Source organism: Uloborus diversus, chromosome 4, assembly GCF_026930045.1.
Source record: "Uloborus diversus isolate 005 chromosome 4, Udiv.v.3.1, whole genome shotgun sequence".
Taxonomy (NCBI): Eukaryota; Metazoa; Arthropoda; class Arachnida; order Araneae; family Uloboridae; genus Uloborus; species Uloborus diversus.
Genome location: NC_072734.1, coordinates 174,172,316 through 174,431,544, shown reverse-complemented (window position 1 = coordinate 174,431,544; position 259,229 = coordinate 174,172,316). Strand labels below are relative to the sequence as shown.

At 32.1% G+C, this 259,229-nt stretch overlaps 1 protein-coding gene across 1 annotated transcript; it reads left to right on the top strand.

Annotated features, from left to right (window-relative positions):
* The first annotated feature begins 18,281 nt into the window (after window positions 1-18,281).
* On the top strand, window positions 18,282-229,246 carry LOC129221003 (cartilage oligomeric matrix protein-like). Its single transcript, XM_054855438.1, has 24 exons — window positions 18,282-18,435; window positions 129,880-130,109; window positions 165,171-165,312; window positions 174,496-174,572; window positions 176,094-176,148; window positions 182,257-182,412; window positions 186,573-186,793; window positions 189,104-189,244; window positions 195,790-195,867; window positions 196,894-197,046; window positions 204,636-204,740; window positions 206,690-206,797; window positions 208,850-209,018; window positions 211,641-211,759; window positions 213,617-213,669; window positions 215,384-215,469; window positions 218,091-218,186; window positions 221,598-221,776; window positions 223,266-223,314; window positions 223,605-223,692; window positions 224,826-225,009; window positions 226,320-226,417; window positions 227,092-227,231; window positions 228,895-229,246. Exons 1-24 carry the CDS (start codon window positions 18,282-18,284, stop codon window positions 229,065-229,067), a joined length of 3,054 nt encoding a protein of 1,017 aa, XP_054711413.1. The 3' UTR covers window positions 229,068-229,246.
* The last annotated feature ends 29,983 nt before the right edge of the window (window positions 229,247-259,229 follow it).

The window sequence follows — 259,229 nt, the reverse complement described above, 5'->3', positions numbered from 1 at the left end:
AATGACAAATAAGTATACAGATTAGGTAAATCATGCAATTAAAGTATGTCAACATATTTATTCCCGATTCGCAAAATTTATCCTTTTTAGTGCAGATTGTTTCAAAACATAGTTCTTATATCCATTAAAAGCTGCATTAAACTATCCAACCATTTCAGTTAAAACTTTTCATGCAATATCTCATTCAAAATCTCTTGAAGGCTTAAAATGCTAATAATAAAAAATTGGGATTGGAAACTTTTTTTAAATTAATACAAATAAAATAAAACTATCTTCAAGTAACTTTAAATAAAACTGGCAGAAAGTTGAGATGCTTTAATTTTCTTTCTCCAAAACGTTGTGATATTGGATTGGAAACAAAGTAACTTTTCGGGGATGGAGCTTATCGATTGGTTGAACAACTACGATATATTAAAAATGAATTCTTAGTTCAGGAAACAGATTGCTACGAGGTTTAAATTCTTTGGTATTTATTTTTTTCAATGAAATAAATTCCGTGCTCAACCGTTTTTCGTTCCCGATGACTTCAGTTCTTTTTCATGAATTTTTCATAAGATGGGACCCATTTCTGAAAAGTTTGTTTGTTAAATATGATTTATTATAAGAGAAGTTTGACTATAGCTGTTAGTTTAAGCATTTTTTCTCCTTAAGCCATAAGAGTTTGGATGTTAAAAAAAAAAAAAGACTTTACAGAGGGTGACCAAATTTTTATACGCAAACTTTTCTTTCTTTTTTTTTCTTTTTTTAAAAATTTATTTTATTATTTTTTTTATTGATGTTGAAAATTGTTGTTACATAGTTTTATTATTTGAACATTTTTAAAGTTTCTTTAAATTCTTAAAGTTTACTCTGGCAACATTTTACTTTTTTTTTTATTTTAAATGTGACGTCAGTTTTAGGGTCCGTCGAAATTTAACGTTACTATCTTCATCTTGTGAGTGTGAATTTTGGAAAAAATAGCCATTTTATCTGTAGATACACTTTTATCTGTTACACTAGATAACTCAAGTTGCCATATCATGCACTAAAAGCATGCCACGCCGCATTTAAGCCGTAATAGCAGCAACACGCGGAGTTAATAAATATTAAATAATTATTTTTTTTACCTTTTTATAGTATCGAGCAAAATGTGATGATGATGTAGTGTATATGATAATGTGTATTTATATGGCTCCGAAGCTGTCGTAGACAGCCTTTGCAACTTCGACAGTCTTATCTGTATAGAGTAGGTTCACTGGGTCTTCTAAGCCGATATTAAAAAGTTTGGCCTGGATTGCTGGACAGCTGAAGATGTGTTGACGAGACAGTAGGATGTCATTTGGGTAGTAAGGACAAATTTGGTGTAACTACGCTGTCCGTCCGCAGAAATCCTCATCCCTTTTAAGTGATTTGTCCTAAGTCTGGTTACAGAAGTCGATATAGCTCTGTCTAAGTTCAAATCCGGAATGGAGTTTCTTTTCGCTTGTTGACCGATTAGGTACTTTACGTTTAACATGTTTAATTCATATTTCAAATAAACTTTACAATGTGTTCAAATAATAAAGCTATAATGTAACAACAATAAAAGAACAATAAAAATACAGAAACGTTTGTTTGTGTACAATAATTTGGCCGCCCTCTGTATGTTACCATGGTTAGAAAATTTTTATGGGACAAAAACTATTCTTAATGGTTTGCATACATTGTAATAGTTAGATTGTAATAGTTCATTAAGGGGTCTAAGGACCCTTAAACTTCAAAATGTTCAACTTTCTGGAAAAAATATATGTTGTGCCTAATTTTATTCTGAACAATTTGATACCTTTTTTATTACCAAATGCAAAAAACTTTTCAAGTTACTCTCCCCACAGAGATTTATGCTAACAGCAGATGGTTAAGCCTCTTTTTCTCAGGTTGCGTTTTCTCTTGTTTCTCCTTTTGCGTGCGTGATATCTCAGAAAGTTTCTTATACACTGCTCGACATTGAAAATGCAACACCAAGAAGGAGTGGTCAGAAAGTGATGAAATTTGACAAAAAGACAGAGACAGCAAAGAATAATAAATGATCTTAATTTCAAAATGATAGGCAGAATACAGAGTGAGAACGGCGTCGACTCAGTAGGATGTAGGACCACCGCGGACAGCGATACACGAAGAAACACGTCTAGGCATAGAGTCAATAAGGGTGCGGATGGTGTCCAGAGGGATGGCTATCCATTCCCTTTCAACTATTTGCCACAGTTCGTCTTCTGAACGAGGCAGGGACAGAGTCTGCAAACGACGTCCAATCACATCCCACACATGTTCGATTGATGACAGGTCAGGAGAGTATGGTGGCGAGGGAAGAATCTGTGTGCCTTGGAGAGCATGTTGGCAGATGCGAGCACTGTGTGGTCGGGCGTTATCCTGCTGAAAAATTCCATTAGATAGCCCTTGAAGGTAAGGAATTGCCACCGGACGCAGCACATTATCCAAGTATCGTTTGGCCGTCATAGTGCCCTGAATACGAACTAGAGATGATATGGAATTGTACGTAATTGCGCCCCAAACCATTATGCCACGTTTTCGTGCGGTGGGACGTTCCACAATTACTGCCGGATTAGATCTGTCTCCACGTCGACGCCTTGACACGTATGTGGCGACTATCACTGGATAAACAAAAGCGGAATTCATCTGAGAATACGACATTTCACCATTCTGTCATCCACGTCGCTCTAGTCCGGCACCATACTAAACGTTGCTGTCTATGTTGTGGGGTCAATGGCAGTCTTCTTAGCGGACGCCGTGGTTGCAGACCACGTGCGACCAAACGACGGAAAATGGTTCTGGTTGACACGGGAACATTCAGGGTAACTTTCACCCGCTGCAGAATCGAGGAACAAGCGACTTGTGGGTCTGCTACAGCTTGTCGGTGGATGCGTCGATCCACGCGTTCTTTCCTCACTCTGGCTGCCCCTGCACCCCTCAATCTTGCCAGATTTCGTTGTTTCAACCACTTTGGCACAGCCGATGTACCGTGCTCGCATCCATGTGGGTATCGGCTGCGATTTGACGCACGGACCAACCTCCCCTTCTCAGTCCGATCACCATACCACTCGTAAAATCGTCTATCTGTTGGAAGTGCCTTCGTTGACGTCGGCCTGGCATTATTTCGTGTTACACGTATCCTCCAAGACAAAAACAAAATTTCTTCGATAATTCTCCAGTCAGAAATAACGACACGAATATTTTCCATTCTGCAAGTTCCTTCCCTTATATCTTACTCCACGTGCGTTGGAGAGCTGCGCATTTAACATGATTTACATAACTCAGTGATGTAGGTCAACTCTAAAATTTACATAAATTTCTGAAGACTCCTTCTTGGTGTTGCATTTTTAATGTCGAGCAGTGTATATTTCTGTAAAACTGTTAATGCAGGTTTGTCTGGTTTATTTTTATGATCTGAACCTAAATTTATTTATTTTTTTAAAATTTTTTATTTTGTTGAAATTTTATAAGTTAATATTAAATTCTTCCAAAATTTTGGGTGAAAATATTATTTTTAATATTAACTTTCGTTTTTAATTAAAATTTAGGTTCAAATCATAAGAATAAATCAGACAAACAAGCATGAAAAGTTTTACCGAAATACATAAATAACTTTCTGAGATATCACGTGCGCAAATTGAAAAACCGGCACCTGAGAAAAAGAGGCTTAAACCAGCTAGTGTAATATAAATCTCTATGGGAAACTTTACGCATTTTTAGGATAACTTGAAAAGTTTTTTGAGTATGGTAATAAAAAAGGTATCAAATTGTTCAGAATTAAATTATGCATAACATATATTTTTTTCCAGAAATTTGAAAGTTTTGAAGGCTAAGGGTCCTTAGAATCCTTAAGCAAATATAAGTCAGCATCAAAGACTGCAGGTACAAGAAAACAAGTAAATTACAACTCACTTGTCATTAATCTGTACACTTTTTCTTTTCTCTGGTCAACTGGAGCTAATATTTTCTTCGTTTTCGCAATTTTCCGTACTTGATCCATATTTACGTTAAAAGTGGTTACAGTGTTTCTCGTGAAATACTTTACATGATTCGTCCTTCTTTCTGTATCCATTCCTGTTTTTTTTTCTCTTCTCGATTATTTAAAATTGCTTTAACAAGTATTTTACTAACATATTAAAACAGCATTCTTAATTGTAGGCTGAACCTTCATTTATATCCTCGTTTTACATGGAACCCCTGGTTTTTCTTGATTAGTATAATTTGTATACAAATTTCAGATTATGGTTTTCTTGGAACGAAAACGAAAATTGTTTATAAAAATATTTGTTCTCTTTCAGAAAAGCATAAAAATCAACACAAAATTTCTTTAAAAAAAACTTTATGCATACTAACATAATTTGATAGCTTAAATTTTAGTTAAAAGTGGTAAAGATTTTAGTTTTGCAGATATGTTGTTACCTACCTCTTTCGTGTAGGAGAGCCTACACCAGGTTCAAAATGTCACGACGCCCTAGATTCTCGAAAGTGAGATACTGCTCATTGCTCAGCTGCCTCCATGTGGCGCCAATGCAAACAAGAAGATGAGCAGGACTTGCAGGAAGGGAACAGGAACAAGGAGAGACAATCTTATCCCCGTTGATAAACTTAAAGCACTTTAAATGTCCACTGCGGAGTCGAGCCATGACCTATTGAAGAGGACGAGGATCACTGCAAGAAATCGACAAACAAGGACTTTCATGATTTTTTTGGCTTGGGATGTCAAAAATTTTGGGCCAGTTTTTAAAATACTGTATGGCACTCTTGCTGTCAGTAAAGATCCAAATACTATTTCTTTTCAGTGGCCAGGGTGTGATTAAGGACATCTTCAATAACTATGATCTCCGATTTAAAAACTGAGCAATAGATTTGCAGATATTCTGAATGTTAGTCTCTGTGTATTAAAAGTTGAGCCCTTATGTTAGGCGGTATATTTTTTAACCGTTACACTAGAAAATAGTAACATAGAAGGAAATAAAATGTTTGGTGACAGTCGGGAGGATCTGAATATCAAACAACTGGAAGCATTTATTGACTTGTTGTTACTGCGAAACCAAAAATAATAATAATAATAATAAAATGAATAAAAATGGACTTTTGTACATTGCATTGTTTGAAATTTTGCAGTAGGACTGAATGTTTTGACCAACAGCGTTTTTATTTCATAAATATAGAAGGGCGCATTATATTCATAGTTCATTATGGTTATAAAAATTTGTCTATAAAGCAATTTTTAATTATATAAAAGCATAAAAAAGTATGGAAAAAGGAATATAAATATATTATTACATCACAAAAAACAGATAAAATGCGATTATAAGTTGATAATACTGGAAATCACAACATGAGTCAACCATAAGTGTATGCGAAAATGTCACAATGTAAGAATCTTAAACGTTGAGCTCTTATGTCAAGCGCTATTTTTATTTCCTTTTACACACTAGTATGTTGTGGCCATCACAAAACTTTTTTCTATATTTTTCTTTTCTTTTTCTGATCCCTCCCCATGCTTGATGAGGAAGCAATATTCCCAACAAAAACAAAATTACACATGCAAAAACTTGAACAATGTCTGAATTATTGCAAAAGCAAAGCAAAGAGCGAAAATTGAAAGTTATTTTAAAAGCCTATCTTGAATTAATTACAAACATTTATTTGTTAACAAACACAGGATGGCAACAATTAAAAATTTTAAATCATTGAGATAATTTTTCCGATCATTTCCATACAATTAAAGTCACGAGAAATACGCAGACGACAGTCTATTACGATTTATCTTTCTTATTGTTGCAATTATAAAGCTATTTTTATTCACAAAAAAAAAAAGAAAAAATCAACACCTCTTGGAGCGATTGGCGTCAAAATTGAACCAAAGCCGGTTTACATATGGATTCACATATATTCCAAATTTCAACCAGAACGTAGCATTACTTTTTGAGATAGGGCACTCACAATGGAAAAAAAGAACGGGTGATTGCGCTACCCCCTTTTTAGCTGTTGACACCAAAATAAAATCAGCTCCTATACTCACTAAGGGCTACTTGCCGATAAATTTTTCTTTCATTCCGTTCATTATTTCTTGAGATACAGCAGTCACAATTGACGACAAAAAACGTTCTATAGCTCAACTCCCGTTTGAGTTATTGACACCAAAATTGAATCAGCACCTGTTAATGGCAACATATGGACCAAATTTTGTTTGATTCCGCCAGTTACTTCCTGAGGAATAGCAAGCACGCGTAACTCAAAAAACGTCCCATTGCTCCACCCCCCTTGGAGGAATTCGCGCCAAAAACCAATGGGCACAAGTTCACATAGCGACACATATGTGTACCAAATTTCGTTCGATTTTATGGGGTAGTTTTTGCTGTAGAGCGGCCACAAAAAACTGGTCACACACAGACGTGACACACATACACACACACATACACACACACAGACAGACAGACAGACATTTTCCAAAAATAGTCGAAATGGACTCAGCACACCTCAAAACGTTCGAATCCGTCAAAATTCGAAATTCGAAAATTTACACGAATCCAATACTTTCTTCTATATATTAGATATAGAAGAAAGTAAAAAGGAAGTATTATATTCGCAAAAATATTTTCATTAAAAAATTGGCCTTAATTTCCATTTTGCTCACCTCCGAATGAATGTTGAGTTTTATTTTCATCCCGACCACACGTGGATAAGTGCCTAAGAACGTATAGGCACGCGAAATATCCATTTCAACCATCCCCGAGTTAATTACAACGAGTTTTCTCGTGACGTCTGTATGTTAATATGTGCGGATATGAGTATGTATGTCGCATAACTCAAGAATGGTATGTCCTAGAAAGTTGGAATTTGGTTCGTAGACTCCTTCAGGGGTCTAGTTGTGCACCTCCTCTTTTGGATGCATTTGGGTGTTTCTAAAGGCGTCTTTTGCCCCTTTTGGGGGGAAAATCATTGTTAATTTCGATGTAAACTCAAGTGGTGTTATAATTTGTCTGACACTTGGCGATATATCGCCAGTCTTTTGGTCGCCGAGTTTTGTCGCCAACTTCTCGACAAATTTGGCGTTTTTTTTTTTAAAATTAGGTTTCAAATTGGCCACTGTTGGTGATATTTAGAGAGTAAACTATTGAATCACATTAAAATTGCGAATAATGGGGAAATGACGTTAAATTGGAGTAAAAGGAAGTCGTGTGTTGCACACATCATGTGTACGATTTTTAACCGTAAGAGGTACACATAGATTTTTAAAACGCATATGCAAATGTCAATCTTTCAAATTGCAGCAGAATTTCAAAAACGGCATTAAATACATTTTTGCAGCAAGGGTGAATCCACTTCAATAAAGCAGGGGTTAATAAAGCTTTACGTGCTGACACAGTGGAAAGCCATGCATTGGCATTAAATGGCTTAGTAAATTAAATTTGATATTTTATCTGCTGTGCAAGAGGAAAATATAATCGAGAGCGCCACTCAAATCTTATTTTTCCGTGTGTTAATATTGTAGTTGGAATTAAAAGATAAATTGCAAATTTTAGGGAACCCACTAGTAAGCTTTATGGGACCCTGAGGTTCCACTAAGTGACGAATTTCTCGCCAATTGGCTGTGTTCATTCGCTCTCTCATTTCACGTCATGATAATTTCGTAATTTACTCATCCATCTTATGATAATTTTGCTCTGGAAAATGTTCTTAAAATTGAAATAGAAAAAGAACCACATCGAATTTTCAAAAAATTGCTTCGAGGTGCACACCCCCATGCTACAAACTAACTTTGTGCCAAATTTCATGAAAATCAGCCGAACAGTCTAGACGCTATGCGCGTCGCAGAGAGCCTGACAGACAGGCAGAGATCCGGACAGAAAGAGATCCTAACACAGAGAGAGAGAGAGAGAGAGACTTTCAGCTTTATTATTAGAAAAGATTTATTCACATTTTTCTGACATCAGTAAGGTTTTTATTAAAACAATTTTGAGTTTGTTGAAATATTAATTAATTGGGGTACTTTTAACAAAATTAGAGTCTTTTAAATGTTTTTTTTTATTTAACTTAGAAAATTATTTTTTGACTTTGCGAGAATTAAACGCCAATCAAATTTTAACATTTTAGACACTTTAAGTTCAAATTGGAAACATAATGTATTACAAAAACTTCGAATGCTGTTATTTCAGGACAATAAGCATGCTTTGTGTTGTATTAAAGTTTTAGGAAAGTAGAGGTACAAGGAAAAAATATAGTTACAAAGTATCCGACTGTTAGAAGCTAACCAGAAAACTTTTTATTGGGCTGTAAATAAATATATGTTCAGTTCACTGATTAGTCTTTAGGATGCACTGCAAATTCACTTTTCAAACATTTTAATTCCGTGCGCCCGTGACTTAATTTGCATTGACAGCACACTTCCAGATATTTGAATTGTTTCAGAAATTTGTTCAAAAACAATTAACGACATTATTGATTTCAACAACAAAACGCTTAGAATTTTTCCTTGTAAAGATGATATTCACCATTTTCAACGTTTTTTGAACTTTAAATTGTGCTACTAGAGAAATATACAGTGTTTGATTTTTAACTTTCAGGTTAGACCCAGAATGGCACTGTTTTTGTTTTTAGAGACATGTGATTAACTTTTGAGGAAAAGTTTGAAAATTTTGCCACATGGATAAGGAAATTGATTGTATGATTTAAAAAATGTATATAAAGCTTCATATTAATTACATTTCATCATGAAAAATTTTATGAAATACTATAGAACAGGCGGAGTATTATTAACAATAGCGTAAACGGTGCAAAATTTCAATCAACAGGGTAAATATCTGTGTTTTATGGTAAAAAACAAATGATTTTTTTAAGAAGATGTATTTTGTAACAATAGTTCAACGGTGTACAATAGATTTAAACCACGTTAGAGTTAAATAAATTTCAGTTAAGGATGTTTCCTTTGCTATTCCATCTCGTTTCAAAATTCATGGAAAGCACTGAACCAGTGATACAAATTTAAACTCAAAATCACCCATTATAATTTGTAAATAATTGCGAAAGATCTTCTCTTAACACAGTTTCCTTCCACAGAAATTAAACTGCGAATATTATTCATTATCACTTTGTTCCCAAAGTTTCTCCGGCGTCTTAATTTATGATAAGTCAGAGCAGCTTTCTCCGATTGACCGTTTTAATTACTTGGGGCACGAGTTTGATGACTTTCCTCCAAACAGAATCGACTTTCGGAATAATTTAAAGCCGATTTAAAATCGTTTATTGCCTTCTATTTGCCCATTAATGAGTTTTTGTTTCTCGTCTTGCAATTTATGTTTTCGTCGTATCAAATATATTGAAATATTATCGGTTATTATATCTGATTTTAAAACAGCTTGCAAAAGGATATGGCCCGGATTTTTACTTTTAACGAGAAATGACTTAGTTTCTCTTCTTAGAAGAGATACTTTATAAAGCGAGAAACTTCATATTGATATTTAAATGACAATTAGTGGAAGTGTTTTTGTTTCTCGTCTTGCAATTTATGTTTTCGTCGTGTCAAATATATTGAAATATTATCGGTTATTATATCTGATTTTAAAACAGCTTGCAAAAGGATATGGCCCGGGTTTTTACTTTTAACGAGAAATGACTTAGTTTCTCTTCTTAGAAGAGATACTTTATAAAGCGAGAAACTTCATATTGATATTTAAATGACAATTAGTGGAAGTGTTTTTGGTGGTGTTTTTGGTTATATGTATTGCATGTTTCTCTCCTAAAGTAATCCTTCAAATTTTTTACGTTTATTCAAAAGTGAGTCTTTAAATTTCTATGAGGTTTCAAAGTCTAAAACTATTTTATAGAATAGTTTATTACCCTGTAAAATATAAGTTAAGTAAATACCTTTGTGCATAAAAAAGTAAAATAAGAAAAATCAACGTCAAATAGTACGAATCGCAGATGACTGCAGACGAGTGTTTCGGGGGGGGGGGGGGGGGGTTACGGTAAAAGCCGGATGTCTTTGCATCCAAAAGCTGACTATTTTGCATTGAAAAAAGGGTTCCCTGCAACCCTAAAATGCGTGTCTGCAGCAATCTGCAGTTTGTGCTATTTGACTTTGTTATTTCTTATTTTATTGAAAAATATGTCACTTAAAAAAAAAAAAACGCGATTCTTGTATAAGTGTATGTGTCATACTAGTACTGTTTCTCACAAAAATGTAAGTTTTACTCAACAGAAATGTATTTCCTCCAAGAATATCAAATTCATGACGTGAATTTTGTAAAAATATACAAACTCTAAAGAAAAAAATTGTGAGTTTTCACTAACACTTTTCGTCAAGTGGTTCTCACATGAGTCATGTTATTTAAGTCTTAAAATCTTTATTAAATAAAAAGGAATTCAATAAAGTTAATAGTTAAAAATTTATATGCAAAGTTAATATTTTTAAAAAGGTTAAAAAAATCTAAGGATATGATTTATTTTAATCTGATTTAAAAAATTAAAAAAAATGCTGCGATTATTTACGGTTCAATTACCGTTATAAATTTTGCAAGAACAAAAATCCATATTTTTGTTCGGGGCAATTTTGTGGAAAAAATCCATATTTAAGGCGTGGATACAGTTTTTTTTCACAAAGCTACTTTTAAATATTTTAACAACGCAATACTACTAAGAGCGAAATGTAAAGTTTTTTTTTTAATCAAGCAATATTAGCAAAAATAATAATTCTTAGCTACAAATGTGAACATACTTCCAAAATAATTCTCACTTAGATGCATTGAATTGTTCGAATATATAATTATTTGTATTTAAAGCGTGTCTTACAACTCACATAAAGCATTCTTTGTGTTACAATGCTATAGTTGGGGCAAGCCTAAACCTTCAGCATTAGGATGGCAATGCAGATCCTCATCACTGCATTACAGCTTTGCCATGTTAGGTTTGCTCTAACTATTGTAAAGTTTCAAAGAAAGAAGAAAAACAGGAAAACAATAATAAAGTTTCCAAGCAGTCAGAGTTTTAGAAGCTAACCAGAAAATTTCTTATTGAGTTGTAAAAAATATATGTTCAGTTTTAAAAATATATTTTCAGTTCTTTGCTTAGTCTTTTAACGGCACTGCGGCACACTTTCTAACCATTTTTTCATTATTTTTTTTCATGACTAAATTTGCATTCAGTAAGTTACCGCCCTATAGACAGGGCTAAGGCAGACATACATGAAATAAACCGCCAGCTCAGTCAATTCCAGCCGAGGACTGCAGTTTCGTGCTTATCAACAGCAACACTCATCAGTCAGGCATAGGAAAATGACTGAGCTGGAGGTAGTTACCATGCCTTGCCTGCAGTCTTTGAGTTGAACCGAACCATGCTTCGGTCACTCGTCTGGCCAGTGCTAATTCTACTCGTATATTAGCTACCAGTTTGTTTGGCACTCTTGGCTTCCTTAAGAGGTTTTCCACCTCCAGCTCAGTCACTTCCTATGCCGGGCTGATGAGTACTAATAAGCACGAAACTGCAGTCCTCGGCTGGAATCACTGAGGTGGAGGTGTATTTCATGCATGTTTGTATTGATTTTACTACGAAATGTTTGAATTTTTTTCGAAAAAAAAACTTTTTAAATAAACTCAAAAAAAAAAAAAAAAGAATAAAATAAACTGAAAGATTTTAAGTTTAACTATTTTCCCAACTCTTTGTTAATCCGAAACCCTGGTTTAATTAAAGAAAAAGTTTTATGAAGTAATCTTCATTCTTTGTAAGAAGCTCAAAAAGTTCGGAAAAGTCAAACGTTATGAGATTTTTGTGGAGAATTCTGTTATTGGCAGTATCTTTTGTCAAAGAAAAGTCTCTTTTCCGAAAAATGTATAAATTCCCTTTGAACAAAAGCCTCGTTCTTTTTTGCTATCGCGACTTGTATTAGAAAAAAAAAAAAAAAAAAGAGGGCTAACGTCTCTTAAGACATTCAATGCGAACAATCTTTTCCCTTTATTGTCTTAGCAAGGAACTTTTCTATGAAGCCAAAATCACGAAGTAAAGACATAAAACTTTATAAATTTCTTATTGTTGATAAAAATTTCGAAGTTCTTTGAATAAGATTTATGGGAAATAAAGATTTGTAGGGTTTCCAGAGGAAATTTCTCTTTGAAGAGGATAATTAAACCTGAAAGGAGAACTTGACTACAGCTCTTGTTCTAAATTATCATCTATGAAAAAGGTTTTTTTCATTATTTAAGGCAATGGGACTTCAAATAATAAAATTTTAATCTAAATTTCAAAATTTTAAAAATAGAAAATAAATAAGCTATTTTTTTATGTTTTTTTAAAAAAAAATCTTTAACCCTGTGATATAAGATCTAACAACGTTTTATTGCACAAAACTTGCAGATTGATGCAGACACTTGTCTCGGGGTTTAAAGGAACCCCTTTTATTTCAATGCAATGACGTGTGAGTTTTAGGATGAAAAGTCATTTGAGAAAAGTATCATCCTAAAACTCACACATGATTATATTGAAAAAAAGTGGTACCTTGAAATAAAGCTCCAGGCTATTGTAGCCACTGGCTACAATAGTAAAAAAAATAAATAAATAAATAAATAAAACGAACAGAATGGTAGCGACTTTCGACTTTTGGTAGCCATTTTTTTTTAAAAATATTTATTTAGCACAAAAAATAAATATTCCTAAAGGAGATTGCTCCAAATTACGTTTCCAAAGTGGAGATGTCTAAACCAATTTAAATTCAAAAATGAAAATCATAAAACGGTCGTAAATTTTTCAGAGACTAACCGTCCTAGAAAACACAATACAAGTTAGCTATAGTAATTATTGGTGGTGTTTAAATTTTCTTGCTTTTCTTGGACTCATTTAATTGAAAAACCGTTTTTAGTGATTAAATAAATATTTCTCATTGTTTATTCAAATCCAGGAATACAAATCTAATTTTTTTACTTGAAAAAAAAAAAGATTCATTATTTAGTAAAAAAAAAAAAAAGAAAATTGCATTATCTTTTCTACAGTTGCATAAGGAATTACGGAAACTAAATTGAAAATGCATGCTTTCTTTTTAAACAGAATAACAAATTACTGGATATAATTATAATTAAAAAAAAAACAAAGACACTAAAGATTATAAATTGTCCATTTTCTTCGAAATTTATTTTATGGTTTCCTGGAAGAATAATCCATTTTGATTTAATCTCTGGAACAAATGATCTTCAGCTTTCTAGCGCAGGAAGAAATTGCTTAATAATTAGTTTAGCATTTACGTGATTTGCTTCAAATGAAATGTTGCTTTATTTGAAATTGTGCTTCGGAAAATTGATCTTTAATTTATTTCTTCAGCAAGATTGATAAAAAATACTTGTTTATGTATTTTCCCCAAATATCTTTAGGAATGAGTAAATATTTTGACATTTTATAACTTTGCAAGTTACCAGCATCAATGATTATCTTCGTTTGATACGATAATTTAACACTAATTATCCAAGACAATAAAAATAAGCTAGTCATTGTTATGTACTGCCATTTCTTCTATATATTTATGCCGCTATATGCCTTATAACGCTATATTGCATTAAATGCTACACTCATTGCCAATGAATTAGAAGTCTTCGAAAGAAACGTATTGCCTTTCTCGCACTGTGAAAGGGTTTGGAGAGAGTATCATGATATGGAGCATGTTCTGCTTAGAGCCCCTATAACTGGAGAGGCCGACGCATCCGCCATATTGGAGCAAGCGTACAACAGGGAAAGCTACTTTTATTGGCAATCCTTCGCCAAACAGGGAAAGAGAGAGTCGGGAAGCGAAGGTGAACATTGGCGAAATTTTGGAAATAGTTGGCGTCGTTTCCAAGCTGCTAGTCACTTCGCGGGCTATTAACTATCCATTTCTTTTTTCTTTCTGCATCTGCTGGAAATCTGAAGAGCTAAAATCCTTTTTTGGAGCTGTTTGCATAACTTACAGCCGAACAACCACCCATTTGACTCAATTTAACACATGCTAAAGAAATGTAAACATCAGCAGAAATGCTATCGCTACGAAGCACTGGATCAAGTTTGCTCCAAAATGGCGGATGCGTCGGCTCTTCCACTATAGGGGCCTTAGTTCTGCTGGCATGGAAGTCGTGCCCTGGTGTTCCTCGAGCGAAAACAAACAGTCATGTGAAACTTAGATAAACTGGCAAATCAAGTGTATTTTTATCCTGATAGCGATGGATATTTTATGGGCGATAATGCTACTATACATCGTGCCAGAAGTGTTGGATATTGGTCCGCTGAGCATCGGTCTGACTTCCAATACCTACCCTGGCTACTGCATAGCCCGGACTTTAACCTCATAGAAAATGTGTGAGATATGGTGGAAAGACGCATGCGACAGCACTTTCCTCTTCCATCTAATTTACAGTATCTTAAAAGCTGCATAGCCAATTTATGGTGTTTTCTGGGTGTAAATGCACTCCAGAAGCTTGCGGACGTGATGCTCAAACGAATCAGGGCAGTTATCCGTGCAAAAGATGGTTCAATAAAATATTGATCTTGGATATCTAATTCATAGGTCAGCGAGTTTATACAGATTGCTTACACAGTAATAGCATCTGTAGGAAAATTGGTCAATATAGACACACCTGACTCTCTGGTAATTCTGGTGAAACTGGTTAGCAGTATGAAGGTTTGTGCTGCTTTACTTTCTTGAATACAGTTTTTTATGCTGATCATGAAACAAATGCCTGTACGAATATCAACTTGGCTGTTAATAGTAAATTGCCCAGCAGAGCTCAGAAGAGAACTGGGCCACCTTCTTGCCTCCCTCCCACACAAAAAACCTGTTGCGCGTGGATATCCAAATACCTGGCATTAAAACTGAGCAAATTTTCTGTCTGTAATAGGCCAAGTTTTCAAAACGCTACTGTAACAGCATTTTTCTTTCAAGTCTATTAAAATTATAAGTTTAATAGCATTTATTTGCTTGTCTGTAAATCATTTATAGAATTATGGCCAAGTAATATATAAACCAGAGTCAATGAATCTAAAGTTTACACTCATTAACTCAATATTTCGGAAAGTATACTTCAAATTGAATTCTTACAATATTAGTTTCTTCGTAATCTAAAGTCTCTTCATAACATACGTTATTTGTATGCAAAGCTTAATCCCCTGGATGCATACTAAACACCTCCGAAGTTTTCCATCAGCTTTGTGGTTAGATGCATTTACGGTTTCATCTTTGTCTCTGAATCTTCTACTTTTACCATATTTATAGAACAGAAAGAAATCGCCTGATACTAATAAATATAGTGAGTATGGCGTGTGAGTTATAGTTGTGTGATTAAATCAAATGCTGGAATTGCGCAAGGAATCTCTGTAGAATGGGTAAGTGCCTTGACATAATGCCGCTACTGCCCATTGGTCACGAATAAATTTCCGAATTCATATTGAGGCAGTCAGCGGAATAGTGTTGAAAAACGTACGAATAACCGACATTTAAAATGTTATCGGTACAAGTTGTAGACGGTGGTAGAATACCATCGGCATTTTGATTTCTCGGCCAACTCAGGAACATGAAGATAACAAATCGTTTACTTTTAGTTCTTACGTACTAATAGATGCGACGCGATGTTTTTGAAGAGCAAAATAAAAGAGCAAAATACTTCAATGCGAGGACACGAGAAAGTTACGAAGAATGGCTTTCCAGAACGTTCTTTTTATAACAAAAAGATAAATGATGAAATTTCTCTCAAAATCAACTGTCAAGCAATTTGTTTTAGAAGTACAGTGTTATATCGGTCATAATTCAATGAAAAGGTGATTCCTTTCCTTTTTTTTTCTACTGGCCCTGTTTTTTTTTTTTTTTTTTTTTGAAGTGAAATATCTTATGCGAGGGCTTTGAAATTCTGATCCGCAAGCTTTATATGTGATAAAAAAGACGCAGTTGTTTTTTAATTGTTACCAAAAACAATGGAAAATAATATTAATTATAAAGTTAGTTTTTGCTAGTAAGTTTAACAAATTAATTTCAAAGCTAAAATTAAGCAAGCCTATTCGCAACTCCAGAGCTCGAATACGCTACCTTGCGGTGGTTATAATACTAAAGAAAAAGGTAAATCATTCCATTTCACGTGTTTTCTTTAGGGTAAATTACAGGCTTCAGACAGTTTGTGGTGTAATGTAATTTCAGAAGAATAGAAAAGAAAGCTTCCCACAAACACGATGCAAAATTACTGTCATTCACGAAGCGTCAAAGCCTGTTATAAGTTACGGCATTTGTTTGTTTTATCTTTTTTATCCGCCATTAGACAGTGGCTGCAGCGTCGCCTATAGTTTATTGGAGTTGCGAATAATTAGACTCAAGTCATCTGTTTTAAGCGTAATCCACATTGCTTGGGTTCAGCCTTGAAATAAATTTTATAACTTTTATTAATAAAATTAAATTTATAATTACTAATATTTATCATTGTTTTTGGCAACAGTTAAAAAGCGGATTTCGAGTATTGTTTAGCATTCTAGTTGTTTATAATTCGCAACTCCAACGAACTATAGGGGGCACTGCAGTCACTGTCTAATGGCCGACTTAAGAACTAAAGCAAACGCATGTGGTAACGAAGAAAATGCTAAAAGTGTTGTGTTTTTTGTTCGTATGTATGATATTTTTCGCTTTATTCTTTTTAAATTAATTTTCAAAGTCTTGTGGATATTCTGGCCCACGTAGAAAGAAATGAGAATTCAAGAAGGATTACTAAACGTCAAAGATTAATGCAAACTACGTAGTTCGTAGCTCTAAGCAGCTATTTTCACGATGTTGAATTCGATATTTATCAATTCTTGATAAAACTAAATAATAATTGTGGCCTGACAAGAACAACAATTAATGCTAGAAAATTCAATATGACATTACAAATTATTATCGAAAGAAGATGATACTTCTTTGCCTTGCTTGGCTAGCGATTATTGTTTTGCATTTGTTGCTGAGTTATTTCTCTCGAATTCCCGAATCGGTTAATTTAAAATTTTTCTGTTTCGATTTTTCTAATTTCTGAGTTACGATTTAATTATGTCAAGTTATGCAAATCATCTACAGAATTCTTACGGCTATATGGTGGTAGTTTTCTTTTCAGTTGATTGACCATTATTTCTTTTTACTTATCGAATTCTGTAATCTTACTACCATTTTATTCCACTCATGATAAAAATTAAAAATGGTTTAACTAAAAACGCGAAATCTCGCCAAGGCTACTTTGCTCGCACAATACTAAAACTATAACCCTAAACAAATTTGGCGAAACCTTTCAGCTGAGAATAAAAGGAATAAAGTAAATTCTTTCTCGGTGAAACATTTTTCATTTTGTTCTACGATAATATATTCAAGAAAATATTTTGCATACCGTCCATTCCAACTAAATGCTGCTGTAAAAGATGGTTAGTTAAATTAATTTAAGATAAAAAAAAAAACTCATATTCTTACAAATTCATACAAAACAATAATTTTTTTTACCTTGTATAACGTTATCCAAGTTTGTTAATCCAGTTTTCGCTTTCACCATTTTTAATCAACTCATATTTTAGAAGGAAATAAGGAAAACTAACATTATTTTGAGAAGCTCGAGAATACTACTAAGGGACGAATTAATTTCTGTAGCTGAAAGCAAACTAAGACTCATCGATTGCGTTAATAAATACTCAGAACAAACTGCCTGTGTTTACGTCAACAGACACACGTGGAACGCAACGTGGCAATGTTTTAGTTTCATCGGCAGTTTTGTAAATCACCGCAAGGTAGCGTATTCGAGCGCTGGAGTTCCGAATACACTTTCTTCATTAGAATAGACAATTTTGTTGTGAATACGCCTAATTCGGGCGGATAAATAACAAGAGCGTGGCGTGAGAGATAACGTGCGGATAAAGTGACAGTTCAGAAAGTAAAAAAAAACAATAAATAAAAGCTGAAAGTTTTACTTTCGTGTGTCTTTATTACCCACTTTTTTTTTTGCAGTAAAAATTCGAAGGGAAAGACATCAAATCAACTTCTTTTTAACAGGAAAAAATGACTTTGCAGCGACAATTAAGATTTTACCACATTAGAGCATTAAACTAAGTTAATTACGCAAAATAATCCAAAATTTGCTTTATTATCTTATTCATATTCAAAATATGAACAGCATAAACATTCAATTCCACCAAAAAATATCAAAACCAATTTTCTTCCTGAGATGAAAATACTCGATACTTTTTTAGCGATCTGTTTCCCTTTCAGAAAGTACATGTTTTAATACTTTTATTTTCTTGCAGGACTTACAGTTAATCTGCAATCAATGTTTTCCCGTGATCCACCAGTTGACGTGGGAATTGTTCTAAAAGAACTTACACCCCGAAGAAGATTGCGAGAAGAACATGTGCTACTGACAGTGGACTACCCGGGAACTCAACATGAATTTACCCTAGTCGTTGAACGAGTCAGAGGAAGAGGTAAATAACTATCTTTTGATTTGTTTATTACTAATTACATAATACTAACAAATTTACATGAAAAAATAGCATGGAGCTCAAATGAAAGAAGAAAAAAAATAAAAATCCTTCTTTTTGGAAAAAAAACTTCGAGATGCATACTTCCATGTTACTAACTAGTCATTTACAAAATTCATGAACATCGAAAAACTCTCTTTGTTCAATGCTGCCGTGCTAAGCAGACAAGTCGTATCTGCAATTTTCATCAAAATTGAGTTACGGTCACCACTTGGTTCTTTGTCATACATTTCACCTAAATACAACGTTTTATGGTCATTTGTCAATGGGAAATATTTTTCCAAAATTCCTAAAAAAGTTGCACCTGCATCAAATACAGGTAGGTATAAAATTTTCAATGGCAATTTTCATTTTTCACTCAGCTGCAGATACGTCTTTTGCGCTTAGCATGGCAGTATACACGTCACATCCATCCATCCATCCATACATGCATACCGGCTTCCAATTTTCCGCTTTCTTATTCAGTAGACAATATCACTTTTAGAAATTCTGCGCTTATAATACTGCAGTACCAACGCAATCTCTGAAATGCCGTTGATACGCAGCAAAATCCAACCGCCTATCCCATTATCAAAAAATCATCAAATTGTTCAAATAAATGATTTATGAAGCTGCACTGCACCGTACGTTTTCTTCTTGATCAACTAACGGTTTATGGGGTTTAAGGACCTTTAACCTTCAAAATTTTCGACTTTCTGGAAAAAATATATGTTATGATTAAGTTAATTTTGAACAATTTGATACCTTATTTATTACCATACGCAAAAAAACTTTTCAAGTTATCGTAAAAGAGTACCGTAGAGATTTATGTTGACAGCAACTATTTTAGCCTCTTCTTCTCAGGTGCCGGTTTCTCGTCTTGCGTGCGTTTATCGTCAGCAAGAAAATACATTTTGAAATTCTCTGCCAGCATGGCTAAATGATTTTCACTGGTTACAAAAACAACTTTTACATGTTCTTTTAAATTTTAGTACTGTTAGAGGTTGATTATCAATCTCATCTAGGATCTAATAAGACTATGCTCAAAGCAAAGTTATGCTTAATAATATTAAATTTGTTTACGAAATTATTAATATTTTATTTAACAACCTGCTTTAGCTATCCCAACTAGCTTCAGTTTCAAATTTTGACTGTGCCCTCGTATTGGCGGGGAAGGGGGGGGGGTAAACTTCCATCAGAATTCAAAGGAAGGCGCAGAGCTTAAAAGGTTGAGAACCCCTGCACTACTGTGAGTCCCATGTCCGAAAAACTTATTGTGCAATATTCCGAAAGAGTTCATAGAAATGATTGATAGCATTCAGACATTGCTTTCATTAGAACAGAGCAAGAAATTGTACGCAAACTCTGGCTTTATTATGAACTAGTGGTACCCGCACGGCTTTGCCCGTAGTAGAAAATTAAAAGGTCTTTTGTTTCGTCTGCATATTTACAAATAATGTATGGTGAATTTCTCACTAATTGGCTTTCCCATGTTACGGTTCCACGTTATGATAACTTAGTAATTTACTCATCCATCTTATGATAATTTTGTTCGGGAAAATGTTCTTGAAATTGGAACAGAAAAAGAACAAAATCGATTTTTTTCGAAAAATCGCTTCAAGGTGTACATCTCACGCTACAAACTAATTTTGTGCCAAATTTCATGAAAATCGGCCGAACGGTCTAGGCGCTATGCGTGTCACAGAGATCCAGACATCCTCCAGACAGAGAGACTTTCAGCTTTATTATTAGTAAAGAAGATGCATCACATAACTGTCTGGGACAACGTTTTAGCATATCAATAGAAGAAATAATATTGGAACCTCTCTGAAAATGATAAATAAAATATCCTGTTACTATTTGAATGACAGGTTTTTAAAAATTGGATTTTCATTTCTTTTGATTTCTTACAACGATAATTGAATCTATGTATTAAGCTGATTTCATTTAATTAATATTTTGTTCTTTTTAAGGCATTAATGTTTTTAAAAAATCTCATCGTATTCAGTAATTCAGCAAAGTTTTAAATTTTCTAACATCGAACAAAAGATCCTTAATTATTTTTTGATTACTTCATTTTAGTCATTAAAAGTTAATTAGCCATTGTTCAAGTTTGAAATAGTGTTATCTTTATAAGCTTTTTCCGTTGAATAGAAAGCTGTTTATATAGTGAACATGTTCTAATTTCTCTTCAGAAAAAATAATCAATAGACAATTTCTCACAGAGATTTATCTCTAAAATTAATATCACTGAAAAATTACGGATTTTATTTGAAAATATTCATCTGCGTTCATTTTTAAATCAAGACTATATAACTAAGTTTGCTGCGTTTTTTAGAATAAATACATTTTATAGACTTAGATTATTTTTTATAATCTTCATATTTCCTTTCTATAAAATAACTCTTGGACTGGTTCATCCGTATAACATCTTCGGAATCGCAACTACTCCTACGAATTTGTCTGATTGAAGGATATACAAGTAGTTTTTAAAATAATGGAAACACCTGTGAATAAAAGTGACATTTATGAATGCACTTTGTAAGTAATAAAGAATAAAACTGGATGTCTATTTTTTTTATAAATAGCAATGTGTATGATCTGATAGTATTTGGTACACTGTTAAAAATTCAGGAAGATTTTCTGGTAATTGTTACTGTAAAATTGCATCGCCGACGCATCGCTGATTTTTACGGTAATTTATACCGGAGAAATAAGCGATCCCAGCGCCAACTGGTTGCTGTGGCCTACCGAGGAAACCGTAAAATTTTACAGTAACATTTGATTTTTACGGTAATAGTTACTGGCAACATGGATGCCAGTAACAATTACCGTAAATTTTCCGGAAAATTTTTAACAGTGTAGTTTAACGGAAGTTTTGAAAGTCTTGGATTTTTTTTCAAGCGCGTGAAATGTCGGACCTCTCAATTTTTTAAAGAGGCCAAATTGTTGGAGCGCGTCTAGTTGGAGCAAACGTAACTGAAACATCTCAAATTTTTGGCGTTTCTAGAAGTACAGTAGCTAAAGTAATGCTAGCATACACACATCGCGGTAAGACACGCTGGCAAGGCAAAACAGTGGAAGGAAAGAGAAGCTCAGTAAAAGAAACCGACGGGTATTGAAGTGGATTGTAGTGTCTAAAAAGTGAACAACAGCAGCAAAAGTGACCACAGAACTCAATCACCATCTGAATTTATCAGTGTAAGTGATTGCAGTTGGAAGGTACCTTTATTAACGGCACGTTTACGGCAGAGTAGTGGTTTCCAACACACTTGTCACAGAGTGTTTCCGTTATTTTGATAACCACCTGTATAGTGTGTGAAATGTAGTGTCTAAAAAGTGAACAACAGCAGCAAAAGTGACCACAGAACTCAATCACGATCTGGGTTCACCAGTGTGAGTGATTAGAGTCAGAAGGGCTTCTTTATAAACATAACATTTACGGCAAAGTAGCGATTCCGAATTTTTTTTCCAAGTGTTTCCATTATTTTGATAACTACCTGTATGTACGCACAATAAATAACTTAAGCCAACTTGTCTTAAAATCAACTTCCGTCTGTTTAGGTTATACTTTGATGTTTAGGACAAGTGCTAATAAGACCATGCGTGTGCACGAAAACGAATTTTGATTATTAAGTGAGAAAGCTGAAAAGAAAACTCAACCGAGACCATTGAAAGCGAGTGACATGATTATTCTTTACCACAGTGATTTCTGTTTGAGGATTCTTTAACACTGAATATTTATATGTTTTACACATTCTTCAATGTTACGGGGTAGGTTGACGAAGGAATGAGTACATGCCAGTAAATAAACGGCTAGTTTTTTTTTTTTTTCGCGTGAGATTTTAAAATTTCAATCCCCCTCCCTCCTTTTTTACTTCCTTTTACAAAAAAGGAAGTATTGTATTCGCGAAAAAATTTTCACTCAAAAATCGCCCTTAATTTCCATTTTGCTCACCCCCAAATGAATGTTGAGTTTTTTTTTTCGATTCGACCACATGCGGAAAAGTGCCTAAGAATGTATAGACACGCGAAATATCCATTTTGACCATCACCGAGGTAATTACAACGACTTTTCTCGTGACGTCTGTATGTATGTGCGTATGTGCGTATGTATCTCGCATAACTCAAAAATGGTATGTCCTAGAAAGTTGAAATTTGGTACATAGACTCGTAGTGGGGTCTAGTTGTGCACCTCCCCTTTTGGTTGCTTTCGGATGTTCCTAAGGGGGTCTTTTGCACCTTTTTGGGGGGAAATCATTGTTAATTTCGATGTAAACTCAAGTGGCGTTATAATTTGTCGGACACTTGGCGATATATCGCCAGTCTTTTGGTCGCCAAGTTTTGTCGCCAACTTGGCGACAAATTTGGCGGAGTTTTTTTTTTTGGTTTCAATTTGGCCATTGTTGGTGATATTTAGAGAATAAATATTGAATCACATTAAAATAGCGAATAATGGGGAAATGACATTAAATTGGAGTAAAAGGAAGTCATGTGATGCACACATCAGCTCGTTGTTAGATGAATTGGCATTAGAAACTTTCATCTGTCTAAAATCAGATCAGAAGAGCATAGAATCTTTGTGTTTTTGTGGAACAACAAACAACAAAAGATGTCTTTGTAGGCACTTATTGACATTTACTTATTTGCGGAGGATTTAAACAGCTTCACATGTATTGTACAAAAGGACTTTGTACTAAATCGTCTTTCCTCCAGACACACAGAGGAAAGATTTACAGCGCAAGAGAAGGAAGGCACCGGTGGAAATCAAAACTCCTACCGCCATCTTAGAAGACGAAATTCCGACCACAGAGCCATGGAGGCCCCCACTCATTGACATACATACACTCAGAAATAGACTTTCAATTTAAACGAAATTTTCTTCGTTTTTGACGAAACCGCTTCCAGGGATATGCTCCGAGCGAACATCTCGTCAAATTGAAGAAACTGCTTTCGTCATTTGTTTGAGAATGCAAATTTCGTTAAATGTTAAGAAATATTTCTTCACCCTAGTTTCGTCAAATTAATAATCATTTCTGTAATTTTGAGAGAATTGGTTTCGTCAAATTAATTTCGTCGTATTTGAGCATGTTATTTCGTAATTTTCTGAGTATATTTACTTCTTTTTTTTTTTGGGGGGGGGGGGTTGAATACAGTCGAACCTCAGTAGTTAGAACACGCTTACAATGAGTTATTTATAAAAGGAACTTTTTTTTGCAATCCCCGTCCTACGGTTTATTACTTTTCAGACAAGACGAATTACGTGTAAGAATAATCGAGTATATTGGTCCTTGTTAATCGATTGTACTTAATAAGATTTGATTAAAACCTAACTTCAGATTCTTACCACCGTAATTTCCCACTTTAATGCGTATAATCACCCTCACAGGCCCATCATTTACGGGGTGAGGTGGGTCAATTTTTCAGTGGGTCAATTTTTAATTCTTTTTTTTTTCTTCAGAATATGTTATCCGCGGAATAGGGTGGCACAGTAACCGCGGATAAGCGAAACCGCGGATAATCCGAATAATAGGTAAAAAACGATACTTAGTGTATGCAATAGATAAACATATTAATGACACTCACACATTCATTCAAGTTATAACTAAAAACATTGCTACATTGCATCTACCAACATTTAATATAAAAAAAATGCATGTAAAATCTAAAAGCGAGAGCGACAACACAATCACAAATTTAAAAAAAATATATGAAAGGACCCGCGGATAATCCGAGCCGCGGATAACCTGACCGCCGATAATCGGGAGTTTACTGTATTAATATAATATTAAATTATTTTAATATAATATATATTATATGATAAAAACGTTTTGTTATTTTCGAACCAATCGTGAAACATAATCTTACTTTTTTACGTTTTCGTACCCTTTTATACCAAAAGGTTTGCTAGCAAAATAATAATAACATAAATCATTTATTCACAGTCCAATCATTTAATCCATATACAGAGAATTTAGGATGTACTAAAAGATGCAGTTTAAAATTGCTTCATAAAGCTGTGCAATACATTCTGGCATAAGCCCTAAATATATTTAAAAATAGATCAGAAAATAAATATAACTAAATAGCTGAAAAAAGAATCATTCGATTTCTTGAAATAACACCATCAAATAATTCAACATCATAATTTAAAACGAACATTCAATTTTAATTTTAAAGCAGTGCACAAGAAAAATGCTTGTTACGCTCTTCTAAATTTTTTGAGTACTGTATTTTTTCTCCAGGAAGAAAATTCAATGTTTATACTTCAGCTTCAAAGATCGCAAACGCAAGAAAGGATATAAAAATAGAAAATGACAGGTTCTTCGCTCGCAAACTCACGTGTCAGACAATAAATAACGAAGGAAAATCCAGAGAATGTTGAAAAAGAAAATAAATTGCATACTTGCTTAGGTCTGAAAAATAAAATCGTAGAAAATCAGACTGAAAGTCGGACATAGGTTATGAGGACGAAATATTTTGCATACTTTAGCATGTTTTTCATAAAGAAATTAATACTTTATTATTAATATAATGTAGGGAAATGTGGGGCAAAGTGAAAAAGTAAAAAATGACTGAACGTTTTCAAAATGAACAAATTGGAAATTTGTTTTGAAAATTACAGTACATTAAGAAGGAAAACTGCATTTTATAATAAAACTTGTACTGAAACAATAATTAAAAAAAAAAGGTAGTAAGTTTGCGATTAAAAAAAAAAAAGAAATATTTTCACTTTTTTTTTTTTTTTCATGGAGCAAAGTGAATAATAAAATAAACTCCAACGAAATATTTTCTATTCTATATTAAAAAAAAAAAGTATTTTTGATCCAATGAATCAGTTAAGAAATGGTTTAATGAATAAATGAAAAAAAAAATACTGGAACAACAAATAAAAAATTAAATTAATTAAATTATACATGGAATCAAAATTACTGAGTGAGTAAAAGAGTAAATGAGTATGAAAATAAGTGAATGAATGAGTTACTAAATTTAGGAATGTAAATGAATTAATTAATAAATGAATACGTAAGTAATTTTGTAAATAATTGAGTAGTATCGATCAGAAGGCACTTGACGTTTTTATGTTTAATTTTTATTAAAAATTAAAAAAAAAACTTTAAAATGTGTTCAAATAATAAAACTATGAAACAATAATAAAATACAATAAAAACCACCCTCTGTACGAACACAAGTTAATGGTAGGATGATTTCTTCAAATTCTATGGCGCATTTTGATATCATAAGTTTGTTCCATTCAACTTTTCGTACGCTCTTAACCACATTTTTGCTCAATATTTTGAAATGTGACCAAGTTTGCATGATGTGTCAACTATACAACAATCTAAAAACTTTGGTTCATATTCATTAGACTTGTAGAAATAGTAAAAGATTCACCAAGTGGTATTAGAAGTTTTTTTTGATTGTAGGTTAGAGTTGCTAAAAAATCAAACAATCACTAATTCTTTTCAGTCACGAAAAACAGCGAAAATAAGAGCGAACTAATTGAAATTCGCATTAAAACTTATAGATAAAAGTTAATGCATATACGGATATTACAGTTTCTTTTTTTTCTTAACTCTTGTTAATAAGTCAATTAAAATTGCTTAGTTTGATTAAAATAGGTTAGTTGATCGAAAACATTTGTTCAAGTCACGCTTTAACAATGAAAATGAAAATATTTATTTTAGATTGTACTTTTTATTTGTGAAAATGTAGCAATTATATATATATATATATATTTTTTATTTTTTTTTCTTTATTTTTATTCTTTTTTTCTTTCACTAATTTTAAATCGTAAGAGAATCGTAAAAAAATGGAAATTACTAAATTTAAGTAATGTTTCTCAAAAATACCTGTGCAGGTGGATTCCTTGTCAGTTTGATCACCGCCTACCCCCGTAAAACTTATAAAACATGCACTAATCTAAATCCACTCCAAACACCGCATCCTCAATTTCGAACTAAGCGGACATGGTTTATATGGCTTATCGTCGGGCCAAAGCGCTATGTAATAGACGTGACAATATAAATACATTTTCCAATTCAACTGCTGAAAAAACGAGCTGATGTGTGCATCACATGACTTCCTTTTACTGCAATTTAATGTCATATCTCCATTACAGGCAATTTTAATGTGATTCAATAGTTTACTCTCTAAATATCACCAACAATGGCCAAATTGAAACAAATTTTTAAAAAAAATCGCCAAATTTGTCACTAAGTTGGCGACAAAACTTGGCGACCAAAAGACTGGCGATATATCGCCAAGTATCCGCCAAATTGTAACGCCATTTGAGTTTACATTGAAATTAATAATGATTTCCTCCCAAAAAGAGGCAAAAGACAACTTTAGAAACACCCGAATGCAGCCAAAAGGTAAGTTGCACAACTACACTCCTATAGAAGTCTACGTACCAAATTTCAACTTTCTAGGACATACCGTTCTTGAGTTATGCGACATATATACGCACATACATGCGCACGTACATACAAACGTCACGACAAAACTCGTTGTAATTAACTCGGGAATCATCATTATGGATATTTCGCGTGTCTATACGTTATTAGGCACTTATCCACGTGTGGTCGAGTCGAAAAAAAAAACTCAATAATTATTCGGGGGTGAGTAAAATGGAAATTAAGGTCGATTTTTGAGTAAAATTTTTTTCGCGAATACAATACTTCCTTTTTTGTAAAAGGAAGTACAAAAGGACACTTACCTATTAAGTGTAGAAGCTCCAAACGTCAATACAAATAATAAAACTCGAAATAAAATTTTATACTAAAGATATTATAATGCATGACCAATCTTCAATAAAATCTGAGTTACCTTTCTAAGACATTCGCCGTTTGAGTATTTCTCTCAAAGGTTTCATCTTCAACGATACGATAACCAAAATACGATTACGATAGATGTATCATCAGGTTTAGATGAGAGCTCAGCTCAAATGGAGGCGATTTCTCTGATGTTCTTTCATCAAAGGTATCTCCCGTTGATATTCATTTGAAGGAATAGCCTGCTTTTGATGTATTTCTTTTTTCTTTTCGTATTATGTTAGCTATATTCTTCGGAGGGAAAAAAACACCAATAGTTTTAACATTTGGCTGCTTTCTCACAGATTTTGTCTTGTGTAAATAGCATTTGTGTGAGCCTAGTATATTACGAAAAGAACAAGTGCCAATTACTTATAAGAAAATTAAAAAATAAAAGAAAAGAATTTTTTTTTCTATATATCCTATATTTAGTTTTCAATAAAATTAGTAAATTTATAAATACAAAAAATTAGTGGATGTGTAGCAGATTTTTTATATACATGTATTTTATACGATTAAATTTTGTAAATGTCGACATTCGCCAGTGAATGTCGGTATTCACGTAGCAATCACTTCAGCGAAATACCGAATATTTTTTGGTGAATCACCGGTGAATGCTGACATTCTCTAACTTTGGCTTTTCACAGTTATCTGCTTGTTTCTTCCTGCAGCAAAAAAGTCCAAAATGAGCTAGCTCCGAGGTTAAGTTTAACGCAAGTGAAAGTAAATCTTTTAAATCGAAAAAATAGTTAAACATAGAAAATATAACTTTTTATTCGGTCCCCAGGTCCCAACAGTGATAGTTAGAGAACTCTCATTAAAAAAAAAAAAAAAAAAAAAAAAAACGCAGTAGCTCAAGAACTTCGAGTTATCTATGACCAAAACTCACGAACACATTTCAGTTTGAATTTCTTATGCATAGAGCAGGGACCGTGTAGGAATCCCATATCTTTCTCTACTGATGTGTTGTTGAAGTAAAAAAAAAGAAAAATAATTTGAATTTTGACCTCTTAAATTCAAATTATGTTTTTCGCAATCACGAGTGTGTGTGTGTGTGTGTGTGTGTGTATGTAGGCGTGTGTGTTTATGTGTGTGTGTGGGGGGGGTATGTGTGTTTGTGTGTGGGGGGTATGTGTATGCATGTGTAGGCATGTGGTTTGTGTCTGTGTGCAGGTATGAGTGTGTGGGTAGTTGTGTGTGTATGTGTAGGTATCTGTATGTATGTGTACGTGTCTGTATGTATGCGTGTGTGTATGTGTTTGTGTGTGTAGGTGTATGTATGTGTATATGTTTGTGTGTGTGTACGTGCGTGTATACGTGTATGCATGCGTGTAAGTGTAGGATATTGACGCAACCTGGTGACGGTTTTCGCTAGAGGAGCAGCATCGTGAGGCGGCCGACAACGGTGGTGCTGCAAAGGGTGCTGGTGGGAAAATAAAATCATAGGAACGCCAAAAACAGTCAAATAAGAGCAATAAGCAATCGTGATTGCTCAAAAAAATACCCTGATCGTTGCTTTAAAAAAGAAAAATGTAAAACTTCGTGTTCGACTCAATTTAATACTTATTTTCAAGCTTTCGGAACTTAGTAAAATAAAACAAAAAACACAGATAAAGTAGAATTCAATATTTTTAATGCGTTTTATCACCAATAAAATTGGACGAAAACGAAGAAAACACTTGAATAGAGCAAAACCTTTCAACGAAATGCCACATACAACTAATTCAAGTATACAAAGGTGCCTCTACAGTGAAAATGGGCCCAAGAGCGCACACAAAAGGAAAGACCAAAGTATTGTATGGGTCTGATAAGTTGAGCTATGACCTTGACAATAGTCACTTCCTTTTTGGGGTAATTAGGTATGGTAATTGTCTCTGATTTGTGTTGCGTGTTTTTCATCGTACTTTTCCAAAAGTATTCCGACTCATACCTGCAATAATAACACAAATCTTAACATGTGACTTAACAGCTATTTGTATTTTGAAAAGTAATAATAAAGTCAAAAAAATTAAATTGAAGTTTGACATCTTAAATTCAAATTATGTTTTTCGCAATCACGAGTGTGTATGTAGGCGTGTGTGGGGAGGGAATGTGTGTTTGTGTGTAGGCATATGTGTTTGCGTCTGTGTGCAGGCATGAATGTGTGTGTAGGTGTGTGTGTGTTTGTGTACGTATCTCTATGTATGTATGCGTGTAGGTGTGTGTAAGTATGTATATATATATGTGTGTGTGTGTTGTATATGGACGCAATCTGGAGACGGTTTTCGCTATAGGAGCAACATCGTGAGGATCCGGTCGACGGTGATGCTGCAGAGGGTGGCGAGGGCGGTGGGAAAATAAAATGATAGCACATCAAAACAGTCAAGTGAAAGCAATAAGCAATCGTGATTGCTCAGAAATTAAATTAAAAATTCTGAAATGCGGGCGTATGGTGAAAATGACCCACTTAATAACATTTCAAACTACTGGGCTTATATTATTTTCTTTTTAGTTTTTATTTAATTTCAATTTTTCATGTAAAAGATGAGGGTGTCAACTCTCAAAATCGCAGTAGCTACACTTAAATATCTTATCAAGTTCATTGTCTATGGCTGAAGTTGATTGCCTTGGCTGATCTTGATTGCCTGCTTCACACCTCCTCAACTCCTCTTCCACATCTGTTGAAGGAAGTTCTTCAATTTGTTCCTATAAATATACACAAACAAAAAGTAAGAATAAATGTGCAACATAGATCTTTTCAGCAAAGTCAGACTAAAAAAGCGACTATTCCGAGTATTTTGAAGAGTTGCAGACTGTGACGACTATTTTAGCCTACATTAGGACCAAAACGACGATTTTGTAAAAAAAACTGCTACTATTTTAGCCTAAAAGCTACTAAAATGTAAAAAATACGAGTGATGTTTAAGGGGTTACAACAGTACCTCAAAAATGATGAAACGATCAAAAAAATTTTATTGCTTATTTCAAAACAAAAATCTATTCTGAACACAGTGGAGAAGTTTCATTGCTTTAGTTCAAATATTTAAAAAGTTATGAGTGGTTTTAGACCATGCTCCCTATGTGTTCTTATGCAAAAGAAAAACTTCAAATTGCTTTTTTCTAGATGATGGTTTTTTTTTTTTTTTTTGTGTTTTCAAGTCAATAGAATCCCTAAGGATTTTTTTTTCTGTAAAAGATACAGCTTTAAAGAAATACTTTTTGCAATTGGGATAACATATTTGACAAAACTGTGCATTGGATAAGCACTTTATCAATTACTCTAATGTTTAGAGCATGTTGAACCTTTAAAAACCAAATTAAAAAAAAAAAAAACTTTGATTTTTTACATAATTAATCACAGAAAATTTTTTAATGAACTCATAAGCAAATGAATGCACAGATTTTTAGAGATGAGTATAGTGATCGTTTTGCAAAAAACGTTTTTTAAATTAGTGCAAAAATAAAAAAACCTTAAAGATTTTAAAAATTTGAAATTTTTCATAATTTTTTGAATTTTCAAAAAAAGGAGGCAATATTTTTTTAATTTTTAAATTAACTATTGATTACGAAATAAGTACGCATGTTACGGTTTAAAAGAAATATAAAATTTATATAAATTAAAAAAAAGTTTGAAAGGTACTGTGACTCTTTAAAAAAAAGAGGGAAATGTGAAAAAAAAAACCCTTTCTGCTTCAAGTATCATTTCAAGTACATTTTGCTTTGTTTAATGTTTATACAGAGTAGTAAGAATAAAAAGTTAATTCCTTTAAGACAAAAAATGTGGCTAATAAGTAGGGGAATATGGGGTAAAGTGAAGTAGTTAAGACGACTGATGAGCTTTTTTGAAATGAACAAATTGGGAATTTGTTTTGAAAATTACAGTATATAAAGAAATAACATTGTAATTTGTAATAAAATTTGCACTGAAACATTATTTTTTATTTTTGGCAGTAAAATTGTGTCTTCAAAAAGAAGTGGAAAATTTTCCACCTTTTTTTTTTCACGTGGCAATGTGAAAAATGAAATATTTTCTATTCGATTTGGGGAAACATTTTTGAACAAAATGAGTAAATAAAAGGATAATTTAATAAATGAAAAGATAATGAAACAATTATCTAATAAATAAATTAGTTTAATTAATGCACGAGGAAGGATTAATGATTATATAAAATGGTGAATGGATACAAAAATAAGTGAAAGAATGAAATAAGTGAATTATTAAATGAAGGAGTTTAAATTAAATTAGTTAATAAATGAAGACGTAAGTGATTTAGTAAATAATTGAATGAAGTAAAGAAATGAACTATTTCACTTTGTCCTGAATGCACTTGACTGATTGTGAAAAATATTTCAAACATAAATAAGCTATATATTAAATAAATAAATGCTCCACTGCACATTAGAAGGTTCCATTAATATTTAAAATGGTACTAACAATAACCTTATCATTTGATAATATCAACAAAAAAAAATCAAGTACATAATTTGATTTTGTAGGATTTTTCTATTGGGTTTTGTTCTCCTTATTTCTTGAACTTTTGTTTTATAGTTGAAGGTAGTTACTTTTCTAATTAAATAATTTGATTTGTCGTATTATTTAATTGTGATAGTTATTTATAACGGTTTTATCATTGTATTATTCATTTGGCGAAACATTTTGAATTGCATAAAAAACAGCTTCACTCGCTAAATGGCAGGGTTACGATAGCGTGGTTGCTTGCCACGCTAAGCGATGAACTAAACAGTTGAACGATTATTTTGAGTTTTACTGTTAATCTTTTTATGTGTTTTGTTTTGGAATTGTTTTAAGTTTCAAAAAGACTTTTTGAAACTTAAAACAATTGATAGGTTTTTTGAAAAGGTTGGTACTTATGTTTTTGATGAAAAATTAAGAGTTTCACATTAGAAGGAGGGGGGGGGGGTGAATTTTATTCAACGGACTTCCTTTAAATTCTTAGCACGTGCATCCCCGTGCGTGTACTGCTAGTAAGACACAAATCCTGAGAACAACAGCTTTTTACATATTCAATGTCTTCTGAAGTGCTGAAAAACTTCTATTTTAAGCACACGGACGCAAATGACGATGTTTTTCAGGCTATACGTGCCCTGAACACAACAGAAAAGAGAAAATAAGACAGTTCAAAGCAATTAACCAACTTCTTTGGTATTGTACAAAAATATGAAAATAACTATGATCTTTTTCACGAAACCGTTTTTTAAGAGCACTCGTTCATAACGATCAAATATCGCGGTCCTTTCGCTCACGTTATAACCAACTATATTGCATTTTCTTGACAGCTTGTGCTTTATTACATTACAAGTGATACCCGCACGACTTTGCCGTAGTAGAAAATTAAAAGGTCTTTTGGTTCGCCTGTATATTTACAAAAAAAAAAAAAAAAAATGTATAGCGAATTTCTCGCTAATTGACTTGCCCATATTACGGTTCCACGTTATGATAACTTGGTAATTTACTCGTCCATCTTATGATAATTTTTGCTCGATAAAATGTTTTTTAAAATTGGAATAAAAAAAGAACAAAATCGAATTTTTGAAAAATCGCTTCGAGGTGCACACCCACATACTACAGACTAACTTTGTGCCGAATTTCATGAAAATCGGCCTCACGGTCTAGGCGCTATGTGCGTCCAGAGATCCAGTAATCCAGACATCCTCCAGACAGAGAGACTTCAGCTTTATTGTTAGTAATTACTGGTACCCGCACGGCTGTGCCCGTAGTAGAAAATTAAAATGTCATTTGGTTCGCCTGTATATTTACAAATAATGGATGATGAATTTCTTGCCAATTTGCTATGTTAAATGGCTCGCTCAACGCTCACGTTACGGTTCCACGTTATGATACTTACGAAATTTACTCTTTCACGTTGTGATAATTTGTTCGGTAAAATGTTCTTAAAATTCGAATATAAAAAGAACAAAATCGAATTATTGAAAAATCGCTTCGAGATGCACACCCCCATGCTACAAACTAACTTTGTACTAAATTTCATGAAAATCGGTCGAAAGGTTTAGGCGCTGTGCGCGGCACAGAAATCCAGACATCCAGACAGAGTTTATTTGAGCTTTATTATTAGTAAAGAAGATTAACTTGCTTCAAACACATTTTAGTTAGAAGTACTTCTGACCATTTTTCATTTGTCAATTTATATACTTTTTCGTTGATTGTTCATCAGAATAATTCTTATTGAAGTCCGATGAAAACAAAGCTTTCGGTGCTCCAATTTAAAAACAGTGCCACACATTATGTATTACTATCCTTAAACACACATTTTGACAATACATTGTTCAAAACTACGTTGAATTCCGTTGAAAAAATAAGTCTGGAAAATCTGAAAAACAGACAATCGTGGCGATTTTATACATTCTCAACTAAAAACATTAAGTCTTAATCAGTTCTTTAGGGTTTTTTTTATCAATCATTACTTACAATATTTGCAGAGCTTTCTTACGAAGTTTTCATCTTTGCTCAAACATTTGTTGTTGATTGAGTTTTACAGAGTATAGGTCTGTTTGCTCATTTTCAATTGGTTATAAAAGTTTATTGACTTAGAGTCAAAAGTAATAGATCATTATCAAAGCCACTGCAGACATTTAGGTGAGTTAACTTTGACGATTTCTTTTTTTAGTATATTAGATTTCAAACGAGACTTTTTTAGAAGACTCAATTCTGCACTTTTTGTAGATTTTTTGTTTAAGACGAGGGAATAAGATTTGGTGTTTCTTTAAGAGGCATGCGGATTATTTTTGCGGGGTAAAATATGAGAAAATACTGAGCTAGTGACTAGACTAGTGATCTGGTCTAAATGATGTGAAAGACTAGTGTAACAGTGATGAATCTATCAAAGCATCTAACATTCTAATGATGAACTAAAATGTGCCAGAGAAAAGTGATGTACAGGGTGATTATAATTAAAGTTCCATTTTCAAAACGCTGTAAAAATAAAACCACTGGTCATAATGACGTCAGATTTCAACAGCATATTATCTAGGAAGGGGGAAAACGTATGGCAAATGAAAAAGAATAGTTAAAAATTTCAGCGATGGCGCTGTAAGCTTCATAATTTAATGCGCATGACAGCTGTCTTGATTTACATATTCTGACACTTAAGCAGCATCTATTCTAAAAATACTAACTAGTATTTATTATTGTCAAATATGGGCGACAGAAAATCCCCACGCAAATAATCCAGTACCGCTTCATCCTGCAAAGGTCATAGCGTGGTGCAGGTTTACGGCATCATTTATCATTGCCATATTTTTTCGAAGAGACTGGTGCCTCCGGTCCTTGTACCGTAACTCGTAAGCGCTATGAATGCTTTTTGCGCAACCACGTCATTCCAACTCTACAGCAGCGCGGATGCGTGGATGAAGTCATTTTTATGCAAGATGGCGCACCTCCGCACATCGCGAATCCAGTGAAGCAACTGCTGAAGCGCCATTTGGGAAATGCTAGAATTATCAGCCGCCATTTCCATACAGCCTGGCCGTCCAGATCACCAGATTTTAACCCGTGTGACTTCTGGCTATGGGGCTATCTGAAAGTTGTTGTATTCAGTGCTCCGATTGCAAACTTAGCTGAGCTGAAGGCACGCATTGCGCAACACATTTTAAACGTTAGCCCGGAAATACTTCGATCGGTTGTGGAACACGCTGTTTCTCGATTTTAACTTGCTTCAGAAAACGGGGGACAGCATATTGAACATCTTTTGTGCCAGTCTCACGACAGCTAAAGACCAATTTGATGAAAGAATAGACGACCGCTATTAAATTATGATGCTTACAGCGCCATCTATTGCTAAAAATTTCAACTATTTAATTTTCATTTTCCATACGTTTTCCCCCTTCCTCGACAATATGCTGTTGAAATATGACGTCATTCTGACCAGTGGTTTAATTTAACAGCGTTTTAAAAATGGAACTTTAATTATAATTACCCTGTACATAATTTTGAATTTTACCATTTAGAATAGTGAATTTAAAAAAAAGAAAAAAACAAACAAACAAACGTTGTCTACGATGATAGAATTGTATTTAAAATACGAAGCTTAAATATATTCTCAGACTAACATCTTCAGATGTGTTTCCGTTTTTTAATGCGTGAAATACACTTCTCGAGGGTCGCCCGCCTTGTAGGGTTCAGAGTAGTCTGGCTGCGATGGAGAGAGATCCCAGTCCTTATCATTTCTTTGTGTGAGTGTATTGTTCTGTGAATGGTTGCTTACCCTAAAAACGGGTCCTTATGACATGTGTGTACTGTGGAAGTCGGGCTTCACACAAATTTGCGGTGCAGTTGGAAAAGTCGAGCAGCGCACCCCAAATTGCCAGCCTAGCTGACACACGACAACAACAACTTCTTCCAGGGGCTTTAAAAATATATCTAGTTACATCAGAGACGTATACAAGGGGGGGGGTCTTAGGGTTCAACCCCCCTCCTCCCGGAAAAGTTCGGTTTGGCATTAAAATGTTCGTTTTAAAAATTTCCAATAAATATTGTTCCAAAACTCAAATGTATTTCATATGTATATTAATTGCATAAAACGCTTTCATAATAGATAACCCGACGACTTGAGCATTAGCACAAATAGCGAAAAACTCCGCATGAAAGTTGAAAACCCTCTCTGAAATGATTTTCTGGTTGCAACCCTAAATTACATATTTCAATAGAAACATGAAGTGTGATCGATTCTATTTTAAATGCTAAGATTTACTTTCTATTGCACTTAGTTGAGCAGGAGAATTAATTTCTTCTACAGAGAAATATTTCCAGCAAAAAATAATTCATGCTTAGGAAGACTCGGATGCAGATTAACATTACAACATGTCAGATCAACAACAGTTTACATCACAATCACGCTAATCATTTAAGTTCGTATAAATTATGTTGCATAACATTTTTAGTTGAATTACGTTACAACAGATTCCGTTTTTGAACGCAAAATGATTGAGTGTAAATACAAATCATATGAGGCGGTGAGAAGCAAAGGGATATTAATAGACATTATAAAGTTTTGAGAAAAACGCGTTTAAGTACGAGGTCCTAGGTAGGCTTCCATTGAAAAAGTTTTTCTAACTCATGCTGCATAACATCACATACCAGGGCTACTAGTACAGTCTCTTCCCACAAGACAGATGAGAGGTTCACCTACCATTTGTACTGGTTATCTCCAAATTTTTAATTTTGTCACATACAGCTCTTTGCTTCTCACTGTCTCACATACGTTTTTCATTCTATTTTAAGATGTAACGATCAAAAACAGTTCATAACTTTTAAATTTTGTTTATATACGGAAAAATGATTTTTTTTTTAAAATTTTTGATTAAAGTTTTCAGTTTGCATTGGATTTGGAACAATTATATATCTTATTTTACTCGTTTGAATAATATTACTGATGCTTCAGATTTTGTCAGTCCAGTTTATTAGAAGATAAAGATTATAGACCTACTAATGTCACCACTAAATATATATCTAAAAGCTTTTTACTTTTAACGATCTCTTTAGTTTTCTCAGCTTCCATTAAGTAACACAGTTGTACCCGTGTAGTTTTGTGTCAATATGTTTTATGGCAGTAAACAACAGGGATAGCATATTTTTACTGTGTAGGAACACTAAATGCTTTGATCCTGCTTAACTAAATATGAGTGCATAAGACCATTTTTTGGATAACTATCTAAATCCATACATATAAAAATGGAGTTTGGTAAATTTGTTCCCTAAGATCTTAGAAACTACCCGGCAGATTTGGCTGAAACTTTCACCGTTTGTTCTTTTTGGTACTGGGGAGGTTTGTAGACCAGTTCGAAAAAAATCCGATTGATAGTTCGTTTTTTATTCTAATTTGTGTAAATTTTCGCATAAATGCCCCAATATGACGGTGAAAAAATACTTGCACATATTAAAATTGTGTCCATCGAAAGCGCTTATTTTTCTGCAGAAGATGACATCTGTTAAAAAGTTATAAGTTGTATGAAAAACGAGTTATGAGCTTTTTTTTCCATGTTCGAAAGCTTTCTTCAACCCAATTCATTATTTAGTGTATCATCTCAACTCTCAGTTCATAGTTAGAATTGTTGAATGTTTTTGTTTTTCGTCTGACTGTTTAAGGCTTTTTCTCAAGTCAAGTCTTAAAGTAACGTTTTTTCCCCCAAGATTGGCTAATAACTAGATTTGGTTGATTATTTTCCATTTAAACGGAACTTGAGTGTAATTAATGGGTTTTTTTTTAAATTATTTGTGCCGATTGGATTTTTTAATCATTATCCAATCTAACAGCAGAAACCTTGCCAAAATTTATGCAGAAAGATTTCATAGCGGATGCATTTGGCAGTTTTTTCAACTGTCACGGTTTTGAAGTCAAAGACTACGTAATAAGGTTTGTCAGCTTTCACCATGTAAACAAAATATCGTCAATCAAAGAATTTTTAAAAACTTTTTTTACTGTAAAATAATCCAGCAACTAAATTAGGCAAATCCATAAACAGCACAAAAACTTCCATTAATGTGACTTTGTGCACAAATTCAAACCATCGCCAAATTTTACTACTTATTTTGGGAAACATTTCGGATGAAATTGTTTAGCGTCATTTTATGGTGACCAAAAGTATCTCAGCATATGGCGACAATATCTCTTTAACAAAAATTAGTAACATACCATTTTACAAAGTAAGGAGGGGAAGCATTATCCAAGGTATCCCAAAACGATTCCCGAAAATTCGGTAACATTTTAAATCGCACCAAGAACCCACAATAATTGAAATTTTTCAAATATAACTTAAGCAAGTTTAAGGGGATCACGGGCGCGGCTACATTTTTTTAAATAGTTCGTTTTTCAATAGACATACAGAGAAGGTAAGACTCCATGTAAAAAAAAAATAAGTATTAACTGATAAATCTTTTTAAACATGTGAAGTTTAATTTCATGTTTCTGAAATTCTTCAAAGTTGTATGCGCTTAAATTTCGTGTTTTCGTTTCTAAATGAGTACTATTTTGCTCTTTTTACTTACTGCTACTTTAGTTTTATGAGTAAGGAAGAAGCTAGATTTAAAATCACGTCATAAAGGTGTGTTTTAAATTCTTTCACTTAAAACAGAAAACAAATGCAAGTGGCGATTGTTTCTCATAATTATTGCTAACCCCAGGCAAACGCTGGGTATTTTTGCTAGTATTCTTATAAAGTTAATGAGGATGTTGCTTTGACTAGTTTACATAAAAGGAAAGATGCATTTAAAGCATATCTAGAAAAGTTTACCCAGGAGCTATCTTTAAGAACCCTTTAGTATGAATACCTTCTACTATATTTGCTTAAAACTGAAACTATAAAACTTACTAATAATCTTTTAAAAAAAAGGCAATAATTTGATAAACTAAAAATAAAATGGTAAATAAAGAAATGAAAAAAAAAAAAAAAAGATAAATCAACAAAGCAAATAAATGATCCTAATAATTTGCCTTTAAAATCAGTTATGAGGTTTTTTGGACCTTAATAATTTAACTGGTTACAGTACCTCAAAAATGATGAAACGATCAAAAAAAATTTTTATTGCTTATTTCAAAACTAAAAATTATTCTGAACACAGGGGAAAAGTTTCATTGCTTTAGTTCAAATATTTAAAAAGTTATGAGTGGTTTTAGGCCATGCTCGCTATGTGTTTTTATGCAAAAGAAAAACTTTAAATTGCTTTTTCTCGATGATGTTTTTTTTTTGTGTTTTCATGTCATTAGAATCCCTAAGGATTTTTTTTCTATTAAAGATACAGCTTTAAAGTAATACTTTTTGCAATTGGGATAACATATTTGACAAAACTGTGCATTGGATAAACATTTTATAAATTACTCAAATATTAAGAGCATGTTAAACCTTAAAAAAACAATTTTTTTTAATAAAAAAAATTTGATTTTTTACATAATTTATCACAGAAAATTTTCTAAAAAAACTCATAAGCAAATGAATGCACAGATTTTTAGAAATGATAATAGAGATCGTTTAACAAAAAAAATTTTTAAATTAGTGCACAAATAAAAAAGCATTAGAGATTTCAAAAAATTGAAAATTTCCTCATTTTTTTGAATTTTTAAAAAAAGGAGGCAATATTTTTAATTTCGAAAATAAATTACTTATTACGAAACAAGTATGCATGTCATGTAAAGTCAGAACAAACAACGTAAGTAGAAGCACAAATTTGTAAATTACCGCAGACACGTGTTTCGGCGTTACAGGGAACGCCTTTTTCAATGCAAAAAATAATGAGCTTATGGATGAAAAGACATCCGACAAAAGCCAAGAGCAGATAAGCATGCAGCTTAAAAGATAAAAACAGCGGATTAGCCAAACACCAATGACAAAGTTATAAACCGAAAAGGAACCAATAGGAATGCAAGCAAAGGCCAGGAGCTTTCCCTTAGGTACGAACCCAGAAAGAAAGAATTCAATTGGACAAGGATTAAGCCGAAGCTTAAACAAAAAGAAAAGAAATTGTCAGTAAAAGTGAACCGCAAGAAAGGAAAAGCAGAATGGAAAACCATGAAATAAAATAAACAGAAACAAAAAATATTCGAAAAAAGGAAAAATAAAGATAAATAGAAGAAAATTGGGGGGGGGGGGGGGTCAATCACGACAAAAAGGTAAAAATAAACAAAGGAAGATAGATAAAAATGAGTGGGAAAAAAGGGGGGTATTAAAGATATGGGAGCCAAATGTTAGAAAAATATGGAACTGAACTAAGATCGTTAACTAAGTTAGAACTGTTCCTCAAAATATGAAAGGATTCCCAAAAGTCAAGATCTGATGAATTGGGGCATTTTTGGATAATCTGATAAGAGTTAAAATCAAAAGAGTGATTCGAATCCCAACAATGTTGAGCAATACTAGACTTGTTTAATTGTTGTTTTTTCACATAATTTTGGTGCTCTTTCAAGCGAATTTTTAAAGCACGCCGAGTCTGTCCAATATAGGCAAGTTTACAACTACAATTAATTCTATAAATTCCAAAACAATTAAGAGGGTGAATAGGATCTTTAAGAGAAGAGAAGGAAAGTTTATTAATAGGAGAGAACACCACCTGGAATTGGAAACGTTTTAGAATCTTAGCAACCTGATAGCTTACAGATGGAAAGAATGGCAAAACAACCAAATTCTTTCTGATGAAGGTTCGGTTAAGAACATTAGTTTGGGATTTATTTGAAAGTTTTTTATAAATGGAATCAATCAAAAATGGCGGATAGTCTCTATCAATTGCCACAGCTTTAAGATAATTAAGTTCCACTTTAAGAAGTTCCGACGAAGAACAAATATTAATTGCGCGATAAACAAAAGAATTGAAAGCAGAATATTTTTGATTTGGAGGATGAGACGATAGTCTATGAGGAGGTAAAGAGACAGCAAAAGGTTTGCGATAAACAGTAGTTTCAAAACCAATTTCAGTACGAGAAACAAGTACATCAAGAAATGAAATGCAATTATTCCGTTCTTTCTCACAAGAAAACTGAATATGAGGATCAATGGAGTTTACAATAGATAAAACCTCATCACTCTCAAACTGATTCTGGTTCATTAGAACAAAACAATCATCAACATACCGAACATAAAATTGGAACTGCAGTTTTTGGAACAGCTTAACCTCAAAATAATGCATGTAAATATCACTAAGAATGGGGCTAAGTGGGTTACCCATAGCCAGACCATCTAACATAATATAAAAATTCCCATTAAAAACAAAAGAACATTGCTTAAGACAAGTACGGGTAAGGAAAATTAAATCCTCAATTTCCGTATTGGTGAAATGAAATTCAGAAAGTCTTCTACGAAGGCATAACAATGAACCCTCGACGGGAACGTTCGTAAATAAAGAGTTAACATCAAAAGAAGCCATAAAAGAATTATTTGGAACGAAACTATGAATTTTTTTAACAAACTCAACAGAATTTTTAATAGTAAATAAATTGTGACTCCTAAGGGGAGAAAACACAGAGACTAAATATTTTGCAAGTTTGTACGAAGCCGTACCAATATTGGAAACAATCGGCCTGAAAGGAATACCAGCTTTATGCACCTTAGGTAAAGCATAAAATCTGGCACAATTAGCAATAGATGGAACAACAGAGCGTTTAACATTTGAAGGAATAGACTTAACAGACTTGACAGCAGATGCAATAGTTTTTAACTCTTTATCACTAGGATCTTTAGAAATTTCAGCATATGGCCCAGAAGAAATCAAATCATTAGTTTTATCAACATAAGATGATTTGTCAAGAACAACAATTTGGCCACCCTTGTCAGCTTTGGTAACAACCAGATCAGAATTCGAAACTAAGTCTTTAACAGAACGTCTAACAGTATTAGCAAATACAGGTTTAGAAATTTATGCTTATCTGCTCTTGGCTTTTGTCGGATGTCTTTTCATCCATAAGCTCATTATTTTTTGCATTGAAAAAGGCGTTCCCTGTAACGCCGAAACACGTGTCTGCGGTAATTTACAAATTTGTGCTTCTACTTACGTTGTTTGTTCTGACTTTACTATTCAGCACAAATGTATTTATTTATCTTATGCATGTCATTTTTTCAAAGAAACATAAAATTTACTTAAATCAAAAAAAAAAAAAGTTTGAAAGGTACTGTGACCCCTTAACCTCTTTTAAACAAACAATATATATATATATAATATATATATATATATATATATATATATATATATATATATATATATATATATGTATATATATATATATATATATATATATATATATACACACATATATATATATATATATATATATATATATATATACATATATATATATATATATATATATATATATATATATATATATATATATATATATATATATATATATATATATCTTAGATTTTGATAGATCCAGATAACTTTAAATAATCAAATATATCTCTTTTTCTGAGAACTTAGGTTACATTTCTTGTGTCTGAATGCTATCTTCATTGTGAAGTTTTTCCCTGAATCACCATCGTATATCAAGTCAAGAAGTGTAATGGTCATGCTATCACATGGAAAGAAAGTAGATTTCTTTTTGTGCTGCTACAAGAACTGTCACAATGGAGATATCATTTCTTCCTTTCTTTACGCCTGAGATTCCCTTAAGGGTTGATAAGATAAAAAAGCCGGTACGAAAGGATGTATATTAAAAAATAAAATTGCAATTCAAGTTCTTGGGTAAAGATATTTTCTGCTGTCCCCATGAGCACGAGCAGTATGTTTGAAATTTAGTTTTATTTACAATTCTTCTTTTGAAACCAGTCCCCTTCTCTGTATTTTAAATTTATTATTTTATTTTGCGATGATAAACTTTTTGTCACCAGTATTAATGCTGAAGATAAATAAAAGTTTATGTTTTTGCCAATATTTGGAAGACGCCTAATCAGTAACTTCAAAAAATGAGTATAAAATTCAGTTTTTAATCTACTTTTTCTTTAAAGGTTTAAAAAAAAAAAAAAAAGAAAAACAACAACAAAATATTACAAAATAAAAAACACTGCTGCCGGCTTATTCCCCCCGCCCCAAAAAAAAAAACTAATTGAAAAAACAAAGTTAATTAGTAAATATTGAAGGAAGAATATTACTGGTGATTCGAAAAAAATCAAATTGTTTTATTTCGGAATCGCTGTACCTCTTAAAAGTTGTAGTTTTGTATCCTCAATTAGGGGAAAAAAATCTAAATTGATATCTTCTGTTCGCGAATGAAGTTGAAAGTTTGAAAAAATATCCTAAAAATTAAATGTTTCAAAAAATAATAAACCTTGTTTTTTTTATTTTTTTGTATGGCAACAGCTATAAGTTGCCAGTATATAGCGTAATTTAAACCTAAAAAAGATGTTTTATAGCTTTTACACTAGATCTTTCGTTTGCGCATTAGCTGTAAATCGGGCTGAAATCTCCTGAAATTTAAAACCCAATCTAAGGTGAATAAGCGAAATCCAGATCTTATACAAAAGCTTTAAAATATTTTTTAGGTTCAAACCACGCTATATACTAACCATTTATAGCTAGCTGTTGCATTCTGAAAAATACAAGAAAACTAATTTTGTTATTTTCTGAAAATTTAAATTTTTAACATATTTTTTCAAACTTTCAGCCTCCCGCGCAAACTGAAAATGTCAAATTAGATTTTACCCCCCTCAATTGAGGATACCAAAGTATATCTTTTGAGAGGTAACGCGATACCGAAATTAAGAAATCGATTTTTTCGACTCACCCAAATGTAAATCTCTCCAACACCCTCCCACCAACCACTATATTTTTCTAAGAGGTGGGTTTCCTTTGAATAAATTTTATTGGAAGTAACTATTACCTTAGAACGTGTGACAAAAAGATTTTTTGATTGATAAATTAATTTTTTTACGCAAAAAATTCTGAATAATAACGCATATGACAGAAGGTTAAAGCCTTTCTATCTAAAAAAACCAATAACCCTTAAAATTGTAGCCCAAAACTATCAAAAATAATAAATAAATAAATGACAGCAGTAACAACAGCAGTACCAATAAAAATGGTAAATATAATAACAAAGTTATCTTGAAAATAGTAATAAATAACCATATTAATAATATTAATAAAAATAGAAGTGATGATGCCGTTGATGATGATGATGAGATTCTACTTGCTTTTTTACTATACATATTTTCTTTTAAAACGAGATTTTTTATTAGACGTACAATTATTATAAACAGAAAGTCAAAAAAATCACATTAACGAAAAGTAAATTTTAAAAGTTTTTCTATGGTAAAAGGTGCTTTTCGTAACCTTGAAACTCATGTCAACGATTCTCATTTCTATTGGTATTCTTTAACGCATTTTATAATGCTTTGAAACCACTTACTTCTTCAACGCTTCTGAAAGACCGAATCCTCATATATATAAGCCAATGATCGAGTAAAACTCTTGACGTCATGATTATTGAAACTCGCGCCACGGCATGATAATTTGACAATACATTTTGTTAATGTTTAACATGCAGGCAAAGGCTTTATCGTGACAAGGCTAAACTCGATCCGGCAGCGGAACTGTTTTACTGGTGAGACTGTGTCATTTCAGGGGAATGAAGAAACGAAAAAGTAGTAAACAGTGAACGCTATCTACTCGAGTTTAGGATTCATCCACTGGAGTTAGGGTTGAAATTTCAACTATCGAAATATCATCAAACAGGCAATGGCTTCGTTCAAATGTAGAAGCAATTTTCACCCGTCATATCTTAGCGGGAAACTTTCTAGTTTCAAATATACGCTAAGAATCATTTTCTTTTATTGTTACCCTTTAACAATCTAAATTGCATTCTTAAATTGCACGCTGAATAATCTTAAAATCCGTGAACTTAATTCACAACACATTGAATTGTCTGTATATATATATATATATGGGAAGGTAAAAAAAAATATATTCTACACTCAACCAGCGCATAATTGCGGCTAAAGCATTAAATGTATTTTAAATATTTGGTGTTATGCATGTGTTCCACCTCCAGGCGTGCACGAAGTAAGTGTAAAATAACAAATAACGAAATAACAACAAATTGAAAAAAAATGAACAAGATATGCAAGAATTTGAAGAAGTAGTACAAATGAAAAACTGACAAATTTAAACACAACTACATTTAAACAGTAAAAATTTACTGAGTGGACACTGCTTCGTCGACGGAGAGCGGGAGCAGTGGTTGTACTTAAAATTTGCAGGTTTCTGAAGAGGTCGGCAGCGCACGAGTTAACATTAAAGGTTTAATTGTATTAGAAAGTCTAAAAAAATATATGTATATATGTATGTATATATATATATGTATGTATATATATATATATATATATATATTTATATATATATATTTATATATATGTAGCGAAATTCATTCGCAAGAACTTTCCTTTCGTAAAGTGAAACAATATCAGGAATCAATAACACACATCGAGCAAGGGCGTAACATCTATACTCCTTTATCTGGACTAAGTTTCCCTTCTACTCTTTCACAAACTGTCACCCAAGAAGGAGCACTTCCTCTCCTTCCTTATCTGTATCTATCCCTGAAGATTTGATAAGGCAAGCGGGAACTGCTGAAATATATTGAAAGAATACAGGATACTTTGTCTTTTAAATACCTGAGTAAATAGATTTTTTCTTTTCCCAGCGTAAAAAATCAGATTTAGTCTAGGGCTTCGAAAATGCCAGAGAATGTTTTTTATCAAAGCAAAATTTTTTGAGTTATATATCTACTAAAAGGTTTTTTACTGTTTGTTCTGTGCTAACATATAACGAGTATTATTCTGGATAATTTTCAGTTACTAGTTTTTTGCATCTGGAAAGCGGTACATTATCTTTCTCCGTATTTTTTGTAGTCAATAGTTCATTTATTTCGATTTCTCACTATTTGGTTAGAAATTTCTGAGTGTATTTGTCGGTATACACGCTAAACTCTAGCGTTCTAATTTCTTTATGATGAAGCTATTTTTTTCCTCAGTGTAGTTTTTAAGAAAGATCCGTTAGTTATTTTAAAATTACTATGTATTAAAAAAAAAGAAAAAATCCGCCATTTTTTGATTAAAAAAACACATTTATATTTACATTAGCTTTCCTTTTTTATCTTTATTTCCAAAAATACTTGGAACATTTTTACAGGTTTAATAAAATTACCATATTGTCTTATGTACCCCAAATGCTGATTATAAAACTGGGCACATTTAATTTTCTTTATATTAAGAATGTTTTACCGAAAAATTGTTCTTTTAATAGACCTGAAAGCAATAAAATTACAGTACTTTAATACTTTTTTTAAATGAATTTTTAGCAGTTTTGCAAGAAACAATGTTTAACTATAATCATCTTTTGAGTATAATAAAAAATAATTTAAATATTTTTGTTTTCAAATATTGTGTAAGAAAAACATAAAGAAGCTTCTTAGAAACCATTTTGTTCTTAAGATAGGAGTTAAAACTTAACTTCTATTAACTTTGATTTTGATAGTTATTAAAATTTTATTCCTTACCACTGCGAGTTTGTATTTTAGTTTTTTATCTTAGTTTTTAAGATCCTTTGCTATATTGATAAACATGAAATCAAAAGTCTTATTAAATTTATTCTCTAAAATAAATTTTAACCCTCTTAAATTAATATTTTTATTGCCATAATGTTTAAGACACGTTTAAAATTCTTTAATTTTTAAAACTGTTTTTCCGTATGCTAAGGAAATTATGCACTTTTCCTTCACATCAAAACAATTTATTTAAATGTGTAGTTTATTGCCAGTTAGCTTAATGTGCGAAGTTTCAAAAAATGCAATGAAAGCAATTGATTGAAAACTAAACTTTTTTTAACCAATGAGGAAAAACAGATACATGAGACAATGAAAAGTAAATACGGTATTTTTTTTTTTTTTTTTGTAATGATAATGATTTCCAATAATAATAATGATAATAGTAATTATTATTATTCTTTATATTATTATTATTTGCTAATGTGATAAACAATTTTTTGATACTACTATTACTGCACGATAAAAATACAAGAAAAATAGATACTTTTCTAAATATTAATCCAATTTTATGTTTCATGTGGAACATTTGTGAATCACTTAATAATATACTTAAAATACACCGCCATCTCAGTCATTCCATCTGAGGACTGTAGTTTCGTGCTTTTTTGCACTCATCAGCCCGGAATAGGAAGTAACTAAGCAGGAGGCGGAAAACAGCTTAAGGGAGCCAAACAAACTGGTAGCTAATGTAGAATTAGTACACCTCTGTAGTATTGACTGTAGAACTGCAGTCCTCGGATTGAATGACTGAGCTGGCGGTGTATTTTATGTATTTCTGCCTTAGCCCTAGCTTAGGGCGGTAACTTACTTCAAAACACTTAATAATATACTTGATAAATTACTAAGTCACCTTTAATCTGTTACTATTACCTTCAACATTTTCAAACACACATATTAATCTAAAAATTACACCTTAGACCCGTCAAATACAGCATGTTTAAATAGATAACAGAAAAAAAATAATATAAAAGTAAACACGATTAAAGCTTAGAATTCCAACTGCCATTAATGCATTTCCTATCAAATCAAATATCATCCATGGAATGCAGTATTAATCTCAATACGCACTTGAAGCGTGCCATAAAAAAAACCGACAAAACTTGGTCACACATATATTCTTAATAGCATTTGTATTCTGCTCTGTTTCGGTTCCTTTCATCTACTTCAATAATAGGTAATCCCTTTCTCGAGAACCACGACTTTGTCCCAAAATGTTGACATATATCAAGACCTATAAGGCGTAATAGCCATGCTATCTTATTAGGATTAAAGCCATTTCTTTCTACAGCTACAAGAAGTGTCACCCTGGAAAGACCGCTTCTTTTCACCCATGTGTAGGTAATACTCGTAAGGATTGATAAAGCGGAAAACATTGAAAGGGAACGTATATAAATTACATGACTTGTTATTTTGAGGGCAGCAATAACACAGTTTTATGGCGTCTGGAAAGAAGCAGAATGCAAACTGATATACGTTCCATTAACAGTAAACCTGTATGAATAAAAAATTCTTGGATATATATATATATATATATATATATATACATAATCAGTGGCGTCACTACGGGGGGGGGGCGGAAGGGGGATGCGGTCCGCCCCGGTTGTCCCCCGTCTGGAGGATTACACCTAAAGTGGAATTGCAAGTTTTTGAAAAGTGTGAAGCTAAAATACATATTTAAGACTACAGATTTGAAAATTTTCCAGGGGGAAAACTACCGGATCCCCACACTTTTATTTATTTTTGTCCATAGCTCATTTTTAATTTCGTAACAACAAAAATAAGTTGTGATGTACGAATGTAAATTGCATGAATTTCATGTTTTTTTTCTTTTGCTTTGGATGTAGGTGGGGGGAGGGTGACACTTCACATTACCACCCCGGGAGTCCCCTACGCTAGGTACGCCACTGTATATATATATATATATATATATATATATATATATATATATATATATATATATATATATATATATATATATATATATATATATATATATTTATATTATATATATATATATATACATACTAGAAGACCCGACAGACGTTGTTCTGTTCAAACTTTGTAAATTGAAAAGTTAAAACATTTCAAAAAGCTATCAAGTGTTTGAACCGTTTTGTTGAAAAAAAATAAGTAAAAAGAAAATGTTTTAAGCTGCTTGGTGTCAGAATGCGTATACTTATTACAACTTGATTTATCTAATGCCTACTGAGCAGTTGTTTTATTAACTATTTTTTCTTCCGTACTTGATGGTTTGTTCCTTCAGCCATACTCAAAGGATAAAAAGCGTTCTCAGATATTAAGTGTAGAAAACTAACTACTCATCTGGAACAAACGGGAAATCCCGCTGCAACATATCCCCCATATGAAAAAGAATAAAACAATCGAAAGGATATCGTTTAGAAAATAATAAAGGTAAAAACAGTTCTCTGAATAAGCGAAAATCACTCATCCCTCCCCCCCCCCCCTTCCTCCTGATGTAAAATAAACATTCTTCAACTAAAATCACTAAAAACTCTTTAAAAACGAAAAGCAATTCTTTGAAATTTGAAATATTTCTCCAAATGAACAAAAAATACAATAAATTACATTAACAGTAGATTTAAAATGTAAACAAATGATCACGCAACTCTATTGTTCATTGCCAATGTCGCCAAGCCACCACGTTACTGTAATCCAGCCGATCAGTGAGTGAAGCTAACTCCGACCGATTAGCGGTCCGATCTTTTGAACGAAAACTTTTAAAACTTCATATATTGCCTACTTTATTCTTTCCACCAAAGGTCCACCACTGCACTGATCTTTTGTGTAAAGAAATACTGTGTTGTAATTTATATGGATGAAAATAAAATTTGTTTCGTCTTTCAATTCCATCATCTTTTCCTTTAATAATGTATTGATTAGTTTGATAATCCTTAAAGTATTCTTGACATTGGTGCCAAAATTCAGATGGATTTCCACCGAGAAACAAATGTTGCTAGGTACGGTAGTTTCTGAGTACTTTACTTTAAAATATATCACGGGACCTAAAATCGTTGTTTTCAAAAAATGAAGGCTTCTCTCTCTCTCTCTCTCTCTCTCTCTCTACGTTTTATTTATTTTCAATTGACATATCGCAGTAGGAAATTTCATTACAAAAAGCAGAGTTGGCTTTCTTATTGTCCTTTGGCAACGGGTTAACTATTTATTTCAGTTCTCGCTCAACAATAGGTTAAAATAAATATTAATCACTAGCAAAAATACCCGGCGTTGCCTGGGTCAGTAATAATTATTAGAAAAAATCGTTACTTGCTTTTGTTTTCTGTTTTAAGTGAAAGAATTTAAAACACATCTTTTTGACGTGATTAAAAATCGAGTTTCTTCCTTACCCATAAAACTAAAATAGCAATAAGTATAAAGAACAAAGTAGTATTGATTTAGAAACGAAAGCACTATATTTAAGCATATAAAAATTTAAAAAACATGAAATTAATCTTCTCATGTTTAAAAAGATTAATCTGTTGATACTTTTTTTTAAACATGGAGTCTAAAACCTTCTCTCTATGGCTAATGAAGTACGAAGTGATTAAAAAAAGTAGCTGCGCTCGTAATCCCCTTATACTTGCTTTAGTTATTTCGGGAAATTTTAATCATTGTGGCTCTTGGTGCGATTTTACCGAATTTGCGAAAGTCGTTTCGGGGTACCTTCGATGATGCTCCCCCATTCTTTCCTTACTTTGTAAAACGATATGATATTAATTTTCGTTACAGAGATATCGTCGCCAGATGCTGAGATATTTTTGGTCACCATAAAATGGCGCTAAACAGTTTCATCCGAAATGTTACCAAAATAAGTAATAAAATTAGGTGATTGTTTGAAATTGTGCAAAAAGGAAAATTAATGGAAGTTTTTTTGCTGTTTATGGATTTGCCTAATTTAGTTGCTGGATTATTTAACACAGTAAAAAAAGTCTTTTGAAAATTCTTTGATTGGCGATATTTTGTTTACATTGTGAAAGCTGAGAAACATTATGAGGTAGTCTTCGGCTTCAAAAACAGCAACGTTGAAAAAACAGCCAAATGCATCAGCTACGGAAATCTTTCTGCAAAAATTTTGGCGATCTGCTGGTTGTTTAGATAATGAGTAAGTGTTCAATCAGCATAAATAATAATAAAAACCATTAATTACATTAAAGTTCCGTTTAAATGGAAAATCATCAGCCAAATCATGTATTATTTGCCAATCTTGTGCAAAAATCTTACTTCAAGATTTGACTTGAGAAAAGCCTTGAACAATCACGAAAAGCAAAGAAAGTCAACAATACAACAATTGTGGCTATCGACAGGGAGTTGAGATGATACACTAAATACTGTATTGAGTTGAGGAAAGCCTTCGAACATGGATCTAAAAAGCTCATAACTCGTTTTTTATTCTACTTAGAAATTTCGAACAGGTGCCATCTTCAGCAGAAAAATCAGAGCTTTCGATGGACATATAATGTAAATATGTGCAAGTATTTTTTCATCCCAATATTAGAGAATTTATACAAAAATTGTGTTTTATTGCCCCCTAAGGGGGTTTTGCTCCCCATAACGGGACGAAAACTACCCTATGTGTTATTCTGATGCATAAGCTATATTATTGTAAAGTTTCATCAAAATCCGTTCAGTAGTTTTTGCGTGAAAGAGTAACAAACATCCATACATCCATCCATACATCCATACAGACAAACTTTCGCATATATAATATTAGTAAGATTTGGGAGATAAGCCATCCAATGCTTAAATTAATTAATTATTTTACAAAAACGTTTCCGATTTGGTCCATCGCGCTTCAAAACCATGCTTGCCACAACTTAATTACACACAAACAATTTGATCAAAATCGGTCCAGCCGTTTAAAAGTCTTATGGTGACAAACGTCCGCACAGACGGTTTTTATATATTAAGATATATATAGAAATATGCACCCAAAAATAACTTTTTTTCCTTATTTTGTTAAAAATCGTAAAGGAAAAACAAAGTTGCACTGTTTGACCACCGATTAGATAGAACAGCAAACATCCGGTTTAGAGGCGAATATGGACGCTTCTATTAGTTTTCAGGGATGTCAGCTTTTGCAGATCTATGTTAGCCTCTGAATGAAGCAGAGTCTCATTTAAAAGAGCGGAACACGCGCATCAAATTTCAAACTTGTCCCCTCATTCAGATAGACTCGTCTAAACTGAACGTTTACCAATTCGGTACAATCCGTGGTCAAACTGAACTGATATTTATCATTTATCCCTATTTTGGGAGAATTATCTCCAGAATTTCAATGTTTTTTGAGTGTGGCTTGTTGCTGAAAAAACGAAATGAAACGGAAAAGCCATAATTAGTCAGATAAAAGCATTAAGTAAATTAAAATATGACTTTTCGAACGCTCTCAGATTAAGAGCAATTTTTTTTTCATTCAATATTAATAAAAGTGGAGTTCTCATCTCATTCAGGACTTCTTAATAAAAAAAAGTTCTTTAATTTATTTGAGTTCCTTCCGCTTAATTTTTGCAAGGAATGTTTTTTCGGTAATGTTTAAGACATATAGCTGAATAAGAAGATAGCAGGTGTTTTATTCTGAAATGAATAGGAACCAAAAAGTGAAAAAAGAAAATCTATTGAAAAGTAAGGGAAAATGTGGAGCTCAATCTAAAGATAAAAAAACCCAGGAAAATTTCTTTCCTTTCCAAAACTTCCAGAAATGGGAATTCTTTCATTTCCTTTCCTTTTTTTGAGATTGAAGCATTTTGTTTTTTTAGGACAGAAAAACGGCAATGAAAAATATATTTCTTTGTAAATATGAGAGCAGGAATTAAATGTTGGAGTGATATAAATCTGAACCGTGAAAATTGTTTTTATTCATATCGCGTTTTTTTCCCCTTCCTTAAAGATAGCATTTAATGAAACATAATTAAATATTAAGAGAAGTTTTGCTAGCTAGATTTTATTGATTCCTTTTATAGTTTTTGGGTAACTTAAATTTTTTTTTTTGAGCAGTTTATCCAACACGTCGTATGAAAATAAGCTTATACATACTGTCTTATATTCTTAATATTTACTTGATTGTTACTTTTAAGTTCAGATATTTTACTTAAATTATTTAACATTCATTCAAAATTTTAACTAAATTGCTGAATAAATTACTTCTATATGGTCTGTAATATTATTTATCATCTTACTGCGATCAATAAGTGTATGTGCGATATATATATATATATATATATATATATATATATATCTTTATATATTAATAGGCAAGCCGTTTTCTTTCGATACCGGTTCCTCTTCTGTTTGTGAACCGATTCCCTTCATTATTTTTTTGTTCAGTAGCTATTGCCGAGTTTTAGTGTCATCAATAAAAATTTTTGAAATCGAACGCTAATTAACGGAGATATTAATAAAAAAACGCATTTTTGTCTTAAATGGCTCTTTCTGCGCGAATGCATGTCCAATGTTTTCGAATTTGATATGATTGGAAAGGTCTGTAAAAAATACTCCTAACCAAAAATTTATCAGGGCGCCCAAGGTCCAATAACATAAATCCACTAGAAAAAAAGTTATAAGCGTTTTTTAGTCAGCGAAACTCGAAAATTTTAATTTTATATCTTTTCCATTGTTGAAATTCGTTGTTGTAAGCGTGAAACATTAAGTTTTAATTCGTTTTTTAAACCGCTTTTTCTACACGAAAAATGCATTTTAGTGCTTTGAGCTTGGTATGGTTGGAACGCTCGTGAAAACTACTTCTAAGAAGTTTACCTCCCGTTCACGGCAAAAAAAAAACGAAAACCTGCTAAGATGACTAGAAAAGGATCTAGAAGCAATTGTAAGTTAGCCAAAATTCATTTTTATTTGATTTTTCACGCGACTTAGCGTGAAGAAATTGCTAGATAATATTATGTGTTGCTATTTCTTGCTTGACCGTAAAGAAATGCAATTCTTGCAATTGTTTTTATTATTGAGGCTTTTTGGGTAACTACAGGCATTGAAAATATTTTCATTTTGAGTATGATGTCGCGATTTCAATATTTTAATGAATAAATTTACGGAGTGAAGGACGGAAGACTATCAGTTGCGATAAAATTACCTTTTTCTCACAATAATACGTGAATTTCTATCGCCGGCAACAAATCTCGAGGTGAAACTTTTGATAAAATTGGCGTATTATTAAGAAGTCCATGCTTTCGCATGGACAATTATATGTTGCCGCGAGTACAGTTCGCTCATTTGACTTTTGGAAATTTTATATTTAATGGCAAAGGTCATGCCTACTTTTACAAAGAATATTGTTTAATACAGAAGTTTTACGTATTAAAGGAGTTTTACGGCATTATTTCATTCAAGAAAGGCTTCCATAATTGTGAAATTGGCGAACTTAATATATTGGTCTCAAATTTTTGGCATCAATGCCAGCGGAAGAAGTATTTTTCTTTTTCATTCGTAAAAAAGAAGAGTAGAGAAATGTCTATTTGCAAGGAGCTGACTACGAATAAAGTCCCTCTTGAAGGTGGGGTTCATCAAATTAACCATTCGTGACGAGGGGGAGAAAATAAATGACAAGAGGGACATACAATGGAGAAAATGTGACATCAAGGCTTTTTTTTTTTTTTTTTTGATGAGAACGTTTATTAAAAAAGTATGACATGTGACAAAGGGAACAGGGAGTATGGTGAAGTGTGAAACGTTGTGACAAAGGGGAGAGGGATCAAAAATTTTGAAAAGTGCATTAGTCAGTTATTCCCTAAACCGTAAACATATCACAAAAACGATTTTTGTTATAAAATTGCACCATTATTGCGATGTCCAGTGTTTTTGAATGGACAATTTTTAATGTAGCAAGTACCATTCGTTCATTTGTCTGTTTGAAATTTTATATTTCTAATGGAAGAGGTCAAGGCAACTTACTCAATAATATTAAACTTTCTGACTTTTGCAGCAACATTTCATTCGGGAAGATTTTGATAATTGGGAATTTGGCGCAGTTGCAGAGGTTATTTCTTTGCGTACGTAAACAAAGAGTAGGGAAATATATACAGTAAAACCTGTAAAGTTGACCACCCTTGTAAGTTGACCACCTGTCTATGTTGACCGCTTTTGTCAGGAACGGAATTAGCCCTATCTCATATAATGAAGGAAAACCTCTGTAACTTGACCACCTCTCTATCTTGACCACCTGTCTATCTTGACCACTAATGTTCGCCAAATTTGGTCTGAAGTATTGTAAAAAACCCTTTGTAAGTTGACCACTTGATTTATTTTTAAAAACTTTCTTCAGCATATTATTTTATTATTTATTTATTTATTTATTTATAATAATAATAATAATAATAATATTTTTTGATAGCTTTCAAACAATGTTTTTAATGCTTTGATGACATACTAGCATTTTACTAGAACTAAACAGTAGCATAAAGCTTATGCTGCTCTTTATTCTCCAAACTTGTTTTTCATTTGTTGTTCTATTTCAGATAGCTTTTTGCACTCTGTTCAATGAAAATAAGTGTCAGTAGAAAAGTTCTAAGTCTTTTCTTTTAGTTGCAATACGTTGTGGTAACATAGGAATTCTGCTAAAAAGAGCAGGCCCGGATCTATACATTTTGGGCCCCCTGCAACAAAATATGTAGGGCCTCTCCCTAGTGGCCAGCAGTGTCTATTTGAAAAGCGAATAAGATTTAGTGCTAGTTTTTTTTTTCTATTTTTTCATCAATTTCTAGGGCCGTTAGCCCCTTTAAGGACGCGGGTCCCTCGCACTGTGGGTACGCAGATCTGTGCCTGCTAATGAGCAATGAGTAAAGTTACATGTTTCTGGTGCAAGGGATTAAGAGATAGGATATTTTAATTTTGCCTTTATGAACTGGGAGAGTCGAGCTTTTTGCTCTTTGTACTATAAGTTTACATGAAAAGGCTTCAAAAAGAAAGTTAGTGGAACTTGAGATTAATAAAAAGTATGAAATATTAAAAGTAATTGAAAATGAAGAAAGCCAGAGAAAATTAGCTGGCATATATGGAATTTCTAAAATTACAGTGTCTAATATATAGTTAAAAACAAGGGAAAAATAACAAAAGTATTTGAATAGTATTTTTAATTATTGTTTCACTTTCAATAATGTTAAACAATGAAAGTGGAGCTGAACAGAAAGAGTAAGGGTGAATTCCTCAAAAAATGAATACATGGTGCAAGAAATGAACAAAAAAAAAAAAAAAAAAATTACCGCCCTTTCTAAGTTGACCACCTGCCTAAGTTGACCACCAAAGTACTGCACCGCGAGTGGTCAACTTACACAGGTTTCACTTGCGTACGGTGACCATAAAACGGGAGCTGTCCACGAATGAATTCCCGCTTTAAGGTGGGGTTCAAGAAATAGTAACAGTTTGTGACTAGGGAGAGGCCTCTTCACCTATTGGCATCAAATTTTTGACACCAATTGCAGTGCGAGAAATCTTTTTTCTTTGCATACGTAAACAAAGAGTAGGGAAATATATATTTCCATACGGTTACAACAAAACGGGGGCTGTCCACGAATGAAGTCCAGCTTTAAAGTGGGGTTCACGAAATAGTATAAGTTTGTGACTAGAGGAGAGGAAAGAACTGACAAGAGGTACATACAATGGGGAGAATATGAAAACAAGCCTTTTTTTAATAGGACCGTTTATGAGAAAGAGCGTGACGTGTGACAAAGGGAAGAGGGGGTATGGTGAACTGCGAAACTTTGTGACAAAGAGGGGAGAGGGTCGAAAATGTTGAAAAGTGTGACATCAGTTATGCACCGTCCTCAACCATAAACAAATCTCAAAGGCGACCTTTTCTCTTAATTGTACTATTATTGCGACGTACAGTGTTTTCGAATGGACAGTTATATGTTGCCACGAGTACTTGGAAATTTATATTTCCAATGACGAAAAAGCTACTTACTCAGTATTAGTATACGTTTTATAAGTAATATTGTTCACACAGAAGTTTTTCGTATGAACTGAGTTTTGATGCTTCATTTCATACGAAAAATTTCGAAAATTGTATTATTGACGATTTTTATCCATTGGCGTCAATTTTTTTGTTTCCAATGCCAGCACAAAAAATGTTTTTTCTTTGCACACGTAAACAAAGAGTAGGGAAATATCTATTTGCATAGGGTTAGCACAAAGCAGCATGGTATCCAAAATAAAATTAATCAAACCAAGAATTTGATGACTACACCAATTTCTCAATAGGACTGTTTTTTTCAGTCAAACGTACTACTTTTAGTCACTGAAATTGGTAGAATAAGCAAACGAAATAACGTGGAGCCAGAAAAAACTTTTGTTTCCAGACAGTTATTTTTATTAATATTTCAAACGTTCGTTTTTGGAAATAAAGCGCGATCTTTATGACGTTACAAGTGATGTACTTTGGCGCGCTACTCCATTGCCGTGCTAAATGTTTACGCTTTGCTCTCAAACACGTTTCCAAGTTATGATAATTTGCGCTGTGCGCTAATGGCATCAGTGAATGGCATTTCATTGCTTTTGATGCCATGTGCAGAAGCGTAAAAACTGAATTTCAATCTGCGCACCAATTAAAATAATTGTTGAAAAATATTAAATTTTTTAAAATTATTTAAAAAATGGTTAAAACGAATGTTTCTAAGCTTGCTCTTTCAGAAAAAACACTTTTAAAATTTCGGAAACGACCCCATTACCGAAATATCCCCTTCCGTCGATTTATTTTGAGATTAACAGACGAGAAGCAAAATTGGAATAAATTCCAATTAAATTAATATTTAATTGTAATTTATTCCAATTATAATTGGATTTAAATTACAATTGGAATAAATGATATACCTTTTGTTATTGTGTGTACGTATAAAAATTGTATGTTTTCAGATATGTAGTAAACATGAGTAAGAGTGGAAATAAAAATGCTGGAAATAGTTAAATTTATACAAGTTTTCTCAAACATTCATTTATGAATATGGTCGAATTTCGACTACTGGGCGAACACTAGTTTATTTAAATTGTTCAATGGGGTAGCAGATTTGTGAAAATTTTTGTGAACCGTTAAGGCAAGCACTATGCAATGCAGCTCTTAAAGAAATTTCTTTATATCTTTTTCCCTTTTAATATATTAATGGTGTAAAACTGGGAAGCAATGGATATTTAAAATGGAGGTTAAGAAGTTTTACTTAGCTCAGGAGGTATGGCGGATGATGAATAGGTCTAGAAAAAAAAAACAAAGAGAGAGAGAGAGAGAGAGAACCAAAAAAACGACTGAAAGATTACGCATATTACCTTCAGGATAAGTTTTTCCTAATTTTTCCTTTCAATTATTTTCTTTTTACATCCGAGGGAAATTATTTTTTTTAATATTTTTAATTTTAGCTTAATTTGTTTTTCGAAGTATTAAATTCTTTTCAAAGTTCAATTCTATTTTGGCAGTACTTTTTTTAAATACTGCAATTATTCCAAAAGATTATAATTTCATTTAAATGTTCGATACATTTCGATTTTAATTTTCTCAAAAAAACCTTCTTTTCTTTTTAATTTTAGCTGTTTTGTATGATATCCGAAAATATTAGGCGCACGTACTGTAAGAACCATTAACGTATATAGTACCAGTAATTTTTAATTTTTCCTTTTTAATGAATTGATTTATTTGTTCTTAATATATGGGGGGAGGGAATTTTTTTTTCACGCCATTGGTTCAGAAAAAAAAAATATATTTTTGAAAGCGTCATTTTTCAAATGTATATATAATGGCTTCTAATAAGTGTAGTTAATGATACAAACTCATATTTTTAAAATGACTTATGGGAACTACCCCCATACTTTTCGCAGCTCCACAACTAGTGGTGGGTTTATTTGTTTGGGGGCCTGTGTGGTAGTTTTGGGGGCCCCTAAGAGATGAACAAAACTTTTAATTTTAGATACCGATTAGGATCTTCTTTGGGGCCCTTATATCATGGGGACCAGCGATACTTGCGACACGATAATTCGCCGTTGTCTAGAGCTTGAGTACGCCTCTTCGCGGTGATTTAACAAATAAGCGGAAGAAGTTTAAACGTTTCAGCTTTGCGCGGACCGAGACCTTCGAGATAGGAAGGCCATCCAACTAGCAAATGACGTCATCGTTCGTCGATCCACAATGATATTGGGAAGTGAGCACTTCGATTAGTATTTTGGTTTAATTAAACTATTTGGTTTATTTATTATTGTCTTCTACTATTTTAGTAGCATTAAAACTTCTACTTTTTCATTTGAAAACATAAAAAGGAACCAATAATCATAGATTAAAAAATACACTGAGCTTAATTCATAGTATTTCACATAAAAACATTTAGAAGTCTTACAAAGTATTCAAATAATTAAACACGATTTTATTTCACAATCTTGTAAAATCGAAGTGATAAATAAACATAGTTTTATTTTTCATTTGAAATTTTTTTTAACATTAATCGCATTTTAACTACTTGTATATTGTATTGAAACATTAAGTCTTAAGAAGTATTGAAATAAATAAATGAACTTTCATTTTACAATTACATCAAAACAAAAAATAATTTTACCATTGTATTTGAATAAGAATAAAATGAAATTTAAAATATAAATAAACATTTTTACTAAAGCAAACGAGAAACATAACTGCAATATGTTTCTAAGACATAGCATCAAATTATAATACATAATACCAGATTATTAATGTTAGCTTAGCAAATTTATACTTTTAAAAAGACATGAATGTTTGGGTGCCATCCCCCAACCAAAGTAAACGGTGCCTTCCTCCTTCAATTATGAAAACTTCAAGAAAAATACCCCATAATCATCTCCCCCATCTCCCTTAAAATTTCAAGGGCATAGTTATTTATAACTATAGGCTTTGAAAAGCTATCATTATTATGAGACTATGATTCCTACCCCTCCCCCCTTCGGTGGGCACTCTCGAAAAGTTACACAGGAATTCAACTTGAAAAACGTTAATTAAAGAATGAATTATACAACATCATGAATACTGTATGTTGTACATCAAAAAATGTATTTAATAAAAAAGCAGCCTTTTTTTTTTTTTTGGAATTTGGCTACTTTTCCATTTTTAACTTTTTCTGCTGCTAATGATTCTTGTGTGTGTGGGGGGGGGGCTTTAATAGTTCATCATTTTAGGCTTTTGAAAAATTATTTTAAAGAGCATTAATTGATGACAAAGTAACCTTTTTCAAAAAACTTCTCATAGAATGACCATTTTATCAACTTTCTTCAATACTTAAAACTTCATATATGTTAAATTTAGATCAACATTTTGCTGAGTAGGCTCTTTTAGGAATTCAGTGTGACATCACGCGTTGTTTATAACAATATGCTCATGTTGAACAGCGTTACATGTAACAAGGAGAGGGGGGGGGGATTTGTTCAACATTTTGCAACATCCTTTATGGACAGCCCCTTAATTCAATTTATGTTACAGTTTCAGAGTTCCCGAAAGCTTTTTAACAGAAAACCCAAGGAGTTCAAAAAGTATATAGTTCAAGATATTTTGCCTTTTTTAAGCATAACAAACAAGCATAGAGCATTTGGCAAAAACACGTTGTATCCACTGCTCAAAAGTAATCTTTCGCAAGCCCAGAAATCATGAATATCATAATGTTAACTCAACCACAATTTGTACATAAATATCATAAAACTTAAAGACAACAGTGCAAAAAAAAACATGTTTTTTTTTTTTTTAATTTGCGCACAGAACCAGATTGTTTGAATAACATTGCAGGGGCGTAGTTGGGGAAAATGTTTGAGTATCGAACCCATCACCTCCGACGTTCAAAGCTAATCTTCTTACCTCAGAACTACGGAAGCCCATCAAGGAATGTTTTTTGATCAAAATAACACATGCTAGCGTATGAAACAATTTAATCGAAACCGAAAATATAAGATTTGTTCAGTTAAAAGCCTGTTTCAATAAACTTGTTTACATATTAACTGAATATCAACACCAAATTAGTTGCTTCTGATAGCAACAAGTATATTTGCAGAAAATTTTGACACATGTATATTGTCAGCTTGGAAAATCCATTTCGAATAAACGCGTGTACAAGGTTGAAAAAATAAAGAAATAAAAAGTTGCAAGTTAACCGTTTCAAATATTAAAGCAGTATGCTGAAATTACAAATTACAGACAAAGATATCAGGAAGGAAACTGACAATTGTTTGTGTAATGGAGGAAAAGTTAAGTAACCTTAACTGCATGAAGCATAAAATGTTAATTTATTTATCTGAGAAAAGTACTTACCTCCAAACTTTAAAATTTATTCCATGAGGCACCCGATTTTTTTCTTCTCATGCAGGTTGTTCGGTAGCGCAAATCGCTGACTCACATTCTCTTAGCAGACACTCAGACACTTACAAGACTTATTATATATATATATATATATATATATATATATATATATATATATATATATATATATATTAATTGCCTCTATATTCCGGTACGTTTAAAGGATGAGATAAATCCAACAGTATTGTGTTCAAGAATGTGCATCCGAAGTTACATATTTCCTATTTCATCTATTTCAACCAGAACAAGCAGCATTACTGTGTGCTTGCAAACTGCACTGCTTTCAAAGTTTCGCGCCAAGTTCAAAGATCGACGACTGGTGGCGTAACGAAGCGGGGGGGAGAGGAGTTGTCTGGCCTGTTATCACGTGGGTCTCGCGCGGACAAAGAAGTTTTTTCATTGGACGGGTCCCGGAACGATAAGGCCCTATGTTAGTGGGTCGGTCTTGGTTTTAACTCTTTTAGTCGCCATTAGCAAGAGAGTGCACTTTCTCCTACAGTTTAACTGAACTGGGAATAGTTTAAATTCGAGTTTAAATGATTTTTTTTTCAAAAATTAAATAAGCGTTCTTAGATATGTATACTTACAAAAGGTGTTGTCTTTTGTCTTCTGATTGGCTTCCTACTGGGGTTTTTTTTTTTTTTTTTTGTTTCTATTTTCGGACATTAGAATGTATGTAAATTTTTTAACACTTTCTCCTTAGTTTCGTTTTTACTTTTGGTAATTTTCTATGCAATTGAATTTCGATTCCAAAATACGAGCACATACAATAGCAATAATTTTGCACCTCTGGTGGTCATGGGTTGAGTGCTCATAAAAATAAAACAATAATTCCTTTATAAAATTTTACAATGCAATAAAATTTAGATTATTTCACTGATTTGACATTTAATTTTAGATTTTAATTTGAAATAATACACAGCCCAACAATCGTCTCTTTTGGGCAATATTTTTGTGCAAATAAAATTTTATTATATTTTCATTTTTGAATAAATTGAAATTCCTGACCTGAATTACGCAATTTTTTTAAAAACAATTATAAAGACTTGTGTCATTTGCCTTAGCACTTTAATACCCAAACGTCATTCGTAACACGTAGTTCAAAAGATGCATTTTTTAAAAAAGTTTTATATATATATATATATATATATATATATATATATATATATATATATATATATATATATATATATATATATATATACACCTCTTTCTACCGGCTTTATGTAGATCAACATCAAGCTCTAGTCTATCATCAACTCTTTTTATTCCGAAGTTAAAAAAATAATATTATTAAAGTAATAATAATAATAAAAAACGAGAGTGACATCAAATAGCTTTAGGCTGTAATTTTTCTCCAAATATGAAAGAAAGTTTTCCCCGTGATCTCATTTCCGATTCGTGCTGGTGGGTTGCGGATGTTTAAGAACTCGTTAGGAAATTGTCACCAAACTGTCATCTGCGCCGCATTTATTCATTACGCTCATCCCCCCCCCCCAGTCGATGTTATCTCTGAAACTCATTTCATCATCTAGCAAATCTCTGCTTTTTAATGTTCTCAGTTTTTTTTGTATCGTTTTTTACTGCAGAGAAAGTTATCTTTCGTTGTCACATAAATAGCCCTAACGGTCATTTATTTTGCATTTTTTTCTACATTTCATATTCAAAAGCGGTTAAAATCGCTGAGGGTTCATATCTGTGAAACTAGTAAAGATTTGTGTACGTGTATTTTTATTTCCATTAGCAGAAATAAGATATGACGCAGAAATGAAATGTAGAAACTACTTTTATATTGTACAGTCCAGTGGATGTAGCAGCTTCAAACTCTAGCCTTATTGTGATAATCTACATTAGTGGTGCCCAAAATTTGTTTTTAACTTCAAAGAGCCGATATGTTCAAATAAATATTGTAACGGATCCGGTGCGACTTCCAACTTTCTTGAAAGGACGACACAGTTCTTGATAAAAACACAGGAGCTTTATTTACACTATGTACAGGAGAAATCGTTAACAACTGCTAAATTAATCATCAGCAATTAAACAAATATCACTCGACACCTTAAACTCAACGGTTAACACGTATTTACTTCCAAATACGAAAACAACACAGCGAAATGCCTCGCAATAAACAGAGCTAATACACTCTCAGTACAAATTCTCAATCGAAACTAAACTTTTTATCCAGCGTAACGGCTTATATACACACCGAAAAGAGAGCTCTCAAATATTCCACAAGATTCGAAATGCTTCTTGAAAATAGTAGACTGTTATTTTATTTCTTCTTTTTATTCATTCACGAATCTTATCAATGAAAAATAGGGGAACCATATACTTCAACCGAATGTATAGGGGCTGTATATTCAATACGGGAAACTATTTACAGGTTACGTAACTACAATAATTACTATTTACAGAATTTGTAACAATATTATGGTCAGAATGCTCGTAAAATTTAAATTTAAATATTTTCTAGATGACAAGGAAAAACGTGGAAAAGCAGCGAAAGTTACTAACCAAGAGTTTTTATAATCATTACTAGATGCTTGCTTCATTAATACGAAATCCCCATTCATTTTTTAAAAACCAATTTCTTACTTGAAATACACCGCCAGCTCAGTCATTTCCAGCCGAGGGCTGCAGTTTCGTGCTTATTAGCACGGGATTCTTAGAGTTGAACCGAACCATTGCTTCGGTCACACGTCTGGTCTGTGCTAATTCTATATTAGCTACCAGTTTGTTTGGCACTCTTGGCTTCCTTAAGAGGTTTTCCATCTCCAGTTCAATCACTTTCCTATGCCCGGCTGTTGAGTGCTAATAAGCACGAAACTGCAGTCCTCGGCTGGAAATGACTGAGCTGGTGGTGTATTTCATGTATTTCTGCTTTAGCCCTGGCTAATGGGCGGTAATTTACTGATTTCATTTTCTTACTGTTTTGTTCTAAATTTGCAACAATCATTCGAAACACCGAATGATCATTGTTTAAGAAGATTTCAGAGCATTGTTTTGTATTTGTAGCACTAACCATAACAACTGACAAATGGATCAGCTTACGGCATATGTGCAATATAGGGCTCGCTAGGTCGTAGGTTGGTCATAACTATTTCAATTTAACTGGGTAATCTTGAAGTCATTTTCCACATTTTACTTTTGCTTAACCGCAGCTGTCCCATTCCTCCCGCACTCCCAATCACCAACTTCTCGCTAATCCATATTTTAAACAAAGGTTTTCTTCTTTTATTTTGATTTGTCTCATCAATGTGTTCAGCTAAACTCAGTCAGAAAAAAAAATCCTTTTTTTCTTTTTTTTTTTTTTTCTACAAGCACTACAACTGAGATATAATAATGACACTAACAAGAACCAAAAAAAAAAAAAAAAAAAAACAATAAAAATAGTAATTATAATAAAAATAATAATTATTATAAATACTAGTAACAATAATAATATAAATCATTATATTATTAATGATCATTGTTACTAATATGTGATTGTAGAAATAATAATAGAAAAATATAAGGAGACGATCGTAATAATCAGATTATAATTAATTATCATAGTAATAACTGTCAAGGTAATCATAAAAATCGAATAATAGTAGTGGAATGTGGAACAAAGTGAAATAGCGGGGAAAAGTTAAAGGGTGAAATATTTACTCCGCCTTTAGTGCTACTTACCTAGTAATATTTTTACTATATAGTAAAATATGTAATCTTTTCCAGTCAAGGAAAAATTAACGCTGAAAAACAAAGCATGTGATATTACAAACAATTTTCAAAAATTGATTGTTGTAAGTCAAAAATTATTTTGATATTATCAAGTAATAAAGTTCTTGTTATTAACATTTTAAACATTAATTAGGACATTCTGATATTGAGTACAATATTCACTTAGTTAATATTTAACTTTTTTGCATTTTAAATATTTTCCACAATTAGTCAATTGCATGCTGGACAAAGTGGATGGAGGCAAAGTGAAATTAGTTCATTTCGGTTACTCATTCTATAATTTACTAAATGACTAATGTATTTATTTATTAAATAATTTATTTATGTTAATTCATTTAATAATTCTATTTTTACTTCATTCACATATTTCCATATTCATTTACTAGTTTACTCAATCATTTATTTTTCATTATGTAAAAAATAGTTAATTTATTTATTAGTTTAATGCTTTGGTATCTTTCATTTATTCAATTATCCTTTCATTTGCTCATTTATTTGTTCAAAAATCGTTTTCTCAATCGAAAAGAAAATATTTCATTCGAAAAATATTTCATTTTTCACTTTGCCTCTTGAAAAAAAAGTGAAAAAATTCCACTTTTTTTTTTTTTTTGAAGGGACAATTTTACTGCCAAAAATAAAAAATAATGTTTCAATGTAAGTTTTATTTTAAATAAAATGTTCTTTCTTTAGGTACTGTAATTTTCAAAACAAATTTCTTATTGTTCATTTTTTAAAAGATTAGTCATCTTAAACAATTCACTATACCCCACATTCCCCCACTATCTCTAAAATAATAGTACATCTTTTAAATGCGTAAATTTCCAGGAAGAAAAGTGCTGTTTACATTTACAAAGTTACTATTCCCACAGATGGTTTTTAAATAACCTTAAGATAGTTTTAAGATAGTTTTAACGTAAGATGATTTTTTTTAACGGAAGATGAATTGTAGATAAAATCGTTTAAGTATTCAACGCATTACATCTTCGCAGTTGTTCTTGAAATGATTTAATGGTTTAATTTTTATGGTTCGTTGATGTCGTCAGTCATTCTTTCGTTTCTTCGCTATTTTTGTCAAGTGAAGACATATGAATGACGCGGGAGATTTGTGGGTGGCACACGGCAAGACAGATTAAGAAACCAGATACAGCATTCGTTAAACTTACAAGTGATATTCGTGGAAACGTAGGTGGCATGCCCTATGGACTTACGTCACGAGTATAGCAAGCGTTGCCACTTAAAATGTCGTTATCATTTAAAATATGACAACATTTTTGAATTAGTTTCTGGTAGAAAAGTGATCTCGAATAAATAATGACTTTAAAGATCCATTAAGTAATACGAAGCTGTCGTCTGCTTTGGGTTGCTTAATGTTTCTAGATTATTTGTCTATGTTTCAATTGTATTCGATTGTAAAACACCATCAGATGTGAAAAGGTGTTTCACACAGTTTAGCAGATGTGTCATGCGTGGTACATTTACAAAGGAAATGCAAAGAACCTACATAAATTTGTGGGTAGCACACGGCAAAGACGGATTAAGAAACCAGATACAGATTTTTGAATTAGTTTCTGGCAGAAAAGTGATCTCGAATGAATAATCACTTTAAAGATTTTTTAAGTGATTCGAAAACCTCATTTGCTTTAAATTGCTAAATGTTTTTTGATTACTTGTTTATTTATTTACTAGTGGTACCCGCACAACGTTGCCCACTGTAGAAAATTAAAAGGTGTTTTGATTCGCCTGTATATTTACAAAAAATGTATGGTGAATATCTCGCCAATTGGCTTGCCCATTTTATGGTTCCATGCTATGGTAACTTGGTAATTTACTCGTCCATCTTATGATAATTTTGCTCGGGAAAATGTTCTTTAAATTGGAATAGAAAAAGAACAAAATCGAATTTTCGAAAAATCGCTACCAGGTGTACACCCCCATGCTACAAACTAACTGTGTGCCAAATTTCATGAAAATCGGCCGAACGGTCTAGGCGCTATGCGCATCACAGAGATCCTGACAGACAGAGATCCGGACAGGCAGAGGGATAATCAGCTTTATTATTAGTAAAGATAAAGATGTTTCATTTTGAAACGCCCGACTCCGAATTTTTTTTTAATTTTTTTAATTGTATTTTTTCAACTCCCTCTCTCCATTCAAGGGAAGGGGGAAAACCTCTTAACACAGATTGAAATATTAATTCCTTTTTATGAAAATTTCGCATTTTGTGTTTTATTGTAAACCCAAGACGCCATACAACGTTAGAAATTCAATTTAAAAATCAAACTTTCCAATAGTTACGAGTTAAAAAGTGAGATGACTTAAAAATCCCTTTTAAAAATTTTAAAAAGGATTATCAGTAATTTTCCCCCCTTTAATGTTTAACAAATAGATATTGATCAAATCGTGTGCTTTCAAATTTTGAAAGCTGTAACTTGAGAGAAAAAAAACCTTTTTTTCTAAATCCAAGTTCTTGAGAGGGGGTGGTTTGCCCCGGGTGACACCCATCTGGTAGATGACACCCAAAGTTAATTTCAGAGTTTATAAAAAAATATAAATACTTTAATTCTGAAAATTTTCACGAATATATTTTAAATTATATTTCATCAAAAAAATTTCAACGAAAATAGGGCACATATACGTCAGGAACTAATTTTACATAAAACGCGGCGGTACACAAATTTGTACGAATAACTTTTACTATACCTATATTTCTTCTTCGCTAAATTTTTAATTTAAATTTTATTGGCTGCTTTAGAATTAACCTAAACATGAAGATTTTAAGATTAACTGCAATTCTTGAGTGTTGTAATCAAAAAATCATTTACTTATTTTGTTCCATACTTTTTAGTGAGAACCAAGCTTACAGAAATAGTCTTAATAAAGAAAAAAACATTAGATTATTTCATCGAATCTTTTGGATTCGTGCTTTCGCGCCAGAACTTCTTTGAATTTGCCGATCACACTTAAACGTTTCAACCTTAGCTACGGGTGTCGACTTACTAATTTGTTACGTTTCTTTTACTATTTTATAAGTGAGATCGAACAAAACACTATATTTCATTTTTATTTGAAAGTGATTACTTGAAAATGTTAGGCAACAAAACCGTTTGCTGACAGTTGCTATTAGTTAAGGTAAAAAGCAAGCAAACTAGGGGACAGCTACAGAAAGTTCGGTAAGCATTCAAGCTAGCTAATTGCCATAATGGCAGTTATTTTCTCATTAGTATCTTTTTATACATGTAATCGAACCAATTGGTAATCAGTTTTTTAAAAATGCAAGGAGAGTCAGTGAAAAGGAAAGAAAAAAAGAAGCCCAGAGTCGGAGTCGGCATGTTTTCTAACGACTCCGTCGTTATCCCAAAATCAGTCCGACTCCGACTCTTCGACTCCGACTCCGACTTCACAGCCCTGGTGAAAATAGGACACGAAAAAAGAGAAATTCTTAGGTGGAAGAAGTTAAAAGATTTTCGTTGACTAATATGCAGACATAACAATTTCGTATTAAAGTTTCATTCTGGATGGAAAAGGCGGGAATGTTTTTAAATCAATGTTTTTTAGATTATATTTTGTGTTAGATCTATTTTTCTTCGTTCTGTAGTCCATTTGCTGCAAAATGGAGGACATCGCATATTACCCGCAGCTCATTGCGTCTTTTGTTTCATTATTCTCTTTGCCGGCTCAAAAATTAAAGAAAAAAAAACCGCTGCCTGTTTTTGAAAAGAATGTTTTCTCTTCTCTTATCGAAAGGCATGTCTGCCCGGAAGTGTATGAGTAGTTATTATTATTAATGCTATTATTCTTATTATTCTTTTATTATTATTATTATTTTTTATTGTTATTATTATAATTATTATTATTATTGTTGTTATGTGTTCTGTTATTATTTTTATGATATGTCAATAGTAGAAATAGGAAGAAGTGTTGTCGTCATGAGATTACTTTAAATTTCTTTTCAGAGTTTTTGAATGCAAATTACACTTTGGAGCAGGTTTCTTATAACTTTTCATATAGTGTGAAATATTTAAAAAAATAACTTTTCACTATAAAAAAAAATCCAACTCAAAAATATACAATGATTTTCATTTTACGTGAGACACTTTGTCTGTCCAATTTATTTTAGACTCCATCAACGACCAAATGAAACAAACAAACAAAAATAATAATAAAAATAGAAAATGAATAAAAAAAAACACTCCATATGATCAGTAAAAATATCCACTTTTTTCATTGAAACTGTACTTATAGTGATGCTAAAATGAAGACTTTTCTTAAGATTACTAAGACAAAAGCTTTTGTAAAAAGATGTACATGTACATCAAAACTGCAGAAACTATGACCGTAACCCATCATTTGTCTTAAGCAAGTAGCTAATTGTCTGGTTATTCTAATGAAGCCGAAACGTTTTCTTCCATGTCTAGTGTCATTTCGTTTCACAGTTACGTTCCAGAAGCTTTGGGAAGGAAAGTGGAGCTGGTAAAAAATGGTATAATAGCGAAAAAAAAAGAGAGAAAAAAAAACTTTGTACAGATTCTTTTTCGTCTGCCACTCGTCTGCACAACTTTTTTTTTTTTTTTTAACGGAAGAATGTTACTTAAGTTCTTGGTCTTATGATAGCATAGTTCTTTAATGACGTTTGTCACAGTATACTCATGACGGTTTAATTTTCAAAAATGATAAAAAGCCTCATTTATTTAAACTTGTGTTAATTTTAAGAGCAAATAATAGTCAATTTTTCTTTTATTTATCTTTGCATTACTTCACTCTATGTATCACTTATCTTTGATTATCTTTCTCTTGGTTCGCCTGTATATTTACAAATAATGTATGATGAATTTCTTGCCAATTGGCTTGCCCATGTTACGGTTCCACGTTATGATAACTTGGTAATTTACTCGTCCATCTTATGATAATTTTGCCCGGGAAAATGTTCTTAAAATTGGAATAGAAAAAGAACGAAATCGAATTTTCGAAAACTCGCTTCGAGGTACACACTCCCATGCTGCAAATTAATTCTGTGCCAAATTTTATGGAAATCGGTCAAACGGTCTAGGCGCTATGCGCGTCAGAGATCCTGACGGACAGATATCCAGACACAGAACCTTTCAGCTTTATTATTAGTAAAAACGAGTGGAAGAAGCCTGATTTCTTCTAATTCATCTCTTTTAAGTATATCACGTGACTCTGTATCTTTGTTTCTAGAATGGAAGGCTTCACTCTCTCCACATTTTATTCCTTCTCAATGATAAAGAACGTGTTTTTTATCTGGCTACTTTACTTTGGTAAATTTTTTTGCTTCAAAATTACCTTGATACTACTAAGTCCGTGTGGAAGTACGGTAAGGAGAATCGCAGTAGAACATATATTTTTTTAATTATCATGTCACAATTTCCTGATCGTAGTAGTTTACTGTAAATTAGCTTTACCAGGCTATACTTACTGTACAATAAAAGCTGAGCCTTTTAGCTTTCAGAAGGAATTTTAAAATACTTAATCAATTTTTTTTTTTTTTTTTTGGTAGTGTTCTATGGTAAAGAGTTTCTTTTAAGTCGGGAGGAGAAAAATTAAAAAGAGATATAACACGTTTAATAATCTGGACATATATTTCTGAAATAAATATTTCAAATAAAAAAACGATAAAACATCAAACAAATTTCATTGTAAAATATTCTCTAAACAATAATGAAACATAGTCTAAGCATTTAAAATGATTAATAATTAGATTTTTTTTTAAAAAATCCTCGCTTTTGTGACGAGAATACGTTGTTAGGAAAATGAGCCAGTCCATATCCCCCAATCCCTATTTCTCAATCTTTTCAATCCCAAAATGAAAAATTCTTGCCCGGATAATAGTAAGAAAAATTAAAAGAGTTAAATTAAAAAAATCGAGTAATTTAATCAATTAATAAAGGACTGTCAGTTGTTTATAGTTCATGTCCGGTATACCGGACGCCACGTCTAAAATGATTAACTTCATCAGTTTAACTCATATACTTTGATGAGACACTAAAACTGTCTAATTAAATATGTATAGTTAAAACTACGTTTTAAAATTGAGCACACATTTAGTTTATAAAAGATAGTTTTACCATAAAGCGAAAAGATAAGAGTTTTATTCAATCTTACAATTAGTACTTGTTTAAAAAAGTGATAATATATAATCTATTGCCACATAAAAATACTTACAAAGCAAAATTAATCTCTGAGTAATGCAAAATAAAACGTAAAGTTAATCATTTCAAGAAAGCAGTAATAGAATAAAATTTAATGATCTTTCGTTTTGACATATATTTATTAATCAGAATCAGTTGGAGCAAAAAGTAGCTCCGTGTTTTTTATACTCAGATAAGCGTATTTAAGTACATTATTTTCGTTAAAGATTTAACTTGCAATATTTATCAAGGAAACAAAATTAAGAAATATGTGAGAAAAAATAAAATGTGAAGTTACTTAATGCATTTTAAATGAATTAATTTAGTTATTTAAGCATACATTAGGGTTCAATTTATACATTGTATATCAAAGTTAACTAAGCCCTTTTTTTGTAAATATATGCAGATTTAATTAACTTTAACTCGTTGATTTATGGTTGATGTTAACAACTTATCTAAACGAGCGATTGAAGTAAAAATCATGGTTTTCTTGCAAAAATTTACCAGCGTATAATTTATCCCTAAAATAATACGTATAGCAAGCATGTAGCTAAAATAAAAAATGAAATGAAAAGGCCGAATTCATTAGGCTTCCGAAGATATTTTTTTCTTGCAGCAATATTTTGGAAACATTGGTATCGGTCAAATGTACCTTTTATAGAACTGAAAGGAGTAGAATCATCTAGCTTAATTTTGAGCAATGTGGGTTAGTTTTGTGCCCTTTAAAAGATTTTAACATACTTTTATTTAAAAAATCCGGAAGGTCTGCTGCTGGCAGGTTAAAAAAGATGTTTTCAACGCTGAACTTTAGAAAAAGTTGGTAATTGGAAGCTATATTTTTAAAATTGTTGAAAGGGCTCTTCCTACTCTGCAATGTTCTACGTAATATTATAAATAATAGAAGCCTTGTGATGTTGCTAAATACAAATTGGATGCTTCCAAAAAGTTATAAAAATTATTTTCTTGCATTAAAAATGCATTGTTTTCTTTCAAATAATATTTACGTCTCTTTTTTTTTTTACGCAACGCCAACAGTACACTAATGCCAGGATAACTTGAGCCTGGTTAATAATTATTTTTAAATATATTTTAGAAACATTATTGTTCAACTTTGGATAAATACACAGAGTGATCTAAAAATAACAGAACTTTTTAAGGTCAAAATGAAATAAGTTTGGTTATGTTTTAAAGCTAATATTTAGTCAAAGTGGGTTCCATTTATTTCAATACGACGTTTGAAATGGACAACCAAATTAGTCATAGTTTTTTTTTTTTTAAGTTTGGTTTTGAGAATGTTCTTTAGCACCTGTGTCACGACTGCTTGAATATCTGGAATATCATCGTAAAAAGCTCTTTTCGTTGAGTTTATGTCAACTGTACGTTTTATGTCAATAAGTACAGTTTGACCCCGATAATATGGAAAGGCAAACATCCGGTTCATAGGCAGATATGGACGTATCTATTAGTTTACAGGGGTGGTAGTTTGTTCGTTACAGGTGAACGCATTTGCCTCTTCATTATTTAGGTATTTAGATGCAGTTTTGTACAAATGGAAATTTGTTCACTGCAATATATATATATATATATATATATATATATATATATATATATATATATATATATATATATATATATATATATGATGTAAACTTTATTCAATCTATATTCTGGTTAGAAAAAACAATTAGTATATTTTTTACAACATAATTTTGAGCTTACAATTTTGCTTTTTATTTCCAGACAAAATCCTAACATTTTAGTTTCTTTTTGTTATTTCAATAGAAACTAATCTTGTTTACCCTTATTTTCAACTTTGAGCATACAATAAATTAAAAAGGCGCTGGAGACATCATAAAACGCGTGAATCAAGGTCCCATCGCTATTTTCCCTTCTCCCCTGCCAGATTCATTCATATGGAATCTTCTTAACTTGGCAGATTCCCAATTCCATACATTTCGTGGTCAGACTATACAACACAACTTATGAAACTTGTGAGGGATAGTTTGAAACAGGAATTATGGATCCAAATTAATGAGAGAGCAAGTTCTGAAGTTAATTTGGGTATTGCGACATGTCTCTGCATGCTATCATATCTGTTTCACTTGTTATTTATTATTTCTATTGTCAAAATGGCAATCAATTGAGATGTGATTTGTCACTTTATGATTGGTCCCCTAGGTCACCAGATCTAACACCATGTGATATTTTCTTGTAAGGATAAGTAAAGAAACCTTTATACCTCCTTAACTACAAAATTGACGAAAAGGAAAATCGAGTCACTGCGGCAATCGCTTCTGCGGTTATAGACATGCTGCAACATGTATGGTAAGAGTTTGTACTGTGAGACTTGTACTTTGACAAGCGTAAAACTTGAATCGTACTAAAATAGTATGAGTCATTTCAAATGTACCGATGATATAAAGCATTAAAGCATAGCATCTGGATGCAGATTTTAAAGAGAAACACTTCGGGGTCATTAAACGGAAAACGGTAATTTTGTCCCGTACGTGACGCCTCATATATGTCATTGAAAATAATAATTTAAAATATTAATGAGCAAATTTTTTCTGCTTAACTAATTAAAAGCTAATGTTGACATCTTAAGCAAAATATATTTCGTTGTTAACCTTTAAAATTACTACTTTTTAATGAAATATATGAACCGTCACGTGCGGGACAAGCGGTTGACTTTATCTCGGAATGGCTCTTTGGCATAAGGAAACGTCGCGCCAAGCAGCAGGCACAAAAAATTTTAGTTCATTCCTCAGCCTGACTCAAATTTTAATATTCATCCACAAAAAAAAAAAAAAAAAAAAAAAAAGAAAACTTATACATCAAATCGAAAAATATTGTGTCCCTTATTCACTAAAAGCGGATGAATATGAGACATGGTGTTTAGTATCTTGAAAAGGGGATCTTCTTTTGCGCAATAAAGTGCAGATCCAAGGTTTCGAAAGTAAAGTGCACGTGCGTGCGAATCGGCGGGAAAGTATCAAAAGTATGTTAGGAAAGAAGTATTTCTTTGAAGGATCAGATTTTCTCTAGACATTGATCGAAGACATTGTACATGCAAAGGAATGAATCATGAAATATAACCGAAACATCATACGTCAGATTCACTTTTTAAATATCTTCCTGGTTTGTAAACATGCCAACATTCTCTAAAAAAATAGTTGAATAAGTAAAAGAAGGGAAATTCTAATTGCTTTTCCTGGCGACTATCAATTCCAAACTATTTGTTTTAAGATTCCGTAAAGGCTTTGATTTAATTTATTAAGTAATGCAACATTTTAAAACCATCGGAAACTATTTGATTAATTTTTGATTCCGCAAGGGAAAAAAATAATGGCAGAAACAAGAACGGGGAAAGTATAGGGAGGACAGATGCAATTTTGAACACAGACATTTTCATTGGAAATACTAATAATTGTAATTAGGAAAAACTTTTAACGAAAACTTAGAACTGGCAAGAACTGATAAGACTTTCAAAAAACTCATGTATTAGAAACACTTATTATATACAATTTTTTAACATTTCATAAATTTGAAATCTGTTTTATGATAAATACATAGCTAAAAAATTAATTCATAAAATTATATCGGCGACAAAAACTTTACGATTTATTGTTTTACATTTACATTTAGCCGAAAATAAGTTCAATGCTTAATAGAAACAAAAATGTTCAACCAAATGAATACCAGAGGTAGTTAAAAAAAAAAAAAAACTGAAACACCAGCAAAATAAATGTGATCTTAAATTTTCGAGCAAGGTTGAGCTGTTTTATTACGCAGACAGAAAAAAAAAAATCATGGATTCTTTTTACTTCCTTTTACAAAAAAATAAATATTGTATTCGCAAAAAATTTTCACTCAAAAATCGACCTTAATTTCCATTTTACTCACCCCCGAATGAATATTGAGATTTTTTTTCGACTCGACTACACGTGGATAAGTGCCTAAGAACGTATAGACACCCGAAATATCCATAATGACGATTCCCGAGTTAATTACAACGAATTTTCTCGTGACGTCTGTATGTACGTATGTATGAATGTGCGTATGTATGTCGCATAACTCAAGAACGGTATGTCCTAAAAAGTTGAAATTTGGTACGTAGACTCCTAGTGGGGTCCAGCTGTGCACCCCCCCTTTTGGTTGCATTCGGGTGTTTCTAAAGGTGTCTTTTGCTCCTTTTGTCGGGAAATCATTGTTAATTTCGATGTGAACTCAAGTGGTATTATTATTTGACGGGGATTTGGCGATATATCGTCAGTCTTTTGGTCGCCAAGTTTTGTCGCGAACTTGGCGACAAATTTTGCTATTTTTTTAAAATATGTTTCATTTTTCCACTGTTGGTGATATTTAGAGAGTAAACTATTGAATCAAATTAAAATTGCCAGTAATGGGTAAATTACATTAAATTGGAGTAAAAGGAAGTCATGTGATGCACACATCAGCTCGTTTAAATCTATATTCATTCAAATATAAAACAATAAGTATGGTTCTTTCATTTACATCTCAAATCTTTTTGTGACAAATAATAACAAAAACATTAGATCCGAATGTAACTATGTTGATTTATTTGACTTTGAGCAGGATGTATGAAAGTGGTTACGAGATAATCAGCTGCTAAGATTCCTTTAAAAGACGTTCCATTAGGCGTCGTATTCCCTAAAAGCTGCACCCACATACTTTGCAAAACAGGCTCTGCTTTTAGCCAACCGTCTTGAGCTCTAACTTTTGGTCAATTAGAAATGCTTTAGCCATTACTCTTGCAAACAGTGGTAACAATTGTCGTGGGAGGAAATGAGGGTTCAAGTACATACAGGAGTCAAGTAACAATAAGATAGGACACCTTCTCAAATGATGTTCGTATTTGTTTTTTTTTTTTTTGTTTTTTTTTTTTTTTTGATCCAGACATCTTTTGCTCTGTGATAATCTACCACTAGATTGAGCAAATGAAGCTCTTTCTTTTCTAAATACTGTCGAGTCCGCTTATTAGAATATCGGTTAAAATAATATCCCGCTGAATATAATAAACTTTCAATGTACTGAACCAATGTAATGTTTTATTTTTATGTTTATATTTATTACTAGTGGCACCCGCACGGCTTCGTCCGTAATAGAAAAATTAAAGGTCTTTTGGTTCGCTTGTATATTTACAAATAATGTATGGTGAATTTTCTCGCCAATTGGCTTGTACCGACGTTACAGTTCCACGTTATGATAATTTCGTATCTCGCCAATTGGCTTGTGCCCATGTTATGGTTCCACGTTATTATAATTTCGTAATTTATGATAGTTTTTTTTTCTTAAAATCGGAATAAAAAAAGAACCACATCGAATTTTCGAAAAATCGCTTCGAGGTGCACACCCTCATGCTACATACTAACTTCGTGCCAAATTTCATGAAAATCGGCCGAACGGTTTAGGCGCTATGCGCGTCACAGACATCCTACAGACATCCTACAGATATCCTACAGACATCCAGACATCCTCCGGACAGAGAGACATTCAGCTTTATTATTAGTAAAGAATGCAATATCCTGCTTATTTGAATGTTTTTTCTTGGCAAAATGGCTATTCCATTAAGCGGGTTCGACTGTACATAGAAAATACTCAATGCATATTACAATATCATTCATAATAGAGACGTACCGAGTACTCGGTAACTACTCGGTACTCGGCCTACTCGGCCAATTTGCCGAGTACTCGGTACTCGGCCAAATTCTGATCAGATACTCGGCCAATACCGAGTAGTTGCAAAAAATTGAATATTGTCCAAGGCACATACTAAAATTTATAGAGAAAAGAGCAAGCATTATATTCTGCAATCATTTGAAGTTAAAATTTTTAAAACAAATTTTAAATTTTGAGAATAATGAAGTTTGTAATGCTTCAGTGGAATAAATCTTTATTTTAATGTCCCCAAAGTTAATAAAACTTATTTATTAAAAATTATGCGAAAAAAGGTAAGTATAGAAAATATGGAATTTGTATATTAAAAATAGATTTTTGGTACAAACAAAAATTAGTTATAAAAAATATAAAAATACCTTTGCTTAAAAAATAGAAGGAAAAAAAACAACGTTAAAAGCACAGTGCAGGAACACTGCAGATACGTGTTTTGACGTTACAAGGAATTCCTTTTTCAATGCACAAAATGGGAGCTCGTGAGTTTAAAGGCATCCAACAAAAAAGGATTTTTTTGTCGAATGTCTTTACATTCTTTAGCTCACATGTTATGCACTAAAAAAGACGTTCCTTGTAACGGGGGGGGGGGGGGGGGGGGTCGCAGAAACACGTGTCTGCAGTCTTCCTGTTTATTTGTTTTATCTGCTTTTTAAAAAAATATTTATGTTTGGTGGACTAGAACTATAATTGATTGATATATAGTAAAACCCTTCCTAACGGACACCCCTCTTATGCGGACAGTTAGAGGGATTTTACTGTAATTTGTTTTAATTCCAACTTGATTAATCATACCTTTTATTTATTTAATTTTAATTAAAAAAAAAATTGTAAAATTTTTGACACAAGCAAAATTGTTCATGTAATGCATAATTAAATTTCAGCAGGAATTTAGTTTTAAAAACTATTATATGGACAAGGAAGTCTATACTACTATTCCAATAAGTTCAAAATTCATCACTTGTGTGTCGGTGGTTCTTCTTAAATTATAATTGGTACTTGGTAACTCGGCCGAGTAGTGAAAGACTGAGTACTCGATAACAGGGTATTCGGCCGAGTAGTGAAAAGCCGAGTACTCGGTACTCGGCCAAAAAGCTACTCGGTACGTCTCTAATTCATAATATAAAATACGGTAAGACTTTCTTCTTTGGATTAATTCAAAGAGGGTATTGCGAGGAATTAGAAAAATCAACAGATATATAGTGAATAAAATATGACAACGTATATAAAGTACAAATTGAGAATGGAAAAAGGTTAAAAAACCAGCAAACAGCAGTTTCGGCACTCTAAAATACAAGTGCCATCATCAGTGCATTAAAAACGAAGACAGGTTCACCCGACTAAAACACAGTCGAGGCGAACAATGGAATGAGAGACGAGTTGTAAAAAATATGAGAGCAGTACCGGAAACGATGACGTCAAGGTTACGTCAGAACAGTTGCACTCAGGAGAAAACGTCACGGACAAAAAATAAATCAAATAACAGACTTCCAAACATTAGGAAAAGGGGGAGTGCTAGACAAATCATTGACGATTAAATTAGCATTTTTCCATATGTAATATGACTCCCAAAAATCTAAATCATGAATGGACGAACACTCGTGAATAACTTTGGCGGAAGAAAAAATAAAATTATGACCGCAGGACCAACAATGTTGAACAATAGAGGAGCGTTTGAGATCCTGTTTTTTGACGTAATTTTCGTGTTCTTTTACCCGGAATTTGAGGGATCGTCGAGTCTGCCCAATGTAGGCCAATTTGCACTGGCAGGAAACACTGTAAATACCCCATTTGTCAAGGTTGTGAACGGGGTGTTTAAGCTGTAAAAATTTTAATTTATTAACAGGAGAAAAAGTGACGGAAAAAGGAAACTTTTTTAAGATTTTGGCAATTTGTAGACTGATTTTAGGAAAAAAGGGTAAGACAACGGAGCTCGAATAGTTCACAGGAGCAAGTGTTTGATTTTTGTTAGTTGAGCTAAATACCTTCTTATAAATGGTATCAATAATATCTGATGTGAATCCCCGATCCACCACAATACTTCGTAGGTAATTCAGTTCTGATGAAAGTAAATTGGAATTTGAACAAATGGCTAAAGCACGGTAAATAAAAGATCTAAAAGCAGCCAATTTTTGTTTAGGAGGATGAACGGATAACTTGTGGGCGGAAGAGAAACAGCAAAGGGTTTACGGAAAACAGTAGTTGTAAACGTATTGTCATGACGAGTGATGGACACATCAAGAAAAGAAAGATGATTATTAGATTCCAACTCAACCGTAAATTGAATATTTGGGTCAATAGTATTTAGGATGGATAAAAGGTTATCAAGGTCACTGACAGACGAATCCAAAATCACAAAAATGTCGTCAAGGTACCTGACGTAAAAATCAAATTGTATAGTTTTAAATAATTTAAGTTCGAAATAGTGCATATACAAATCACTTAGAATTGGACTCAAAGGGTTGCCCATAGCAAAACCTTCAGTCAACCGGAAAAAATTACCGTCGAAAACAAACGTGTTTAGTTTTAAGCAAGAACGTGTTAAATTGCATAATTCATTGATCTCCAAGTAGGAAAAGTGATGTTCCGTTAATCTCATTTTAAGGCAGTCTAACGCACCTTCAACAGGCACGTTAGTGAAGAGTGATTTCACATCAAAAGAGGCCATTCTATGGTTATTTAACTGAAAAATTCGAAGTTTGCGAACGAAGTCAAGAGAGTTACTGACGTAACCTTGACGTCATCGTTTCCGGTACTGCTCTCATATCTTTTACAACTCGTCTCTCATTCCATTGTTCGCCTCGACTGTGTTTTAGTCGGGTGAACCTGTCTTCGTTTTTAATGCACTGATGATGGCACTTGTATTTTAGAGTGCCGAAACAGCTGTTTGCTGGTTTTTTAACCTTTTTCCATTCTCAATTTGTACTTTATATACGTTGTCATATTTTATTCACTATGCAGTACAAAGTTTTCGACTACTTTTTATGTATTTATGTAATAGATATATAATTTGAATAAATCAGAAATGCGTTGTATGGTTCTTGTAATATAAAAAACAGCTGATTATTAGCTGAATAACAAAAGTTCTCTGAAAAGTCCAGGACACATTAAAAAAATTTATAGTAATGAATACTCTCATGAATATGCGGTTTGCATCACTTCATAGTTCAAGATGTTTTTTATGACACCGTAAAAAGAAAAAAAAAGAAAGAAAAATTGTAAATATAGGTAACTTACTGTAACGGCGGTATCGTCACAGTAAAAATAAAACAAATAAATAAAAACAATCGTCTTATGAGGCATTTAATCATTTCATTAAACAGAAAGTGATTCCTGTAATGACTGGAGTTCAATGTGTGCATCGTTTGTGGACATAGGTACCAATTTGAGTACCGTTTAGATGTAGTTCGAGTTACATACGGTGTACATTGCGCTCTGTTATTGAAAGTTACTTCTTTCTGATCGCTAAAATGATTAAACTCCTTAAATAAGGTAGTGAGAAGCAAAGGGATGTAAGTAGACATTTTCAGGTTTTGAGTAAAATGCGTTTAAAGATAACATCCTAGGCAGGCTATCATTGATTTTTTTTCTAAATCATGCTGTACAGCAGCAACTACCAGGGCTACTAGTAGAATCTCTAGCCCCAAGACAGAGGAGAGGTTCACGTACCTTAATTTTACCACTTACATCCCTTTCCTTCTCACTGCCTCAAATGACGTTTGCTTTTCTTACTGAGGCGATACAGCGACTACTTATAATTACACTCTTTTGCTTTCATTTCTTGTTTCCTTTTTTTTTTTCTTTTTACAATGATATAAAAAGTTCTTGAATTTGCGAAGTATTATGGTTCAAACCGCATATTCATACGACAATTCGTTGCTTTTTAATATTTTTTAAAAATGTGTCAAGGACTTTTCTGACATCCATTATAATACTGCAGTGAGCATGTAAAGGGCAGTGACTGGATTTTTTTTATTTTGTTTTGCTTTTTTGTACGTTAGCTTTATTGAACAAGCACGCTTATTTGGTTACCGCTGAAAAAAAGCACGAAATAAATGTCTAATTCTAACATTTTTCTACTGCCAGTATTAAATCCAAAACGTGTTTCTTCAAATGTCTCAAAAACTTATTATCTGGAGATACTGCCATTTACCTGCCAACAGCAGAATTTAGACCAATTATTTTGTTCAATAAAATCCTGAAGCACTATTATATCCTGAGATACTAACGCATCCTGAAGCAACAGCGCCGAAGGAAATTAGAAATACTTCAGAAAATTAGCCTTCTCGTGCTCGAAAGGATATAATGAAAGAGAACTGATCTAGTAATACCTTAGTATTACAATTGCAAAAATTAAAATAATATTTCATAGTTTTAAATGATATTCCTTATTAGTATAAACAGGAGCAACGAAATAAGTTAGTTCGGATTTACTGTAAACTATTATCTGCTGCGAATTATTACAGGATCGTATTCAAGGAAGTGGCCTATAAGGTTCAAACCCCCTCCAAAATTTTTATCCGAAGAAATGCTTTCCATTATTTATTTATTTTACTTATTTATTCATATTTTGGTGACAAAAATATTATTGTTGTTATTATTAATTTATTAATTCAATTTTATTTGTGAAATGAAATTAGTATGACTGAAAAATTGTACAAACTCACTGTGTGTTTATAGTTGTTATTGAGAAAATCATTTGTTACGTAACAGTATGGCAGTAGTGGGAAAATGGGGGTTCTGGGCCAGGAGGCGGTGGCGGTGGTAACACCGCCTCCAACTCCCCCTCTGACCTTGGGTTGATCCCCCTCTGACCTTGGGTTGATCTTCCTCCTGATAGCCGCCTCCCAGGGCCGCCGCGAGAACCCGTAGAAGGTAACGAGGTTATTTTGGCGCGTTTTTGAATATTTCCCCGCGTTTTTTTTTATTTATTTACAAACATACTGGACTTTGTCGTTTTTTCTTCTAACCTTATACGAAGGTTTTCGCATGACCACGTTTTCGCACGACCGCGTTTTCGCGCACCCGTGTTTTTGTACTTTGTCGTTTTTTACTGTTAGGGAATGGCAACACCAAAGTTTTTAGTTTTCGGGTGGCAACACTTGTTGCTATGGTAACCAATGTTTTTACTTTTAAGAACGTTCGTGGCGCCATCTATTGAGAGGTTGATTTTTATTTCCGGACTTAGAATATTTCTGCGAATTTAGTTATTTTTATTTTTACAGAATGTCGCGACCGGGAATCGAACACGCGTCCACCAAAAAGCATTGACGCTTTAATTGACTCGCGCATGCCAATTAAGCCACCAATGCTTTCGATCTAGAGGAAGTTAAAATGAAACTCAATATAATTTTTTTTTCTCATGCTGAAATGGAAGATTACTCAAAAACAATTTATCTGAAAAAATCCTAACAGTGCTTTCATCTAAAATAAAAATAATAATCATATCAAAAAATTTTTTTTCTAATTTTCTGCTATCAAAGAAAACATTTGTATGTTTCTGTTTTTTTTTTTTAGTATATGTTAGAGTTTGATAATTTTCTCGCTTGTTTTACCTTTATCCTTTTTTTCCCTGATATTTTTAAACTTAGAAATTTTTCACAAGTAGTGACAGGAATCGAACCTTCAAATTTTTCGAAACGTTATCATGTCTTCAATTTTTGCAATCATGTCAAACTTGCAATCAATTTACTCGTAGTAGTAATTAACACTTATCATTAACAAATTTTCACGGATTTTAAAAAATCAACTTAATTAATTTTTTCCAGTAAGCAAATTTCGCACTCAAGTTACATTCCAACACTGCATATACGTTTCAAGAGTTTCATTGAATTTATCACATTCAATTTAATTAACTCTAATAATTACTTTTTCATTAATACTTAACTTAATCATTTTATCATACATTTATTCCAGTTACAAAATTATGCTTAAAAGTTATTTATTTTTCTTAGCACAAGAGATTTTAACATGTTCCTACTAAAATGCTTTTCACTCTAGTTTGAGTTTACTAAAATAGCAACTCATTTACGATTTAGATTCATTTAATCGTCTTTGATTCTTTTTCATTGTTATTATTTTACATTATCACATACGTTATTATTTTTATACATTTATCCATTTAATTTTCCAAAATTTACAATCAATTTACTTTTCGTATTATTTAACACTTATCACTATCAAATATTTTCATGAATTTTAAAAATTATCTTCTTAAATAATTTTTTACTGTAACCAAATTTCCCACTCAAGTTATATTTTATCACTACATATGCTTTTCATGAGTTTCATTTAATTTATCGCATTTCATTTAATGAACTCTAATAATTATTTTTTATCATCGATATTTAAGTTAATCATATTTTCCTTTCTTTATTTTTTTTTTCATGCAAACAATCTTGATGGAATAAAACAAAATTTTCAACTTTCATGAATTAAATCCCCTCTGACTATTTTATTTTACTTTACCATACTTTACTATTTTACTTACTGCGTTTTACTATTTATCATTCATTACAGCTTTTCCAAAATATTACTTTACAACCAACTAATTTCATTAACAGAATTTTCATTACAATTTATAAATTTCACTTTTATTTAATTATTTTTACCTACGGTAAAACAAAACACATCACATAAAAATGTTAAACATCAATGAAGAACCCAAGAAATGTTAAAATTATAAGTCGAGTATCAAAACTTCATGTCAGCAAATTTTAAAAATAGACTTACCGAAAAATAACTTCTACTGAAATTCATTTCAAAACTTGGAATCAATTTACTCTTAGCATTAATAAACACTTATCATTGAGAAATTTTCATGGATTTTCAAAATCAACTTATTTTAATTTTTTTCCAGTAAGCAAATTTCGCACCCAAGTTACATTTTATCACTACATATGCTTTTCAAGAGTTTTATTGAATTTATCACATTTTATTTAATTATTTTTTGATTTAATTATTTAATTATTTTTTAGTATTAAACTTAGTCATTTTATCGCTTAGTATTTAACTTAATCATTTTCTTGCTTGTTTTTACTTTATCGTTTTTTTTTCCCGTTATTTTTAAACTTAGAAATTTTTCACAATTAGTAACAGGAATCGAACACACAAATTTTTCGAAACATTATCAGGTCTACAATTTTCATCCAACTAATTTAATTTAAAAACTTGCTATCAATTTACTCTTAGTAGGAATTAACACTTATCATTAACAAATTTTCACGATTTTAAAAAAATCATCTTATTTAATTTTTTTCCAGTAAGCAAATTTCGCACTCAAGTTACATTTCATCACTTTATATGCTTTTCAAGAGTTTCATTTAATTTATCACATTTTATTTAATCAACTCTATTAATTATTTTTTGATTAGTATTTAACTTAGTCATTTTATCGCATAGTGTTTTACTTTATTATTATTTTTTTTCATACAAGCACTCTTGTTAGAATAAAACAAAATTTTCAACCTTCATGAATTAGAATCACTTTGACTATTTCATTTTCCCAATAATATTTTACTTTAACAACTAATTTCTTTAACAAAATCGATATCATTTATTTTAGTATTTATCCTTTTCGAACGATACATTCAAATGGACAGCTATACGTTAAATTAAGAAACTTAATCTAAAATTTGACAAATTAAGTTATAGCTAAATACTGACTAAAATTAAGTACAAAAGACTAACCTTTTTGGGGTGAAATCCCTCAAGTACCAGCTATCGCGAAGTTATTTAAAAACAATGAATGAAATTGTAATAAGTGGATTGTTAATTATAACTCAATCTCACAAATTACAACTACACGCATGTTTTATTTGAAATCGCTGCATACGGCTGTTTGCCCATCGTCGATTTGCAGAAGGCATACCGTGAAATCGCAAATCAACGCGGCTGTTGAAAAAAACTACCGTAATCCTACAGCACTTCGCATCGTCCACACACACCGATTTGAATTGAGGAAATGACTTTATCAATATTTCTATCTACCCTTTACCGATAACAGATAACAAACCCCACGTGCGAGTATGATTCACCCCTTAGCAAGCACGTCTTGTAAGTGATGTCACTGTTTCTGACCAATTAAAATTAGTTCACGTTTCTGAAATATCAAGCTCATAGATCGACAATAGCCTGATGTCAGGTTTTCCAAACAAAATTTTAGATTTTAATTCGTAGTTTCGAATTAATTTCTTTTTCATTTCAAACTTATAAAAAAAATTTCCAGCTTGTAAGAATATTTCTTTCAAAAACAGATATTTGATTCAGAACAGTATTTTTTCAAACTTGTAATATTTTTCTACTTAGAAAATGAAATCAAAAATTTTTGTTTTCTTTAATCATATAAAATGTTTTTAAGAAATAATTTCTCAAACTTGTAATATTTTTCCACTAATTAAAAAAAATCAATTTTTTTTTCAATCATAATAAAAATAAATTTTTAATCTTACAACAATAAATTTTTCCGCAAAAATATTTTTTTCAAATCAAAATAATAATAATAATAATATTTTTGTAACATATTATATTTTTTTTCTTTTCAATCTTTTTTTTTTTTTTGCAAAACTATTTTTTTTTTTTCAAAAATTTTCAAACTTACAAAATAAAATTTTTTCAACTGAATTTTCAAACGAAATGATTTAATTAAATTTAAAACTCAATATCACTTTACTCTTAGTATTAATAACCAATAGTACTTAACCATTTACTCTTTGCACTCTAAGGGTTAATTAACACACACGCATTACAAATAATAATAATAATGTTTAAGATACTTACAAATCATTCACTCAAGCTTTCAAATATCCATTTAGCATGTTATTGTTCATTCGTGTGAGGGAACTTGTAATAAAACTTTACTCATCAACCGAAATTATAAGCGAAAATATCACATTTTTAGCACTTAATATAATCCTACAATTAACAAATGGGTTTTAACTTTGAATTTAAGAAAAATAAAAACTATTACACACTTAGTAACATATCTATCGATGTATATTATTTCATGACAAATCACAAATAGGTGAGGATCTTTTATCGATCATGTGACCAACTAAGTTAAGAAAGAGCGTTCTTATCTCATATGAGAATTTATAAGTCTTTAATATTTCTCTTTAATGTAAGGGTATTGATACGTACGAGTTTGTGTATGTGAATATAACTGTGTATTGTTTTCAAACCATTGACATGTTTAAGCTTTACGGTTCTAATTTTGACTTTCCACTTAGCATTAGTCGAAGTCCTTCGCATGCATTAAACTATAGAAATATCAAAAAAATTATATTTTCATTCAGTCTTAATTACAAAACCATACAATAAGATGAAGACAACACCGATAGTATAAAGATTACTTACAAGAAAGTGCATATAAAAAATATATGTAAGAGTGATTTCAAAGTATAATCCATCAACCATATTCAACAACTCAATAAAAACACAAGTCTCTTTTAAAATGATAAACACAATTTTTTCACACACAGTAAAAGACAATTAAATAAACTTACATCTTTAAGTAAAACTCTTCAAAACTTTCAAGCATATTTTTAACATCGATTGCATCAAATAAATCAGACACATGACATTTTAAACATGGACTATCAACATTCAAAGTAACGAAGTCACGAGTGAAGTTTTCCCAATTAACATTAAAAAGAGCCTGTTCGAAAAAAGTGTCGAACTTTCGACCCCTTGTTAATGATTCACATTCATGCACTCTCATGTAAAAAATGAATCCATTTTTACAATCCACACATTCTTTTTTAGAAAGGTAGTTTATGTTGCATATGAGCTCATCAAATAGTCACTTACGTAGAGAATCAGCCAGTTTACCAACTTCTTGTGATGTATATGTGCTGATTTTATCACATCGACAATCACAGGGATATTTTTTCTATATTTCCGAAAGGATGTACTCTTTTAGAGTATAAGTCATAAGTTTGTCTTTGACACTACGTGAGATACAAGGGGACGCGTAGCACAATTTGTCAATCTAGCTTTCCAAAAGTAGAACTCTATCAGGCATCAACTGGAACACTTCTCGTTTCAGTTTGAACAATCTTTGCACACTAACACAGATGTTACCATTCGCACTCGACTCTCCTTTTTTATAACAAAAGCGAAATCACGGTCTTCGATTAATTTTTGATTTATATTTTTACGTAGGCTTGAAATAAGTGATCTCCACACATCTGGTTCTAAGGAAATACCATCCTTAGTTGGTCGAAGAATACCATCTTTCCCACACGTATATCTTCTAATATGCACGCGTGTACGTTTCCGAAAAGTATTCACCTAAAGTGAAAATACAATCACCCAAAGTGTATCATATCATCAGGCTGTGGAGAAGCCTCAGTGTTCATTTTCATGTTCGTTGCATCCCATCTATTCATCTTCAGGCTTCAAAGTTTCAGAATGATTTTCACCAGCGTTAGTCATTCTTAACTCTCATAGGATTTTTCTTCACCCGCTAGTGTTAAAACCTAGATTGATTTATTTTTTAAGTTCACAGGAAGTTGTTTTAGTATTGTGACTCTTAATCCTATGAGAGTTAAGAATGACTAACGCTGGTGAAAATCATTCTGAAACTTTGAAGCCTGAAGATGAATAGATGGGATGCAACGAACATGAAAATGAACACTGAGGCTTCTCCACAGCCTGATGATATGATACACTTTGGGTGATTGTATTTTCACTTTAGGTGAATACTTTTCGGAAACGTACACGCGTGCATATTAGAAGATATACGTGTGGGAAAGATGGTATTCTTCGACCAACTAAGGATGGTATTTCCTTAGAACCAGATGTGTGGAGATCACTTATTTCAAGCCTACGTAAAAATATAAATCAAAAATTAATCGAAGACCGTGATTTCGCTTTTGCTATAAAAAAGGAGAGTCGAGTGCGAATGGTAACATCTGTGTTAGTGTGCAAAGATTGTTCAAACTGAAACGAGAAGTGTTCCAGTTGATGCCTGATAGAGTTCTACTTTTGGAAAGCTAGATTGACAAATTGTGCTACGCGTCCCCTTGTATCTCACGTAGTGTCAAAGACAAACTTATGACTTATACTCTAAAAGAGTACATCCTTTCGGAAATATAGAAAAAATATCCCTGTGATTGTCGATGTGATAAAATCAGCACATATACATCACAAGAAGTTGGTAAACTGGCTGATTCTCTACGTAAGTGACTATTTGATGAGCTCATATGCAACATAAACTACCTTTCTAAAAAAGAATGTGTGGATTGTAAAAATGGATTCATTTTTTACATGAGAGTGCATGAATGTGAATCATTAACAAGGGGTCGAAAGTTCGACACTTTTTTCGAACAGGCTCTTTTTAATGTTAATATGGAAAACTTCACTCGTGACTTCGTTACTTTGAATGTTGATAGTCCATGTTTAAAATGTCATGTGTCTGATTTATTTGATGCAATCGATGTTAAAAATATGCTTGAAAGTTTTGAAGAGTTTTACTTAAAGATGTAAGTTTATTTAATTGTCTTTTACTGTGTGTGAAAAAATTGTGTTTATCATTTTAAAAGAGACTTGTGTTTTTATTGAGTTGTTGAATATGGTTGATGGATTATACTTTGAAATCACTCTTACATATATTTTTTATATGCACTTTCTTGTAAGTAATCTTTATACTATCGGTGTTGTCTTCATCTTATTGTATGGTTTTGTAATTAAGACTGAATGAAAATATAATTTTTTTGATATTTCTATAGTTTAATGCATGCGAAGGACTTCGACTAATGCTAAGTGGAAAGTCAAAATTAGAACCGTAAAGCTTAAACATGTCAATGGTTTGAAAACAATACACAGTTATATTCACATACACAAACTCGTACGTATCAATACCCTTACATTGAAGAGAAATATTAAAGACTTATAAATTCTCATATGAGATAAGAACGCTCTTTCTTAACTTAGTTGGTCACATGATCGATAAAAGATCCTCACCTATTTGTGATTTGTCATGAAATAATATACATCGATAGATATGTTACTAAGTGTGTAATAGTTTTTATTTTTCTTAAATTCAAAGTTAAAACCCATTTGTTAATTGTAGGATTATATTAAGTGCTAAAAATGTGATATTTTCGCTTATAATTTCGGTTGATGAGTAAAGTTTTATTACAAGTTCCCTCACACGAATGAACAATAACATGCTAAATGGATATTTGAAAGCTTGAGTGAATGATTTGTAAGTATCTTAAACATTATTATTATTATTTGAAATGCGTGTGTGTTAATTAACCCTTAGAGTGCAAAGAGTAAATGGTTAAGTACTATTGGTTATTAATACTAAGAGTAAAGTGATATTGAGTTTTAAATTTAATTAAATCATTTCGTTTAAAAATTCAGTTGAAAAAATTTTATTTTGTAAGTTTGAAAATTTTTGAAAAAAAAAATAGTTTTGCAAAAAAAAAAAAAATAGTTTTGCAAAAAAAAAAAAAAAAAGATTGAAAAGAAAAAAAAATATAATATGTTACAAAAATATTATTATTATTATTATTTTGATTTGAAAAAAATATTTTTGCGGAAAAATTTATTGTTGTAAGATTAAAAATTTATTTTTATATGATTGAAAAAAAAATTGATTTTTTTTTAATTAGTGGAAAAATATTACAAGTTTGAGAAATTATTTCTTAAAAACATTTTATATGATTAAAGAAAACAAAAATTTTTGATTTCATTTTCTAAGTAGAAAAATATTACAAGTTTGAAAAAATACTGTTCTGAATCAAATATCTGTTTTTGAAAGAAATATTCTTACAAGCTGGAAATTTTTTTTATAAGTTTGAAATGAAAAAGAAATTATTCGAAACTACGAATTAAAATCTAAAATTTTGTTTGGAAAACCTGACATCAGGCTATTGTCGATCTATGTGCTTGATATTTGAGAAACGTGAACTAATTTTAATTGGTCAGAAACAGTGACATCACTTACAAGACGTGCTTGCTAAGGGGTGAATCATACTCGCACGTGGGGTTTGTTATCTGTTATCGGTAAAGTGTAGATAGAAATATTGATAAAGTCATTTCCTCAATTCAAATCGGTGTGTGTGGACGATGCGAAGTGCTGTAGGATTACGGTAGTTTTTTTCAACAGCCGCGTTGATTTGCGATTTCACGGTATGCCTTCTGCAAATCGACGATGGGCAAACAGCCGTATGCAGCGATTTCAAATAAAACATGCGTGTAGTTGTAATTTGTGAGATTGAGTTATAATTAACAATCCACTTATTACAATTTCATTCATTGTTTTTAAATAACTTCCCGATAGCTGGTACTTGAGGGATTTCACCCCAAAAAGGTTAGTCTTTTGTACTTAATTTTAGTCAGTATTTAGCTATAACTTAATTTGTCAAATTTTAGATTAAGTTTCTTAATTTAACGTATAGCTGTCCATTTGAATGTATCGTTCGAAAAGGATAAAGACTAAAATAAATGATATCGATTTTGTTAAAGAAATTAGTTGTTAAAGTAAAATATTATTGGGAAAATGAAATAGTCAAAGTGATTCTAATTCATGAAGGTTGAAAATTTTGTTTTATTCTAACAAGAGTGCTTGTATGAAAAAAAATAATAATAAAGTAAAACACTATGCGATAAAATGACTAAGTTAAATACTAATCAAAAAATAATTAATAGAGTTGATTAAATAAAATGTGATAAATTAAATGAAACTCTTGAAAAGCATATAAAGTGATGAAATGTAACTTGAGTGCGAAATTTGCTTACTGGAAAAAAATTAAATAAGATGATTTTTTTAAAATCGTGAAAATTTGTTAATGATAAGTGTTAATTACTACTAAGAGTAAATTGATTGCAAGTTTTCAAATTAAATTAGTTGGATGAAAATTGTAGACCTGATAATGTTTCGAAAAAATTGTGTGTTCGATTCCTGTTACTAATTGTGAAAAATTTCTAAGTTTAAAAATAACGGAAAAAAAAAACGATAAAGTAAAAACAAGCAAGAAAATGATTAAGTTAAATACTAAGCGATAAAATGACTAAGTTTAATACTAAAAAATAATTAAATAATTAAATCAAAAAATAATTAAATAAAATGTGATAAATTCAATAAAACTCTTGAAAAGCATATGTAGTGATAAAATGTAACTTGGGTGCGAAATTTGCTTACTGGAAAAAAATTAAAATAAGTTGATTTTGAAAATCCATGAAAATTTCTCAATGATAAGTGTTTATTAATGCTAAGAGTAAATTGATTCCAAGTTTTGAAATGAATTTCAGTAGAAGTTATTTTTCGGTAAGTCTATTTTTAAAATTTGCTGACATGAAGTTTTGATACTCGACTTATAATTTTAACATTTCTTGGGTTCTTCATTGATGTTTAACATTTTTATGTGATGTGTTTTATTTTACCGTAGGTAAAAATAATTAAATAAAAGTGAAATTTATAAATTGTAATGAAAATTCTGTTAATGAAATTAGTTGGTTGTAAAGTAATATTTTGGAAAAGCTGTAATGAATGATAAATAGTAAAACGCAGTAAGTAAAATAGTAAAGTATGGTAAAGTAAAATAAAATAGTCAGAGGGGATTTAATTCATGAAAGTTGAAAATTTTGTTTTATTCCATCAAGATTGTTTGCATGAAAAAAAAAATAAAGAAAGGAAAATATGATTAACTTAAATATCGATGATAAAAAATAATTATTAGAGTTCATTAAATGAAATGCGATAAATTAAATGAAACTCATGAAAAGCATATGTAGTGATAAAATATAACTTGAGTGGGAAATTTGGTTACAGTAAAAAATTATTTAAGAAGATAATTTTTAAAATTCATGAAAATATTTGATAGTGATAAGTGTTAAATAATACGAAAAGTAAATTGATTGTAAATTTTGGAAAATTAAATGAATAAATGTATAAAAATAATAACGTATGTGATAATGTAAAATAATAACAATGAAAAAGAATCAAAGACGATTAAATGAATCTAAATCGTAAATGAGTTGCTATTTTAGTAAACTCAAACTAGAGTGAAAAGCATTTTAGTAGGAACATGTTAAAATCTCTTGTGCTAAGAAAAATAAATAACTTTTAAGCATAATTTTGTAACTGGAATAAATGTATGATAAAATGATTAAGTTAAGTATTAATGAAAAAGTAATTATTAGAGTTAATTAAATTGAATGTGATAAATTCAATGAAACTCTTGAAACGTATATGCAGTGTTGGAATGTAACTTGAGTGCGAAATTTGCTTACTGGAAAAAATTAATTAAGTTGATTTTTTAAAATCCGTGAAAATTTGTTAATGATAAGTGTTAATTACTACTACGAGTAAATTGATTGCAAGTTTGACATGATTGCAAAAATTGAAGACATGATAACGTTTCGAAAAATTTGAAAGTTCGATTCCTGTCACTACTTGTGAAAAATTTCTAAGTTTAAAAATATCAGGGAAAAAAAAGGATAAAGGTAAAACAAGCGAGAAAATTATCAAACTCTAACATATACTAAAAAAAAAAACAGAAACATACAAATGTTTTCTTTGATAGCAGAAAATTAGAAAAAAAATTTTTTGATATGATTATTATTTTTATTTTAGATGAAAGCACTGTTAGGATTTTTTCAGATAAATTGTTTTTGAGTAATCTTCCATTTCAGCATGAGAAAAAAAAATTATATTGAGTTTCATTTTAACTTCCTCTAGATCGAAAGCATTGGTGGCTTAATTGGCATGCGCGAGTCAATTAAAGCGTCAATGCTTTTTGGTGGACGCGTGTTCGATTCCCGGTCGCGACATTCTGTAAAAATAAAAATAACTAAATTCGCAGAAATATTCTAAGTCCGGAAATAAAAATCAACCTCTCAATAGATGGCGCCACGAACGTTCTTAAAAGTAAAAACATTGGTTACCATAGCAACAAGTGTTGCCACCCGAAAACTAAAAACTTTGGTGTTGCCATTCCCTAACAGTAAAAAACGACAAAGTACAAAAACACGGGCGCGCGAAAACGCGGTCGTGCGAAAACGTGGTCATGCGAAAACCTTCGTATAAGGTTAGAAGAAAAAACGACAAAGTCCAGTATGTTTGTAAATAAATAAAAAAAAACGCGGGGAAATATTCAAAAACGCGCCAAAAAACCTCGTTACCTTCTACGGGTTCTCGCGGCGGCCCTGGGAGGCGGCTATCAGGAGGAAGATCAACCCAAGGTCAGAGGGGGATCAACCCAAGGTCAGAGGGGGAGTGGGAGGCGGTGTTACCACCGCCACCGCCTCCAGGCCCAGAACCCCCATTTTCCCACTACTTATGGCGTTTCGTAAAAACATCCCTCCTATATCATAATCTATTGTAACAAAAATCAAGAGAATACACATGAAACCAAATTATAGCCCATATTAGTGTTTTAAAAATGTGTTTGGTAAACCCCCCTCCGAAACAAAAGTCTGGTTACGGCCCTGAATTATTATATTCTTGATGCGAATTATAAAGCGTTGGAGCTTTTATTGCATGCCTAAATTCGCACCACAAAAGAAATTTCGCAACAACTACCAAAAGACCTTTTCATCTCACCTTACGGATTCCACAAAGAAAAAAAAAAGAGGACAATAAGGATATTTCCTGCCAGGAAAATTTTAAAAGGGACATTTTATGTTTACCGTAAACTCCAGATTATCCGCGGAATTGGGTGGCACAAGTGCCGCTAATAATCAATATCGTGAATAAACCGTGTAATACTTTCTTCTATCAGTGAAACAATATACAGTACAATAGAAATGTTTTGTATTTTTACACAACAGAACTGAGCATCAATAAAAAACAAGTGTATGTAAGATGAAGAACGCATATTTAAAAAATAAAATTAAAAAAAAACTGAGTTTATTTACAATTTTTCGACCAAAAAAAAAGAGTAAAAAGAAGCTATTGGTATTTGCGTTTCTGCGAAAATGCATGTTGCTAGTGGTTAAATGACTCGTGGATAATCTTCTCGCGGATAATAAGGCGTTTACTGTATTACAAATAGTTTCTCTTTTTTTTTTTTTTAAAAAGGTACCTTTTTTTAAAATAAAATAATGTGCCTAGACTACATTTACAAATACGTTTAAAAAAATTCCCACTTCTTTTACTCAAAAAAAAAAAAAAAAAAAGAAACTTTTATTTAAAAATATTCAGTTTTTCTTTCCTGCTCCCATACTCCTTTAACTTCAACAAAATAGTTCCAATACATTGCGGTGAAGATTTTCATGCTAAAACATTTTTCAATATTGACATTATTTCAATTTCCACACGTTTTTGTTCAGTTATCAGTTTTTTTTTTATCTTTCATTTTTTTGCTTATTTTTTTACTGCAGGTACATTTCTATTAAACTACATGTACATTTTTTTTTAAATAAGACAGTTTTAAAGAAATACATTTTAAGAAAAATGTCAAATAAACAGCTTACGGGGAAAATGTAATTTTGGAAAATATTTATTCAGATAGAAACTTCAACTGCATGATTTTACAGTGCAATCACCATTCAACTCTTCTCTTATCAACCAAGTCGACAACTCTGAAATCTCAAGTCTTTGATTTCCTTCGAAAAGATATACCTTCAAGGCATCAAATGGTTAAGATTTTATATCATGTTATAATTTTCGCGTGGCTTGCGATTTAGAAGAAATTGCGGATGAATAGTTACGTTTATCTAGTGCGGAAATTAGGAGTAGTTCGAATTTTCTCAAAGCATGCAGTCATTTTAAAAGTTTGTTCTAGCGTTAAATACGGCTTTTCAGTTTCGAAACGTGCACTGAAAATCACGTGGAAGGTGTATAAAAAAAATCTATCAACGCATCTAACTTTTTTTTTCAATATTATTTTTCAAAAAAACAAATCTCGCGTATAAATTATGTATTTGCTTAAATAATGTGCCATTATTTTTTAGAATATTAAACGTTTGGAAGTAAAATATTGTTAATTTATCACACAGAGTTACGTGCGTTGTAATTTGTTGGAATGTGACTATGTACAATAAAAAACGAAAAACCATTCTGATATCAGTTTTCAGTACGTTAAGACAATAGTTCTGTCTTTGAACAAATCTAGAGTAATTAAGTACATCAAAAAAAAAAAAAAACAAAAGCTTGATTGTTCTCTTGCATGTTTAACAAAGCGATATGTATTGATATGTACCTTCTGTAATACCAAATAAAATTTGTCATACACATTGGAAGAATTACATCATTGATAGCCAAATTTAATAAAAGTTGATTATTCATACATTTAATTTGAACAATGTGCTCAACACGTAACGGATACCTGCGGTTCAGTTAAAAATCGATGTCATATATTCTGCATGAAACAGCTGCTTCGTTTTTTGCTAAAAATATATGCATGAGTAAGGAATTTTTTCGCATAAATTTGCAATTCATATAATTTGAACAAGAAAAACTATTATAAATCATTCTATGTAGTATAAACTTCCTAAAATCTTTTCTTCTATTTTAAATGTAAATATTTGTACGTGTTGCAGGTTTGGCCGTACGGTTACAAACAACAGTACCGTCGTAAAAAAATATACATTTTAATAAGTTAAAATCAACGGTCAATCCAATGACGCAATCAATGGCCAGAACATTAAAAAATAAAAGACTGAATTTCAGTGAACTGTAGTGGAAGTTGAGTTCTCTAATGTTAAAGCATCAAAAGATTTTTGCATAATTTAAATATCTTATATTCATACTGTTCGACCATTGTCAAGAGAGAGAGGAGGGAACGGATGCATTTATTAGCTGGCATGGATGCCAATTTGCCGTTACAGATGTGCGTCAGACCTCTAGTTAAGCAGAGTTACATTGAACTGAACGTAACAAGTGCATTAAAATTAATCTCTATTTTTCTTGTTTACTTCCTTTTACAAAAAAGGAAGTATTGTATGCGTGAAAAAAATTTTACTCAAAAATCGACCTTAATTTTCATTTTACTCACCCCCGAATGAATACTGAGTTTTTTTTTTCAACTCGACCACACGTGGATAAGTGCCTAAGAAAGTATAGACACGCGAAATATCCATAATGATGATTCCCGAGTTAATTACAACGAATTTTCTCGTGACGTATGTATGTACGTATGTATGTATGTGCGTATGTTTGTATGCATGTCGCGTAACTCCATAACTCAAGAACGGTAAGTCCTAGAAAGTTGAAATTTGGTGCGTAAACTCGTAGTGAGGTTTAGTTGTGCACCTCCCTTTTTGGTTGCATTCGGGTGTTTTTTAAGGGGTCTTTTGCCCCTTTTTGAAGGGAAATCATTGTTAATTTTGATGTAAACTCAAGTGGTGTTATAACTTGGCGGACACTTGGCAATATACCGCGTCTTTTGGTCGCCAAGTTTTGTCGCCAACTTGGCGAAAAATTTGGCGATTTTTTAAAAATTTGTTTCAATTTGGCTACTGTTGCTGATATTTAGACAGTAAACTATTGAATCACATTAAAATTGCCAGTAATGGGGAAATGACATTAAATTGGAAGTAAAAGGAAGTCATGTGATGCACACATCAGCTCGTTCCCTATTGGACTCATTCAGATAAAATCACCTTAACTGGCCGTCAACCAATTTTTCTCTCAAAAACGTGGTCGTACTGTCTATGTTTTGATTTTCGTGGTAGTCAATGTTTCAATGATTATTTAGAATTTAATTTTCTACGAATTCGCAAAAAATGTAATATTCAAACATAAAACATTATATTCTGCTCTTGAAGCTTTCAGATATTTTTTTTCAGTGCAATTCTATTGAGACCTTAAACATAGTCATTATTAAAGAGTTTTTTTTTCCAGGGCCTTACTATTCAATCGACACCTGAAACTCATGTTCACTTTTTGCAGAAACCCAATATTCGGAGAATAAGTGGATTACAGGGTAATGGGCAAATAATCATAACATCAAGTTACAACACTAATATTTCATACTCATCATTAAGCAAAGACCTAAATTGCAAGTTTAGACTCGTACTGCCCTGGGAAAGTAAAGGGTAGCATCTGCATTTTTTTTTTCATTTTTCTTTTTTGGTTCTTTTGCATCTATGGTACTTACGCGTTATTTTACCAAGCTTGTTGGTTTTTTACCACGGAAAATAAAGCATGAAAAAAGCCTCAAAGTCCTACATTTCTCTATTGTTAGTATGGAATTCGAAACGCGTTACTTCAACTATCTCAAAATCTCATTTCAGCAGATTTTGCTCTATACCTTCCCACACGGCAGTATCAGACAAAATATTAAAGAATAAAAACTTGAGAAATAATTAAGTATAGTAACTGTGTTTAAAAATTTTCCGTCAATAAAATAAAAAATGGATGTTTTAAAGCTTAAGCGATTTGCAAATATTCTTCAATATTAACTAATTTTGGAAGATTTGTGTGCATAAAATATTTAATGTAGGAACAATTTTTATCTCAAAGGATGATCACTCTTGAATTCTGAGAACCATTGAACAAACTTGATTTTCCGAAATAGCGAAGAAAATTGAGCCTAAATACTAGTCCTCAAAAAAATGTGTGGAAGCCATTTAAATTTTTCGAATATATATGTAATCATCTTCTGAAAACTAGTTAGTTTACAAGATTAACCTATCTCTAAGAAATTGTTTGCTTTGACTACTTAATTAAATTTTCACTATTGCCGAAATCCAAACATCTGAGAAAAAGTTTTCCATCCGGAAAATCTGTAAAAATTGTGTATGTGTGTTTTTAAAGAATAAATTTAAAGAAATATTTCCTATTTAAAAGGTATTAAAAGCATTTTCTGAAACAATGAACTATTTCTAAGCAATTTATATCCTTTCAATTTCTTTTCTTGAGCATTTAATGAAGCATACTTTCTTAACATTTTAAATTAAAAACTTATTTGACTGTTTTTACAGTTTTCTCAGCTTTTAAAAACCATTTCCGCATCCCTGTAAATATTCCCACTTGTTTATTTTTCCATGCTCACTTTCTCTGCTTGTTCAGTTTTTCCGATTTGCTAAGTCATCTTGGTAACGAATTCCGTACAGATGTTTTATATCCGAAATCTCATTCTTTACGATCAATAATTTGCGGAAAGAAACCTTAAGTTCATGTTCTCTGATGGAGATGTTGGAGGAAACTATCGATCATTTTGGAACACGTATTTAAGAAAAAGTACTTGTTAAAGAAAATTAACTAACACCGTGGACATTGGAAATAGAACGTAACGATCGCTTGATTTTCAGGAATTTTCGTTCTATCTTGGAACGTATCGATCTGGGTTAATGAAAGGAAAAGTAAATTGAAAAAAACTTTTTATATATCAGTTTCAAATGAGTTTCAAGTCAAATGTCTGTGATGTCACCAGTCTGTTCGTGTTCTTCTTAATGTATAATATCGACAAAAGTTTTCTCGCGTGGAGACTAAAAGACTTTTCATATCAATTTTCTTTTGTAAATGATTCAGTTATGTGCCACAGGAGTACAAAATAATAATTTTACCTCAGCAGGCAATACGGAACTACCTGTACTTTGATATGCATTCTTAGATATTGCATATTTTAGAAGACAACTAATTAAAGAATAAACTTTTAATATTTTGTTGCCCTTAGAACCAATTTTCCGAGAAAAAACTAGCTGATGTGTGCATCACATGGCTTCCTTTTACACCAATTTAATGTTATTTCAACATTATTAGCAATTTTAATGTGATTCAATTGCTAACTCTCTAAATATCACCAACAGTGGCCAAATAGAAACCAGTTAAAAAAAATCTTTAAATTTGTCACCAAGTTGGCGATAAAACTTGGCGACCAAAGGACTGGTGATATATTACTAAGTGTCCGCCAAATTATAACACCACTTGAGTTTGCATCGAAATAAACAATGATTTCCCCCCAAAAAATGTGGAAAAGACCCTTTTAGAAACACACGAATGCAACCAAAAGGGGAGGTGCACAACTAGACCCGACTAGGACTCTGCGTACCAAATTTCAACTTTCTAGAACATACCGTTCTTCAGGTATGCGACATACATACACACATACGTACATACACACATACACACGTACGTACAGACGTCACGCGAAAACTCGTTGTAATTAACTCTGGAATCGTTAAAATAGATAATTCAGGCCTCTATACGTTCTTAAGTATGTATGCACTGAACGTGTGGTCGGGTCGAAAAAAAAAAAAAACTCTATATTCATTCGGGGTTGAGCAAAATGGAAATGAAGGTCAATTTTTGAACGACATTTTTTTCCGCGAATACAATACTTACTTTTTTTGTAAAAGGCAGTAAAAATTCAAAATGCATACGAACATGTATTGTTACAAATTTAGTAAACAGTCATTTTTTTTTTATTTGCTTCATTTCTTTTCATGTCCTTTGCTAAATTTCATTAATTTTCACTCGAATGTACCCAAGTGTATGAAAATTTACCTGTATGTTGACTTTGCTTGCTAAACACTATTTAAAATAGCGTCAAAGGCTTTAGAGATAATTTTATGAGATATCGCTAAGTTGTGGCATCATTTTTGTCCATTCTAGCCATCATCATTTTTGGCGCCAAAGGTCGCCAAAAGTGGCGAGATTTCGAACATAACATCTAAAGTGTATTTCAAACTCGACAATAAATGAATAACCTCTGTAACCTATAGGCTTTAGTAGAATGTTTTTGGATAGAAAATGCTAGATTGTACTGGAAACGTGCTGATAAATCTTATGCAGGTATACAAATTGCAGCTGCTGAAATTGGAGGTAGTCTAGCTTTTAACTCGGCCGTAAATGTGCTTAGCTCTGTTACCTGTTGGCGGTTTGATATGTATCTTAATCTTATCGTATTACGATATAAAAATTTTACCTTAGTGATTACTGTGACCTATGATATTTGCTGAACTGCTGTAAGTATTTTATTAATGGGGTGGTTTCTTTCAGTCAAAAGTACTTCTTTTAGTCATTGAAATGGATAGAATGAGCAAAATAAGTAACATGGACCCAGAAAATACTTTCATTTTACCAACATTTTTTTTAAATTAATTTTTTAAAATGTCCGATTTTTCAAACTAGGCGTGGTCTTGATGGCGTTACAAATGATGCACTTTGCCGCATCTTTCTACTACGTTTTCCACGTTATGATATTGAAGCAGCAAATTAAAATTGCGCTCTGCGCTTGCTATCAACCATATCGTTGCCAATACACGTGAGTAAAAATGCGAATTAAATATTTTGCTCAGTGAATGGTAACACAGAATGGCATTTCATCATTTGTGATGTCATCGGCAAGAAATGTAAACAATGAAAGCGCTCCGATTTAAATATTTTTTTTAATCCTATGTTTTTAAGCATGCTTTTTCAGAAAAAAAAAAATACTTTTAAAATTTTGGAAACGACCCCATCGTACACAACTCTCTTGTACAAATTTGTAAATAAGTTTGCTGTGTTTTCACCACAACTGTTTCATCATTTAACGATTTCCTGAAGTGTGCATGGCCCGTAAAAATGTAGTTGCCTTAGCAAATTTTCGCATTGAAGGCGGGAGGGGAGGAGGGAGGGGAGCGTGAAACATTGGGTGATAGTCACTCCAATTTATTGTTGCGCTGAGTAAGATTCGAAAAAAAATCAAATTTCACGAGTCCTTTGTTTTATTTATAAAAAAAAATCTTAAATTAGAAGCGAAGTAAAATTTAAAAATTATGAAAAAAAAAATCATTCCTCTCTAAGCAGGTTTTTGTAACAAATTTGATACAATTTGAAATAAAAAAGAGGCAACAAATAAAATTTAAGAAATAAAATGTTAAACAAAATACGAGCAAGTTGCGTAGCATTTTTTGAAAAAAAAAAGTTAAAAGTAAAGTAAAACAATAATAATTATAATACTTTTCATATTTAACAATAATAATTATAATATTTCTTATAGTAAACAATAATAATTATAATAATTTTCCTCATTCGTAAGTTCGGGAGGCTTTAAAATATACCCTTCAATGCATTTACGTTCATAAAAAGGAATCAAAGCAGTCAGAAATTCGAAAAATATACCATTTTTAAAATTATAAAATGAAAAAAAGAAATGTAAACATAAGATATACCTGGTTATTACTCAAAAGTGTGAAACAATAAAAGGTGAAAATGATTGAAGTTGTAAATGGCCAACTCAAAGAGCCATTACCAAAAAATTTCAAACCCTAAAGGGTCTTTTTTATTCTCCAGAGAACCTGAAATAGCCTCAATAATTTAATAATAAGAAATTTAATGTGCATTTATTTATAAAATATATATTTTTTATTTTCAACAATTTTATTGAATTTCTCTTTCATTGATTGACTCAGAGGAATTTGAGACACAATGCCTGTATGTTACATTAAAATTTATCACATTAGAAGAAACCATTCACAGCACGAATTATGAATATGACCATAAAATGCTTTGAAAAATTCTCTTTTAATAAAAGAGGATAAACAATAGTATATAAGACATGAAATTATGACGAAGCTGGACATGGTATATACAGATTCTAGTTAGTCCAAAATGCCATTTGCATGTCTTTCTTCGCTATCAACAGAACTTTACAGCCTCAGTAAATAATCTGAGCATAATTACCAAATATAATTCCCTTAAAAGATATGTACGTCAGCCAAAATTATACGTCTTTTGAAATTGTCTAAATTTCTGAATAAAATAACTCTTATAGGACGTGGATTACATTTTTTTAGAAACAAAATAAAATTGTTAGACACGAGTTACCTTTAAACTAAACTATTATGTTCAATACATGAAAAATTATCAAAAATTAGGCTAAGTATGAGAAAACTGAAAAACTAACATAAATAAAGCATGAAATGTAAAAGTAAAACATTAATTCTTTATATTGACAGTTTGTGTTTGTTTTTTTTTTTACATTGTTTAGACTAGTTCTATTCTTGCCACACTAAAAAACAACAATAGTTGCCAAAGTTCTTGAACATGAATTGCGGGGAACTACATTCTTCTTTAAAACTATTTTACTGAATGAAGAAAAAATATATATATTAGGTACCATAATAATTAAATTTAGACTCTTAATCTAATTGTTTAAGAAATACTTTTGGCAACGCTTAACTATTATTGTTAGTAAAATATTTTACTTTACTTTTTTTCTGCAATGGGAAGGAGTCAGATGTGCTGTCGAAGTATAAAAAGAAGTACTATCCTATTTGTTTATCGAATTCCAATTTTCCTTTCTTTTTTATCTTTCTTTCTATCAATTTCCGATGGCCAAGTTTCTAACTTATGAAAGAAAATCGAATTCTCTGTAATAGTCTTGTTGCCAGGTGGAAAAATTGAATTCGTCTCGTGTTACTTTCAATCCAAACGATCGAAGGACGATGTGGCGTTCATTACTTTAAAGTTATTTTTAAGTTTAAATTTTATCACAAATCGTGAAATAAGCATTAAAAAATTTCAATAGTCTGCATTGTCTTATTTATTTAATGTTATTACGTATTATAAATTATTACGTATGTTTTTAACACAATAGGTTAAATAGAAATAGTATATTTTTTTTCTGGGACTTTGTAGCAAATTTTTAACACAGTTTAGACCAACTATGTAGTTTAAAGGGCCATTGCTTGTAATATGCACACTGTTAAATTTTGTGTAAGATAATCCCTTATTTTAAAGTTGTAATGTTATTTTAACTTGCAAAACAGGCAAGAAAAAAAAAGTGTTAACTTATAATCATGTATTAAACGGAAACAAATCATAACGAAACAAACAAAGGAACTAAAAGGCAAACAAGACGTTACAATGGCAGCAAACATAAATAAGTTAATGAATTAAAAAAAGAAAACGTTTTGAAGATTAATTTTATTCAACTAATGATTTCCGCGTGCTTAAAACATAGGATCTGACCATTTTTTAAGTTATTTATTTAAGTGTAATATTTTTAAAAAATTACTTAAATCGGTGCGCTTTTATTGTTTACACTTCTGTCGTGTGACATCACAAAAGATGAAATACCATTCAATGTTGCCATTCAGAGAACAAATTATTTAATTCGCATCTTTACTCACGTGTATTGGCAACGATATGGTTGATAGCAAGCGTAGAGCGCAATTTTAATCTCCTGCTTGATTATCATAACGTGGAACGTAGTAGAAAGATTCGCCAAATTGCATCATTTGTGACGTCATAAAGACCACGCCTTGTTTGAAAAATTGGACAGTTTATAAAATTAATTTTTAGAATATTTTAGAATATCAATCTTTTTTGATAAATATTAAGGAAACCGAAATTTGTCTCAGGCTCAAAAATAAAACTTATACTGTGAACAAAGTCATTATATAACAGTTTAACACTTTTCATATGTAATAAATTTAACGAAACTGTACTTATTACCATTTTTTAATTACAACGATCCATACTATAGTTACATTAAATAAGAAACGAATGAACAAACTAAAGAAAACTTTATTGACAAAGGCACATCTTTTAAGGCATTCATATTCAGTACAAAAGACGATTTATTGATCTGCGAACTATAAATGTTTTAAACGAAAACTTTTACAATTAAAAATAATTGCTTCATTGAGTATTTTCTGAAAAGAAAGATTTTAACTCAATTTTAAACTTGATAGCCTCTCGGCTGGTAACTAAGTCTTTAATTCTACATGTCAGTACCCAAGATAAATTAGATTTTGATAGGAAACCTAGATATACGCAATTTTTTTTTTCGGGAGCTATATATAACTAACTAGGAGTTGAAAAGGTTGATCCCATTTCCTGTAGAAATTTGAAGATAAAAAGTTTTAAAAAAAAAGTATTCCTTACTCTCCTGTGTGTTGATTAATGCGAAAAGGGGAGATTTAGTGGCAAATTCTTTGGGCTTTCGTCCAACAACGTTGTAAGCTGTTTCTCATTTTTTTTCCTTTTCAAAGCCTTTAGGGCCTTGTTACCGGCGATTCTAGAGATATGTTTAAAATATCAGAATTCGCTTATTACTTAAATCTATTTTTCTATTTGGTGCGTGCCAGACTAGCTTCATTATAGATAGAGATTTTCGTCTTAGGGATTCATGAAGAGTTTGTGTATTAGCAACGTGAATTGCATTATCTTTGCCATTTAAGGATAACGTTTCATGAAAACTAAATGCAGAATATTTAGGTCTTTAAAAATAAAATTAATGTCATTTATCAGTGTACTGATCCGGGTAATAGAAACAGTACGACGCTGTAATTTTCGTCACAGGTTCTTGAGAAATTCTGTAGATTATTTCTTATTTGAAGGAGAGGTAAAAAATAATAATTTGAATTTTGACATCTAAAATTCAAATTATGTTTTTCGCAATCACGAGTGTGTGTATGTTGGCATGTGTGTTTGTGTCCAGGCATTAGTGTATGGGTAGTTGTGTGTTTGTGTGTGTGGGGGGTATCTGTGGGTGTGTCTGTATGCATGTGTGTGTATGTGTTTGTGTGTGTGTATGTGTAGGTGTCTATATGTATGCGTGTGTGTTTATGTGTTTGTGTGTGTGTATGTGTAGGTGTCTATATGTATGCGTGTGTGTTTATGTGTTTGTGTGTGTGTATGTGTAGGTGTCTATATGTATGCGTGTGTGTTTATGTGTTTGTGTGTGTGTATGTGTAGGTGTCTATATGTATGCGTGTGTGTTTATGTGTTTGTGTGTGTGTATGTGTAGGTGTCTATATGTATGCGTGTGTGTTTATGTGTTTGTGTGTGTGTAAGTGTATGTATATATGTGTGTGTATGTATGCGTGTGTGTGTAGGATATGGACGCAACCTCGAGACGACTTTCGCTATAGGAGCAGCATCGTGGGGAGCCGGTCGACGGTGATGCGGCAGAGGATGCTGGAGAGAAAATGAAATCATAGGAACGCCAAAAACAGTTAAGTAAAAGCAATAAGCAATCGTGATTGCTCAAAAAAAAAACCTCAACTTTTTTAAGAAAGAAAATCTTTAAATTTGGTGAACGGAGGCTCTTACCATATTTTCTTGGATGTAACCCACAGGTGTAATCCAATTGCACTTTTTCAGATTTGCCTTTTATTTTTAAGTATTAAGATAAAAATATGTATATAGATTTTACGATTAATCTCATCTCGAATTTTCAAGCAGACTAATTTTGCATTTTTATCTGCGTCGCAGATTGGTGAAGAGAATTCTGCTGCAGGGTTTTCATAATGCTCGAATATAAATAATGAAGTATGTGTGTAATTATTTTAAGTCTTGTCCAAAGTAAAGCATTCTTTCTTGTTCAAAGTAAAGAATATATTTTCTATAAAAAATATCAATGTTAATGCAATCTGACTAGTTTTTTTTTTTTTTTTCGTCTTTGAAATATCGGTATGTGCACACTATACATTGGATTCCGATATATTTATTTTGATCAACTCTGAGTAAACCATATCTTACTAAGTTCCATAATAACATTTTTCGCGAAATCTGTATTTGCGTATGTGTAAATGCACGTGCATACATGTACATAAGTATCTCAATATCGAATAGCAGAAAAACAGTAAATCTATCAAAAAGCTATTTGCCAATTTTACTTCATTTTACAAAAAAATGAAGTATTGTCGCAAAAAAAAAATTTCACTCAAAATTCGGCCGTAATTTCCATTTTGCTCACCCCCGAATTAATGTTGAGTTTTTTTTTTCAACCCGACCACATGCGGATAGGTACCTAAGAACGTATAAACACCCGAAATATCCGTTTTGACATCTCCCGAGTTAATTACAACGACTTTTCTCGTGACGTCCGTATGTAGTTATGTGCGTATGTATGTCGCATTACTCAAGAACGGTATGTCCTAGAAAGTTGAAATTTGGTACGTACACTCCTAGTGGGGTCTAGTTGTGCACCTCCCCTTTTGGTTGCATTCGGGTGTTTCTAAAGGTTTACTTTACCCCTTTTTTGGGGGAAATCTTTGTTAATTTCGATGCAAACTCAAGTGGTTGTATAATTTGGCTTGACACTTGGGGCGATATATCGCCAGTCTTTTGATCGCCACGTTTTGTCGCCAACTTGGTGACAAATTTGGCGATTTTTTTTTTTTTTAAATCTGGTTTCAATTTGGCCACTGGTGGAGATATTTAGAGAGTAAACTATTGAATCGCATTAAAATTTCCAATAATGGGAAAATGACATTAAAATTGGAATAAAAGGAAGTCATGTGAGCTCGTTTTTTGTGGCATTTCGACGGAAAATGTCGATGGAAATTGGAATAACTGAAATTCATGGCCAATCAAACTCGATGTAACCGGAGATATGTGTCCAAAGTGATTTTTGTAATACGAGCAGATCGAAAGGAGTGAACAAGGTGTCTTACTCTCGCAAACTGTAAGTACGTTATGTGTCCTAATGCCTGAAGTTATTGTAATCTGTACCTGATATTACATACTGTAATAAAGTCTAAAGAATATTCCACAAGGTACTGGAGTTGAAATGGCTATAAATGATCTTTCAATGCATTTTTTGCTCCATGTTGTAATCGTCCAGTTTTTTTTTACAGTATGTGACAAAAAAAAAAAAAAAAAAAACGGACAAGCAATTTTTCATGTCATTTTATTAAAAATAAAGAAATTAACAAACCACAAATAATAATAATATTAGTAGACCTTTAGCAATTAATAAATTTCATGGGTTTCAAACTGGCCGCCTTTTGCAGTGTTGCAGAAGTTCAACTGCTTATTGACATTTTCAGCCAAATGCCGCAAGTCTCTTACGTTTGATCAATTCTATTCCCTCTAAAGCAACTGGTTTAGAGAGTCCAAACTTTTGTGTAGTTTAGAGTAGACCTTTTACTCTAAAATAGACCATACAGTGTAATAAATGGGATTGAGGTCTATCGAGTAGAGCGTCCACTCTGCAGATGATAACACGTAAAAACAATGCGCCTTACACCCCTCCTGTCTTTTTGGACATATGAATTGGTATGGAGCTTAATGAAAGTGTCCAGTCCACTTTGCTGAAGTGCTCTTAGACCCACATAAGTACAATAGCTTCTAAAATGTCCTTCTGGTACACTTTTTGGTTCATATTACGGCCCTCATCCGTGAAAAACACAGATTTTTTGTCGTCTGTGCTGATTTCATCACAAACAAAGCCAGACTTCATGTTTTGGCGATGTTTAACATTTTCTAAGGTGTTTGGAGTGTTTACAGACCAAATCTTATCTTTCTGAGGGTTATGAGTTGGTCGAACGGTAAATCAGCGAAAGGCCCATCTTAAATGTTTCTGAAATCTTTGGAGTCATACGAATTTGTTTTCTCCAGCAAAAGGCTGAAGTTTTTGGAACTCTTAAAGCTTCTGTTTGAGCTCCATTTTTGCCCTTAGACGCACTTTTTGGTCACAAATTTCCCGTCTCTTAAACAACTTCTCTCGTGGAAACCTAAGGATTTCATTGTGCTCACTTATGGATAGCCTGACGATTAAAGGAAATTTTCACTGCTCGTTTCTGTACACTTTCCGGGCATCGACTATAATTTCAAAGCTACTTGAAACAGAATATTGCATCAAGCACTGTTCGCCGGGGCACAACAAGCAAACGAACTGTTGTTCTCCTTGGTAAAACATCTTTAAAATAGCAGGTCTTTTGCGTAAAATTGTAAGAAAACCGAAAAACAATTACAACCTGGGAAATATATTTTAAATCATATTCTAATAAAGAGAGAGACAAGAATAAATAAAGGAACTCATTAAAAAGAAATCAATTTACTTCCATTTGATGATTCAAACTTAGTTCATTTTTTTTTTTTTTTTTTTTTTTTTTGCCGCACCCTGTACTTTTTTTCCTGGATTTGTAAATTTTCACTCATCGTTATCACAAAAATATGAGCTTTCAAGTGTTATTCTTTTTGGTATTTTAGCTAAAATAAAATAAATGTTCTCTGAAATCGTCTCTGAGATCGTCATCTACTGCGAAAGCAATTGATTTCAACTTGAGTGTTCGAAATTTTTGCGGATCGAAACTCCACTGTACAAAACAAAAATGAATTAACAACCGACAGAAATACACAACAGATATAAGAGAAAATTTAAAAGCTGAATAATTGAAGCAAAAAAAGAATATACAGAAAAAGATACTAAAATGAATGCTAAAATTGAAGAAACACGGGTTAGAGAAGAAAACGAAACTAGACCTACTACTTTGAAAGTATGTAGTAAAATTGCTGGAACTCCAACTACTCTTTGGATTTCAATAGTAAAATGATTTTAAAATATTCTTACTTAAATATCGACTTCTGTCATGCTTACCATGTTCTGAAGAACAGACTTCATTTGGTTAATGATTCTTCTTCAGTTCCGAATTTTTTAAACATGAAATATGTTTTTCTGCAAAATCGTCGGTTTATTCAGTGTTTCTTAGTTTTTTAACTGCTCCATTTTTTTTCCGGCTTATTTTTTACGTTTTGTGCTTTAAAGACAACTTGTTTTGACGCTTTTAATTCCTTTCAATTTTTTTTTTCAGCAATCACTATTGCTTATTGTTCTCACTTGACTGTTTTGATGTGCTATCATTTAATTTTCCCGCCAGCACCCTCTGCAGCATCACCGTCGACCGGCTCCTCACGATACTGCTCCTATAGCGAAAACCGTCTCCAGGTTGCGTTCATATACTACACACGCGCATACATACACAACTACACACACGCGTACACACATACATACACCCACATACACAAACACATACACACTCAAACACATACATACACACGCATACATACAGCCACCTACATATACACACACCTACACACACACTCATCACACTCATGCCTGCACACAAACACATATGCCTACACACACATACACATTCCCCACCACACACAAACACTCATACACACAACTACCCACACACTCATACCTGCACACAGACACATACACATACCCCCTACACACAAACATCCCCCCCCACAAACACATAAACATACATACCTACATACACACACACACTCATCACACTCATGCCTGCACATAAAACACATATGCCTACACACACATACACATTCCCCACCGCACACAAACACTCATACACACAACTACATACACACTCATACCTGCACACAGACACATACACATACCCCCCTACACACAAACACCCCCCCCCACAAACACATAAACACACATGTCTACATACACACACACACACACTCGTGATTGCGAAAAACATAATTTGAATTCCAAAAGGTCAAAATTATTATTTTTTTATTTTTTATTTTGGGTATGTTTGATATTTTGTTCTTTGCTCAGTTTGTTTCTCTAGTTATTTTTTAAATTAAATCTTTAAGCTCTCATTATCACATTTAATCAACAAATTGGTCTGAAATCTGATTTCTCGGGGAGAATGGTAAAAGTCACTGATTTTGTGTTTTACTGATTTTGACTAAGATAAAAATAGAAAACTTCTTCGGGAAAAAGAAAAGATTCAACCATTTAACAAAATACTAAACTCTCGCATTATTCATTCACAAATACACTTACTTTATTAATCGCGCGATAAACGAGATATTTACTCTCGCATGTGATTAATGATCGTGAAAAAACCAATTACGTCATTGCAAAAGTTTTCCATTCATATCGAAAAACATTATCTCCCACTGCCCCAAGTTTTTAATATTCCCTGAAATGGAAATTTTCTCCGCTACTTAAACTAAAGAATTAAAAACGCCAAAATTGTGTCCTGACAGTGAAACAGCTGCAAGGAAGTGCGGGTGATTAATCATTTTGTGTTACTTGGTAGGGAGTTAACTGAGCACTTCCTCTTAATTCTTTCAGATTGGATCTTTCATTTTTTTTTTGTCGAGTCACGACTTCTTCGATTTTTATTAAAGATTGTTTCGAAAGCAGTCGTAATTGGCATTCTTTCCCAATTCTTTGAAAGCTTTGTATTTATATAGACGCAGAGATTTTCAAAGCTTCAACGCCTCACAAAGCGTATTAAAGAGTTGAAAATAGTAAGTACGCCTAAAAAAACTTAGTCAAGCATATTTTCGAGTATAAAATAGAAAATTAAAAAAAAAAGGTAGTTGATTTTTTTAAAATGTTGCATAAAATGTTTTGTTATTATCCAATATGAAATGACGTACGTTCAAAATCAAAATAGCGCAAAACTTTTTTCACTGCCACCTTTCACACTTTTAGAAATTTGTTTTGAGGAATGCATCCCTAATATAGTCAGTTTTCGTTTATTTCAAAAAAGAAAGAGTTTTGCATGCAAAATAAATTTCGGATAAAAATTTTAATAAATATTTTGTATTTATTTAGACGCAGGGATATTTCTAACGTCTCTACAAGACTATTTTACTGGTTGAAAATGAGAAATACGCCCCAAAAGTTAGTCAAACGTATTTTCGTGTTTTATATTTTGAATATAAGTTTATCATCGTGAATTGTTTTTAAAAAAGGCTATTGTATTTTTTAATGTTACATTGCAATGCTTTTATATTTTTAATGTGAAAAACCAAACACTTCAAAGGTTGAAAATCAAATTAGTAAACGTCTCTTCTATCACTGTCGCCATCCAGTTCACCTTTTGAGAGTTTTTTTTTTTTTTTTTTTAGAATTGATCGCTAGTATGGTACTCACTTTTTGTATGTTTTTTGTATTCAGAAGGTTTTGTTACGAATTCAAAAAAAATAATAATAAATAAATAAAATGTTAATAATACTGTGTATTAAACTAGGCTTGGAGACATTTTAAACACTTCAACGCCTCTACAAGAAGGTTTCACGGATTGTAAAATAGAAATACGCCTCAAAAACTTGAATCAAGCGTAGTTTCGCGATTTAAAAAGAAGGAATGGTATGTAAAAACAATTGGATTTTTCAAGTGTTGCAAATGCTTTGTTATTTTTTACTGCTACTTAGCATTTCGATTTTAGAAAGTTGTTTTTTTAGAACTGATCACTTGTATGACGGTCCTCATTTTCCGCATATTTTGTATACGAAAAGTTTTGTTCAAAAAAAACTATTTTGAACTCTTATGGAATTAAATACGTTGTATTTATTTGGAGGCATAGATATTTTTAAGCAGCTAAAAGCGTATTTTAAGCATTGAAAATCGGAACAAGGCCTCAAAAATATGGTCGATCGTACTCTCAAGTTTTGTATTTTGAATAAAATTTAGCATCGTGGAAAATGAAAAAGAAAAAGGCAGTTGGGTTTTTTAAAAGATGTTTTTTTCGCTTTATTTTTCAATATAAAACATCAAACACCTTGATCAAAACAGTAATATCTCTTCTTGCGCTGTCACAGCCACATTCCATTTAGTTTCTTTCTTTCTTTCTTTCTTTCTTTTTTAAGAATTAATCATTAGTATAGTTTTTATTTTTTTCGGTATTAATCTCCACCAAAATAAGTTTTACTCATTAAAAATAGGTTTAAGGATTAGTTTGACGCCTAAAAAAATAAAAAAAATAAAAAAACCTTGCTTGTGTACCAATGTTATCATGAAGGTGGTTTCGATAAACCTTTTTTTTCCGACTCAGTTTCAGTTATCTACTTTAGCGTTTCTCTGCAGGGTTTCCTAGATCCTTAGATTTACGATAATAATCTTCATTGCACTAGTTCTTTCTACAAAAGAGGAAAAAAATTGTAATTTTCATAATGTGATGCCACTATTTCCATGAAAGGGAAAGTAATACTAGTGTGAGACACCTGGAAAAGTTCTGTTATTTAAAACTCAAAACTTCAATGTGGAATTTTAAAGAACTGTTGTGCACAACTGTTCACTTTATAGTTCTGTACATTCTTACAAAAGAAGATTTTCATAGTGGAAAAGTTTCTGATTTCATTGTTTTAAAGCTGTTTAATTAATTATCTTATCTATCTATATCTTTATTATATTGCTAATAATAAAGCTGAAAGCCTGGATCTCTGTCTGGATGTCTGTGATACGCATAGCGCCTAGACCGCTCGGCGAATTTTCATGAAATTCGGCACAGAATTATTTCGTAGCATGAGAGTGTACATCCTCGATAGTGATTTTTCAAAAACTCGATTTGTTCTTTTTCTATTCCAAATTTAAGAACATTTTACCGAGAAAATCATTATAACGTGGAGGAGCAAATTACCATATTGTGGGCGAGCAAATGAACATAGCAAACTGACGAGAAATTTCTCATCCATTATTTGTAAATATACAGCGAACCAAATGACCTTTTAATTTTCTGCTACGGGCAAAGAAGTGCGGGTACCACTAGTTTCAAATAAAAGGGAACAAAATAATATGAACATGTATATTTTGGTACAGTGAAACCTGTGTAAGTTGACCACTTGCGGTGCACTACTTTAGTGGTCAACTTAAACAGGTGGTCAACTTACAGAGGTTGATTTATGTGATAAGGGCTAATTTCGTGCCTGAAAAAAAAGGTCAACTTAGACTTGGTCAACTTGCAAGGGTGGTCAACTTTACAGGTTTTACTGTATTTAACTTTTGTTGTGCTATTTAAAAAAAAATAGTTTCCTACAGCAAGTTTATCATCGGCTTTTTTAGGCTCGAAATGACGAAAACGTCCTAATTAGAAATTTTACCGTTGTCAAACCGTGGTTGAAAAAGTGCCGTTTTCGTCATTTCAAGCCTAAAAAAGGACGATGGACTAACTGTAGGAAACTATTTTTTTTCCTGTTGCAGTTGATTGTGCATACTAAAATTACAGAAAAAAAAATTAGTCGATACTGGCAGTCCTTTATTATGGAAAAACTCCTTAAGAAAAATTGAAGAAATTGTTTTTTTCACTCCCCAAAAGCGACCTGTCGGGTAGGTGATAAAAATTTAAAACTGCTATGGTAAGAAGCTGTTACATTGCCCTTTAAAAGAAAACAAAAACTGTCTTGTTTTTCTAGGGCGTAGAAGAGATGTAAATCTTTAATGTAACACAAAAATAACTATTGCACAATACTTAAAAGAGGCCAAGTAGACTGGATAAATATCTTAAAAAATACCATTTAAACCATGTTTCATTTGCAAAATGTGATTTTAAGCATTAAATAGCTTTCAAGTTTTATCAACGGAATTTACAAAACATATTTATTTTACAAAAAACAAATGTTTTATTTAATTTTTTATATCTCTTTTACACCTAAAAAAAATAAGACAGTTTTTGTTTTGTTTTAAAGGACTTCTTACTGTGTAACGGCTTCTTACTCTAGTATTTTCAAATTTTTATCAACTAACAACAGGGCTGGCTTTCTGCCGGCAGAAACTAGTTTTTGCCATGCCAGTGGCAGAAACTGGTTATAACCGGTAAAAACCGGCAAAAACTGGCAAAAACTTAAAAGCGTCTTTAATAACTCAAGTAACTAGTTACTAAATGAAAACTAAGTTACTAAATGATATTCGTTTAAGTAAACTAAAAAATTAAATTTTATTTCATCATTGTAAAAAATAAAATCTTATGCTAGTAACTTTGATTTAGTTCAGAAAGGGAACTTTTCAATTGCAGACGCTCGTAATATTTGGATTAATCTAACAAAAGAGGAAAAACCATATATTGGAAAGAGAAGTGACACACATAATTAAACAGGCATTATTGATTGTAATTCCTGTGCTTTAAGAAGAAAGTGCAAGAATTTTACTTGCCAATATTAACCTAGTTTTGTACCTAATGTCACAACTTTGTAAAACAAATTGGCCCCATTTCTTGAAACTTACATTTCTCAATCAAATTTTTACCACTACACCAGTTACTACATGGTGGACCAGTTTAAAAAAATATGCAACAAATGAAAGTTTCACAAACATTGCTTGTTCCTTGATGCATTGCCTGCTAGCTTTTCTGTTGCAGGAATATTATAAAGTTTTTCATTTGTGCATAATAAATTGAGAAACTTTAGATTTTTAAAACCACCTTTTCTAAGAGGCAACAGCGGGGTTCAAACAATGTAACTTTTGATTTTGAATTACACATAATATTGTAATTAAATTGTGCTTTGGTTAACAATTATTTTTTCCATGTATTTTCTATTGTATGTCAAAAATTAATTTTTTGGCATATTGTGAGTTTTTGCCAGTTTCTGCCGCAAATGTGGCAAAAAGTGGTTTTTGCCTTGCCGGTTTTAACCGGTTTCTACCAGAGGTTTTAACCGCCTCGGCAGAAACTTGCCAACTCTGACTAACAAACATCCCGTTTTTTTTTTTTTTTAAGTGGAAAAAGCCCATTTTTCATTTTTTCTTAAGTTTAAGAAATTTTTTCGTCATGAAGGACTACTAGTACCAATCTATACTTTTCCGTGCTTCTTGTATGCATAACTAACTACAACAAGAAACAAAAATTAGCTTCCTACTGTAAGTCCCTCATCGACTTTTTTAGACTCAAAATGACGAAAACGACACTTTTTCAACTATGATTTGACTAACAAAAATTTCTAATTAGGCTTAATATCTTTTCTTTTTACCGCACTAATAAAAGTTCATTCTTTCACCTTTAAAACAAGACGTGTTTGATCTTCTTACTAATTTAAATCAGTTTACTAGAGCTTTCTGAAAAAGGATCAAAAATGCCAAATTTTACTCATACGCGGAGCAAAAAAAATAGCTATATCTCAGGAATAAGTTTTTTCCACAAAAAAAATTATAACAGTTCTGGGATACAGAATATTGGTACGTAATACGTACCAATTTTCATCAAAATAAACAAAGGTGCAACCCGGCCCATTTGTTGATCATTTAAGGGAAAAAAATCGACTTTTTTTGCAATTTAAATTAAGACTTCTTATTTTAATATGTTTTAATTAATAATTTATTTCATTAAAGAAATTAAAGTATAATTATTTTTGTATTTAACATAAATGATTGCAATCAGCAATTTCTTTAAAACAAAAACTATTTATTTCAAATCAACTGATTTAAACTACTGCAACCATGCTTATAAAGATTAACATTGATTAAGGAAAGAGCTGAAAAATATAAAAGAATACCTATATTTTAATACTATTTCTATTATTAACCTTTTAGCTGCCGCGACGTAAAATTCCTTCACTAAGCGGTCATCTAAGAGCGGAATGTTATGTCAGGGCCGCTTAAAGAATTTTGAAGTTTGAAAAAAAGTCTTAATATATTTGAATGTTTTGAAATTATATTACGGAACGGCAGGCTTTTCATTAACTTTATCATGATGTGACGTTAAATTTTCGGGAAAAAAGAATAAAATTGAAGAATAAATAGAAAACAAAAAATAAAACAAGAAAAATGTTCAAAGTTAAAATAAAACCTTGAAAATTTTTTGCATCGACATATTCCGTAAAAACCGATTGATATAACTTTTAAGAAAAGACAGAGGTGGTCAAATGGTGGCTGTCACGCATATGATACTTCAGTGTGAAAACGTGTGTAATATCAAGAACAGGGATCTCACGATTTTCCAATCCATTAATTTGCCCTCCCAACTGGTTTTTCGCTTTCTTGCTTTATTTTATTACTGGGACATCATTGGCAGTAATCAATGTTTGCAGTAGCTGCTACCGATAGTTCCTTGTTTTTTTTTCTCTAGGTTGCGTAATTGCAGTTTATTAATGACATCATTATTTCCGTATTTGATTAAAAGTTTCACCTGTCTTGCACCCGATTAATTTGACATGTTACTTCTGTTTTTAAACCTGTTGATATATTTCATGCAGGTGTGTTCTATAAAATTATTTTCAAGTTGTATAATTATTTTAGTGAAAAAAAATCTTACTTCAAAATTGATACTACAGCAAGAAAAAAAATATAATGAAATAAATTAACAAGTAATAAAAGCAATAGTTTAATTGAATAGAAGGTAAACACAAGAAGACGACGTGTGTAAAATGCATTAAGTACATAAAATTAAAAAATAATTTCAAAAAATTCGGCTTAAAAAATGCATTTTCGTGTGAAAATATTTTCTTGTTCAAACAATTTTCCCCTTTAATCGTAAACTTAACTTAATTATAAACACGAAAAACTGGCTCATGTTTTTAAAAGCCATTTTGTGAATGGAATTCATCATACATTATACGGTAAAAGAACTTTTTTTTTTCTTTTTAGCCTACTTTCCCAGTAAAAGTCAGAAAACGGAGAAAAAGCATGAAAGAAGGCTTATTGCATCTTAAAAATGCCGCGGAAAACAAAAAAAAAAGTCCAAAATAAATAAAATAAGTAAATAAATATCGAAAAATTAAACATTTGAAAGTAAGGTACTGATATGGGGGAGTCTGATTGTCTGCCCCCCCCCCAATAACTTTTGACTGAATAGTTCGATTCGAACAAACTTTTTTTTGTTTGAAAGAAGAAAGTTGGAAAAAGCTCTTGACGACAAACTTCAGACTCCAAGAATTTTAGAGCACCTAACTCCGACTCCAACTCCTGTGCCTAAAAATTACTCTGACTCTGACTATTGGAAATTTGACTCCGATTCCTTTAGTCCGAAGTAAGCTTTACTTCGACTCCGCAAACATTGGCAGAGTTGCGGACTTTGAAGGAAATGACCGATTACAACTCCGAGTTTTTGCATTAAGTACCATCGGCTCCCGAAGCAGACTCTTTTGTCCCAAAATGAGATCGACTCCGACTCCACAGCCATGGTTTTTACTGTGAAATAATTATTGTTAATTTGATTTGTTTGTATTTTCACTCTAAAGTTTTAATTTATGTATTCAGTTTTTGGCGGAGAAATTCGGAGTCCTTTATGTTTCTACTTAAAGACATGCGCAGACGATTTTTTTTCCGCCAATTAAAATTATTTCTTTAAGTTTATATTTTATTGTTTTTATTTGTTTTTGAAATTACATTAATTCATCTTTAAAATTATTTTTTGGCAACAGGGAAAACACAAACGATTTTTTTTTGGTATGATGTATTTATTTTAATGGGGGAGCCTCTAAATTTTTATTATTTTTTCTTTTTTTGAAAGCGGTTAAAGATTTTTTTTATGGAATACAATGTATTTGCTGCTAAGTTTAAAAGGTGCTGCTACTTTATTTGTTCGTTCATTTTATTTTACGCATCTAACTGTTTAGATGAACAAGGCATATTTTATTTCTAGAAATCGGCTTTAAATATTTTAAAGTGTGGCATAAGTAATTTGCATTTTAGCTTTTTTTTTAGAATTTCAATCAAATACTAGAAAATTGATTGATATACAGGAAAGTAGGCTCGTTTAGTTCTGGACGGAACTTCTTGGCAATAACTAAAGACATAGATTCATAAATAATACTTCTTTATTGCAGTTATTATTGCTAAATGATAGCATTCATATTTAATGTTTAAAAACATTTTAGAAAAAATACGAGTATTTCACATTTGAAAAACAATAATTTATGTAAAGAACGATTAGGTTAAATGGTACCATGATAATTTTAATGTTTCTACTTAAATTTAATCGGAAAATATCTCCATATCGGGTTTGTAAGTTCATTAATTTTAAATATTTTTGATTTGTAACTTTCTTTTGTGTTGAAAGCAATTTAAAATTTATTTTCTAAAAAAATATTTTAACCCTGCGCTTTCATTTCCGAGATGACAAAAATACAATTTAATCCTTTACTTTACATTTTTCTGATGAACCATTATCATTTATTCAAGAAAACAAAAGCTCCCCGAGCTTAATAACTAAAATTGAATTCCAGAACAACTTGTGTTACTTACTTAATCAAAACAAAAAACTTCTGTTACGTAGTAACCGCCAACGCATTTTTCCGTTGCTAGCTAAATTCTTAAGTACAGGATACTTAAGTAAATGACATTTTATTTAGTTGAACCCAGAAATCTGACCTCTTAAACGAAATTCTACATGCACATTAGGATGTTTCAGGATGTCTTTTCTTTGGTAATGAAAATGGGAACGACTTCCTTTGTCTTAATGTCTTGGAGTGTCTTATTTCTTTCTCGGAATAAGTTTAAATGGCGGTTTAAATAACAAATGGTGTCTTTGGTATGAAGTATAAAGAAAATTAACTGGGTCTTTATTGCATAGAAGGTATGTTACGATTCATTTTGTTTAATGATTTTGCATAAATGTTACGGTGCTTTGCTTTTCCGGGTATTGGACCTCAAATTTTTTAAACTAAAAAAAAGAATCATTATGGTAATTTTTTTGGTAGTTTTCCACCAATGTTTAGAAAATTATTTTTCAATGCGTGGGTAACAATTTTTAGTGTCAAAAAAATTTAAAGAATTTGGCAGTACAAGAAAAGTACTTTACTAACAGCGAATGGTACTGTTTTGAATACAGCCCTTTACCAGGTTCTCATAATCTTGAAATTTGTTAAATAAAAGTTCAAAGTTTAAGTTTTTTTTCACCTTAGGATTCCTGATGAACATCTAAAGACAATAAGGCAAGATCAGGGGTGCCCACATAGGGGGGTTATTCTCAGAAAAATGAGGAATTTGTGCATCTGGTTTTTACCATAAAGAACAAAAGTTTAGAAAATAATTGAAATGAATAAAACACTTCAATATATTCCATCAGTTGTATTTAAGTCGCTAATTGAGAAAAACACATTTTATTTATTGTTTAAATTTTGGCCACAGAAGGTGATTTATCACATTCGTTGACTGTAACCACTTATCTTTTTGTTTCCATGTTTTATATTTCATGCACCAAACAAGAAATTAGCTATTTAAGCTATATTTTCGATCAAGTACACATTTAAATACACATTCTTCAAAAATTTAAAGTTAAACTTAATTTCCATATTTAGTTATTTTTAAGTTTAATGCTTTTAACTAGAGAAATAGTCACATCTGTGGACAGAAAAGGAAGTGCTAATAAATTCCTTCGGGTTGCAGAACCAAACTGTAGTGGTTGAAGGATCAACTCTCAAGAAACCATTTTGTTTAGTGAGACAGAAAGAGAAGCTTGCTTTGATATTTCTGTGACTTTATTTAAAGTTTTGTCTTTGATAAAAAGTAAAGATCAACTCATCACATTTGTGGCTCATACAGATTTAAAATAATCAAGTAAGATAATACAATAGTTCAATGAATTGATAATATTAAATGTAAAATATTTGTTTTTCAACTTACAGGTCAAAACTTCAAAAGCACATGTTCTTAAATGAATCAATTATTTCAGAAAGGGCGTAAGTCCAATGGATTCCCGTAGGACTTACTCCCTTTCTGAAATAATCGATTCAAATGTAGAAAATGAATGCTTTTATTACATCCGTTGGCAGCACATCTGTGGACACAGTTTGTCCATGCATATGGCACTAGTTTAGAAAACTTAAAATGTTTGCTCACTTGATCTGAATCACTATAATAACATTATTACTTAACTTAATATTAAGTATTTAACATATAAGGAAAAATTTTACTTTTTTTTAAACCCAGCAGCAAAATTCCTGCTGTTTCTGAGAATGACTCAGGGGGGAGTAACGGCGCAGACGACGCATTGAATTTGTTTACGGGGGGTGTTGCGAGTGTTTTGAGGAGTATTTTTCTCCCTTTTTTTTATAGGTGGTTGCTATCTTGCCCATAGGGGGATGAGAACTCCTGGGCAAGAGTAGAATAAAATTGTTTTCTTTTTTATTTCAACTTTTTTTGGGTGAGGTAAAATGGGTCATGGAATCATATCAAAATGCACCAAAAATTTAATCTTCCAAAAATATAAGAATGAAAATCTGAGTTGTTTCAATTTACCCTAGAATTTTAACCTAGTATCGAAGGAGTAGATGGATGCACCTAAGTTGCTCATAACAATCGCTGGGAAGGTAAAAATTTCTAAATCAACTATTTTAGTATCCATCCACATGACAAGAAAACTAGTTAAAACCAGTTATACTTGTTTGCAAAGTTTCTTTTAGATGACGTCACGAAGTGACGTGCGGGAAAAAAACAAGTTAACAGATAAAACGTCAAACTTTTAAATTGCCTACTAGCGAACTAGAGGAGATCACCAACTGTCTGTGAGCTGTTATTGGTTAGCGCGTTTAATTCAAACGGATGTGATTCTCCGCACTGCACCGCTCATAAAAATGCAGGTATTTTTGAATTTACAGAAATGATGAGAAAACAATAAGGTTACATATGATTGAGTTTAACAAACTAATCTGATTTCTAAAGCAAAGTGTCGAATTTCACCCTAAATTTAGGCACCCTTCACTTGATCTCAGCTCATCCCTCTACTGATGAGAAAGGTTGCAGCCGAGTTTTCCTCGCATTCGTTGTTTTGTTGGCGAGGAAAATATAAGATCACTAAGCTTTAATTAGTAACTTTTTTTCAGTGTCACCTTCAAACAATGACGACTCCTACGCAATTGTTTGGAAACACGCGGAATTCCTAAACTCTCTTCTATATGCTCCCAAGTCCAGGCCACAGATCCAGAGGGGGTGGTCATAGGAGTCATGACAACCCCCTCCTAAAGCTGTCAAATATTGCCTAAAACTGCATTTTAGAGATCTATACTTCAGTAAAAATCGCCCCAGCGTGCCTCTTATGCACGAAATTACACTTTGACCCCTCCCTTTCCGATAGTGACCCCTCCCCCCCCCCAAAAAAAAAAAAACTAAAAGCTGGATCCGCCCTTGACCAAGTCTTCACTCATGAATAGTTTAGTTTCAAAAATTACCACACAAGCGCAGTAATAGAGTTTGTGTTTCCTAACTAACCCTATACATGATTATTATTACCAGAAGCGTCTTATTCTAAGAAGTAAGAAGGGTCTGAGGAGGGGCGTCGAGACATTTTAACTTACGAATATAAATTACAAGTTTTGATGAGTGATAAAATACTAGGAGATAAAATTTTGTAATCACAAAGAAGCTTTCTGAGAGGTCTTTCCCGTCGGAGGACCCCTGATTATGATGTTGGATTTGTTTATGCATATAACAAGCTGAATTATCATTTTAGAAAATAATTTAAGCATTTTTAGCTTGTGGCTACATAATGTTTAAATCATTCGAATTCGATACTACGGTAACTAAATCCGTAAAAAAAAAAAGTGAGTTGCTGATTTACACATTGCGTCTTTCTTTGGTATTAAAGCTAAACTCCACAAAAAATATAAATAAATATGTCAATTCGACGCGTGGTAAAAAAAAATAAATAATAAAAAAAACGAAAAAAAAAACAGTAATAAGCTAGAGGACGTAAATATTTATTGCATTAATTACTTGTTCCAACATCGCTTCGTTATCATCTCTCTTTGAACTGTTTCTAAAGAAGATGACGAATCCTACTTAAAAAGTAAACATTCCTTTTGTAATCCATCTTAATAAAGCATTTGCTAGTTGTGCTAACCAACCCTTTTTAGTAAGTTAATGAGTTTTATTGAGCGACCTACTTTTTTTTTATACTCCTGTTCTTGGAATGTATAATGCATGCATGATGATTATTGCATGATGTCTCTGCTCTTTTTCGACATTCTTCCTAATTACTTAATCATGTATAACTAACGGTACCACGGGGTACACAAATATTTTTAAAAATATTATCTTCTGGGTCTTTTTAATAAGGAGTAATATAAAATGCTTTTTAAAATTCGTGTTTAAAAATTAATATAAGTTATTAGGATAAAATTTCAGGGCTAATTATTTCATGGCTTATAAAGTAACAAAATTGAGGATAGTATAAATTTTTTTATTTCATTTTTATATCTTTTTTCAGCTTTGATGATCGAGGTTGTACTTTGCGAAAGCCCCCCCCCTCCCCCGAAAAAAACCAAATTGACTTGCTCTGAAGAAATATCTCACAAAATGATATTGGAGGATTCTTTTGACTGAAAGTTAAATGAAGTTTTCTAATTTTGTATTTTAATTTATTTATTTATTTTGCCCGTTTAACAAAATGATTTTTTTCTGCTTTTTTACACGTTTAGTCGCAAAAAAGGAAAGGCAATAAGCACAACTTTTTCTTCATGTTTTTGAGTTAAATAATGTCCTGCGTCCGTCATTCGGGGTTCGATTTTTTAAACTCCCTAACTATAACAATACCTGATACCGATATTTTCGATTTTATCAGTATTTGGGAGGCAGTGTATACGAAATATAATTCCATTTTGTGACTGAAGAAATCGTAACCCCTCAGTTGTGACAAAGAAAGTGATGATGTAACCAATGTGCGCAGATATGTTTTGATATTTTCCTACATATGTCCCTAGTTTCTTCACAAATCTGTCCCCAAGTTTCCATTTAACAAATACATCCTGAGAAGAACATATCCGGTACAGTTTCGGAACACTTAACAGAGAAAATTCGGAATACATTTTTGTACACCTTCCTTGTAAGGAAGAATATTTCAAACCTATTTTAGCAAACATTCAGGCTACTGGAAAACCATTACTGAGTTAAAAATTTCCCAATTTTGTGCTGAACTTGCAGTGTATATTTAATGAAATTTTCCGACGCTAGTTCTCGTTTTATTTACAAAAGATCTGATTAATTAAGTACGCAGTGTAACTCTGTTGGTTCCAAAGATAAACAGATTAATCTAGAATATGTGATACCATTACAAGAGCAGAAATATTTCAGCGAATAGATGCAATGACTTTGAAAGAAGTAAAACAAAATTTAATAGCTTTGTGAATTCTAATTTTAATGTCAATATTTCAAAACTAACTACGTACTATTTACCTATCAAATAGTATGAAATATTACAAATCTTTTGTAAATCTAAAGACCATTTCTCAATGCTTGGTTAACAATAAAAATTAAGAAATAAAATAAAAATAAGATTTCTTGATTATAACACTCAAACATTGCAGTTGACCTAAATATCTTTATATTTCGGTTAATTCTCAAGTAGCCAATAAAAGTTAAACTCAAAATTGGAAGAAAACGAAACAGCATAGCTACTGTAAAATAAAGCTGTATACCGCCTATTTCTTCTTTCAAATTTTAAGTTTAACTTTTATAGGCAACATTTAAATTAACCTAATGATAAAGATATTCAGATAAACTGAAATTTCGGCAGTTTTAACCAAAATATCATATACTACTTATTTTATTTCATACCTTTTAGTACGTATCAAGCTATGACGAATAGTAATTAGACTTAAAAAATATGTTTTATATTTTACATTTATTGAAGTTTGTTTTCGATTGAAGTTTATTTTAGGTACTTTTTGAACTTAAAACATTTTGTACCTGCTACATTCTCGTTTTAAAAACAAAATAAAATAAAATAACGGTGATCACTTTCGTTGTAATATAAAAGTGTAGCTCATAAAGAGAGAATATCTTATGTTTCTGGATAAATCTTCCCTTAATTTAAAGTTTGTATGCTCTAGTATATGAACAACTTTGAACAACTATATAATAAAACAGCTTCTAGAAGAGCTTTTAAAATGATGAACTTTTCACTTGAATCAAAGAAATTGTTTTTGACAACAATTGAAAAAGCAAAATTTAAGGTCCTATAGCAGAGAAAGTAACTTAAAAGAAATGCTTTTTTGCTGTACTTCGAGCCGGTGCAGAAAAGCTAGTAATACAGATATTCAAAATTCAACAACAACCCGCCTAAAAGCATGCATATTGTTTTGAGCCAGATTTGTCGGTCGCCAAATGACCACCACTTGTTGCCGTTACTTTAATTTGCATTTCGTTTCATGATGTTCATCTTGTGTTAAAAGTTTAGTTTGGCTGTAGAGGCGCTTCGAACCATAGTTCTCACATAGAGATATTCCAGTTCAAAGTTTTAAGGGAGCATACAGAATATAAGATTGAAACTTATCGCCCTTTGAAGAATGACAAGTTGTCAAAGTAAAAAAAAAAAAACATTGCTATTTATAATTTCATGCAAATGTTATGCCATAAATTATACGTTAAAATTAAACGCAAAAACACACTGCAATCCTCAAACAATTTGAAGAACCACACTCTGTGCGCACATTAATTTTTACGCACTTGTTAACCGCTGTATTTTCCCCTAAAAGATGTTATTGACGGCGAGTGTAAAGTGGTGTAAGTCACAAAACGCTGCGTTTTATATCTCTGTGAATATTGGTCGAACTAATTTCAGACTTTTTGTGTTGGAATTATTTTTTAATGGTGATTATTTCTCTAAACATAAATTAGGAGACCTGGGGCCAATATAAAAAGTTAAATTTTGTTATTTTTTCACTCGTTTTTATTTTTACTCCAAATTTTCAATATCTTAAAATTTTTGCAATTGGAAGTATGCATCTAAGACTAACGGTTGCGAAAATGGAAGTCTTGCAGGTTAAAACGAAACACAAGTATACAACCTTTGTTTTCCACAATTAATGTAAGAAGTCTTTTTTAGTTCGTTTTTTGATTTCAACTCGACAGACAAAGATGGAGAAAGAAAGAAATTAAAATAATTTCCTCCAGAGAAAGAAAAATTCTGTGTTGCTTTTTTTTTTATTATAGGAAGTCTAGACATTAAAGATAAGAATCAAGTAAGTTGATTTTCACCCCAGTTGACCCAACTGAAATACTTATAATATCTGCTTGAAAGTGCAACAAGGCGTAAATATGTCCAAGTAACCATTAAGCTGTTGTCCATTAGCGGACATCACTTATTTGTCTGGAGTTCTTCTATAATGCTGCCATTTCTTTTTCTTTTCTTTTCTTTTTTATTTCTTCTTTTTTTCCCGCGCAGTCCGTTTTGCAAAGCTAAGGACATAAGTCCTTGGCGCGGTTCATTCACTGCTTGTTATTAAGACTTAAGTTGTTCTAATTAATGTGGCAAATGGTAGAAACGCTAAACGACTGTTCTCTGTGGTTAATGACTAAATATTTTAACTGAAAGAAACTGAGAATGTATCAGTTTATTTATGAGCGCAAATGTTTTCTACAGCGGTCAGAGCTCAACAGTTTTACTTGAGCTTTACTTGATATAAAAAAAGGGGATAGAGATTATGTATATATATATATATATATATATATAATATATATATATATATATATATATATATATAATATATATATATATACAGGGGCGGACTGGGCCAGGTCGGCTAGTCGGGGATCTCCGACTGGGCCCAACCGTTGAGTGGGCCACTTGATTGAACTTAACACATTTAATTTCATACCTAACATTTTTTTAAAGTGTTATAAAAATAAAATAAACATGTAATTCGTTTACTCCATGTGAAAAAAAAAGTTTGGAAACAGTTTTTTTTTTTTTTTTTTTTCGCCTCCTTAAGCAGGGACCAAAGTAAATAGCCGAAGTTCACACGTGTGAAAGCTTTCCTCCTTCTCTTATGAACTTTTTTCTAGTTTTTAAAGGAGCTTTGGGGGCAATGGCTCCCACATTAAGGAGGGATCCAGAAAAATTGGTGCCCAACGCGGCTTGAAAAAGGGCCCGGGACAAAAAAAGAGTGTTAAAAACTCACATTTATACGCCCTATTTACAAAAATTGAAGGGGCCTGCACCATTAAACAAAGTGGCCCTCGCCCTACTATAGATACGTGGGCCAAGCTTTGGGGTGTTGATAGGGAACACCTGTTGGGACACCTGTTGGCCCAGTTCCAAGCCTGAAGGAGGTCCGAGATTTTTTAAATGAGAGGTGAAATATATGTAGGGACATAGGCGTAAACAAGATAGAGGGAGGCTCGTCTATTGTAAATTATCGCTATACGAGTATTTTCATCTCAGAATCGCATACGGGGAAAACGGGAAAGCAAATCTGGACTACGATAAACTGAATCGGAAACAGGACGAAATTTCGACTTAGAAGAGAGAGCTCCTGAACATAGGCGGAAATAGGACTGAGTTTCGGGGGGGGGGAGGCAAGATTTCTTTCTTTTTTTTTTTTGATTAACATTAGTTGTTTCAGTCATGGGGTCCTTTTATAGTCCTAAAATCACCAACGATAGTCTTAAGTCTACAATTGAAGACTTAGATGTAAGAACCAGTTTAGTCCAAACTTTTTTTTTTTTTTAATTCATTTAGTTTCATTCAAGCCAATAGTGTAGAAGTTCCGATTGATGTAACAACGGGACATAAATGTAAGATCAGATCTCTGCTTGCTGGTAAATAATGTGGGAAAGATATTAGCCTTTCTACCGGATGTTATTTGTCAGTCTTACCAAAAATGAGTGAGTCTGGATTTACCTGGTTCTTGCATCAAGGCTCTCAATTAAGTTTTTCAGATTTAAATATCGAAAAATTGTCCGACAAAGTCTTCGAAACTTTGCTATTCCTTTAAAGTCACTAAAGAAAGCTTAAAATTTCCCGTTTTGAAATTTTCGAGGGAGAGCTCCGTAACCCTTTTATCGGCACTGTAGCCTAAAATTGATTTCAGTTTCAGAAAAAAATGCCCAGAGAGTACTGGTGTTTCCCCCGGACCAAAAAAGGGGCAGAGCGCTTTTAGACGAAAGGGCATTTTCTAACAGAACTTTTGTAAACACAAGAGGTGCTTCTTTTTACTTTTTGGTTTTCTAGGTACAAAACTTCAAGTGTTTTCGAAAGTAATTATTTTTAAAATATTGAAAAGCTTTTTGATGTTTAGTTTTAAAGGTAATGCAAAAAACATTCAGATATATTCTAATCTGATTCTTGTGGATAAGTTATTGAGACGAGAGAAGAACGTTTCAAGAACAGGCTTATGTGAATTTTTACCTTTCGAAAAAAAAAATCGTTTTTGTTAAACTTTTTAAGGAGCAAGGAGCGTTGATCAAGTCAAGGGTCAAAGGTTAGCTTAAAAGTTTAAGGGCACGGCGCACTCCCAAAAAAATCTTGGGGGAAACACTCGGTAAACCTGTCCCCCCTTTCCTTTCAATGTTTTCAAACATGTTATAAGATTATGTTTTTAAAATTTCAATGTCGAAAAATTCCGTAAGAGAGTCGCCGGTTTCCCTATAGTTACTAAATTTAGTGTTAAATTGGGTAGAGTATACTTCAGTTTTTAAATGCTTCCAAATTAAATCATTGAGCCTCCTCTTCTCTCAAATGTGACCAATGATAATTTAGCGTTTTTGTTATAGTTCAAAGTCCGAAGCGTTATAACCATTGGTTTCCTTCTTTGAAGGCCCATAAAAAATGTGTCAGGGTTACCTTTATTTTACGTTTCACAGTTTTCTTCTTTTAGAGCTTTTAAGCTTGATTTAGAAACTTAAAGGAAAATAGCAACTAGCGGTTGTTCAATGTTTTTGCTCGATTCGGAAGAATCAAGATCAGGCGCTGTTTAACTTTTTTTTTAATTTACAGAGGTGGGCCAAAGTATTCTTTTGCCAACTGGGCCAAAGTCAGCCAGTCCCGCCCCTGTATATTATATATATAATATATATATATATATATAGATATATATATATATATAATGTTATTTATTTATTTATTTGTAAATATATATTAAGTATGCCAACTGCTCCAGCTCTTTGAAAACGTAGCAGTTACTGCCCATGATTATTACTTTTTCTATGTTCAATGGTTTTTCTATTCACAATAGTTCTTTCTATTTATATTGTTAAATTTTCTTGTTATTATATACCACTTCCTTTTGTGCTACCTGCGGGGTCCAACATTGCATTTAACAACATATATAGAATACATTTAACTGCTTTAGCTGCATTTTTGAGCTGTTTAAATGTAAAACTTTTTTTCAAGTATTGACAAGTGTATATATATATATATATATATATATATATATATATATATATATATATATATATATATATATATATATATATATATATATATATATATATATATATATATTAAAAGTATTATACATTGAATTCCTTTACCCATCTATATTGAGGATTTTTAATTTTTTTTGTTTCTAAGAATTTTTATAACATTTTTGATACTTCATTTAATCTTGAGAGAAAATCCTTTAATGAATTTTTGGCTTTAACTCGGGGTGACATAGTTTCAGTAGGCATTTAAAACAAATAGTGTCACAGCTTTTAGATATATAAGGAGATATAATTCAGTTAAAATATAAGAGTTTTTTTGTCAACATTTTATTCGACCAATGACTAAAACTAAATAATGCATGACTTCTTACACTGCCAAATCTATTCATTATTTCTTTCTTTGAAAGAAAATAATCATTAACCAGCTTTACCATTAAAACATTACTGCTTCTATTGCTTCAATAAAATAAATAATTTAAATTTGCTTTCTGCCTAAATATTTCTGAACAATTGGTGAAAATTGTTCAAAAAGATAATAAAATATATTCTAAAATAATATTCATAGTTATAACACGTTTTATGATTTTACTGTTCAAACGTAAGCGTGATAAAAAATAGTTATGTCATATTTTTTTCTTGTCCATTCGCAAAGTCAAATAATTAAATCACAAAGACGCCTGTTATGTGCCAAGATAAAATGTATCTCGCAAAACTGCTAAATAGAACAAAAAACTCCAATATCGAAAAAAACAATAAAATGGACAATTTTTCACGTCGAGAAGACACATGAAAGAAATAGAACATCAAAAATTTTACGGCCATAATAAAACAAAAGACTCAGCTGAAAAATCGTTGCCACGCTATGAAAGAAAATTCTGTTGAGAAAAACCTCGTTGATTTGTGACGCGTTTGGTATGACAGACTGCTGCGCCATCTGGTTCTGACGTTTTGCATTCGATCTTTGGGAAAATATTTTCTTTTCAGGAGAAAGTCAGTGTTTTTCCTCACAAATGTTGAATAAGACAATATATTTGGAAAAATTGTAGAGTACCATTATTGGTCTTTTTCTTCTGTTTACATTTCACATTGTATTTTGTTTTAATATTTATTTATTGTTGAATATCGATTCACATTTTAAGCTTGTTCTTTAAATATTGGTACGTTTTTTTTAATACTTTAACAATCTTTTTTTTAATTTAACTTCTTTTTATTTCTAAAGAAAAATTTGTTACTTCGATTTAACAAAAAAAGGAAATGAACAGTCATAACCTAATTTGAAGATTTAATCTTATATTTGTACACATATGCCTACATTTAGTTTGTAATTGGTTCTTTCCAATGCGGGAATTTTATGAAATTAACATTTACTGGGTTAGTAATAATATATTTACTTTTGCAACGTTTTGTTTAAAAAATGGCTTTTTATAAAACATTTCCCAATTCTTTACAGCCTTACTAGGATAGTATACGCCAAATGTCGGTTAAAGATAAATTTTGCGTGCAGAACAAATATATGAATTGCAGGCAATGTATGGGCTCCTTGATATTTATTAGTTGTTACTTATGTGCTGTTTTTTTAAACAGAACTAACAAAGAATAATAATTAATTTTAGTTAAAAAAAAGTTCGAAATTTTATTATGCAGATTTCGAAGTGTTTCTTTAAAGAAACAAGTAAAGAAATAAAGTTGGGTTGAAAAAAAAAAAAAAAGAAGGCATTAATTTCTTTGTTGTAGACAAGACTAGTAAACAAATTAATCGTGAGTAGATTAACTAGGTTTTGCTTTGTGCTAACACTAGTTACGTCGCCCGGCTTTGCATGGTCTACCTCGAAAATTAATGTTACTTCAAGTCACGCATGTTCAACAATCAGTATTGAGAAAAAAAACTGTAAAATTTTCCTACAGTTTGCAAAAAAGTAACCAAAAAATTATTTTTTTAATCCCCCGATAACAGGAAAAACCTCAAAACAAATGCGAGAATTTTGTTTGTTCATATCGAGAAAAAAATGGCAACAGAACTTTCAACCGCAAATTTAAATGCAGCATTGTTCAACAACGAGCGTGATCAACAACGAATTTCTAATTGAAGGCTTATCTAAATGTTCGTATGAAATTTGTTAAAAACGGTTATAATTTACATTGGAACATTGAAACAATTTTTTTCTGATGTAGAAAAATCAGGGGTTTCTATGGATATTTTATTACAATTTTGTGAGCATTTTTTCATCCTCAAAATAGGAAAATGCCATTTTGAGGTCCTAATTTTTTAATTTAAATGATTCGGTATTTTTTTGGCAATCGAAAACTCCCCTACGTACCTTTTCGGGTACCCGAGTACCTCCATAGCAAATTTGGTCGAGATCCGACGCGAGCTGTGGATTTCTTTAGGGAACATACATGCACACATACATATATATGTACACACATATATTCTTTGTTTTATTTATATAGATTTGTGAGCTGGAGAAGAATTTGATCTGAGAACAAAAACTGCGCGAATTTGACTCTTACCAATACATACTGATTAGTTTACTTGAAATCATTACAACAATAGACTTATTTCAAAGTATTTATTTCGAATCCCGTTTTCTTTTTAAAATAAAACTGCATTTTAACCTCTTCCAATCAGTAAGAATAAGGTCCTTCAGTAGTAAAGGAGTTTACTTTTGTGCATACCATCATCAATTCAATAGATACCATCATATTGTTACAAATTCTGTAAATAGTAACTATTGTAGTAACGCAACCTGTAAATAGTTTCCCGTAATGAATATACAGCCCCTATACATTCGGCTGAAGTATACGATCCTCTTATTCTTTTTTTTTTTTTTCATTGATAAAATTTAATGAAATAAGAAAGTGTAGAACGGTGTAGCATTTTCTGGAATAGTTGAGAGGTCTCTTTCAGTGTGTATAAATGCCGTTATGCATGATAAAGAGTTCAGTTTCGATTGAGAATTTGTACTGAGAGTGTATTAGCTTTGTTTATTGCGAGGCATTTCGCTGTGTTGTTTTTCGTATTTGGAAGTAAATACTTGTGTAGCCGTTGAGTTTACGGTGTTGTGTATAATTGCTGATGATTAATTTAGCCGTTGTTGACGATCTTTCCTGTACATAGTGTAAATAAATGTCTTGTGTTTTTAATGAAAAACTGTGTCGTCCTTTCAACAAAGTTGGAAGCCTCACCGGATCCGTTACAATATATTATTTTTTTCGTTTTAGTGACCATCGCCACAAAGGAATGGGGTCGTGTACGGTTGCAGCATCTCCCAGTTAACGGACTCAGCGAACACAGTTACCACAGAAGTCTGTTCCTACATGTAACCCCCAGCACACCCGACGGAATGTCTCGTATGCAAGTTTACTTGGATTGCAAATGGCAAGGCTACTTTATGATGCCCCTTTCACTTTACCAGATGGCCAAGGAGGCATCAGGAAACAAATTAAGAGCCGTAAGTACATAACATTTAGTAAGTAGGTAGCTCTTGCATTCAAAATGTGCAAAGTATATAAAAACACATATAGGACAAGAAACTAAGTTACAGTAGATAGTAATAAAAAATACGACATTAGTTCCGATTAATCAATTGTTTCATCTATATAAATAAAACAAAGAATGTATGCGTGTATATATATATGTGTGTGTATAATCCCTATACAAATCCATAGTTTACGTCGGACCTCGACCAAATTTGGCAAGGAGGTACTTGGGCACCCAAGACGGAACGTGCGGGGGAGGAGGGGGGATTCAAACGCCAAAAAAGTAGCAAACCGTTCGAATTTTAATTTTAGCACCCGAAATGGAATTAAATAGCTCTTTCTACCCGAAATGATAATTCGATCAGATAGATTTTAACGCCGTTCGAAAGCCTGCGAAAAATACCCCTGAGTTCATTCATTCCCTTCGAAATTCAAAGAAGAAAAACGGCTGTAAAATTAGCGGGGAAAAATTAAAAAGCACTTTTTAGCTTGATGGAACTCGATTTTCAAATCGGAAAACTATCGTTTGCGCGGTCTAATTTTAAATTAGCGTTTTGAAGGATGGCACTTTTTTTTCCTCGGCTGTGACTAAAAAAAAATTGTTTTTGTTTTGAGGTAAAAATTTCCCCTTTTGAATTTTATTTGGCGATTTATCTTCTGTTTTTCTTTCTTTTCTCTCTCTCTCTCTCTTTTTTTTTTTTAAGGATTTTAAGTATTTATGGAGGGTTGCGTTTAATTTATTCGGCAATTTTTTATTTGCCGTTGTCTTTCTTTAAGAATGATTATTTTGGCGGGAAAGTTTCCCTAATTGAAGCCTGATTGTTGAACACGCGTCAGTTTACGTAACTTTTATTTTAAAGGCAGACCGCCGTGCAAAACCGGGCAATGAAGCTAGTTAACAATAAAAAGTACTCGGTGTCCGAAAAGTTCTTGGCACATTTTTAAAAATCGTAGAAAAGCATCAAATTGTCGTATTATTACACGGTTTGCGTCGTAATACGTTACATGCTCATGAATTTTTATGTTGTCGTAAAAAAAGAAAAAAAAATCGCTTAAAGGTAACTGTCTCAGCCAGCATAGAACGAAAGAAAGAAAGAAAAGAAAAAAGAAACCTTGAGTATGTTATGTTCTTGTGGACAAGAAATGAATTTGAGTACCGTTTAGGTGTGGCTCGGGCAACAAACGGTAAGGAAGGGCTTTCTGCTTAGTAAAACTTTTAAACGCGTTTCTTGCGTTAAGAGGTAAATTACGATAGTTTTTCTTACTGTGACGGTTACTTTAAAAGATTTTTTTTTTCTTTTTTTTTCCCTTTTTTTTTTCTTTTTCCCGACACCATAAAAAATTTGTGAGTCTGGAGACTCATTCTAGCGTAAACCGCATATTCATATGAAAATTCTTTGCTTTTCTATGGATATTTCAATTATGTCAACAACTTTTCGGAGATCCTGTACGTTCAGCGTCAAAAAATCACGATGTAAGTAAATTGACAATCAATTAAACATAACCCGTTAATACATTTCCGGAAGTACAAAAGCATATGTTCATTGTATTCAATCCAAAATTTTACATTGCTCAATTATTAAACACTGAACTTTAATATTTATCAATGTCGTAACGATATTCAAAAATATAGCCACGAAACATGACAGTCAATAATTTTACTTTGTCATCCATGAATATCGTGCATAGTAGAAAGTCGCTTCATTTACATTGCGTTTAATGGAACAAAAAAAGAGTCATATCGTACAAAACTCAATGATCCCAGTCCACTTAATCGTGATTGCACAAGCACACCTCTAGAAATTCCCAAACTTCCACGTCATACAATTGATTCAGGGATCTTGCTTCAATCAGTAAATAACCGTAAAATAATTGAGATTTTATCGAAATAAAAGTAACATTCAGACGTCATCTCTTTCAAAAGCACTAATTGATGCTCATTAGAATAATTGTCTTTCAATTGAAAAAATCCACTTGAATTGAAAAATTACTGCTAATATCAATATGGTTACGGATAATTAGAAAAGTCCTTTTATTGTATTTTATTACACTGAGATATACTTTAATGTTACAATTTTGAATTAAAAACTCCTATGTAATTTGCTTAAATCATTTCATATAATTGCATTTTCTTGCTTAAAAGACATTTTTAACTGACGTTTTTTCGGCAGTAAAATTAAAATGAGGATTTGTCCTTTAAGTTTAAATCTTCATGAAGTGTTTATAAGCGGTAGAGATGGGTTAGGCTGTTGTTATTTACCTAAGAGTTTTTTTTTTTCTCTAAGTTTTTTTATTCAAGTTCGTTTAAACTGTTTCTCTATTGAATAAATAATAATTATATAATAATTGGTACATTATAATGCACATTTCAATTATTACTGAATTTTTAGTATTAAATCTAATCAATGTTTTTTTTTCAGCAGCGAAAATTTGCTTTAATATTAAAAAATCTGTATTACTTTAATACTTTTTCGATTCACTATGAAACAGTTAAGCTGAAATGTATTGTACAGCTTTTATATTTGTAAGGGAAGTTGAGGCAGTTTACTACCACTTGAAAAAATTATTTTTACGCTGCTTAAAGGTTTGCCGTTACGATTTCAAAAAATTTTTTAGGGTTGGAAATTCATAAACAATTTTCATTTTAAAAATCGTTAAAAATACAATAACTCAAAAAGTATAATTTATGTTACAATTTCACACAGAACCATTTTGTCCACGAAGACAAGCTCCGACGGGTTGTAATAAAAGCACTAGGGTAACGCAGACAATAAGTGTCCAGTAACAGACAGTCTTAAGTTTGGATTTAAATAATAAGAATTTTAGGCGGCTACTGTTTGACCATCGATTACATGGAAAGGCTAATATCCGGTTTATAGGGGGAAATGGACGTATCTATTAGTTTATAGGGATATTAGTTGGTTTGTTTCAGATGCGCACTATTACCTCTCTATTATTTAGCCTTTGTTTTGTAAAAACTAAAATTTGCTCTCTCAGCAACATTTTTTAAATCTCAAGTATATTCGATCTATATTCTCGCGGAAAAAATTCATTGATTTATTTATTCACAACAAAGTTTTGAGCTTACCATTTTGCTTTTGCGTTAGTGAACGAAAAGAAAATATTTTCCTTTCTTTTTTTTTTGTTTCCATGGTAACTGTTTTTGTTTCCCCTTACTTTATTTTTGAGAATGCACTAAATGAATAAGGTACTAGTGACATTATAAAACGTGTGCATCAAAATCCCATCGCTATTTTCCCCTCTCCCCTGTTGGATTCATTCAGATGGAATCGTCTTTACTTGGCACATTGTCAAATTACATACAATCCGTGGTCAAACAGCAAAACTGATGTTTCTGCTACTCATGATGTTATCAGAGTGAATTTTATGAGTCAGTTGGTATTGACAAGGCAGTGGAGGAAGATTTTGAACAGTCACCACGAGGTGTATCAGTGTTTCATGTTCGTTTGAATTCAATAATGCTTTAGATTTAAAAACAAGGAACTTTTGCACATTTTGAAGAGAAAAGGGGAATGGGGTCGTTTCCAAAATTTTAAAAGTATTTTTTTCTGAAAGAGCATGCTTAAAAACATAGAATCTGACCATTTTTAAATAATTTGTTTTAAGTTTAATATATTTAAAAAAATTACTTAAATTGGTGGTCTTTCATCGTTTAACGCTTCTGCCGATGACATCACAAATGATGAAACGCCATTCATTGTTGCCATTCTCGGTCCAAAATATTTAATTCGCATTTTTACTCACGTGTATTGGCAACGATATGGCTGATAGCAAGCGTAGAGCGCAATTGTAATTCGCTTCTTGATTATCATAACGTGGAAATGTGGTAGAAAGATGCGCCATAGTGCATCATTTTCTGAAGTCATAAAGACCATGCCTTGTTTGAAGAATCGGACATTAAAAAAAAAGATTAAAAAATAACTGTTGGGAAAATGAAATAATTTTCTGGGTCTATGTTTTTTCTTTTTGCTTATTCTATCAATTTCAGTGACTAAAAGTACTACTTTTGACTGAAGGAAACAACCCCATTCTGTCCATTACTCATCCTTTCCTCATCCAATCTGTTACTGGGTATCGTCAGATTTTTCGATGTCTGTTACTGAGGGTCGGACCTTTTTTCGGAATTGAGCAAATAAAAATGATATAACTAATTCAGAGGATTAAGAAGCAACCAAATGTTAGATGATCTGTAGTTGCATGAGAGAAAAATAGTTTTGAAAGTCTAATTATTTTGCAAGGCTCAGAAATTTGAGTTAACCTGAGAGTGATGTCTTAAGCATGTCTGTTACTGGTGCCTCCACAGTTAAGTACAACACTTTTTTTAATTAGCTTCAAATAATAGTAATGAAGGAATTGACCAACTAAAAAATTTGAACGTAACAGTTTAATGTAATTGAACTGGGGGAGGAGGGGGTAGTTATCAGTTCTCTTAGATTTCTCATCGCAAGCTTAGACGGTACCATTTTGTAATGGCACAGAATCCTTGCAAAAAATGTGAATGAAGAACATCTTTTTTTGCATTAAAGTTTATTATTTTGTCAATTATTGTACAGTGAAACCCCATTACAACGAACTTCAAGGGACCACAAATGTTGTTCGTTGTGACGGGAATTTCGTTGTAATGGAATTCAAATAATGTAACGACAGTTATGTAGGGACTGAAAATGTAGTTCGTTGAAACGGAAATTTCGTTGTATTAGTATTTGTTGTAACGGAATTTCACTGCATTCCTATTATTTAAGGCTAATTTAAAAAAAGAGCTGTACTTAGCTGTGGGTCTCCCTCTTGCTGCTGAACCCATTTTGAATTCAAAGAATATTTTTTTGCTACAAAAGCGTGTTTAATTAGTTTTTTAAATTATTATCGTATTATTATTTTTCATCTTAACAGTTCAATTTATCGCACTGCAGTCAAATCCCATGATGCATTTCCTGCACAAAATTAAGGAAGTTGGTTGGTTTTATTGGTTTTTTTGGTGCAATAGCCTCAATAGCTATACTGCGCCAAACGATTGCTAGACTGTGGAAAGAAAAGCCAAAAAAGTGAGTTTTGTTAAGGAGCAAAGAACATAAAACTTCTAGAATTTAACCAAAATAAACACATGAACGAAGTTTTAAATTTTGAATAACGAGCCAAAAGGAATATCTGAGAAACAATTTTGAGTAATATAAAAATGGTAACGACGAAACAATGACAAGACAAAAACAATGTCATAAGGACGAGCACAAAATTAAAGACACAAATCCAGTCTAATGAAGGAAAGGGAACAATTTCGCAAAATCAAGGAAGATATTTAAAACTAAGCTTTAAACAGTTTCAAACGCTGCAGACATTTTTAATTAAAAAAAAAAATACGAGAGGGTGGTTTGGTAGAATCTGAAATGTCAAAATAATGTTTAACCTCTTATTTTACCAGCAATAAACTATCAGAAAAATTGGTTTTCTGAAAGTGCTCAATGGCCTGAAAAAGAAAAAAAACACACACAAAAGCTTTCTGCGGATAACAGAAAAAGAAGGCAGTGATAAATGGATTTTTAAACTGTGCAAGGCACTAAGTTATTTTGTCGCGTCTCCCGGAAAATAGATAACTAAATTGCACTTTTATCAAATATATATCTTGATTGAACTAAACTATAGAAAAAGTTAAGAGCAACATTTAAGCCAAATATGTTTTTCAATACCATTTATATTGAATTATATTAAAATATTCGTAACTTTATTTATTTATTTATTGGTAATGCATATACATATGTTGAAGTATTTTTTCCCCTGGAGCTTAAGTGAGATAAAAACTAAACCTATTAGCACTAGACTCAGAGATACGATATGAAATTTAATTGAACTAGATGCTTTCTGTTATATTTATATTTCAGCTAATGATAGTTTGCTAGAAATGTGTACACTTTATTTCAAAAAACAGACACGGTAGTCTAGTATAACATTTAATCCCAGCATAAAAACTATATAAAGTCGAACCCGCATAATGCAATAGACAATTTGCCACGGAAAAATATTTTACTAAGCAGAATATACCGTTATCCAGGATCAAAATAACAAATTACAACGGTTTGGTGCTTGGAAAATGTAATGCATTAAGCGGGGATATTCTTTTAACCGATATTTAATAATCGAGCTTGAATGTATCGGATATAAAAACTGAAAAGTTAATAAGCAATTTAACGTTGGCGTAGCACATGTTCAAATAAACACTGTCCTGTTGAATTTCTGGTTTTCGTGGAGATTTTTTTTTTTTTTTTTTTTTTGTTATTCATCAAACCGTTTTGTCATGACGTGTTAAGCTTAGGCATAAAATATGCTACAAATGCGTCACAGCGTAACTCTGACGAGACGGCACACAAATGTCACCTTGTGACTGCGATCATTAAGACTCACTGTGATGTCACTAATCTTCGCTATGACATGTTGTGGTAACACATAAAATACACTCCAAATGTGTCACAGAGTGACTGCAGTAAGAGGTCATACAATTCTGTCTTTTTGTGATTTTGGCCATTAAGACTCACAGTGACATCATTAAAACATCGCCGTGAAAAGTCGTACTATTTCAAGATGACATAAAAGAAACGGAAGAAGGATCTATGGTGTTGTGAAGCTTTAGAGGCACATTGAAATAACAAGGATTGAAGTTAAAAATCACAGCAGCAACTAAAACAGGTTCTTTTTACATAAAACAGGCAAAATGACAGGCAAAATGAAAACGTCTTTCAAGATGGATTCGCATCTAATACAAGCAACGATAAAATTAAAAATTTTATAAAACCCCGACTGAGTCGCAACTGTAGAATCAAGAGAGAAAATTGAAAAACATTTTAAAAGCCTTGTATTATTAAAAATCAATGTCAAGTATTTTATTTGCTATAAAATAGAAACTGGTAACAGGTAAAATTTTTAAATCATTGCCTTTTATTTCCTTGTCGGCCAACAATGAATTCGGTATCAATCGCGTGAATAAAGGCTTAGTCGTTATTGAAATCTGCTTTAAAAAACTTTATAATTCGAATTCTATGAAACATGGAAGTTCCAAACACATTTAATCAGACGCGGAAAAAAAATCTCTTTATTTTGGTATTAAATTTTAAAATTTTCAACTATATTTTCACTGAAAAAATCGCAAAAAACCTTTTAGAGGTTTTCAATTAATATCTTCTTTGATTAATGTCATCGAAAGATGCAATCTAGCTTAAACACAGTCTTGATCAACCCTCATTTCGAACATTTTTTTTTTCAAAATCAGTCCATCTGTTTGGGCGCTAGAGTACCACAGACAGACACACAGATACACAAAAACACACACGCTCACACAGACACGTCAAATTATAACCCTCATGTGTCAGGGGTTAACAAACGAGTAGTAATGGTATTCAAAACTGTTTGAGAGGCTATATAGAGTATGCGTCGACGATATATTTTTATACTTTTTCACTGTGCTAAAAAAGTAAAATCGATAAAATCTTTCTCACGAAAAAATGATTGAAAATGAAATTTTAAAAGAATGTAAATTTGACAATGAAAAAAGATCTTTACTGCAAAGTTTGTTTCGCTGTATAACTTTCCTAACAAAAGATTTTTTTTTTCAGCCTCGAATGTTAAAAATTGGTGTCTGGAAGCTTTTCGAATTTGGATGGGGACAAAATGATAAATGAGTTTTTAAACAACGCATAGTTCAAGTTTTTTCTACAGTGTCTCCTTTAAAGGGGCATTTATGCTAAAACCATTTTTAATGGGGTTTTTTTCACCCTAAGGACTTGAGCTGCATTCTAAATAAAATAATAAAATGAGAAGGAAACATTATAAATTTTTCACAAGCCTCTTTGCGCATCACTTTTCACTCCATTCAACTCTTTTTTTTCCCCCTAAACAAAAAAAAAAAAAAAGATGCAAAGTATTTACCATGCATAGAAAATGATATCCTCAACAAACGTGGACTCTCTAAAAATGATTTTACGTTAAACTGTAAAAGACACAATGTCAAAAATAATATGCTAACTGGTTCGTTGCGCCAACCAATACGAGGTCAAAACACTATACTGTCGTGAGCAAGTAAACGGCAGTATCTGCATGAATGAGTTTTCGAGATATTTGAAAGAAACGCGTTTTGGATTCCATGCTAACAATAGGGAAATGTTGGAATTAGACGCTTTTTTCGCGCCTTTTTTTCAGAGGAAACTAAATTAGCCAGCTTCTACAATAAAGCTACATACACTAGATGACCAAAATGCAAAAAAAAAAAAAAAAAAAGCGGAAATGTGCAGTTACTGCCCTTTTCCTGCCCACGGCTGACGTGGTAAGCACTAATGTCGCATCTCCACTTTTACTTAAAATTGAGTTACGGTCTCTGTCTTATATTTTACCTGAATACATTGTTTTATGGTCATTTGTGAGTGAGAAATATTTTAAAAAAAAATCTGAGAAAGTTGTATGTTTATCAAGTACATGGAGGGAGACAAATTTAAACAGAAATTTATCAAAATTGAGTTACGGTCACCAAGTGATTCTCTGTCACATATTTTACCTGAATACATTATTTTATGATCATTTGTGAGTGGGAAATATTTGAAAGAAAAATCTGAGAAATTTGCACCTGTATCAAGTACATGGAGGCACACAACTTTAAACAGCAATTTCTAATTTTGCACTTACGCTTAGCACGGCAGTATATCTCACAATATTTACATGAATCATTGCAGCAGGGAAGGATAAGGTCTTAGATCGTAGCTTAAGTAGCAACACGTCCGCCATCTTGGGGCTAAACGATGCTTTCCTCTAAGTCTGCTACGGTGAAGTAGAGTGTTTTACTTTTTGAATGTGGTGTTCCTTGATAGTGAATTAACATAGAGTTAATAAGAAATCACAATTAAGAAGCAAAACGCGCTACTTCACCATAGCAGACATAGAAGAAAGTATCATTTAGCCCCAAGATGGCGGACCTGTCACTACTTAAGGGCTACTTAGGTCGCTACTTAGGCTTTAGGAAAGGATACTGTTGCAATGGCAGAGGTGTACAGCGCTCAAAACCGTCGGTAAATAAATAGATGTCGATAATTATTGTATGAAGTTTTCTTACAAATGTTTAAATCGGAATGTCTATTTGAATGACTTTGTTCTTGTGCAAAAGTAACATCTCTTGAACATTGCTTCCAAAACTTGGGCCACCCCCCCCCCTTCTGTCCCATATATTTTGTGTTTTGAATGCAGATCTTTGGGCTCTTGTGACTTTGTTGGAAATTTTTGAGTTTTGGATTTCATTGATGGAAAGGATAGATGCTTTATTGAATGAACAGAATATTTTCAATGCTGAGCAGTCTCTATAGTTGAGGCAATCTGAATCTGGCAGTATCGTAACGCTGTGCAGCCTTTATAATTCTGTCAGGTTAGGTTTGCCCGAACCAAAGATATTATTATGCACGTGTTTTGACTACATAAAACGATAAAGTTGAGAATAAACAAAGAAGAAAAATATCTTATATCGGATCCAGTTCTGGGTGGAATTTTTCTCTTTATGTCGTAATCCCTCTCTCTCTCTGTATCAATTTCTGTATTTATTATCATATTTTTTCGCTTAAAATTTTTTCAGATTAAAAATTATCCAGATACAATAGTAGCAGTTACAACAAATGAATAAATAAGTAAATAAATATTTTTTTAGAATTATTAGTTAAGTAATTTTCGGTTTTTTTCGTAGATCTTTGTAATTTTATGAGCCCGATCTTGGGTTTTCGAAAAATAATATTGTCAGCCCTGCTCTTCAAGAAACGCTGTTTACAATACAATGTGCACTTTGCTGTCGAAAACGTACATGTATTGTATTGAAGTTACTCATGCTTTTTGACCAGAGGCGGTGATTGGGATTGAAAAGTGGGGAGGGAGGGGGCAAAAAAGAAGAAAAAAAGACTGCTGAAAGCCATAGGACTTATAGCGGCAGTAAAAAAAAAAAAAGATGCGGGAAAATTTTTTGCTAGGGCTGGTTTTGAGAGCAGATAAGTGGTAATTGATGTAAATCTAACAATTTAACTTTTGTTTTTATTAAGATTTTGATGAATTTTGTACACAACAACGTTTTCCGAAGAAACACTTAGGCATGAATTAGACTTACATTATTTACATCGAAATATTTTCAAGAGTCACAAACACTTGGTAATAATTTCAGTGAGCAAGTCTTACTTAGGTAAAACAATTGATTTACTAATATCTAAACAATGAATACATAAACTAAAAGTTACTGCTTGTGCTAAATAATGTTTCGTAAACTGAAGTACGAAGTAAAACAAATAATTATACTCTGAAAATTGACATTACTGCTTTTTTTTTTAAATATAATTTCTAGTTTTGGTTCCTAAAATGAAAAAAAAAAGTAACCATAAAAAAGTGGGTGGGGGTGGCTGCCCCCTCCCACTTTTTATGGGGGCATAATGCAGACACTGTTTTTGACTGATCATTGAGACTATCATAGAAGCGATCATAGAAGCATTTTATATTTTTATTAAGTTTGTTATGAGTACCGTTTTCTACTCTGATTTTTACCCTTAAGTGCTACCGCTTTAAAGATAACTCGCGGTAGCTTCGAGAACTAGAAAGGATTTTTTTACTCAAAATAGGGAAATATTTTTCAAGGAGGTGAACAATATAAAAAAGAACCAGAGTCAGTTAACCAAATGACAAAATGATTTGTTGGCAAGGAGTAAGCTGTTTCACTGAAGGGAGAAAAACCAGGAGATGGTATGGAAACAGCAAGAGCGTTTGGTAAATAAAAAAGTAGGGAAACATAAGATAGGGAAAAAATGTGCGGCGAATTCCTTTGCACTGCATTACCCCTGAGGGTATGTTGAGTATTAGATTCTTTTCAGTTGAATGACTATAAACAAACATATCGTGTACGTTTCAACGGAATAGAAAGAGTTCCAGAGATATAGCCAACGATCTTAAAATATGAAAACTGGAAACTTTGCAAAATCCTTGAGATATTTTGCTTCAGGTGATTCTAAGTCTTAAATTTTCATTTCAACTTCGTTTCAAAAATGTATTTGAAACGATATCCTTTTCAGAAACCACTCGAGTGGGAAAATATTTGATGTTTAAGATTAAAGTTTTAATTTATTTGCCGACTCCGTGTTGATCAATGTGTGCTATTTATTTGAATAAAATATTTTTTTAAATCTTTTCTTTTTTTCTTTTTTTTTTCAAAAAATAGTAAAAAATACAGTGCTTCTTTCGCACATAAAAAGGGAAGTTTAATTGAGAGAAAACTGCATAACTGTGCATACTCAATAAAAAAACTGAAGTTTAAAGAAAGATCATATTTTTGAGTGTTCTTTTTCAACACATAATGAAGGCAAAATATTGTTTAATCATATTAGTACAACCGGTTTGATACAGGAATTTACCTAACATGATTTAATCAAATTGATTAGTTTTGGCCATTTCAAAATGCTTATACATACATATACTGATTATTATTATTTTTTATAAAATATTTTAAAGGTAAACTTATGGAAAAAATGGGTGCACTATCATTATCAAAATCATTGTTTTTATCATATATTAAACACTCATCTATTACGCCGTCTTTGATAGCGTCAGAGGAAGGGATGGGGTTCGGGAACTCTCCGCAGGAAAGTTTTCAAAGTTGAATTCCGAAATACTAAACTTTTAACGATCTTCAACGATGTAGGCGTTCAAGGACTACCCCCTGAAAAATTTCAAATTTATGTCTTTTAAACGAAAGTTTTGGAAAAAATTCAAATCAACTACATTTATTGTGTTTATTAGGTTTTAAATTGATATTTTAAAAAAAAGTCAGCCGATTTAATAATTAATAGATTAATTTCAGCTAAGTTGTGAAGAAGAATTGGCGAACTTAATTACCTAATGTGAATAGATAAAAAAAATATTCATGATTACATTTAAATCCCGTCACAACGAACTTCGAGGGACCGTAAATTTTGTTCGTTGTAACACAAATTTCGTTATAATGAAATTAAAGCAACGTACTAGAAATTAAATCGAGACTGAAATTTTATTTTGTTGTAAAGGAAATTTCGTTATATTGGTATTCATTGTAACGGGATTTCACTGTATAACATAAGATATTTATACAACTTGTCCTGCAGTTTTAGCGATACTAGTAGATAGAAAAGAAAGAAATAGTCAAAAATGCGGGTATCGAGATTGAACATATCATTAAGTGCCTAAACATTTGCTTAAAATTGAGTTAGGCGATTCTATCCGAAAATGCTATTAAACCACCACATTTTGTTTATGTTATTTTTCTAAGATATAAAAGCTAATCGTTGAAATCAAAATGAATCTTGATTTTCGAAATCAACTGTGATTTTTATTATTTTTTGTCACTTAAACGAATGTGTTTTTTTTTTTCTTTTTCATGTCATACTTTAAAAAGTTATAGATGTTAATATTTCCACAAAAAATAATTTTTCAACTTCAACAAAAACAATACTTGATTTTGCTTCACATTTAACAAAAGCAAAATGAAAAATGACTTTTTTCCACTTTACAACATGAACTAAAAAATTTTGTAGAGATAAATTATTTTGACGGCATATATCTCTTCTTTTTTTGCTTCAAGTGGAAAAATAATCAATAAACGTTAACTTTAAAAGCGAGCAGCACTAATAAAAAAATTCTTAAATAAACAATGCAATAAAAAGTTGCATAGTTTACCGACGTTTTTCACTACTATTAGTTTACCGACGATAAACGATCTTTCCAGATTTTTTTTCCCCGGAAAATATACAAGTGGCGTCTGAAGCATCTTGAGTTCGGAAGGGGGAACGAATGATAAATGAGTTTTTAAACAACGTAAGACTATACCGTCCTTTACCCAGAAGACTTGTAAGTGACATTTTATGCTAAAACAATTTTCAACCTTAATTTCGCTACTAACTTTAAGTTTTATTCATAAAGGTGATCATTACAGTATGTAAAATGGTAAATAGTTAGTTTTTGTTTCAGATTTATGTGAAAGTTTTCTTTTGTTTTATTTAATTACTAGCGGAACCCGTACGGCTTTGCCCATAGTAGAAAATTAATATGTCGTTTGTTTCGCATGTATATTTACAAATAATGGATGATAAATTTCTTGCCAATTTGCTATGCTCAATTGCTCACCCATGTTACGGTTACACGTTATTACAATTTGGTGATTTATTCGTCCACATTATGGTAATTTGCTCGGTAAAATGCTCTTAAAATTGGAATAGAAAAATAACAAAATCGAATTTTCGAAAAATTACTTCGAGATGCACACCCTCATACAACAAACTTCTTTTGCACCAAATTTGATGAAAATTAGCCGAACGGTTTAGGCGCTATAAGCGTCACAGAGAGATATCCCGACAAAAGATCCAGATATTCAGACAAGCGTTGAGCTTTATTATTAGTAAAGATTTTTGCTCCTTTTTAAAGTAACTAGCTGCGTTGCCCGGCTTTGCCCGGTCTACTTTGAAAATAAAAATTGTGTCAAGTGACGGTATATTCAACAATCAGGCGTAAAAAAATAAATTTAAAAAAAAACATCATGATTTCCTTTCCAAACAATGACGACAGATCTTAAAATACTTTCAAGAAATTAAATCCAGAAAGATGGATTTAAAATGCGTAACCATGGAAACACAAAATAAAATAAGTTTAAGCAATTAAAATGCGAAAGAAAATGGTTCACAATTTGAATGGAATCGAGATTTCTTAAACTTAATTTAAAAAGGCTTGTAGCTTTTTTTTCCTTTTGAGGTAAAAGCTTATTTTTTCGACCATAGGTCGAGTTAGATCTGGAGTAAAAAAAGGTCGCTGTTTCCAATGGCGTCAAAAAGAAAGCTGTTGGACAATTCCTTCACTTTGTATTGATTCATTTAATGAAGAAAATAGTGCCTAAATTTCAGCTAAGCCTATAAAAGTTCGAGCTAAAAACGCAAATAACTCCCGCCGTAATAAAGTTAGAGCATTGAAACAAATTGCGTAGAACGCGGAGAATTCTACCCTTTCTAACGATATGTAATATTATCATGTGCAAGTAATATTTTACCCGCTTATTTGAGAATTTATGTGAAAATTGGACGTAAATTGGAATAAAAAAAGAACTATTCATCGAATTCGAACTGATCGGCAAACCTTTTCAAGACTTAAACGCAAAAACAAATCTATTGTTTAATGGCATTAACTCCTACGGACCAAGATTGTGGAACACCTTACCCAATTGTTTAAAAACCATTAATAATCGAAATTTGTTTAAGAATAGGCTAAAAAATTTTATACTCAATTCTACTGCAGCCAATTTAGGATAAAGTAGCATATTCGTAATAGTAAGCCTCGGTTCTGTTATAAAATTAGACGTACTTTAATTACATTACTTGTGTTGTGTTTATGTGTTCTTTGTATGATTATGCATTTATTTTTTGTTAATTTTATATTATGTTTTAAACTGGCTCTAAATTAAGCTCTTCTCTGAGTGGTGGGAGCTAGTCAGGCTATTGTATAGCCTTTACTTCCATCTACTCAATCAGGGATTCTCAATTCGACAGAGAGAAATATATTTCTGTTGGTAATTTCTTTTTATTTTATATGTGAAATGCATATTTGTAAAATATATGTATGTGTATGTATGTATATGTGTATATATATGTGTGTATATGTGTGTGTGTATATATATATATATTTCCCTGATTGAAATAAAATGAATTGAATTGAATTGAATTGAATTGAAACTGTGAAAATTTCACCGAAATCGGCCGGGTAGTTCTCGAGTTTTGCGAGTTTAAACACACAGACGCTTTTTGGGGACTTCATTTTATACTATGTAGAGAAGAAAGTATCATATTCGCAAAAAACTTTCCCTCAGTTTTTGACCTAAATTCTCATTTTACTCACCCCTGAATTAATATTCTTTATTTTATCATGTAATTCCCATTTAATCATTATAACTAACGCTAATAGTTGAAAGGAAAAGTTTGTCTTCAGTTTACGCAAATTCAAATTACGCGCTATTTTCTCGCCATACCGTAACTTTGAGGCATTACTGTATTATACATTTGAAAGTTAAAAATAATGTTGCGATCACACTTGGGGTTGCGACCCACAGGTTGGGAAATACGATAATTTCAAGCAACGTTTTTGGTAATTAAAAAATCCGAATGTTGTGTTTCATTGAAGAAAAAAAAATAAACAATAATGTATTACATTTACAATCAGAAAAGCATTTTCGGATCTCATAAAAATTTCTCTGTGTTTTTCAGTTTTTGAAACATTTTTTTTAATTGTGTGACATCTCAAACATTTTTTTTAATTATATTTTTAACTAAAACCTCCTAATGCAGACATGTACCTGAAAAATTCATTGAAATCTTGGTTTTCAGGCAAGAACTTTTTTTACTTTAAGAAAGTATTGTGTTCGGAAAAACTTCCCTTTACGTTTGTAAACTTTTTTTTTTTTTATTGTGACTAAATTTACTCAAATACTTTCTTTGCATTTAAAAATTAAAACCTATTAATGCAGACACGTGCCTGAATAATATTGTCATCTCACAGTTTTCATGTACACTGAAAAAAATGAAGTTTTCAAAAATGAGTACATTTATGCTTTCAAATTTTCTTGAAACCTTTTGTTTCAAATCTGAGTACCCATGTTTTCAAATAGTGTGCTGAATTATTTCATACTCAAAAATGAGTACATAATACTCAGTTTTGAAATTATTGCATTTTCAAAAATGAGCACAAATACCTCAAAAATGAGCACACATGTTGATTTGAGTATTTGATGAGTATTTGAATGTTTCAAATTTGAATACCACGTAGTCGGAGTTATTTTGACTCGCGATATGTTCAACGTTGAGTATTTTTTTCGTCATTTTGGAAATTGCTCTTTTTAGAGTGTAAAAACTTTTTTAATTTCTTTTGCAAAAGTAAAGAAAATATATTAACAAAATCTTTATCTCAGTTTTGTATTTTTTTTTAATTTTGTGACTAATAACACTCAAGTATAGTTTTGCGTTTAAAAATTAAAACCACATACTGCTGACACGTACCTGAATAATACATTGTCATCTCACAGTTTTCTGGCAAGAACCTTTTTTACTTTCTTATCCTGGTAAAGAAAGTATTATGTTCGCAAAAACTTTCCCTCAATTTTATAATTTTTTAATGTTGCGACTAAATATACTCAAATACTTTTTTTTTTTTTTTGCATTTAAAAATTAAAATATCCTAATGCAGATAGGTACCCGAATAACACTTTGTCATATTACAGTTTAATGGAAAAAGCTTTTTTTACTTTCTTTTGCATAGTAAAAAAAGTATTATGACCGCAAAAACGTTCCAAATTTCGCAAAAAAGAAGTAAAGAAAAATTAATTATAGGATTATTTCAAAGTAAGTAAATATCGTTAAATATGGGGCATATTATCCTGTCAAGTCTATATATACATGACTATAGGGCAAATATATTGATTGTCGTACTTCGCACTGTAAGCGAGTGACCGGTTGGTCGAATGGCTAGAGCTCTGGACTAGGAATCGAAAAATTGTGAGTTTGGGCCTCAATCTTGACATCCTAATTTATTCCTTTTTTACTTTCTTTAAGTTTGTAGAAAATTACCAACGATGTAAATTTATGTAAATATCCTTCACCTGCATTGTCCCAGAATATTCCTCAGTTCTGTATGAAAAGCCTCTCTCGAACTAATGGTTTCAGTTGCGATTTTGTAGCCTGCTAGCTCGCTTGTTTGAAATAAACCTGTTTTCATCTCTACCACGGCCGTATGCAAGGAGGTGATTTAGAAGGTTCAAATCCCCTCCGGAATTTTTCATCCAAAGAATTGCTTCCCATTATTTATATATATTTTATTTATTTATATTTTGGGTGACAAAAATATTGTTGTTGTTATTATTATTTCAATTTTATTTGTGAAATGAAATTAGTATGACTGAAAAATTGTACAAACTCATAGTGTGTTTATGGTAGTTATTGATAATTTCATTTATTATGTAACAATACGTATGGCGTTTTGTAAGAACATCCCCTCCCTTCATTTAGATAATCTATGGTAACAAAAATCGATAGAATGCACATGAAACCAAATTTGATAGACCATATAAATGTTTCAAAAATGAATTTGGTAAAATTCCTCCGAAACAAAAGTCTGGTTACGGCCCTGATCTCTACAGTGTGGTACTTGTGCGTACTTGATCTACATGACACTATTGGAGAAAATAACCTTTCTGATAAGGTATATCGCCCCACAACCTCTTGTTCAAACAGCACGCGTTAATATGGCAGAAATCCCCACCCTCCCCTGGAAAACAGCCATCATTATGATGTTCTCTACTGTATAATGAGATAGTTAAACAGAATATTGGAACTCTAGTTATTTAAGCAAACGTTTTTAAGAGTAGATATGGCGTTGAGAGCACTCTTATCTCTCACTTTGCAATAAAGCTGTAATTACCTCTAAAAATTCGTTGAAAATGACAGAAGTGTATGCGTAAAATGTCTTTATACACGAAATTTTTAAATTTTACACGGTCCCACTTGATTGCTGAAATCGTGAAATACAGTTACTGGGCATTTTACCTGGCGGGGTAATATACTCTGACTTATTATAATAAAATTACCAGCAAATGTATGCAGAATAATTTATGAGATTTTTTAATCCTGTTTTTTTTTACAAAATTCAAATAATTTTTTTATTTAAAAATATGTGTTTAAATTAATTTGTGGATATATATCTAATTTAAAACATAAAATAACACAAATATATTAAAAAATTAAATTATGTTCTCATCAAATTTTATGTAAGACAAAAACATGTTAGAAAAACAGCACTTTTAATGGTCTAATAGCAATTGAAATTTAACTTTGCACATCAAAAGTATCATTGACATGCACGTTGTTTGATTTTTTTTCCGGGAGGAGCAAAGGATGTATGTACTCAATGTACGTAAACTCCCTAGTAAAATACAATGATTTCTCAAAACCAGGAGAAGGGGGAGGGTAATTGATCTCCTCTGATCTCCTTAAATGATAGACAATAAACATAAAAAGTTCTAGAAGCAGCATTTGGTTTGTACATCAATTTTTTAATGTGTTAGGTTTATTCTACTGTTAAGGAGATCCGAGACATATTTTGAAAAAAAAAAAAAACAGTTTAGAGTTTTTAAATTTTTTGCGCTGATTCACCATTTATTTAATAAGCAAAATCATAACATATATATATATTTTTTAATGGGACTGCTTTAACTCGCTAAATTGGGAAATTTTCAAATTTTGTTAAAAACATTATGCCCCAATATCTAAGCTTTAATTTTTATTCGGCAATTTAAAAAATATTAATTCAATAAAACATAGAAAATTTTCGAAGAAAAATTTCGAAATATTCGAAGTTATTATTATTTTTATTTATATTTTTTGAAGTAAACTTTTTTTTTAATTTGCTGAATAAAAATTAAAGTAAACTGTTTAAAAAAGATATGCTCCAAATTTCATTACTTTATCAGTTCTTGACTTTAAGAGTTTGAATGCAAAATTTTAATATTAAATACAATATTAGTTAAATGCATGCAACAAAATTAATTACATCTTTCGTTCTAATTAAGATACAAAACAAGATTCAAACGTCCTTTCAAGCAGAAAAAAAACGGAAGAGTTTTTATTCGGCTATTATATTAAAATATATATGTATATGATGATAATTGATAATAATTAAAAAATCAATGACAAAAGAAAAATCTCAAAATCTGACGATTTTTGTCTGCCGGACCCCCTTAAACGGTGTTAAATTCCTGAATGTGTTCTATAGAAAACAGTAAGCAAATTGGCAATTTAAATTGACTGTCCAATAAATTTTAAATAAATAGAAATTATCGCATAACAATCACTTTTTTTACCGAAATCAACAAGATATATACCATACGAAACAGCAAATTATCCGATAATAGATCCCAAAAGACCGCACCGTAGCATATTCCTCCGACACGTTCTATTATTCCTTTAATATGAATTGTTCTAGACATTCCTCTTACAGACAGCACCACTTTTTACTCTGAAGGTACTAAATCTTTCCGCACACTTGAGTAAAGTGTAACGAAAAAACAGACAGAATAGACTTACTGAAGCAGCAAAATGATTTGTTATCACTAGTGAATTATTTCCTGGGGAGCAAAACGAGCGTTGAGAAGAGAAAACAAAAGCGCATTGGAAGCGTGCAAAATGGTTGAGCGGTGGAAGGAAAAAAAAATATTTTGAATGAAAAAGATGTTTTTGAGGATCGGTAAAGCGATTGTTTAAATGCGTTTATTTTGTTTTGTCCTTTTCATTGTCTAGCTTTTAATTTAATGCTATTTCTAGTGAAAATATATGTGAAGTTTTGTGTGTTGTAAAATGTTTACTTAAACAAACATGGTGAACTTGCAGCGATAGGATTTCTTCAGTAAATATAATTGGATACAGGCATACTCCTGAAAATTACTAATAATTTTTCAAAAACTATTTATTGTGCTATAATGTGTGTAATAAATCCCAACAGATGTTCAATCGACCATCAGCATCAGTTAACATTTTGGATAAGCTAGTTTTTGATATTTGTCAAACATGCTCTTGATCAAACATAACCATATTTTGAATATATTTTGACCATTTTTGGGAAACGATTTTGTGCTATGTGGGTAAACCCACTTTTTTGGGTGCTCTAACTCTAAAATGAATGCAAGGAATGTAACACAATTTTTAATTCAAAATGAATTCAAATGAAAGCTGATGCTGATTTGTTTTTGGCATCAATCGCTCCACTGATAGTAAGATACCAATGTATTTTGTGATCTTTAAAGAACAATATATTCTGCAGCTCTGGTGTAGTTGAGCTTGACCTTGACTATGTTTACCTCTTTTAGGGGAGTTTAGTGAAAAGTAGACGTGTTATTGGGCTCGGATTTTAGTTGGAATATTTTTTAAAAACTACTAGGAAAGTTTCTCAATCAACTTAGCACCAATTACCCCTCCCTATTTTCCGAAAAAGGGTAAGCATTGTCAGAGTTTGAGCTCAACTTCTCAGAGTCGCACAAATAATTCTCACTTTGGTTTTCAAAGTTCCCATTATTTCCTGGCTTAAGAGTTATATTTTTGGCTGCTATTTTTAGGAAGTATAAATTTCATTTCCGTTAACCTTAGGAAACCCTCTAATTTTGTGCTTCCAGTATTGTCCATTAAAAAAAAGCAATCTTTCATTTATGCCTTTTCATGTTTTTTTTAAAAATTTTCTAACCAAACATAAGTACAAAATTCGTCCGAGAATTCTCCAGATCAATTATTTGATTAATCGGTCATTGTTTCTATGGGAAAATATTCGGTTTTGGAAGAATTTAATCTTACAAACGAGATACTTGTTTATCCGTCACCCAATGAAGCAGGTTGACAGTATACATATTTTTTTTTCTGCTAATTTAAAAATACAAAGGCAAACGCTTATTAAAATTGTTTTAAAAGTTTTATTCATAGCTTTAATTTGAAAATTGAGCAAAACTAAACTAAAACTTCCTTTATTTAAACTTGATTAATTAAGAGAAAAAATGTTATATTGAGAAAGGATAGTGTATAGTCGAAACAAGGGCGGATTTTTTTTTTTTTTTTTTTTTTTTTGAGATCATTGGAATTTGTAATTTTCCGTCATTAAATTCTATTTTCCTCATATAGAATTGGAACATATGTTCCACCAAAGACAGAGACGTTAAAAATAGAGTTCGGAAAACAAATTTCGGTAAGTTTATATTCAGTTGAATATTAAACTTAAGGTTATTCCTACCTTATTCAAGAACACTAAAAAACTTTTTACTTTTCTAAAATGCATTGTTTTCATAACCGTACAACTGACATAAACCTATAACTCTTCAAATCGGAAATGATACGAATTACAATTGAAGTATTAAGTTAATGTGCGAGATTTAATTCCGCGAAAAGCAGCAAACGAAACCGGTACTTCAAATTGCAAATGAATTATTCATGACAAAGTCAAACATCGGCATTTGAAGCACTGGGAAGAATGCAATTTCCTGAACATCAATTCCGTGCACATATCATAGTGAATAAATATAAGAAATATATTTTTTCGTGATGAAATAGCAGTAATATCGTTCTTTTAATGAGTCAGATATTTATTGCTTTCATTGTACTCGTATGTATGTACTAAATATATGTGCATTTGGAATGAGTTTAACAGTTATTTTACTTTTTTTTGCAAAGCGCAGGGCGTAGGAATGGGACTAAGTAGTCATCCCCCATAACACTTGGGTTTAAGCATAATTGCTAAGGAAGATAATTCCGTCCAAGCGTACAGAATGCTGTCAGAGGGTTTTTTGGGGGGAGGGAGGGGGGAGGCAATCGGCGAATTGCTTATTGTTCTCACTTGACCGAAGTTGATGTTTTAGCCACTCACGTTTCTTTTTCGTTTTTAATACATTTCTTCATGCGCTTTGGTCGAAAAATTTGGTGACAAATAGAACCCAGAAGTTCAATAGCACTGTACAAAAAATCTTAATAAATGTTGTATGGTTTTTTTCAGAAGTACGGTAACATAAATTCCATTTTGTTTAACTTGTACTGAGAATATTTGTTATGAAGCATTTTTGGAAATCTTTCTTAGTATAGATTAAACTAATAAGTTTCAACTACAAACTATAATAAACAAAATCAAGGATTGTCACTAAAATTATACAGCTGAAATAAAAATATAAATTCTTTTTAAGCAATCAATGCTGTTGACGATAAATATTAGTTGGCTTTAAAATGTGAAATAATGTTTTTATGATATTTAAAGCAGATAAAAAATATGAAAAACAACCGAACTTTGTTTAATATTACAACTTTTAGAAACATAGAGGAAACACGTGACTGAAACTCTTTATTGTGAAAAGTTTCAGTTTGTCACAAAGGAGTTTTTTTTTTTTTTTTTTGAAGGTCTAATATTCTATAGTTGGGGTAAATCGAAGCAAACCTGGAAACGTCGTAAGACTGTGTTTAAGATCTGCATAGCCTTCAAATTGCTGACAGATTAGGTTTGCCTCAACTATGTATTGTATAAAATTGTCAGACATTGTTTTCCTGAAAAAATATCCTACACTACAATTATCTTAAATTTTGAATAGTGTCTTATTTACCAGTTCTGTTTTTAGTAAGTAAACAGTGTAGTTCATCTCTGACATGCCAAAATGGTGCAAGCCCGACAAGTTATCAAAACCTTGAATTCAACTTCGTCTCTGTCCATAATGTAACAACTTTCATTGGTGGACAAAGGTCTATGTGCCAGAAAAAAGTTATATTACTTATGTCGGCCTAGAAGGTTTCAATTCTCACATTCATTGTCATTTCCGACAGAACATAGTAATAATTTTTACTGTGTAGACATTAAATAATGGCTTGCAGCATTACACATATATTTCGATCCGTGAATGAAATTTCTCATGCAGTCTCTCTGTTTCCTTAGGTTTTCACCTAATTCAGGTCAACTTTATGATGTAAGTTTGCGTTGACACGTCACGTTTAGAGGGAAAATTGAAAATTATGCGCCGCTAATAAAACAAAATAAAACATGTCGTCGATTTTAGAAAAAAATTGGCCAATTTAATGAGTTCCTTTTCAATATGCTCAACATTAAATCCATTATTATGTCAACCCCTTTTTTACATTAAAAATACATTTATTATGATAAGAGTTGTTAATCTTGCAATGAACATAAAATTCGGGCTCTCTCTGTGAATAACCACTCCCTGCTGCGTTATTCATAAAAATATTATTTGAATTTTAAATTATTTGCACACATTTCCATACAATGTGACGTAAAAGAAAACTATGCTATGGGGAAAAGCTAGATCAAATACGTAGTTATTAAGTTCTAAACAATGTAATCGACTCGGAATTAAGTATTGTTTTTTCTAGCATGCTGTGCAATATTGTGCGTCATCGTACTGAAAATAAATGTAATTATTTGCAGTTTTAAAATTATTTTCGAAATGAAACTAGTTTTAGGGGACGCAGCTATTATTAACAGGTTAGTTTTGTGATCATATAATTATAATTCTGGGATTTTTTTGAACCAATAATATTGAAATCATCACTTTGCTAGTTAAGTACTTGAAAAAATAGTATTTTTTTTTATTGCAGACGGAACTGACTTACATAAAATATTTGGCATAAGGCAGGAGAAAATTTTGGTAAAAAACTTTATTTAACTAACCGTTCATCTCACAAAGCCCACAAAGCATCTTTTTACAAAAAAAAAAAGTCTTTCTATTTTTCAAGAAACGCTTCATCTTCCACGTACTTCAGTAAAGTCTAACAAAAAACCAGAAACTAGGATTTTATAGAAACGGCGGAATGATTTGTTACCACCATTGAATGTTTTACGGAGAAACAAAGAGAGTTGCTGACAAAGGGAAAAGCAAAATATTGAACGGGGTGAAAAAAATGAATCGCCGAATAAAAACGATTTGGTGGAATATTTTATTATTTGTTGAGTTGAACTCTAACTGCTTGACTTATACCTTTCATACAAAAAAAAAGGCAAAAGAAATCTTTAAATAAATAGATTTTCACATATATATAATTCCATGATCTCACATATGCTTGTGATCGGTTTACGAAAAATGTATTTTAATCTTTTCCATGAATGAAATTATACATATCGTGTAAAAGGACAGTATTAAAACAAAAACAGACAAAGCTAAGTTTCAAAAAATGGAAGTTTATTTTATCATTTTGAGTTTTTCTTTGTTGAGATCATATGTTCCACAAAGTGCCAAAACGTTTGAATATTGATTGCAATGCAAAAGTTAATGCCAATTAAATTTTGTGAATCGGTGTTCAATACTGTTAAAATAATACTAATCAGCAACAACTGCCCATCATTAGCAACATCTGTCCATAATTAATCAGCAACAATTCTCCATAATTTTCAAATAATAGCGACAATATTCTACTGCATTAACAGCCATAATTTTGAAAATGTGGGAATGTCCGACTGTCGAACTGGTGGTTCAGCGGGTTCAAAAAATGTTTGATACTCGACGACAGCACAAAACTAATATTTAATAACGTACACAACACTGCAAACACATAAAACATATTATTTTTAGAGTATTGATGCACACATAATCAACTCCATGTTCTCGAAGCCAATTAATCGAATGACAAAACACTTGTTCTAGCTCCCTCTTTCGGAAAAACTTACAAAGAGATTTTCTTCAGAAAAATTATATGCAAAAAGTTCAATAAACTACTTATTGCAAGTATATTTGCACAGGATTAGTTTTACTTTACAAGCAGGCAAATTATAAAACATTTATTGGTTGGAATTAATTTTTTTACTCAAATTCTGGTATGCATTTGCTTGACTCGAATGTTACTTTAATAATTACATCCAACTCTTTAATAATTACCTCCTTAATAGATCTCCAAACTCTCTAAATTTTCATCCGAAGGTTAAAGGGTTTATTAAGTAGCTTTTAGTCAGTGTCACTTTTTTTGTCTAATTACTATCCATTCACTGTTCCACTTACCTACAGTGGCTCTCAAAAGTCTTCGTACACCTACGACTTTCAACGAAATAGGCCCCAAATCATTGGTTTGAACTAATTTTTCGGAATAGGTATTTAATTATAAGATCTATGATTAAGTTTTAACAAAACTGCATGAAAAGTTTTTAAAAAGTATTAAAACTTAATTTTTTAAAAATCAAAAACTGAAAAGTGCGGGAAATTTTATCTCACAAAAGTCTTCGTACACTTTATAAAATGTCTATATATTATTGAATAGTCTAACTTTTGATTAAATTATTATTAATTAGTAGAATACCATACATTATTCATAATACCTTTTAAACGTCTGGGAATAGATTTCATTCTTTTTCTTTCTTTTTTTAGCGTAATTTCAGAGTAAGTGTTCTACCACACTACGAGTATTACTATTTCTAGCTCTATTTTCGTTTTAAAGCCCTATTTTCGTAATCTAGCCTCCAGATATCTCTAAATACGTTACATTAAGTTACAATCTGGAGATTGAGGGGGTATTTTCTAAACTTTAGGACAATTTCCGAGGCACTAGACGCGAACGTTGAAAACCGCGTGCTTCTTATCGTTATCTTGATAAAAAACAAAGTTGTTTCCAATAACCAAATTTTTGGCTAAGAGTTCAAAACTGGTTTTTAAAATATTTAAAGGAACAGCATGATTCATTATTTCATCAAAAAATTACAAACTACCAAGTCCTGATGCTGATATGCACCCTCACACTAAAACACCTTCACCGTCCTGGTTGATTGATCAAACTAAGTTCTTAAGATTAAGTTCCTAATTTTTTCTTCTACTTACAGTTATACAACAATTTCACCAAAAATCTTAAATTAATTTTTATCTGTAAGTAAGACATGATTCTAAACTGTTTTTAGCTTATTTATCATTGATTTTGGGACGAAAAGCGTAAGCTTTCTGTTTTTCACACGACCAAAAAAATTTCTGCGGGAAGAGGTCCCATTTAATCAAGCTAATCAAAGAACTTGGCGAAAAATTTTAGGTGAAAATTAAATGTAAAATGTTTCTTTAACTCTGCAGAAACTTTTACAGTACTCAAATGTGTATTTTTCATAATTTTTTTAACTTTAAATCTACGATCACGTTTTGTCAACTTTGCCGGTTGCCCTTTTCTTACCTTGTTTTCGGTCCGATTCCTTTCTTTAAAAAATTTTATCAAGCTCTTTACTATACAAACAAATAAATTAACTAATTTAGAGACATTTCAAACCAATTTACCACTACTGTGGAAAAAAATTCAAATTTGGAATGGCGTTTCCGGTTTTTTTACGAATACCAGCCCATTTTACAGTAATAAGCAATATATTAAGGAATAAATGAACAAAAAATTAAAGCCAAATGACTTATAAGGGTCAACACAATGCAAAAATATTAATAACACGGCATATGATAATTTTAATCATGAATTTATTCGAAAATATTTGAGTGTACGATGACTTTTGTGGCGTGTTATTTCTCTGTCTCTTCGCTTTCTGACCCATTTCAAAAAGAAGATCCGTCAATATTTTGAAAAAAACCAATGGGTTATATTTAGAATGACATAGAAATGATGTAAAAAAATATTGGACTTTATATTCGAATTCAGTTTTGAGTTATTTTGCTTTTACTAAAAAATTTCAAAGTGTACGAACACTTTTGGGAGCCACTGTATATCCTACTTAGAATTTCGTAAAAAATGTAGAATATTCAAGAAGGTGGTTATACAATGATCATGCTAGTTAGTGATCTAGTAAAAATAGTGTAATCTTTCCACTGTTTCCATCATGCCATCGGAGTAGCAAATCTACGATCTACATTTCCATTTTGACCAGTATTCTGCAGCGTTAAGTCCAAATGTTACATTTGCAACTGAGCTCAAAACTAGAAATTGCCCACGTTGCAAATTGCTGGTATAGTAATCCGTAATTCGTGAAATTCGTGCCTAGACTTCCATACGTAGTTATTTCTTACTTTACTTTTTATTTTTTATAAACTTTACAAATTGCTCTTTGAAGATATATGCCTTTATAAACTTGATTCAGGTACCACCATTTCAGATTTGTTTTGAAAATATTTGAGATTTACAAATGATCCTAAAAATTTGCGTACAGGTAAAATCTTTACTAATAATAAAGCTGAAAGTCTCTCTGTCCGGAGGATGTCTGTAGGATGTCTGTGACGCGTATAGCGCCTAGACCGTTCGGCCGATTTTCATGAAATTTGGCACAAAGTTAGTTTGTAGCATGGGGATGTGCACCTCGAAGCGATTTTTCGAAAATTCGATGTGGTTCTTTTTCTATTCCAATTTTAAGAAAAAAAATATCATAAGATGGTCGAGTAAATTACGAAATTATCATAACGTGGAACCGTAACATGGACCGAAGCCAATTGGCGAGATACGAAATTATCATAACGTGGAATCGTAACATAGGTACAAGTCAATTAGCGAGAAAATTCGCCATACATTATTTGTAAATATACAGGCGAACCAAAAGACCTTTTACTTTTTCTATTATGGGCAAAGCCGTGCGGGTACCACTAGTGTGTAATAAAAAGCGACCTGGTGGCTGTCCCGCAATTTGCTTGTTTTTAAAAAGAAAAAAAGTAAGCAGATAAGTCTTCTATAAGTAGCGTGGCAGTACTACTATATTGATTGCAATGCAAAAGATGGTGACTTAGTAAATGCAGAGTAAACATTCCAAAGTTGCCATCAAAATAATGAATATTCTACCAACTTCTCCATTTGGACCGATTTCTTCCGTATTAAGCACAAATGCCTCATATGCAACTGAGCTCAAAACTAGTAATTGCCTTTTAATGTTTTATACCTTAGTAAAAATATACATATATATACTGCCCACTCACAAATGGCCCTAAAATATCGTGTACAGGTAAATTGTGTAACAAAGAGCCACCTGGTGGAAACCTCTCAACTTCGATTGCTTTTAAACAAAAGTGTAGAACGATTTCCGTAACATGGAAGTACTACTTTATTAAAAACTCACATCGACGTAGACTTCAAATATGACATTTTTCATTAATTAGCAATGTCAAAATTATGCATTTCTTAGTCGCTAAGTAGCAATATGACAAAATACTAGACTTTTTACGTAGAGATGCTTCTTAGACAATTACCAAATAAACTGACAAAATACCCTTGGAATCCTTTCCCTGCCACCAAGTTTAGAAATGAGTCCTTTTAAAGTTTCACCATCTAGAATCTGTTGTTTTATTTTTCTCTTTTTTCAATAAATTAGTTGATTGTTCTTAAAAATACCCCGCGAACTTGTTTCGGAAAAATATGGCTAATACGAGTTATTTTGGTATTTATAAAACCAACTGATAACCTAGACTTCCATAAGTAATAAGCAGAAATCGAAACTGTCAAAACTCGCTTAAACAGCATGAAAAGTTGATGAAATGTCGAAACTTAAAAAAAGTATTTAACTTGAATTCAGATTCAACTCCGTCGACGTGATCACTTCCTTCAAATATAGAATATTGCAAAGCTGATCACAGTTTTGAAATATTTTTCAAATCAGTTAATAATTCATGCACTATCTTTACGCTTCTTTAAAAGTTATTGGTTTTTGTATTTCAGATTTTCCTCTTATATTATAAGGACTTAACTTGCGTATTCATTAACATTTGCGCACATTTTCTAAAAATGTTTCCATTTCTACTACACTAATTGTCCAGTTAGTTTCTGTCATGTCTTTATAATTGCCTTTTAAGGGGATTTCAGATTTATTACTCCAAATAAGTTTTTCAATTTTAATGACAGTTCCGATGTCCAATATTTGATTCTAGCTCCTATGTAATTCATGCAAATTCCAACAATATAATATCAAATGAAGTGAAAATAATTTTTGGTTAAAAATAGTCCACGTATTAAATAAAATAATTGTGAATAGTAAATATTATGTACGATTTTTCCCTGACTCAGTTTTCTGATAACTCTTCATAATTTTTCATTGGTGTAAAAAAAAATAAACTAAATATAAAGCATAACTTATAATTATCTTAAAATGACAACGAGTGCAAAAATAACCTTTCCTTCGCAATTTTCACAAAAGCTAAACTGTAATTTTTCATATTTAAAAATATATTCGCTTTTAATTTGAAATATAACACCTTTTGGGAATATAATGGCTCTAAGGTTTATTTAAAAATATTTGTTCATCAAAGCATAAATTTAAAACTGCTATAATTATGAAATTTTAATGACTATCCTATCAGCTCTTATTGCATTTTCAATGCCTTAAACCCGTTTATGCTTCGAAATAATTCAAAGTAAAAAAAGGTTTTAACGGTAGACTTCACACACTCTTCAAAAGATTTATATCTTAAAGCTAAGTCGCCGGGGAAAAAAGAGATTAAACGAACTTATAACTTCTTTCTCCCGTCCTCTCTAATACTCTAAAAGCTCTCACTTCAAAATAAATAAAAAAAATGGCCGAGGCAGCAATTTTGATTACGAAGCGTTTCCGCTGATCGCTCTTAAATATATTATCAGGGAAAATTTTTCTTTTTTTGTAGTAAATAGCGGGAATGAGGTACTTTATATTTTCCTTCCTTTTTACACGCACTTTTTTTTTCTTATGTGTAATTAAAATCTGGAATATGAGCTCAGTAATGAATTTTGGCATTAAAAAGTCATAAATGAGAGGAAAAAAGTGTTTAACAAAAAATGTGTGGCATTTTGATGGAATGCTTTATAAATAAAATTGTTGAATCGTTATTTATTTAGTATTTTTGCTTTTTTTTCCTTATTTTTATGTTTACTTTTTACTATCGTACATGATATTATATGTTCGAAAAATTAAATTGTGAATATTGACAAATAAAAATTTCGAACATCATGGTGTAGGGGAGTGTGCTATTTTCAATAGTTAATATCGTTTCAACTTAGTTTTTTTTCTGCGCTTTAACACGTTATCTTCTGTAAATCAACAACTCTCTAGTGTCGTTTATGTTTCATTGTACCATTGTAAATCTTTTATGCATTGGTTTTGTCTACTTTATCTCTACATAGTATAAAATAAAGTCTCCAAAAAGCGTCTGTATGTTTGAACCCGCAAAACTCGAGAACTACCTGGCCGATTTCGCTGAAATTTTCACAATTTGTTCCTTAATGCTCTGAGAAGGTTTGCAGGCCAGTTCGAAAAGAATTCAATGAATGGTTCTTTTTTTATTTCAATTTAGGCCCAATTTTCACATGAATTCCTGAATATGGGGGTGAAAAATTACTTGCATGTATTAATATTACATATCGTTGGAAAGAGTAGAATTTCCCGTGCTCTACGCAACTTGTTTCAATGCTCTAACTTACTTACGGCGGAAGTTATTTGCATTTTTAGCTCGAACTTGTTTAGGCTTAGCTGAAATTTAGGCACTACCTTCTTCATTAAATCTATCAATAAAAAGAGAAGCAATTGTCCCACATTTTTTTTTTTTTGACACCATTCATAAGATCTCCTTTTTTTACTCAGATTTAACTCGACCTGCGGTCGAAATTTTAACCCTCTATCTCCATTAGAAAAAAAATTACAAGCGAATTAAATGAAGTTTAAAAATCTGTTCTCTATTTAAGTTTTAAACCATTTTATTTTGCGTTTCCACGGTAACGCTTTTTGAATCCATTGTTTATTTTCATCTTTCGCATTTCCAATTCTTAAACTTATTTTATTTTTTGTTTCCATGTGTGGTTACGCTTTTTAAATCCATCTATCTCACTTTGTTTTAATTTCTTAAAAGTATTTTAATATCTGTCGTCATTGTTTGGAGGGGAAATTTGTTGTCAAGTGTAGGTGTGCACAGTTAGACGTGGGATACAGTGAGACCATGCTTTTTTTTGGTATTTTTAATTGCATTGGGTAAATGATGCTAGGTACCCATGAATATGCAGCAATTAGTCTTGTGAATACAGATATATCAAGTTTTTGCTTGATTTTGCAATCAAAGAATCGTTATTTTTCCGATTTCAGGCCAGCAATGTTTTTTGTTTAACCCCCACATGCATCGATTTATGACATTTTCTTTTATGAATAACTAGTGTACCCGCACGGCTTTGCCCGTAGTAGAAAATTAAAAGGTCATTTGGTTCGCCTGTATATTTACAAATAATAGATGATGAATTTCTCGCTAATTTGCTTATGTTAAATGGCTCGCTCACTTTACGGTTCCACGTTATAATGATTTCGTAATTTACTATTCCACGGTGTGATAATTTGCTCGGGAATTTTTTCTAAAAATTTGAATAGAAAAAGAACAAAATCGAATTTTTGAAAAATCGCTTCGAGGTGCGCACTCCCATGCTACAAAATAATTCTGTGCCGAATTTCATGAAAATTGGCCGCACGGTCTAGGCGCTACGCGCGTGATAGAGATCCTGACAGACAGACAGACAGAGATCCAGACAGAGAGAGACTTTCAGCTTCATTATTAGTAAAGAAAATTATCCAATAAATCCCTTTCATTGTTATACCTATGTAATTAATTATCATTCAAATCATTTAGGATAGACTTTCAAAGAACTCCTTAAAAAGGTGAATTAGAAAAAAAAAAGGCAAGGGATGTTTTTTTTTTATGGTTTATTTTATGATTTACTAGGTGGTACCAGCACGACTTTGACTTTAGTAGAACATTAAAAGGTCATTTGTTTCGCCTGCATATTTACAAATAATGGATGATGAATTTCTCGGAAATGTGCTACGTTCTCTCCAATTTGCTATGCTTGCCCATGTTACGGTTCCACGTTATGATAATTTGGTAATTTACTCGCCCACGTTGTGATAATTCGCTCGGTGAAAAGTTCTTAAAATTGGAATAAAAAAAAAGAACAAAATCGAATTTTCGAAAAATCGCACACTTTGGGTGCACACTCTCATGCTATAAACTAATTCTGTGCCGAATTTCAAGAAAATCGGCTGAACGGTCTAGGCGCTACGCGCGTAAAAGACATCCAGACAGACAGACAGAGATCCAGATATCCAGACATACTTTCAGCTTTATTATTAGTAAAGAAGAATTTTCAAGTTGCTGTTTTTTTACTTTACCAGAACAAAAATTCGAATTGAAATACTTAAGGCGAAAATAGGAACATTTTCTCACGATTCCATGAGAAATTCATTTGTAACTAACCTTTTGATTCCGAGTGGCATTCCAGATAAAGTAGATCACAATAAACTGCAAATTATAGATAAAACTGATGCAAAGGAGCCCGAATGATCAAGTGTAAGCGATGAGTGTTTTCTTTGGTTCTTAACGTTGCAGTGGATATTCAAAAACCCCAAGAGAGAAAAAGTTGAGCGATGAAGAAAGAGCATCAAAGGGTAAAGTATCATTGTAAGTGATAATCATGGAAAGCAAATTTTAGAAGAAAACACAAAAACTACAGAAAAAATAAAAAAAAGGTTAAAAATATAGAAATATTGTAGACTTATTTGACACAACTGATGAGGTCGGAAAAATTAAATGGGGGAATCTGATATTTTATCTGACAATATTGACATGTGCTAAAATAATTCTGCGTTTGAAGAGTTAGATTGTGAGATACTTAAAGGAGACTTTGTTCGGATAGAATTTGTCATCAAACATAAACTTTTATGTTGGAAATGTTCTAATGGTAGCTGATAACAATGGGCGTGTTTTGAGCAAAAAAAAAAAAACATTTTGCCTTTTCTTATTTGACCATTGGTACCAGATGTTGCTTCGTTCCAAACAAAAACATTAAATTCTTAATAAAAGCTCCTATGAAAAGAAATTATACAAAGCAAAATCAATCTTTTTTGTGGTTTGGAAATTAAGTAACGTAGATAAAACGGAATACGATGAAACTTGAATCTATTTTTTTCATTACGATTTAATTTTGGTTTTAAACGTTGAACTTATGATGTTTCACTCAACCCTATATGCTGTCCCGCAGGCAGTGACGGCTGGTGCTTTGAAAAAGTGAGGGGGCCGGATTATGGGTATATTCCATTCCCCCTCGTTTTTGAAAAAACATCTTTTTTTTTTAAATTCGCGATTTTAACGAATCGCGTTAGAACATTCAAGTACACTCATGTTTGTGAAAATTGCAATACCAAGAAGGAATTATGCAAATGAACCGAAATTCACAGAAAATGTATAGCAGGATAAGGTATGCAATTGATTAGAATTATAGAGACGCTTGGTAACGCCAAAACACGTGTCTGCAGCGTTCCTGCACATTTATATTTTTAATGTTGTTTTATTTGCTTTTATTTTTTAAGCAAAGGTATTTTTATATTTCTTATAAATAATTTGTTTGTAGCAAAAATCCATTTAATAATATAAAAAATTCATATTTTCTATATTTACGTTTTTGTCCTATTTTTAATAAATAGGTTTTATTGACTTTGGTGACATTAAAATAAAGATTTACTCTATTGAAGCATAACAAACTTCATTATTCTCAAAATTTAAATTTGACTTGTAAATAATTGCAGTATATTATATGCTTGCACTTTTTTATTAATTTGTCTTGAACAATATTCCATTTTTTACAACTACTCGGTATTGGCCGAGTATCTGATCAAAATTTAGCCGAGTCCCGATTACTCGGTAAATTGACCGAGTACCGAGTAGTTACCGAGTACTCGGTACGTCTCTAATCTAAAGTAAATAAATTTTGAATATTTCCAGATTTTTTTTTTTATTTTAAATAATTTTATTTTCAGAGTAACAGACGCATCTTTTAAATGCTCCGTTATTGAGACAAAAAAGATATTACTTAAATTATGTTTCTGAAAATCTTCAAAATTTAGTACATAACCTCCTTAAAATTCATGCAAGGATCTGATATATTTAGAGTTTTTTGTAGGGACTTTGTTCAACCAAAGGCACCCCGATGAAAAGTCACCGTAAATCCGCGAAAATTTCCTTTTTCGGCAAATTTTGTCGAAGGATTCGGAAGATTTGGTGATAGCATTGGAAAACTGCACTTAAAAATATCCAATGAAGCTATGCCCATATTTTATTATTCCGTAAATTTTAAAGTTTCATTCGGCAAATCAAAATTTTTTCCCCTCCCAAAAATTAATAAATTTATTTGGTAAAAAACTACCCAACTGTAACTGCGTTCAAAAGTATGAAGTAAATTATTTTATATGTACCTCTAAAAAACCTAATGCTTGACGTAACCCGATTTTTGCCTTTTTGTGTTGCCATTGTTCGACGGCTCGTGACGATACTTGACATTCGGTAAGCGATGTGACTTCAAGTGGTCGGCCGGAACATTTCTCGTCGAACCTTTTGTTATTAATCGATTTTTTTTTCTTAGAATTCTAACGAGTATTAAACATTTTGCACTGTGTTTAACGATTTTAAATTTTTATCATTTATTATTCCTTTATCAGCTACACATAAATAAATTTCTTGGATCTTTTGAAGCTGTACTCATAAAGTAGAAAGGTAGGATTAATTAAAGGCAGCATACTTTATTAATATTTTTTATGACCCATAGCGGGAAAAAAAATATTGCTATAAACATAGGACAATGGCTTAAAATATACTGCCCACCTCTGGCAAGCTGAGCTCCGCTGCCCGACCGATTGAATGGTTCCATTTGCTGAAATAGGGGTGAGGAGAAACGACTTAAGAACTTGCGGATTTAGTTCGCAGTGTTATTGCTCATTTGGCGAACAATATTATTCAGGTAAGAAGTAGCAAGCGGTACAGGATTTTCTCGCCAATAAAAGGATTGCAAAGGTAGCCCAACTCTGCGCCTAACAATGGGGTTGTTTCCTTCAGTCAAAAGTACTACTTTAAGTCTCTGAAACTGATAGAATAAGCAAAAAAAAAAAAAAACATGGACCTAGAAAATACTTTTATTTTCCCAACAGTTATTTTTTAATTAATTTTTTAAAATGTCCGACTTTTCAAACAAGGCGTGTCTTTATGACGTCACAAGTGATGCTCTTTGGCGCATCTATCTATCGCGTTTCCACGTTATGATAATCAAGAAGCGAATTAAAATTGCGCTCTACGCTTGCTATCAACCATATCGTTGCCAATACGCGTGAGTAAAGATGATAATTAAATGTTTTTCTCTGTTAATGGCAACACTGACTGGCATTTCATCATTTGTGATGTCACACGACAGAAGCGTAAACAATGAAAGTGCACCAATTTAAGTAATTTTTTAAAAATAATAAACGTAAACAAATTATTTAAAAAATGGTCATTCTATGTTTTTAGGCATGCTCTTTCAGAAAAAAAATACTCTTCAAGTTTTGGAAACGACCCTAATTGTCTTGTTACTGACTGCTCTCTCTTAAAAAAATGGACTTGCTCAAAGCCATAGCTCAACTTTTCAAAGGTGGACAGTACTTCGTAATTTGCAAGCACAAACAATGCTAGTCAAGCAACGTATATGATCTCTGAGTAACACAGCTTTTTTTTTGTCTTTTAGGAACGAGATCGGAAAGTAAAAGTGCAGGTCATTAGACACTCAAATCTACAGAAAGCTTTGGAGGAAGCGGGATGCCCACCGGCTGATACTCAGTCCATCCAGCCTTCTGCCGATTTCTACGGAATCAATGGACATAAAGATGGTGAGATATCTGAACGAGGTGGTAGTTTTTACCGCCATTTGGATTCCATGCAGTGTTCTTGCTTTCATAAAGTTTTTTAAATGTAGGGTAATGTGGGGAAAAGTGAAATGGTAAATTGTTTTCGCAGTTTGCAGAGTTTGGTAATAGTCTAGTAATAATCATTATTTATTTAGCTTTGTGGCTTAATCTTTGTCTAATCGAGTTCTTTCTTTTTCTTGTTGTGTTTTTGTGAGAAAGCTCTTGCTCATTATTTGCATTCCCATTGGTTTTTTTTATTGGTTTGTGCTGCCATGTGCAGGTAACCGGCAGCATCTGCAGAAATGCGTTTTCGAGATATTTGAAGAAATGTGTTTTGGATTCAATGCTAACAATAGGAAAATGTAGGAATTAAACGTTTTTTTCGCGCCTTTTTTTCAGCGAAAACCAAATAAGCAAGCGTGCACAATAAAAATAACGTACAATAGATGACAAAAATGTAAAAAAAAAAAAAAAAAAATGAAGAATTTGCAGTTACTGCCATTTACCTGCACACGCAATATAACTTTCTTATTGGTGTTCGGTTAATGCGCAATTTTAATTTTTAAGCTGCTCACTTATCCGGCTCTTTGCTTTTATCGGATGTCTTTTCATAAATAAGCGCATTTCTTTGGCATTAGAAAAAGCGGCTTGTAACGCTGAAACACGTTCTGTAATAATCTGCAATAGGGAAGTATCAACCTATCAAATATTCCAATTTTAACTATTGCACAATGTTGACAGGCTTACAAAACACAAAAATTCACCATGGCCGGATTTTTAAAACCAACGATTGATTTTTTATGAATTTTTTAAAGAGCGATGCGCAAAAAAGAGGTGTGGCCTAAAACGTCAGCGTGACGTCATTTCCCTGTTCCGATCAGAGCTCCATTTCCATGCCGTGTTGCGCCTACCAGGGGGTGAATAGCACTGTCTTTTTCAGCCTTTTTAAAGCCTTTAACCAGCATTTTTTCCATCATGGAGCTAGGATTCACGAAAGGTCAATCCAATAACCTTCCTCAAGTAAAGTCATTCATGGTGTTTGACTTTTTTCGAAAGGACGAGAGATTTAATGTCCTAGAAGTACGGGGAGTGAAACAACAAAGTTTCACCATTGTTATTCTTTAAAATTGTACGTACATATCCGTCTATGTTTGCAGTTCATATTATTCGCATTAGTTTCCCTTATCAAGATTGATCATTTCCATTTGTGTGTCGATGGTTTTTTTATCTGAATATATAAATTACAATGTAAGAGCGCTATTCCAGTTCTTACTTGGCGGCTTTTAATGAGGCGCGCATTTTGTAACAACCCTACTGCAAGTGATTCCAGTACTAAGTTTTAGAGCAGTTTTTGCATGAAAATTTTTCGCTTTGTTGGCAATAAAAGTTGATCTGCGCTTTTTTTTTTTTTGTTTGGAAAATTGTTTTAAATCCATTAATACATGTTAATTATCCTTGAGTTTTTGTGCAACTTAGCAAAAAAAGGAAAAATATATTTTTTTGCTCTTTTGATAAAAATAATAAATTTGAAAATGGTGTTCATTTCATAAAATAAGTAAATTTTTGCATGTGAGAAAGGTCTTGTATATATAGAAACGCTTCTGGTGATAAACTGAAAATGTATTTTTAAATTATCAATTTGTAATAGTTAAAATTTGAAGATAGTTTGAATGTTAAAAAGAAAGTATTAATAGTTTTTGCATTGTTATTAAAATGGTAATAGTAATGCATCTATTACTTTCTATAGTTTATTGTGCAGGGTTTAAATTCCTGTGTTTACTTGCATTTTTTTAAAAATATCTCATATGCTTATTAAACATTTATTTATGAACAGTTGTGAACATATATTTCAAACTGTATTTCTCACTTGACATAGTTTTTAATTAAAATGCAGTGCAAATTTTCATTTTCAAATTTTAATTAATAAACACACTTAAAAACACTTCTTTCGAAGATCCTGCTGGGACGGAACAATAACAAATCGCTTGTGAGGAGTTTTTTTAGATGTAGATACGTATCCAGGAACGAAGCAATACTTGTAATTGATTCTACTAGCCATGACAAAGAAAATCAAATTAAAAACAATCGCAGAATGCATTAAACCCTACAGACAGCAAAGGATTTTCACTAGCCTTTTATGCGCGCTGCTGTTAGAAGGCTCTTGTTTTCCCGCGCCTTCCCCCAAAGATCGCCAAGCACTTCTTTGTCCTAGCCAACCCCGCCGCCTCGCAGCGCGGCAGTGACGTCAGTCAAAGGACTTACAAGCAAATGACGTCACTCGCGCGTGAACTTTAAAAAATTATTTAAAAAAAAAGTATTAGTCGTATCGTAAAAATTTTTTCGCAGATGATGTTCATGTATGTTACTCTATCATATAAAAATAAAATTAAAAAATCGAATACTTCCCTATTTTCGATATTTGATTTTGCCATTTCTTATTTTACTTTTTATGCACACAGGTATTTATTTTAACACAATGGTCTAACTAGTTTCTTAAACATATAGCTGATCCCAGGCAAGAAGAAAAATGATCTGAAGTCATTATAAAAGGCATTTTAAAAAGTTTATGCCATATTTTAATATTTTGTTGCTTATCAAATACAATTCTTGTTATTATAAAATGATAAAAAATTTTAAATGACATTTTAAATAATAATTGAGGTCTACTGTTGTTCAGTGCAGTAGAACTTGCACCACCTTGCAGAGCCGTAAGGGCTAAGGGGCTTCCGAGCATTGCAAAACTGCACGTTTGAAATGTCGCTTTCACATTTGTTGTTTCTAGTATTATATTTTGCTCTTTAGTTCAGGGCTTGAATTGAGTTGAGCCGTTTAGGTTTTCCGTTAAAATCGAAACCCTTAAAGTTTGTGAATAAAAAAGAAAAAAGCGAATCGAAAAGACGTAACTATGGCTACGTCAAATAAAACATCAATAATTTTAACGGATATGAGATTATTCGAATTTGATTTTTTACGCCTTGTTAACTTATTTTTCCTTTGGAGATAGAAGCCCAATTTTTCGACCATAGGTCGAGTTAGATCTGGAGTAAAAAAAGCCACTTTTTAAAGTGGCGTCAAAAAGAAAACATTGGGACAATTCCTTCAATTTTAATGATAGATTTAATGAAGAAAGTAGTGCCTAAATTTTAGCTAAGCCTAAAAAAGTTCGAGTTAAATACCCAAATAACTCCCTTCGTCTTTAAGTTAGAGCAATGAAATAAACTGCGTGGAACGCGGGAAATTCTACACTTTCCAACGATATATAATGCAAGTAATTTTTCACCCCTTTAATAGGCATTAATAGGCAATTTACGCGATATTTGAGCTTAAAAAGTAATTACTAAAATACTAATTTGAATTTAAAAAAAGAAAATTCCAGGTGCACACCCCCTGGGCTCGAAGTAATTTTGTACAAAATTTCAAGGCTGTAGGTGCTATGGGTTCTCCTCGACGCAGGTCCGCGTCTATTAGAACTATTTTACACTACTTGACAAGTGCACAGGGGCAAATTGAAATAGTTAATATCTATAACTTATTCATTTATTTATTAAATGACTACGGTATTCATTTATTAAGCAATTCATTTACGCTACTTCAGTTATGAAATCATTTATTTATTTATTCCTCATCATAGTTCCATATTCATTCGCTAAGTGCATGTTCTTATTTTATTTTTTCTCATACATGAATTTAATTTCATTTATTTGTTTGACCGTTTATTGTTTCATTATCACTTTCATTGGTTCATTTATTAATTCGTTTGATTTTAAAAAAAATCATATAATCAAGTAGAAAATATTTAGATAAAAATTTCTTTTCTTTTTCACTTCGCCCCGTACATGGGAACATCAGACAGTTTTCTATCTGTTTTTGATGATAAAAATTTAATGCCAAAAATGGAAAAAATATTTTTCATTGAAGTTTTCTAACGAGATACATAATTCAGTCTTCATGCCCTGTGATTTTAAAAACGAATCTCATTTTTTTTTTTTTTTTTTTTTTTTAATCTTGAGAAAGGTAAGTTATCCTAACTATTTCACTTTGCTTTACATTGCCCTACATTTGGAACACGAAGAAATCTAAAACTGAAATGTTGCAGTTCATTAAAATTTTACCCACTTTAACGGTAGATCGCTATGATCAGCCGTTCACTACCATCACTACTGATCTAATGATGAGTTACATAAATAGTTGTCATGTTTATAATAAAAATCTCCGCATGTTTTTACAATAACATGACAACCATTTATTCATGTGTTACGTTGTACATTTTCGTTAAATATTGCATCCGCGTCGCACAGTGGTTCAAGGGCAGAAAAAATAGCCATTTTTAAGTTTTAAGATAAAAAATATTTCATGCCGTAATTACTTAGCCCTTGAGTTGTAGTAACTTACTCCATAAGAGTTTTTTGAAAACAAAAAAACAAACAATTATATTTTTACTTTTGTTAAACAATTATATTTTTACTTTTTTCGGACGTATGCCTTATACTTCAGTTTTAATTCATTCGTTCAATAAGGAGGACTGAAATTTAATAAAAGTCATTTCTGATTGGTTTTTCACACTTATAGGATGCAGATTACATTGTAGTTAAAAATTAAAAATTCATCAAAATTGAAAACTACCTGAAATAAAAAAAACATTATTTTCTTAAAAATATAATGAAAAGTATTGTGGAATATACTTTTATCGGCGGCTTCCGGTGGGCTAAAATTTACATACATCAATAGTTTAATCCTTCCTGTAAATGAACAACAACATTTTAGCTGCGACCACCTGCGACTGCATTCGTGGCAGGTTTTTGTTTGAGCTTCGCTATTTACGAATACCAATATAGTAAGTTAGAAAATAACCCGTAACGGTATGACGGGGGTAAATTGCTTTTTTATCAAAGAAATTGGTCATCAAGTTTGACATGCTCCAGACTAATATACGTCAAAGTTTCACTACTTTGCAGGAGAGCCTAAAAACGTTAGTTTACTGTTTCCGAAAGTTGGAGCTTTTAAAACATTCATCAATAAATATTGAGGATTTTTTTAAAAACAGATTTACGTTGTTATGGCTTAATGCGGAGCATTATTCTACATGCAATGCAGTAGTAACATGAAAATAACAATTTTCGGACCCGTTTTAGCTTTAAAGAAGATACACGAGAAAGAAATTTTTAAAACTCATGCAGAATTCTATATAAAAAGTTAAATAACCATTCTGTTCATGAAACAATGAAATTAGAAAATCATTAAACGTTTGAAATTTCTGATTTCCTTTTCGAAATCATTCTAGTATAAATCTGTTCTCAGTTTGTCAACATTGCCAGAAAATATTCTTGGAGGGTATCAATTGCAATAAATAAACCTTGCGTGTGGCATACGACTGATTTAATTTATATTTTTCACTAAAAACAGAAATGAAATTGAACGACAGAGAAACCCCGATTTCAGATTCTCAGAGGCCTGAATCAAACATAAAATACATAAAATATGGGAAAACGTCAATTCAAATCCAAAAACATAAAATATGGGAAAACGTAAGATACACGGAATGTATAAAAAACAAAAATCAGATAAGAAAACAAAAATAGTAATAAAGGTTGCTACGATGACGCTTATAAAATGTAAAAATGCGATATTTTACGAAAAGAACATTATTGTACACACCAGTTTAGATCATTCTAACACATTAAGTAACGAATTCGGCCGTTTAGGTTGAAAATAGTCAGTAATAATGAGTAATTGAATCCAAAGTAAATACAGCATCTTGCAAAATTGGAACACTTTGCAAAGTTTTTCCTGGTCTTTATGATAATGAAATTCGTTTTTCACTATTATTAAGCTCTTAAATGCAGTATTGAAAGAAGAAAAGCGTTGTGTTTCCTCTTTTTCTTGATCATCTTCATTGGCGGCCGAAAAGTCCATAAGGTCAGCTACGGATTGAACAGAAGCGTTTCTGTTTTCATGGATTAACTTTCAACGGAGTGAATTATGTTTAAAAATGCACAGAGGGAAACATTTTTCTTAATTTTAAAACATTTTTTCTCTTTTTTTTTCACTGCCAAGGGAAAACGTAAAATGCGGGAAATTCATAAATAACAAGCTTTCCATCCGGAATTAAATAAATTAATATTATTCGTGTACGGAAAAATTGGGACCTGATGATAAAAAACGTAAAATGTGGGGAAAACGTAGAATTCGAGGGACGTAAAATCGGGGTTTCGCAGTAAATACGATCAGCAAGAATGAAGATAAATACTACCATGCAACAATTTTAACAATTTTCCAAAGCATTTTTTGAGAAGATTCAAAGTTATTGTATTTTTTCCGCTTTTTTGTCGTTTTGAACCACTGTGCGTCGTTTGATGTTGTGCAGAGTTTTTTGTTTTTTTTTTTCGATGCGCACGTATTAAAACTAAGTTCAAAAAAGTACTTACCATTATTAACAGTACAACAACATTATTTAAATTAATAACGAAATTATAAGTATTATTTTGTACCATTATTAAAACTACCCCCAAACATTTATCACAAAATGTTAATTATTGTGAAATCTTAGTGAAATTTGATGAGAAATAGATGTTTTTAGGAATATTGATTGAATTAGTAATTAAAGCATACATATAAATATTTTTTGTGCCATTATTAAAAGTATCCTTTAAAATTTAGTCCAAAATATTGACTATTGTAAAATCAATACTTTTGAAATTTGATGTGTTTTTTAGCAATATTAATTAAATTAACTAATAACGTTTTAAGCAAACGTGTTTGATGCTAAATATTGATAGATTTTAATTACTAATAAATCGCAGTGGCAGCACATTTTCTAAAATACTTCTAAAAAATTACTCAGATTAACTTGAATAAGCAGGATACAAGGTAAATTCACGTAATATGACTATAATTACGTAATGCGGTGTCCCTATGTACACTGGTGTGCAAAAATTAAGGACGAAGTCGAAAAATTAGCATATCAGCTGAACGAAGAGGCAGAGCGGACAGAAAGACCAATCAGGAGATTAAGTAAGGTGATGTACGGTAGCACATGCGCAGATATGCAGGCAGACGTAATGGGGGAGTGTCTGAGTAGTATAAAGCATGTTGTCGGTGTAAGATCAGTATTTCTGTCAAAGAGATTGCACGCCGTATAGCAGTTCAAATCACACCGAGTTGCTGCCTCAGCGAGAAATGGCGAATAATCAATCTGTTAGAGGACATCTGGATGCTTTTACCCGAGGCCGAATCATTGGGAAGTTGGAGGAAGGCCGCAGTGTGACAAGTGTGGCTGCAGAGTTCGGAATTGCTCACAGCATCGTTTCACGACTTTGGAGACAATTTCAAACGACAGGAACAGCTATCCGGGGATTCAGTAGTGCAGTAGTGGTCGTCCACGAGGAACCACACCCGCATATGACCGGTATATTGTCTTACAGGCCAGAAGAAACAGGCGGCAGACAGCGGGAGAAATCGCTAGACACACGACACAAGCGACTGGACGACCGATATCGCGTTTTACCGTGGCCAGAAGACTGCACGGTGGTGGTCTGTTTGCACGACGCCCTATACGGTGTGCACCTCTAACGTCTGCCCATCGGAGAAAGCGTTCTCTGTGTTGCCGGGAACTTCGGAATTGGAGAAACAATGAATGGGGACGAGTACTCTTTACAGATGAGAGCAGATTCAGTCTGAGTAGCGATTCTCATCGCATACTCATCTGGAGAGAGCGGGGAAGCCGGCAATCATCCCTCGAACATCATTGAAAGGGACAGGTATGGAGGCCGAAGTGTTCTCGTTTGGGGAGGCATCATGGTTGGTAGTCGTACAGACCTTCACTTCTTCGACGCAGGTTCAGTCAACGGGACCCGTTATTGTAACGAGATTCTTCTTCCATATGTGCGTCTTTTTACAGGCGCTATGGGTCCGCAGTTCCTTTTCATGGACGACAATGCACCATGTCATCGCACAGTAACTGCCGAACAGCACTTAGAGAGTGAGGATATTGAACGTATGGATTGGCCGGCACGATCTCCGGATATCAATCCCATCGAGCATGTATGGGATTTTCTAGGCAGACGCTTGGCAGCTCGTACCTTACCACCAGTAACGATTCGGGAGCTTCGACTGGCGCTGCAAGACGAATGGGCAGCAATGCCTCAACAACTCATTGACACCCTCATTCTCAGCATGGGCAGACGCTGTGAAACCTGCCTAGCAGTCGGGGGAGATCATATCCCCTGGTAAAGACCGGATGTTTTTTGCTGGACACCCATCACAGGGATGTTTCGGCCTTCAGTCGCATTGCGCTCCATGCTACTTTTTCAATAAAGCTTCTTTTTATCCCTCTGATTTCTCTTTTAGTAAGTGTTGCTTACATTACACATGTCCTTACGTATTGGGGATCTTACGGTATTAAATGTGTTGATTTGGAAAGCTTTTGTACAAAGTTATATTGAAAAAACCGTCTCGTCCTTAATTTTTGCAAACCAGTGTATGTTATGTAAGCCAAAGCGTTCTACGTAAAAATAGAGAATAAGTTAAATGCTATTCATGAAACTTAATCTGTCACCAGTTTCTGATATTGAAAATGGTTTAAGCTTCAGAAATTGTTTTTGGAATCAAATTTAATATTTTTCGAGTTAAAACTTAAACTGAATCATTTTATTTTGCAAACAAAACTATTTGTGTGATATAGCTTTACAAAAAAGGTAAATTGCAAACAGCAAGAAGTCCGAGGTATTTTTATTCCAATAATAAACTGAATAATAATAAAAATAAAATAATAAACTAAATCAAATTGTGAGATATAGTTGCGTGCGCATCTTATGAACGAAATGTTTAAGTTGTTGATGATGTTAAATGACTCAGAAAAATATCAGTGTTTCTAAATAAACTGATTAAAAGATATATAAGGCTAAATTACAATGAAAAAAACCAAGTATATAATCATTGGGAATTGTATGCATTTAAGCATTCTGCGCTTTAGCATACTACGCTATATGTTTATAATATTTATTTCTTACTGGAAAGGTGGGGGCTAACAACAAGCGCATCAAAATTAATCATGCTGACCGATTTTACATGCTACTGCATGAAACACGCACGTGTTATGAATGCTTGTAAATGAGTAAAAAAATATTTTTTGCGTCTTTCTGAATTTAGCATTTTCTTTTTGTTTAGATACGGATCAACTTCTTAGGTCTTTATCAGAACTGACATCTGTTTTGAAAGAAATGAGGCGATACATGGACATGCAGGTATAATTTCTAAATATATTTTATCATTTTATGTATGTTTTTTTTATGAGAGTTCACAAAAGCATAATTATATTTTATTTCCTAAGTTTTACTCGATTTTTTACAACTTAAATCTATAAAATCTAAATATATTTAATCATTTTTATATGTCATATTTTTCTATGAGAGTTGACAAAAGCATAATTATACTTTATTTCCTAAGTTTTACTCGATTTTTTTGCAACTTAAATCTTTAAAATCTAAATATATTTAATAATTTGTATATGTTATTTTCCTATGAGGGTTGACAAAAGCATTATTATATTTCATTTCCTAAGTTTTACTCGATTTTTTTTACAACTTGAATCTATAAATTCTAAATATATTTAATCATTTAAACCTATAAAATCTAAATATATTTAATCATTAATATATATTATTTTTCTATGAGAGTTGACAAAAGCATAATTATATTTTATTTCCTAAGTTTTACTCGATTTTTTTTGCAACTTAAATCTATAAAATCTAAATATATTTAATCATTTATATATGTTATTTTTCTATGAGAGTTGACAAAAGCATAAGTATATTTTATTTCCTAAGTTTTACTCGATTGTTTTTACCACTTAAATCTATAAGATCTAAATTTTAAAAAAATTGAAATATTACAAACAGAATAAGATTAGATGGGATGGTTAGAATAATAATGATGGTACAGCTAAGAATTTTTTAGTCGTTGTAGTGCATTATATCAACAATAATATTGTCTGATGAGGTATACAACTAGGTAACATCACATTTTGAAGGAAAAAAAAGTAGGTTTATTCACTTTTGCTGAAAATTTTTGTATGAAATAAGGCATAAACGCTTCTAGCAAAGCGGAATTAGAAATGATAGTTGAACAACATTTAAATCAAGGCTTCACATTCCTTCCAAATCGTGAGAGTCGTTAAATTGTTGAGTTTTTCTCCACTAAGTATGAAAACAACTGAATCGTTATTATTTGCTTGTAGCACTTATCCCACGACACATCAGTTATGTTGCAAATTAATACGAAAAACCAAACAAAAAATGCCGATTTCGGAAATTACTTTTGCACAAAACTTCGGTCCTATGTTGTCTTCTCCTCTCAGGAATGAGTTACGTTGTATTTTTTTTTTTTTTCAAAATATAGTGAAAAAAAACTAATATCACGTATATAGTGCACACGTTGACAATCGGTGATAGTTCAATAAATACATTTTCTTGAAAATTGCATACATCAGCTGAATTATAGTCATGAGAATAACCAAACTGGACGGTTCACTGCATAGTTTAGTTTTCAGTTTTGAAGTTATTGATAAAAATAACAACACAAATCTAAAATTATTCATAAATTAAAATAGTATTTCCTATATATATATATATATATATATATATATATATATATATATATATAACCGTGTGTTAGCAATGAAGTATCAACTAATAAATACACAAGTAAATTGCTATTTTATTCGTCAAAAAACGTATTTCAGAATATTAACTCTTTTTTTTTTTCAGACACGTGAGACTAAGCTTTTGAGAGACACCTTGGAAAGGTGTGAAATGTGTCGCAGTAAGTGCAACATATATAGATAAGATCCATATTTTCAAGTTACATACACAATTTTATCGTTCTGAGCAAGAGTTTGAGTTACGCTGTTATATTTATTAAAAAAATTTAAAGTTTATTTTAAATTACGCATAAAAAGTTGTGACTTGTCTACAAAGCCTTTACAAGATTTTTTTTTGTCCATAAGAATTGAATTACTGTAACACGCAGTATTTTGTACAAAAAACAGAAAAAAAAATCCAGAAACAATTAATAAATGTTATTCACGATCAAAACATTTTGTAAATGTTTTTTTTTTTTTTTTTTTTTTTTTTTTGCGAGTTTTTAACGAGCAACTTGTTAGTTAATATTTTAATGTTGTGTAGAAGATAGAAACTATTTCCTATTGTATCAATACAACAAAGAATGTAAAACAGCATTTCTTTTTAAAATATCATTTTCGGGAGTTACAGAAACGCGCGAAATATCCCAATGAGCGATATAACGAGGCGCGATGTAACGGGGGATTACTAAATTAATTAGGTTATTAAGAGATGAAATAGAGTAATTGCCTATTTCATAGTCAGATTTCATATTTCATATTTTAATACCCGAGGGATATTAAGGTATGAAATAGGCAATGAAAAAAAGAGAAATTGTGGCTAAAAGTTACCATGAAGAACTGCATAGTAGCAAAGGTTTACATAAGGACGACTGAGCGCTATAACTGGGTATCTGCAAATTTAAAATAAAAAAAAAATCAATTTTGGTGAAAGTTTTAATTCGAACGAAGCCATAAACAGATATAATTAAATAAAATTAAAAATGGTTATTTAATAACCTTTATATCAAATCTTCACATTTCCCAAAAATCACGAAAAATCAATCTGTTGATTCGTCGTCGAAGCAGTATGAAAAGAACTGAATGGGAGATAGAGAATGATACGGAAGTATCTAAATTTAAGTGAGAAAGAAAAGTCGGCACTGTTAAGTAAAGAAGATATGAACAAATAATGACGCAAACAGTTGTGAAGTCATTAACTGCCTCACAGTCAAACAAGACGGATTCGTCATAAAATCGCCATAATTACCCATAAATTTTACTACAATGGCGTCCACATGACAATCGGAATTATGTTTCCCACCCAGTAACTCCCATGTAGATCAACGGATTTCTTGTTCCCAGCCCAATTAAACTTTTGCCGCCGTATTTGTTAACAATATATGATTCGTCAACTATTTGAAGGGAATCATTGAAGAAGGGTACATTTGCTCTTTTTTTCAGTAGACCCTTGTTTTACGCGGGTTTATTTTACGCGGTTTGGATTATACGCGGTTTAAGATTTGACACCTTTATTTTATTTTACGCGGATAAGTTTCGGTTTTACGTGGGTGCGGCAATGTAAATAGATAAAATCCCCCCCTCCTTTCAAAATCCAAACTCCTAAAGATTGCAGATTACACGTAATAAACTGCATTTTGGCGTGCTAATAATCGAAGCTTGGGCCACTGGAGACATTTTATGCGATTGGTTCCAGAGCTCTTTCCAGAAGTAAAGTTATTAAACTCACAGTGTTCAGAACTGACTTGAAAAAGAGCTTTTAGGAGTGACAAAGGAGGCCAAAACCAACGAGAATACCGACATCGGTGACACACAACTAAAAACGTTCACGTTGAAAATTTTGAACCATTCCTAGACAATAAAAATGATCCTTCTGATTTGTTAGTGAAGGAAGATTCTATCATGGAAATGTGACGCAAGTGGTCATGGATGCGTTAATACTCTGCAAAGAATTACAGAGAAAACTTCTTTATAACCAGCTCCTCTTTATAAACAGAACACGAAATAAATTTATATTTTCTTTATACATGTTAGGATGCATAAAAATTGATATAAGTACACATTAAACTTATTATACAATTAGTCACCACTAGAATGAAGTATATGTTTTATCTACGGAACCACAAACCCCTATTTTAACACTACTATTAGGTCTCAATTTACGTGATTTCGATTTACCCAGCTTTTTCCGTGGAGCATAATCCCGCGTAAAACGAAGGTCTACTGTAGTATGATTTTATGATAAATTTTATGTTCAACTTCTATTGGGGTGTCTTCAAAAAGATTTCAGCATCATGATTGATGTACAACTATTGTTGAATGTAGTACTTGTTGTGAAAGTTTAGGAAAAGCAGTTAAGTGCAGTGAATGCAAAGGAAAAAAATAATAAGGAAAATGTTTTAAAAAACTGCCTAATTTTTAGTTATTATTACTTTAACGGAATAACAAAGTGAAACTTTATCTGTTTAACAAGACATCTCAATTTGCATGTTTCATTTATCTCAACTTTTTCAAAACACTGAGCTAAAAAAAACCCCTACTATATTCGTAAATGTGTCCTTTTGAAAAGCAGTTGCTGTTTTTTTTTCTCGTATTGAATGCAGTATTGTATATATTTTAAAGTCAAGAAAGAAATCCTTACTATAATATACTACAATAAAAACTTATTTTAATCTGCTAGATCCATAACTAATGCTTAAATAAAATGAAATTTTTGAGTCGCCGTGGTTTTTCTCTTTTACCTAGTAAAAGAAAAAAATCCATCTTTCCATATTCCTAGAATTAGCTCTAAAATCATTTACAAAAGAGATTTTTATAATCTTAATTTTATGATGACAAAAATTGTTATTTTTTTCCTAGAAAGCTTTCTTAGCTACGATAGGGTTTTCAAAGTAATAAAATATGGTAAGAGTTCTAAAAAACCTAATTAAAATAATATCGCAGGATAACACTTGTAAAAAGAATATTAACATAAGAAAAACTATGAAAGACATTTTAATATAAAGGTCTGAAAGCCAGCTATTAGAGTGATTGCTTAGAAAAGAAAGAAAAGCTAAAAGCTTCTCAGCAGCATTGCTTATATCAGCATTATAGCAGTGGTTGTAAAAATTCAATGGTGCTTTTAACGGAAATGAAACCGAGCGCACGTTAAAAAATCATGTTTTCTTTTAAACATAAAAAAAAAAAAATTCTTGAAACTTTACTTGGAACGTTATTCGAGTACATTAATATTCAATAAGAGATAAACATTACTAAAGCTGCCGCGAGTGCTTGCTTTTACATAGAAATGCTTGAAAACTATGATGTTTTGCAATTTGTATTTTTGATGCATTCTAATTGATATGCAACATTGCAACATGGATATTTCTTGCGCACAAAATTTCGTGTTTTAATTTGGAACAATGAGGTTGTTTCAGGAATTTTAAAAGTATTTCTTTTCTGAAAGAGCATGCTTAAAAACATAGCATCTTACCATTTTTTGAAAAATTATTTAACTAATTTTAATATTAAAAAAAAATAATAATAATCGGTGCGCTTTTATTGTTTACGCTTCTGTAGATGGCATCACAAATGATGAAATGCCATTCCCGGAGCACAATATTTAATTCGCTACTTTACTCACATATGTTGGCAACGATACGGTTGATAACAAGCGTAGAGCGCGATGTTAATTCGCTTCATGATTATCATAACGTGGAAACGCGGTAGACAGATGCGCAAAAGCACATTATTTGTGACGTCATAAAGATCACGCCTTATTTTCAAAACCGGACATTTTAAAAAACCAATTAAAAACCAAACGTTGGGGAAATGAAAGTTTTTTCTCGTTCCATATTATTATTTTTATTATTATTATTATTTTTTGTTTGCTTATTCTATCAATTTCAGTGACTAAAAGTAGTACTTTTGCCTAAAGGAAACAACCCCATTGTAAAATAAATAAGCTATTTATTTACAAAAACTTTTTTAAAACCCAAATTCTTAACATAATGGAGCACATAAATCTTTTGAAAGTTAAAAACTTTGCAAACTTTATTGAATTAGGGTGAAAGGATGTATTTCAGCGAAAAAACAATGTACTTTTTGCAAATCACAAAAGCTCGGATAAGGGTGGCATTTTTTCGTTGAATGTATGTCGTGGCTTATTTTTAAATATTTCGTCCAACTGCTCAAAGCAAAAAAGTGCTTTTTGCTCATCAAACGTAGCAAAAATCAATCTTGTTGAAATTAAAAATTTTATGCTCAGATTTTAAATAACGTAATCTTTTAAAAAAGACTAATAGTTTCATCAAAGTAAAAGCAAGAAAAAAAAACCGCTGAACAAAAGAAATTAAGCCATTAAATATATATTTGATTGTATGGCAAGATGAAATAGCAGGGCAAAGTGAAATGATGAAATATTTACTCTGCTTTTAGCGCCAACTATCTGGTATTATTTTAACTATATAGTTCCATATGTAGTCTATTCCAGTCAGGAAAAAAATACCGCCGAAGATTAAAGCATTTGATAATGCGGGCAATTTTCAAAAAGTGATACTCATATTGTAATATTTTGTTAAAGATCAAAAATTATTTTTGTAATTATAAAATGATAAAGTTCTTGTAATAGACATTTTAAATATTAATTAAGACCCTATAATGCTCAGTGCAGTAGTTATTTAGTTGATATAAAGTTTATTTATATTTTAAATAGTTTGTACATATAGTTAAGTTCATGCGGGGCATGGTGAAATAGTTTTTTTTACTCACTTAATTATTTTTTTAAGTTACTTACGTATTCATTTATTAGTTAATTCATTTACTTTCCATTATTTAGTAATTACCTTATTTATTCATTCATTCGCCCATTTTTTTTTTCTATTTCATTCACTCTTTTACTCACTCATTTATTTTTCTAACTAAACTAAACAAGCTGAAGTTGACGTGTTTTAGGATTTTTCTGAAAATACTATTAATAGGAATAAACCATACCTCTCAATATTACCCCGGGCCAGTAAATGATCCTGAAATTTAAATCTATCGCAAGAAAGTCAGATTATGTATTAATATAGAAAGCTCTATTTTTTAGTTTTACAATATTTTTAAAACTTTCATTCCACTATAATTAGGAGAGAAGTTATAGTCATTCGTAGGAACACTTTTTTTTTTTTTTCGCATTTCAAGTTTTTTTCACAGGCCTACACTTCAAACAATTTTCAAAATCTATATAAATTGGTAGAATTACTTGTCTTTAGAGGCTGATTTCACCCCGTTAAAGGTGTTTGTTACCGATAATAAAAAAAAAAAAAAGAAAGAAAATTAATTTGAATTGAAATTATGTTTTTCACAATCACGAACTGCGACAGGACCCTACTCATTGTAGTTATTGTTTCTAGAGACGGCTCCTGTCCCCCCCCAAGCTTGCCCCTCCTCTTGGGCGGTTACGTATGCATAGTTGTGTGTGTGTGTAGGCGCACGCTCGTGTAAGTGTAGGCTTGTGTGTGTGTTTGTTCGTAGACATGTGTGTATGCATTTAGGCGTGTGTGAGTGTATGTGTGTGAAGTCGTGTGCTTGTATGTGTGTGAGTGTGCGTGTGTGTAGGATATGGACGCCTCAGCGAATAGCTCAGGACCGGGGGACAGCCGCGCCCGCATAGGACGGTGGGCGGTGGTGCTGCAGAGGCAGCTGGTCCAAGCTGAAAAAGGAACCACAACGCTAAGAACGGTCAAGTGAAAAAAATAAGCAATCGTGATTGCTCAAAAACACGCGTTCAATATTTCTAAGTGTTGAGTGTGGTTACTTGCTAGCAGATAGAATTAATCTTAACCTTGTTTTCTTCATAATCTCTTAAGTATATGAATATGTTTCATTCCGCGTGTTATTCTCTATATCGATGTTCAGATGAGGCAGTGAGAAGCAAAAGGATGAAAGTGGACATTTTCAAGTTTTGAGTAAAACTCCATTAAAGATAACGTCCTAGGGAGGCTTTCATTGATTTTTTTTTCTAAATCATGCTGTACAGCAGCACCTACCAGGGCTACTAAAACAATATATTGCATCAAGACAGAGGAGAGGTTCACCTACCATGTGTACTGGTTATCTCCAAATTTTAATTTTTCGACTTACATCCCTTTGCTTCTCAATGCCTCATATGTGAAGGCATTTTAAGAAGCACATTCTCTGCTATCTCTAAATAATCTGATTTATGATTATTAGTTTTATACTTTACACAGTAACTATAGTGTATAATCTCTGTCATGAGCGGATTCTGGTTATTTTATTCCCGTAATGATTTTTTTTTTCTTTTTTAGTGCACCAGCATTGTCGAGATAATCCATGCTATCCTGGTGTACAGTGTGCCGACACATCAGAAGGATTTCGCTGCGGTTCATGCCCCAGGGGATACACTGGGGATGGTATCACGTGCAAACAAGTCGTCACATGCAAAGAAAGGCCATGTTTTGAAGGTTTTTTATTTTAATTACATTTTACTAAAACATAGTAGTTCCATGAATTATAAGTAGGGGGAGATAAGGCACGTTGGTCCGCCATTTTATTTTTAATTTATCTCATCAAATATATAAGGAGCTGTTCAATTTTCTAAAATAGGTTTCAATAAGCATTTCGCATCATCGCAGATTTTTTTTGAAAGCGTCAAACTGATCAACTTTTTTTACATTATTTTTTTACGGAACCTTATAAAGTGAACAAACGTGCCCTATTCGCGGGGTACGTAGTTCCACCTCGTGGGGCACGTTGGACCGCATTACGATTGCGCAAACAATCTCTGTTAATATTTTAGTGATAAGTATTATCCAATGCTCTAACTTATTTACTTTTGTGTTTAGAGTGAAACACATAACGTTTAATAATTAATATAAGATGTGAATCTTTTTTTAATTGATAAATCATCTTTCATGAAAAACAGCAATAAGCAATCACCATTAGTACACAATTATTTTTTAAAGATCAAAAGAAAATCTATTCCGAAAAAAGTTAATGGAGATAAAAGTAAACAAAACATGTGTTGAATTATTTCTTGTTAAAATAAAAGTGCTACTTACTCAGCGGACATTGGGTTCTGGAAAAATAAGTCATCTGTCATTTTATGCATAGTTATACATCGATGTCTGCTTTGGAAAAAAATGCTTAGGATTTTTTAATTCATTGCTTTTGCATAAAATATTCCTAAAGGAAAAGAATTCTGTCAAACTAATATCATAAGTTTTAAAGAAAAGTACCATAAAATTGGCCTCTTTAAGTTAGTATCTCTTTGTTTTATTATTAAATGTAGAAAATGAAATTAGGTAATCTTAAGAAGCTTACCTTTTTCTTTTTTCTATCAATTATTTGTTTTATTTATTTTGCCTCTATGTTGATAGCTGGTTTGGCAAAAATGTATGTTTAATGCAGGAACTTGATCATTGCATGTATTACATATTTCATTCTTTGAAAACAATTGTCTGCTAAAATTAAGAAGAATATTTGGAGATAGAAATCGTAAAAAAAATCCAAATATCAGCTAAATTTTTTGGTAAAACTAATTTAGTATAATTTTTGTTAAATAATTATGAAATATGTCATTGCTCTTCCCCCTAAGTTTTATTATTTCCAAACATGTGTAATATGAAATGAATGTATATTATGCAAACATTTAGAATATTAACATAAATAAATACCTTTGTGCTGATCAGTAAAGTAAGAAAAACAACTTTAAAAAAAGCACGAATTTGCCAATTACAGCAGACACGTGTTTCGGCGTCACAGGGAACGCCTTTTTCAATGCAAAAAGTAATGAGCTTATGGATGAAAAGACATCCGACAAAAGCCAAGAGCAGATAAGCATGCAGCTTAAAGATAAAAATAGCGGATTAGCCAAACACCAATGAGAAAATTATAAACCAATCAATAACCAATAGGAATGCAAGCAAAGGCCAAGAGCTTTCTCTTAGGTACGAAACCCAAAAAGAAAGAAATTCAATTGGACAAAGATTAAGCCGAAGCTTAAACAAAAAGAAAATGTCGGTAACCGTGAACCGCAAGAAAGAAAAAGCTGAATGGAAGAAAAAAAACCGAAACAAAAATATTCGAAAAAAGGAAAAATAAAGTTAAATAGAAGAAAATGGGGGGGGGGGATGTCAACAAGACAAAAAAGGTAAAAATAAACAAAGGAAGATAGATAAAAATGAATGGGGAAAAAAGGGAGATAGGGAAAGGACAGTATTAAAGATATGGGAGCCAAATGTTGGAAAAATATGGAACTGTTTAAGATCATTAACTAAGTTAGAACTGTTCCTCAAAATATGAAAAGATTCCCAAAAGTCAAGATCTGATGAATTGGGGCATTTTTGGATAATCTGATGAGATAAAATCAAAAGAGTGATTCGAATCCCAACAATGTTGAGCAATACTAGACTTATTTAATTGTTGTTTTTTCACATAATTTTGATGCTTTTTCAAGCGAATTTTTAAAGCACGCCGAGTCTGTCCAATATAGGCAAGTTTACAACTATAATTAATTCTAGAAATTCCACAACAATTAAGATGGTGAATAGGATCTTTAAGAGAAGAGAATGAAAGTTTATTAATAGAAGAGAACACCACCTGGAATTGGAAACGTTTTAGAATCTTAGCAACCTCATAGCTTACAGATGGAAAGAATGGCAAAACAACCAAATTCATTCTGATGAAGGTTCGGTCAAGAACATAATTTTGTGATTTATTTGAAAGTTTTTTATAAATGGAATCAATCAAAGTTGGTGGATTAGTCTCTATCAATTGCCACAGCTTTAAGATAATTAAGTTCCGATGAAGAACAAGTATTAATTGCGCGATAAACAAAAGAATTAAAAGCAGAAAATTTTTGATTTGGAGGATGAGACGATAGTCTATGAGGAGGTAAAGAAACAGCAAAAGGTTTGCGATAAACAGTAGTTTCAAAACCAATTTCAGTACGGGAAACAAGTACATCAAGAAATGAAATGCAATTATTCCGTTCTTCTCACCGGAAAACTGAATACGAGGATCAATGGAGTTTAAAATAGATAAAACCTCATCACTCTCAAACTGATTCTGGTTCATTAGAACAAAACAATCATCAACATACCGAAAATAAAATTGAAACTGCAGTTTTTGGAACAGCTTAACCTCAAAATAATGCATGTAAATATTACTAAGAATGGGGTTAGGTGGGTTTCCCATAGCCAGACCATCTAACATAATATAAAATTTCCCATTAAAAACAAAAGAACATTGCTTAAGACAAGTACGGGTAGGGAAAATTAAATCCTCTATTTCCGTATTGGTGAAATGAAATTCAGAAAAACTTCGACGAAAGCATAACAATGAACCTTCGACGGGAACGTTCGTAAATAAAGAATTAACATCAAAAGAAACCATAAAAGAATTATTTGGAACGAAACTATGATTTTTTTAACAAACTCAACAGAATTTTTAATAGTAAATAAATTGTGATTCCTAAGATTAGAAAACACAAAGACTAAATATTTTGCAAGTTTGTACGAAACCGTACCAATATTGGAAACAATCGGCCTGAAAGTAATACCAGCCTCATGCACCTTAGGTAAAACATAAAATCTAGCACAATTAGCAATAGATGGAACAACATAGCGTTTAACATTTGAAGGAATAGACTTAACAGCAGATGAAATAGTTTTAAACTCTTTATGACTAGGCTCTTTTGAAATTTCGATATATGGCCCAGAAGAAATCAAATCATTAGTTTTATCAACATAAGATGATTTGTCAAGAACAACAATTTGGCTACACTTGTCGGCTTTGGTAATAACCAGATCAGAATTCGAAACTAAGTCTTTAACAGAACGGCTAACAGTATTAGCAAATACAGGTTTAGAAATTTTCGAATTAAAGTCAATATTAGAAGCTATAAGATGCCGAATCGAATCTTTTTGAGAGGAAGTTAAGGCACTAAATGTAAAAGCTTTCTCAACAGGAGCAATAAGCTTTGAAAAAGACGGTTTCACACTCACAGCAAAATTATCTTCTTTTGGTTCCTGCTCGGTTTATAATTTTTTCATTGGTGTTTGGCTAATCGGCTATTTTTATCTTTTAAGCTGCATGCTTATCTGCTCTTGGCTTTTGTCGGATGTCTTTTCATCCATAAGCTCATTACTTTTTTCACTGAAAAAGGCGTTCCATGTAACGCCGAAACACGTGTCTGCTGTAATTAGCAAATTCGTGCTTTTTTTAACGTTGTTTTTCTTACTTTACTTAGAATATTGTGAAAATGATTGAGATTTTAGAGATTTTTTTTTTTTAAGGTTCTTGGTGGTAGGTTGGTCTGGTCCCACGTGCCTCACAAAGAGGTGGACCAACGTATCCCACGTTCTTTGTCAGAAAAAAATTTCCTTTTTTCCTCCTGACAACAAATTAAAAAAAACAGCAAATATTTGTAAACTAAAAAAACTTGAATAAAGCAGTTCAACATTTTTATCTGCAATATAGAGAGTGAATTGGGATGAATTTAAAAAAAAAAAAAATGCTACATGTTAGAAACCATACCAACTTTAGAATAAAAGTTTAACTCAAAAAAGAAAAACGAAAAAGAAAATATATCGCATCTAATCAAAAATTCTTGTATTGACAGGTGTTCGCTGCTATGATAATGAGGCAGGATACCGCTGTGGTTCGTGTCCGGTCGGCTACACTGGTAACGGTGTTTCTTGCAAACCTGTCAATCGATGTTCAGAAAACCCATGCTGGTCTGGTGTACAATGTATGAATGTGGAAGCTACTCCAGGATACATATGTGGACCGTGTCCACATGGATTCTCAGGAAATGGAACGCACTGTGAAGACATCAATGAAGTAAATTCATTATTTCAGTTGATTTTTTTTCCAAGAACACAAGTAATGTATCTGTAAAATTCGATTGCCATAGTATAGTTGGAGCAAACCTAAACTGGCAGCGTATGTGTCATCAACGCCCCCATAATGCTAAATGCTTGTCGCTTTCTCGCTTTTAAGGAGAGCAAAAGTGATCCTAATAGGTAAATTTCAGTACAACTGCTACTGCCATCGATCGAAGGTATTAGTTATTGATAGCAGATAAATTAACAATTCATAATTTAATTACACAGAGAAAATTACTCAAAGACAAAACTTACACAAGAGATTTAAAGTGAGCAAACGTCTATTCGGAACTCCAGCGCTCGAATACGCTACTTTGCGGTGATTTACAAAACTGCAAATGAAACTAAAACATTGCCACATTGCGTTCCACGTGTGTCTGTTGACGCAAACACAGGCAGTTTGTTCTGAGTATTTATTAACGCAATCGATGTGTCTTAGTTTGCTTTCAGCTGCAGAAATTAATTCGTCCCTTATAGTATTCTCGAGCTTCTCAAAATAATGTTAGTTTTCATTATTTCCTTAACAATTGGTGAAAGCGAAAATTCTGGATTAACAAACTTGGATAACGTTATACAAGGTAAAAAAATTTATTGTTTTGTATGAATTTGTAAGAATATGGGTTTTTTTTAAATCTTAAATTAATTAAACTTACCATATTTTACAGCAGCATTTAGTTGGAATGGACAGTATGCAAAATATTTTCTTGAATATATTATCGTAGAACAAAATGAATAACCGAGAAAGAATTTACTTTATTCCTTTTATTCTCAGCTGAAAGGTTTCGCCAAATTTGTTTAGGGTTATAGTTTTAGTATAGTGAGAGCAAAGTAGCCTTGGCGAGATTTCGCGTTACTAGTTAAACCATTTTTAATTTTTATCAAGAGTGGAATAAAATGGTACATAGTAAGATTACAGAATTCGATAAGTGAAAAGAAATAATGGTCAATCAACTGAAAAGAAAACTACCACCATATATTCATGAAATTTTTGTTGATGATTTGCATAACATGACACAATTAAATCGTAACTCAGAAATTAGAAAAATCGAAACAGAAAATTTTTAAATTAACCGATTCGGGAATTCGAGAGAAATAACTCAGCTACAAATGGAAAACAATAAGCGCTAGCCAAGCAAGGCAAAAAAGTATCATCTTCTTTCGATAACAATTTGTAATGTCATATTGAATTTTCTAGCATTAATTGTTATTTTTGTCAGGCCACAATTATTATTTAGTTTTATCAAGAATTGATAAATATCGAATTCAACATCGTGGAAATAGCTGCTTAGAACTACGAACTACGTAGTTTGCATTAATCTTTGACGTTTAGTAATGCTTCTTGAATTCTCATTTCTTTCTACGTGGGCCAGAATATCCACAAGACTTTGAAAATTAATTTAAAAAGAATAAAGCGAAAAAATCATACGTACGAACAAAAATCACAACACTTTTAGCATTTTCTTCGTTACCATGTGCGTTTGTTTTAGTTTTTAAGTCCGCCATTAGACAGTGACTTCAGTGCCCCCTATAGTTCGTTGGAGTTGCGAATAAGCAAAAAACAAATGACAAAAACAATTTAAAATATCAGACGATATTTATTTTTTTTAAACCTAATTTAAAATATTTACGAAGCAAATGTTTGAATTGTTTGGATTTTTCGTCATAGCAACTCTTGTATTGCCGCCAGGTAGCGTTGCCAGCTGCACCGGCGGAGGATAACTTCTTGGCTTGGGCATAAATGCAATTTCTCTCTCATGTCCTTGTCCTTTCTTTGTGTGAATGGTTGCCTACTCTATAAACGGGTCCTTATGGTATGTGTGTACCTGTGTAGGTCGGACTTCATACCAAATTACGGCACAGTTGAAAAAAATGAATCAGTGCACCCCAAATTTCGCCAACTTAGCTGGCATACGACAGCAACAACAACATTTGGTATTCAGGTGGCGTTGTGTGTAATTTAGCTCCAGTTACATTTTTTTTTTTGGTAAAAAATGCAATCCAGTTACGTTTTTTGTAAATCTGTAGGTATTCTAGGCAGCGTGTTTTCCCAAGCCCCTGCGAATCATTATGAGGACCATTGGTTTGCTCCTAGCGTCTAAACAAATCTTGATTTAAGATAGACTTATTAATTTATCTATTTTAAATGTGTTGATATGATGTTTTGAAAAAAACATGTTTAATTCTCACAGACTTAAAGTACTTTATACAGAAAGTAAGTTTTTAAAAGAATTTTTATTCTTTGCTCATAACAGATTTTCTTTTGCAGTGTGAAATTGCCAGACCTTGCCATCCACAGACATCTTGCCTAAATATTGCGCCCGGATTTCGATGTGGTGCATGTCCAGCCGGATATACTGGAAGGGATGTGCAAGGCATTGGGCTAGAAGTTGCACGGACTGTTAGACAGGTAATATTAAAAATATTTTTTGTTTGCTTTTTTAGCTAAAGAATTGTCCACTTATTCTTATGAACGATTTATTTTATTTTTGTCAGTTTTGTACTGCGGTGTACTTGTCTTGTAATAAACTACGTTCAGTGTAAGAAAGTTTTTTTTTCGTAGAGATATTAAATTTAATGTTTAAGATTCTGGATATGTGAGCTATATATGTCTATTTGTCTGTCATTACGATCAGTGTCACACGCTACAAATTTGTCACGATAGGCCTTCTATTTTTCCATTAGATGATGATACAAAAGATTATGACCAAATATTTATATAAAAATATGGGTTCAGCTGTAGATTAAATGCAAATCGTGTTAAACAATGCTTTCACATAAGTAGGGTATAGCCCGGGTCACGCTTACGCAATGCCCTTTTTTCAATACGAATTATAGCTGGAGAGCCAACACTCATAACATATTGATGCTGCTCCCTAGCAAATAACCTCACAAGTTTTTGAACATCTGTCGAGCTTCGGTCTAGCATGCAGAAAGAATAATCTGTTTTTTACCAAGTCAAATAATTTTTGAGTTGAACGTTTTGAAGCTAATTTTGAATAAATAATACTTAGTTAAAAAAGAACAAATATATACAAATTAGCAGAATTTTACCCTTTTTTGAGAACCGTATTTGTATGAACTGAAATGTTGTTTTTTTTTTTTTTTTTTTTTTGCATGTAAAAAATAAATACAAACTTGGCGACGGGGCAAGATTACGTGTTGACGTCTGAGCACCTTTACGCACGTTCTGACTGTGTGTCTTACTTCTAAACGTGCAGTGCACTTTTTTCGCTCCGGGCTGTCTCAGAACGTTTTAGTATTTTCAGGCTATTTAGCTCTGAAAATCTGAAATGAATGTCTTCATGCCCGTTCAGCTTTTACTTTATACAGTATTCAGTATGTAATAAATTTGCTTTATTTTAACGATGGTAAGACATTATGTTCAAACCACTAACAGAACCACGTTAGATGTCAAAACAAATATGCGTAAACGTGCCTCGTGTCCTGGGCAAGTTTACGCAACGGATTTGGACTCAAAAATATATTTTTTTAACGGTTACAAACTCAAAATGAACAACAACTGGATATGCCAATTTTGACTCCATTAACTGCTTTATAAAACCGCAATTTCTAAAACTTCCTAAGTTAAAACAGAAAATTTAGAGAATTCATTGAAAAAAATCGCGTAAACGTGCCTGGTCTACCCTATGCTTAAGTTTATCAAGGAGAAATTAAAGTTTTTTCCCCTTTATGAGTGTATTGTGAAATATACGTTGATAAAAACGCTCAAAGAGTTTTATTTTTCTCATTTCGCTTATTTATAGTTAGTACTAGTGCAGTTTCAGATTCCATTCTCAGAAGAAAATATTTTTTCTTTTTTAGAAATGCAATTCCCTCTAACTATTATTTTATAAGCTCACAGACAGGGTGCTTAAGTTGCTATTCTCATCACTTTAAGTGATTTTTTTCTGCGGTACTTCTTTTAGATACTGTTATTGCAATTTAAGATTTTAGTGTTACAGAGAAAACTACTTTTCTTAACTTTTCGAAGAGCTATTTTCTCACAAAAAGTAGTATCAGCTTTTAAGTAAGGGATTATATGTCATCCAGTTCTTAATCTCTAATCATTATTAGTTGAGATTTTGACGCGTTTTACTTCTGTTGAAAAAAAAGCATCTATTCACAAGCACTGCAAGTCAATATTTTAGTTGCCCTAAGTTAAATTTACGTTTATTCTGTTAAAATACCTTCTTTACTAATAATAAATCTGAAAGTCTCTCTGTCTGCCAGGATCTCTGTGACGCGCATAGTGCCTAGACCGTTCGGAAGATTTTCAGGAAATTTGGCTCAGAATTAGTTTATAGCATGGGGGTGCGCAACACGAAGCGATTTTTCGAAAATGCGAATTTTGTTCTTTTTATATTCCAATTTTAAGAACATTTTCCCGAGGAAATTAACACAACGTGGACGAATAAATTACAAAATTATCATAACGTGGAACCATAATATGGGCAACCTAATTGGCGAGAAATTCGTCACCCATTATTTGTTAATTCGCAACTCCAATAAACTATAGGGGGCGCTGCAGCCACTGTCAAATGACAGATGAAAAAGGTAAAACAAACAAATGCCGTAACTTATAACTTGCTTTGTCGCTTAGTAAATGACAGTAATTTTTCATCGTGTTTGTGGGAAGCTTTCTTTTCTATTCTTCTGAAATTACATTACACCATAAACTGTCTGAAGCCTATAATTTACCCCGAAGAAAACACGTGGAATGGAATGTTTTTCCTTTTCTTTAGTATTCGCAACTCCAACGAACTATAGGGGGCACTGCAGTCACTGTCTAATGGCGGAATTAAAAACTTAAACAAACGCATGTGGTAACGAAGAAAATGCTAAAAGTGTTGTGATTTTTGTTGTTATGTACGATTTTTTCGCTTTATTCATATGACTATATGATTGGATATCTAAAGAAATCATGCATTTAATTCATTCGTCATGGAAATGATTTACCTGATATGCGAAATCTTGTCAAGATACATTATTCTTTCACACAATTTTAAAACCATGACCCTATAAACAGATTTTTGGCGAACTTTTATTTTTTATTGTTCAAATTCTTAACGTTCTTTCTGGATATTTCAATCTGTTCTGCGATAAATATTTTCAAGAAGATTTATTTGCATACTGTCTATTTCAGTAGGATACTGTAGTAACAAAGGTTATTTAAATCATTTATGTGGAATTAGGTTAAGGAAAAGTGTCCAGTCAATGTTGTTCAGTTCGTTTTTTAGCCTACTTTCCCAGTAAAAGTCAGAAAAAGAAGAAAAAAGCATGAAAGAAGGCTTAATGCATCTTAAAAATATCGTGAAAAACAAAAAAAAGTCAAAAATAAATAAAATAATTAAATGAATATTGAAAAATTAAAAATTGGAAAGTAGGGTATTGAGATGGGGAAAAATGTCTGTCTGTCGGTCTGTCTGTCTGTCTGTCTGTCGGTCTGTCTGTCGGTCTGTCTGTCTGTCCCCCCCTAATAACTTTTGAATGAATAGTCCGATTCGAACAAACTTTTTTTTGTTCGAAAGATCTCGGCGAGGACACCTCATTCCCATATTTCACTTTTTGATTTGAACTATTTTTTGTTCAATTTTGAACAGTTCAAAAAAACTTAACATTAGCGCCTACGGGGAAATTCAAAGCAATTCCGAACTGTGAGGCGAATTTGCTTCAAACAAACTTTGTAGGAAAAAGCTTTTGATAAAAAACTTGTATATAAGATATCTTTTTGATTTGAACAATTTTCCGTTCAATTTTGAACAGTTTAAATCCCTTAACATTAGCGCCTACGGGGAAACTGAAAGTCAATGTAGATTCCGTACTTGAAGGCGGATTTACTTCAAACAAACTTTGTTGGAAATAGCTCTTGACGACCAACTCCCGAATCCGACACCGAGAATTTAGGGGGACCTGACACTGACTCTGACTCCTGTTCCCGACAATTAATCGGACTCCGACTCCCCGACTTCGACTCTGACTTCGTAGCTTTGGCAAACATTTATACACGGAGGACAAATGACTGACTCCGATTCTTGGATATTTGACTCCGACTCTTTTATCCCAAAATGAGATTGACTCCGACTCCGACTCCGCTGCTGGGGTTTTAACTGTGAAATAATTATTGTTGATATGATTTGTTTTTATTTTCACGCTAAAGTTTTAATTTAGGTATTTAGTTTTCGGTGAATAAACTCGAAAAATATGCGCAGACGATTTTTTTTTTTTTTTTTTGACAATGAAAATTATTTCTTTAAGTTGACATTTTATTGTTTTTTTTTTTATTTTGGTAAGTGCATTAATTCGTTTAAAAAATTATTTTCGGCAACAGGGGAAAAAGAAACGATTTTTTTATATGATGTATTTATTTTAATGAACTTATTATTATTTTTTCGTTTTGAAAGCTGTTAAAAAATTTTTTTTAATGGAAAGAAGTGTATTAGCTGCTTTGTTTAAAAGGTGCTGCTATTTTATTTGTTCGTTTTTTTGAAGAAAAGTAAGGAATATTTTATTCCTAGACATCAGCTTAAAATATTAAAAAAAATATGTTTGAAAAAATTTGCGATTTTAGCTATTTTTGATAATATTGATCAGGTACTAGAAAGTAGAATGGGTATACGGGAAAGTAGGCTCGTCTAGTTCTAGACGGAACTTCTTGTTTTCTCATCGAATTGAAAAACTGATATTTATTCAAATTCACTCAGAACAAAATAAATAAAATGTGTACTCACAGTTTATGTATGGTGGTAGTTTTCTTTTCAGTTGATTGACCATTATTTTTTTTTACTTATCGAATTCTGTAATCTTACTATCATTTTATTCCACTCATGATAAAAATTAAAAATGGTTTAACTAAAAACGCGAAATCTCGCCAAGGCTACTTTGCTCGCACAATTCCAAAACTATAACCCTAAACAAATTTGGCGAAACCTTTCAGCTGAGAATAAAAGGAATAAAGTAAATTCTTTCTCGGTTATTTATTTTGTTCTACGATAATAAATTCAAGAAAATATTTTGCATACTGTCCATTCCAACTAAATGCTGCTGTAAAATATGATTAGTTAAATTAATTTAAGATTAAAAAAAACTCATATTCTTACAAATTCATACAAAACAATAAAAAATTTTACCTGGTATAACGTTATCCAATTTTGTTAATCCAGAGTTTTCTTGTTTACGCTTCCACCATTTAATACTTTTTTGAAAGAAATAAGGAAAACTAACATTATTTTGAGAAGCTCGAGAATACTACTAAGGGACGAATTAATTTCTGTTGTTGAAGGCGTTAGACATGTTGAATGCGTTACTCAGAACAAACTGACCGCGTTTACGTCAACAGATACACGTGGAGCGCAACGTGGCAATGTTTTAGTTGCATTCGCAGTTTTATAAATCACCGCAAGGTAGCGTATTCGAGCGCTGGAGTTCCGAATTATTAATCACCGCAAGGTAGCATATTCGAGCTCTGGAGTTGCGAATAGGAAATTATCACAACGTGGACGAATAAATAACGGAATTATCATAACGTGGAACAGTAACATGGGCAAGCAAATGAATATAGCCAATTGGCGAGAAATTCATCATTCATTATTTGTAAATAAAGCGAACCAAATGATCTTTTCATTTTCTACTACGGGCAAAGCCGTGCGGGTACCACTAGTATGTAATATTTTTCATTTGGATTTTTTTTTTATTTCACCGAAAACATCGTACGTCGTGTTATCTTGGAACTTCATTTAAGGTTTAATCTTCAGTTGAAAACTCTTCCTGTAGTCGTACGTTTATGTGCGTGTTCTTCCTTTGCATGATTCAACGACTCACGTCTTACTTAGAAAGTTCGTCCGGATTAAAAACTCAAAACAAAATTTTGGATTTAAGTAGTATGAGTTATAAAACGCGTGCGCGAGTACAGCCCCCCCCCCCCCCCCCGCTTGAAAGTATTCTCATTTAGGAAAATATGGCTAACCAACCACCGCTCACCAATTTTCGACAAGACGATTAGATCAACTACTTTTTCAGGAGATGTAATGTTTGGCCGTTTTTAATCTGTTTAAAACTAGCAAAACTCTGTGCCATTTAACTGGTTAAAAGTGCGTAAGAGTTGCCATTGCCAGGTAAACCTTCTCTGTACTTATCCTATGATAATCACATGATAGAGATACACGTATCTATATGAGTGTTTTTGGAATGGAGAACATGTATTATTTGATAGCAAACTAAAAGAAACAGGTAGAACCTAAGAAGCGTAAACTTAGTTAATTTAATAGTTCTGTAAGAAGATAGTAAAAAAATGTTTATTTATTTATTTATTTATTTATTTTGCAATCTTTAAAATCTTATTTGCATGTAATCTCTAACACAACCGATCGTGTTCGATCAATATGTCAGTAGCGCAGCTAGAAATTACCTTGGCCACATCAAGTCGGAAATTTCTGGCTTCTCTACTCCGTTAAAGTGTGTAATATGTTATTAATTTGACACTTTAACTGGTTATTCTATGAAATACCTAGGTATTCTATAAATAAACTAATGATAGACAATTAAAATGAAAAAGAAGTAATTTATCCAATTTAAGCAGCGTATAAATGTTATTTATGGAAACGTACCATAAAATAATTTGTTACAACAAGGATTTCTAAAATGACACTTGGAATTACAAAGAACATTATTTCTAAAACAAAAACATTTTTAAAAACATTTAACTGTCCTGTTTTAAGTGACTAACTAACATGCGTGTCATATCGTTATTTTCATAAACTGTTAACCGAGCAACACGTTTGGTCGTGGCTGTCTGATAGATAAAATTCCACGATTACAGCCCTGAACTGTCGAGTTAAAATACATGATCTTATTTTTTGTTGAAAGACTCGTAATTTAATTTCTTATTACTTTTTTTGTCATTAAGTGATACGCTCTTTGATAGCATCTTTAGTTAATATATGTGTTTTTTCAAAGCTGTGTCTGGATATAAATGAGTGTGACGATGGCAGAAATGGAGGATGTACTGAAAATTCGCAATGTATAAATACACCGGTAAGCAAAAAAAGACTTCAATCGCCTCTGAAATTTTGATTAATGTACCATGTCAAAATAATAATTAATGACTAGCATACTTTTTCACATTAATTTAAAACTGTTTTAAAGATGTATTACAGAAGTACAAAGTTATCAAAATTACTATTATTTTAATTATAAATGTTTTAAAATGGGTATAATTTTTTTTTTGTCTCACTTTGTGATTTTAACTTGATGTGTGCATCAATTAGCACTTCTTCCTAAATATTTAAGTCCAAAAGTTTTATAATTATTAATAGTACAAACTAACAATACTTTGTAAAGCAGTTTGTATGTCTTTTAATCTGCTGTACGAAGGTAAAGGGCTGTATATGCGTATATGAGCTTTTCAAATTTCCCCTAGCAATGTTATAGTATATATGACGGATTATTTTTTTTCAGCGGAAAATCAATAAGCAAGCTTGTACAATCATGCTAAAGTACGATTAATGACAAAACCGCAAAAGAATGAAACATGAAAAATTTGCTGATACTGCCTTTTACCTTCCCACCGCAGCATTATCCTTAACTTGACAAAGAATGATTCGCGAAATACACCGCCAGCTCAATCATTCCAGCCAAGGACTGCAGTTTTGTGCTTATTAGCACTCATCAGCCCGACTTAGGAAGTGAATGAGCTGGAGATGGAAAAACCTCTTAAGAAAGCCAAGAGTGCCAAATAAACTGGTTGCTAATACGGAATTAGCACAAACCAGATGTGGCACTTTTGGCTTTCTTAAGAGGATTTTCCACTTCCAGCTCAGTCACTTCCTAAGCCAGGCTGATCAGTGCTGATAAGCACGAAATTGCAACCCTCGGCTGGAATGACTGAGCTTGCGGTGTATTTCATGTATTTCTGCCTTAGCCCTGGCTATAGCGCGGTAACTTATTGAAAAAAGAATGATTGCCCGATTCACATAGTTATTCCATTTCGGTACTGTTCGCACTGTTGTTCAAGAGTATTCCTATCCTTGCTCATGGACTAATCATATTTTACATTTCAAGGGATCGTTTTCGTGTGGAGAATGCATTGAGGGATTTATTGGAAATCAAACTTCTGGCTGCCACCCGCATCCTGGAATGTGTCCGGATGGAACGTTGTGCGACGGAAATGCAGAATGTGAACTACGGAGAGGCCTTTCTAAATACCAGTGCAAAGTAAGGACAACCTTTATAGAATATACACTTGATTACTTAACATTAGCACTAGAAAGATTGAAAATTGTCGTATACCTAGAAAAACTGCAGAAGCCAATTTGGCTCTTTCCTTTTTTTGAGTGTATTCGTTTAAGATTTCTTCTTGCTGGAGTCCAAATATACCACAAATCTTCTCTAATGACTAAATATAAACTGAAAGGACAACGATGTTTAGTGATGTTATTTTTACGTGCCGAAACAAAAAGACATATACAGTAAAACCTGTCTACAACGATACTGTTGGGACCTAAAAAATATTGTTATAGACAGTTTGATTATTTATGCTGATATTTTGCAGGGACCAAAGAAAATATCGTTATAGACAGGTTTATCGATATAGACAGTATTGTTACACAGAGGTTTCACTGTATCTGTTTCAAAAGAGTAGGCCCTACTATTTTGCTAGTGGGTAGTTGGCAGTATTCCATCCAGTTTCAAAAATGTAGGAAAGTAAAAGTGAGACTAGAGTGATTAGTAATTTTTCATGTTAAAGTTAATAAGAACAAGAAGAAATATCTCGGATTTTCAATACGCTTTTATTAGCTTCACCTGTATGTATGTATGTATGTATGTACCTTGTAACGGAATCTTGCAGCTCAAATTTCGCCCTCTTCCTGCGATCGGATTCTTTTGAAATTTGGCACGCGACCGCAGACCCGACGACAATGCAATATTCTATGACCAAATTAATTAATTAACTATTTTAATTGTTAGTTTCCTCCAATTTTAATTAATATTTTGGCATAAATCCAACAATGAGAAAAAGTAAAAATTAAAAAAAAACATCAAAAAATGCTCGCGAAAATTATTTAAAAATATCTACAAAAACCTTTAATTTTTTCTGCATCAGAAAAAATTTGTTCCACTGTTCCAAGGTAATTAGATTTAATCTTTGGATGATAGTAGTTGACAAATCACTTACATTTAAGATAATACAAAAAAGCGTGGGGGGGGGGGCTTCTTATCCGTTGTCTTGAATTTCTTCCACTTGTTGTCCATGCAGAAATGTAAATAGACAGCCCATCACGCTTTTTTGTATTACATTAAAATTAAGTGATTGTTCAAATACTATCATCCAAAGATTATTTTTCACTTTTTCGTTCATTTTGCTACGAAAGCGTGTTTTTTTAGTTTTTTAAACTATTATTTTATTTATTCCAAAATACCTCAGCCCCATTGTAGCCTTTCCCGTCTTTCTAGGTAGGAGGTTCAACATTTTTTCTACTATCTAGCTAGTGATTCAAAAAGCACTAATATAGGGTTACATTACAAAATGCTACAAAGTTACATCGCGTTCAAATACAGTGACATTCCGTTACAACGAATACCAATATAACGAAATTTCCGTTTCTACGAACTACATTTTCAGTCCCTATATAACTGCCATTACATCATTTGAATTCCATTACAACGAAATTCCCGGTACAACGAACAAAATTTGCGGCCCCTTGAAGTTCGTTGTGACGGGATTTCACTGTAGTTATCCTATCTATTGTACAATAAACTGCTTGAGGGACATTACAGGCCTTTCTGGTGTTAATATGCAAATGCATAACGTGAGCTATAATGATTTTGCCAGCCTAGATCCCAGGCTAATCTTATATTTGTAACTTTATCCCATGCTTGGAAAAATTTCTCTTTTTATTTGTGTTCTCCTTTTTCTCTTATTTCAAACGTATGTTTTCATACATTGTTTTCACTTTCGGGTTTAATATTTGCTCTGTTGCGGGCTTCTCATCTTTTATGTTTCATACATTTGTATTTCGTTCTTATTTCTAAAGTTTCAACGAAGACAGGATTTTTTTTTTGTTTATAAACAAACCCCATCCCTACATGTGTTAATACGATTTCTGTTTGTATTTTCAAATGTCAAGGAGTTTGGGATTTCTCCAGCTGTTTGCTATGGTGTGTTTTGAATTTTTTATTTGTTTCAGTCATACATCACTGACACAAAGGCTACTTTTAATCATGTTACTATTTGCGTACTTATCAACTGCTAAATAAGTATCAAAGTAAACCTTCCATAGGTTTTTTTTTTGAGTAAAATGTAAATGTTAGGCATAAAAGAGTTGTTAATCTTAAAATACATCTTGAGTAAAATGTGAATTTCAAACCGTAACATAGAGCAAACGGGCCTTCCAAGGAAAACGGCATTTTGTACCGCACGTGACGCTTCATATATTTCATTACAAATAATGCTTTAAAATATTAATAAACAATTTTTTTGGTTAACAAATTACAAACCTATGTGGTATTTCTTAAGCGAAAAATTTTGTCATTACCCTTAAAAATTATTACTTTTTATTGAAAATATCTGAACCGTCACTTGCGGGACAAAGGGTTGACTTTTTTGTGGAATAGCCCAAATGTTAAATAACAACAGTTGTAAACAGGGTTGGCAGGTTTCTGACAGGGTTGGCAAACCACTGGTAGAAACCGGTTAAAACCGGCATGGCAAAAACTCCTTTCTGCCACATTTATGGCAGAAACTCAAAAAATGACATAATGCAATTCCTGACATACAATAGAAAATATATAAGAAATATAATTAAATATTAACCCAAATACAATTTATTTACAACACTATCACCATTCAAAATCAAATTTTACATTGTTTTCACACTGCAGCAGCCTGTAACAAAATAAACGTTTTGATGTTGTTTCTAAACCTAACCGATTTCCCAATTTGTTGTGCACAACAGAGAAATTTGAGAAGATTCTTTCAATCCCAGCAGAACTAGCTGGCATTATCCTCAAAGAACAAGCAAGATTCACAAAACTTTCATCTATAGCACATTTTTTCAAACTGGACCACCATGCGGTATTTGGAGTAGTTGTTACAACGTGATTGGAAAAATAGGTTTTGGGAAAAGGGGCCGATTTTTTTTTTGTAAAGCAATGGTATAAGGTACATAATCATGGTTAATATTTGTGAGTAAAGTGCGGGCTCTTTCTTCTTGATTACATGACAAATTTACTCCCTAATACTTTGGATGGAGCATATAGGCAAGTAAATGATTATCAGTAACTGCTTGATTAAGCTCTTTGAGAATAGCTTTCTTCAGTTCCATTAAGTGTAAAATGACAAGTTCTTGAATTTTAGAGTTTAATGAAATAAAACAAATCTGTATTTATTTAAATATTTGATATATATATATATATATATATATATATATATATATATATATATATATATATATATATATATATATATATATATATATTACACTTTATACTAAATGCAAACAAAATAATTATAAACAACAAACTGAAAAATTTGTTACTTACAACATTACAAGGCTAAACTTTCTAACACATAGCAATTTCAACTATGATAAATTTTATTTTGCTTTGGAAATTTCAGTCTTGTTATTTAACATATTTTTACACTAATCATTAAATAACTTATATTAAGTTTTTTCAATGACGAAATGGAGTTATATTTTTCATTTTACTTAATTGCCTGTCATTAAGTAATTACTAGAGCTATTAAAAACTTTATCTAGTTTTTGCCAGTTTCTGCCGGTTTTTACCGGTCATAACCAGTTTCTGCCACTGGCAAGGAAAAAAACCAGTTTCTGCCGGCAAAAAGCCAACCCTGGTTGTAAATTACTTGTTTATAAATTCATGGGACCACTAGAACGAAAGAAATCTGGTTTGTCGTTTGGCATGCGACTTTTGATTTCTTTTTTTTTTAAATTTGCATATTCTATCCCAAATGTTAAATACGTTTTAAATTACTTGTTTATAAATTCATGGGACAATTAGTACGAAAGAAATCTGGTTTGTCGTTTAGCATGCGACTTTTGATTTCTTTTCTTTTAAATTTGCAAACTCTATGTCCCAGTTTCAGTGCTGAACTAACAATAGGTTAGCCTGAGTGTTGCAAACACAGAAAAGCGCGCGGATGTGAATACTTTCCAATATTACATCTCGGCAACGAAAGAGACTCAATTCAAAATTTGGAAGAAAAAAAAAACCCTTAGAAAATATGGATTTTTATTGCTCTTTCTTATACACAAAACTAGCACAAAGTTAGCTTACACAAGTGATGCGGGTGGCGTAAAAACGATATAATCAGTAGTGACATATCGTTCAACTTTCATAATTTAGAAGAAACTTTTTTCGAACTTTAAGTATGCAATATTAATTTAAGCAAAGAAAACTAAACAGTAAACATCACATTACAAACTTCTTCAGCGTATTGTAATATTTGAGACTAAATAGCTTAATACTACTACAGTTAGTTTCTGTTTAACGACGCTCTAGTTAAAGATTTTCTCAATTTAAAGATGACTTTTCATGGTCCCAGATCCTCAACTGTCGTTGAAGAAACTTTCTGTTTGAGGACGCGTTCTACTTAAGGACGACTTTTTTTGGTCCCTTAACAGTCGTAAAATAGAGGGAAAATTGCATAGATAAAGTTTTGATTTTCTCCATTACAATTTTTTGGAGTTAGGCTTTTTTTTTTTTTTTGGCCGGGGTACGATATGTATAGAATAGTCGAGATTACTTACTGAAAGAGGAAAGTCACCTTCATCTTCTTAGTCAATACTACTACAGTTAGTTCTCTGTTTAACGACGCTCTATTTAACGATTTTCTCAATTTAAAGACTACTTTTCATATTCCCAGATCCTACACTGCAGTTGAAGAAACATTCTGTTTGAGGACGCGTTCTACTTAAGGACGACTTTTTCTGGTCCCATAAAAGTGGTGAAATAGTGGGGAAACTGCATAGCGTAAAATATTGATTTTCTCCGTTACAATTTTTTGGAGTTAAGCTTTTTTTTTTCTTCCCAGGATACGATATTTATAGAATAGTCGAGATTACAAAGCGGGTCGTACAAAGCGGGTATGAGATTTAATCATGTATTTATTTATAAATTCTTGACACATGTGCCAACTTAGATTTTTTATTTTTAATAGGATAACTTTAAAAAGTTATTTTGTAGGATGGCAATTAATTAGTCTATGAATTTAATCCGTTATTTATTTCTGTTTTATAAACAAATGTACTGACTTTAAAATTGAAAAACAAAACTTTTTATACATTTGTTTATATTGGCAGGTTGCTAGGCAACTAATTTAACCATTTTATAACTTCGTATTTGATCGGGAAATGTACCAAATCACAATTAGTTAAGTTTACCCGCTTTGGGCTCCGCTCATTTGAAAAGTGGGTTTTTCAAATGTTTGTACACTCTTAATTCAAAAGAGCGAAAAAATAACTCTTGAAAAGAGTGAAATCTATTGCGGGTGCATTCATTCTTTCTGAGTGCTAGCTTTATCGAAAAAGACGCTTTACAAAAAAACCAAGACTAAAACTTTTCTTTATTCGCGTGAAATTCGGAAACACTCCGTTTGATGAGCGAAATATAAAAACATTCTTTAAAAGAAGGACTCAAAAACATTTTCATTGGATCGATTCTGTCACGTGATTTTGTTTAGGGAGAAACTTCTATACCTTAGGCTTACTCTCTACGTTAGGCTTACCCAACGTTGGTCGCGAGTACCAAGTGGATGTCGCTATCTAAATGTCTTCATTTAATGAATTTAAACAATATTTGTTGCCGAATGAGGTTTCTGAAGGAAGTGCACAAAAACTGCATGGTAAGTGCGAAGAATTTTCTTTCTTATTAAAACTTGAAACTGTTAATATTTCTTGAACTGCTCGTATATCATTACAAATCATCCACGTGCAATGTTACGGCGAACTTTTTGTAACTTTTTCTTCCAAATGAATGAAACTTTCATCAACAATTTTGTTTCGGTCATCGAATCAAAAATAGGACATTTGAAACAGTCGTTACCATCTTTGGTGTGTGTGTGTGTACTGTATATATATTTTAGGCAGGTGTTACAGACCCGACCATGCGCAAATCTATAGGTCGGATACCGAATCCGCTCCCGATGGTCGGAGCTCCAACCACTGCGTATATTTTAAATTAATCAAATATTGTTTGTGTGTATAATAAACTTTGAAGAGTATCATAAACTTTGTACAATACTCATTCATATGTGTAACATCCAATTCATTAATTAAGTAAGTGTCCTGACGGGGAAGGGGTGAAAATTCTCTACATACCCTTGCTTGGAGGGGGGGGGGGGTTACATCCATTCTTACTAATATTTTCCAAGCCGATATTTTATATTAGAAATCCGCGGTCAAGTGGTTTGGCAAATATTATATTTCATTTGCTTCAGGAAGGTAAAAGTATGTATTATAGGATGAGCTGTTTTGTGTTTCAAAGAATGAAACGTGTAAAATATAATAAAAGAATCGCTCTGTGTTTTGCATGTCTTATTTTTAATTAGTATCGCATCATATACAAAAATTATTTGTCGAAAAAACATTCGGTCTAGATTCCTTACAGTAAACATTTCTTTACTCAAAAAGGTTTTAAAAAATTATAATGATAGTTAATTTAAGAACGATCCCAGTGATGTAATATTTGTTATTTTATTATTGTGAAGAAAAAAAAGAATCTTACGTAAGATGGGGGGGAGGGAATCTTACGTACCCTTACATAGGGGGAAGGGAAGGTCAAAAATATTTCCAAAATTGTTCTTACGTAATTAATGAATGGCCCCGAAGAAACAAAATTGAATTCAAACGTATCTTGTCATAATTTATGAGTGACTTTTTAAATTAATTTGAACTGAGGTAACTTTTAAAACATTATTAATGTTAAAAGGCACACCGAGAATATCAATATAGAGTTTCAAAATTTTAAATCTATTTATTTGGAACTGTGTGGGTTTGTTTAATTTTATTTTAATCTTTAAATTCGGAAATGTACGTAATAATGCACGTGGGTGATTTGTAACGATATACGAGTAGTTCAAGAAATATTACCAGTTAAAGTTTCAATAAATTAGAAAAGTCTTCGTACTTACCATACAGTTTTTGTGCAACCTCTTCGGAAACACTAAAAACAGTTTTTTTTTTCACACTTTTTTAACCTATTTTTTTTTCAAATGAAATAACAATTTTAAAAACAGTTTTAAATTCAAATACACAGCATAAGCACATGAAAACACATTTAAAAAACAATTTCACCAAATGAGAGAGAAATGATTTTATCTATTTTATTCTAAAAAAGAGTGAAATAGCGGCTTTCCAAAACGGAAAGCAGTCACTTATTTAGGATATTAATTTAGTCTTAAAAAAGAGTGGAAAACACTTATCAAAAGGGAGTGAAATTAGCTTATCCAAATGGAGTGAAAATAACCACTCCGCAAAAGGAATGAAATTCACTCCTATAAGGAAAGTGCGTTTTCGAAACTGTAAAGGAGTGAAAATTTACTCAGTCTGAGTTAAAATCGCTGGAATTTTTTAAGAGAGTAAAGTTTGGTAATAAATAAATATTGGGTTTGAAATAAAACAAAAATCACTTTTTATTTTGAAGTTCAAGATCCCTGCTAGGAATAAAACCGAAACTGTTGCAATAAAAATAAAAAAACGACAATTTTCGAGCGTTCTTCGAAAACCTACCAGCTTTGGGCCACCCTCCCCTATTGCTTACAATTTTCTTCTTCATTAAATTAGTGTAAAGTTGGATGGGCTGGAGATGGACGGAGTTGTGGACAAGACCGAGATCTGGACGGATGGCCGGATTCGTTGTTGGCTTGTGCTGACTCAAGATGCAAAGCAGTAAGTTGGTTTTTTATTCCATATTCTGAAGTTTTGGGAACCACTGAAAGCAATTTTAAAGTCCCAAAGCGGACATTAGAGCGTATCTACAACATAATTGTGTGTGTGTTTATATTTTTCGTAAGAGAGACGTGTAACAATATATTTATAAGTTGAAAAATGCTTAAAATTCATAGTTTATATGAATTATAAATTATTCATTCTTTTTAATTAAATTTTCTTTAGCGAGAACAATTTTTTTTCGTAAAAGAAATTTGTTGCATAAACCAATTCATGCCATTAAATCAGGCATATCACTTGCTCTTTCAAAAAAAGTTTTACTTTATTTTTAATCCCATTATGCAACTTTCATATATAATAAGATAAGCTTTTTTTTTTATTTTATCGATTGCACTTCAGGAGTTTTTCATTCCTAAAAATAAAGCTACTTTAATAGAATGTATGAGATGGAAAGAAGAAAAGAGAACGCGTTATTTTTTAAGTACATACCAATGCGTAAAAGTTTAAAACGATAAAATGCAAGTGTAGTTTGCTTTGTTTAAGAAGATTATTATGTTTCATAACATTAGCTTGACTGAAGAACATAATTATCTTAGCTCTTTCACTCTCGAAGATTTTTTTTTTTTTTTTTGCTAAAAAAAAAAAAAAAAAAAAAAAAAAAAAAAAGATTTTACTCCATGCTTTTTGTTTTAGAAATCAGCATTTAATAATTTTTAGCAGAACTAAAGACGGATAATTTCTAAAGAAATGAAAGAAAAAAAAACGCTTGAAAGAAGTAAAACCATGGTTAAGATCTGAAGATTGCTCCACAACGTATGAGTTCCATGCGTTATACTTAAATATTTATAAAAGAAAGAGCACATTTTTTAAAAGCATATAGCTATTTCAAAGCTACAAAGGAGCCTCTTCCTCAGTGCTAAAAAGCTCAGCAACACAACCGAAAGTCGCGAGAGAACTTTGCGACTTTCGGTTGTGTCAAAATTTGCGCTTTATTTGATATTTCATTTAATTCATATTGTAGCACAAAGCTTATATGATAATTTTTCATTCAACAAAAAATACAACGCAATTAAAAGTTCTGGGGTCGCTGAGGAAACTAAATTTGGAATCTTCAAATTACTTTTCTTGATTTTCAAAGAAAATCTAGTGTACAAAACAAACTATGTTAGTATCGCAAAACTACTGTCACAGCAAAAAAAAAAAAAAAAAAAAAAAAAAAAAATACTAACAGAGACAGCGAGTGCTAAGAAACAATGATTAAAAAACAATTGATCATATAATGTTAATATTTATTTTAGTGCATAGGAGGACCGACTTTGAGGAGCATAAGGCAGGCAAAACGCAACAGTCTAAAAGTTTTAATTGTAATCAAAACGTTTAAAAGAGATATCTACAGGTTTGGTTTGAATAGCAAGCTGAAAACAAGGGATCAATTATATTCTGAGTAGTGAATAAATGATCAGTACGGTTAAGATTCCCAATCCGGCCTTAGAGCTAGTACAAACTGCAGTGCGTGCTTCTTCTTTTTTTTTTTTTTTTTTTTTTTAAATCTGCAAGGTAGATTATTGAAGCAAATGTTCGATTCGCAAACGAGTTGGTTTTTAAAAGATACAGTAAATAACTGTAACTTGCAAAATAAATAATTGAATAAATAAATAATAATAATAATTAAATTTTCAACTATAATTTCATTTTAGGTTATATTGAAAATAAAATGCGTCATTTACTTGTGCAATTAATAGGAAAGCTGATGTTTTTTTACAACATATTCTAATTTTCAAACTAAGAAATTGTTTAAATTTTAACTAATTCACTAAGAGTGATAGTTGAGATTCATTACCAAAACTGCATTTAATGTTTACCCCTCTGAGTATTTCAAACGATATAGTTCAATATAATTGGGTAATTGTAGTAATGGTAATAATCAATCATACCATACTTTTTCCCAGGATAATTGCCCTGACGTGCCCAATAGTGGACAGGAGGACGCAGATCGTGATGGCATAGGGGATGCTTGTGATGAAGATGCTGACAATGATGGGATTATTAACAATCCAGTGAGTTATGTCATTTTTACAGCACGTAATAAAGTTATTTATCTTAACTTTTATTTAGTTGTCTAAATTATTTCTAAGTTGTTATCCAATAATTTAGAAATACATTTCTTATTTTTTAAAAACATTATTTCTTAGGGTTTTTATTCTCAGTTTTCCACTTTCTCATTTTTTTTAAAAACACTACACCGGAAAAAAACAAACACATGCATGCATTTTTATAAATGCATTGTATGCTTCAAACAACAAGTTTAGATTTCAAAGGTATTTATAAATAAATTAGTCTTGATATTGCAAGTATACACATTAGAGATTACAACTCGGCACATTTTACGGGTTTTTTATTGCTGAATAAATCCGTGCAAGATTTCAAGAATCCAGGTACTATCGAGGAAAATTAATGCATAAACAAAGAGAAACATCATTTATCTAAATTTTAGAATGCTCTTTAACGAGATTTGATTTGACAGCACTCCATTACAAAAGAAATCCTCACATATTTATCAAGATTTCTTGCGTGTTTGGTTAATGTTAAAAAAAAAAAATGCGGCAAAGAAAGTTTTTGAAGTATGTAATTGCGCGTGTACAAAAATTGAACGAGCGTATTCATAAACGGTTCAATTTTTTAACCGATGCTTCGTATGAGACGTCGGTGGTCATAGTGAACTGAAAAAGAGAGAAAAGGAAATTTGAATGTTTGGCATCTTTAATTCAAATTATGTTTTTCTCAATCACGAGCGTGTGTGTGTGTGTACGCGCGCATTTGTGTGTGTGTATGTACGCTTGCACGCGTCTAGGCGGTAGTTTGTGTGTGTGTGCGTGTATGTATGTACGCGTGTGTGTGTAGAGAGACGGTGCTCGCTGGAGGAGCAGCATCGGGAGAGGCCGGTCGACGGTGGTGCGGCAGAGGAAAGGCGGGAAAAAATCAAAAGACATCATTCAACAGTCAAATGAAAACAATAAGCAACTCGTGATTGCCCAAATGAACGACCTAAAAAAGCATTCCATCTGCAACCTTCAAAGCACCTACGCAGAGCTTTGTTATTAGATACAGCCGTGAGTCTTGATGATGGCCTGTGCAATTTCATTGATATTTTTGTCAGAAAATTTTACCAATGAAGGCTCAACTCTAATTCTCTTAAGATTAGCACTTATAGCTTTGCAGTCAAAAACATCCCTCGGTGTCAGTTGCGTATCTGGGAAGTTATCACAAATTCGTTAGATTCTCCCGCCTTCCCTGTAGATTCTTCATGCCTCTGTGCTGTTTGGTTCTGTGTATGACAATAATTTTTGCGGTGATTCTATCTGCGCTGATATTACAAAGCAGATATATATATATATATATATATATACATACAATAAAAACCCTCCTAACGGACACGTAGGCAATGGGCACCACCGGAGTCAGGTCCGTACCTGGGTCCACGGTGTCTAGAGTCGTAAGTGGTTTAGTTCTCGTTCCCTTACGGGTAGGGGGGCCCCGGCCGAAAGGTCCGTTCTCTGGAAGCCCTAGATGGCATAGCAGAGCGGGGTTCCCCGTTTCGTACCCCTCAAATGTGGACAATTTTTAGTTCCTCGATTTCAATGCAAATAACATTATTAAACCCCTATCCTGCTGACACCTCTCTGTTGCGGACAAAAAATTTTGTCCCGTTAGTGTCCGCATTAGAGGAGTTTTAATATATATATATTTTTTTTTTGTAACTCGTTTGACAATTCATCGGTCGCAAAGCCTCCGTCGCGCAATCGACTAGCGTATTCAGCTGTTAATTGAAAGGATGGTGGCTCAAAGTTTTTTATGTTAAAATAAAAAGAAAGGCAGTTTCGGGACTGGAGACAGAAGTTGTGCTTTTATTGAATACGTAGACTTAAAATAACGAAAGTGTATTGATACAACAAAATGCAACAAAGTGTACAACAAAATCAAATTCAGTTTCGGTTAAATTTATCAACTCGACATTTTCAACTTATGTTATTGACTGAAAGCGTAGCTTCTGTCGTCCAGTTCCGGAATCGCCATTTTTTGCTCTTCAATTAATGTCCTGTTATTTTTAGGACAATTGTCCGTTAGTGCCAAATCCTAATCAAGAAGACACAGATGCTGATGGGCCTGACAGATTAGGGGACCTCTGCGACAACTGTCCTACAATCCCTAATCCAGATCAGTTGGATTCGGATGGAGATGGAATAGGAGATGCTTGCGATGATGACGGTGATGATGACGGTAACAGATCAATCATTAGCAATTATTACTACAAAAATATCTGCTTAAATTATATAGATGTAATTAATCTTTTTGCCACTTTGAGGTTTCAAATGTCTGGGTTTCGTCAAGTGTATCTGAATTTTAAAAATCTTTTAGGTATTTTAACGTTGTCATTATTTCAGCTAAAACTCATAGAAAGTTCTGTACCTCAGAGCTAGACTAACGTAAGTCGACATATTGTGATTTTCCGTTTATTAGTGCATTGTATGTAGAATCCTATTCCGCATCAAGCCAGTGAACGTCATTCTGAAAAAAAAAATCCTCCAATTTTTTTTACTAGGGTTAAAAGAGCACGGGTTACCATCCTTTGCATGCGCCAGAAGAAAGTTTTTCCTCTCTCCTGAAAAAAATACCATAATGTGACTTACGTCCATCTGACTCTGAGGTACAGAGTTAAGGGAACTAGGTATCCCTAAAGCCTCAAAAAATATATTTTTGATTTTATGTATTCAAGTTATTCAATTAAAGAGCTGTCTAGTGAAACCAAATTTATGTTTCTATGTAAATTAAAAGTAACCCAACCTTAATATTCATGGGGAAGGACTGCATTAAAATGTCTGTAAAGGTTAATATTAAAACCTCATGCTACACATATTATTTTGGAATTTTTCCCACATTTACTCAAATGTTCATAATTCTATTGAGGTGAAGTTTTTGCTTTGAGACTCGCTTTTTTTTCTAAACTGCTGTTTTTATCGTCAAAAATGATCTTTTTTGATTTGAAAAGTGACTCTTTGTAAAAATTTCATAATGTACGAAATTAACAGAACTACCTCATAATTTCACTTCAGTAGGCTCTTAAATATCTCTTAAATGCAATGTGACAGTTGTGTATTTCTATCATTAAAACGTTTTGAGAGAAATATCATAAAATTTTGCAATTTAACATTTCGATTTTTGCAAAAGATGAATTCGTATCTTTGTTTACTAGACATTTTTATAGAAACCCTATGTCTGCTAGAATTTTTTTAGTAAACCGATATTTTTTATTTTTTTTTTTATTTACAAGTGACTAGGTCGTTCAATATTATGTTGTTCTCCCACATACTTCGAGGTTTGAAGGTAACTATAAACATGTTTTCCTTTTTGGCGTGTTTTAATTAACTTCCAGTTGGATCATATGTACAGGAAGCAGTGGCGTTACTAAGAGGGGGCGGGGGGCAGTCCACCTCGGGTGTCACCCGTCTGGGGGTGACTCCCAAAGTGGAATTGCAAGTTTTTGAAAAATATAAAGTTAAAATGTATTTTTGAGACAACAAATTTAAAAATTTTCCGGGGGGGGGGATCCCCGGACACATCTAAACCCACTATTTTTTTCTTTTGTTGAGATACGTTTGAAATAATTAAGGAGCCATCAATTTCATACATCCTTTGACTTTTTAGACCTGGCAATGGCCCTGCACATATGCGTCTAGGGCAAGTTATATAGAAAGCGTTCAGAGTTTTCATCTGCCTTTTGTACTTTTACAGACTTAAGATTTCGAGTTGTTCCTGAAAATTGTATGAATTTCGTATTTCCATAGAACATTATTATTTTATTTATTTTGCGTTTGTGTGTGTGGGGGGGGGGGTTGAGGATAAATGCACAAATTACCGCAACATGATACACCCATGCTAGGCAGGCTACTTCAGGATGCCACATATCCCTTCGGGGCTTGGAAGGCGTATTGAAACATTTAAACATATTCCCAAAGTCAAAAAATAGAAAAGTCAGAAAGTAAACGTCTTACAAATCACGTTTGTGTAAAACTACAAGGTCCTTTAGAAATTTTCTCGAATTCACTATATTGTAATTACTGTATTATAATTCACTATATGAGATAAGCCATCACTCTAGGGAGCAACAGCTGTTGAAAAAGTAAATAATTTGCTATTTGTTTTAGTTATTGTGAGTTCAAGATAAGTTACTGATTTAACTACAGTGCTGGTAAAAAAAAATGCATTACCCTCTCATTTTCACAACAGTGGGATTATGTGAGAAGTTTTGATCGACCGATTAACGATGAAAGTATGTGAAATTCAGCAAAACTTATGAAATAAACATTTAACAGCAGGAATCCAATAATTGTTTACGTAGATCGGAGCTGTTTCCGGGCCAAGGCAAACTGCTGACCCCATGCTCATTTTTCAATTTTCGAACCTGCGTGTGAGTTTAGAGAAAAAAATTACTTAACCCCATGTCAATTTAAGTCTAATGGTAGGGTAAAAGTTTTTAAATTATTACTTACCAGTTTTGCCCTATGGCACGGAGCAGAATCATACTGGAAAATGACGTTTGGAACTGAAGTAAAGTGATCCCGGATAGTATAGGAAGGAAGCAATTTCTCCTCCAAAATGCCAATATACACCTGAGCGTTTACTGTTCCTTGCACAAAGTGAAACCCACCAACTCCTTGATCAGAAATACATCCCCAAATCAACTGGGATACGGGATGCTTGACTGTGTGTTGAATGCTGTCGGGATGATATTCCTGTCCTTTGCGGCGCGGGTGATGCAATTTTTTTTAACCACCACTGTATTCAAACTTCGATATGTTTCTTCTTGACACACGTCTAATGATTCGAATGCCTAAACTTTAGGAATCCCGACGATCGTCGACAACTGTCCTCATGTCGCCAACGGCGATCAGCAGGATTCCGATGATGATGGTGTCGGAGATGCCTGTGATAATTGCCCCTCCGTTTCCAATCCAAATCAAGTAAGGTCAATTTTCCATTAATTTAAAGTAATCCAATGCAAAAGAAAAAAAAAGTAAATAAGGGACTCAGAGCTTTTAAATGTATGGGAATGTGAATCAAAGTGAAATAGCCGGGCAAAATAAAATGGTGAAATATTTATTTCATTTTAACTCTACCTATGTGGTAATTTATAATGTTCCCACTCTTAAATCACGCCGTGAACTTTTTGTCTTCTTTTTTTCTATAAGGTTCTACATAATTTAATTGACTGCTCAGATATCGTTAATTCGATGCAACTTGCTGTCCAAAGTAGGATTCTTAGAAGTCGTTCTCTATTATTTTTTTTTTTTTTTTACCAGACGGAACTCTGTTGATTTTAATTGATTATTCTATGTAGATTAATTTTTGTCTTTTTAAAATTTACTAACTTTTTAATATTCATTGTCGTGATTTAGATATTTTTAACTTGTTATTTTACAATTTTTAGTTTTAACGTTTTAATATTTTAAATGTATAATTTGTTTTAATTGATCTTTCTATATTATTGTTGCTACTGTAACTGGATTCTTTCTGTAGTGTCCAATACTTTTAATAAATAAATAAATGAATATTTAAATGATGCAGTAACACATGAAGACGGCTCTGGTATGTTATCTCTGAAGAAAGGTAAAGTTATCTAATCCGAATGATAACGGTATGAAAACGGGGTTCATATTTTTTAAATGTATGGGAACGCGAGGCAAAGTGAATTAGCGGGGAAAAAAACGAAATGATGAAATATTAACTTTGTTTTCAGCGCTACCTATCTGGCAAAATTTTAACTATGTAGTATGACATGAAGTCGATTCTTGTCAGTTATCTCTGAAGATCAAACCACATGATAGCACAAGCAAAAATTGATACTCACATTGCATGTATATTTTTGTTGAAAGCCAAAAATTACTTTTGTTACTATAAAACTATAAAGATCTTATCTTTAGCAATTTAAATATTGATTGATATGATACCCACTAATATCTTTTGCAATATTTTTCTTATTAAGCTAATTTTTATTTTAAATGCTTTGTACACTTAGTGCAGTGCAGGCGGGAAAAAGTGGACAAGTTCATTTTGCGTACTTATTCATTCATTTATTGAATCACTTACTTTTGCATTAATTTTTTTTTTCACCTTCCTCCCTGCATGAATTCACTTATTTGATCATTTATTCACTTGTTTCATAATTCATTCCTTTTTTATTCACTTACTTTTCTCGTACGTTAAGTAATTTATTTGTTTGTTTTTACTCCTTAATTCTTTTTTTCGTTTATTTAAATTTGTTAAAATATTTTTAATATTCAAATAACAAATATTTAATTTGAAACATTTTTCTTTTTTTTTACTTTGCCAAAAGAAAAATAAGATTAAAAATATTCAATTGTTATTTGAGAATACAAATTGACGGCCAAAAATAAAAAATGTTTCAATGTAGGTTTTATTATAAAATGCATGCATTGTCCTTAAATTTTTTACTATAATTTTCAAAAAAAAAAAAAAAAAAAGAAAAATTTGTTCATTTTGAAAAAGGTTAGTCATCCTAACTATTTCCCTTTGCCCCAAATTCCCCTACTACTTATTTTAAGTATCTTTTGACCTTAGTTCAATAAATAAAATAGCTTAATGTTATGTGAAATGCCCATGAATGGATTATTTGAAAATTTTCATTTTCTATTTTTGTTAAGATAATGTCACTACATAAGACAAAAATTAAAATAAAAATATTGCGCAAATAAAAGTATTAATTATTACAAAAGTGTATTGAGATTAAAAAACAAAAATATTTTGAAGATTTCAGTAGCGATTTAGACAGATTTTTATTTATTTTTCTTTTCATTTAGATCGATTCTGATAAAGACAACATTGGAGATGATTGTGACAGTAATATCGACAGGTAACTTATTAATATTTATTCAAACCTCTTCATATCATACTTTGCCATCTTCCACTTGCACAAAAGATTTGAAACAAGAAATAAGTATAATTTTTGAACTTTACTTTCATTCACATCACGAAATTTCAAAAATTAGTCAAGCAAGGATACGATGCCTAGCCATTCATATATGTTTTGATCAGCGTTTCCAATCCCGTGCCAATCTCAATTCCACTAGATTTCGAGATTGTAGAGATCCAATGCCCTGGTATCCCGCGGGATTGTCTTTATTCTTCTAAATGTTACATTTTTTTGTCAAATAGAAAAAGTTGCATTTTTAAGGAAGGACTGTTTTTTTTTTTTTTTAATATCCCAAATTTCTTACACCAATTGTAGAGTACTACAAAGTCACATCTCAAATAGCGACTATCGTCTGGTAATATTTAAAAAAAATCAATGTGTCTCAGCAAAGTTCCGCTCGCATGGGATGGGAAAAGGTTTTTGCGCAAAAAATGATGGGCTTGATGAAAACTCATGATGTGGCTCTACTGCAGTTGGTTTTGCTGAAATTAAACAATTGTGGAAATTTATCAAAAGATACTCATAAACTTCACCTTCTAAAATGAATTTCTCTTTTCATATGGGGGTCATGTTAGGAGTTTGTGCTCATTAACTTCAAATGTCGGACAAAACGATGTCTGTTTGATTTGTGTATTAGTCTAATTTAACTTCGTTGTTTCATTAACGTTGGTCATTGCATCAGTGCATTTGATTCGTTACAGCAGGAGGTGAACGCTGATTGGGTCGCAGTCTCAATAAAAGTTTCTGAATAATTTCGGTAATTTTATTCTCACTTTAAAGAGACAATGCAAAACTTGAGTAGCTTAACGATCTGCCTTGTCATGCGAGTCATCTGGTGTTTCATCCAGGTTTCTATTCCCTCTTTTAAAAGTCGTGCCGAACCTTGAAGATTGCTCAGCTAATTTATCCTAAATAATTTTCGAGGTACCTTTAAGTTATCTTCACGTTGATAAAGGCATCGACAGGCACATTCTACACATTAGAGAGCATAAATAAAAAATGTCAGGTTTTCCATGGCATACGTCTTCGGAAAAAAATATTGTATACTTTTATGTAATTTAAGGTTTCGCATTTCTTAAGTTTACCGAGGCGTTCAAACATTCCAATCAGGCTACTCCAGTACATTTTGCACTCTCTGTAAATACACTTTCCCAATTTCTTCTAAAGCCCAGTTTTCTGTGAATTTCAATATTTAGAGATGGTTTTTGAAAAGGTTTAGAATTTTTACTCATTTTCACAATTGCTGAACGTATGAATATTAAAATATCGAATGATAATACCAATTCAATAAATAAAAAGCTATTTTTATTGTTTTCTGGAATGGTAAATCTGCCGTTCATTATATGAGAGTATGAGACACAAAGTTTTTCTTGCTCTTCTTGCTGACATACAGGAAACTGATTAAAACTTCAGATGATCCTTGTAAAGATATTCGTATAATGGACGGCAAACATTGGGGAAACGTTTGCATAAAAAAATCTTGCGGGATAAGAAATCCCGAGGGATTTTGCTCTGAAATCTGCCGGATTCATCTCGTTAAATATCATGCTGAATTTGGGATCGGGATTGCGGAATTGGAAACCCTAGTTCTGATTGCTATGCGTCTGAAGATTGGGAAAGAGGATTTACTCTGTCAATTTTTGTGTTGTTTTAGAGATCAAGATGGCATTCAAGATAATGTTGATAACTGCCCAGACGTTCCAAACAGTGATCAGTTAGACACTGATGACGATAGAAAAGGTAAAACTATTCTCGTCACTTCTATTTCTTTTCTTTTTTTTTAAACATTTTTCAGATATTCAAGGATTCAAAAGTTTACCATCTTACTTAACTATTACGAGTTGATTACTGGTATTAACAGCGCAACAGTCTTAATTGACTCTTCTGCGTCAATACTACTACACTCACTGGCCCATGAATTAGAAACCTTTGAGATAAAATTCTTGCCTTACTCTCATTATGCAGGGGTATGGAGGGAATATCATAATATAGAGCATGTTCTGCTGGCATAAAATGGTGCCCTGGTGCTATGCGGGGGTAAATAAGCGGCACAAATTTAAAATCACAGAAAAATTAAATACAGAATTCTCACACCGTGAAAGGGTTTTAAATCTTGTATAAATAATGGGAATAATTTGTGCTTTAGCAAATTCTTTGGGTAAGGGTGAAAGGGGTGGATTTTAGGGGTTGAAAAAAGTGTTTCTTCATTTACGAAAAAACTAATGGTTTTAACAAAAAAAAGTTAAATGTAAAACTTGTAGATAATAAAAAAATCCAAGCTTTTACATTTAAATTTATTTTTAAAAATGCGAGCTTCATAGAGAAAAGTTTTTAAAAAAAAACGGTTTTTCGGTTTGTGATTTTTTTTCTATTACAAAAACAGTTCGAATTGCATGAAACTTGGTGGAAAGTTTGTTTTTAAGGTCTAAAATAAACGAAATTTTTTTTGGAAAAAAAATTACTTTTTTGATTTTATTTTAATTTTTAATCGAAAAACAGACCTAATGTTCAATTAAATTTTTCTACGTTAAAACCGTTGTTAATTCAACTTTAGTGGTGGTCTTTTTATTCGATGAAAGGTCAACTTTCATATGGTGAAAGAAAAAAAAATGTTTCTGTGGGAAAATTATTCGGAAAATGGAAAAAACTAAAAAATGTCCTTTTTCGATTTTTATTTTTTCATTATTTTTTTATATTTCCTTTTGCAATGTTTTTGGTTTTTTTATTATCTACAACTCTTACGTTTAACTTTTTTTGATAACACCAATAGTTTTGCCGTAAATGAAAAAAAACTTTTTTAATCCCTAAAATCCACCCCCCCCCCCTCCCTTCACCCTTACCCAACGAATTGCTTAAGGACGAATTTTTCCCTTTATTTATGCAAGATTTAATACCCTTTCATGGTGTCAGAATCCTGTATTTAATTAATTTTTTTTGCTGTTTTTGAGCGCTTCTACCCTGGTCTAATTGATGTCTTGGTAGATCAAGTGAACCCTGCAATGTTGTATTTTTTCCTGGTTGCGACGGATACTTCATGGAAGATAATATAACTATACATCTTGCAGAAATGTTGAAAATTGGTTCGCTGAGCATCAGTCTGACTTCCAATACGTTCCCTGGCCACCTCATAGCCCGGATCTTAACCCCATAGAAAATGTATGGAATATGGTGGAAAGACGTCCCCGACAGCACTCTCCTCTTACGTCTAATTTACAAGATCTAAAAAGCTGCATAGCCAATGCATGGTATTCTCTGGATATAAATGCACTCTAGAATCTTGCAGACTCTATTCCCAAACGAATCAGAGCAGTTATCCGAATAAAAGGTGGTCCAATAAATATTGATCTAATGTTTCTAATTCATTGGCCAGTGAGTGTTATTAAGAGAACTAATCGACGCCTAGCCTAACATCATCGTCAAAACATCATTTTACTTGACTAGCCTATACTAAAACTGCCGTTGGAAGGTAAAGGAAAGTATCTGAAGATATGTGTTTCTGAAATATTTAAAGAAACGCGTTTTGGATTTAATATTAACAGTAAGGAAACGTTTGAATTTGAAGGATTTTATTTTTTCGTGTGTTGTTTTCAGCGAAAACCAAAATAAAGTAAAAGTCAAAAAAGAAAAAAAAAATATTTGAATTTTGACATCTTGAATTCAAATTATGTTTTTCGCAATCACGAGTGTGTTTGTGGCGTGCATGTAGGCGTGTGTGCTTGTGTATGTGTGTAGGTATGTGTATGTGGAAGTGTGTGTGTAGGTGGGATATGGAAGCAACCTGCCGACGGTTTTAGCTAGAGAAGCAGCATCGAGAGGGGCCGGTCGACGGTGGTGCTGCAGAGGGAGGCGGCGGGGGGGGGGGAATAAAATCATAGAACACCAAAAACAGTTAAATGAGAACAATAAGCAACGTGATTGCTCAAAAAAAAAGGAAATTTTTTAAAATTTGCTGATGCTGCTCTTTTCCTTCACACGACAGTAATATGATATAAATTGTGAAAAAATTTTTTGTTTCAGCTTAATGCTTTTACTAATTTTTTTTTCTTATTTTATATATCTTAGTGTACATTTAAATTAATGCGTTACTTTAAAATGTCTTAAAAATATGTTGGGTAGCAATAAATCTATTATCCGGAATAAAATTCCGGATTGTGCATTTCGCTTCAAAATAAAGTAGAAAAGCAACCAAAATGTCGAGTCTAGAATGTTTGCATTTAACCTGAAATACACGAAGTGAATAATATGATATGTATGCATATTTTTTTTCTTTTTCCTTTTTTTTCTTCGTTAGCCACTTTTTCTTTTAGTTTAGGTTTTATCAACGTACAACTTTTCGTACTAATTAATATTTTTCTTCGTAGGAGATGTATGTGATTTCGACAAAGATAACGACAGTGTCCCGGACAACAAAGATAATTGCCCTCTGGTATTTAACCCTGATCAACAAGATACAAATAGTAAATGCTTTGCTGCAATTCTTTAAATAGTATTTTATTGCTATAGTTTTACAATTTCTTTTGTATTTTCAAAGATTATGTACACTGTACTGTATATTGTACAGTATTAAAACAAGCCAGTAATTTTAAAGAATTCCGGGAAGTGGGTGACTCCTAATCAATACATTTCAGAGGAAAAAAAAGTAAAATACATACGCAAAAATGCATTAATTAAAATGCGTTTTTAAAATACAGATTGGTGCTATTCCCAGGCGTTTCAAAGCTGTTGTGGATTTTGAATGATACTCTATTAAATAATACTGAATTAAAACTTAGATTATGTACAGATAATTTTTTAAAGTGTACGCAGACTCTTGTGAGATAATGCTTCTGCCACTATCTGAATATTGATTTCTTAAAAATCAAGTTTTAATATGTTATTAAAATTTGTCATGTTGTTTTGTTAGAAATATATCATAGATATTGTAATTAAATACATATTCTGAAATATTAGTTTTGACTAATGGATAAGGGTCCTTTTCATTGAAAAACGTAAGTGTACAAACACTTTTGGGAGCCACTGTATATGTTAGCTTTATTTATTTATTTTATCCCTTTTAATAAAATGTTATTGTAAAGTACTATATATCACCTTGTAAATAAGAGCTTTTAGCAGTTTTTTTACTACCAACCGATAAGGTTTCCTTAATATAAAATGTCGATATTCAAAATGCAACACATTAAAAGAGTAGTTCAAACCACGTGAAATATGCAATTTGCACATACCTTGCTTGAGTACGAAAATGGCTATACGCTAATAATTTTATAGTTTTTTAAAAAGCCTACCTAAAAAAAAAAAGCAAACGCAAAATTTTTTAAATACTTAAAAATGCAAAAAGAAAAAACACTTTCGCATGCTTGAGTAGCAACACATAAATACCGCTTGGCAATAAGAAAAATATTGCTTCAAGAGTTATTTCAAATTATGTAAATACCACTCTTATGCATATGTATAAACTTAAAACGCAACTGCATATGTCATTTTAAACACCATGAATTTATGAATATTTAAAATCATAAAAATTGGAAGAAAATAATAAATCAAAAGTATCGAAACAATTTTCTAAAGATTGATAAAAAAAACATTTATGATGACTTTGGACAACCAGATTCTGAGTTTTCTTGACAATACTTAATATTCATATTTTTTTTATTTTCTTCATATAATTTTTAATTTTTGTTTTTCCCCTGCTATTTTCATCTAATTAAATTTGAGTCTTATGAACGGTATTCCTTTCAAAGTTTTTGCATGAAAGCACTTAGTTGTGCATATTTCAGAATTTTTACTTAAATATTAACAAAGCTTGTACAAGGTTGTCTTACAAGCATTTGCTCCAGAATAGAGGTGTTGAATATTGATAAAAATCGGTAAATTTTAATATTGCTTAGTTGGGGAATATGGGGCAAAGTGAAATGGTTCAATATGTTCTTCGCTTTTAGCGTCACTTTCTTAGCAATATTTTAAAAATGCAGCAATATATGTAGTTATGTAAATATTTTGTTTATATATATTTTATATTTCTTATTGAACAAAACTATTTTTTTTTTCTGTATATACAAAAATTGAATATTTAACCATGTGGGTTGTTTGTAAATTTTTGCATACGTCATCCCATAATTTGCTAAATTTAACATTGGCGAATATGTACAAAGGGACGGTGTGTATAATTTATTTAAAAACAAAGTAACATATAGGTAGGCTATTCTAGTTAACAAAAAATTACCCCTAAAAGTTAAAACATATGAAAATGCGAGAAATTTACACTGTAAAAAAAACTGTAAATTTTGAAGAAGTTATCCGTATTTTTACAGAAAAAAACTGTTCGTAATAAAATACAGGATTTCTCTGTTTTTTTGAATCTGTAACCGGTTATAAGCGTTAACTGCTACCATCGCCTCACCGCGTACTTTGATTTTCTTCGAAATTTCGCCCGCCTGTTTGGATTTTGGTTCTCGTGCTCGAGTTTTTTGATCTTGTATTTATTTAAAGCGAGTAAGTCTTAAATCGTTTGCAACTTCCATTTCATTGCATCCTAATCAATATTTTATTATTATGTTTTTTTGTCTCTGTTACAGAGGCATATTCGGAAATTTACCTTTGTATACATGTATTTCGTAGTATAGTAAATATTGAAATGTATTTATAAAAGTATAGTTTCATTTTTTAATCTTCATAAAATAATAAATCAGCTTGAATAAATAATAAAAATACGGAAGATTTCTGTAAAATAAACGGAAGAAAACTGGCGTCCTGGCTGACAGTTTTTTTCCGTAAATTTTACAGATTTTTTTTACAGTGTAGTTTAAATTGGTTGCCCTGCTTATCAGCTTGAATGAATTAATTTATTTACAGAAGCACTCCTTCATGCGCATAGTGTTGCAAGATTGCGTGAAAAATAGTGTATATTTTTTGCTGTGGCTGGCGACCTAAAATTTCATTGCTGGCTTATATTTGAGAGACTTAAAATTTATCAAAAATTGAAAAATGGGGCCTTTATTTTCTGGATGACTTAAATGATCGTGTTTTTGGGGCAGAAACAGTAGTTAAAACTGCTTTAAGAACTATGGTTTCATAAATAGCAACGATAACAAAGCTAAAATGACCGACGAATTGCGATCCATTTTGCAATCTTTACTGATGTTGACTGGGCGGAGAAAGATTACTTGAATTTTGAGGAAAATTTAGCTACGCGTGAACCTTTGTTCTACGAAGCTATTGTGCAAGTCGAAGCTATTGTTCGAGGTGAATCTGCTTGTATAGATTCTGATGAAAATAATAATAAAGACTCTTTATCACGTCCAACTAATCGGCAAGTTTAAGATTTTGCAAATATTAAACTACAGTAATTGGAAAACTCCGAAAACGTGGATATGTCAAATTGTGTTTACAAACTGAATGGCGTTTTAAGATGTGATAAAAAAAAAGTTAGCAGTCAAAAATTACTTCCTCTTAAATTGTTTTACTCGCTTTTATGGTATTTGTACGAATGAAAACGAACGATAAAAACGGATACGGTATTAATTATTGAAATGTAGTACAGACTAATAAATGTTTTTGTTCAAACTGTCAAGCTCTTATGCACTATTGATAAGAAGAAAAATAAAAACTATGCTTGAAAAGGCTGACGAGAAGGGGGGAGGGGGACGAGAGCAAATGATTATGCGTCAAAAACGTCATTTTTCATATGCTCTTTCAATTGCTATATACTTATTTTTTACATTAACGTATGGTTTCCTGGTATGGCTAAATAATGTAATCAACATATTTACACTTGGCAAAAGAATGCATGTTTAAAGGACTGAAGTTTCACATTGGATGATTAAAGCAATTTGTTTCCAGAAATGTAACTTGATATGTGTTGTTTATTTCAGGGACAGGCGTTGGCGACGCGTGCCGTGGCGACTTTGATGGTGACAATGTTCCTGATCACTTAGATGTCTGCCCAGATAACAGGAAAGTTTATGCAACAGATTTCAGAGCGTATCAGACAGTAGTTCTGGATCCTGAAGGAGACTCTCAAATAGATCCACACTGGGTGATTTATAACAAGGTAAGGACTGTTCTTCCGACTTAAAATTATTAATAAGTAATAAATTATTAATAAGTAAAATACAGTAGAGTCTCGTAAAACCGAGGTAATGGGACCTATGATACTTCGAACTATTGTAAACTCAGACTGTCCGGAAACTTCTTAGAAATTAAAATTTTATACTTTTCGGACAGCATAAGGACGGGGACCTTTTACTTTTTTGCACTATGAAAAGAATGTATTGTTATCACGAAAAATATCTGGGACATTTCAACAAATTTACATTTTTCTTATCCTTTAAAAGAATTATATTTTTTTCATAATGTCTAAACACAATTTTTGTGTGCATGCGTAAGCTAGCAAAAAATATGTTTTAAAAGCCTCGTAATCCATTTTGAGTTGTTTATCGTGACATTTTTGTGTGTGTATGTGAGTACCAATCATATCACGAAAACGGTTAGTGAGTGAAAATAAATGTTTCGCATATGACGACTTGTCGTACATCATCAAGTTGTGCACTTTTCTTGTTGATTGCAATATGATGTTCCAAAAGAGATGTTTCTTCGTCCTTTGTGGCAAAACAGTATTAATTTTAAATCTGTGTTCGTATCTAGTTCAAGGCATCTGTTAATCCATCGCTAGAAGTCGATAAATATTTTATGACACTTGCCGAACATTGCTGACATTGACATCTCCATACCTTTTTCTTACATTATTGTGTGCAGCTAAGGAAACTTTACAATAGCAAAAGACTTTTATTCCAAATCATTTTTTGGCTTATAAAAAAATGTGACTTAAAATATAAATAGAGCACCTCAGATTAAACGGAACCTCGGACTTTTGAGACTCGGACTTCCGAGACTCTACTGTAAATCAAAATCTAAGAATAGAGTCTCAAGATTCTTGGTTAAAATTTATTTACAAACATTTAGTTGTTGACCATTTTTAAACTCATATTTCGACGAAAAACCATCTAATAAGTAATCTTTACCCCATTAGTGCATGAAAGAGAAAGAATAAGTATTTGTGAGCGATGAAGAGATTTTATTTCCTGTTTCCCGAGAAGTGATAGCGGTGCCACTTAATGTTAAAAGTGATGTTTCGCACCTTTTACTCAACAAACTTAAACATGTATATTATTTACTTGTATGTAAAAATATAATTGACTTTGATACACAGAGATATATCAGATATATAGATCCAAAGCGTTTTAATGCAGCTACCAATTGTTTTGATAAGCAGCGGAAGGCGTCTCTTTGGAGTAAAAATGTGAATTACACAAAAAGAGAATTGGGTGGAAATGTAACCCAGCTATTTACCGAAAGCAGCTGAATAATAAATGCATACAAATTCAAACTAAGCTGAAAAAGTCTTAGGATATAATTTAAAATAATTAAATACTTATTAATTTAAATTTCGAAAGTATATATATATATATATATATATATATATATATATATATATATATATATATATATATATATATAGTATTCTATTGTTTTTTCAACAGGGTGCTGAAATAGTTCAAACAATGAATAGTGATCCAGGAATTGCAGTTGGTAAGCTTATGTGCTTTTCATTTTATAATCTGCTAATTAAACAGAGTCTACGGAAAAAAAGGTTTTTGATTAATCTTCTGGGATAGATATTTGCTTTATAGAAATTATGAGGGTAATAAAAAAAAGAACTAATTCATAAAAATAAAATCCGCATTACTATAACTTATTTTTTAAAAACCTTTCGTTTTAGACATAATTTTGGCGTCTAACTTTGCATTAAACAAATATTTGATTTATTTAAGAAAGGTATGTTAATTATCGAAAAGTGTACCATTATTTTTTTTTTTCAGGTTTTCATGCTTTTGGTGGAGTAGATTTTGAAGGAACATTCTTTGTGGACACAGAAATTGACGATGATTACGTTGGTTTTATTTTTAGGTAAGTGTTATAAAAGGTTTATTTAAGATAAAAATTTCAATATAGAAGGAATAATAGCGATGTTTTTTCGTAACTATAAAAAAATGGAATAATTCATTTAAAAAAAAAAAAAAAACTCTGATAGCTTGACGGTTTAACAATTGACTGTAACAGATAACAAAGAAATTGAAAAAAATTTGAAATACATCAACTGTTAATGAAATTACCCAAAACATTTTTTTCAATACATTATAATAGTGTTTTGTATATGTAATATGGAAGAGTATTTAAAGAAATAAAACATTCAAAACTTTAGTTTTTGTACATAGTTTTGCAAATAAAACTCAATTATTGTATACTTATATAATCATACTTTATACAGGGTGTCCAGGAAAGAACTCCCTGATTTCAAAGTTAAATATCACGAAAACAAAGGCCGATATCGGAATAAAATAAACGGCATATTTCTTGTGAAACCCAAAAAAAAAAAAAAAAAACACGAACAGAAACTTGGAAATTAATTTAAAAAATTGCCAAAAGGGGCGCTACACGCTGTTATTGTAATGGAAATCCCCATAAATAGTGCTGCGAAGGGGGCAGTTGTTTTGCCTGTCAGAGACACTTACATTTTCGCTAGAAATTATCATCTAACCTCTTCGCAGCACTATTTATGAGGACTTGTATTGCAATTACAGCGTGCAGCGCCCCCTGTTGGCAATTTTTGTTACTAATTTCCAAGTTTCTGTACATGATTTTTATGGGTTTCACAATAAACATACCGTTTATTTTATTCCATTATCGTCCTTTGTTTTCGAGACATTTAATTTCGAAATCAGGGAGTCCTTTCCTTGACACCCTGTAAATATAGTGCGTGCTAAAGCAAAAACAAAATTATTATTTAATCACCGTAATTATTATGGGCTATCAAGATTATGGAACACACACTGCTTAATTGTATGAAAAGTATCAGTAATAGAAATGTGTTTAAGAAAAGCTTAAAAGTTATATACTGATCACTAACATAACGTCTCACACTGAAATGGTACATTTTAAAAGTGAACTTTGCTGATATCTCAAACTTTGTCATACTTCTTTTTTATTATTTTTCAAACTGTAACTTTCATGTTCATCTAAATGTGAGTTAAAATTTGCAGCTACCAAGATAACGCAAACTTCTACGTGGTGATGTGGAAGAAGAGCACTCAAACTTACTGGCAAGCAACTCCATTCCGTGCTGTTGCTGAACCTGGCATTCAGCTGAAATTGGTGACGTCAGAGACAGGTCCAGGCCAGACGATGAGGAATTCCTTGTGGCACACAGGAGACACCGATAAGCAGGTATAAGAAATTATATAAAGTGATCATTTAAATAAGTTTTATTGATATTTTGAAATAACTATTGCAATTGTTATGAACACATTTTAAAAGAATGATTTAAAACGCTGTACTAATATATTGCTTCAAATTTAAAACAAATGCTTTTACAAAGAAAGATGAGCTCCTTAAGCGTTTCGGTCATTAGGATTAGAAATAAAACTTTTGCTTGAAAACTTAAAAGAACCAAAGAAAAGGGTAAAAGAAAGATGCCTCCATCAAAAAAAAAAAAAAAAAAAAAAATCGTCCAGTTTTATCACTTTTCTTCCATTGTATCCCGTTTGTACAAGTAGTGTTTTAATTTGTTGTCGGGATAGTTTGTCTTCTCTATGATGGTAGTACTTCCATAAATACTACCTTCGTAAATAATTTCGCAGTTTTAATACTTTTTTTTCAACTGAAATTTATTAATATACATACAATCATTGATTTTGGCTATTGGATCTATTTAATTAATTCTAAATATCAAACTTGACTTTAAGGCATTAACAAAGTATTTCACCGAATATATTAGCAATCACAATTGAAGCGAGAAAGAAATTTATTCAATCATAATAACTGGGATGTAGCTTGCAAATGGTGATTAAGACTTGAAATAAAACATGTAAATAAACATATTCAGTTTTTTTTCTTCTTTCGACAGAGTGTAAATATACTCAATTTTTCTTGGTACTGAAAGTTTATGTATTGAGTTAATTTTTCTTGCAACTGAGCAGTGATATATTCAGCTTATTTTTCTTTCACCTAAGAATTGATATGTTCAGTGTAATGTTTATTTATTTGCACTTGAGATTGATATACTCAGTTTATTATTTATTTATTTGCAACTGAGCATTGATATATTCAGTTTATTTTTTTCCCAACAAGTACAAACATACGAAATAGTTATTTTTTTGATATATTTGGGATATCCAAAGTGAATGTTGTCAGAAGGAGTACAATTTATACATGAATCACTATGTATTTTTTTTTTTTAAATGTGGAGTTAATATGTTCGACATGGCTGTTGGCCTTACCCATGTGGCAGATAAACCTTAGCTCAAGTAAAACCACTAAAATAAAGCCTCTGTTTAATTTAACAGAACTGAAATAATATACCAGAAAATGGTAAAAAATTGATATCAATTGATCATATTTAGCTTTTGATTAGTGCACTATAAATTGCATAAAGTGTTTGCGAAAAAAAAAGTTTCGTTTGGGTTTTTAACAAGCGTTTAAGTTTCAATTGTCAACATCACATTTTTAAAGTCATTTCTCTTATATATTTCACTTAGGTGAAACTTTTATGGAAAGATCCCAGAAATGTGGGATGGAAAGAAAAAGTAGCTTACAGATGGTTGCTGCTTCACAGACCACAAATCGGGCTAATAAGGTAAGTCTTACGCAATAGCTTTCCATCAGAAAAATTATCATGTAGCAACTGGAATTTAAATATTTTGTTTGGAATTCAAATTGTATTTTTTGATTTATAAATGTTCAAGATATTTTAAAGTCTGGAACAGATAAAGAAAATTTGTTTATGACTATCTGTTGAAGATTTATGCAAAATAATTCTAATACTTTTATCCATGTTTTATCAAGTTTACCCCCCCCCCCTCCGCCCCCACGTGTAATATTAGCTTAAGGCATGCAGATGGCACTACCATCAAAAAATGAAAGGATAATCCCAAGAATCTATTATCTATGGCGTCTATGAAAGGAAAAACACCCAGGGTGATTTTGATGGTTGGCCCCAAAGCCTCGGATTTCAGCACATATTGCCAATACTAATATGATAGTTTATTATCATATAAGTACTATTTTAACCAAGTTTAAGTTCCTGAAGGTATATTCTGGCTACACTCGTGCTTGTTGAAAAGTTGAAATTCATCTAAATCTTCTTAGGACTGCGAAAGGTGCTCCCGAATAAGATCAGAAAAGTAGTGAACAAAAAATGGGCTACGGATCAAAATTAAAAATAATAATGTTTAAATGGAAGTAGTTTTTGCTTAAATGGATTTTTCTTATCATTGAAAGACGTTCTGTACACTCTTTGTATCTTCATAGGTTACGGATTTTCGAAGGAGAAAATATGGTTGCAGACTCGGGAAACATCTTTGACAACCGATTAAAGGGAGGCCGACTAGGAGTATTCTGCTTCTCTCAAGAATCTATTATATGGTCTGACCTTGTCTACAGATGCAATGGTAAAGTTTTAAAACAGTATTTAACTTCTAAAAATCTTATATTTCTCGTAATACTTCTCGTTTTCTTCTGAATACGATCGAGTTTTTAAAAAGACTTATTACCTGATATTACGTTACTGCCGTAATATTGATAAGAAAGATGGGTTAAACATTGTTTTCTATTCTGAAAATACCTATGCAAATACGAATGACCAAAATACAAGTTTGAAAATTTTAAGCCTTGAAAGCGTTATTTATTTCAGAACATACATTTACGATTTAAACTCCAATAATGAATGCCGGGAATGAAAATGTGTTAAATTTCTAACTTACACATTTGACTACACAATGACGTCTGATAATGGCACGAGTACGCTTACACTGCTACCAGCAATCACTGCAAATGATCTTGACGCAGCACAATTCCCTTTCGGAACTCGGCCCGTTTTTACTGAATCATTCAGTTTCGGTTACAATCTCTAACCTTCACTCAGTGTTTCCGTAGATATTATTTCCAATTCCCTAGAATCTGGAACATTTCCAATGATCCAAATTCTCTAAGCAACGTTGAGCAAAGCATGGTAGTCCAAAGCTTTTGTTTCATGCTAAAAGATGTTGAGTTGTGGAGAAACGAAGCTGATGTTTCAATTACATGTTCGATATTCTGCGAGAACGCATGAAATGCGTCGGAGGCAAATAGGACAACTAATTTTTCCGTACGTCCAATCGTCACTCTTGGATTACCGCTTATTTTTTTGGGTTCAGCAAAACCACATTGGTTGCCTGCAATTTCACAAAACGACTACGCAATTCGACGAAGATCCTGCTGTTAGAAATATCACACATCCTTTCTTGACTGACGGAAGTTAATGTAAAATACCCACAAGCATTTCTGCAAGTTGTGCACCAAAAGTGAATTACTTGCATATTCTGTCCTGCTCGTCCCATGCGGTACAATCAGGTGTAATAATTTCCCCAAAAGTTTGTTATAAATCTTAATATTTTAAAGAAATAGAAGTAAGCACATATTTTCATCTTTACATTTGATACAAAGGTATACTCTTGACACAGTTATATTTTTATTATTTTTTTAATTTCAAAATTAAATTAATTTGCATGCGTCTGGTGAGGGAAATCCAAAGTGAACCTCTTGTAACTTGCTACATGAATTAGTTAATATTTTTGTTCTATTAATATAACAATGACAAAAGAAATAGTAGTTTGTGAAAGTCAATGCTCCGAAGTAAAGGAAAAATATATGAATTAATGAGAAGTAATAATTTAAACTGTTGGAAAAATTATGCTCGGGGTCATTCTACGAAAAAGTAGCCAATTTGTCTAACACGTGATGGTTCAGATGTTTCATTCAAAAGAAATTAATAAGGTAATGACGAAATAAATTTTTAAAGAAATTACACTTAATATAATTTGATTAGCAACAAAATTTTGTTCATTGTTGTTGTTAAAGTATTACTTTTAATGAAATATATGAGGCGTCCAGTGTGGGGCATGATTACCGTTTTCCGTGTAGTGGCTCATATAAATGCAGTCGCATACTCCTTTAATTGTCCCAAAACATCTTGAAATTGCTTTAAAAATGTATATACAGAAACAAAAATTTAAAAATAAAAGCAGTGGATCACTTTGTATATATTTCTTTTTTCACTTTTTTTTTTTTCAACAGAGGCAGTCCCAGCAGCTGTCTACTACGACTTACCGAAAATTCTTCAGGCAGATGTGGATATTGATACCACGAAACCTTCTGATATTGTTCAAGTAGGTCGAAGAACAGCAGCGTTCACGACTCTCTCAGAAAAATCAAAAAAGAAGTATAGAAATGTTAGACACGGAAGGTAAAAAGTGATGCCACATTTCAAATCATACTAAAACACAGTCACACATCATGCTTGTGCTTGTTTTACTTTAAGCAAGCCAAATATTATAATCATATTTATGTTGATTTTGAACTTGCTTCACTAACAGTTGTTTTGCGTGGAGCAACGAAGTGTTTATCATTTTTTAACAAGACAGCTAATTTTGCCGTTGTAACAAGTTCAAGTTTGGAGTATTTATTTAAGTAATTCTTTCACTGGTGTACAGATACACATTACGCAATCACTTCCACATTAGTCACTCATTATCATCATACCATCATTTTTACATCTTTCATCATTGTAAAGTTTTAAATATTTTTTATTTAAAATTATTTTATAAAGGTTTCAGTTTGGAAGCATTGGCTCTTCCTTTTGGAAGCATTCCATGGCCTAATCTTTTTAGGAGACCTTTTTTACTAGGGCCATTTCATATGACGGAACGGGACATATGGAGCAGTTTGGTCACAATATTTTGTTTCATAAATTCAAATAATACAAGCTAGACATTTTATTTTTGATAGCAACATTTGAGATTTGTCATAAGAACTATGTAAAACATCAAAAGTTAGTCAATTTGGAAAAAATAATTGAACGACATACAATAAAATGTCCTAGACGCAATGGAACATACACGAGATCCGTTTCGTCACGGACATTTTATTTGACGTTCTTCAATTATTTTATTTAAAAACAAATAAATTTTACTGTTTTACGTAATTCTTATGTCAAATCCTTACTGTTGCTATCAAAAATAAAAATTCTAGCGTATTTTATTTATATTTATCAAACAAAATTTAGTGAAAAAAGGATTATCCGTTTTTTACGAGAAGACACTTAGCCTCGCCTTATCGAACGCAGAGTTCCATTTTACGGGGGGGGGGGGTGATTGGTAAACATATCCACGTGCTCTAAATGAGGCAACCAGACAACTTTAACTTGGGCACGTTAAATATGTATGTGAAAAAAGTCTTAGTGTCTTTTACATCACTAGCTTCACTTGTCTGTTGCTATTTTCGTTACATTTAAAAAGCTGCTGCTTTTACAACAAAATGCTGTGATCCGAACATACCTTCCACCGAAAACAGAGAAATAGAATTATCGGATATCACGTGACGAAGGAGGAGTCAAATGCCTTTTCGTAGAAAACGGACACTTCTTCAAATGTCTCGTTCCGTCTCATGGAATGGCCCTAAAATGAACAAGAAAAGTAAGATTTAAATGGATGATTTTTTTCATTTATTTAAACATGTAGTTGTAAAACGTAACAGCACAACCCTACCTTAAACTTTTTTTTTAAATTAATTCTATCAATATTTTGCCCTGTTATACAGTACTACACGGCAGAGATAGCACGAGTCATAACGAAATTTACATCTCTAAAAGAAGGAAATGACACTTTGGCCGAAAGTGCGAATTAAAACCGTGACTTCCTTTATCGCGCACAGGCAGCTGGCGGAGCTAGTACTTCCGACCGCTTGGCACAGGACAGGTACTCTCAAACTCCACTACTTCACTATTAAAAAAACTTTGTAAAATCAAACTATGATTTAGAATGCATCTTTTTATTCTTTCCAACTAAATTTAACTTTGACGCAACTAATATTGATAAATAATCTTTGGTCATTATCCTTTAAGTGATTCTAAAACTTAAGGTACATAAGCAGTTTGATTTGTTTATGCAATAGCTGTGACGTATCAGATCTTTACTAAAAAAGAAGTACGTAAAAGCGTTAAAAAAAAAAAATGCTATTTTTATAAACAAAACTTTAGAAATTGCACATTACGTATCACTAAAAAAACACATATCACTCATGCACAACTCTTCGTTTCACTATTATAAATATATACGGTGAACTTGCAAGTTAATTGAAAATTATTCGCTATCCTTTAAAAAAGAAGAACAATTTTAACAAAATAATTTCTATATGCTAACGTTATAAAAGTTACCTTAATGAAAGTTTAAAGGAATGAAATATATATTTACTCAAAGGGTGCTAAGTGAAAAAATAAATGCATCGAAACTATGCGAATATTAGCAGTTCAGTAAATATCTTGTTTAGTTTTATCCTTTAGTTAAAATACCAAAAAAAAAAAAGTTCACAGTTGCAAATTAATAAAAAAAATAAATAAGGTTTTATTACATTTATTTTAATAATTTCTTTTTTATTTGCTATCTTTTATTTTGTTCTTTGAAATGAGTCTTACACTCACAAATTTAGAAAACATACTTAGAAATTCATCAAAAAGGGTTGCTTTATCTTAAGTTTTTTTTAGGGACTGACTATCTGATGAGCGCCTAAATTCTTAAAAAGGAATAGGACTGACGATTTCCTGAGTTTTAAAATTAATTTGTAGAATCATGAGGAAATCAATAGAATTCGTCATTAAAATATTTGGAAAGGTTGCTTTGTGCTAATGGCGACTTAAAACTGCAATAAAACATTACGAGCCAGACTATTTAAAAAAAAAACCATAAATATGCTATTTGAATCATATCGCAAAGTAACCTATCATTACCAATCACAATGCTATAATTTAAAGGAACTGAATCATCTATTAAACTGATGCTACAATATTACACGAATTGTTGGTATATTATTTGAACTTTTAAAGCTATATGCTTTATTTTAAAAAAAACGAAATAATTTTATAACCTACAAATTGCTTTAATTTCATTTTATTTTGGTCTTGCCTTCGCAAACAAAAAGAGTTTTATTACAAATGAAATGACTATTGGTTTAACTTTGTTTTATGACTTCAGATTCAGTCACTGCATTGAGGAAATGACATTCCTAAAATTGCCAAATACTTTGTCATCTTTCTTCCCATATTTTGTAAACTATCATGTATATGTCATCAGTGTACTGTACTTGTACGTGTAAATGTTAAAATTGCGTTACTACTGTTTTGTAAATCAGAAAATGTTACATGTTTTTAAATAAATGTATACATTTCTATCAGAGTTCCAGATAAATAAATGTTTGTTAAAATTTTATATATTCTTTCTTTTGCTTTGTGTGATTATCTTTAAAAACTAGATTAAATATTTAGAAACAAAAAACCCAGAACTCACTTCAAACAAACTTGTTTAAAGATTATAATTTCGAATTCTAATCGGTTTGGGGGTTGTCATCTTGCACATTTGGTTGTGACTTCTTATACCACTGTCCAAGTGGTCAGGTGGTGGACTTTCTAGGTGTAAAATTATCAGCGCCCAAGATGCAACATTATTTCCTTCAGATACCTTAAGTCCTCGTTTAGCTCAGACTCTCCCCGCTAAATAAACCGCAAAGTGAAGTTTCGCATCATGAGTGCCCAAGTGACAAAAATGTGGTTGGATACTGGGCTTCAAATTTTAGGTGCCATTGACAAACGTGCCCTGAGGGCGGCACGTAGAAGACTGGATGACCGAAGCTCGCTCTAGAATTCCTCTAAAGCAGCCCCATTAGAAAGGATTCGCCAATTCCACACACACAAAAAAAAAACAGTCATAATTCTTAAAGCCATGTAAAAAATATTAAGCTACATAGCTAAAAAAGACAAAATGCGGCATTTGTTTCGCTCAGACAACCTGGGGGAATAATCACGTTTATAGCAACAATCTTGTTATCATCGAATTCACTCTTGTTTTACATGTAGTTTCCACAATAGTTAGATTAATATCAGTCACGAACAAGCTCACAGTGTCTAACTAGATAATTGTAATGTTGCACAGCGAATCCTGCTTCTATTGCAGTATTGACTGCCTATGTCTTAACATACATATGTCAAGACAGGAAGGTTAATGCTTTAACCAACCTTCATTTTCGGAGTACCACTATATCAAAACACCTGGTATGATAAAAGTAAATAACAAACAGCTATCCTAATCCTAAGGTACCCAGATACACTAGTTTCACGCTCATAAGCGATCTTCTGGAATATCCATAAAAAAACAGTAAGCAGATGTCACGTGTCTCCTTATTAAAGCTGATATCCTTCACACCGGTAGCTACATTTACTATAACTCATCAGCGAGGGTTTGCTAACATGGTGTGGCAGATTTCGCGTGGAAACTGACAGTCGCTAACACAGGGCTGCATATCCTCCAAGGACGGTGCTTCTCCTCCTCAATTGCTACTTAGCCCCATCCAAAAATATGGTCCCCAGAAAATCGGATCACAAACCCTCTAAATTTCTCCTCCCTCTTCAAATTTCAATAATGCAGTCTGCGCCATGAACACTTCCTCAATCTCACAGACACTATGGTGCCTGTTTTGCAACTTAGTTTCAGGATGAAATGTTAGGAGTATTCAAATAAAAAGGTACCTTATGCCATAACAATGTAACCGTTAGCATATTTGCATATACCGCTATAGGAAAACGTAGTCAAACATCTCGGGAATGGATTGTAGTTTCCAGCATGAAACGGAGCGCGGTTGCTAGCACACGCAGATGAGATCAGAGGCTTTTTCAAAGAACGCCGTCCAACTGACCCTATTTTTCGACGTACGAGGTCTGCTACTTGTTGAATTCCTAAAACACAGGAGCATCATTGACTCCGATGCATACAGTAAGACACTTCAAAGCCTACGCAGGTTCAGCAAGAACAAAAGATCAGGAGTGCTCACAAAGAGTGGTGCTGTTCGTGATGACACGCGTCCACACGTCTTCACTGGTCAAGTTTTAAGTGGGGGCAGCTTGACCATCCGCCTTACAGCCCGGACATATCGCCCTGCGATTTCCATGTGTTTGATCCTTTGAAAAAGCATTTGAAAGGGAAGCCTTTCAACTCAGACGACGAACTCAAAGACACTGTGAATGACTGGGTTTTGTCCCAGCCACTGAAATTCTGGGAACAAGAAAACCATTGGTTAGTTAATTAATGGGATTGTGTTGCTCAGGTCTATAGTGCATACTCTAAATGAAGACTTTGCTCAAACATACTTTGCATAACGTCTTCATTTAGACCCACAGTATCGTATGGTACCTTCTCACTTGAACACCGCCTATATAATACCTGCCAAAAGTAGCTAATCTACTTACTTGTTTTTTTTTTTTATTTAAATTAAATAATATCTTCTGTGAGAAGTACGATCACAAAATTTCAAACTTCTACTTTAACACTAAAATTACCAATTTTAGTTATGGGGAAAAGCTCTTATTTTGTGTTAAGAGATGTTAACTGATGAAAATTGATGCTCAAACGTCAAAGAGACAGTTACGTACTCTAGAGGGAGGGAGAGGAGTAAAAATGCTTCCTAAGATAAGGTGCTTGGAATCGGGCGTCAACTCAGTATAATAAATACAATTTTAGGCTTTCGATTTAGGAATTTTCGTTCATTTCACGTTTGGATTATTACGTTTGCGGATAACATTTCATTGCAGCTTGATCCTTCCTATTCCCAAATATCTAAGCTGAAACGGCGAACAGCCACCTCATTCTCCCCATCCCCCTCCCTCCCCATCTCTCGTCTCTTCTTGTCAGACTAATGAAACTTCGCGTCATAATTTCACATCCCATTTCTGACATGGCGTAAAGTTACCCTAAGACGCTAAATGACGTTAATACAGTGAAATCTCTTTACAACAAACACCAACACAGCGAAATTATCCCTTTCAATGAAATACATTTTACATCTTGATTTAATTTGCATTACATTGCTTGAATTCTACCACAATGAAACTCCCGTTAAAACGAAAAAAATTTGCGGTCTCTTGAAGTCCGCTGCCTACGAAATTTCACTGAAATACATTTTAAATGTTTATTTTAATGCATACATCTTAATTTTCTAAATTACGCTTAAGGAGATTTTCTTTAGTTTTATACCAATAAATGCAGTAACACAACACAGATATCAGCGTGTCAGTTAAAAATAGAAACTTTACCGAACAAAGTTACCCTTAATTACTTCACTCTAAAAGCATTTACATGGAACCCGGTAAATTAGCATAAGGTTTTCAAATACTACTGAAACTAATCATTAAGGTCCTCCACTCGGTGTCCTGCATTCAATCCAGTGAACAATCCGAAAATCTGTATTACTTCAATGGTTCGATGCATGTGAGCTTTAAATGTCCGGTAGCTTTAACAATGTCTATTCTGCTTAGCGTTGAATCATAGCTTTAGGCCTTATGCTTTGTTCCAAACACAACTACTCATTGTCTTGCGCGCAGCTGCTGTTCGCTGTTCGTGAATAGTTAATAACAAATGGTGCAGACATTTACCGACAGATACAATTATTTCATAGAAAATGAAAATTTAGGAAAAGTATAAAATACGCTAAAGTCTGGATGTATTAAAAATACTTCCGCATGTGGTTTTCAGTTTAAGCTTTACCATTACATTTTAAAAAGTTCCTTCTAAGAAATTTGGTCTTTAGAGATGGTTGAGAAAATAAAAATGCGCGCTTGTATATAATTAAAGTTAATTCTAAAAGCATATTATTTTGGGGTGTGTAAAGTCTTTAACAGAAAAAGGAAATTCATAAACAAAAAACAACTTTAGGTTTAAATATTTATGGTTTTCTTATTTTTTAATCCTTATCTGGAATAGTTTTTTTTTCTTAACTTCAATACATTCCTACGCGTGTACCTTTTGTAGTTCTGAAAATAGTTGGAGGAATTTCAACTTCACTCCAGGCACTGGCACTGCAAGAATGTACCTGGGCGTGAGGGTTTGGTCGTAACAGTTTTTTTATTGGCTGAAATTGTCGTATTAGAATTGGCAATATGTGTTAGAATCAAAACTTCTAGGGGATTGACCCTCAAAATCTCCAAAAGCAAAGTTTTTCCTTTCATTGAAGTCAGTTTCAGTTTTCGATACTACCACCACTTTCATGTCTTTAGCTAGTATTGGACTAATTGGATAAGAATCTTGATGAGAGGAAGATAAAAATAAAAATTAATTAGGTGTAAATCCTAAGTTTAGTATTTTTAAAATAATTTTATTTTTTAGTCAAAAACTTTATGAACACCCTGTGCATCTAAGGACAGGATGTTTTAGAGTTCTAGTAAAAACGTAACTGTTTGTAATAGTTAAAAATTACATTATTTAGAGAAATTAGGAAAGAGTTATTTCGGTAAAAAAGAGAAATTGAAAAAAAAAATGTAGCTATAACGTGGAGCATTATAATATTTGTAATTGTAGTTACCAATTGTTCAAAAGTATCGATTTTTTTAACTGTTCATAATGGGAATAAATTGGGAGCTTACCTCGCATAACTTGTTGTATCCGCACATTCAAGAAGAAAGAATGTCAAACATTCTGAAATTTATCTTACACACATTTTTAAAGTTAGTACAATAGATTTCTTTCTTTCTTTTTTTTTTTTTTCTTTTTCTTTTTTCTTTTTTTTTTTTTTTTTTTTTGTACTTTTGTGTTTGATTTTTTGATTCAACACATTAAACATAAATTAAAGAAAAGTTATGATTTTAAGTATTTCAGAAGATTGCACAGAACTTTTCGGAATATGCAATTTCTTAAGACAAGTTTTTTTTTTAACCTGAAAGCACCCCTCACTACTTCAGGGGGTGTAGAGTAATCTAAAGGGAGACGCTAACAAAGCATAAAATTAAAACTAACAATAATTTCTTCAATTTTTTCAATTTTGTAGCAACATGTTAATGTTTCCAACGATATTGCTTTTTTTTTTTTTTTTTTTTGCTTTTGAGGTTTTTAGTGTAGTTTTCATCCAAGGAATCTATGTGAATCTTTATTTTCAGCATTATTATACATTAAGTAGTCAAAATATCGAGCAATGAAAATGTTTGAATTTAATCTGTGAGGCACTTTGTAACAATTAAAATATAATAGTCAAAAACGTCTCAAGGAAAAGGCTGCTATTGCATTTCAACCTTTCCTAGATCCTAGGCTACTTCAAATTAATTTTTTATTTAGTTCTTCGATTCTTTGATTTCATGCTTTTTAATAAAAATGTGTTCAAACCATGTTATATGTACTAACATTAAATTTTCTAAACAAACTTATCTATATTTTCATTTATTAAACAGTTTCGAATTTCGACATTACAAGCTGTATTGACCACATGTGGTGTGGTGGGAGGACCTCACGCGAGTGTTTAAAGGGTGCAAAGACTCAAACGTTAAAACCTTGTGCCCTTAGAGATGATTGCATCGTTTTTCCCCCCGACAACTTTCTGGTAGTACGGGAAAATTTTCTTGTCTGATTTAAGGTTAATTTATAATGCTCAATTTCTGATGAAATAAGGGTTCGTATTTTATAGCAGATTTTTTTTTTTACTTCTACGTAAAATGAAAACTTGCCCCTCTTCCCCTTGTTTCTGAGGTAAATCGAGGGGGTAGGGGGAAAAGGTAACTTAAAAAAGAAGAAAAAAAAGTTTTGCTGCTAGAATCGGTGTAATTTCATATCCTTCTGTTCTTGTGGCACGACTATTTTCAATGTCGTATCATTCAAAATTGGCAATTTGTTTTTAACTATGAAAAGCTATTTTGAAAGTCCAGCAAAATTAAATCTTTGAAAAACTTTACTCTAACTCCATTTGTTCTATATTTTGCTTTTTATATCACTGCATTTCGTTTTAAGATATTAGTTCTGAAAATTACTTTGGTTGAATACATTTTTGTGACACATTCAAAAGTTTTTTTATGACTCTGGAGGTAAATGACGATTTCAGAACTGTTAATGTTCTTTAAAAATATATATTCTATGATCTGCAATTACTTCTTTTCTGCAGAGATGATTTAGATAATGTTCCAAATTAAACCCTTAGTCAAGTTATCTAACCAAACAACAGCCAATGAACCCACCAATACATAGTTTCAATATTCGACACGATCTTAATTCCATAGAGAATTGGCAATTTTTCAAATCAAATTGCGTGGAAGATAATCCTACCTTGATAAATAAGTAGCCCCAAAATGTAGCTTCAAGTAAGACTTAAATGTTTATTAAAATACTGAACATTATCTTTATCATAAACTCTCAGCTAAATCAGAACAAATTCATTTTCCCTAAAGATCTCTTAAACCGCCATTAGGAATAGTTTTAAAAATATGTTTCATAAAATTGGAAATTCGGTTTAATATGCTAATTCATGTTCCCGTAATGTGTTTTGATTCGTATTCAGTCTAATGCGAATAAGCTTGTTGATGGAGCATTAAACATCGCATTTAGAATTCAGGGAAGATCTTCGCCGAGTTCTGCTGTCCATAATGGATGCCTCACGTTTTGACAGAATTGAAAATATGCGTGATCTTTGTACCGAATTCAAGTATATACTTATGATCTTTCCACGAAAATTTTGTTCTCTGTTTTGAGATTCATTGCAATGCATACATTTCCATTAAGAAGATATAAAATTAAAGAATAAATGCGAAGTTAAAAGTTGGTTATCATCATTCCGATATTTTTGAAGCTATTTGTATATGTAAGGCAAAACGATTTTTCTACTAAATTTAAAGGATTGAGAACAGTTATAGTGTTTGGATAGTTTTAAACAGGAAAATTTGAGTATGCGCTTTTTTGTAGGGGAGGTAGGACGGTTCTTGTTGTACTTCTTACGTTCCACATACTGGAAGAAATTATTGAATTTTGAATGAAAAAACTTCACACTGTAAACGAAGACAGCAACAAGGGTAAAAAACTGCAGTTCTACTACAATTGATGCAAACTCAACCTGACAGCGTAGTAAAGCTGTCAAAAGGACATACGTACCGTAGCCTTCACAATGTTCCCATAGTTTTAACCCCAACTATAGAAAAATCTCTAGAGATTTTATGAAATTTTCTACTATATGTAACCAAAACAGCTTTTTCTTACGAAATACAGTAACACTGTTTGATAGGAAGTTGCATTGGTTGCTAATTTTATGGAATAATATTTTATGGAATCCCAAATTACTAGAGATTTTCTAAAAGTACTGTACAGTTTTTACCTTACTGACAGGCCAGAGAATTTCAGAATAAAGGTTAATTTCTTCAAGAGCTAAAACGAGCTTTTATCCACTTGAATCAGCATTTGATTTCAAACATTAGAGGCGGTCCAGAAATTGCGTTGCTCTTTGAGAAAGGGAGGGGGGTTCTTAAAATTGTGACAGTATGTGAGGAGGTGGACATGGGGTTAACAAACACTTCACGTTTTTCTAATAAGAATATTTTTATGAAAAAGAGTATGACATGTGACAAAGGGAAAAGGAATTGAAAAATGTTTCAAAAAAATAAGACATCAGTTATGGAAAGACCCTTCGTATGTCATTAACCTCAGGGTTCATTTTTTTCCAAATATTTTATTTTGACACGTGAAAAATAAATGAAAAAATAAAAGTTCCTTTTTATTTCCTTTTACATAAGACTTAAAGGAAGTATTGTAACAGCGAAAAAAAATACAGCCGAAGTCACTTATAATGACCAATGATTTAATGAGAACCCGGATTTAGCGAGAATTAGGGATACTCAGTTGGTATAATGTTAAGCCTAGGGAGTATTACTGTCTTTTAACGAGCAAACCCCGCTTAAAACGAGCAATATTTCTGTGTGTGAAAATTTCTATTGACTTCCAGCTTCAGTCTCCTTTTTGGGTAAATTTTCTTTAACATGTCAAAGTCAACCAAAGTTAGTGATAAATCAAAAATCCCGAGAGCAAGCGATGGCAGCACTTTTTATTTAATTCGTGGAGCAAAAAAATTAAAAAAATACACATGTGTGTACATGTGTAAAGGAGGGTGGAGCACAATGAGAAGAAAAATATAAAATTCAAGATATTTGGAAAAACTTTTCCAATCGAAGATTTTTTAAGGTGTATTTGTAAAGCAGGTTAGGTGCACTAACTTTTGAAACACAAAAAACTTCACTGCTATCAAAGAGTTTTTGAGATAATATAAAAAAAAGGATACGTAAAATTTCGTCTTACTGTGCCCTACGCATGGGGTATAGTGACACGCATACGTTGCACAGTAAGACAGCATACAAGGCACAGAGAGTCAGCATATATTGTTGAGTGACACATATGTTTCAACGTTTAAAATCAAAATTCAATCATAAAGAAAAAAAAATTCTAATTAACTACACAATCGCACACTTAGACGCTATTATATTCTATTTTTGTTCTTTGTGGACGTTCCATAAATTTATTGTTCAATTTTAAATCACAAATTCTAATAATAGCATCATTTTTCTGTACATTTAAGAATCAATTCTTTATGCTTACCAATATTTTACATGTGTAGGAAAGTGTCTAAAAAGCTACTTGTTTAGGAAGTACAGTGGTGGACAAAATTATAGACTCATTTTTTTTTTATTTTGTTTCAATTACAACATGACTCAGTTTAAATTATTTTCATTGAAGTAAAGATGAATAGTTGAAGAAATAGTTGTAAAATTAGTACATCTTATCAATTGAATTAAAAAATTCATAAAATTAGAAAATTTTCAAATTTAATATTTTATCATTACGTGAAACCTGGACAAAAGTATAAACTCAAAGGTAAAAAAATCCAGGATTACGAGAAAGTTTCGTTCGAAAATGTTAATTTAACTCCATAGAATGAATAAATGTTGCCATCAGTGATTGCTAAAAGTTTTGTTTTTGGAAATTTATGAGAAACATATAAATGCATCGCTGGACAAAATTATAAACTCATTTTTTTTTTTCATTTTTTCAATCATAATTTAATTCAGTTAAAAAAAAATTTGTTCCAGTAAAGATAAATAACTCTCTCAGCATGGTAAAGTAGGATTGGCATTTCTTAATGGAAGATAGAACGCTGAAGATTACCAATTAATACTGGAGGATCATCTCTTACCTTTTGCTCATTTGATTCCTGGAGGTAACTGGTTATTTTAGGAAGATAACGCGAGTGTACACACAGCGAAAAGTAGAAAAGAATGGTTCAAGCGCTGGGGTATCAAAGTTACCAAATGGCCAGCTCGTAGTCCGGATCTTAATCCGATTGAAAATCTTTGGGGGACTACGGTTCGCAAAGTTTATCATGATCGGCACCAGTACCAAACCATAGAGGAATTAAAAAGGGCAATATTTTCAGCATGGAACCATATGCCACTGCAGCTGTTGGAAACGCTTGTGAAATCTACTTGCCTATTCGCATATCCAAGGTAATTCAGAAAACTTTGAGCCCAACTCGTTTTTAAAAGTTTGTAGTTTACACTAATGGCTAGATTTAATGCAGTGTTAATTTTTAAAACATTTCAAATATTGATTTTTTTTTTTCAATTTATCCATGTTAATAGCAAAGTTACATTTTCCTAAATCTATGCTTTTGTTTTACTGAAGTAATTGCAAATTAACTTAATTAAATTCAAAAAAATTAAAATTTTGTTAGCTTATAATTGTGTTTATGCAGTATTGTAAATTTGTAATTTTGTAATTCAGCATTGGTTCATTTTTGGACATTAAATGATTAAGTATTTGAATAAAATTCTACCAAACTTCAGAGTTTCTTACTTTTGTGAGTTGATACTTTTGTCCAGGTTTCATGTATTATAAAGATATTAAAGTTGAGATTTTTTTAATTAAATTATTTATTTCATAAAGTTTGAGTTATACTGAATTTAGGAGTATTTAGTCAGTTATTTATCTTTACTGGAACAAAAAGTTTTTAACTGAGTTAAATTATGATTGAAAAAATGAAAAAAAAAGTGAGTTTATAATTTTGTCCAGCGGTTGCATTTATATGTTTCCCAATTATTTCCAAAAACAAAACTTTTAGCAATCACTGATGGCAACATTTATTCATTCTATGGCATTAAATTAACATTTTGGAATGAAACTTTCTCGTAATCCTGGATTTTTTACCTCTGAGTTTATACTTTTGTCCAGGTCTCACATAATGATAAAATATTAAATTTACAAATTTTCTAATTTTATAAAATTTTTAATTTAATTGATAAGATGTACTAATTTTAGAACTATTTCTTCAACTATTCATCTTTACTTCAATGAAAGTAATTTAAATTGAGTTATATTGTAATTGAAACAAAAGAAAAAAAAAATTGAGTCTATAATTTTGTCCACCACTGTATTGCTTCTAAAGTTGTACATAAGCACACGCATTCATTTATTTCGTTACACGCATCCATTCGTGTACTATAAAGACCAAAAATACAATTTAGTATTGCCTTAGAGAAGGCAAGAAAACACTTGTGACACATATAATCTTTTGCGGACTGATGCTAAAAAGTGTTCTACAGAAATTGATTTTTGGAACATTGATAATTTCAACCTAATTCAATGAAATACTCGGTAAATATCGCCAGTAAAGCCAAATTACATAGTATAAAATGAAGTCTCCAAAAAGCGTCTGTTCGTTTGAACGCACAAAACTCGAAAACTTCACGACCGATTTTGCTGAAATTTTCACAACATCTTTCTTTTAGCACCGGAAAGGTTTGCAAACCGGTTCGAAAAAAAAATCGATGAGTAGTTCCTTTTTTGTTCCAATTTATGAGAAATGTTCACATAAATTCCCAAACATAGAATTGAAAAATGATTTGCGTATATTAATATTACATATCGTTGGAAAGGGTAGAATTTTCCGCGTTCTACGCCTTTTGTTTCAATGCTCTAATCTAATTACGGCGGGAGAGTTTTGTGTTTTTTAGTTCGAATTGTTTTAGGTTTAGCTGAAATTTAGGTACTACTTTCTTCATTAAATCTATAAATAAAAAGTGAAGGAATTGTCACAGTTTTCTTTTTGACGCCATTGGAAAAACCGACATTTTTTACTCCAGATCCATCTCGACCTATTGTCGAAAAACTAAGCTTCTATCTCGAAAGCAAAAAAGTTACAATTCTTTTTAATCCAGTTCAAAAAATCTCATTTTCATTCAAATTGTTAACCATCTTCTTTTACATTTTAATTCCTAAAACTTTTTTTTTTTATTTTGTGTTTCCGTAGTTACGCTTTTTAAATCCATTTTTCTCGATTTAATATCTTCAAAATATTTTAATATCTGCTCGTCATTGTTTGGAAGGAAAATTTTGCATGATGTTATTTTTATTTATTTAAGCCTGATTGTTGAATACACGACACTTGACACAATTTTTGTTTTCAAGGTAGACCGGGAAAAGCCGGGCAATGCAGCTAGTTGAAGCTAAATGCGAAAAATCATTTTTTCGCTAGATTTCGAGAACTTGGGAACCATAACGTTGGCAATATATTGCCAAGTGGTCGCCAAACGATAGTATATCTTATGGTTGTGTTGAAATTAGCACTGATTCGCCCCAAAAAAGGTTTTAATAACTCCTTTTGGAACATGGGAACATTTGGAACAGGTAGGTGCATAACTAGACCCAACTCAGAGTTGAGATTCAAAATGTCAACATTCTACAGCGTGGCTTTTTTGCGCTATGCGAATATGAGCATACATACGTGCATACGTACGCACATACAGACGTCACGAGAAAACTCGTAATAATTAACTGGGAGATCGCCAAAATGGTGCGTTTCTATGTTCTTAGGTACATATGCACGTGCGGTCGGGCCGCAAAAACAACTTAACACTCGTTCTTAGGTGAGCAAAGATGAATTTCGGCTGATATTTGAGTGAAATTGATTTTATGATTACAATGCTTCCTTTAATACGTAAAAGGAAGTAAAAAGAAAAAGATAGACAACACTATTACCAGATTAATTTGCAAATGGATAAAAATTAGAAAAAATATTAAGAAGTAAATAGTGATAACGACTTTCAAGAAAGCTTTAAATTTGATGAATTGGGAAAATTAACACAAAAAAAAAGGACACTACAGCTCATATTTAAAATGTTAGAATAATGACACTTTTTGTACAGTATGAAATTAACGTTTGGTAATGCAATGTTTTTTAATGAAAATATGTAAACGACAATTTTGTTAAGGACTTATTGTTGAGTAAGCTTATTTATTTTCTTAAAAGTAATATCATAATTGAAGAGACTAGAAGAAAAATAAAATTGAAAAATATTAGAATATTTATTTGAAGGATTCAAAATAATAGAATATTTCTCATTAATTCTTCTTTAACTTTCCCGAATTCATAACTTGGGGTTTATACTATCATTATAAATGCGAAAGTGACTCATATGTCAAAATAACTGCCAATTGTCAAAAACATCAAAATGTTCACAAGATGCCAAAGGATTGAAATTTCAAACACGAGAAGCATTTTCCCGCGAAGTCCGAGGAAGTTCAATGTTGCCATGATTTCCAGAATAATTCCATCGTTAATTATTGAAATTAATCGAAAAATAAGCTAAGCTAAAGTAGCACATACCAAAATCACTTCGGAATGTAAAAAGCATCAAAATATTAACAAGATGCAAAAGGATTGAAACCTCAAACACGAAAGCAATTTTTCGCGATAAATCATATCGAATATATATGTTTGGAAAATTGCACTAATGAAATATTTTTAAAAGAATCACAAGCACAATCCAATGATTTTTGAAAGAATTCAAGCAATAAAGAAACTTTTTATACTCTTTCAAGGTTTTCAAGCACTTGAAAATGACCTTTTTTCCCCCAAAAAACTTTTCAAGGTTTTTTATGGGCGTACGAACCTTGTTTAACACGTGCTGAGGCGGCGTGTTTGGGTGTACAGTAACTTTTAACGAAACGAAAAACTTTTAAAATCTGATATTTAAGTAAAAACAATATAAAAGCGGACTAATCGGACCAAAATGTTACAAAGCGGTCTAAAGTGAACTTAACCCTAAAAAACGGACTTTGGCGGGAAAAGCAGACCATTTGGGAGCCCTGAGACACAGTTAAATTAATTTTTTCTAAAATATTTTTACGCTTTTTTTCATTTAAATTTATGTATTACTCTTAATTTACATATGACTATAGCATTTGATTTATTTCTGTCTTTGCTTGAAATTTTGAATGTTGACTATTAAGTTGAGTTGTGAAAATTTGGAGCAAAAGTTTTATTTGAAGTATAATATCACATCTGTAAAAATGTGCATGAATGTTCGCATATAGTTATGTATAAATATGAACTTCATCGTGTACACAAAATTGATTAATGTGTAGTGTGTTTACTTCCTAGGTAGGGAGGGGGGCGTGTTGCATCCTGCATGTACTTAAGCAAGAACTTTTTCCTTATAAATGTGCTTTCTTTTTGAATTAAAATATCTTTACTCGTCCTTCAATCTCCATTATATTTAACCTTTTAGCAGGTTAGCGCCACGGACCCTCTGGCATGAGCTCATGAACCCCGGGGGTCCGTGGACTACACTTTTGGAAAAACTGCTTTAACAGCAACGTAGACTTAATTTTTTTTTTTTTTTTTTTGACTACAAAACAGTCATCTAGGGAAAAAAACAACAGCTCGAAAGAAATTTTTTTACGTTGGTATAATCCTGAACATATCGATACAATGTGTTGGAAATTTCGTGTAACGTAATAAATGTAAAGTAATTCTTTAGAAAAATTAACATGAGTTTTTAAAATTGACGTTTTGAGAAAATCGCTTTTGAAAGTAAAATTGTGCGAACATTTTAATATTTTCCTGTCCCTTTAATATTTATTTTTATTTTTTTTACATAGAAAAATGAGTTTAGTGTCGCTCGAAAGCTCTTGATTTGAAAATTTTGAATGCATAAGAATTGAAAAAATATGTTGTTTTAGGTTTTAGAGTACCAACTCCCCTTAAGTTTAGCTTTGAAATTCATTCGTTAACTTTATTAACAATCGCTTTTATATTTCCTATATTATCACTCCTACCAATGAGCCAACCAACGCCATAAAAAGTACCTAAGATTCTAATTTAAAAAATCTACAGCCTTGAGCTTGGAAAACGGCGTTGTCGAGTGTACATTCCACTAAGCATTCAAATTACAATCATGAATGGCTAAAGTGAAATATTTTAAGATCGTAACACGTTTCATCGTCATCTTTATAATTGCATTTCGAAAAACCCTCCATAATCATTAAGTTTACCATTACTATGTCCGACACAATATAATGCATCTGGTACTATATGGATCCATTTTCTAAAGCGTATTCCATGCGAAATTCCAATATCATTCGAGCTGCTATTAGCCTGCGGGCTTGAAGCTTTCGAGGGCATTCTAGAATTCCAAATGAGCTTTTACTGGAAGGCCATTAGAATGCTTCAATTGAAATTCTTCAGGCTTCAGTGCTTACAGTATTTCCGTATCAGGGGAAGATTCTGCGTTAAAATTAAGGACAGTTCTACTTATTATAATCTTCAATTCGAAGCAAGTAATTTTAAAATTAGCAAAACAACATTAAAATTATTTTTTTTTAATGATGAGTCGAATCAGTTTATTTAGATTTTATTAAAATTTTAAGCTATAGATTATTAAAACCTTGATTATCTCTTGTTATATTAATTTGAGCAGTTAAATGCAAGAATTAATAATAACATAATAAAAAATATACACGACATATGTAACATTGGTAAATTCCGATGAAATAAACACTATATTTTAATTGAAACGCATTTTTCTTTACTGTACGTTCGATTTATTTTAAATTCTATTTCATTGTGCTGCCCACATTTTGCTTGGATTTGATGAAAAAAATATGTTATATAGTTTATTGCCTCATATATTTGAAAATCAAAAGTATTTCGTATTTGAAACACGATGGGAAAAACTTAAAATTTTATTCCGCGCATTGCCGTTTATATCACTGTTAACAACACTCGTCAGTTTTTTACTTCCTTTTACAAAAAAGGAAGTAATGTAATCGCGAAAAAATTTTCACTCAAAAATCGGCCTTAAATTCTATTTTTCTCACCCCCGAATGAATGTTGAGTTTTTTTTTTTCGACCCGACCACACGTCGATAAGTGCCTACGAACCTACAGACACCCGAAATATCCATTTTGGCGACCCCCGAGTTAATTTCCACGAATTTTCTCGTGACGTCCGTATGTACGTATGTATGTGTGTATGTATCTCGCATAACTCAAAAACGGTATGTCCTAGAAAGTTGAAATTTGGTACGTAGACTCCAAGTGCGCCCTCATTGTGCACCTTCTATTTTGGTTGCATTCGGATGTTCCTAAGGGGGTCTTTTGTCCTATTTTGGGGGGAAATCATTGTTAATTTCGATGTAAACTCAAGTGGTCTTATAATTTGTCGGACACTTGGCGATATATCGCCAGTCTTTTGATCGCCAAAATTTGTCGCTAACTTGGCAACAAATTTGGCGATTTTTTAATTTTAAATTTGGTTTCAATTTTGCCATTGTTGGTGATATTTAGAGAGTAAACAATTGAATCACACTGAAATTGCCAGTAATGGGGAAATAACATTAAATCGGAGTAAAAGGAAGACATGTGATGCACACATCAGCTCGTTTTAATTTACTTTAAGATGTTTGAGTTCTTATAGTAATGAAAATATTGCATGTGCCTTTCATAACCGCAGAAAAAAAATTGTAGTCAACTACATTCAGGGTAAAAATCTCCGGTGTGTCCAAAAATTGGGAAGGAGGTTCTGTGCTTGGTGTCTTGTCTTACCTTTCTATAACGATGAAATTAAATTGCCTGGTTTGTTACTTTTGGAAGAAACACCAATATTAAAAAACTATTTGGCTGAGATTTATACAGTTCAGCTCGTAAATGGTGACGTGATTGCGGTTGGAATCGTCTTCATGTGGACCGCATGTAGGTTAACCCAAATTTCATTCTAATTAACATTTCTCATCAAGAATCTCAGCTACACGTAACTAAAAACGTTAATTTTAAATATTTATTTTAGAAATTTCATAGCATAATCGGCTAATAATACCTAATGCATTATTAATGCTCCTATTTACATTTCTATAAGAACATGCTTTTTCACTGAAAAGAAACCATTAAACAATTTAAGCGAATTTTAACTTGATAAAATATTTATCAATCCACAAAAACTGCAAATGGTTAACCCCGCGGTATTTATTTCACAAAATGAATACTTATTGCAAACCTGATAAATTGAAAGAACTAACTTTATTTAAATTTAAAAGCAAAAGAGTCATAAAAAATATTAATTTTTTATCTAGTTGAGCTTATTATACTTCTCTCACAAATATTTAAAAACTCATGTAAGTAAATATTTCCTTTGTAGCCTTTTACTTTAATTCGTTTAACAAATATTTTACTTGGTTAATATGAAAGAATATCAGTTTTTTTCACTTTTAAAAAGTCTATTTATTATTAAGTTCACAGAATTTAATAAATACTTTGTTTTCATAAAATATTGAAAAGGTATTTTGAATAGAAAGTAAGAAAGAACTTTCAAACGTTTTCATTAGTGACCTTTCCTTTCAATACTTATTTTAAAGTTTTGTGCATGTAAAGGAATTAATTAAGTAAATATTCATTAATTTTGAGCTTTCTTATTTGAACTAAAGTGACGCAGGTAATTTTCCCTTTAAAACGTATTTTGTTTTCTTGGCAAGAACCCATTTTATTACATGTTCCACACCACTAACGATGTTGCAATATAACTTCTCTTTTAGTTTAATTTGATATGGCTTTAGTTAAATTAATCTTTTTAGCAATACCTGAAGAAAAACCTTTTTTTTTTTTGAATTTTTCATATTTTTGGACCATTGTCTTTCTTTCAAAACAATTATTGGAATCATTTCAAACTAATGCAGTTTTTTTACTTCCTTTTACGAAGTAAAAGAAGTATCGCATTCAATAAAGAAATTTCCCCCAAAAATCGGCCTTAATTTCCAGTTTGCTCGCCCCCGAATGAATATTGATTTTTTTTTTTCAACCCGGCCACACGTGGATATATGTATGCCTAAGAACGTATAGACACCCGAAATATCCATTTTGACGATCCCCGAATTAATTGCAAGGAATTTTCTCGTGGCGTCAGTATGTACGTATGTATGTGCGTATGTGTATGTTTGCTTCTGTATCTCGCATAACTCAAAAACAGTATGTCCTAGAAAAATGAAATTTGGTATGTAGATTCCTAGTGGGGTCTAGTTGTGCACCTTCTCTATTGGTTGCACTCGGATGTTCCAAAGGTAGTCTTTTACACCTTTTTAGTGCGGAAATCATTGTTTCTTTCAACGCAAACTCAATTGGTGTTACAACTTGGCAATATATCGCCAAGCTTTTGGTCGCCAAATTTTTTTCACCAACTTAGTGACAACTTTTTTTATAGTAACCTACATCTACAATTATTTTATTACAAATGCAGCTTCCTACAACTGCATTTTTCAATTTGTCGAAATGAAACCACTTTTGAAATGTAGTCGCTACTTTACTACATTTAGAAAAATTAATTAAAAATTAAAAAACATGTACGCACACACCGTTTGAGGATTGAAAAAAAAAACAAAAATCGAAACGCGGTTTAGATTTATAAACTAGCTCATTTGAACAAGGAATATTTACTAAGAATTAAGTATTCTTTCTTTCATGTTTTATTTTTTGATCCAATTAGTCATTCCAAGATTCCAAGCAATTTTTTACGATTTTTACGAATATTTGCAGCAAGAAAGAATTAAAAAGTCGAAAGAATTTAACATTTAAGTTTTTAATCCTGTCTTGCCAGCGAATATTTAATTCAAGAAGTGCAACTCGGCTACTTAAAAATGGAAATAAATGCAGTCATAACTTGATTTAGATTTTATGTAGACATTGATATCCATAAAATAAATTAGATTATGAAAAAAAAAGAACATAAGATAAAAACTTAAACTTTTATTATAGCAATTAATTTTATGAGAACTTACTATATTTTGTAGAAACTAAATACAGTATATCCTCGATATCACGAAGTCGAAAGGATGGTAAAAATAATCGAGATATCGGCCTTGAACAAGGTTGTAATCACATTAAAATAATATTCTAAAGATTAGACACGATAGTTAAATATAAGTGAAAACATGAAACAAAATTTAAATTTTTTTAAATGCAATAACAAATATTTTAATTTTTTAAATTGAGCCAAAAATAATAGAAAAAATAATAAAAATGAACACTCTAGTGAAGTAGCAAAATGTCATGATTTTTACCACGATTCAACTTATCAACGATTTAGTTTACCAAGTTGTTACGATAAAAATTTTAACTTTTATCATAGCAATTAATTTTATGAGAACTTATATTTTGTAGAAACTAAATGCAAAAAATTTTGAGTTTCAAGTCAAGGGTCTGGTGTCCACCTGGACCTCATTCTTTTTATTTGCCACTGATTAAAAATAAGTTTTTCAATCCTACCAAATAATCTCAAAAACTTACAAGTAATTAAAAATTGATTTACATTATTTTAATGAATTAAAACTCCAATCACTAAAAAAGGAAACTTTAGGACAAATGAATCCGAAATGCTACTAGTGTTCAGTATTAAATATTGATGAATAAGTTATCCGAAATATAAAACACTACCAAGAACGCTTAGCTTACTTCAATATGCAATTTTTAATAAGATGCGGATGACATTGAAACCAAAAATTTTCAGCTCAGCAGGCAAAGTTTGCAAGAAACGGAAAATTTCCGTTTTCATACTTTTCTATAACATTGTAATATTTATTGTGCACGGCCGGCAGTTCAATATTATCTTCTTAAGTAAAACGTACAGTAGCTTCCAAATGTGGTGAATATTGAGACAATAATCTCATTGAAATCTAAAACGTTTCTCCATGGAACATTCTAGGCTGTCAAAAAATCCAAACGTGCTACTAAATTGCATTTATCGCCTATTCTTTCCTTTCTAAACCATGCTCAATTCAAAGTGAGTATTGGCGAAATATGAAAATTAGAATGCCAAACAAACTATGGCGTGAAACAAATTGAACGCATGGCATCAAATTGATCTGTCCTGAGGTCCAGTTCGTATTTTTGTGAGTCATATATCATTCAGTAAATTACCGCCCATTAGCCAGGGCTAAAGCAGAAATACGTGAAATACACTGCCAGCTCAGTCATTTCCAGCCGATGACTGCAGTTTCGCGCTTATTAGCACTCATCAGCCCGGCATAGGAATGTGACTGAGCTGGAGATGGAAAACCTCTTAAGGAAGCCAAGAGTGCGGAACAAACTGGTAGCTAATACCAGTATAAACTACCAGTAATAACTGGTATTAGCTACCAGTTTGTTCCGCACTCTTAGCTTCCTTAAGAGGTTTTCCATCTCCAGTTCAGTCGCTTTCCTATGCCGGGCTGATGAGTGCTAATAAGCGCGAAACTGCAGTCATCGGCTGGAAATGACTGAGCTGGCGGTGTATTTCACGCATATATCATTGCATCCGCTGATGTACTCGTGTAAGATGTGCAACACTTATATTCTTTTTTTACCACGTTTCTATTTCTAAATTATTTTATTTAAAAGCTGTTTTCAAAAATCTCTAAAAACTACTATTTTTTTCTATCGCATTATTCACTATTTTACTTTTAAAACGAGCTGATGTGAGCATCACGTGACGTCCTTTAACTTCAATTCAATGTCATTTCTCCATTACTGACAATTTTAATGTGATTCAATAGTTTACTCTCTCAATATCTGCATCAGTGGTCAAATTGAAATCAGATTTAAAAAATTAAAAAAAAAAATTGTCGCCAGGTAGGCGACAAAACTTGGCGACCAAAAGACTGGTGATATATCGCCAAATAGTGTCCGCCAAATTAGAACACCATTTGGGTTTACATCGAAATCAAAAATGATTTCCATCCAAAAAGGGGCAAAGAGCCCTTTAGAAACACCCGAATGCAACCAAAAGGGGAGGTGCACAACTAGACCCGACTAGGAGTCTACGTATCAAATTTCAACTTTCTCAGACATACCGTTCTTGAGTTATGCGACATACAAACGCACATACGTACATACGGACGTCACGAGAAAACTCGTTGTAATTAACTCGGCAATCGTCAAAATGGATATTTCGGGTATCTGTAGGTTCCTAGGCATATATCCACGTGTGGTCAAGTCGAAAAAAAAACTCAACATTCATTTGGGGCCGAGCAAAATGGAAATTAAGGCCGGTTTTTGAGTGAAATTTTTTTTCGCGAATACAATACTTCCTTTTTTTGTAAAAGGAAGTACAAATGCGCTACAATGCAAACTTCTGAAAAATGTAGCTACTATAGTAGCATCCATACTGGTAGCGCGCTACTTCCGAACACTACTCAATCATGTGTCAAATATACTGCTATACTGAGCAAGTTATTAATATAAGACGGGGCTACGCTCATCTTTTTGGATTATTATAAAAATGTTATGTAAGAGAAAGCATATTTTTTATTATCTGTGAGGGGGCGGGAGAGTGTAAATATTGTTTTGTAAATTACGTGTGAATCAGCATCATAAATACTGCCATTAGAATGAATGATAAAGCAGAAAAAACACACTGTGGTTAAACTCCGATAAATGGCCCAATTGCATTTAAAATTAAAAAAAAATTAATTAGTTTAACTTATGCATGTTATGAAACAATGCTGCAAGTTTTTTTTTTTTTTTTTTTGAAGTAAAATAATTTTATTTCTTTTAAAACTTAGATAATATATATCGTGGAGTTACAAATGAAACCCACTAAGACAAATATAACTGATTTTCAGAATTGTTTTTTTTCTTTTATATTTCAAAGTTTTGTTATCATATAGTCATACAGTTGATGATAATTAGTCCTAACCGTATCTATCATTAGTGTAACATAAAAAATAAACTTATGAGAATCAAGACTGTTTCATGATTTTAAAGAAAATGCTAGTGCTTCAACTTTTTTAATAAAAAAAATAGCAATACCAAAGTATACAAAGCAAAAAAATAATTAATTGACGTTTACTCAAAACCATGTTTTTTGACTTAGTGTATTTAATTTGTAACCCCACGATATTTAAAAAAAATCGTAATTAGAAAAACAGACTTAAAAAAAAAAAAATTCAATACTCTACAAAAACAAATGCTTTAAACTTTAGATACATATAACCACCTACCTTAAGAAACCATTTTTAAAACGACTATCACGAAATTTGAAGTTAGGGAATAAACATTAATGCATTGTACTAATTGAACAATATTTTCCCGCGCGATATTTCTCCCTTCAACTATTTTGCCTCCTTAATTACTTTTAAAAGAGACGTGGCTTTTGGCGTTGCAAAAGAAATATTTTTCATACATTCAAATGATGTTTATGACGTGATAAATACGAAGATCAACCACAGGAGGCACATTAAGCTCTAATTTTGTTTTCCACGCGGACATTAATTTTGCATTTATCTTTTTGGGCTGCCGCAAGTTGTTGAAGGTGATCAGTAATGCTAACTTTATAATGTACTGTGAAGATAAAGAAGAATTTATTTATTTCGCTTACTCCTTTCAAAAACGTTTCTGAAAAATTAGCCCTTTTCCGTTATGCCTCTTTTTTGAACTGCTATGAATGAGTAGCATATTTCTGCAAGACCTGCATTTCTATAACTTAATAGTTAATTCGCAATAACTCGAATCTAAAGGGACCGACGAAAAACTTCAACTTATCGGAAGTTCAACTTACCGCTAGTTTTAGTTTTTGACAATTTAATATGAAAAACCATCGAATATTTTAATTCATATGTACATATAACAGATAAAATTATAGAACTTAAAAGTTTTCTAGCACAATATGCACCGTTTAATAAAAAATATTGAGAGAAAAAAAAGTCGAAAAGCATGGTTTTGATTTCGATACTGCTGAAACAACTTGAATAGAGCCGATTCTACTTCAGGAAAGGTGCACATCTTCAGTCGTTTCAAATCCGGATTGATGGATTCCACCACTTTAGAAGTTTCTCTTTTTCTTTTAATATCATTGACAGAGACATCATATCATTGCTCAGACATCTTTAATAATAAAGAAAACTCACATCGTCTCTCAGAAACTTATCAGCAAATAATCGAACGAAATAATGAAGGGGAACGCATTGTAACTTAGGCCAGCCTTTGAATAAAGGTACTACGATCAGTTGACTTGAAAACTTGACAGCTTAAAAGCAAATTTCTAGCCCAGCAACATATCAAAGTGTAAACAGTGCAGTACAACAAAAGAAAACAAGCGAACTCATTCTGCACGTGTAACTTTTTTATCACACATTGGCTCAACAGGTGCTCTTCTTGCTTTAGAGGTCTATTGTGCAGATATGGCAATTAAAGGTGAATCAATTTTCTTTCATAGTCACTTCTTTCTTTCTTTTTTTTCGTTCTTTCGAAAGAAATTTCGGGTCATCTTGAGAAAATTTCGAGTTAAAGGAAGTTTACTTTGAGATATTTAGAATAATTAGCATAGAATTAAAGACAAAAGGGTCGGGACTAGATGAAAACATCGAGTTATAGTAATATTCGAATTATCAGACTTCGAGTTATCGCGAATGAATTTGTTCGCCGTTACAGAGCATAAGTGTCGTATTTGCATTTTCAAGTACTTTCGGAATGTTCTTTTCAAGAATGTCGCATCTTGGGTTGTGCTTGATACATTAGGCATGAAATACCTGAGCCGTTCAGTGAAAGATATTATTTATCCGAAAACTGTAGTCAGGGGCGCTGACTTGAAAAAATTATTGGGGGGGGGGGCGGATGTCACCGGGGTCTAGGGAGTATGTTAAAGAACGGAGCCCCCCCCCCCAACCCCGTGTATAATTTATACAAACAAACAATATGTGACATTGCGTTTTCGAAGTAAAACAATCTAAAATTGGTACACACATTTTCTGCTTCAATTAGATCATGTCACTTGCCTTAAGTGAGGGACAATTTTACAGTTCCATTTTGTGGGGAGCCTTGAAGTGCCATAGCTTGGCTACGGCACTATACAAAGTAGTGCACTTGACTTGCATGGAAAGGAACTCCCAGTGGCACCGATTTATAACAACTATTGGGAGAATGGTGCCATAACGGGGGCCTTGCCAGGAGAAATTTTCTAAAATTTGAGATAAAAAAATAGTGAGTTTTAAAGCTTTTAAAGTATTTTAGAGCCATATGATCAACATTAAAACCCCAAAAACTCGACACTCGGTAAATCGACACTCTGAGAAACTCAACAAGCCGACACATTTTTTGGCTTTGAAAAAAAAAAAAAAAACACGCATGGTATTTTCGTAAAAAGCTAATTTCATTTACAGTAATAATTATGCTTTTACTCTATTACAAAGCAGTGAATATATAGCTCTGAAAAGATTGAAAGGATATTTAAATAAATCTAAACTATCATTAAAAGAATGAAGCTTAAAAGATTGCTGTCGCACTTTGATTGCTGTAAGTGAAATAACTAATTTAAGCTTGCTTTGAACAAGGCTGAGTTCATTAAATAAAAATAATGTCTCAAAATTAATGCTTTACTACAGTTAAAAAGTTAATACAGATTACTTTATTAACTCTAATAACTGAAGAAAACTATCACGCCTTCCATTTAATGTACAAATCAAACCCTGATATATTTTTTCCAGACCCACTTAGATGAGAGAGCCGCCGGTGACAGACTTCACCCACAGGTTCGCGCACTGGGACAAATTCTATGCGTGTTCTCAGCACCGTAACACTATTATTATTCACACCACTCGTTTTCAATTAACCTGCTTACTACCACAATAGTTATTTGTTTTAATTGATTGCTGAATGTATTTTAAAATGTAACTATCTTCAAACAAGGAAAGTAAAAAATACCAACATAATTTTGTGATTTTAGAAACCATAATATGAAAAATAATGTTCTTAAATTATTGAAGGGGCTCTGCCCCCCAAAACAAACTATTGAGGGGGCTCGGACCCCCTCAGGCCCTATGGAGTCGGCGCCACTGACTGTAGTGCACACAAAAAAAGAGCATTTTTCAGTGTAATTTTTTAATCAAGAACGCACATTTATGCCGGTAGTTTCGGTATTCTGAGGAGAAAAATAATTAACAATAGTGACATATTCTGAGATATTTCAAATAGTATCTTTGAAATTAGTGCCAAGAGGGTCATAAATAAAACGCAGTTTTGTAAAACTTACGCTATTTACATTTTTTCTTCATGAAACAGAGAAAAAACACCAGATTTTCTTGAAGAAGACCTTATGCGTGAGAAAAAGTTCAACCAGTGGCTTGCAATACATGTTTGCTACATGATATATTACTTTAAATTTTTGAAATCGCTCTCCTGAAAAAAAAAAAGGTTTTTTGAGATATTACGTTGCTGAAAGGAGTGAGCGATTTGCATTAATATCATTTTTGTTTTAAAACTCACAGTAATAATGCGCATGCAATTTTTGATGGTGCTAAATATACGCATTTGGCCCATTTACAGTACTTAAGTAGTTGTATTAGGTCAGTATTTATGACACTTTTGTGCAGCGTTTTTAACCATTGTTAGTGTTATATAAATTAAGCTGTTTTATATTATTTACATTTTAAAAATATTTAAATTGTATATTTAGCTATTTTAGAGCATGCATATCAAGTAAAATATTTTTTGCATGCAGGATTGGGTCGAGATTTGAAATATGAGCTTGACCGAATAAGAGTTGCGTTAATAAACTATAAAAATAAAGATAAATCACGTATAAGTTTAGACAGAAACACACATCATATTACACGTTAAGTACGCCCATTACACCACCTGCGAGCCAGTGATTATACTTTCTGTACCCTTGGGCAATATTTTTTTATCCAATTTCAAGCATTTTTGACAAGTATCGAAAATTAAATTTATTATGTTCTGTTGCAAATCTCCGGTGTTTAGCAGCGCTAAACCAGGTCTATGAAATTCATCACTCTCAAAAAATCCAACACCAACATTGGATCCGCCAAAACATCCAACCTTGAAAGTCCCAGACAATTCAGTATATGTTCGGGGGTGGCCTGATGGTCGGCACACTTCACACAGGTTGGAAAAGTCTTTTTTCCATTGCAATAAGTCAATGATTTTAGATGTCCACTAATGATCTCGCCTACCACACTTGAGAGATAATGCACCTCCCGGGCACTTCGCCAAATTCATTATAATAACTTTTTATCAATTCTTAAAGTTATGAGGCAAACTAGATCATATGCGTATGTTGTGAATATAGAACAGAGCACTCATTTACGCTTCTTTATTATGCCCGACTTATAAAAATTTAAGCTAAATAAATCGTTTGTGCCAGTTTCTGAGCAATTTCTTGTTATTTCCCCATTTTTCTTAATTTTCATCTACTCAATAATTATTTTATACATTAAGTCACTCAAGCTCACACTGTGTAAGCCCGTGATAAAATTGAACGCGTCTTATCTGCAGTTCTTTTGTTACTCCTTACACTCTCGAGCAGCAACAATTACAATGGAAGTGTTGAACATCCTCTAATCCAGAGGGTTTTTTTTTTTCTTTTGAAAGGGATAACATTCCACAGATTACCAGAAATATGGGGCAAAAATCTGGGAAAAGTTATCACAATCTCATTTGCTTTGTTATTTTCAAACATTAGCTGATGGAAATGGATGGTCATTGGGGCCATGACCTCTCCCGACAATATTATCTGTGCACATTGTGTTCAAGCACTACATGAATAAAATGTAAACGTTTTCACTTATATTTTCGATTCATTAATGTTTTTTAAGTAAATATTTGCAATATTGCTTCATTTCATTACTTATGAAATTATTTAATGACTTTTATGCTCTGCTAAGTGCCTTATTTCTGACTTTTATGGCCTCTGTGACTATTTATTGACCACCCAGCAGTTTCGGAAATATATAGTACCGAAACCGTAAATGAGCTCATGAGGGGTGATCCTTCTTCAGAATGCGCCCTCCAACCTAAAATGGTAGTCATTATCCTTCCCAGCTTTCAAATGAAGTGTTGGATATTAAAACCAGTTCAGTCCAAGAATTTTAAGAAGTGTTCTTTTCCTTTGTAATGCGTTAAGTCTTGTTCCATCGTAATGCAAAACCATTTTTAATGAGTTCCTCTAAATCAGGTCAAATACCGGTTCAACTTCAAAATCAGCCTTATCCATGCTTCTATTAACCGGGTATTAAAAACACACGGGTAACATCAAGAACAGACACCTTAAATAGTGTATGTAAAAGGAATTGAATCACCTCACATTTCTAATTATACGTGCTAATCCGTGGTGTAAAAGGCTTAAGCTAGTTTTGATCCTAAATGCCCTAAATTATATGTGAAAAATGTTTCAAGACCAGGATTTTCGAGGCGGAGTCGAACTGATTTTCGTGTAAAAGATTCGGAAGTCAAGGGTTTAAAACTCCTAGACTCGGAGTCGGCAGTCGAAAGCTTAAAATTCCCAGAGTCGGAGTCGAAATCTATCATTTCCTCTCAAAAGCCGCAACTCTGTCAGTGCATCGGATTCAGTGTCGGAATGGGGTTGTTTTCTTCAGTCAAAGGTCTTAGGACTACTCTTAGTTACTGAAATTGATAGAATAAGCAAAAAAAAAAAAAAAAAAAACATGGATCCAGAAAATACTTTCATTTTCCCAACAGTTATTTTTTAATTAATTTTTTAAATTGTCCGATTTTTCAAGCAAGGCGTGGTCTTGATGACGTCACAAATGATGTACTTTGGCGCATCAATCTACCCTGTTTCCACGTTATGATAGCCAAGAAACGAATTAAAATTGTGCTCTACGCTTGCTATAAACCCTATCGTTGCCAGTACACGTGAGTAAAGATGCAAATTAAATATTTTTCTCCATGAATGGCAACACTGAATGGTATTTCATCATTTGTGATGTCACACGACAGAAACGTAAACAATGAAAGCGCACCAATTTTAGTAATTTTTTTTAAATATTAAACTTGAACAAATTATTTAAAAAATGGTCAGCTCCTATATTTTAAGCATGCTCTTTCAGAAAAAAATAGTTTTAAAATTTTGAAAACGACCACATTGGAGTCGGTCATTTTCCCTTTAAGTCTGCAACTCTGTTAGTGCAGCGGAGTCGAAGTCTGTGTCGGAGTCAGAATGATTTTGTGATAAAGGTGTCGGAGTCGAAGGCTTTCAAAATCCTGGTCACTTTTCTTCCGACTCCATAGCCCTGGTTAAGGCTACTATAACTAAAGATTATCTATACTGTAAAATGTCTATCTCTGCATGCGTGATAACTTTGGACGGAAGATGGTATAAACCGTGGTATCTTCTCTACTAATAATAAAGCTAAAAATTCTGGATTTCTTCTCTACTGATAATAAAGCTGAAAGTCTGGATCTCTTCTCTGCTAATGCTAAAGCTGAAAATCTGGATCTCTTCTCTACTAATAATAAAGCTGA

Bases quoted from the DNA above. Each gene is read 5' to 3' on its own strand.
- LOC129221003 (XM_054855438.1), top strand. From the start codon at position 18,282: ATGTTTTCCCGTGATCCACCAGTTGACGTGGGAATTGTTCTAAAAGAA. The intron at 165,313-174,495 runs GTGAGATATCTG...CTTTTTGTTTAG, and splicing joins AATCAATGGACATAAAGATG to ATACGGATCAACTTCTTAGG. The intron at 174,573-176,093 runs GTATAATTTCTA...TTTTTTTTTCAG, and splicing joins GGCGATACATGGACATGCAG to ACACGTGAGACTAAGCTTTT.